The 286,500-nt window shown below is 40.8% G+C and overlaps 2 protein-coding genes across 3 annotated transcripts; one reads left to right on the forward strand and one right to left on the reverse strand.

Annotated features, from left to right (window-relative positions):
• Positions 1-43,428: 43,428 nt before the first annotated feature.
• Positions 43,429-228,007, forward strand: LOC138631335 (MAM domain-containing glycosylphosphatidylinositol anchor protein 2-like). 2 transcript variants are annotated; one of them, XM_069716190.1, is made up of 19 exons: positions 43,429-44,460; positions 101,497-101,636; positions 112,972-113,146; positions 136,046-136,242; positions 142,334-142,466; positions 142,704-142,973; positions 156,113-156,204; positions 156,287-156,524; positions 166,971-167,291; positions 177,545-177,817; positions 187,838-187,986; positions 196,648-196,825; positions 206,532-206,552; positions 208,759-208,914; positions 212,061-212,222; positions 218,453-218,583; positions 219,146-219,242; positions 220,909-220,993; positions 221,236-228,007. In XM_069716190.1, the coding sequence occupies exons 1-19, from the start codon at positions 44,388-44,390 to the stop codon at positions 221,276-221,278; spliced, it is 2,934 nt and encodes a 977-aa protein (XP_069572291.1). In that variant the 5' UTR covers positions 43,429-44,387; the 3' UTR covers positions 221,279-228,007. The 2 variants fall into 2 exon arrangements, with proteins under 2 accessions (XP_069572291.1, XP_069572292.1); XM_069716191.1 differs by having other exon boundaries at positions 43,430-44,460; positions 166,998-167,291.
• LOC138631315 (low choriolytic enzyme-like) lies at positions 80,480-84,284 on the reverse strand. Its single transcript, XM_069716162.1, has 8 exons — positions 84,210-84,284; positions 83,402-83,420; positions 83,240-83,293; positions 82,926-83,072; positions 82,703-82,820; positions 80,910-81,088; positions 80,732-80,816; positions 80,480-80,621 (listed from the first exon to the last, which is right to left on the reverse strand). Exons 1-8 carry the CDS (start codon positions 84,282-84,284, stop codon positions 80,480-80,482), a joined length of 819 nt encoding a protein of 272 aa, XP_069572263.1.
• Positions 228,008-286,500: the final 58,493 nt, after the last annotated feature.

Genomic DNA, 286,500 nt, shown 5'->3' on the forward strand with positions numbered 1-286,500 from the left:
CGAAGGTAATATGAACCTACGATTGTTGCTTGATTGCTCTGGCAGATCTTTTTCCTCTGTAGAGAAATGGTATTTACTAATTCTGGATAAATTCCCCGTTATAATAGCAAACCGCCATAGTGGAAGTGCACCTGGCTCTGATTGGCTTATTTTATATTACTGCCTTACTTTATGCACAGGTTATTGCCGCGTGGCATTCGTGACGTCGGAACTCTACCTTTCCTATAAGCCTCGAGTTCACGAGTTGTGTGTTTTTGGACGTTTACGGAAATGGCAGAGGCCAATGACGTTAATCTTTTTATGTTTGATGTTAAGATAATCTATTGTAATTTTAGTCATCTAGAGTTTGTCTTTATAACTTGGCTAATAGCCAACGTTTGAGGAAAATATTGATCTTCCCAACTGCCTCATCTTTTCCGACTGTGCCTTTGCATTTCCTCCATTACGTTACTCTGCTGTAAGCTTACTAAATTGTTAGCCTCTGTGGCTCCTGCCGGGGTCCACGTTGGAAAGTAAGACAGACTGTTACTCTGTGTAACAGCCACAGAGTCCAGAGAAGGTGTCCAATCAACAAAAGTAATTGGAAACACCTGTGTGTGGCACTATGGCTGTGTAGCTTTAGAGAAGTCAAAATTTTAATTTATATTTTAGTTTAGTCATGGGTTCATTGACATGCAGCTATCTGACTGTTTGTGAGTTGTCATTTTACACTGAGGCATATGACGGCAAACTTCCATTTTAATGCCCTCCCTTTGAACTTGTCACATCAGCTGGCATGTAATCAATGCAACTTGGCAGCTCTCTTCTCCCATGCTCAAAATGTACAAAGTCTTTCAGACAGTGGACACTGCACTAACTCAACTTGACTGCAGGTTAATTCACAAGATTAACAATCCCCAGCAGTCATCTTGCATAGAACCGCTGATCCCTGTACTAACATTTGTTCCTTCATGTGTGGGATCTTGTACAAGCTGTCACTTGCAGAAGAGACATTCACATTTACTTCTTTTTGGACTGCCAGCGATGATTTTTCTTTCTTTCTTATCCCATCACAGACAAGGAGATTATCTTTCCAAGTTTATAAAACAAACGCACAGTGAACTGACGATGAGGCATGTCTCTTAATGAGCGAGTGGCCCATGCTATTTCCTTGTGATTCACCAGAGATTCGTGTGATTACAGTGTGACAGCTGTGTAATTACATGGAAAGCCCCAACAAGTGATTTTGTGACATGTTTGAACAGCTGCAAACACTGACATTGTCCCTTTGTCACTTTACTATGCATCAGTCCTTGAGTGTGTGCGTGAGTCTGCATTTATTTGCATTCTAGCCAACAATTAATAGGCAGGTGATATTTTGATAAACATTGTACCATGTACGATGCCAGTGTGTGTGTAGTTGTGGTGGTGATTTTGAGAATTTTGAGAGAAGTTAAATGGCCGTCTATGGAGCCAGAGGCCTTTTAGAGCCAACCTCTAGTGGCACCCGGTGGTATTACAGCTTAAGGCACTTCTGTGTTGGCCTCATTTTTCTGAGCTGGAAGCTATGCCCACTTTTATATACATTCTATGAATGCATCTAAAAGCTGTGCATTAACCGGCATTGTCCAGCAAAAGAAGACAAACATGTTACTACAAAGTGGCAACCCACTGAACATTACCGACTGGTTTGTAAACTGCCAATCTGAGGAGGAGCGAGGTTTGGATCTGACGGAGAAACCAAGGTCAATAAGGCCGCCCACTTATACTGAAAACTGCAGCCCAGGCTTGTCACGCCCCTCAACATACCTCTCTTTAAGGCTTAATATCTAATTCATTTTTAAAATATTTTCAGAGGGACTGTTTGGAACTGATTGGAAGGCAGACTTCTGCTAAAGACACCATAATGACTTGTGGAAAAACCTATGGAATTCCTATTTCATGGGAAAAGTTGACACTTTTTGAATGGGAGTTTTTATATGGAGTCTATGGTTACTACCAGGTTTTGGTAACGTGTTTGGCTCTGTGAAATTAAAAGCTGTTGAGGCCTTCGAATAATAGTAAAATAGTTCCCAGCAAGGATTGAATAGTATTTTTTGCTTAGAATACCCTCCCTAGAGATAGTTTATTGAGACAAGACAGGAGTCTTTAAGTGGGTACCTCCCATCACAGATTATTTTATTTACTTAGGTGTAAGATGCTTAACAAATCTTAAATGACAGCATACATTAACAATGAGTCAAATATGACCTGAATCTAAACTTTAAACTTCTTCATTACTTCTATTATCACTATGTATACATTTGTGAAATTAATTGTAACCACTGCTTACTCATAGAACATTCTTTTAAAGTAGTCACAGTTTAGGATCTGCAATACAAACATACATTTTAAATAACAGTCTTTGCTTAACAAAAAACAAAGAGGTGATGAAATGTAAAACAATACGAGATGAAAACAGAGCTACCTCACCATTTCTGTTCTTGATTATGTTTGTGATTATTTTCACACCAAACGAGGTGTCTAAATAAGAATAAATTGAAATGGAAAGCAATCTTGACTGCAATATGATATATTAATGATTCGCTGAATTTGTGATCGAAGATTGCTTTGGCTAAATTTCCCCAGTTTCTTCCCATGCTTTTCCTTCTGCATGTCAAGCAGAAGACGCTGACAGCGGCCCACCTCTCCGGGTGTATCGCTCAGGTTTTAATTTAACACAGCTGCGCTACAAGGACATCCCTTTGGGTTTATAGCACGAATGCGGGATCCAACAAACAACAGCAATAAACAGGAATACAACAATATGTGACTTGGGTGTAGGGCTGAATGTGAGATGTGTGAATGTAATGCTCACTTCTCTGAGCTTATTTTCAGGATCACAGTGTGCTCTTTTTTTGTAATATGTTCTCCTCATATCTGCCTTTTATCAGGCGCAGGATCTCCAAGTGCAATTACCCTCACATTTTCTTCGTCATTAAATTCTTTTCTAAAAACGTTTAATGATCACATCCCTTCAGTCAAAAATAATTAGAAAAAGAAGTTCATCAGGTGAGGAGTAAAATTAGTTCCTCATTGTGTTCTTTGGCTGTCGGGGATTTATATACCACCTGAGGAAAAGCAGCTTAAACAGGCTGCATTTAACCAATCGTCTGCTGCCTCTCAAATTTAAGGAGTGATTCAAAACCCATCTTATCCAAAGATGAAAATGATCTTATAATGCCTGCAACAACTAGCGGGGAGCTTCTGTGAGCGCATCTTGAGAAGCTGTACTCACCATCAGCAACTCATTGAAGTTTTTTTATGTATCTTTTCTTGACGCTCTATGTGGCTAAGGGTTCTGGTTTTTTTAATTATTATTTTGCACAAGGCTCAGCTTTGCAGTGTTGAAATGTCATTTTTCCAGTGCAGCGAAGTTTCCCTGCCGCCTGCAGTTGCACTGACATTTTGGTGGCTCATCATGTGCTGAAGTACAGAGGCAGCGCAGCAGGGGGTGCATCACTTGCAGTTGGGGAGTGAGTGTTCACATTGTTTGTCGGTGTGTGCGTCCGACCTGCCTGTTCCAGGTCACTGGGTCAACACGTGCACTGTCTCTGTGCTGAGTGCCATTTTCATCACTTTAATGGGAAGAAACGTACTCACACAAAACCTTTCAAAATAACGCAAACCCTCTCTGTATATTTAGCTTGTCAGTATCATTTTCAATATACATTCATCAACTGGTAGACACACACAAATGCTCTGCAAAAATACAATTTTGAAGCAATTATAGCTATAATGGCAGGAAGGCAGGGTAAAGATTCATGTCTATTCTTATCAGCATCTCGCATCTATTTGTGTGTTCAGCTGATCAGCTCTCTGGAGCCATCTGAAATTGACAGGTATCTTTTCCATCAACAGTCTGTAATTTGAGTGACTGTTGAAGTGTCAAAATGTAGTTATGCTTGCCTGCTTCGCTGTGGTTAAATGGGTTAAATCATGCACAACAGCAGTTGGCTGCCGCAAAACAAAGATGCCAGTTTTTGTCCTCTTGTGCACATCAAACCAGTCATTTATATCTACACAACCTGACAGTTTATGTATGGAAAAAAAATCAAAATGCAGGACATTGTGCTAAAATCAAATCAAAACAATAGACACTTGGCTAAATCCGTCCCCCAGCATTTGTCGAACATAGTTTAGCAACCGCAACTTAGCATGGCAGGTCTGTCAAACTTTGGATTTCTCCACGTTAAAACAGTGTGCATAGGGTTGTTGTAAGAGTGATACCAGTGGGAGCTTGGAGGATGGTGCAACTGCTGCAGCTGCTGCATGTGCAGCTGTGGAAGCATGTTCTGGATGCAACATCAGTTACTCTGTCCTAATTAGGACTAATGACTGAACTTTGATACCTTGAGCTTCAGGACTACGTACTATGAAAAAGGCCTTGTCATTCGCCACCAAATTTTTATACCAAGGCTAACATCCCTATGAATCGTTTTTTGTTTTAAAAAGTGCTACCATGGCCACGATTAGGAGTAAATCTCATCAGCATAAGTGAGCCACAACATTTGCCATATTTACCCTCTATTAGGACGACCCACCCGTGTAGATGAAATCACTCTGTTTCAAATTTGGTAAATCTTGCACGCTTTATTTCACTCTTTTCAAACACATTTTTGGCCACATATTGCACCAAGGTAGCTAACAACCACTGAATGCATGTGATGCATTAAGGGGACATCTGTCAATTGAAAAAAAGCAAAATAAAACTTGATTGCACTCTCCCCCCTCCAAACTGCACGATAACCAAGTATTTGTACCATTGGGTAATTTCCTTTTTCTTGAAATGTATTTTGTAAAATTGATATTAAAAAAAAAGATTGTTCTGGAACTAATATCGTTCACATTCTTCACGACTACCTGTTACCACCAGTCAGTTCTCAAGTCATTAACAAAACACCAGGTTACAAGATTAGGTTTGATTTTGACTTTATTAATCCCAAAATGGGGAGATTCGGTCGGCACAGCAGCAAAGAAAAACAAAGTGCACACTATATTAAAAAAATATACAAATACGTATAAAATAGATACAAAATAATTATTCTAGAAAAAAAAATAAGAGCAATGAATACATACACAAACACAGACTATATACACAAAGGCATGTGTAGATTCACTGTCGTTTCTGCTCCTTTCTCACGACTTCGACCAAAGCGGGACCAACATGATGTTGTCGAGCAGAATCCGAACTGTTCATTTAACTGTACCACAAGCTGTAATTTATCATTTAGAAAATGTATTCTCTCTGGATAGTCCACAGGATCTTTGCAGAAAACTGTCAGTCACATGCACCTGAATGTGACTTTGTTAATGGTGAAATGAATGGCAGTATATTTCAACTTGTGTGTCTGAATGGTTTTGCATCTCTCGTTGGTTCAGACTTTTTAATTTTTTTTCAAACAATGAACTGAAGATTTTTTTTCTCCCATTTTGGCAAAATTAGCATTTTTTTTTTATTTCTCACTTGTTAGAACCATCTGTATTTATTTTTCACAGTAATTGCGCCTGACTTCTCAGTTTGGATCCAGGCAGTCACAGACAATTTATGTCCACAATCTGTTCTGACAAGCATGATGTCTAATAACTGCTGTCTGTTTTTGTGTGGTTTTCTGTATGTTTGTGTATATGAGAAATGCTAACACATTTGCTCTTATTGGCCCCCCTAATTGAGAAGTATGGCTGGATATGAAAGTCTGTCAACACAACAGCAGAGAGATCCCTGTTCTCTGTTGCATGCTGTCTTTGCCGATCTGCCTCTGCCACATCAGTGCTCAGCGGTCTCCTGTGAACTCTTTCGCACAGCACATAACCCCGCTATCGCTTCTCTTTGGCAATCATTTCTTCTATTGAGCGGGAGAAGGGCAATTGCGATGATGGACCTGTTGTCATCTGGAGCAGACAAAAGTGTTTTCTAGCTGTGGAGGTTTCAAAGATAAACATCCTGTTGTCTTCACATCGTTTTGGGTCAAAGAAAGGAACCAGATAATCATTTCACGAATGTAAAACAGATGCAATCATAGCCTGATGCCGCTCGTTCCATCTTTGTTAGGCAAACTTTGGGAAGACAAAACTATGTTCACTCAGTTTAATAGATTTATGAGTTGCCCAATTTTACTTTTCAAATTGATACACAGTGGTCATGTCAGCTTTTACCTTGGGAATACATGTGGCTGATGGCTGTTTCACTGAGCTGTAGCTTCTTGCTTTCAGAAAAAGATTTTCCAGGTAGAAAAATAAATAAAGTCTCCCAAAGAATGCCGTAAATACTGAGGTGGTACAATAGCAACTCTAGTTCTATTCAGTGTTTCTGCTGAGGCGATGGAGGGATGGAGAGCTGTGAGAGGTAGATGAGAAGTCATCTCTAGTCACCAGAGCGGGGCAGAAGGCTTGATAACACCGGGTATATGCCCGCAGTTCCTGAGATGAGTTTTAAAATCTCAGACACCAAAAAAATAAGGTTTTTAAGTTGGTTGTTCAACCTCTTTGAAAATGTGTTTTGATGTTTTTTTTTTAATGCAACGTAATTCCTTTTTGTTCAGATTCACTGCGTAACAGTCACAGCTTTCGGCACGAAATATAAATTGTGTGCGTATGAAGTATGATGTATGCGTGCTCAGATACGGACGGGCACTTTTAACTGCCTGTTTGAATTGGACTACATCAATTCTAGCTTTTGTGCTCCAGGGATCACAAGGTTACATAAAGGTTTAATGTACACTTTTTCTAATGAAGGGGACAAACACTGCTTGCAATAGATACTCACACGTGTGTGTTTGTTTAATTGTATGGGAGCGTTTGCTTGCAGTAATACTGTATTTCCAGCCTGCCTGCCTGTGTCAGTCTGCTCCTGTGTGTGGTGCTGCAGAGAGCAGAGCAGGACCACTGGGCTGAAGCTGTGCTCCTACAGTAGTAATGAGCTGCCTGGTGCCTCAGCATTTCTGATGAAGTCTTCCCTGTGATCACTTCTCTATCTAATCCCTGTTGGCCAGGTTCCTAGCAGCCTGCCTCCCATTAGTACAGCCGCTATCTAATGCATGCTGGGAAACTCTCACATTAACTCTCTCCTGGCTGGATTAATATAAGTGTGTGTCCCACAGTGGGGCTTTGCATGCATTTCAATGCTAACAAACATCTTGTAAAACGTGATGCACATTTCGAAGTGCCTAATGAGGCCTAGATGCAATACAGAGTGCAAAAACGATGTACAAGGTAGATGGTCTTTTCTAAGCATGCAGCAGTTTCTTTGATTTTAGGGGATGTGGATAGGAATGCAGCAATCCGACTGTCAGCTGTAATACCGATGCCTGGGCTTTGGAAAACAGAGCATTGATCTGATACCAGTGTTTGATAGATAAGCTGTACATGCATCACTGTGTGGAAGAGACTGGGATCATTGTTTTATAAGCCAAAATCAGGCTTGACATCATGATGCATGATGCTTCTGGAGGTGCTTGATTAAGTCTGTTGTTAAATTAGAATTTGTTTTTGGTAAACTACCATTTGAAGCCTCGAGTCTGGCTGTCGCCTTCTTGGTTTTTTGGAGTTAGAGGTGACCATAATTGACAAGCTGGGGAGGAGTGACGGGTAGATCTGAATGCGAACTCATGGACTCTATGCCCCGCCCACCTGTACCGGAAAACTGACTGCAACCCAGGCATGCGAATCAAACCAGGAACGGGCCAAAACATACCTCTCTTTGAGACAGAATATCTAAATAATTACTGGAATAATTTTACATGGACTGCCAGAACAATGATTAGACAGCCCCTAGTGGCCCTCAGTGATATTGCACTTTAAGGCACTTCAGCATTGGCTTCACTTTTCAAACCTGAAGACAACATTGATTTTTATATAAAGTCTACGAGTGGCCCCATTGTCACTGATACCCTATCCAGCAATTTTAGTGTCAGACCGATATCGGATATCAGTATTGGAGCAGTGCATCCATAGATGTGGATTATCTTGTGCTCTTTCCTGCTGCGTTATGTCTCTCAGGGCCTTTTAAAGGGCCCGTCCATGTGCCACTTTATATATGCGGAACTCTGCGTCCTTCTTACCAGTTGAATTATTCATTTACCGGAGCCACTACTCATATCTGTGGAGGCAGTAGCTTCAGTGTGTTATGAGGATGCAGTAATGTGACTTTATAGGGACCAAAGCTCCCTTTACCCGACCAGAAAATCCCACATTCTTTACTCCCTCTATGCCTTTATACCTTTTTTCTGTTTCTGTTTTTCTCTGTTTTCGGTGTCCTTCTCCTCCTCTCTGACTTTATAAGAACATCTTTACACCTTTAGTTTACAGGTTTTCTTTTCTCTCCCTCTAATATTGCAGTCCACACCGTCCATCCTCTCACTCCCATATATCTCCGAAGCCCTCTTTCCACTACCATCTTTTCATCACACTACCTGTTGTTACCCTGCCTGTATGACGGTCTCCTTCCGTCTCCCTAAGCAGTCACTATCCACCCCGAAAAGATGCCGGCAAGCCGTCCACGTAAATGAATGTGTCCTTGATGCACATCCCGCCCCTGTCCTGCACTACCTGGACAATAACCGGGTCCAAGTGCATTTGTCATTATTGCCATTTTACCCAAAGCAATGACATGTAAGATTTGGCCGTGATGTGTCTGAGAGATGTGGCCTGTCACAAATATTAAAGAATCGCCTACATTTTTTTTAGCTGACTGCAATCATTTAAATAATTTCCAATCGTCTGTACAAAAAGAGGTGGATGACAGAAATGGCATATTCCCTTTTTTTTTTGTTTCCTTGAAAACAGTTATTTTTTTCTTTATGAAAAAAGTCACTTGAAAAAAAAATACCACTTCAGTAAATACTTTTCAAGATAATTGCAATTATTTTGCGGAATGGAAATGTTACCTTTTTTTGTACTACAAAGTCGTACCAAATTTATATGATCTTCATACCGTAAATCTGTGGCTGCTTATTTGTTTCTTTGATTTTCTGCAATATACAGTAGCTCATCAGTGCAGTGCTTTTCAGTCGCCAACTATTTGATCTTTGCTGTTAGACCATACTTGAAAACTGTTTGCAAGTGCATCGCTAGACAACAATGTCATTACTTTGACAACAAAACTGAGTCAATAAACTATTCACCGTGATGAATTACCTACCTCACAAGGTCCCCTATGAAGTTGCAGTGTTCTGAGATGTGCTGTAAAAAAAAAAAAACGACACAATTTGTATTTAATGGACATGTGAGGGTGACACATTCAATACTGATTTGCCCAGACAGCCTTGCCATTATTCTCAGGGTACAGCATGGAACTGTTGCCATGGTATCTCTTGCTCTCTCTCCCCTTATTTTTTTATTTTATTTTATTTTTTTTAATATCACAGCTCCACACATTTGCCACTGATTCAGGCCATTAACTCACCCTGAATGACATTTCGATAACTGTCATTTTCTGTATTCAGCTTTGCATCAATAGGAACACGCAGGTGCTTGAAATGACCTCAAAAACGGGACTGAAAATACAATGTGGATTTGAATAGACATTAAATCATGCAAGATATTCACTGAAGCATATTAGAAATAAATACACTTCTATGAAGTTAATAGGTCGATGTAATAAAAATATGAAAGGAAATAAAAACACAAAATGCTCTTATATCCAATTTTTTATTAAGCCAATAAAACCGTTCGGGACTGGAGACAGATAAAATCTTAGATGATGTACTCTAATGTCTCTACATCAGAATTGGCGCCTTTAGCTTTCTTGTGTTAAACGTCTATTTGTAGCTGGGTTTTAATGTGACCGTGTCGTTGCTGCTTTGGCTTTCTGTGTATTAGCTCCGTGGGCAATCAGAAGTCATAGAAATGTCTCTACTCCATTTCCCAAATTGTCACAGAGAGCGAGGGGTCCTTCAGAAATAATTAGTTTGTCACATGCTGTCAGGACCAGAAATGCAAATCAAGGCTGAACATCTTGTTATGTGATAATTTATCGATCCAGTCGAAGACAACCACTAATTTACTAATGGGGGCTGATTGAACAGTACACCTCAGAAGAGACTGGAGCTCTACTCTGCTGGATGAGCTTCTTTTTTCTTTTCCTCTAGTATGCTATCTGAACAGCTTGCTAATAGAAATTCTCTTTTCCCTCACATATTGGAAAGATATTCATCACACTGCTTTCAGTAAGATGACGCCGTAATGCATTTTGGACAGACCAATTTCCCTGGAAGCTTAGCAAGAATAATATGTTCTTTTGGGTGTTTTATTTTTTTCAATATTAGGTGTTAGTACTGTCTCTACAAACTCCTTGCCTTCTGGGGTCAAAATTCAAAATTAAGGCAATGGTAATGTTCTGAACTGTTGCTACAGAAGTTGAGATGTACTTGTAATTATGAAAATGCCCGCCAACTATAAAAGCTGAGCTTTAATCTTGGTCTCACTGCGTCTGCCAAAGTGTCAGACATGTTGGCTGATGACCGATTTGTTTTTCTGTCTGCTTATTTGAAATTGTGATACTATACTTTTCTAAGGATTTGTCTTAAGAAGCATTTTATTGCTTTTGAGAGCAAAGAAGTTTTTTTTTCTTTTTTTTTTCCCATTAGTATTATTTTTCATTTTGAGAGCTTATAAGACAGATCCTCCTCGATGAAAACCTTCGTGCTCTGTGCTTGTTATAATTGTACAGTTGGAGTGCTGGTTTTATTGTACTTGTACAGCAAGTTCTTATTCTGAAGGTCAAATCTGAAGTGGAATCAGGACTCACCACTTTACAGATACAGCGCATTATTTGATGAAACAGGCTGTGATTTTGAATCCATCTGAGTTTTATATGATGGGAATGAGGCCATCAGCCGACAGCATAACCCACAAGATGGAGGCTCAATGCCAGTGTTAATGTGGAGGGCTGTTGTTGTATGTTGACATTGGAGTAAGATCTGGATGCAGTATGCTACAGGTGCAGCTCACAGGGTTTCTAAAGAATTGGTTATTATCCACCATGCTGGTAAGGAGGCCTTTAATTTGATTGCATAATAGTGAAGACAACGAATGTATGCTAAATACAGAATATGTAAGTAACCACATACTAAAAATAAAAGTAGAATTCTTCTAATGCACATTTTATGAAAGAAAAAGTACAGAAATATTGGCAGCAAAAAATCCTGACTGTGCAGTGTCGCTGTTCCAAGTGTTATACACCATGTATTACATTATTGAATTATTGCTACAGATGCATAGACATGGATGCATACAAATGATCGAGGCGGTTAAACCACTTTACATTGTTATGATAATTTGAACAATGTGTTATAGTTTACTTGCAGACTTCCTTTCTTGTATATAATATGGAAACCTGCAAATTGACTGTGGCTGTAAATGGATGATTCCTCTGAATTGCAGCTAAGTAAAGTGCTGAAGCAAATGCCTTTTGTTACTTTCCACCGCTGTTGGTATCGATAATATCGAACAAATACATTGGTAAGCTTGACATGGGTATACTGCTGTCCAAGGGATCTTCAGTCTTGGTGACACAAATCCTTACCGCTTTTGGTGTGACTGCTTTGCTGTGGTGAACATATCTGCAGAACTTTTCATCTCCATCAGGACAAAGAAGGGAAATTTCTGCCCTTCATTTTTTGCGAGCACAGAAATTTGCGTGACATACCTATATCCTCTCGTAATGACCTAAGTAGGTGCCGTTACTCTATATTTGACATTGATTGGTTTGTAGATGGATGTGCGTGCAACGTCTGCGTGTTGTCAATTCAGTCGGTCGCCTTTTCTGTTTGAGTGGAGAAAAGTGAATGAACGTCCGTCATTTTTCAATAACCATAATTTATTTTCTTTTAATGCAGTGAATTTTTCCTAAGCTTAAAACTACTAAAATCAGTAATCAGTTTTTACATTTAAATGTCCATGCCCTGCTGCTTTTTATTTTATGATAAAAAAAAACATTAATTATACAGTGATTGTAGCATGTTCACAAGTTTGTGTACCCTTCTACTTTTAAAGTATCTGAACTTCATTAACATATTAAACCTTAACTGAATCCTCAGGATTTGCAAAAGACAAATTCTCTGATGATTCAAACATTGGGGAAACTCAACAGCATGGGCTCCTCTAAGCAACTGACTGAGGAGCTGAAAACCAATGTCTACAAAGCAGAGGCGATCAAAAGATATGAAAATGCTTGTAGCTTGCAATTTATAAAGTCCAAATTTTCATGAAGAAATGTGTGCCTACATGGAAGAGTCATCAAAAGGAAAATCTTACCTGTGACATCATCACAGGTCAAAGAAGTCTGCAAAGCAACATCTGGATAAGTCCATCCCTTTTCCACCACTTATCTGGGCTCCGGTCGCTGTGCAGCAGGATGAGAAAGTTAGTCCAGACGCCTATTTTCCAGCTCCTCCTGGGGGATTGCAAGATATTCCCTGGCCAGATGAGATATATAATCCCTCCAGCGTGTTCTGGGTCTACCCAAGGGTCTCCTACCAGTCGGACGTGCCGAGAAAACCTCCAATGGAAGGCACACAGGAGGCATCTTAATCAGATGCCCGAACCACCTCAACTGGCTCCTTTTGGCACAAAGGAGCGGCGCCTCTACTCCAAGCTCCCTTCGGGTGCCGGCGCTTCTAATCCTATCTCCAAGGCTGAACCCGGCCACATTGAAATGGGGGAAATCATTTCAGCCGCTTGTATCGGCAGTCTCATTCTTTCGGTCACTACTTGAAGCTCATGACCACACGTGAGGGTTAGAATGTAGATGAAGTGATAAATCAAAAGCTTCGCCTTCCGGCTCAGCTCCTTCTTCACCAAAACTGTCCGGTACAACGCTTTCTCTACCACTGAAGCCACACCAATCCGCCTGGTAATCTCTCCATCCTACCCAAAGATATTTAGAAAAAAACATTCAGTGGATTAATTAAGTCAAATTGAGCTCTTTGACCGGAATCACCAAAGGTATGTCTGGAGAAATAAAAAAACGTATTGCCAACTGGTTGTGTGGTAGCCAGTGTCACAGGACACATTGCATCGATGGAGGGAAAAATGGATTCCACTAAAAATCAGCAAATTCCTAAGTACAGTAAATGTCCTGCAGTCTGTCCAGACAGAAAACAAAAGATGCTGGCTTCTACAACAAGGAGACAATAATCCAAAGTAGAACCAATAATCCACTCTCATATACTTGCAAGAAACACAAGTTGCAGCTTTTGGGGAAAAAAAAGTTGTCAAATCCCCCTGTACTCTTTCTGCCTTGAAAACAGATGAAGTTAGCGGCAAACTGGCCAGCACGCTGAAGCATTTAGTGGAGCAGTGCCCTAAGAAGGGCAGTGACTAACATTAATATGTAGATACAAACATGAAAAATGAATTAAATTGAAGATGAGTGTGTTCCTTATCTGCAGAATGTGGAAAAGGAAATATGTTAGCTAACACATTTGTCATATCGGCTTTCTAAGGTGATATTGTGTCAGGATTGTGTTTACAGCTTCTTGTGTTGCTTCATAGCTGACAAATATAGTTCTTATGCATAATCCTAACCAAATTTTAGCACTGGTTTGAGATACAACCCTCCATGTGAATGTATTTCAATAGAAAATACATCTTAATATGTATTAATATATACATAGCAAGCAGCCACATGCCAAGCCTGCCAACGACTGCATGCAAATTCTATGCTGCTTTATATGAACATTTTCCAACTAAAGCCCCAAACTGACACGTGGCCCTTTCATGTCTGTTGAAGCTCCGGAGACAGCTTCATCTGAACTCTCTCCACTTCTTTTCTCTCTTCTCTGTTGTATCTGGAACTGTTATGGAGGTTTGTGGTGGCGGCCCCGATCTGCGCTGACATCTCGACCCTCCTTACAACAGTGTAGCGCTGCGCTCCTTTTTTTGCCTTGTCTGCAAATGCCAGAGCCATTTTGTACCTCGGGGAAGACGCAGAGATCAAATGGCCACAATTCAATGTTGTGAAACACACAGCAGGGAAAATGGCTCTAGAGGTCTCCTCAGAGCACGCTGTGTGCCCAGATGAAGGGGCTCGCTGATCACCGACTGATAGAGGTCTCAAGGATAACACCTGTATGTTTTTTTTGTCATTGATATTGCCTGTCCCACTGTCAGATAAGACAGACTTGGGTGAAAACAGGGTTGTTGTGATTTCCCCATCCTGCTCAAGTGTCTGTAAAAGAGGTTTTTCAAAATGAAATCGGTGTCTTATACAAGATCTTGAATTACCTCGCTGATAATCTTTGGCAATAATGTCTGGCTAGCTTGGAAATGGAAGTTAAAACTGCATTAGTTTCCTCTCAGAGTTTGAAGACAATACACATTAATTTAGAGAAATTGATAATGCATGATGAGTCATCTTTTAATGTGTAGTTTGCATGCATGAAGGATGTTGCTAAGAGAAGTTATTTGCATTTAATAAGTCATGAATACACATGAGCCAAAGAAGAACAAAGGACAGCTCCATGAATTTTGGAATCCGGTCCCTGATGGGTCGTTGCCTGTATGAAGCTGTGAAAATTTGATGCTTGCATAATAACCCTTGCAGCACCATGTCCACAGCGATGAATATAACCTCACACTTCCAAATTATTTGCGTTGCCATGGTAATTAAAGCTTTTCCTACACTTGAGTGAGAATGATGATACGATATGCTTACACCACATACTGCTGCTGTTACATAAGAAAGATCAACACTTTGCAAGGCTCGCCCGCTTTAAGTGTTGACATGCCATCGCCTCGGAATGCATCGGTACGTGGGCGGGGTGCAAACCAACCCTGTGCAGCAGGAGGCGATCGAAACTGCACTGTCAGCGCAGATGGGACTTCCTGGACAGGCAGAGCCGCCTCCCTGATTGGCTGTCACTCAGCGTCAGTCAGACAGAACCAGAGTACCAGTCATACAGAACACACACACATACACATACAACCAACTAAATTGGGCTTTGGAGAAGCAGAATTATTTGCAAGTAAATTGCAAAACTTTCATTCAGAGAGAATTACCCCCGAGAATGGATTGGGAATGGTTGCCGGAGCTCACAACTGTTCCGCAGCAGCACTTTACTTGTTGAAATGTGAGAGGCTCATTAGGCCGAAGGTTCCCTGATGAGACAGTTTAATTACATGCCATTGGGACTTGTGCAAGTGTTAGAGCTGCCATTACAACTTTTATTAGCACTGTGAACCAGCAAAATGCAACACAAGTTATTTTCTAATGTCATTGTTTCCATTGAGTTCGCAATGATCTGTACAACAGTGTGGGTCATACAAGGTGTTCACGGCTTTTACTTCGTGAAGTTTCGGCTTTCATTTTCCTTTAATCAATGCTGTGAACCATACATCTGTAAAACAAAGGGAGCAGGTTCTATTCATTACAGGGCAAATAGTATTCAGCGGAGGGTCTGCTGGCTTCTGTATATTCTACATTGTGTGCACATGGCCTAATCGAGTCGATGATAATCGACACAAACACCAGACAAGTCAGTGGAAGCCGGTCTCAGGCCCAACAGGCACTCTGACGGGGACAAGCAGCCACCCAGAGTGCACTGTGCTCTTTCCATTTGTAACAGATTTACCTCTTACCTTGTCCTCTCACATCTTTCAGTGCAGCCCTTGTTCGGTTGAACCCTGATTCGTATGTCTGAGCCAAGAATCCCGCTGCTTCTCCCCAGAGATCAGTTCCTGGAGAAAATCGTTCCCATTTTCGTACGTCTGTGTAGCCTTTTGTTTCCCCGTGGCCTCGCGGTCTCTTTAGCATGCAGATGTGATTAGCTAATGTCACCGCACAGCAGGGCTGATTCAGACCGTTCCTCTCTGCTGGAGTCGCTTAGACATTGCAATCCCGGGAAAATCAAATTATAGAGCCATTAATTTGTCTAGGTAATCCAGCCTGTCAGATGCTCTGGAGGAGTAATCTCAGAGGACTGCGTTCATCAAGTGTGTGATGCCAGCAGAAGTGAAGCATTATCTAATTAACAGGAGAGGACTGAGTGGCTAGGAATTACATCTGGCCTGAATCACCTGCCTTCACAGTAAAACTATGGTGACATGTAGATGATGTTGGGTTGATTCTGAAATATAATCTACACTGATTACCTGTTAATGAAAGGTCCTGATTACCAGTTTCTGAAACTTGAAACTAATCAAATTCTGCTCATTGTTACTGACTTGTTACTGTACATGATAAACACAATTTGTCAGTGGTGTTGTGCTGACAAGGCAAAAACTGAAGTTTTGGAGTGTAACACTATCTGATAAACCAATGTGTCCCAAGACATGTACCTATTAAAAGGAATACAAACTTCCACGTCAGCAAACCTTCACAAGTTGACCACTCAGTATATCTGGCCATTTAGCTTATTTGTACTGTTGAAAGGGCACAGAGAAGTGTCACATGCTTTTTGTTGTACGGCTCATTAACAGAAGAAGACCTTTTGAGAGGCTGAGTGAGACACCTTCATGGTCATAAAAGTTGAAGGAGGTGAAATGAACTGTCTAATCCTGATATTTAGAAAAGTGAATTATATAAAAAGGGTGAAATAAAACCATTTCAAAGGTAACAGCAGAAGTAATCAGAATAGGCACTTTCTTTTATGACTTTATTTGATAGTGACATTGGCAACTCATCCTCGTACTGAAGGGAGACAATACGTCGATCTCCTCTGACTCTCAAAAGGATAAATAATCTATATGTGAGCATTATATGAGCCCTCTATATGGGTTACACATTCTTACACCTAAATGGCAAGATAGGTCATTTGACCTTTGTTGTCATGGCAACAATTATGAACACGTCCTTAACGTGGTTAAATGATTGCAGTTTTTTTTAGGCTAATGCACGTGATTTTGCACATGTATTTTCATTTATCATTTTTTTTTTTTAATTCTCTTTATCCAAAAAAGACTTTAATTTCTGATTGAATTTCAAACAGCATATAATACAAGCAGCACTCTTGTGATTTGGCTCTAACAAAAAAGTAATGCCGAAAGACGTATTACAAAAAAAAAAAAAAAGATCTCATCCGGCTCTTAAAAAAAATAATATATATATAAGAATACAAATGCACTGTGCTCCATGCAGTGGTCAAAAGGAAGCAGCCAGTGGGACGATCCTGTGTAATGTGGAGAAAAGGCAAGAGGGGGATAATTAAGGAGTGCATCAGCTTGTCTAGTGTATCTATGCCTATCTCATTAGCAGACATGAATAGAGTTGAAATATTGCTCAGAAAATATGATTTTTGAAATATTAATTTTCTACTTGATTAGATTTGAAACTGATGAGAAACTTAAAACACAATTAGGCATTGGTAATACCAGCCTGAGATCCCAGTGAGAAGGAGAGAGCGCGAGGTGGAGCTGCATGGCATTCCTATGATCATTTTCAATTTGCCGAGGTTTTAAAAAAAGTGATGAAGTTAGCAAATCGTTTGGTCCTCAAAGACGTTTCTTCTCACCCTGCTCTGTTTTATTTTTTCCTGACGTGTCGAAGCTTTTTGCCTAAACATCCTCCCAAAAAAATCAAAGCTCTTCCACGTCACTTCCTTCTTCACGTTCGGCGCTGAGGGGTACTGCTCTGTACTGTAATGCTGCTCTGTAATCACATTAGCAGATCAATTGCGAAAGCTTGTTCACAACACCCATTGTGTTTAACTCCATAAAAAGGTGTTCTCTGTTTGAGCAATGTGCCAGGAGGAGTCTTGAAGCAGTCATTTTGCCGGAATAAAAACTGAGGATGCGAATTGAATGCAGTTTTGTAATTGGGAACGTAATCATCGGCAGAGTTTGTTTGCACGCAGTGGAATGTGTCTGCACACGCGAGAGTGAATAAATGATAACGAGACATCATTATCACCAATCTGCTTCCTTTTGTGCAAAACCTGGCCTCAATCCTGCAAGAGAGTATTTCCAGCATTTGTAATACACAAAGGAGTGCCAGCGTAGCGGGCTGTTGAATAAAAACGGCTCCTTTCACACTGAAGACGTAAACCAAACCTTTGCAAATGTCATCTTCCCCGTGACTAAGTTTACTGCTGCTATTTGTGTCACAACAAACAACCCCAGGGTGCGGATGATTGACAAGTTGTGAGTGATAATTTGTCACATTCTGTCATTATTCCTTTATGCCAACTCAGTTTATTCTGAGGCGCGCAGAAACACTGTCAACTGGAACTGTAATGACACCTGACAGTGACACACAAGTGAAGACGGCATCCTTTGATACAAGTGAAAGAGGTCTAAACTTTCAACTTAAATGTCTGGCACGCAGGGAGGAAAAACAGACATGCTTCTTTATCCTCTTTGGTCGATGTGGCCTCAACTCATACCATCATCATCTTTAATTTTCGATATCTTCAGTATCAGTGGGGAGTGTTTCGTATTAAAAGGCCGCTGCACACCTCAGCGAAGCCCAAGTTGATGCGTCGCATGTGATGCGTGCGTGAAAACCACTTTGAAATGCATAAACAACGAGATGCAAAAGTGCCTCACATCGACCACAGCAGCCACGCTGGCAGCCAGCTCTGCGCGGGGAGCTGTTTAGCAACTCGCGCCATTGATCGCTTAAAGTGAGTATCTGCCACAATTGGCATCCTATCACACGAGGGGTAAGCGGGGGAGTGCAAGGGGTGCAATTAGCTGCTCCCAGGAGCACCGGGGGAGTGACAGACAATCAACATGGAGAGAAAGGAGTGAGGAGGAAGTGGGGACACATACAATGGAGAGGAGATGAAGGAAGGATGTGTGTGTGTGTGTGTGTGTGTGTATATATATATATATATATATATATATATTTATTTATTTATTTATTTTTTTTTTAAATGAAGGAAGGGAGAGAGAGGGAAAAGATGGTCATTACCTAAATGGGTCGTTATGCCCCATCTATCCATCCCATGCTGCCATTCCCCCTCGCCCACGCCACAGGAGTTTTAATTGGCCCGGTACACAGTGTTTGCTCAAGCACTCTGCAAGTTTGGAGAAGGGCTCTGTAGGGGAATGCGGTAAGCTCAGTCATGCTGGAAATATATAAGATGGAAAAGAGTGGGTAGTTGGAGTGAGGTGTATTTGTGTGCGTGCGTGCATATGCATTTTCAGTACATATTCCAACACGCCGAGGACTCATATCGACGTCGAGAATTTTTATATCCAGCCACGTGGATAATGAGCAGCTAGAGTTTTGGTGATTTCCTGTGAGGCGCGCATAAAGAGGAATCAGCAATCTTCAGGACTCATTATATTGCTGCTGTCACCGCATTAAAAGTACTGGTCACTAAACCTAAACTCCCTGCCAAGATGAAGCTTCACTTATTGTGGAGCTCCGTATGATTGGACTTTTTTCTACCGTGTTTCTCAGAGAAATAAGTTTTCACCTGCCCGTAATGCAAACTGTCCTGTATAAGGCCTCTGTACTGACAACTTCACTGTGTGCTGTACTCATAATAAATCCCCATTCAAATCCACATGCCCTCACTGTGTTAATTGAGATCCCTTTGCAAGAGCAAAGCTGACAAAAAAGTTGAAAAGACTTTCTTGCCCCCCCCCCGAGCAGAGGGTAGGACTGAAGCTCACGCTTAGAGATACTGTGATGGAAAAGCAGAATCTGATGAGTTCCCTCCATGGGATTATCTCACCTGGCAAGGATTTGAGTCCTTGGCTACAGGGCAAGTCTTTGCTTGTGGGTGAGACTCTATTATAGCTACACTATGTATATCATACCAATTCCAATTGTCCTTAGACGTTTTGTAATTCTCAAGCAACACCGTGAAGTGTAGAGTCTATCTACTTCAGCAAGGTCGCAGTCTCTTTCAAAGTGTTTGCAATTACTTCTAAAACCTGAGCAAACTGAACACACTGTGTGGTTGCAGTCTATGAAACATTCAAGAAGTTACAGTGTCTGAGATATTCAAAACATTCAAAAAGGCCCAGTACATGTAGCACTGTTGTAAATGAAGTAAATCAGTTTCTATAATATCTGTTAAAATGTGGTACTTTATCAAAGGGGTTGTAGTTTGTCGTAAAGGGATCTTGATCTTATGTAATTACTCCTTTTCTGTCTATTTTATACACAAGATTTTTAGATCAAACACTCGAGGATTATTTCTGGACAGGACTTGGTTTGGTTTTTCCAACATAGATGTATTTTCCAGCTTAACCCTGAGGTCGAATGCAAAAGCAAAATGTTTATGTATTAATTAACAGTGAACCAATCAATGAAGCCAGTCCATGAGGAGTATTTTTCTGGTGTTTTCAAGTAAGTCTCAGTGTTACAACTAAAACGGTCTAATTTAAATTCATTTATAACACAATTCAAAATATCAGAACCAACTAATGTGACAGCTGCATCTAAGATGTAATTAACATGACAGGCAGAGACCCAGAATTTTTTTTTACATTTTAATTTCTGTCACAAAATGGGACATTCAGTAAAAGGACATTTATTTCTGCTTAAAACAAAGGACTTAAAAAGTATTTACGAGGTGCGATCAAAAAGTTCCAAGACCGTTGCTGTTGCACATGAATGGAGTGCAGCACAGTCATGCACATGGAGCAGGGGAAGCACGAACCTTTGTAAGAAGTACTCCAAGTTCATTTGCTTGATCAACATCAGCCTTTGTGTTACATGGAATTTTGTGACCACCGGTACGTGCGCATTTGTGATTTCACCATGGATGTGAAACATAAGCAGAGCGTGCACATCGAATTTTGTTTCTAATTTTAGGGGAATAAAAAGAAGTTGCAGGGAACTAAATCTGATGAGACAGAGAAACTTGCATGTTTTAATTTCATTGCGCTGTGAGCAGGTGCATTGCTATGTTGGAGAACCCAACTGCAAATGTTTTCCCTCAGACACATTATAACATCGCAGTAGAACTTTGACGTTGACAGTCTGACTCCAGGGGACAAAGTCACAGTACACAACCTCACGAATGTCAAAGAAAACCAGACTGGTTGCACTCCTGACCTGATGCTCCTTCCTTAGTCTTGACACTGATGTTCTGCCCCTTTTGAAAACATGAATGCTACTCAAAACACCTCACCTGGCTCATTGCTTTATTGCTGTAGGCTTTCTAAAATATTTCAACGGTCTTCGTTGGCAATTTCCGGTCTTTGACACAATCTTTAATGTGTGCGTTTTGCTCAGGTCCATGGTGAAATCACAAATGTGCACAAATTTATCTGCAACAGGAACGATCCCTGACCTTTTTGATCGCACCTTGTAATTGTAAGACATTTGATTTGAAACCTAAAACATTTGCATTTGTAATGTTCAAGATTGTACAACACATTGAAGTGCAACTACTGTAAGAATCTGATCAAACACTCCAATTAAAGATGCAGAGAGATACAAAATATGTCTGCTTGCGAAGTGGAGTCATGCTGCTCGATAGGTCTGAGCGTTTTGATTTCCGGGAGAATAAGCTCTTTGATCAAATTTTGAGTGTAGTCTTTCGCTGTGTATTCGGTCTCTAAGGATAGTTTGAACTTTTGCAAGACCAACAACACCTCAAATCAACACAGTGGGCTAGAGAAGTACACTACACTGCAACAAACATCTTGACATCTTAGTCAGATGTTGTAAAAGATGTTGAACTAACATGTAAATAGTTAAATTCCTTCAGGTAACGGCTTGCTAGTTTGCTCTGCTTGAAGGGTTTACTTTGCATCTATGGAAGTGTTTGACCACAGAGGATTTTAGTCTGAAAACTTTAGAACCTTCACAACACACCGACAGGGTCAATTAGGCCTATGTGACTCTTTCAGCTTTACATACCATCACTTGAATCCTTGTAGAAAAGCAGTTGTGAGGAATACTTCAGAACCACATGGGGTACATTAATAATTTTTCCATAAAACATACTCACACAGCTCTCTCTCTCATTCTCACTCTCTCTCTCTCACACACACACACACACACACACACACACACACACACACACACACACACACACACACACACACACACACACACACACACACACACACACACACTCTCTCTCTCTCTAACGCACGTTGACATGAAAATGCTGATTTTCAGACTCATGCCTTGCCTGATCCCTGTATGTCAAACATAAACATCACATACATAACTGATGTGCTCTTCTTTTCAAGTGGGAGAAGAGGAGTGGGATGGTGAATGAATCATTGAGCAGCGTCTGCGAGTTCTTAGATGATGAGTGATGATGAAGGTTAGGACAGGCCAGACTGAAGCCATGAATGTGCAGAACAGGGCAGGCCGAGCACAACATCCTGTACGAGCACATGACACCGGTCGGTCCACGTGTTGTAATAGCTGACCTCATATATCCAGCAATGAATCACTGCTGGGAAACTGCTTGACACAAATAAAATATGCATCACTCAAACGAGTGTGCTGCATTCACTCAATGCAGCATTATTGTCTGTTGACCGTTTGATATCAGCAGTGCTCTTTTTGTCACAAAGCCAGATAGAGAGAATTTAGCTGAACTGATTCTGTATTTCTAGTTAATCTAATTAATACAAATTGGGTGGTTGTAAATGAAATGGAGGCCATGTTCCTGTAAATATAAGAAGCTTTTTTTTTTAAACAGTGGAACATTTGCACACATTTTGTAATTGTTCCATGTGGGAATCTCCTCCTGCCTCTTAGCTATTTCTGGTTTTCACTATGATAATAACAAACTGAAAGACTTTATTGATCCTCAGTATTTTCTGAGTCTTTAATAATGCTACTGCAGCAAGAAACAGCATTCAACTTTAATGCTTTATACCATATATACCATATGTGTATACCACCCCACTGCTATTGAGCTTGTCGATCTCTGAGAAATCCCACCACTGAACTGAGTCTATGAGCCCTCCTGCACTTGCAGATTTAGTCTGGAGGTCAGACTTAGTCCAGGAGCTGACTGCAAAATGATCTGCTGCTCACAGCTCACAAACCGAATAAATGCAGATTGTGGCTGAAAATTCATTGAGAACCACTGCAGCACAACTTTCTTAATAAATGTTCGCCTCAAAGTGTCAGCCTTTATCGGAGACAGGGGTTACCATTAGAGTTGCATATCATTCAAGAAATTCGATGACCGATACCTTGACTTTGATTTCGCTTCCTGAAGGACACTTTATTTTTTTTCGATATCATAAAATCTTTAGTTATAATACTGTTTAGAGGGGTATAGTGTTACCCAGGTTATTTTCTACAGCTACATTTAACAGATGTCCCCTAAACGCCTCACATGCAAACGATGCTATAATTTACAGACATCCCCTAAACGCCAGACATGCAGAATATCGTTAGATGATCAAATTTACAGATGCCCCCTAAAAGGCCTCACATGCAGACTATCGTTAGATGTTTGAATTTTCAGATGTCCCCTAAACACATTACATGCTATCAGTACACGTTAACCACCCTGCTGCACACAGATAAGCCTCCAGACACACCAGCGCACACAACTCAGATATGTGACCAAAAATTAGAATGAAACTGCTGAAATAAAGTGTTCTACTGGAGGAATTATCCAAGTTCAAGCCGAGTGATTTTATCTACCATGGAGAGCTGCCCAAGTAGAGCCTATTTAAAACAAAATGTATTGGCTCACTGACCCTGACGAGATTTACTTGCGTGTAGGGAAATGTAGGGAAAGTATTGCATATTAAAACAAAAACATGTTTGTGCGGATGTAGCCTGGGTATTTTTTAAATTTGGTAGTGAATGACAAGGCATTTTTTGGTACTAGATAGTATTGAAGCAATTCAGTCTATACCATAAAGGTATTGAAGTTAGGTATCTAATTAGCCTATTTTCCTTCCTGTATTTTTTGTAAGATTACAAGATCAAAAAACATCAACCGGTCGAATGGAACAGATCTTTATAGTAGAAATATAAAATTATTTTCCACATTTGACAAAAGTTTGAATCTACTCTAAAGCCTTGATACAACATTCAAACAAGAGTTTTTCATTTTCTGGTGGGACTGCAAAAATAGTAAGAAAAACCCAAACTGAATTACCCTTTAAATGGGGAGCTATTCATGTTGAGGTCCCTTGTTCAAGCCCATGTGATTGCAAAGGTCTGAGTCAGTCACCCTGAGTATGGAAACTCATCTGTCTGCCACTGTGCAGTAAATGAAAAAAATCTGCTTCATCCTTTTCATGGTAATGGTAAATGGTCTCAAAACGCTTTTGCACTGTTTCCCATCCACACACACACACACACACACACACACACACACACACACACACACACACACACACACACACACACACACACACACACACACACACACACACACACACTAATGAGGCTGAGCTGCCATGCAGGAATACATTCACACACCAATGTGGGAGCAACTTGGGGTTCAGTGTCTTGCCCAAGGACACTTAGGCATGTGTACGATCTGAGCCACAGCCACCCCGATGTACCTTACAAAGGCAAAATGACACTGTGCTAAGAACACCTATAAAGTTGAATTACATGAGCTGAATCACCTGCTGGACACTTTCAGCTCGCAAGGCTGAGCCAACATGACCCTGTGTGGGAGAAAGGACTTTTGAGGTGTTGATGTTAGCAGTAAAGAAAAACCCAAGCTGAATAGACTCGACTTTTACGAAGAGACTCAAATACTATCTAATAACTGGTTCAGATGTACTGCGGAGGAACCATGTGCTAGGTCGACGACTCATGTTTCACGGTCCAACTGTTTCTCCTTCCTGGCTTCTCCCTTTGTACACTTTTTCTACTCCTCTTTGCCCCTCGCTATCTCTCCCTAAATCTGTTCTGCTCCAGAGGACTCTCTTCTTTAATCCTATCTGATTAGGACCCCAGTTGTCCCTCCCTCCCCAGCCCACTACCGCATGGAGAAATGTATGCTAATATGGCCCCGACTGCAAAAATGGAAATTATACTCTTTCCGTACTCGCTGCAGCCATGAGACAATGCAGCCATGAAAGACGCAGCATTGTTCCACAACAAACCCCAAACGGGAAGATAAGAAGTAACTTGTCAAATTTGATCAGCAATGAATTATGCATCACTGGCCACTGAGTTTAAAGCTCTCTGATGAATCCTCTTTATCTCTTCATCTGTTTCGGCAATCACACGCTGCTGTCGGGAACTCTGTCTTTGAGTACATTTATATATGCATATCCAGGGTGTATCAACTCCACTGTATACCTTTCTGTGTGTACAGTAGGTGTGTGTAGATAAGATATAGCCTCCAAAAGACAACAACTTACTTTTGCATTTTTAAGCTTTAGAAAAAAAGAAAACTGCATTATTGTAAATTCAGATTCAGGATCCAGGATGAACAAAGGCAGCTCGTAAACAGCTCTTCCAGAACAAGCTTGGATGTAAGCAGATATCTTATCACAGATACCTCTCCATCTGGGCGAGTGGAAGGGGGAAAAAGCTGCTAACAGGATTATGTCTTGCGTCTTCACCTTTACCAAGCAGACGGAGGGGCAAGATCGATATGTGACTAATGTGATCAGGGAGGGCCATCACCCCTCATCTTGTGCTTTCAATGAAGCCCCCATTAACCACGTGACTGCGCAGCTCCAGCACAAGTCTGCAATTTTTCTTCCCTCCGCACCGCACAGTAAGCTTTACTCTGAGAGCACAATATGTTCCTGAAATGGGATATGTCTGATATCATCCCGTGTCTCTCAGTTTGAAAATTTAAATCCATATCGGGGAAGATAGGAGAATCAGCCACATTGCTAATAGATCAAGGGTTCTTGTCAGTAACAATTCAGCATGCCATCCCGGTGCATTTTCATTTACCTACAGCCCAGGACTGCAGGTAGCATGAGTCGAGCATATCTCATTAAAATAGAGGAGAATGGTTTTGCCGTTTCTATTGTGCTCAGTAATTCCTCGGTGATGATTCCTCCCCCACCTTGCTAATAGAACAGCCTTTCAGATCCCCAACCCCTCTTTTGCCTCTCCATTTTCTTCTTCTCTGAGAAAGACAGTCTGATTCCCCCTCCACTCCCAAGTTAATGAAATTGTCACAGCATCTTATGAAATCGCCACCGTGTAAGCAATAACATCTGGCAAATAGATGACGCATGTAATGTCCACTGAGCCTCGCTACACAGAGCCTTGTTAATGAGTGGAGAGACAGGCTGAAAGACAGGGACGGAGACAGACAGACGGACAGATTGACAAGTAGAATACAAGCAGACAGATGGACAGATTGACAGGAGGAGTGTGTCTCTGTCTGAAGGTAAAGATGGAAAACAAAAGCAATTTCAAACAACAGACTTTATAAAAAATGAAAATGTTGTTGTGTACCAAAAAGTTCCAAGTTAAATGGAAGCATTATGTTCCACCATTAAATATGTGCCTATTTCGGTGACAAGGCCTAGCATTTAAAGAAATGATTGACAACTCAGTTGTGTGTTTATCTGTGTGTGACAGATAAACACAGAATCATGCCATTTTTAGATTAACTATTAATTGTTTAGTTATGTTACACCAATGCAGGTATTACACCTGTCAGTTACCATGTCAGAATCGTGTTATGAAAAGTACACGCATGTGTGACCAGGGTGGAAGAAGGAAGTCATGTGATGGAGGTCATGTGACAAAGTGAAAAGAGTAAAAAGTCCATGTAAGGAGGAAGTCAGAAGTGATTGGGTGGAACAAACAGTGGAGTTTTAACTGGGAGAACAGCGTTCGAGTCCATTACAAAGCTTTTAAATAACACAAGTTACTTGCATAACGTAACATATTTAACTTCTGTTGTGTCCGTAAAGTACGTGATGTACGTAATGTTATTCAGCTAAAGTTACTTATTGTAAACAAAACCATGATCTTTTCCTAACCCTAACCAAGTAGTTTTGGTGCCTAAACCTAAGACACCTTACTTTTCATGCTGAGGCGACGGGTATTACAGGCTTTGGCGTGATACTGGGTTGAATTGTCATACAAATAATTGCGATAACGATGGGAATGAAAATACATTAATGTTAATGACAGGTACCAATATTCACAATTTCTCAACAACGTGATGTCTTGACAGTCAAACCTCGAATGGCGGAAAACGACATTGAAATAGTGATGGAAATATGGCATTTCTGTTTCATCCAGCTGTTTTCATACAAATGGATAGAAATGATTCTAACACTAATGCAAAATATTAGTCCTACAGTGACAGATGGAGACAATATGGAGAGATATCCAGCATGTCTTGATGCAGTTTGTGTTTTTAGTCAACACTAGTCGGTCAATTTTGGTCCAGACTGAAATATGTCATCAACTGCCAGATTAATCTCTGTTAGAAAAATTACTCAGAGGCTAGGTTCAAAATCAAATATTTATTCTTGCAAGAAGGAGCAAATGCATGCACCCTCAAAGAAGGATGCCCAGCATTGCTCAATGTCACTCCTCCGTAGGGCAGCTTTATACAGTGTGACAAACAGTTGACAGTCACCCCCATTCCCTTTGTATCTGCTTTCGTATGGTAATACTGAGTTGGTTGCAGGTCACAAGACAAGGACACAGGGGAGTTGTCAATTAGATGCAGAAAGTAAAACAAAAGGAACTTTCCAGGAGTCACTTGCAAATAAGAGTAAAACAAAAGAAACCTTTCGGAGCCACTTGATGAAAAACTTTCCGGAGTCACTTGCACATAAGATGACCACATAGAAACTTTCCGGTGCCACATGCAGACAAGAAGAAACAATCTTTTTTTCTTTCCATCAATCTCCTTGTAAATTATACACACATTTGTGAATCTCCTTTGAAAGTTGGGATTTGGGTTCAGATTTAAGGTCACAATTAGGATTAAGTACCCTGAATTTGCATCAAAAAGTGGAATGGTTTTACACTGGTTGTGGTTAATTGTGTGGGGATAAAGGTTCTGCTTTCATAGCTGTTTATCTAATGGAGCAAGTTTATATCAACTCAGACTGAAAACACCCACTAACACTTTGTTTTGCACTTTCCCGTTCTCTGTTCCCTTCAAATTCAGCAATGTCTAAATAACTAGCTATAGACCTTCATCATGTCAGACATTTGGACTTATCCCAGTTGGGAAAGCACAGGTTGGAATTTCTAATTGCTCAGCTCCATTAAAGGAGAAGTGTAGTGGATTTTGTGGCATCTAGCATTGAGGATGGAGATTGCAACTTAACACCTGGAGGCCACCAAATTTTCAGTAAATGTGAAAGGCCCTTTCTTGAGCCAGTGTTTGGTTTGTCCCATCTGGGCTACTGGAGAAACATGGCGGGCTCTGCGGAACAGGACCTGCTCCCATATGTAGATATGAAGGGCTCATATTAATTTAAATAATACACAATGGCATCCAGCACCGTTCTTTTGAATAAATTTCTTCTTAAACCCCACTTAGGCAGATTTTACCCAATATTCTGTCATTCACCAATGTTTTCTCATTTGGGATTTTTTTCTTAGGTAAGAGAACAAAATCTACATACACTTAAGAGCACACTTACGCACATCTGAGTGTTGAAATGTTAATGCCAAATAATAGTTTTTTGCGTTTTCTTCAATTCTACACTTGTATAATACTATAGTCTTTAAACTACAATTGTATTTTTTATATTTAAAATTTTAATAATTATTTGTATTACTTTTTAAAGCATCATGGTTTTGAATAATCACCACACTAACACCCTGACAACTGGACAACAGCTTTGCCTTCCAGGTTTGACAGCAATTAATTGCTTGATAGTCAATTTAAATTAATTGGACTTTTACAGTGTGATTCTTTATATATTACAATTATTCTCAAGAAGGAAACACATCACTTAAAAAAAACTAAGAAGTTTCAGTGTATTTTTAGTTTCAACATTTTTAATTAATTTCTTGAAGTGTTTCTGGGATTGTAATCAGTGTTGAGGCTGTCAACTCTTGGATGTCCAGGACCACCTGAGACCAGACGTGGGGCAGGTGAACAGGATCTGGATGTAGGTCTGGAGCTGCTGCAGAAGGTTACAGTCTGCGCGCTCCTGATTACAGTGTTCACTGAACGAACAATCCCATCAGATGTATCCTTTTTTTTTTTCTAATTTTACATCCAGTACCTACGCTACGCTATTAACTATGACAGCGCTTTTTCTGTTCACTTCCTGCAGCAACACCTCCGCTTCAGAACTACTGTAATTGGTCCTCCTCTTAGAGTCCGCTGCGCCACCGTCTTTCAGAATTATACTCTGAACTTCTCTCTTCTCCTTCACTGTCTGTGAGTCTGTGTGCACATGGCACTGCAGTATCATGCCCTTTTTTTATGGGCATTGGTAATTATTCTAATTAGGGAGAACTGACACACACTTTCAATTTATGAGGACTATGGGTTTCATCAATCTAAGAGCAGAGGTGCAACCTAATCCGCGGTTTAAGAACACGTTGTGAATCTGACGTAGACTTTTTCTTAGGATATTTCGTAAGAACAAATTTAAGACAAATCTTTAGAAGATATTGGTGAATGAGGCCCAATGATTCTTAGTTTCAGATGATTAAACACTAATGAAACTATAATTATGCATATTATTTCTACCAATAGATCTGCCTACATCCTACACACTGCTTCTTTCTGTGTGCCATTAAGCCATGACATGTACCAGCATGCACAAAAGCAGGACCTCTAAGCTAAGATGAATGCAACCATTATTAATACACCTACTGAGACAAGCCAAAATGTCTTAACAAGTGAATGTAATGATGCTTAACGGATCTCATATCTTTTTGCTGTTCGTAAATCCTGTTGGGCTTCAGAATGAGTATGAAGTGAAGATGCTTAAACTGACAATTATGGAGCGGGGAATATATTGTAGTCAGTGAAGATTCTTGTTTCCTGCATTGTGATACAAATCTCCTGTCTGTGTGCATGTGCGTGCGCATGTCTTCCCTGTTACTGCATCGTGCTGAGCAGAAAGGAGAGCGGCCGGCTCCTCGGCAGCCCTGGCAGGCCTCACACAGTTCGTGCTGGCTGCCCTCCCAACCTGCCCTTCCAACGGGACGCCAGCTGGCCCACTGCTGCTGCTGCTGCTGCTACTGCTGCCGCTACCGCCGCCCCACCACAGCAACCATCATCACCAGGGGAGGCTGGCTGAGTGCATACAGGACGTAGAAGGGGAGAGAGAGAAGATGGGAGCTGCCAGCTTGCACCATCCTCACCCGCTCACTGAGATGTTAAATCTGTTGTCGGCCTCAGTCTCTCGTCGCCGGCTTGCCAATTTGTATGCAGACGTTGAGTGTAATTCATTGCAGACTGCCTCCTTTACCCAAGCTCTCATCCAGGGCTCGCATTCCCGAGCATCTCCGGCGCCACACTGTTTCGAGAATCATTTATGATTATGATGCAATTATCTATTTACTAAGCAGCCCTCCTTGCGTTTTCCCAAGTTCTTTGGCACCTACATCTCCCATTAGAAGTGTTTGGTCAGCAGTGCTGAGGACAGCACACTGAACCCGCGACACACCATAATTAGTCCCCCCACCTCTCCACATATCACAGTTCTGCTTGGCTATGCTCTCTGGAGACACCCATCATGTATCCCAGACACCCAACTAACCCCTGACCTCTCTGACACAGACATGCCACAGGAAAATACACCCGTGTGTCTGCACAAGCATGAACACATACAGTATGATGTGTAAATATATATGAAGAAAAATGTGGGTGATTACATGTTACACACGTCATGCATTACCCAAACCATCGGGCATTGATTTCGTAGCGTTTGTTCTTGATAGAGTAAAGGCACACATCAACCTGTTTGCTATTCTCGTGTTGGACGAAATCAAAGTAATCAGTTTGTGAATAGTTAAACTTGATTAAAGTACTGGCTGTCAAACTGCCAAATACTATCCTGTAACAACCCTTTGCATTTCTATCCCCTTTTTTCCGCAGCCAACGGTGTCTCTTCTCATTTTACATCTATTAGCAATGTGTAAGTTTACAGTGTTGGAAGCCTGCCCGGCAATTAAACGACAGCAGGGAAATGTGATGAATGATTATAGGAAATGAGTACACGCTTACACAGAAAAGACAGAGATGTAACCCCCCACCAACATTCCCACCCCCGACATACCTACTATTTTACTTGGAGCATCCATGTTGTGTGGTACATTTGCATACACGCAAACCACACGCATCCAAATGAAACGATGCTTTTTCTCGAATGCAATTTGCATTACCATCTCCGAAAAGATTAAATCTAATTTCATGAAGACCTAAAGCGGGAAGATTTACTCCCAACATCTACAGGGAAGTGAGACTTCACCTGCCACTCATTCACAGTGCACATCCGCGAGCCTAAACTGCTGTGAAAATTACGTGTCAGTTGCTTGGACGCAGTAATAGAGGCGTGGCATACCAGGAATACAAACAGAGGGAACCGAATTCGTCACTTCATTAAATATTTCTTCCTTTGTTGTCAGTTGTTGAGCTAAGAAGCCAGTCACGTCCCAGGTGTTGCTGTAGGTGACGATTTAACTTTTCACATGAGGTCTAACAGATGATGTCGTGTGATGAGGCCGTGGCAACCCCGGTAAACCTGTTCGCTGTTACCGTGGAGTTTACAACATCATGAATATTTGAAAGGATGGCAGCGAACGTCAAAGTCAGCTCAATCCACTCCCCCAAAAGCACACTTAAATGAAGGATGAGCTGAAGAAATTCTTGAAAGAGCAACAAACTCAGCCAGATATTCAGGTAGGACATGAAAAAAGCATGAAAGCGAGAATAACGTTGTATTTGTGTTATTTATTATTAATGCATGGATTTTACCCGTTATATGCGGTATCACTGTTTAAATATTACCACTCATCTGTTGGGAGTTACTCTGATTGAAATTGATGCAACAAGGCTTTGACCAACGGCCCTACTGCGCTGTTGCAATATTCATGATGACAGCGTGTGCAATGAACAAAGGCTTTCCCTGACATTACAGTCCCCAGTCCACAGACTGTGCAGCTTTTCACGTAACAAAAAAAGCTGGTCAAATGCATATCCCATCACCCATCATAAAGCAAGCAGGAGCTCACTTCTAACATTTCATGACACATAGCATTTCCCCCAGGCTCTGTGTTCCTGGATAGAGTTTAGCTGCGGCTGCTGTCACGCCATTCCTGCAGCAATGTTTGACTGATGTGAAGTCCAGACAAGCTAAGTTTGTTATGTCCTTCCTATTGATCCCAGCATGAGTTTGTCTTTGTTCAAAAAGGTGGAAAAGGAATGAAGCCGTTTATATTCTTTTCCTTTGCACTGTTATATTTTAATGATTACAGCTGCCTCTGTTAATATATGTTAACAATGGATGGAGTGCCAGTGTGTGTTTAAAACCAACTGTACTCACCTGCACAGCACCAAGCGGCAGACAAACAAAGTTATTGACCTGCTGGTGAACATATTGTAGTGATCCATTAGTTGGTGGAGAAGAAAACAAAGCTAAAAGTTTAGTGAGGATTTGAATTACATTGATCAAATCAGTCTTTGTTGAGTGAGTTCACACAATACGGATTAAACCTACAACTGTCATATGAATATGTCACACTATATGGAGATCCAGTGTTTGGTGAGACTTCCAATGTAGCCATATGCTAACTTGAATGTGGACAAAATAATACAATTTTGTGTCTCTTCTGGACTTCCCAAGTGTGACTGGACCGAATGTTATCATTGAAGACAGTCATTTCGCAGCGGTTGTGATGCCTCTTATCTTATTTATCCACCGTTTCACAGCTACAACAGTAGCTACGTGGTAGGCTAAGATGGAGGCTATGATGTAACCACATTTCGGTAGGATTTTGTAACTACTCTTACGAGCAGAAGAAGGAGACAAAAGTTCTGCTCTACAGGTTTGATGTACTGCATGCTCTGAAATTCACAGGCTAGTATTTCTGAGCTATCGACTATCTTAAAGAAAGAGTCTTCAGAAAGGATGCAAGGCAAATGGAGATGGAGCAATTGCATACAAATTTCTTTGATACAAATTCAACGGAAAGACACAAGTGGGTAGATGTAAATATCTATCGAGCACACTGAGCCAAGTCTTGGGTTGGTGCTTCCTTTTCTTGCTCGTTTGCAGCTAACACCTCTACACTTGGTCTACTAAAAACTGCTCGAACAGTCAAGGACCCACACTTGTGTAACATATGATACAAGCCAAACACCCGGCTTTCACTTAGTCACTTCATGTGTCTTCGGCAGATTGGATCCCCTATCTGATCTCTAAAAAGCTGAATGTAAATGCATCCCAAAGCCTTGCAGGACAGACTGCAGTCGTGACTGTTCAAACCACCTCTGTTGGTGAGTTACGACACATTCGAGCAACATGTTGAAAAAGATGCTCTTTAGTTGACCGCTGGCTTTGTGCAATGATGTCTGAGGAACCAGGCTGTGGAAGTACCCACTCACTGTCTGATTTTCTTAACACGTCCATGGTCTGTGTACTGATAATTACACAAAAATCACATTGAAATTAGCAAATGCTCTCTAGCTCATGTAATGAATGAGGACAGTTTTTCCTCCAGTGATTTCTACACATAACGCGAGACAGCATGAGGGAGTGATTCGAGTCATTCGAGTTTATTAATTCATGTGTTTGTGTTAGGTTGTGAAAAAGTTTTCACTGACTTCAAACTCTGCAGCTGAACTGCTAACATCTTAAAGTTGCTTTTCTTTTGGCATTATTGGCAGTTACCAAACAGCTTGAGGTGCATCACCACCGTCTGAACTGGAGGAGACCTTGTGATTTGCATTTGTCTTTGAAAACTAAGATGGATTGCCATTCATTTTTTAGTCTGGTCATGGAAACATATTTATGTGCTTGAGTGGAAATGGAATTGACTAATTGACTAATCTGGATTGTATCCTGATATGACACAATGGAAATGGCAACCACAAAAGAGGTCCAACAATTCTCTTGTGTCTGAGCACACCAGATAGACTGACCAATTGGCATCCCTCGGAGGTGTTATGTAGCTGTGTGACTCTTATGTTTCTGTGTTTACACTCAAATGACCATTAAATGACAGTTTGCAGTTGCTCGTACCAGCTGGAACCTTTCTTTGTGTAACACGTATGTTCTCCATGTCTCTGTGTGGGCTGACTGTGTATGCACAGTTTTCCTCCTACAGTGCAGACATTCAGGTTAGACAAAGTGGAAACTCTAAATTGGCTTTAGTTGTCTGTCTGTATGTGTTAGCACTGTAATAGACCTGTTGAGGGCGACCTTTTGTCAAATGCACACTGAAGAGGTCTGCTGCCCTCCTCGGCCGTGACCAGGGGTTAGAAGATAAATCTTTCTTCAGTAGCCAACGACATAGAGAGAAGGATGGTGTAAGGATAAGAGAATATTACTTTCATACAGAAAAATGTTATATAATGGTCTGTGTTTGTACTGATGCTGCATATTGACGCACTTTTAAAAGCCAAATAGCTTGAATCGGGATAACTACTTCTAACGGTAAAAAGAGGTGAAATTAGCTTCTAAAACTCAAATTTTTACTCTCAGGGTTTTCCCTGCCATTATGACACTTAGCTGTGTGATCGTAGCACTGCAATGAGTCTATGGCTGTTTGTCAGTGAAAAGATGCTACGACTCCTCAAGACCTAAGTCAAGTTCCCACCTGTTGATTAAAGTAAAGGGGGTTCGCTTGAAGTTAGACAACACCTAAGGTCACCGAAGCTGAAATGACCTTGAAGGTGGAGCAATCTCAGCAGTCCTGAACGGAGAACAGATAAAAATCTGACTGCTGAGTTCAGCTTAGTTTGTAACATTTATTAAAACTATAAGTTATTTGTTGCCGCCTACTCATCCCCCTTACCTGCAGCAGGAGGACTGATGTCTTTGTACCTCATTCTTCCTTAACTTAAACTTCTTCATATTCTATATTGTATTAATATGTTTACATATTTATTTTTTAGTTTGATTTTTGAGTGAGATAAAATAAGATCAATTTGCATCCACACCTGTCCCTACAGTTGGCTGCTGGATACAGACTGGCTGTGGGAAAATGAGAAAATCACTGTTCAAATCCACTAAAAAGCCCCGATTTACAATCATTTTGTGATTATTAGTTATATGGCCCACAGTACATTTTCACAAGAATTGTCAAAAAAAAAACCAAAACACAGCCCTCCAGAAACCCAGGGAAAACCCTGACTCAAATTATCTTATGTGGTGTGGTACTTCTGGAGCCAGAGCGAATGGGTGCCAGGCATAAACAGCAGTGTGCACTCTGAATTCACGCTTTTTGTTTTAAGCCAATAGCAAAAGAAGACAATTTAAAGGACAACCGGGTGAGCAGATGGCAGAGCCATTATTACCCTACACCTGAACTCTGGTGCAAAATAGAAAAGCCAATGGTTACACAGCCGCTGTTTCAGGCTCTGTTTGACCACTCGATTACTTTTTAAAGTGGGCACATCAGAAGGCAATGTTGGGTGAAAATAGGGGACACAACATGATGTGACGCTGCCGGAGAGCCGCTGTTTATTGGCCACGGATGATAGAAACATAACCGAGCTCAAGGTAAAAAGCACCTTTTCATTGTCCTGTGGAGGGACTGTGTTTTTGTTGCGTGTCAATTTTTTTTTAAATGCAATTATAATTACATGCATGTAATTTTAAATATATAAACATTGTAGATTTATTGTCTTTCTCTGCCACAAATATCAGCTGAATGTGGGTTGTTTTTCTGCTCCATGTCCTGACGTAGAAGTGATTAGAATTCAGCTTCCATGGAAGTGAATATCTAGCCGTGTAAATCAAATCTGCTGGCTTATGAAGGAGGCAACAACAATTTTGAGAGCAATATGCAATATTCATTGTTCATTAATAATTAATTTGTTTGCTCGCAACTCAGCCTAAAGTGATTGTGGCCCTTTTTCATTTGGGTGTATATCTATGGCAAACTGTCCTGCTGAATAGAGTGGCATTTGTATTTTATTCACACACACCGCTTTACCACATACTTCATTGCGCTGTGCTATTGCCCCCGACCCTACTATGTTTCCAGAAGGAGCTCAGATTCACAATGAGGCTCTCGTGCTGAATCGGACACAGGAACTGCCGTAGATAAAGAAGATAATTATACCATAATGGTATCTTTTTTATGAAACACCCAATTATCTGCATCTGTTTGTACACTCACACAGGTACAAACAGTGATTACTGAAGGCCTTTGGAGTGGGAGAGGTTGGACTAGTGTGTAATTTGGTGCTGATCCAGGGCACCTGCTGAAACACAAACAGCAGAAGTTTACTTTCGAATGAGGATTTCCTCCCTGTCGCTCTTTACCTGCAATTTTAAGTGGAGTCGGTAACGTAATTTAGTGTCAGTCGAGTGCGATGTGTAGCGTAATGATTGTACCCAGAATGAGATCTGTTCTGAAGATTTATGTTTCTGGCTGAGTGCAGCCAAGGACGCCGTAGCTAACATGGGCTTCACTTTACCTTCTTTACAGACAGCTAATTAGATTCGCAGACACTTTGCCAAGTAGAGCTGCATACTAAACTGGGGTTTGCATTTACAATGCAGTTGAGGGGTTTATATTTGGAACTTGATTGTACTTGCTTAGGTCGGTGAATTTGTGATTAGCACAGCACTGGAAATGCAAATGCATTAGTACCTCCATGAGAAAATCAAAAGTGCTAAGTTCCTCCTTGTAATATCAGACTTATTTTCAGTTTCAAGGACTTTTTTGTTTTATTATTAGAGAAAGATAATTTAATATCATAAAATATGTGTTTATGTGTATCATTCTGGACAATATGTTGGTAAACCGAGAGCCAAACCGAGGAAACAAACCGAGGAAACAAACTCCTCAAATGGTCAAACATAATTGACCATAACTAAATTTGTCAATATTTCAACTTAATTTGTTAACATTAAAATACTGAACCAACCCATTCTCAAACTGTGGCGGCCGAGGAAGCTGCAGTGGGTTTAACTCGATAAAACACTGGTGAAGGGAGGTGCCAAGGTTTTGTACTAGGTAGTGTCTTAGTTTGGTGTATGAGCATAGCATGCATAGTGTTAGCATGGCACCCTGTGAATTAGTGGGGAGTTTAGATGAAGACGAGGTAGTAAAATTGAGTCAGTTCACTCTTGCAGTGTTATTCTACATTAATATGGCGCTTTGTGTGTACTTCAAAACCAGTCTTACATGTCCACGCAAAAGTGTTTACATTTCACTAATACAACCATACTGCAGTTGGATAGAAGCCATCAGTATGTTTGAAACGGAGGGCACGAAAACACGTCTATTCATAGATAGAATGACTAAAAAGAACCAGCAGATATGTTGGCAGATGATGCATTTAAATGTTACGGTCAATTTCCGTACAGAATCACATTGTGTAATTTGAGACAACGCCAGCCTGTCAAAAGTCATGTACTACACAAGTAAGTGTACTGACATGTAGTGTACTACATGGAAGTGTGCTAATAGAAGTACACAAAGTAAGACATTGCAAACAATTTTTAAACAATAACCAGCCCCAGTCAAAATGTAAAAATATTCTTAATATATACAACAACTACAGCTCTGTTTATGAAGTGTCTGAAATGGGCCTTTATACAGCTCGATATGGTAATTTTATATTTTATACTGACAGAAAAAGTTTCTGGAATATTTATTCATTAATTATAGATGTATCTACGTAAAGTATATTACATACTTACAACTAATGGCCATAAACTGCTGCTGAAAGCTCTGAAAGAAATCTAATAACTGGACATCGAGTTGAGACTTTTTTTTTCTCAAACTGAAGTGAATTAAGTATTGATGTATTCACGAGTTTTTAAAATCTTACCTCTGAGTCATATGTACATGTGTGTAAACAGTTAATGATCCCTGTTTGGATTTGGTTTGGTTGTGAAAACATTTTTAATTAGATAATCTCAAAAATTGAGCAGATGGCAATTAAGTGTGTTTTTTCACACATCCTATACAATATAATCTTCTAAATCTGCTCTTGTTTAATTCACAGCTTTGGAGTCTTCTGAAATCAAACAGATCTTAGATGTCTGCTGATGATATCAGGTATCAGCCCATTTAATGAGTAACGTAGGTTCATCCAGCTTAATTAGCACGGCATGTTAACTCTGTGCTGTTTCACCAAAAACAACCACGACAGAATCAATCTGATGAGTTGGGACGAATCACTTGGAAGCGCAGCTGATCAATAGGTCAACAGGAAGTTCCCTTGTGTTAAAATGGATAGCTGCTGTATAGCTAAATAAAGGGAGACATACAAGCTTTTCTTAATCACAGTATAGACAGATGAATTAATTGGTTTTAATCAGATTGTAATATTGAAGGATGTCATAAAAAAGTTCCCCTTGTGAACAAAGCAAATGAAAATCTTTATGACTTCTAGATATGTGAGGGCTACAGTTAGGAGCTCTACATATTTCAAGCAGTTTTGGCAACTTTTACAAAGCTTCAAATATGCAGGTAAATTTACACCACTTCAGTGATTTCATTCACAATTCAATCTCTGTAGAGACCAACCCTGAAATCTCACCAGGGACCGTCACAAAGGGCTGCGGTTTCTGGATTCTGACGGCATCTTGATACCAGCTGCCATGAACCGCTGCACCTCATTGTGAAATCTACCTCTTTTCACCCCAGTTATGTGTGTAAATACCGCCGACAGGCTTCCTGCTGCCGTGAATGCTGAGTGTATCAGAGTGCCACTGCCCAGGGAGAACGGGGGTGACTGGGGGAACATTCATTGAATAGAAACGCACGCCATGCCTGTCAGACCTGCCATTTATTTTTACAGTCAGGGTAAAGGCCTTCCTCTCAGCACGAGCTCCTTTGCGGATCCATGTTAAAACGTTGCGCTTACAATGCTTGGTGTCTCAACAGAAAGCCCAAAAACACTGAATCTAAATGGAGGCAACTCGTTTCAGGTGGAACGACATGCAAAAGCACAGGTGTTGTTTAGATCCCACTAACATAACAGAAGTTGTTTGGTTCCCAAACCTTTTACGACCACGACACCGCCTCAAAGGAAGTGTATTGTCATGGCGACCAAGCCAACAAACCTATTCTATTCTATTCTATTCTATTCTAGTCTATATTCAATATTCATTCTGAAACATATTACTAAAATATTGAAACAGTTAAATATTCATTGTCCTCATTGAAATGAGCTCATATCTAAGGTGTACAAGGACAAACAAACTAATACAACACCAAGTTACAGGCATTTTAATGGTACATTGTGAGCTTGCTGTTGTGCACTCTGATATGGGGAGAGAGAGCAGCACCTGCAGGTCTGACTGCCCTCCACTCCACTGCATACTGTAAACTGGACACCTAGAATGAGAGGACCATATCGCACTGGTAAGATGTTGGGATTGTACATCAGCACAGACAGTGATTGATATCTATCTTCCACAAATGTGAGTCAAGCCATAAGCAAACTACTGCTCAGTCTAATAACAGTGTTGTTAGCAGACTCACACCATCTGTGAGCTCTGATTACTGTGTCAAATTTCTCCATTGCTCGCTCTGATTATCACTATTTTTGCTCCTTTAAAAACTCCCTTGCCAGAAAGTGTGTTGTGTTACGATAACAATTGGCAACTACAAGTTGACATGTCTTTTGATGCAGCATAACTGCATATTAAACCCTTTTTTTAATGTGGTAATTGGTTTCTTTCATCTTGATATGTTTTTAATATGGTGAAAAGTGCAATAAACAAACAATGATATGATTAATCTGGCAGCACATTAGCCTGTCTTCAAGGAATCCCAGGGGGGCCGCAGCACCGTCTTCAGTAACTGATGTCTTAGAGGACCAACACGACTTTGCATTAACTAATCAATGCTAGAATTTCTATTTGAATAGAGATTGCCTTTAGCTTTGGCATCTTTTTAAACTGCTGTCTGGAAGAAAGTCATTAGCCCTCTTGCTGGATGCATTTCCACTCCACACTTTCCTTCCAGTTGCGTTCGGATACATGCAAGACACCGACACCCTGTATACGAAGCATGACACAAAGTCCAAATCATCCGCCGACTTTTAAATTTAGATCTCCTCCAGCCTGTAGTGGACCTAATTTCTTAAGTGAAAACTCCACCAGCAGTGGCACACAGTGGGGATGCTGGGTTGTATACTGTTTTTGATATGCGTGCAGGCTTGGCAGGCACTTGGGCATGTGCCGTTTTTTTGAGTAACGGCCAAAAATGTATATTCCAATCCCCCATGAGTGCTTGTGCTTTAGATGTTGCAGATTATAACAGCATGCTTAATGACTCTTCAGGCTGTGCAGAGGAAAAGGTAATTGCAGGTAATTGAGCCATTAAGTGTCTTTTGAATCCAGATATGCAGACCTGTGTTATTTATATATCACAAATCCTGGTGTTTGTGCCAGATGACATCTCTCTTGTTCACCAGATAGGTTTAAAGTGATGATTCTCATCGGATGTCAAATTTCAACAGGGCAATTTGAATGAAGCAACAGCGAGCGGATTGAAATAAGTGATGGTTGCTTGATAAGCTTCGGGTTTTAGTAGTCAGTGGATCTGTTTCCACAGGTGGCTGGCTGTTCTATGACTTTTTAAGGCAGCGAGATGGAAAACTACATGTTGTTCCATTTGAGATTTGCTCATGTGTGAAGCAAACCAGAGCAGAATATTGTCAGAATACCAAAACCATTACCCTCTGATGTTCTTTCACACACATTCGCAGATACACACACTTCTCTCCGGCCCAACCTGGCCTTGTATATTTTTATCATTATTTTTTTTTTTTGGAACTATGAAGCCATTGCCGTGTTTGAAGATGAATGCAAAGCCCAGAGAGCCTTTCCCAAAATGTCAAATTGTCTTGTTTCATACCGTATCCAACACCTCACGCAATGTATGACTGACTAAATTTTGTGAAATGTCATACACCTACAGCCACAATTTTAGTGAGTGCATATTATATTCATAAACCCCTTCATGACATGGAGACTCGCAATGGGCTTTATAATTATATTCCCTCCACTGTCAGAGCATTGGAGTAGCGTTAAACATCTTGGATGTAAAGGTTGCATTATATGCCACAAAGGAGGAAGACGGGGAGAGTTGGGGGGGAAAGCCAAGAGCAGACGTACCCACAATAGACAGATGGGGAGTTAAAGTCTAAGCTACCCAAGTGAGCGCCCACTCCGGTCCATATTGGATGGGTGATGCAAAGGTACAGTCATAAACAGAATGATTAGCAGTAAGCAGATGGAGGATAAGCGGCAATACCGGCACACACCACCATATGAGAAAGCACGTACATTTCTTATACTTGTCAGGACATTCAGCTGACTGATATTCATGTCCAGACTGCTTAGCTGTTCATGAGAAAGCTAAAATTGTCCAGATTTTTTTTCATCCTCTTAAGAAGTGTCAACATACTCTTCAGGAACCTGAGGCGCTACAGGTCACTTCACTTGCATCAACGAGCGAGCCGTTTCAAGAAATTCAAGCTGAAGTGGACACTTAACATTCAATGACATGTTGAATTGTGATTATTATTTATTTATCTATGAAAGGATGGCTTTTATTACATTTGCAACCTTGATGCCGATATATATATATTTTTTTATTATTATTATTATTATTTTCAGACAGTTAGAGGGAGGAGAGAGGAAAGATAGCGAGGAAAAGGGCTCTCAAATCCACACCTTGAAATGAAGCGAAGGCAGTCACTCGATGAAAAGATGATCATTCTGGCCTTCAAGAGCATCACCTGAATGACAGTATAAAATGGACAGACGAGATTCATCATTTCAATTCTAAAATTTAATGTAGAATATATCGAGTATTAAAGCCAAAGAATTCCTTTTATTTCTCTCCTCCACTGTGAGGTCCAGAATTTCACAGCTCAGCTGAATATCAATGATAGGAATCATGATGTCATCTTAATCATTATTTTAAAACTGCAATCAAATTTATAGCCTGGACACAAACTGGGTGGAACCCCTAATGACTGCTTGGTTATGGATTAGTTCATTGGGTCCTGTAGAGGGCGCCAAACCACCCACTGCTGCTGCAACACTCACTTCCCCAGCTGTCTAAAGATGAAGCCCTCTGAGGACAGTCTCTGTGCCTCAACTAGAATTTCTTGTCTGTCACTACAAGTAAAAATTATACACTTTTTAATTTGCTTAAGGGAAGCCTTTACTCTTTTACTTAGATCTAAATTAATTACTTGATTTTAATTTTTTTAATATATGACACGTTAACTTATTTCACACTGCCTTAAAAGATTAGTATTAGTTGCCAGGAATTACAGAGTTTTGATTCCTGGTCATGTGTCTTTATTGTATGTTTGGTCAGGGATCACACCGTTGGACCACTCACCTTCCTTTTGTCTGAAAAGTAAAACATTTCCTTCTCCATTGGGGAAAATACACTAATTAAAACCATTTAATTGAACGTGTTGCTAGGAAACAACTAGTCCAATTTGATGACTCTGCCAGCTCTTTACATTACCACGACAACAATAAAGATGCTGCACTTACAGTAGATCATGTTTCTGTTACTTGGAAATTGTACTGCCATGTGACAATCATGAGAGTGAAACCTATCCGGAGATTCCTTTTTACACACTCTTTAGCTCCTGGATATTTCAAGTCACCAGATGTGACCAAATGGAATGTAATTAAATGGATTTTCTCGTTTTTCAGGCGCCCCCTGGAAGTGCCTGCAGGACCCCTGAGGGCCTACTAGGACCCCATTTGGGAACCACTTAGCTATACCCCTGCAAAACTTTCAAAGTTACGTGTTGCTAAAATGTTGCCAGAAATACATGGTGTGTGTTGGCAGCAGTGCGTGTGTGTGTGTGTGTGTGTGTGTGTGTGTGTGTGTGTCTGTCTGTGTCTCTCTCTCTCTCTGTCTGTGTGTGTCTCTGTGTGTGTGTGTGTCTGTCTGTCTGTGTCTCTCTCTCTCTCTGTCTCTCTGTGTGTGTGTGTGTGTGTGTGTGTGTGTGTGTCTGTCTGTCTGTCTGTGTGTGTGTGTGTGTGTCTGTCTGTCTGTGTGTGTGTCTGTCTGTGTCTGTGTGCTGGATAGATTAACACAGACATCTCACTATTCCAAGCCAAAGAAATCTGATGTAGCGGATGAATGCTACATGACAGACAGCATCTCATCCTCCCTGTCTGATAAAGGAGGCATGGTGAAACATGAGCAGACAGGAGTGTACTGTGTTTGGTGGTGATTGCAAAGGTCTGTCAAAGCTCGATCTCCTGAATTCCAATGGTTCCATCTCTTCCCCCTTTCTCTTCCTCCTCCTCTCCTCTCCTCTTCTCTCCTCTCCTCTCCTCTCCTCTCCTCTCTGTCTCTGTCTCTCTCTCTCTCTCTCTCTCTCTCTCTCTCTCCCTCTCTCTCTCTCTCAGCATCCAGCAGCTGCGCCTCTCATGCCTTTCCTGACGCTGAGCGAAGCCTCCCATACAGATGAGCACTGGAAGCCACGCACCTCTTGACGTAGCTACAGACCGGTTGCGGTGCCACTCGGTCTCCGTAGCACGTATTGCGCAACGTGACTGATGCTCAACTGGCACCACGGTGGGCACATCCGGCACCCACCGTCTCGTGAATTTACCAGAAAGTGGTCTCATAGCGTCGAGACAACAGAAGGCATCGCAGAGGAAGCTGAGGAGAAACCATCAGCCGCTCAGCAACGCGCTGGACCCTCCCCTTGTCATTGCCACCGGGAGAGATGAGTCGAGCGCGCCGTGCCGGGGTGCAATCGTGATGTGACTGTGAGCGCACGAGCCTCCACTGTAGTATCGACAACACGGCAGCTTGACGACTGTATCGCCCAGAAGGTGAAAAGCTGTGAGAATTTGACTGAGGGTTTTGGGAAGCGGAGGTGATGGCTTCGCCTGGCAGCATGCAGCCAACGCAGCAGCATCCGCGGGGCGAGCCGTGAGCACAGCTGGAATTTTGAGAAGCTATGTCCGTGGGTACCGACCCTGCGTCCGCTGACAGTCGACACAACCTGTGTGCCGCCTCAGTTTGGCGCCTCGGGGGTCTTCGTTAAAGTCCGGGGACACACGGTGCCAGTGGCGTGCGCCTACCTGGAGACGAGGAGAAGGTTGCATTTTCTTATAAGGCCGGGCTCTCTGCAGCCCACTCCCGGCGCCCGCCCGCCTCCCCACGTCCACCAGCGGCGTCTCAGTGCCGCCAGCGCTCCGCATTCTGACTGCATGACATTCTCCATCGAAACCACCGTCACCTGAGCCTGCCTGCCTCCCTCCCTGCGCCCAAACCCAACATACCTTTACTACTGAAACTAAACAGTGGGACTAAATTAATCGACGTGCCGATCGGAGCGGTGCCGCGTCTATGCACCTCAGCCTCACCGCCCCGGAAAGGACTTCTTGCTATTGAGAGCTGGATATGCAGAGATTAACGTGAAAGGATGGATCTAATTATCTGTGTTTTGGGGCTCCTGGCGCTGATCGTGGAAGGCATCCGTTGCCAAGGAGTGTATGGTGAGTGTGAGCAATTTACTCCTGAAACCAAATGTGATCATGACCTTGTAAATCGCCACTTAGATTCACCCCCTTTTGAATCACATAAGAAGGAGAAGCAATTCAATCAAGCATCAACTCGTGCAAGGTTGACAAACCGGGTTTGAATGTCATGTTTGAGTGAGAGGCTCCAAATGTTCCTTTCAACCCTGAGGTTATACAGCAATTCGCGTGTGTAGCCAATCATGCACAGCCCCTTTTCTCATCCAATCCATCACTCACGATGGTCGGTGAGCAGGCTAAATTTAGTAAGGTGCATTCATGGATCATTGTACTGGAACCTGGTGGTTTTCGTCTTGTCGCCTTTGGACGCTCAGACTCGCCACGCACATACATGTAATTCGTTAATTATCAACCAGTAGGTCGACACTTACCTTATATCACGCCGGATATAACATTTGGACTGTAATCTGTTGAGCTGTGGCGCTTAGTATGCATGAATGGTTTCGTGCGTGTTGGATCTATCAGCCCACCTCCTCCTCATGTCTGTCTGTCTTGTCTGTTTGTCTGAGTCTCTCTCTCACCTACACGCGCTGAACAAGGAGCACACATTTCTGTCTGTGCTTGTGCAACCAGTGGCACAGATGATATCTCACGTGAATCGTCACCATCACAGCAGCAGCGGCGGCGGCGGCGGCAACAGCAGCCGCACTGTGAGGACGTAATGATTCATGTGCACTAACACTGGGACAGGGACGGAAACCTTGAGGTGCACAGCCCTGACCTGTCGGCGGTAACGTTTGCTCTGACCGAAGCAAAAATGCTGCGGTTGTGAGGTCAGTGTGGGGTTGTGTGTTTTCAGAAGCCGTTTTGCCAAGCGCTAAAAAAAATTTTTTTTAAAAAAAGAAAAAGATCTTGGTTTGTGTGAGTTGTGTGGAAAGATGATTTAGCAAGAAAGGTTACAGTGAGCATGACAGGAACAGTCATAGTGCTGCTTCTGACCAATGATGCGCCACGCTGTGATCTAGTCTTTACCTCTAGGGGAAGGAGGTGAATAAGATAATAAATCACAGCACATGACAGGGCAGCTGTGGCATGGCTGCTCTTATGTGTACAATTACCTCACGTTTCCACACTCCTAACACCTGTTGCAGAGATATTTTACAGTAGAGTGTATGTAAAAACGCGTCGGGTGTCGATTGCACCTTATCTTCAACCCTCTAAGCATACATTTGAGCAGTGTCACATTTGGACGTGTTGTTGTTTGGAGTTCCTGAATTCCCCCAGTTACGCAATGAGCCCGAGGGCAGAGCTTCTCATCAAACACTGATGCCTCAAGAAATCATTGCCTTCACTGGATTCGATACGCGTAAGCGCTAAATCGGCCTCTCCAAGATACTGTATATTTAAGGCAGACAGGCATGACGCTCACCATCAAAACCCATCACATGAATGCCAGATCAAAGCTGCGGATGTTTGGTGTGAGCATGCTACGGCGTGTGCGTGCCGATGAAGATGCAAGCTCGTTAGAAGGAATCGTATCCCATAATGCTTAATGTGGTGGTATATGGACTATAGTGGGCTTGTAGCAGCAGCAGAAGGGCCAAGGGGGGGGGTGGGGGAGTGTAGCAGATGGAGCTGTTTGGGCATTGAACAGTCTGCAAAGTCCTCCTAGTCACACCATCTTTCCCCCCATCACTACAATGTGTCACCTATTCTACAGGGAGGATTTCCGTGTGCCTCTGCTGTATATTAGGGCCTTGTAACAGGAGAAGGGCTGCAGATAGACAGATACTTTAACTTGTTGATCACATTCTTTTAAATGGTGAGGAGCCACAGATGAAGACATGTATATGCCTCATGTTTAAAGGATGCTGCATGCCACCAGCGAGGCAGGCTGAATGAGAATTTATCCGCAAGGTTCAAAAGTCAACATTTATTATTGATAGTGCATGCGTGTTGCGTTGCCTCTCAATATATTCACTCAAGGTTTTGATGCATGTGCTATGCATACGATACAGGTGAAAGGCAGAAGGCATGTGGTTGAATACTATAGAGAGGATGGTACATAACAGTATCAGTTACCAGCTCTTTTCATGAGTTTTTATAGAAGGCCGACCTTGCGCTGGTCCTATCTTTGAAACCCGAGTATCATATAGTGCAGAATGTTCTTATTCTTTCCCACAGGGAACTGCATTTCAGTATTCAAACCCCACTGATTCCATCATCTCCGCTTTGTTCCCTTCAAATCATCTTCCTATCTTTTCCTTCTCTGATTTCTAAATTGACCCAAGAACTGATGAAGGGATATTTTTTTTGCGAAAATGAGACTTTCAACGTTTATTTATTTTTTATCCCAGACCATCACTATACGTCATCACCGGCAACTAAATGGTGGAATCATGATGTAGTAATGAAGAAATCACGTACCAGTGTGTTAAGTGGTGCTGCCAGAGTCATTAAAGAGGATTGATGAAGGCAAGTCATCCCTCCATGACTCCAGGCCACAAGAGGGGAAAAAGAGAGACACCACTAAAGTACAACATCTGCTCCTCTCTTGCTCTCTCCCGCCCTCCTTATCTTCTTCTGTTTCCCTTTCTTTCCTCCAAGTGAATTTTTTTTTTCATCACTTTCACCACACACATGCCCTCCTCAAGGAGATTGCTCTATTATGTAGACCTCCGAGTGATCCGATAGCTGTTCCTCCATTGTAGCAATTCCTAAAATGAACCTCCAAACCTGCTGAATATTCTCAGATGGCGTTTATGTGTAATGTTACTGACAACCTAACTGCGCTTAATAATTATATCAAAAGGCTACAACGGAACACGACTCTTATAATAGCACGGAAATGTTTTGGTGCTTGTTTCTTTATCTGGAGATGTACCGTCTTCAGTACGTTCTCTTTGCATCAGTCAGCTGGCAAAAACCTCCATGGGATGTGCAGATGTTCCTGATCTCGTTTGTGTTTTTGCTGCTGAAGAGAAGAAAAAAAAAGTTCCTACTGCTTTTTCCTCCCATCCCACTTCTCCCTCGCTCGCTCTGTCTTTCCCTCCCTCTGTCTCCCTCTCGTTTGCATTGAAGTCCAAGCAATTGCTGGGGTTTCTTTTCATGAGCCCCGGTTCAGACGCTTTGGCTTCTAAGCTATGCAAATGCATTCTGCCAGTGAAACTAAAGCCGTCTTTGTTGGTTCTCAGAGGCCTCCTCCACAGAGTCCTTCATCATTCCCTTGGATCGGGACCCTCACATTTCCCACCGTAATGAGACCACGGATAAGTCTATCTCTTCTCCTCCCTCCCACTCTCATTCTCACTTTATTTCCCCGCCTGTCTCTCCCTTCCATCCCCTTGGGGAAACGGCGGATGGACGTCGACACTATATGCACTTCAATCAGAGGCAAATGAGGATATACAGCTGAGTACGGCACAGAACAAGCAATTTGTTGCAGTAGAACACTTTTCTGTGCATGTTGAGGATTACTCCGTAGCCCTGGGTGGGGCTTCAGATAGCACCAACTTAATCATACTGAATGTCAGTTCTCTTTGGACCTAGTCCTCTGAGACTGGCACTGAATATACAGTGCGGCACAGAGACAATGTTTGAACTTGATGTCTGAAGCACTCCTGCTGCGCTCCGTATTCGCTGGATAATCCTTGACAGTTTTACTTTAATACTCAAATACAATGGGATTAAGGTGAAACAGCTGTTTTGTGAGGGTGGTGAAGTTTGGAGACTGGACTTCATTATAGTTCAGAGTTCGTATTAAAGGGGTTTTTCACCAATTTTAGTATCGCCGACCCTTAAAGTTGCGAGAGAGATATTTAAAATCATAATTGGGGCAGCAGAGGCTGAGATGTCCTTGTTTTCAGTAAGCGTCAGGAACACGACATTTCCCATAATGCAATTTCCTTTTACCCTCCTGCCTGGCAAACGCAAAGGTCCTTCAAACTCCCCATTGCATTTAACAAGCTTGAGTAGCTTCCAAGTCAAAACTAGATGACATCAGAGATGTGGACGATATTACGCAACTGTTTTTGCAGACAGAGTCAGACCTCCCACATAAATCTGTTGGCCAGCCGTTTAATTTTGTCTTGAGACTTGCTTGCTTATAGCTGCGAAGCCGGGGGGGTCATGCTGCCCGTGGTCATGTGCGACGGAGTGACACTGAAAGGATGCACCCCATCTCCCCTTCCCCTTTAGTTTGTTTGAGAGATGCAGCTGTGTATAGTTTGGCAGTGAGGCAAAATGGAAAATAGAGCCACAGGCTTTCGGGGGTTGTATAGTAGAGCGGGGGATTTTAACAGCATTGTCAACCACCACAATGTCCCCCGCACAGAAAATAAGCAATTCCATTCTCCCCTTTTCTTCTGCATAGTTAAAGCAAAGACAGAGTCGTGCACAGCAGCGGATAGGAATATGTTTTCGATGTGGATGTTTGCGATGTGTCATGTTTCTCATGAAACTATATTAAAAAAAAAAAGTAAAATGCAGCTTTGGCTACTTTACACGCGTCATAAACGGCTGTAATACTTCCTCCTTTCTGCTGTGAGGATTTGGATGAGTTCAGGAACACAATTTACCTCTGGAATCATTCAAGCCCAAATCCCTGCTGCGGACCAAAGAAGCTTATTGTAACCTGGCTGGCTGCTTGAACTGTTAAGCCCACATCCCCAAAACCCCGAGCTGCTCGTGCTCCTCTACACAGTGCTGAGGACAGAAAGCTGCTGCTAATGATCTTGTAGTCATTCATTCATTCATGGACGAATCTTGTGTCCTGGTTTATTTAGTAATTCCATACTTTGAATGAAGTCTTGTTTGGCCTCTAACCTGCAGAAAAGGCCCCGTGTTGAACCAGAATTGATATTTTTCCCTTTGCCTCCTGACATTCTAATGAAGTGCCGATTTATCATGTGGACCATTAAAAACAAGATTTAAATCTTAAATGTCAACCTTGGGTCCCCGCTATTATTACTTTGTACAGCAGCACGGCTTTTATCTGTAGTGATTTCATTTCTTGTTATAGTGTTAATTTCCTCATGCTGACAGACATGCAGTTGAACTCCAACAAATTAAAGCAACGATATTTGGCTTTAAGAAGCCAGACTGGTCAATATTGTTGCTGCAGTTGTAGTATGACATGTGTTAGAGGTAGATCCCGGGGATAAGACTCTCTTTGGCACTGAAGCACTGCTTCCCTTCCATTCCACTCTGTGTTTTTCATGTCAAAAGTGGAACTCATGCAAAAGGACTTATGGCATTCAGTTACCAGTAACTGCTGCAGTGTTGACCATATGTGATGATGGGCCTTGGAAAGTATTGTGTTACCTTTATCCCTGATGTGGTTGCATTTGTTGAAAAGCTTGGATCAAAACTGTAACATCATTTTGATGAATGAAAACCCAAATAACTAACAACTAGAGTAGCTGTAGTGGAGTAAAACACTTCCCTTTAAAATGTGCAGTAAAGGAGTAGAGATATAAAGGGTAATAAAATTGAAATACTCGGGTACAAATACAGGACCTCTAAACAGCACTTAACTTCAGTACTTAAGTCAATGTGCTGAGATTTCACCAGTTAAAAGCATCTGTGAGTGGCTGACCTGGTTGACAATCTTTAATGGAGCTCCTATAAACAAGGATCAAACACTCATAGGATTAAACTTATTATTTCACCATGACAAGTCTGATCAATGCAAATTTGGTCAGGTGAATATTCGTGAAAATTCAAAATGTCTCGGTCATTGTGGATTCCCTGAATCAGAGGTAAAGATCTTGGTGAAAAAAGCAGGATCGTCTTATAAGAACCCAAACTCTGCCCCATGTTTCAGCTTCTCATTTTCCACACAATGTATCAACATGAACTCCCAGTTAAGTCAAACATCCACAAACATCTCATTTTATGAGCTGAAATCCCACTTACTGAATGATTTTGGTTTATCATACTGCCCTCTGACCCCCCATCTATTCCAGCATACACTCAAGCTTTCATTATATCGTCTTGCCTCTTATATGCTTTACACTTTGGCCGGCTTGTAAATACTGTATGCCATACATGAAGGGATAAACAAGCCCAGATGCAGAGAGCTAGGACGGCAGCTGTATGTGCTGCATGCTGATAAGAGCACATCAAAATCCCTTTAGCCAGCTTTATAATTTCTGCATAAGGAGAAAAAACAAGTGCATTCATGCTTTCAGAGGTAAAGTACACATTTGTCTTATTGACTTGTTAGTTAGTTTAAATTGTAATTGTTAATGTGCGACTTTGCAATTTGGCATCATCCAAAAACATGCACCTCAGGTCAGGTTACCTGGCGCCGCGCTAGTGGCAGCCTGTTGCAGCAGCTCCCCCCTGAGAGCCCCCCTGCTGTAGCGAAGAAATTTCCCCTCGGGGATTAATAGAGTAAAATAAAATAAAATAAAAAAAAAATACAAATTGAAAATTATTAGGTGTCAAATCATTACGTAAACTTGATCATATGTTAATGAACAGCAGATCTCACTACTAAGATGGCAGATCCGTTTTTTTCTGTGTGATGGTTTTCTGTGTCTTGAGTTATCATTTCCATGATTGGCAACGGTTCAAATCACAGAGAATTATACATGCTAGCCAGCTTCAAAGTGACGCAAACGATGAAAGGCTCTCATTGAATATGAATGTCTCCTCCTGTCTTCCCATACGCATTTCAGTCAATTGAATTGTCTTTGTTAAGCCAAACTGGCAGGACCCGCATTTACACGCATGAGGTACAAATCACTCAGCAGTCCCAATAGGTAGCTGACAAGAGCAACAGGGTGCCTTTTAGCCGTACTGCGGAGGAAATAAATGAAAAAAAAAAAAAGTGAGCCAGGAGAGAATTGGTGCGTTGTGGCACCCACAAGAGGCTAATGCCAACCTTCAACTATGTCACTTCAGCCCACACAGGCATCCTAAGTGCTGTTCCTGTGAAGTGATGTCTGTTGTCATGGTGACAGTATGTGAGCCTGGCATTGCACGTCCTCTGACTTCCATGTTGCCTCCCTCCCTCCCTCCCTCCCTCCTTCTCCCTCCCTCCTTCCCTCCCTCCCTCCCGCCCTCGCTGCCTACCCACTCGCTCATTCTCTCCTTCCCCTCACATGCCAGCAAATCAATCGCTGAAACAAATGTGAAGTGATTGCAGAAGCGAAAGCTCCTCGCAGCAGCCTTACAATTGTGCACGAGAGCAGATGAGATTGCTGTGAAGGGAGGGACAGGGGTGTGTGTGTGTGGGGGGGGGGGGTGCGCGACACACGTGTTGAAGGTTCGGTAGAGAGGGTGACTGAATGTGTCTCTTCAAAATTCACTACCATTTCATTGCTGCAGGAAGAGGCCTACTTATGTTTGTGGCAAATGATGCTTGAGCTTCTCTGACAAGCAGGAACAGTGGCAAAGTTAATGTGTTGACAATGACGCCTTCAGTAGTCTCTGGCTTTAAAAACAACAGCCAGACAGCAGCGAGGACCCTCACAGAGAGACACCCCTGCATAAAACTACCATCACATTAATACCTCTCTACCCACCGTTACGTAACCCACTGGTTTGTGAACTGCCACTTGGAAGACTCCAGCCTGGCATTTTGGCTTCGAGCATCTTGTTTTTTTGTGGGCCACTGAAGTAACCATATTTGGATGAGCTTGGGAGAAGCGAGAGGTGGATCTGACCATAGACTGTATAAAAAGGCAAGTAGCTTCTGGGTTTGACAAGTGACACGAGTATAGAAATGCCGCAAAGTGCAATACCACCAAGGGCCACTAAGGGTTGGCTTCAAAAAAGCCGCCTCGATAGATTCCCATTCGACTCTCATGACATACAAAGCCAATGACTTTTTTCCAATGGCCATGATGGTGTCATTTGTTAAAGTCACTCCTCCATTATTTTTCTGGCACTCCATCTCAAAATAATTCAATCATTGAATAGATGTTAGGCCTCAAAAAGCGGTATTTTTGGGGGCATGTCTTTTTGATTGACAGGCCTTTGGTGTAGTCGGATTTCTGCTATACAGTGCATCCAGAAAGTATTCATTTTGGAATAAGGCTGTAACATAACAAAATGTGGTGAAAGTGAAGTACTGTGAATACTTTCCGGATGCACTGTAGATGGGCAGGCGTAGTGTCCTCCATTTCCCAATCACATCAATTCAGATTTACTGCTTGCTCTTCCCCAGCTCGTCCAAATATGTTCACTCGTGGCTCCAAAATAGCAAGATGGCGACGGCTGAAAAGCAGGGCTTCAAAACAGCTGTTCATAAACTAATGGGTGACGCCATGGTTGGTTGTCGTTTATATGTTAATCAGAACCCGATGAAACGATGCCCACTCACCTATACCAGAAACCTGACTACCCCCCGAGGAATGTCAATCAAAACAGGCGTACCCCCAAACATATCTCAATTTGAGGCATAATATCCAATTGATTATGGAATTATTTTAAAAAGCACAACCAGAACACTAATCAGAAGGACTAAATTTTGTGAATGACACCATAATCACTTGTGGAAAAAACATTGACCTAGTACTTCATGAGCAAAGTTGGTGCTTTTTTGAATGTTAGTGTTTTGTAGGTTTTTTTTGTTTTTTTGTTTTTTAAAGCCAGCCCCTAGTGGCCCTCAGTGGTATTGCACTTGAAGGCATTGGCTTCACTTTTCAGTCTACAAGACAAAATCCATTTTTTCTAATCTATGCTCTCTCCCCCATCAGCCAACAATGCAAATGCACTAACAACACACACATATATGTAAGGTGTATTTTTTTCCTCCTCTATAGTCGTACCCCCTACCAGCAAAGATAGACTGTGGAGTTGTGCTGTAGCTCTGCAAAGCTCTGCACTGGGAAATGTCAACACAGACCAACCTGCAGTTTGTGCAAGTGTGGGAGGATGTGTACTCATTTTCTGTGTGCACTTTTTTTCTCCATCTTTCTAGGGCAACACTTTGCTGAGATATTAATTTAGCAGTGTGATTTAATGACCACGTTCACACATCAGCCCATCTGAGCAAGACCCATCATGGATGATGTGCGTGCCTCAAAGTGTCTGCAAACATGTGATGCAGACACTATGTGTGCTTGTGCGCTTGCTTTTCCACTTAGTACACCTCCTACCCTCTGTAAAGGGATATCCAACTGTCTGCTAAGCCCTTCTTTGTATTATTGAGCTTTCTGTGTATCCCTTAATAGTCTCTAAAAACCATATTCTTCTAACAGAAATTCACAATGTAATAAGTAATCTCTTTAGCGTCATGCTCGCTTCATCTCTCCACCAGACACAGTATATCCCAGAGGCTGTTACACCCATGGGGATAACCTCAAGCCGTGTACTGTCAGTTATTGGCTTCCTATGGCAAAGCAAGTGGAGTTATCTGGGGTAGGCAAAGCGTTCTGAGAGAAATCTCAGTGGAGAAGCAAATCTCAGAGCGAGATTTAATGCAGATCTCACCCAGTTCTGATTGTCTGCCGTCCTCCCTCGTCTTTATTCAGGCGGCTGCAATTCACAGCCATTCATACCTGGAGATACACGTTTTTTTTTATACACTGCAGGTGCAGGAGCCACGCACCAGCTGCTGAGAACAATAACAAGTCCACAATCCGGGCAAAAGCAGTTTAACTCTTGCCAAGTTGCCCGAGTCTACACACAGTCTGTTGCATCCACTTAGAAATCCAAGCTTTGTCCTTCAGTTATTAGCAGTCCAATGTGGCTCTTGACCCTGCACACATATAGATGTGTCTGCTCAGCATGAGGTGTGTGCTTCCTTTATGAGAGCTTCTCCCTCACTGCAAACAGCAGAAGAAGAATCAACCCACGCTTATCGCCTTCAGAGAAATCCTCACTGGCCCCAACAAAAGCGCTCATCTCGTATTCATGGCACACTTTTCTCTTTCTCTGAGACAGTCGCTTTCATTCCGTTCATCCAGATGTTTTTATTTGATAGGCAAATCAAATCATCACAATAACATACTTACAGTAACACAAGCTTTAATAAATTAATTCTGTGGGTATAAACACAAGTCAAATTACTGATTAATTCAAATGTCAGATTGTGTTATGTGCAGCATACCTTCTGGTTGGAAATATGATGCTCTTCCTGAATGAACTCACCAGCTCATCATATCCTGTGATAGATGGAGTTAAAACATATATTATGTAGAGCCGGAACGATTCTGGATCTTTGGAACTGATACTGATATTAGGGAGTAAAATATTCCAATATAGATATGTTGGCTGATCATTTATTTATATTTTATATACAGTATATATAAACACATGTGTTTTACGTTGATCTCTAAAATGGGGTTTTTGACATTTGTGATAAAATAATGGAGGCGCAGGATATTTTACCGTTTATTGTCCACACTGACATCAGTGCACTGGAATGGTGAACTTCACTGGGAACCTAATTATATAATTATAAATAGCTCTAAAATCAAGTAATCTTTAATTTAACTTAAGCATCTTTTTCTGCATTATGTTCTGTCAGCCAACATATACACCAATATTTTTTTAAGTATGATAAGTTACACATTTCTACCTACCCTATTAAAATGTAATACGTAATGTAACTATTTGAATTACTTCATCAGAGTAATGTAATTCATTGCATTTGGTTACTTTTTGATTACTTTTCTAACACGTTATATACTGAGCGATAAAGCTGAAAAATCATAAAAATAAATGTAATCTAAGCAGTGTAAACCTCCCAACAGGACTCTGACAGTTACCACTAATTACTGTCAAATTCTCATTTAAAATCTCTTTTTGATCATCTTTTATCCGGTGACATGGCCAACCGCCTTGGATTGGTTGCTTAAAGCAATGCACAGTGATTTGATTGGCAGACAAGAGGTGGTGCGAATTCAAACAAGAGAACCAATCAAAAACAGGGCTCAAAATACTGCCAAATAAATGGAGCCTGTCCAGATGTAGACAGAAGGCATTCCAGCCTGCCTAATTGCTTATAACTAGTTACACGCGGACACTACTAATATATCTGTGATAGGTGAATATTTTCTGATAAAATCAGCCAGCTCATATCAGTGGGGCTCTGATGTTGCATTATAATTATACCTGAGTAAGAGATGTATAAAACAACAGAATTTAGTCAAATTCAGTGCCCAACCGAGTGGTCCCAACCTTTGAAGAACACCAAACTCACATGCCCATACATGTGCATACAGAGGAGCTCACAGTTTGCCGTGTTTTTCCACTCGTCTTTCGTGTCACATAGGTGCGTTTCATCTGGAGATGACTGAAGCCCGCAGGAAGCCTCCTCAAATGCCACATTCACAGCTTGAGCTGACCTCCTGCCCTTTTTCATTATTTCTGCTTCTCACCACTTCCCTCCATTTTATCTCCCTGCGCCCTTACACTGCCTTCTCCCTCGCATGCAATATACACCTTTGGTTTTTAGGTGTGCGCCAAATGCCTCAAAGAGTGGCATCCTATCTGAGTAGTTAAAACATCTTAATAATTCAGACCTTTCCAGTGACCCCTCATCTGTGTGATTACCTTGTGAAGGTTGCTAAAATATATGTTAGAGCAGAGGTTATATCCGTCCGCTCTTGGGTTGTAATCAAAGGTCTCTGTGGTAAGCAGAAAAGCTTCCCTCAGCAGCAACTTTTTCTCGAGCGAACAGCAGGACTCACCATGGATTTTATCCTCCGAGCTCAATTGGGGGTTAAGGTTGATTGTGAGAAATTGCAGGTCAATAGTCGATTTGTAGTTGATTGTTTGGGGACTGCTGTGCCAGTCCTCGAGATCCCAAGAAGAACACCAGCGTTTACTCTCAATGCATATGTAGTTACTATATTTTAGTCATAATCTGTTGAAAAATATACATGGCTTTCCAAGTGATTTTGAACAAAGTGACTTCAAAGACTTTACTTGTTACTTTATTCCCCCATAAGATTGAAAGTTTGCCAAAAGTTTTGACTGAAATTAATTGAAAATACGTATCTCTAGGTCTGAGATAGTTATTTTGTAGTTGTATTTACCAAGGTACTGTCCCCTGTAGTGACACAGATGATTTAACACTACACAGATATCAGAGATTTATCAGCTTCAATAAAATAGAAGTGCTGCTCTAGGCTTTTTTTTCACCACACGATTAAAAGAAATGACAAATCTTGTATAATTAAAAATCTACCTCAGAATTGATTTAATAGCAACGTCTGGTGAAGTATGATTTCCCACTGGCCTTCGGGCTCCTGTTTTAAGGAAAGAAGAAATATTATAATTATTAACCTGTGTAGGAAGACGTTTCGAAAAAATATGGAATGCATTCATTCCAGGATGTTGTGTTTTAAATGAGTTCAGTTTTGCTGGGCTGTGTTTGGTGTGCTGATGCGGGACCATTTAGTTATTAAAGTTATTAAAGTTTGTTGGTGGGGATATTAAACACCGAGAAATCCCAGGTTTTTGCCACAAAAAAAAAACAGAAGACTTCAAAACAGCTTTGAAATGCACCAATAAACCTCAACATATTAGCGGATCTGCAAGGTCCTCTTGGCTCATCAGAAGAAGCCATGCAAATCCAGTAATAGCTTTTCTGAATGCATTAGTAATACTCTCCAAAGAGGTGGAACCTGGGTGGTGTTTCCATATTGCTATCCATATTTATACCATAAACCACATATCAACACATGCAGATAATATTCATGTATTCTGCAACTGATCTAGCAGAAGCAGAATACTGAAATTTGGCTGCACCCCCTCTGTGGTGGGAGCCTCCTTTAGTGGGTGTCTTACATGTTGATGTATATGTGGGCGCAGCACGCGTGCACGTGTACGACTGTGTGTATCTGTCTGTTTGTGTGTGCATTCCCCCGTGGATTTCTGTGATGCTACCGAGGTAATTGGATGTGTGACGCCCACCAAAATCCCCTTCAGCCCTGGGCAAGCGCTCTTTCAATCCCAGCATGCCTCTGTGGAAAGCACAACCCAAAGGAAGGCTTATTCTTTCAACTGGCAAACATCAAATGGTTCCCTGTTCTCTCCATCACAGCCTCCGTCTCTCTGCTCCGCAGTAGCATCAGAGGAAAGCCCATTAACATGTAATGACATGACCCTACACATGCGTGGCACTCGTAGAGGAACATACAGCTGACGATGCACACCCTGCTCATCACAGTTTTCCCTGCTAATAACGGTTGATTTTTCATTTTGACAATTATTTAGTTCAGATTAGGGAACTGATTGTCCACTCATGGAGCAGATGCAGCTCAGGGGCAGGAGCTCAGAAGTATCAAGACTGTTAAATTATCCCTGATGGGTGGAGATGCACCTACGCCCCGGCAATGTGTCAGATATTTAATTACAGCGCTTTGGCGACTGTAGTCTTTCCAAACTTTCATAATGAAAAAAAAAAAACGGTTGCAAGCTTACACATACACATCAATATTAGCATGTAAACAACCAGGAGAATGAGCAATCAACTGTTTCATAGAGTAAGGCATCATCACACTAAATGCTCATGTAGAGATGGGCTGCTGTGTGTGTGTCATTACAGACCGTTAACACATGCTGTTCAGTTGGTGTATTTTAGAGCTGCAACTACAATTATTTTTTATCATCTATTAATTTGATTTTTTAAAATTGTTTAGTCTTTAATAAAATGTCACAAAATAGTAGAAATACAAGTACAATTTCCCAGAGACATGTCTTGATGTCTTAAAAATGTTTTTTTTTGTTTAATAAACAGTCTAAGACCTGGAAGTGTTCAGTTTTAGGGCTGAAACTAAAGATTTATTTACCAGTTAATCTGTCACAAACATTTTCAATATATTGATTAATCCTTGGGTGTACAAAATGTCAGAAAAATGTGAGAAATACTGTCACAGTTTGACAGTCGAATATATCATTATTAAACAACCACAACAAAGCGTCTTATGGACCCGTCACTACAGGATACTGTGTCAGTGTCACGCTTTGCCACACCGACGTGTGAAAAGTAAGGGGCCTTAGATGTAGGCACCAAAAACCAAGTGATTAGGGTCAGCAGAAGATCATAGTTTGGGATTTAATAAGTCATTTTATGTACGTTATGCAAGTTAAATACATTACTTAAGAGAAACTTATGTTGAATTTTTCTCTCTCACAGACTCAAACACCGGTCTCCCAGTCGAAAGTCTTGTGTTTGTTCCATCCAACCACTCCAATCTCCTCCCTATGATCGCTCTTTGTACTTCATCACATGACCTCTTTCTTTGATAATCATACATGCGTGCACTTTTCACACCTCGGCACAGCAAAATGTAACATGTTACCCTGTAGTGGTCTGAGAGGTGTGTTACATGCTTTGATACTGGCCAGCATTACATTGCTTGTTTTGTCTAACCCAATGCCCCAGTGATATTTAATTTAGGGACGTAATTGGTAATCATTTGGAGTATGCATTGCTTAATAATGATACCTTAATTAAAGTAACGGATTTAGTACTGATCAATTAGATCCCTATATTTTAGAAGGTGCTTGATAGTTCTGTCATTGTGAGCACGATTGCATTCGAATGTTAGCGTTTACCTCAAAGCCCCGACTTAGTCATTGTAGTTCTGCGTACACAATGTAGAAACAATAGACTCAAGGTAAAAAAAAAAAAAAAAAGTGCTTTACTTTGTGTTTCAGTACGTAATTTGTGTAATAGGAGTATCTGTTCTATCAGACACGTGACTGAAAAGTGAAAAACCAACACTAGAAGGCTGAGCATAACTTTACTCCTTAAAAGAAGATATTTCACGAATAATACATTATGAAATCTTTCTTTTTAAAATTAATTTTCTTGACTAAGTGAGAATTATAATCTGCTCCAATCATCATTTATCCCCTCACAAAGCAGTATGAACGTCACAGTATTATTCATAGTGCTGGCTTTTTAAGTTACACGTCTTTTCCCTCCTATGCGGTAGTGAGAGTTAATCCCATGTGTAATGCAGAATGTGACGCTCCTTTAGCGCAACAAGTCTATTTTTTTTTTTTTTTAAACTGGAAGCCTTATTAATAATAGATGACAAACAGGGGTCAGAATGAGGTTTCTTACTTAAAAAGACGCTCTGTTTAGAACATTTGATCTTAACTGCTGGTGAATATTAGCCTTCCCAGTGATGCTGCACACTCCATGCAGCCTGGATACACACACAGAGGATGGACCGTGTGTTCTTGAAAACTATCATGATCTCTGGAGCTGCCAGTGTCTGACATGTGTACGTGTGACTGCTCTGTTTGCACATGTGTCTGTGTGTGTGTAAATGTGCGTCTGCAGGCGTTGGTATGCATCGGGTGCTGCGGGCTCTCTTCTTCCAGTGGCCTGACCTCCCGCTGAATCACATACTGCAACGGACACCGGCAGAAAGAGAGGGGGAGGAGGGTCTTCCTTTCCTTCCCGTTCCTTCCCTTCCCCCTTTTTTTTTTTTGATTCATCTCTGGATATTTTCCGTGACCTTGTTCTTTTTTTTTTTAAGTTGCATAATATGCTGCTGGAGGTTTGGGTGCAGGGTACAGGGCGTGGAGGCAGCGGCTGCTGCAGGCAGGACACTGATCTAAACTGTGATGACAGCTCAGGCTCTCTCCCTCTCACCTCCTCCACGCTCTTGAGGGGAGGTGAGACTGTGGCAACACGAAGGAACCTTAAAGACAGCAGGGGATTTCGTCATTGCCACAAACACAGTTTTATCGAGAGAGATGGGAGTGAATAAAAGAGCACTCTCTGAACCGTGAACTTCATTCACACATAGATGGAAAGAATCCCACTTGCATTGGTTTGCTTTCTGAACCTGTATGTTGTGCTCCCCTGCTTGCGCCGGCCCCCTCTCTCAGTCTCTCTCTCTCTCTCGCTCTCTTTCTCGCCGCTCTCTCTCTCACAAACACACACACTCTCATGCAAGCAAAACAAGAGGGAGAAAGCCTCTGACTCTTACTTCACCATTAAGTGGCTTGTTGTACATGTTACAAGGTTATTTGCTGCAGAAGTGGGAGGAAGCCATGATGATAATGTCATTAAAATGGGGGGAGGGGGGGTGTCAGCTGTGGGAATTGCTCATAGCCTCGTCTGATGACATAATATGCGAAAACTCGAATAACTTATGGCGTAAAATTGCATAGTCACACGTCGGTCTGCTGCAACAGTGAGCACCGCGTATCTTTGTGAGGAAGCTGAAATAGGTTTCGATTATTAAATGAAGCGATGCAATTAGGAGCGGGACATATGGATGAAAACCTCTCTCCTTATATATAATGAATTAAAGATTTTTTTTAAAATTCAATGAAACTGTGAATGGATAAAAAAGGAGTTTGTTTTCATCTTATCCGGTGAAGTAAATGTCTAACAATTCATAAAACTACATCACAGTGATGTATAACTCTTACAAAAATCCAATATTACCATGCAGCAATATGATCCTCACTGATTGGCAAAGTTGCCCACAATGACAGAAATATTAAAGGAATAGCTATGCATACCATAAACCGTTTTATTTCCCATTATATATCTTCATATTGCCCACTAATTGCGTTTTTTCTGTGCGACATCTTCAGAGAGGACAGAATAACATGACATCTGCAAAATAACACTGTGCCTTCCAATATCCCTGCAGCAGATATTGCTTTGATGTGGTGTTTTTAATGTTACTTGGCAGTTACTGTCAAGTTATTTCATAAAGTTGTATTAGATTGTATTACTGTATATGAGGGGGTTCACCCTTTCACCCTCTAGAGTACATGCTGTACATACAGTTCAGGCCGTCAGCGTTCTGACAGCTCTTCAGGCCCTCTGCACAAAATGTAACCATATATACTACATTAAAGCACCAAGTCTCAGCTTTAATTTGACCAGATTTATGTTGTGCTTCATTTAATTATGACCAAATTCCATACTCTCCTTTACAAATACTAGATCGTCAATCAGAACTTTGTTTAGGTTTTCACTGTCTTTGAGGCCATTCAGAAAATGTGATTTTTTTTTTAATGGAAGGACAATTTATAAATACTACTAAAAATAATTGTCATTATATAGCTGACCAATTTAAAAAAAAAATGTTTTCAGTTACAGATTGAAGTGAAATTAATTTAATATTTATGAATTAAAAGTAAGAACTGAAGTTAAATTAAAGGTCGCATATTGGATAGTTTCAGATTCATGTTTTTTTTGTTGTTATAAAGCCGTTCTAGGTGCTAAATATGAACTGTGAGTGGGTCAAAATGCTCCTCAGAGAAATTCACACAGCCTGTATTCAGCAACTGTGCCGTTTGGACATCAGTAACTTTATGATGTCACAAACTCACCCTCATGTCATGTGACCGCCCTCAGCACGGCTGACTCTCCAACCCTTTATGTGGAATATAATACAGAGCGGTAATTCAATTGTGGAGCTAGCAATTTACAAGACCGGAGAAAATCTGTGGTTTGCACATTCGTGCGACACTCAGAAAATGACTCAGCCAATCGTAAGAGAGGTTCATTGATATCAACGCGCCTCAAAGACGACAGGCCAAAAAACATCTTGTTCTTGATAGAGCTCCAGAAAGAGGGCTAAGAGAAAATATGTTAAACTATTAATCAGATGGTTTTTGGTACTAAAAACACAATAATATACTCTGATGGATTAAACAAATAAAACACCAGTGAAGGAACATAGTAAAGAGGAAATTCCATATGCACCTTAAAAATGATTACTTAAGTCCCAAAATCCACTCTTTGTGCTACGGAGATGGTTAAATTAAAGATAAATGGAGTCACCAGTTCCTCATTCCAAGGAGTCATATTCTGGACCAGCTGAAGCTTTGATAGATATTCTCATTATATTTACTTAAATGAATAATATGTTCACTCCTGTCTGGAGCTGCAAACCCAACAGACCTGCTCCTTGTACCTCCCTGGCCTGTTATATTCCAAATACACAGTCGCCCTGAGTGTCGCTCCTGCTGTGTCAGAAGCTTACTCACCTGCTCCATCGCCACAGTCGCCCCTGAAGAAAATAAAAAAAAAGTTGATATGTCAAAACAGATCCATCACTTAACTCCTGTAGCAAGTTGACTCTGCCTGATCCTTCCCTGCGCTTTAGTGACCCCTCTGGCTGATGAAGGGCATGAGATGAGCTCCCCAACACACATTAGGCAGTTCCCTCGCACAGGGGGTTAAGACAAATCAGATTTACTACAGCATATTGTTTTCTCAGGCCTCATTGAATATATGTAGATTACTGCCTCTGTTCATGATAATGGTCCAGTTTTGTGGGATGCTGCGTGTAAGTCTTTGACCAATATTTGCAAAGCTTTCTTCGTGTTTTTCTCAGCTTGTTTTTGGACATGTAAATCGGGGCTGCCACAAGGCAATGCGGATACTTTTGCCAGAAATCCGTAGCATACTCTCTGTTTTGTTTTAATTGCTGCTCTCCTCAGATATGTGGTGCTCCCCAGATATACAGTACAGTATTGGCACTCTTCATGCCAAATGGTGTAAAAAGATACAAGAAAAAGATGAAAATATGGATCACGTTCTTATTTTTTGTATGGTAAGAGGAATCGCAGATATTCAGTTGACATAAGTAGAGCTCGGAGAGACAATCAGAGATTAGATCGGTATTTGCATAAAAAAAAGAGGATTGGGGTAAATTGAAAAGTGTTCTTTGTGTGGGTGTGTTTTACTTATACTGTATATACAGTGTACAAAGAATATCTGCCGACATACCAATATTGGAAGTCAAATCAACACCCGCTAAGATCAAGAGATCAAGCCTCTGTGTTTATACACCAAGTCTTCTTTGCAATATTTGAATAGATTTAGCTCAGATTTGCATTCATCTGACATTGATTTGGCTTTTTTCTGGATGAATACTCCCGAGATGGACTATTGGTTTACGAGTCTAAATGCAATGTCTTAATGCACTTACATCATCGGCTGACATTACCGTATTGTTAAGAGCAGTATGTCATCATGCGTGCTGATACATGGCTGCTGTGTGCTGTGAATGTTTTATTGCTGTCTCGAGAATGTGTTTGTGAATCTATTAACATAATGGAAGGTCTTTTATGGTGGCATTCATGGGAGGCAACTCCCTCTTGGACAGGGGTTAAAAGGTTCTCTGCTTCTACCATGATGGTAAAACATCAGGACATTTAACTTTATGACATGTCAACATTGATTATTCATGCAGTTATTAGACTGTGTCCAGCTACGTATCCAAAGTGGAGGATTGTGGTTGGGTGGTTTTGATATGTTGTGCAGTCACTGAAAACTCAGCTCTAGCTTTGTCTGTGCTTTCCATGGAGTCCCACATAAATAAGTCCAGAATCTAACAATGCTCTCTCCTCATTTGTTAGCTTCACCGCAGGGTGTAAGCTCTTTAAACAGAAAAGAAGCTTTCTGTGAGATAAAGGGCACATGGAGCTCACTTAAGAGCACCCTGCCTTGTTCTTTTCCTTGTTTAAAGCGCCTGAATTGGAACAGGAAAAAACAAAAAGCAGGACTGCAGGAAGGGAATTTTTAATGAGGGAATTTTTAGTGCCTGCACATGATTTTCAACAGTGGATAGATAACCCAAAAAAAAAAAAAAAAAAAAAAAAATCCCCTAGCAGCTATCCCCTTGGTAACATTATATGACCACTCAATTTACATTTGTAAAGAGAAGATAAGAGTTTCTCCATCATCTCTGTGTTTATCTTCCTCAGCGGTGCTCAGAATCTGGGGCTTATTTCCCCCTCCTGGTTGGCTTTACTTCCTCTATCATTTCCTGTTTCTTCTTTTTATTATCCTAAAGCCAAGGTGCACAATGTAAGTGATGCCTCCTTTGACTGGGATTCTGAGGGAAAGTATTAGCAGGCGTGGAGAGGAGAGAAGGCTCAGCAGGGAGAAGATTAAATTATCTCCTTTGAAGGTGTGCTGCCGCTTTCCATGAGACAGAGGCCATTATTAATATGCAGTGACACATGCATACATCCAAAATGATCCTGGACGCTTCGTCATGGATCATAAAATTCCCCAAGGTGCCTTTTGCTCATTGCATACTGAGAGCCGCCACCACAGCTTTTATGAATCATAGCGGTTCCGCCAGGATATATGGAAGGAGGGCAGAAAACCGGGAAAATGGCTCTTGTGTTTTATTAGATTGCCCAGACAAAATTATATTAGTTTTGAGCAGTTTGACTCCATGGCAGGGCGCTGTGGCGCTCCGTCCATGGGTGACAGGAAGGCCAGTGAACAGATTGTGGGGTTTGCATTGGCTTGCAAGAAGGTTAAATGGGTCATGCAAGCTGTTGTCTGTCTGGGTCATGGTGATCTCATCTTGTGATTTGTTGCTGGGATTCGAAGTTGAACTTTTGTCTCGAGCTCTGTGATAAAATAGACCGTTAAGAGCAGTGGTTCTCAGCTGATCTGGCCTCGGGACTCTCATTTCTCCTTTGTCATTAAGTTGGTGACCTATATTTGAGGAGTTTTTGAGCCATTCAGCCAAAGAAAATAGTGCAGTAATACACAATGACAGTTAAAAACATGAAAAAAAAAGTGCAACAAAAGCTGAAAACCCAATAAAAAAAAAAAAAAGCTGGATTATCTTGAACGAAATAGAAAATCTAGACTAATTCTAACCTTGTTTACAAATGCACGAATGGAGCAAGCTAATGATGTCAGGATGTTAGTTTCAGTCCTTATTGCCATGTCAACACTGGCAACAAATGGCCAGTGTGAGAACCAACTGAGACGTCACCCATTAGTTTGTGTCATGCTGAAGCCTCGAGTTTGGATCTTGGCCATCACCACTTTGTTATTTTGGAGCCAGAAGAGACCATATCTGGACAAGCTGGGGCAGAGTGAGTGGGAAATCGGACTTGATTTGAATGGCAACTCGAGGACACTACGCCCCTCCCACCCATAATGGCAACCTGTCTACGGAACCAGAGCCTTCATGAAGCCAAACCCTAGTGGCCCTTAGTGGTATTGCGGTTTGAGACACTTCCACAATTGCCTTATTTTTCAGACCTGGAAGTTATGTCCACTTTTATTCACAGTCGATGTCAAGGACTCTGCATCATGGGCAACCAATGTCCTTGAAAATAAAAGTGGAGCAGCAGAAATTCTGTAGACTTCAAAATAAAAGTAACTCAAGTCAACCTAAACTTTTTAGATTTTTTACGCACGCACTTTTGGGTCTTGACCCACCAGTTGAGAACCACTGGTATAGAGTATATTAATTCAGAAAGCTGTTTGACAGTATGTAGCATGATGTTCTTTAGTTACTCTAATCAGCTTGGTAGGTAGCCAGGTCCAACTAGCTCATGCTATTACAGCGAGGTAGTACCTGTCCGTGATGTCATCTCTCACCTTAATGGTTGCCCCATGGAAGCACCTGAAACTTCTTTAACATGCAGTGCTCACTTTATTCATGTGATGCTTAACTCCATTGAATATGATATGCCCACAGCATGCTCATTATACAATTGGACGGAGGCATCAACAACGCCAGCCAGAGGTTACACATATCCGTGAAGCAAATGGGCATTGACTGTGTAATTGGAATTTCTACCCTTTTTATTTTCCAACTGTGGCTTCTGCCTGGTAGATAGCTCAAATGAGCTGTCATCCATGATTGATTTTCACATTTCAGGGATGCCTACTTTCACTAAGCACCGCCTATTAGAGAAGCTCTGTCATGCCTGTGGCACGAGGTGGGCCGTTAAGTACGGAGTAGGAAACAGTTTGGCTTGGGTGCTCTCAAGCTGAACGTGTAATGTACATGCAGTAGGCACACATTTAGTTCTGTGCCTGGCAGACGAACTGTAATGCACGACACAATAAAAGCCTTTATGATCTGCAAAGTAAGATGACTTTCAAATTCTCATGCTGCCAGTGTTTCGTGTTAAGGTTGGTGGCTTTGGATGGTTCACAAGTATGTTGGAGATTTCTTTATATGGTAGCAGTTAATGTCATCATATGTCACAGCGTGTCACTGAATGCGATAGCACATTGTCAGAAACAATGTGTAATTTTCTTAAGAAGCAGCCTCTAATGGTGAAGCGAAGGTGTAATTTCTTCTGTTTCGCTGTTGAAGTGGGTTTAGTTTAGTCCATATGAAGGTCTTGGTAATCTGGTTTAACTTCACCTCAATTTCCCAATAATTTTAGCTGCACTCAGGAGCTACTTGTATTCTCTCTGTTACTCAGTTGGTCATTAAATCCTGTGGTGGAAATTTTCCAGATTCCACGTCTCCCCTCACTCACATGTCATTGCTTCTTGAACTCTTATGTAACCTGAACTATGGTAACGCTAATTGTCTCAGCTCATTCATTTGACTGACGGTTAGTCCATCTGCAAATGCTAAATACAATTTACAGAAAGACACGTCTCGACTCCCTGGCGTTTAATCCAGTTTTCAGCCCCCACAACCTCCCCAGACTCAAGGATTCAAATCAGCAGCTCACATACTGTGTCATTGTGGGTTGGCAGAAGTTTGCCATGCCAGGCTAGTGGGAGTTTTCCTAATGGATTGGTTGGCCTGTCAACACGTGATGAGCCCAGTGTCACTAAAATAAAAATAATTACTGTCTACCATTTGAAGCAGGTTGGTGAGTGAAGTATCTGTGGTTTGGTGGTTACGGGCCATGCCGAGTCACATTTCCGAGGCGCCTTTTTTTTTTTTTGCCAGAGCTCCTGAGTGCTAATCATAAATGAGTCCGCAGCTGGTCAAGCTGGTAGCAGTTAGAAGTTAAGCGGCCTTGCGTGGATATTACGTACTTTGTCATTTATGGTATAACAGCAGATGTTCCCGTTGAACCTTTAGGCTTTATGACTGGACATTGATTTACTCCCTCTGTGTTTTCTGGATGGATGGTCAGGGCAAAGGCACTTATCTCACTTACAATGTGAAATGGAGTGTATCCAAAAATGTGATTCGGTATGGCAGATAGACTCATACCTACACATAATGTGGCTCATGCACGCATAGGTATATTTGTGTGTAGACACAGATTTAGGGCAACAGGGTGACATAGCACAATCCTGCACAGTTTACTGTGTGTGAAACTAACAAAACAAGACACATGCTCCTCCCTTCGCAAGTGGGTGTAGTTTTTTTTTTGGTTCGCCTAAGGCTAACATGCAAAGCTTGTATGCTGCAAATGAGAGATTTTGCTCCTCTCTTTGTAAAACCACACTTTGTCTTTGGATAAATGGGGTATGTCATGGGTATTTTACCAAAGAGAAATAGTCTCACAAAATTGGTTTCAAAATACTGCTTTCTATTATCTTTGTCTTTGTCTATGGATTTGATCTTCCTTCACCATCACAGGTAAGATTTGTTGTTGTTGAGGATGCTTGTGAAGAACATGGTATACTGTATGTAAAGCTTGGATCATATCAGTAGATATATGTGAGGGGTTTCACGATGTTTTGCTACAAAAAGCTTTGTCATATTAAGTAATTCCCTGGATAATCTGTCACCGAAAAAGGTCATCTAAATAATGAATGAACAAATTTATGTAAAATGCAAGTTTGTACAAAATCTAACTCATTAAAGGTTCATGCATTCAATGATGCATACATGTCCTACAATAGATCCACACAGATAAATGCAGTGTAACACACACACACACACACACACACACACACACACACACACACACACACACACACACACACACACACACACACACACACACACACACACACACACACACACACACACACACACACACACACACACACACACACACACACACACACACACACACACACACACACACACACACACACACACACACACACACACACACACACACACACACACACACACACACACACACACACACACACACACACACACACACACACACACACACACACACACACACACACACACACACACACACACACACACACACACACACACACACACACACACACACACACACACACACACACACACCCCCCCCCCCCCCCCCCCCCCCCCCCCCCCACACACACACACACAACTGGCACCATGTACCACATTCTGTATGTGTACATATTAGAGGTGGAGAGATATATATATTTTTTGAAATGGGTCATGAAGGGTATGGAAAACTTTGCATCGATGCAGTGACAAAACACACTTGCCCAAATACATAGCCCAGGTTTACCCATATGTAGGTTCTAGTTGGGCAGCCTTTCCAAGTTGATAAAAAAAAATCACTCGGCTTTAGCTTGGGTAGATTTTACAATTTTAGGCCGCACACCTTTCTGAGTTGCATGCACTGCAACTGAGTGGGAACCAGAGGCTGCTCTGTGTAAAGTCATCTTGTGGGCGTCCACTAATAGCCTATCTTTAAGGCGTCGAGAGAACATCTGTAAATTTTGTCGACCAATAATTATTGTGATCTCTAAATTGTTGAGTCTATCAAAAGTCTCCATGTGAGGCATTGAGAGGACATTGTAGTCTCCAATTTTGCCTGTGTGAGGTGTTTAATCTCGCATTTACCGATAGTCTGCACGTAATGTGTTTAAGGAACATGCGGAAATTTTAGCATCTATCAATGGTTTTCTTGTGAGGCATTCACAGGACATCTTTAAATTGTAGCATCTGCTGATTGTTTTCATGTGAGGTGTTTAAGGGACATCTGTAAATTGCAACTACAGAAAATAATCTGAGTTACATTCTCCCCCTCTAATCTGCATTGAGACGCATCGTGCATTTAAATCGTTTATATGTGGATTGCAATCGAAAGAAGAGGCCAGTGAAGACTCACACATCTAATATATATTCATGTTGGCATTCATTCACAGTAAAATCCACAGTTCAGAGATCAGAATCAGAAAAAACTTTTTTCAGGTACTTATAAAGTAGAGGATGTCTGTGTGGATATGTAGTGCCTGTAGAACAAGACCTTTAACCCGAGAAGATGGGAAATATTCATATCGTTCCTGCTCCAGGCTACTTGCTTCCTGAAGCCCTGTAGGTGCATACTATGCCTTCCAGGGTGAGGTCCTGCATTATAAATGCAAAAGTAGAGGTCACTGATAGTGAATCAGAATACAGTTTTGCCAACAGGGACCCTGAGGGTCTGCTTTAATGATAACTCAGTCATAGTTGGAGGCCACAAGACAAAATCAGGTCCTGTTTTTGTGCAGAGGGGAACAGTTGGTGGATGATGCAGATGTCCCTGGGGGAATCTTACATTTTTCATTGACAAAAAAATGATTAATTTAGGACAATCCAGATTTGTTTTGTATTTGTTTTGCAATAACCCAACTGAAAACATCAGTTGTGTCATTAATTGTTGAGATTAATAATTAGGAGGATTTATAACACAAGTCAAGTGCAACATCTTGTATTATTTTAGTATCATCGGTGGTATTTTGGCACTTTTGCTCAAATAAATGATGAAAATAACACATTAGAGTTCCCTTTCATTAATCAAAGGATGTAATTTGACACTTAAGTATTTCAGAGTCCCCTCTTTGTATTTATTTCAATGATTTAGATGGTCCATAAAGGTCTCTGCCAAAAATAAAATGTAATTGCTGAAGGATATGAATCATTTCAGGGCTGTGATCTTACGTCCCTGTGAGGCCTGTTGTCATTTGTAATCCAAAAAGTTGCAGACTTGGCAGGTGCAGTAAGGGTACTATTTTACACTTATCTAATTTTTCATCTGTAATACCCCAATATGTCTTTCTGGGTCTCCCCCTGGTGTTCTGATTAATGTCAAAAGTAAAGAACACAAAGACGAGTTTGGATCAGAGCTGGCTCAGAGCAACAAAAATGCACACAAGATCGAAGGAAATATATTGTTCGAAATATCAAAGTGTGCCAAAAGAAAACTTACCGTCCTCTAAAAGTTAATATAACATTTTAAATTATGTAATGTAGCTATAAATTGTAGATTCTGGATAATAAAACTGATTTCAGTCGTGTTTGCATTTTACACTCAGCATGAAAACCATTTCACCTGCTGTAATCCATTTTTGACACAAATCGCCGGTGAACACTTAACACTTACTGTCACCTCCTCCTGGAAGTAAAACAGCTAAATGAGTGATTGATGTGCTCACTCTCTTTCTCTTCCTTTTGTTCCTCGACTGATCGGACTGCTAAAGCTTCTGCTTGGCACTTGGCGGCTCCTTCAGTTGGAGAACTGAGGGTCCCGGACGGTTAGGAGACATTACAGGTTGCTCCACTCTGACAGGTATCTATAGATGCCATTGACTTTAAATTAAAGCAGGGTGTGAGGTGATCAATCATAAGAGTGCACTGTGGACACCGCTACAGCGTGATGCATGGGCTTCCACTCGCCAGGCTTCACAACAGTGCACTGCGATCAGAGCTAAATTACCCCAGTGACCTGCGCTCCTTCTCCTGTCCCCCCACTGTCCTCCCTTTCTGCACACTGCCAAACCCTCCCGTTTTACACTCCGTGGAGCACCGCTGTATTTTTTTGTTCCCTTGTTTTATTACTTCTCACACAACCATTGTCAAAATGTTGCAGTTTTTACTCTGGAGTATGTTAAAACTAAAAGTCGGAGTGTATAACTCTGCTCAGGTCAGGTATGTCAAACCCTCACCTCAGCATGCTACTGTACTGAACATTTTACTTCATGTTCAAATTAAAAAAAGGCCGTCACTGTATGTGACTCATTCAAGCCTTGGATACTGTTGCTATGCTTGTGCATGTAGAGTGAAGTGACAAAGCTCTCCCTCTTTTGAAGGCTGCTGATGAGTGTGAGTGAAGGACCATGTCATGTACAATTATCACAGCAAATCACACATATTTAACATTACTGCTCTCCACTCTTGACATATTGCGTAAGGCATCAGACTATTCAACATATCTCTTAATTCTCATCATTTTTAAACCATAATGTAAAACATATACAGTTTGACACGAAACAGCCTGTTCTTGGTAGATCTCCAGAGAGAAGCTGAAGAGAGGGGATGTAAAGCTTGACTGAAATGGTTTTTGGTTCTTAAAAAACATGTCTTCTAATGGATATTATGATTGCACATAAAGCACCAGAAAAGTATAACATATGGAAACTTGAAATGTTTTACACTGTAGTATTACTACTTTTAAACACATAAACGATGAGTACTTCTTCCTCCATTGTTTGATCCAATGAGCTGCTCTCATGCACTGTGATTGATGAGAGTGCGCTGTTGTTTCATGTAACTGGCTGAATGTAACCTTGTAGAGAAAGAAAGTGAATAATCACTGCTAAAGTGAAGACATGGCGCATTGCAACTGCATCTATTTATTCCAGAGAGGACGTAAGGTGATGGTCATTTACTGACAGTTTATCAACGTGATGTAGAAATTCATAATACAAACAGTACCGTCTGTCTGAAGCACTTCTCATTCCTTCTATCCATTTCGTCATTTGTCTCCATGAAAACTTGTACACAGGACAAGGTAACATTGCTCAATTTCATGGTCTAATGAGCCTCGTCACAGGAGGTATCATACTGGCACACGACATGTTAAATTGGTTATGGGAGAGAGAAAAAACAACAACTTTATTTCAATTAGTTTCTTGTGCTAACCGGTGTGGAAGAATGCTCTCGCTAAACAACTAACTGAAAAAAACCAGACACTAAGGCTACTCAGAAAATTATTGCTTTTTGTGCAGTAAACTGATATGGAAATCGAACCCCAACTGTTAACAGTGACAGCTGTAAAATATCACATTGTCTGCATGAGAACTTGCCTTTTCAGAAATAACATAAGAAACAAAATCCTCACTTTCAAAACCAGTGAGTGGGCTCATTTCAGTGTCCTTCTCACATGTGCACACACATGCTATCTCTCACTAACTGCAAAAACACACTCAAGCATAATGATGTTAGGATTCATAATCATAACCGGTGAACTGAGGAAAAGGCTAATGAGCATATGCACTGTTTTAATGCACCAGCACCATCGTGGCTATTATTCAGCACACGCTGCCTTGAAAAACGATCAACTGTATCCCCGCGCTATGTGTAAATGAAGCTAACATGATTGCCCACAACTCAAGAAAGACCACTGCTGCGGCTCAATAAATCCCGAGGGTTGCTGGAGGGACTATGGCATCCACTGAGAACACAGCGGTGTACCCAGAGCGCTGCACACCGCTGTCATTTCCTTTGCTTGGGATTTCTTGTATTGGCTCTATCGGTGGTTTGTTAACAATTCGTGTCTGCATTACTGTCAACCACCAGGAAACCTCCCAGTGGTTGGCACTTTTAAACATTGCCCAAATGGATATTTTTTTTTTTTTTTTTTTCCCTTTTCAGAGGTAGAAGCACAATGAGGACAGAGGTAGAGGCCTGGCATACTTAGGTTTGCTCCTGAATGGAAACTTCAAATGGAAGCAGAATATAATTCAGGTTTTCCTTGAATGGCTGGAGCCACTTGTGCAACCTGAACTAAAACAGCGCGGACACTATCCACATAAAAGGAAAAAAGCCTTATTTCCCCTGCCTGTGAAAATGTTATTGCTTCAATTTCCTACACAGTTCCCAAAAGCACTGGCTGGACAAAGAAACTGACAAGATGTTCCTAAGGCCTCTCTCTGTACGACACACTATTTGACCTTTCTGCTGATTTAGCATGTCCTTGTGGACAGTGCGCTTTGCTCCGAGACAGAGACATACATCGCCCGAGCCGACGTCCATGTGCTCTCCAACCCATTCATTCAACGAGAAGAAATTACATTTTCCAATTGTCTGCGGCGAGATGATGGAAGTACATTTGGGGGCAAAAGGATGTGTGGAGAAACACAATCAGCACCGAGCAGAGCCCACAAACATACCATCAAAGTGAATTTCATTGGAAATAACATTTTCAAAACCCGGTCAGAGACTTCTGACCCTTTGTGCTTCGTTGTTTGGGGGGCTGAGCTGCATTTATGAGGAGCTTGATCCTGGTTGTTTGTTTGTCATGTGCGTTAAGTTTAAGATTTTCCTTGAAGCACAACGCAGCTGCATTAATTACCGCCTTAATTGGGCGATATACGAGTATACCAAGTTAAAAATATCTTAAATGTGCAACAAATCTCTGCAGGGACAATATGTCCTCCCAGGAACATTATATGGTAAACAAAGAGAAAAGATACATTTAGATTAAAAAAGGAACATCATTTTCCCTTATTGGCTGTATCTGGGAGCGTTACAGTTCTGTAAATGCTGAACACTTAACAACAACTAAATATCCTATCTTTGGGGATCACTCTATAAGCTGCTGGGACTTGCTTTATCATTTTGTCATCTCATCATCGCCTATTTGCCCATTTTATTTTATTTTCCATTTACACTGTACAACTGTGCTGTGATTAAAACGCAGTCTGACTGCAAATGACGATCCAATTTGTTGGTTTAAATGTGATGCGGAAGACTTCGCCAAATATTTAATTAAGCACATGCCCAGAAGAAAAAAGAAAAAAAAAGGGGGCTGTATCATCAATCGAAAACCAGCAACAGCTGTCGGACGATAACGGTCCACTCGGGTTTAATGGCAAGTCCACCAAGGACAATGGAAGTGAAGTACAGTCTACCGCCATGATAATTAGCTGAAACCGTGAGTGTAACTGTCCCGTCTATGAAAACAAGAGAGGCTCTATTAATATGACATTACGTAAACGGCCAATGAAGACTCATCCACTCTGCCGCTCACAAAGTCAGACTCGTACAACCTGTGTAATTGCCACATAAAATTGATACGTTTCAGGGTTGTAATTATATATCTATTGCAGTAATTATACAATCCCACCTTTAGTAGGCATGTTTAAGTGCACTGACACATGCAAGGGGAGAACCAGCCCGGCAGCAACTTTTTCCGTTGTGGCTTTTTGTCTGAGAGACAAATTAGAGTTCAGTGTTTGTACGGCCTATTTCAGGGTTTTATGTCTTCTATTAGGCAATTCTATAATTATCAATTGTGCACTAAAGAGGATCTAATTAAAGATTAATAAACCAATTGTTGACCAGGACACCTAGAATGTGTTAACACTACGGCTGGGTACCAGATTTCAATACTTTTATGGGAATGACTGAACTGCCTCAAAACCATTTGGTATCGAAATATGCCTTGTTATTCAGAACCAAATTTTGATTCCAAGGCTATACACATTAAGTTTGTTAAAACATTTTTTTGCCATGTACTGTATCTGTCCGAGTTGTGTGAGCTGCTGTAACTGGAGGCTTCTCTGTGTGCAGGACAATTGTAGTGTCTGGCGAGAGCTTGCATGTGAGGCGTTTGTGGACATCTGTTAATTGTAGCTCCAGTAAAACAACCTGGGTTACCATCTCTCCCTCTTAACTGTATGGAAACTGAAGATGTGTACTGCACTATCATGTAACTTTCTTTTTCTAGAATAACATTTTTATAAAATGAATATAAAAAAAAAGGATTGTTCAGGTCCCAGTATGAGTAACCAGGTATCAGTACCTGTGTCAGTGTCAAAGGTTTTTGCTGTATGTGGAATATATCTCACATTTTGTATTCTTATATTCTTAAAAGTCACATAACTGCTAAAACCCTGTCTTCTTCTTAATTAACTTAAAGACTCCCGAGAATTGTTTTTTATGCACAAGCGTGTGTGCGCACACACGAGTGACGCAATGCAATTTGTTTTCCAATGTTTTTCCAACACAAAGAAGAAGAAGACTGCTGGCAAGTAAGCACGGATGTAAACAAATGCCGGATTTAAAATACCTTCAAAAACCGGCTTTACTAATGTTTTGTGGGGAAGGAAATGCTTTCAACACATTAGTCAGAGCTCAAAGATGCTTTCGGTGGGTTTTGGTGAATGCCACTGGTTGTAAGCAAAGCTTTTGTTTGTTTGCAGGAAAAACGACACAGTGCACCTTTAAGTGTCACAATGATGCTTCCAAGCAGCACAAAAGCTTAGATGCTCTTTATGTTTGTATGACCAATTAAATGTATACCATATTGTATATAGTATATTGGTTCTTATTTACTTTTCTTATTCTGTGTCTGATTCGGCTGCCTCGTTCTTTTCAGTTCAGTAAATCCCAATTTGATATGTAGCGGAGCTCCCACGGGTAAATAATTACAAATCATATTAACATGCTTGACCAACATGGCAGAGTGGAAGTGTAGCATTGTGTTTAGTCCAATTAAATTTCAAAAACTGAGAGAGCGGTTGTGACACTGCTTCTTAATTCATATTTTAGTGTCAGCGGCGAAGCCGCTAGCTGTTCAGTGAAAGCTAAACAGCTGCTTTGTACACTGTATGTCAGTCCTGTTGACTGTGACGATAGTTTGCTTCATTTTCAGCGTCAGACTGCTTTTTAATCAAGAAATCAATCAGCCTGCTTACTAATTGTGGCTTGATACTACGGCGCTCGTCTGTTGATCAGAATGATGGGACTTCCTTTGCCGCAGTTAGGACGTGGCTTTGCCTTTATCCTGCTATGCACACAGTTTAGCTCAGAGGTGAAACGATCTGCAGGATGAAAGCTCAGTAGCTCCCCGTGAATAAACCTGACAATCTTTCAGGGCACAAGCGACAGGGCGTCTGTCTGCCTCTCTCTCTTCTGGTCAACTCACTGGTTTCTCTCGCTGCTTCGATTTGGGCGTTTCAGTGTTGCCTTCCTCTGATTACTGTCTCAGTCCCCTCCCTCTTGCTCCCACAGTCTCATTGTTCCCCTCTCTATTTGTCTCATCTTATCTCCCCCTATCCTTTTTCTTCCCCGTAACCGTTTCTCCCTCTTTCTCATTCTCCACGCCTCCCTTGCTCTCTCTTTATCTTAACCCCTCCATCTCCTCCTCTGCCCCGGTCTCATCAGACAGACACAGGGAGTGATGCGCAAACACCATCCCTCACATCTCCAATGAGTACCTTGTTATCATCTTGTCCCCATAGCGGCTTTCTGTCTGGCTCCGTCTCAGCTTGGATTCTGTCACTAATGGGACCGCATCATTTTCGACAGCTGCAATTCCTCAGCGTTGACAAACAGAGATGTGGTGCCGCTCTGCGAACACAGCTCAAAGGGATTGTAGACTAATGCCTCGGTCTGATTTACACATTTACAAAGGCCTTTTTAAAGCATCATTTCTCTTTGACACAGGCTGCTGCCACATGACCTGTAAAGACAACTCACTTTTTAGAGCTCACTTGCGTATATTTCTCCTTTCAATCTTTAGAATATCTAAATGTCACCTTATTTGACTGGCTTCTGTAATGTCCTTTTTTTTTTTCATTTTTTTTTTTCATGTATTTATAAGTAATGTCAGCCACAATCCCAGTGTCAGAGAACACAAAGCATGAAACATTCATGAGATTTGAGAATGTAGTGACAACAGACTGTAGCTCGTCAGCGTGCTATTTTGGGTTCAGACATCTTAGAAGTTTGTATATGGCTGCTCGGGCTCCTCAGATCTGCAAAATAGAAGCAAAGTGAAACTTCATGAAAGCTTCAACAATGACACGTTCGAGTTTGCCTTCCTTCGATCTCCCAGCCGTGCTAATCGTTTCCATTGGGTCCAGCAGGGCAACAACAAAGACTCCCAGAATTTGTATGCCAATCTGTTATTTCTTTTGATTGCATCCTTAACTAAATTTACTCTTTTTTTGGAGCACTGCTTTCATCTCTTTCAAAAGGGGCACTTAACAGCTGAGTTGCTTGTGACCCCGATCAGCCTTTGAAAGCAGACGCGCACCACAGATTGCAAAATCGAATGCACTTTGTAAACAACTGTCTGGTTTTTTTGTTTTGTTTTTGTTTGTCACTGGGCTATTAAATTGTGTTCAGCTTAATGTACAGTCTATATTAAAGGGCAAGTCTTTTTTTTTTTCCAAGTCTGTCAGACAACAACACTATACAACAATATTTTGTAAAATTTAAAGAGCTCCTGGATGCTGTATTTTTACCATAGTGACTCTGAAGCAGTCCCAGTGTAATGTGATTTTAGGCCTCCTCAGAGTAAGCGAGAGTTGTTCTGTCAAAACTGTTATTCTTAGGTTCTAATGTCGGTTTATAGAGTTTGATTTATAAAGTAGTTATTTTTCTAAAATTACATTCTTTTTACAACAAATTCCCAATTTATTTATTTATTTTTGTTGTCGTTGCTTTGTTTTTTGGCGAGCTGCTGTGGAAGGACAGTAGCCAGCCATTCCAGAAATGGTTATTTTCAGAATAAATTGGGCTACCCAGAAATGCGTTTAATTTGCATGTGAGTTGTACCACACACAAATTTATGCATCTTTAAAATTGTTTGAATCTTTAGTCATTCTGTCTACACGTTCATGTACAGGGCACATACACAGGCTGTATGTATAAATGTGTAAACTGATCCACATTGATTGGAGCCTTCATGCCACTAATATTACAAATTTAAAGTACAGAATCACCACGTGTCATGGTGCCAATGCACTTTAAAATAAAAAAAAATAAATGCATTGGACAGAAGGGTTATACTGAGAGGTGTTTCTAATATTTTGTCAATCCAATTCATATAAATGGGAGGGACAAAATATTTAGCCTGGTAATACCAGACACAGATTCACTGTGCGAGTGTATGGGTTTGGTCACGCTCCATTTGGAAAATTGTTTCCAGTTGTTGCATCCTAATAGGCGTAGACCTCGATCCTTTAAATAGTTGCCATTAACCACTGTATGATGGTACTCTAGCACTACTTGTGAGCAATAGTCAGCTGGAGTCAAGCTCAACAGCACCATAAATTACAGACTCCAAAATGATCATTAAAATAAATCATCACCTCGCTCAATCACTCAGCTGATCTTTATGCTTCACCTGTCGGTGGTTTAAATGTTGTGGCTGATTGGCGTATGTAAACCATTTCATTCCCCGGAAGGTCAAACGCATATCGTGTTCAGGGAAAACTGACACAGCCTCCAAGGTTGGACTGACTGGTATGGTCAGAGCGAGCATTCGAATTTCCTATTTGGCGGGCAGCCCGTGCAGTGAACTGAGGAGAGCTGTGTGCTGAAGCTTATCGTGTTTGAAGAGAGGCAGGTACACTGATCTGTGTTAATAATGTGGTGGTAAGAGCCGTTCAGCCAGCCAGTGGTTATGGCCTGCCAGCATATTACCAGTGACATCACAGATCAGACTGCATTTGGCTCCGCTCTGCCTGCTCTCATTAGAACAGACATCCTACAGGAGGCCCTGCTGGTCATGTACACTCTGCCCTTTAAAGTACGGTCAAAGAGCATCTGTAAGAGCCTCACAGACAATTCTTTAGACAGACAATAACTGAGTAATCCTAAATGTTAGATCATGTAGATCAGGCTTCCATGTTATGTTTCTGTGTTCTACAAGGCTTCGGTTGCACCAAAACCAAGAGGGGTGTATGTGTGAACAATAAAAGGAAAGATAAATTATTCCATTTAATATGCTTCAATTTATGTCATCCGCACAGTTCAGGGAGATCACTCTCACTAGATTCCTGTTTCATTGAACGTTCAGTGATTTTTAGCCACAGTGCGTTCCAATAGTGGCCTGTTTGTACTTCAGTCATGGGATGCCAGGCTCATCTGTAACCTTATTTTAATTAGGCTGTGCAGAAATGCTTTAATTTATAGCTGGCCGAAAAATTTCTCGGAGCTTCTTGGCGCATGAACAGAGCCAGAACGTTAAATATTTCAATAAACAAGTAGATTTTAAATATTTCATGGGCAGAACGATTGATATGAACTGAAACTACTTTATGAAACATTAAAGGCCCTGTGTCCATCTGAACTATTCAGATTCTCTGGCTTTCTCAGTACACTGCTTGTGCCATGGCCTCTTTAGCTGCATTTAAGCCAGAACGCTGTAGAAATACATGCAAAGCAGTCGTGATTGTTAGTGCATTTAAACATCATGGGAGGGGAGAAATTTGCGTAATAGGAATCTGTTCTCTCTCCCAGGCATTCTCCTCCCTTATCTCACCCTGAAACTCCCCCGCTACTCCTTTGTCACCCAACACTGCTCTCTTTCACTGTGGTGAATACAGAAGAATAACACTGCATAGAATTTCAAAGGGTGGAAAAAAAAAATATCCAAGAGCGTGGGATGTGGCCAAGTGAAAAAAAAAAAAAAAACTAATTTCTCTGCAGGGTTAGGGAGTAGAAGGAGAGCGGTTTATCTCGTGTCCTACCACATCTATGCCTTTCCGCAGAGACTCAGCCCTGCAAAGTTTTGCTCACTGAGTATACTGCAGTACCGATTCACTCTGATAAAACACCGTACTCTTCACAAGTGTGCAAATCCCAAACGTAATTACTATGAAGCAAAATGGAAATGAACTCAATCATGAAGATATTGCCACATATTTGCCCCTCAGTCTTTTTCATATCTAATTAAATCCATGTATTTGTCTTTGGCCAATATTTCCTAACTTTTCTTCCTGAAAGTAACATGGAGAAATTAGAGAAAATGTAGTAATAAAAGATACAGTAGAAATGCTTCATTACTTTTTTTTTAAACAGAATTTTACAGCATCCTATAACAACTCTGTGCAGAGGTGGATCTCCAGGTTTGAAAAGTGAAGCCAGTGTACAAGTGCCTTAAAGTGCAATACCCCTGAGGGCCAACAGAGGCTGGCTCCAAGAAAATGCTGGCTACAATCAACTCGGATATTAAAAATCATCAACTTGTCATCAAACACAATAATATATTTTTTTTATTTTTTTTTTTTTTTAACCACATTCATTAGGGTTTCATTTGTTCAATTCCCTAGAGTCCTTAGAATCTCAGTCCTAAAAAGGTAATGGTCAAAATGGCCAGACCCCAATAAATAAGGATAAATAGATTATTTTGTAATGGTCACATGCAAGATGTCATGACTTGTAGTCATTGATATTGGTTCCCAAAAAGCAACATAATAGCATCTTTAGATCCCTCCTGTCTGATAGTCTAAATAAGCATAAAGGCTGAAGGCTTAAATGTGTAGTCTTCAAACTAAATTGACTTTCATATGTACAGTGTGTCCATTTAAACGTCCATAATAGAATGCAAACCAATAAATAATGACTAAAGACTGAGGAAATGATCCATTAAATCTCTGTTTTAATAGTTTACTTTCACATTATAATGAAATGTCAGACTTAAAACATACTGCAGTAAACTTTTATCCAATGTGGTTCCAGCACCTGTAGAGCCTGTTAATCCGGAGAACGTCAATCTCAGATAGGCCGTCCCGCTGGCCGATTGGAACAGAGTTGTCAGGGATGGGAGTTATGCTTTCCAATCCTAGCTTTGCAAAGGCAGATCTACAGATTCAGACAATGTAATGAGACGATGAGTCATTCAGAAGTTTGTTTCTAGAAGCGAGTTAGTTTCACTGTTTTCAAATTTATGTAGCAATTTTGTTCAACCTTACTTTCCATAGTGCATCACAGAGGAGTAGTCATAGGGAGTGTTGAGATCGTTTGAGGCTGGCTTTTTTTTAAAGTTGGACTGAAAATCTGGGCCCCAAAAAAGACCAGTATATAACATATTAAAAAATAAATCAATCAAGCTCAATCAATTAACCGTAAACGACGGTGTGAGATTCTTACCTTCAATGATGTTTCCCATGTTGATTCTGACATACTTGTCGCGGTCGTTCCGATTGTGTTCGTGGTAGAAACCCAGTGCGTGCAGTAGCTCATGCTGGATGATGCCATGGTTTATGCAGCCAAACTTCTGCAGTGACACCACCTGCTTGTCTCCAATGCGACCCAGTAAAGAGGAACAGCTACGATTGGAGAGCGTGAAAGAGACAGAAGTACATGACATCAGCCTGTGTTTACATACATAAATTGTTGGCGTTCTGATAACATTTGGAAAGGTATATATTGGGAGTAGAAATGCAGCTACCAACTAACGTTCATTTGAACAACACATTTGTGTTTTGTTCTTCCTTTTAAAGGTCTTTGTCTAAACTGATGATCAAGTCCACTTTAAAGAGGTGCACTTGATCATCAGAGGTAGAGCGGTCACAGAGGAAAGTACTAGCAAATGTAGGGGAAGGCTTGGATTTACGAAACACTTTCTGCCTTAGTTAATCACTAAAATAGTGCTGCGAGATGCTTGTTGCAGCTGTAACTGCTGCACGTATGGATCATCAGATAATGGACATCTCTCCTAACTAAAAGAAATAGAAAAGGATTACATATGACGTGGCTGCATGGTCATTTTGTCTTTGTTTTTTTGTAATTATTTTGCTTGCCAGTGTTGCTGTTTGTCATCTCTTTATTGTAGTCTTGCATCTTCTTGTGATCATTTTGCTGTGTCGATATCCCCCCCCCCCCTCTTTATAGCTGTTTTTAATTCTATGTAGTCGTTTTTATCTCTGTAGTTGTTTTTGTCTCTTTGTAGTTGTTTTGGATTTATTTGTAGTTTTTTCAGGTATCTGTCCCTTTTTATTTATATAATAGTAAACACCAGAGCATGCAACACAAAATATCAAATGAAACTACCAATGAATGCCTGAGACGTACAGCTTTTCTGCCGTCAAATCGATTTAGATAGCTTCACTGTGATATCACCATAACCTCTGTGTGCTGAGAATCTGTAATATGAAAAAAATGTATCAATTCACTGGATTTGGTTTGAATGAACTCGATGTTAAAAGATTCTCATCTGAATCAGGAGCCCAAAAAACTGTATTTGGACACCCTGCATATGCCAACCCTGTCTGCTTGAAGTTACATGTATGTACTACTGATTTTTCAACAGCAAAATACTTTTTATAGGAAAAACATTATGCAAACAAATTACATCTTCTGTTAATGTAATTATGACATTTGCAAATTTAGAAAGTTGACAATATATTTATAATGATGCTCACAACCAATGCATATTCCTTCCACCAAAATATACATTGTTGTAGTGCAAGACCCACATGTACTGACTGCTGTATAATGTGGTTATGTTTACTATGGTTATGTTCAGACACCAGTAGCGTTAGGTTAAAGTAAGGGAAAGACCGTTTTCTGGTTTTACACAGGAAAGGTTTACAGTATATTAAAGCATCAAGTTTATTTACATTTACCAAATAGCACAATATTGCCTAAACCTTATCCAAAGTCAAAGTACTTTTGTAGCTATTCCTAACCACAGGCTGGAGGCCGGATGCGAACCTTAGTTTGATAGTAGTTTAATGGTAGTCATGTTTTGAATTAAAAAAAAAAAAATTGTTTAATTCTTAACTGTACAAGGTTTTTTTTTATGCACAACGCACTCAAATAAGTGTATTTATTTTCACTGCTCACTTTTCTTTTTGCAGATATAATAACCTTGCGTGCCGTACCGCTTTAATAAACTGTATACTGTGCCACATACAGGAGTGCTTTAGTTATTAACCTACCCATATCTTGGTTCAATGCTTAGGTACACCCTCACTCTTCCACGTGGAATGAAGCGAATGCAGGTTTTTGATTCCATGTCCTTCATGGCCTTCAAAATCTCATTCCTCTCAGTGTAGTCTACAGTAGTGGATAAAAGTAACAGTAACATCATTGTTTGATTAGACGAAAGAGACATGTTAACATGCAACAATCCAGTTTCACTAATGTATCATGTAAACCCACCGTATTTTTCACTCACAACGTAAGGGATTTCCACATTCCCGTTTCCAGACTTTGGCCATAGACAGCTATAATTGTCATTAAAGCACTTCATAGCACTCCTGGTGTTTGGAATTAACACATCTCCTTCGAACAGAAAATCGCTAGATCCTATTAAAACAAGAGAAAATACGACTTTCCATTTAAATGTCAATGTAAGAAATTGCCTTCTTTCTCCAAAAATCTTTGTTTTTTCCTTTTATTAAACAGAAACTCGACACAAATAATGTGACAATTGTTTCGTCACTGACGTTACGATATCATGATTGAATACTCACCATTGTTCATTCTGAGGATAGTTGTGGTAATATCGTCCTCAGCAGACTTAATCTCTGAGTTCTCTAATGAATGGAAGAAAACCAGAAGTCATACAACAGTTCTCCCAACAACAAACTGTTAGACAAGACTGTGAGTCGATGTATCTAAGTTTGGTTACTTACCATTGTCAGCATCATGATGCTGTGAAAACATAATGAAAACAAGACAAGGTCAAAACCTAGAACATGGCTGAAAGGCTGAACCTCTTTTAATTTGAAAAGACGACTTCTTAATTTGAAACAGATACAGGAAGTTACAGCATTTGACCAACCAATGGTCAAAGTCATTCAAGACTTATATGGCTGTTGTCGTCCAGCCAACAATAAACATTTGATTAAACAGTTTAAAGGTCTTTTCAGACTGGGAGATTTTTGTCTCGCGTCATTGAATTTTGTTTTACCTTCTTTTTTTTTTAAATTTTTAAAAAAAAAATTTAATTTTTTTTTTTTTTTATCATGAGTACATTCACACTGAACGTGAACATTTTCATGGTGGAAGAGCAACTTTTTCTCAGAAAGATAGGCTTTTCTGAGGTTTTGCACAGCGAGTAAAGGCACCAACCAATCACAATCTGTAAAACTGGAAATCAATGTCACATTATAACTCCTAATGACAATTTGATTGTTTTTGTCACCTGGTGTTACAACAGGGCCCAAAAAAATTGCAAAGGCAACAATCTTAAGAACAACGTATTGAGCAGCATATGTTGTTCGCTGTACGTTGCAACGGCGCGATTCTATTCAAACTTTTCTTTGAACAACTGTCGCAAATTTGCTGCCGGTACGAATGATTTGATGCAAACAATTTGCATCATTTATACATCACCCCCTGGAGTGTAAAGGCCCTAATACAATGATAGGGGGTTATGTCACTCACTACACACAGTCTTTATGAGCTGTTCTACTCTATATTTAGGAAGTTATTTCTTACCTTGCCATGGTGAGCGTTACAGAGGCCCAGAAGCTGCAGCAGAAGAAGAAGAGAAACTGTTGTTGTAAGGTCCATTTTGGTCTGAAGCTGCCGATGTAAAGGTGCTGATCTTTAGAGTTGTCACTCAGGAGATTTCTCTTGTCTTACCGAGGACTGATGCTGAAGCCCAGTCAGAGGCGAGCTTTTCTGCAAGCTGTTAAGGTGTTTCTGTGTGCAGAGATTAATGATAGGGGTTTACTCAGCTCCTCTTAGACACACAGCTGATGGGAGTGTCCTGCCCACCCCGGCCTACTGTTTCCACACAGGAATAATTTCCTTCTGCAGGGATTAAAGTGACCACAGGCTGCTGTCTGCTTGCTTAGCATCAGATTTCAGATGGCATTTTTAACCAGCCCGGGGTTTGGCTCACGAGATGTTGGCCTGCCCGAAAGTCTTTTCCCGAAGATAACGAATACAACATTTGAAAAACGTAATACCATGTTCCCATTAAATATTTGCAGGGGCTGACTTCACTGACTCATGTTTTCAATCATGTTTAAAATTTGAGCTTAACAGACAAAGACACATCATCATTTTTGATAATGAATAATTTCCGGTTGTTTTATTCCAAGCAAAAATATCAAATTAATTTGCAAGTTTTAATGTCTCAGATGTAAGGATTTTCTAATTGTCTTTCCTTGTATGACAGTACTCTATATATTTTTAGGTTTTGGACTAATGGTTTTGGACTATTGGTGTTGTGAAAGAACATTTACATAAGTCTTGTTTTGTTTTAGTTTTGAGAAGGAGAAGTAGTACAGAAATGAGAGCTTCATTTGACCCTAATATGCATTGAACAATTTCAGTTTATTGAGAACAATTACAGTTCTCAATAACATGAATTATTATATCTTCATAATAACTAGTGCAATACCCGTTGAAAATAGCCTGTCTCTCAGTATGGTTGCCTGCTTGTAGTATTGCCGTGTAGCTTTCTTGAGAACAGCTCGTTGCAGACGTAGGTGAAGACACTCTTTTCTACGTTCGCTGCGATGCTCTTTGGAACTGCAGCTGCGCGGTTCGCCTCCATTCCCACTGCTGCACAGTGCACCAGTTGCCCGTTTATCAAAGTTTATCAATATTAAATGTGTTGCATTGTTGCAATGTGTTAAATGTATCCAAATTGCACCACATTTGACAATGCACAGCACGGGGTCCCCAGCAATACACTCACCAAGTTTAAAGCAAATTGAATGAAAGGTCGTCAATATATGCGAGAAAGAATCATACAGAAAGGTTCCTTTCATCTGTAGTTGCTTGAATTTTACAAAGACATACTTATCTGTTGGCTCAGTTTGTTTTAATACTAAACATCCACATCGCTTAGATTGATTGCCAGAATTTTCAAAGAAGGAAAAAAAAAATAACATTACATTTTAAAATAAAAATCAAGATTATTATTTGATTTCCGTTTGCTGTGGGATTACATCATTACATTTAGCTGACACTTTTATCCAAAGCAACTTACAATAAGTGCATTCAACCATGAGGGTACAAACCCAGAACAACAGCAATCAAGAAAGTACAAATTTCTTCAAGAAAGCCAAACTACAAAGTGCTTATCTGCTCCAAAACTCTGAACATTGCTTTGGTTCGGAGCTGCTGTGGTTTGACTCCCCATATTGCTGCCGTGTTTTTCAACCAGTTAGAAAACTTTTATTTCATGGTGCAGCTTATTTTCCTGCCTGTCAGAACAAACTTGCCCTTTGATCCAAGCACTTAAGAGTTTGATCACGAACAACTTTTGTGCTATTTCAGTGCATCTCTTAACAAAACACACACTCCTTAATAAAACAACAGCCACTGTGGATTTACAACGCTTTAGAGCCAACAAAGAGATTTTTAGTTTACACTGGGTGCGACCTGTTTGTTGTGTTAAAAGCTGTTGTTTCAAATAATGGCTCAATTAGTCACTGGCTGTAAATTTTTGTATTCATTATTGAGCAGCCGTGATCTCAGCCATAACAACCAGGCCATGGCCACCAGACTGTGACGTGAACCAACAAAAATGGTCCTGTAATAACTCAAAGTCTAGAAATGCGTTGTTCAAACTGATGAGTATTCCGATTTATTGGATGCCTGCTAATAAATCATCAGAGGATTGTTTACAGGAAAAGAGGGATGCGGTACATCTTTACAGCATCATAAACAGTTTTAGGATCAGATTTCACGTGTCAAGGCCGGCGGCTTCAAACACAGACTCCATCATGGTGGCCTTTATATGATGTGGTCTTCCACTGTACATCACAATAATGTGGCATTTATTATCGGCAAACAAAAATTGCACTGTGTGTGCGCGTCCTAGAATGAGATGGACTGCAGCTTTGAACTCTGTTTACTGCAAGTTCAATAAGACCCTCTTTGTTTGTGAAATTGTACGATTGTTTGTGTTATGCATTCTTTCCGCACAAGAGTGGGGAGAAGCTCCGGAAAACCACAAGTTATCAGAGTCAAATTAAAGTGTAAGACTTTCCTGGTGTCAAACTCAGCTTTAATTTCATTATTTTTCCTCTTATATACTTTTCTTAATGATGTGTTCCGTGGACCTAAACCTCAGCTGTAATCGTACTCATTTCTGCCACATTTCAAAGTCGGTATGGATCCGCCTTTTAGGTTGTGCGTTATATCTGTAACTCAACACATCTGATTGATGGGGCAGCACTGCTCATATTCATTTTAAACAAAACAAACACGGTAAGAGATGTGTGAATGGATAAGTCTGTTTTATGGAAAATCATTAATCTTAAACCTTGACAGGTCTGTAGAAAATGAAACTAAAAAAATCCTGCCACCAGGCTGCAGCCTTGCTGACTGAATTTTTTTTTTTTTTTCATGGGTGGAGAGCTGAAAATGCTCTGCAGCACTATGTTGCCATTTGTCACTTTCAGAGTTGCATTTAGCAGATTTATATGTGTGAATGAATTTTGAAAGCATGTTGTTTGGATTTTTGTCACATACTGATCATAAAAATATAGTTTTTAAGACCGTTGTGACTTTAGAAGTAATAGGACACAGGATATAAATATCAGATAGCTAATAGGTAACACCACAAAATATTGGAACAGCATAGTATGGAATTGACTGAAGTTAATGATCCAGTAAAATGGCATTAAAATAGAGGTGAAACTAGTATTGGCTGTTTTTATAGCTACAATTCACAGATGTCCTCTACATGCCTCACGTGCAACCTATTGGTACATGTTACAATTTACTGATGTTCCCTAAACGCCTCACATACTATCAGTAGATGGTGGCTCGATGGCTACACACAGAGAAGGCTAGTCACTGTGGTGCACACACAGTTGAAACCGAGTGATTTTGGGTTGCCCAAGTAGAGGCTGTGTATGGTGAATGTTGTGGCTCATTGACGCTGATGAGATTTACTCCAGTGTGAAACATAAAAAAAAGATTTGTTTTTTAAAACAAAAACAAATTAGTATCAATTTTGGCACAGAAGCAATTCTGTCAGTGCCATAACAGTACCAAAGTTTGGTACCCAGCCCTAAAATAGAAAAACAATCTCTTATTTCAACTTCTTCAGTGGGAGGATTTGCTGATCTATTTATTTTTTTTAATCATTTTTAAACAAGAATATTCAATATTTCTGGTTTGGGGCTGATGGCGTCAAATGGAATATGACATTTGAAGACATCACTCAAGGTTTTAGGAAATTGTAATGAACAATTTTTGGAATATTTTCTTACATTTTATTTTTTTAAAAAAAGGTAATTATCCATAGATGCATATTTATTGTTGCACTGTGACTTTACCCATTTTGGCAGGTGGATTTGTGGAGGGGGGAGCAGATGGGAAGATTTGGCACGTTGTTCTTGAACACCAAACAACGGTGATGGCTGACCCTATTAGCCCTCCACTGCGCTACAGTACATCTCTCGTTTTTTTTCTCTGACACGACGTGGGCGGCCAAAGACAACAGTCAATGAGCAATATCAATTTACATAATGGACTATTAAACAATGTGCTTAACATTTTGAATTGCTACACTGGTGTTCAGTGGGAGTGTGTGCCAGGAAGTGTGCTGGTATGATAACCTCCCTATGAAAGGAAACACATTAGCCCGCTCTGCTGGCTCTTACTCATCCTTGCTCCTTCTCCTTCTACAGTTGGTGATCTGATCTGACACAGATGCCCTGCTTACTCTCCCTGCATTCACCTTTTGCTCTGCGTATGACTGCATGTCAGAAGAACTAGCTGTTTTGTATACTGCATTGATGTCGAGCATCCCCATTATGCGTTGTTACACACAAGTCTTTAAATGAACCGGCTATTTTTATTTATTTTTTCTCTCTCTCTCACAGGCTGGCTGTTTTTTTATTATTATGATTATTATTTTATTTTTTTACAGCAACTCAGAGAAATGGATTTATTTGTTTTTTCCAAGACAAAAATCTTTGAGGACTTTTGAAAAGTAGCTCTCAGCCTGCCCTCTCCTGTCTCTATCTTCTCTCACTCTTTGTTCTCCATGCTGGAGTCAATCTGAGAAGGTAAACATTGTGTTCATATTAATTGATATCCCGACAAACAGGAACAAATACATGGAATATGAACCCTGTCTTAATTGGTGTGCATTACCACACTTGTAAGAGCCATGCGAATAGTAAATTAAATCAGGTGTATTATTGTAGTAATGCGGCTGATTAAAACACAATTCAGTTGCACAGTCCATTCAGGGAATAATTGGATTTGATGGATGAGGTGTCAAGTGCATTATGAGGCACATTTTAAATTTATTCTATATAAGGGCTTTATGATGGGAAAAATGGCCATCAAGAAAAAAAGGAGATGTTTCAAGCACGAGATCTTTTTGATCAGGCAGAAATGTATCAGTGTTTGTTGGATGTCTGGTCAGAAGGGTCCGTTGGTGCTAATATTCCAGCAAATGTCAAATCAAATTCAAATTTGTTTTGTTTTTTTGTCTGTAAACTTTTCCAGAAATACTCACTTCCACATGTCAGTATCTTCATTGGTACCAGTTAGCGTACAGTGCGTGCCTTGCTCAGGGGCACGTCAAAACTGATTATGAGTGAGGGTTAGACTGTGACTCATTCACTGTGCCCACCCACGCTTTCCCAGCTCGCCTTGAACTGATCATGTTAGAGAAGTAGGTGCAAGCCCATTTCCGTTCCTTCGGGCTACAGCCTCTGATATAGACCCTTTCTGTTACCACGTTAGTGGAGAATAAAACCTTAATTTCAGCCTTTTGGACGGTATATAAAATATCTCAAATTTAAAATCAGTACTTGTCTCAACCCCAGTTTAATGAAACACATGTTGCATAGACACATCAGCCTCATTATTATGTGCTGTAGACGCCAGCAGTGAAAAATATGATATCACACAGCCCAGGGTCAATTCTAAATGTGTGATAGCTGCATTGTTGCACAGCTCAAAACATACGTTTCATATAACGGCTCTCAAAATGTGAGACTTCTATGTTTCAGACTGGGTTTTTGAAGAATAAAGTCATGTGATGGAATAAACAGTGACAGGATCCACGTAAGGAGGAGGTGAGAGGTGGTTGGATAAAACACAGGACTTTAACCCAGGAAACCAGTGAGAAAGCAAAAATCAATGTGACTGTTTTAATTAACGCAAGTAAACTTACGTGTTTGACTAATGTAACGTTACCTAACTTATGTACGTCACGATACTTGCATGTTTTTTTTCCCAACTCAAACCATGATATTTTGTTAAACCTAACCATGTGATTTTGGTGGTTAAACCTAATCTAGTCTAACCTTGTGTGTATGTCTGAGAAAACAGCGGGCTTTGTTGGGCAGTCATGTGATGCGGACGAATGCCAATACAGAAGAATAGACAAAGAAAAACCTGTTTGTGAGCTGTTATTATAAAGCTAATACATTTTGGGCTGTGGACCAACATAGCTATTTTTACATTTTGATTTGAGACAGTGTTGTATTACGAGAAAATGTACCAAAAAAAAAATTTTTTTGCATCAGTGTCCTAAAGCTCATGTGCCGGTCACATTTGAAAATAATTACAAGAATCCTGATAATCTTGTTTTTTATGTCAGTAGCCTTTTAGTGTCCATTCGAAAGACCCATTGAAAGATTCAGTAGCTCTAGATACTCAATAATTTGACTAAATTTGTGTCCTATTAACTTAAAAATCCAAGTTTCTAGATATGTACGTAAATGTCCTAAACTAGGATTTAAGGTGAAAACTGAGAAACTATGACAACAGCCCTTTAGTGTAGAGATCTGAATGAGTTGTACAATACACTGCCTTGGTAATTTTCTGAAGTAGATGATGTGTAAATAACATGATGATACAACATGTAAAACAATAGTTTTAAGGTACAAGCATGAGAGCCTGTACTGGGTTCACTTTACAAAGATAGATTGTCTCTTACTGTGTCTTAACTGGCTTCTGTTTACTTTGGTCACACCCATGCGGTTTAAAGCGCTCACTGTTTGTGAACACCTCATTCTATCAAATTACACAGTGCAGGAGTCTTATTGCTGAAGCAAGGTTTATGAGGACGTGTTTTAACTACTACAACTACTTTCTGGTTTACTTTGGTAAAGCTTATCCTCCTCCTCCTCCTCTTCCTCTCCTCCTCCTCCTCCTCCTCCTCCTCCTCTCCTCTTCCTCTCTTCTTTGAATGGCCCAGTCAGTGCAGATGACCTGACTAACTTAAGTTTTCCACCCAAATGTAGAAAATCCCCTAATGAGGCTTTAGGTGCTGCTATTTTTCATCTTCATCATTTCGCTGAGCTGCATTTAGCATCACATAGAGTAAAGCACCCTTCAGTTAACAAGACTCAGTGGAAAAATTATAATTCATTAAAACTCAAAAACTCTCAGAACCAGATTAATTCGCACAAGACCGAAACAGTCGTGTGTTGTGATATCACTTTACGTGCCTCGTCACTTGGTGGATTTTTGTTGAAGTGCTGCAGTGTAGCTAACTTGAACTTAAGAGGCATTTCCCTGGTCTGTGCTGCTGATAGAGGAAAAGCCACATAGCCCACATTTCCAAGAGCATAGCTCAGTGAGAGATCTCTAAAAACCCATTTCCTTCCTGGCTTAGAATAATGAGGTGTTAGAACCTGCTGGCAGGGCTTAGCTGCATACCTCCCCAATCGAAAAGTTATAGATGGTATACAGTCACACACCTACACACACACACACACACACACACACGTACACACTCACAATCATGGACATATGCCCCCTGGAGGTTTTATGGATACCTGCATGTTGCAAAGCCAGCCAGCAGGCAGCACCGTCAGCCAGCCTGCACTGTGGGCATTGATAGGACAATCAGTTCAATTTGGAGTAGCCACAGCCAATCATCAGACAGTTTCTTGGCGGGCAGCACCCAATCTTCAGAGGGTTGCCAGATACTTTATCCTCAGTGAGCTGTTGGTGGCTCGCTACTAGCCAACCATAAAGAAAGCTGCTGCTTTGCGTCAGCCAATCGTGTGAGTGTTGGCCAGAGTAAGGCCTATCAACAGATAACGGCTGCATGGTTACAGCCAATCTGGGCTTTATCCTTCCCTACAGATGTCCGATTAGTGTTGTTTAGGGAAATCAAACTGCCACAACAGGCCCACGTTGCCAATGTGGCACCGTGAATGGAGAGAATAGTAGAATGGGATAGGACAAACCCACAAAGGCTTACTTAACTGTACCACTGTGATGCTCTGGCTGTCATATGATACTGTATCAGTGAGCATTTAATTGTGTAGCACTGTTGGTAGGCAAAATAAAGTATCATACCTTTGGTTTGACAGTCTTTTATTATTTTATTTTTTTTAAATAATACTGAGCTAGCAGGCTCTGCTGAACTGACGAGGTGTTTCTTTAATGAGACTCTGAATTTGCCAGCATGTACTCGTCAAGGCCTATAAGTTTATTCCTCATAAACCTGTTATGGCTTCGCAGAAGCCAAGAACATGTTCAATGAACTCTGGTCATGTCCAGTTTAACAGCCCTATAACACATGCTTGCATCTTAAGTTGACAGAGGCCTTAGATCAGATGATAGTAAAGAAGTTTTAGTGCTGCTCTTGGTGTGTTTGGACATTTGTTTGTGCATAATTTTGAAGGCTTTCTGTAGTTCAAGCTCTGTTGAGCATAACGTGCGAATGGCCCCTGAAATCTCTGATCATTCAATAAAGGCAAGACATTAAATTCCCTCCCCATCCCTTTTTTTTACAACACATAAAAATAAAAACAAAGCAGATATATTATTTGTAAGTCTGTATACCTTTTTGCATAACTAATGTTTCATTATGTATTTAAACTTAGATATTGAAATTCAATACTATTTCAGTTTTTGGCAAAGATTTGGGAGTATTTTAAGGTAAACTGTTACTATATAATATTTTGGTGAAAATCCACACATCTTATCCACGGAGACTTTTTTATGTGTCATAGCAGCAAATGTGTAATTAATAACAATAACAACTCCATGAAAGTCCAGGCAGCTACTTCCAGAGCCCTTGCATTGTTCATGCTGCCTTATTGGGACACTTACATGTGCTTTTCTTTAGAATATCAGCCATAGGAAAAGTCTATTACTGTTATCTCAATGTAAAAAAAAAAAAAAAAAAAAAAAAAAACAACCCTCATAAGACACAACTTTCTTTTTCTTTTGACAGTGCCGCTGTCTGAATCAAACAATATTGTTCGATCATTTCTTTGTAGTCTTAGAGAAGTGGGTTCCTGCAATGCTGAAAAGTCCTATGCCTGCCTGCAAGCTTCCAGTCATCTTAGAAAGCTGAGGAAGGCTAAGCAAGACAAATTAAACAACATTGCAGCCTCAAGTTTACCACTAACATGGTCAAATGGGCTATGGAAGTAATTATTACGTAACTACTGTCATTATCAAAAAATATGCTAACCATTTCATTTAGTAATCAATTCATTATTTAGTTTTCAGTGAAGAATAATCTATTGGACTTCAACAGATTCCAAGTTGATGACTTCACATTGTTTTCTCTGTTTAACAGTTCAAACACTTGGGTTTTTTTTTTTCTTTAAAAAATGCCAAATTGTTGCTGATTAAATTTCTTTTGACTGATTGTTTCAGTACTGCTTGAAATATTGTGTTACAGTACAGCTTTAGTAGAACTCAAATCAAAAGTGTTGGGAATCTTACATGCTCAGAGTGCTAGTGTTGAAACAGGAACAGTGAATTGAAGATGGTGGATTTCTCTTGGATATAAACTGAGTGTTGCTAAATAAAACATCACATTACGTTACATTAGAAAACTTCTCTTCACTGTGTGCAAGCAGCACGCGTAGCTGAATTCATGCAGTGGGCTCTCCCTGCATGACTCAAGTCTCAGCTGCTGTACGTTTCAGCACCACAAACAGAGGAAGCACCATCGCAGCAGTGCTTCAAGCTGAACAGGACACGACGCCTTACAGTGTTAACCTCAAATGTTTGGCTTGGAGTAAAAAAAAAACCAAAAAAAACCGAGCATCTAATACTAATCGCCTCAAAGTAGTACACCAGATGATACCAGGCTCATTTGTGTCACTTCCTCAAGATGGTTTGCATGACATAAAGCTTGCATGAACATAATGGATGCAGCTGTATACAGTCAAGCTCCATAACCCCTGCTGTGGAGTGCCATAATGTGGGAGCAAAAATGAATCTGTCCTCCAAATCGCCCTACCTTCACCCTCCATTGTCATCGCTTTTTTTTTTTTTTTTTTCTGTCTTTCTATCTCAGCGGGGCCTTGGCAGGTTCACACTGGTCTAATTTTAGAGTAACAAGGTGTGCATGTGTGTCAGTGTGCAGTTGCATGACTGTGTTTGAATAATTGTCTGTGTCGGTAGGTGTATGTATCTGTATGGCCTAACTTGCACAACCCTGAGGGCCGTAGCTGTGCACGCCATGTTTTGTGCTCTTGTGGTGATCCATGTCCGGTGTATACATGGACTAATGTACCTTTCTGCTGTGTTTATGAGCTATCTTAACTATCCAGTTCAGTATGTTCCCTTGTACTATTTAAAAACAAAACTCTCCATATTTTAATAACGACTGTTTTGCTTTTCTGCTGAGCTGGACAAACATGGGTTCTGCGTGATGCTGCAGTCTCGGCGCCGTGTGAACGTCTGTGTTTTTCAGCTCCACTGTACACTCTGTGTGATAGATGATCTGTGCTGATAGTGCGAAGCCGGATCTATACGGAGTCTCATTTACAATAACGGTGTAGGCTGAGGAGTGCATGCGAGTGCATTACGTTGTGTAATCAATACGCTCTGACAACCCTTGATGTAATAATATGCATGTGCTGCTGGCAAACCATTTCAAGGCCTTACACACATGGCTGACCCCGTGGATGAGTTGCTTCTCAATTATACAGTAGGGAGAACTGGGTATACTTTCTATGGGCAATGGTAGAGTTACAGGAAATAATAGAATTCAATTCGGGACGCCTTTGGCATTGGCAATGGACCATGTTTTCCTATTCTCAAAGGTAAAACACATTGAATTACCACTGATATAACCAATGGCAATGTTCTGCATCGCCTGAGATGATTCATGTTCAAATGTATTATGAATGTGTTTTATGATTTAATATCACCTTTTCCCATTTGGGATGATCTGGCTGCATAATAACTAGTATACAGTCGCTGTATAATTATTATTGAAGAGCTCTGTTAGTTGCAAATTATTCTACTGTCCATCTTAAAGCTGATCAATATTTAAGTTACTACAAATCAAGATACTGTGTGTAATATAATAGCAGTTCCTTGCAAGAACGAACCTACTCATACTTTACATTTAGTACCATCAGTTCTATAGATACCGTTTTGGAGTCTTTCAGCTCATTGTTTCAGTTTTACAGCACTCAACTTTACTGTTTTCGTTCACTTTCATTATTCTCATCAACCTGGTTTTCATAGCCAGCAGTTATATTCAGCAAAAAAACCAAAAAAAAACCCTGAGAGACCCAATTTACTGTACATTTCCTGCTAGCACCAAACATTGAGGTAAACAAAAATGAATAAAGCATTTAGCAGCTAAAAGGCATAAGAGTGCAAATTGGAGGAAACATTTGCCAGGTGGCCAGATACATAACGCTCAATGAATGATAATCCTGCTTCTGCATGTGTCAATGCCCAACTGTTTGCTGCCTTTAAATAGTCTGAAAATAAATGTATTATTAATTACTTAAATGTAACAGAAGAGGGTATATATTTAGATAATGTACATTTTGAAATATAAAATATCCTTCCTTTTATACAGTTAAATTCATAAACATATTTTTGTTCAGTTTAATATACACACAAAGATTTTACTTATTCTGGTATGAACAGTAGTTTTTGGTGGCAATTGACCTAACTGAGTCAGTCTGTTAACTTTATGACCTTGTTGTACTTCTGCTACCTTTTACAAATTACAGAAAATTTACCATGGTGACTCGGAAACAGTGAACATGTTGAAGCTGATACTGTAGCAGACATATCTCTATCAGATCTGGTTTAAATTCTTTGGTTTCGTAGATGTCAATGAAGGTCTTGTGTCTAGTTTGACTCGGGACAAATTTCCACTCTTAAATGGGTCAAAAATGGGTTAAATTGCTCTCATACAATGCTGGAAATAGATGCAAACATTGTGTTATTTAACAACAAGTATTGATTGTACAATACTTGATCAGTTTTGCAAATATCTTTTTCAAAACCCAGCTCTTTATGTTGGTATTGTGCAGTGTTATCAGAGTGAAATTGACTTCTCACACACACACACACACACACACACACACACACACACACACACACACACACACACACACACACACACACACACACACACACACACACACACACACACACACACACACACAGTCCTTTTATAACCAACAGGAAGTTTCATTCCAGTGTTCCTGGAACAGAATCTATAATGAACTTGGTGTGATAACAAAAACAATTATTTTTTAAATTGTTACCATATTCATATTGCATATGTTTTTCTCCTTCTGTTTTCTCACTTGCTCGTGTTTTTCTCTATTTGGCTCTCCCATTCTGAGAAGGTGATTACGGAGCCAGAAAACTAGCAGGATATGGTTAGTGGTCCTCAGGGGTTGGTCTGAGGACATTAAGCCCACAGCGACAACGAGGCCCAGCTGTAGGAGTCTTTCTTTTTTTTTCACATTCATTTGTTTGTCAAATTTAGAGTCTCTACCGCTGCCAAGAACCCCCTCTGCCACTCAGGCACTCCAGAACTGGGGTGACAAGGCTGCTTTTAGCCAAATCCAATTTAATCTCCATTGGCGGTAGTGGATAAAGCTGTCTCCATCTCCCCCAACCGAGGCCAAGGAAGGCCAGGCACTCTATTGGGAGCTGCTCGTTCACCACACGAGGACGTAATGCACACTTAGCACACACATACACACATGTACAGCCAAAGATGAAGACAGAGTACTAAACTAACAGTCTAACATGGACAATTGTATGTGCTGAGACACTCTCTTGTTCTCCTCCCCTCCTCTACCTTCACTCTTCCTGTGTGTGTTTCTGCAGTGGGGAAAATGATGTCACTGTTATGGAAATGAGATAATGAAATGAAAAAAGGCGATGCACATCTGAGACTCCTGCTTCTAGTCTGCAGGTCCTCCGCTTCCTTTAAAAAATATATATATATATATATATGTTATAAGTATCAGGAAGCTGTTTGTGTGTGCAGAGTTTGTGTGTGCCTGCAGATGGCTGGGTGGATGGGGAAGTCAGAGGGAGTGACATTAAAGGCAGAAATGTACATTTATGCAAATTTAACATAGTAACCTGACAGGTTCATGACAACATTTGCTCAACATTGTTTAATCACAGTTTTTTAAGTGCATGTGGAGCGAATAAACAAGCGCTTTTAGAATAACGGCATTAGTTTAACTGTAAAGATCCACTCAATATTTAGCATTGATTTTTTTTATTTTCCTCTCCACTGTTTTGCACTAACATCAGTGTGAGTGGCAGATGTGCTGCTTATGCCAATGCCCCCAACCGGCAAGAAAAAAAAAAGATCAGAAAAAACATCTAATTAACATCCAAATCTGCCACCAGCAGACTACTTTTTTTTTCTCTAGTTCACTGCTTCCAAATGACCTCCGCTCTCCTGCTCAACATACATGATCACTCACTCATTTAACAGCTTGTAATTTGACTCTGCAGGGATGTGACCTTGTAATGATAGTAGACAACGTTGCTGTAGAACATTTGAATATGAATTAATTGTCCTTAAACACAATTTGATGAATCTTTACTTGTGTTTCTTATAATAAAGAACTGGAAGTAGTGCACTTAAAAGCAATTATTTGTACTTTTTACCATTCTATGTCACTTCATACGTCGATAACACCTTATTTCAGAAGGAAAAAGGTCACTGTTTTCTTTCTATCATGTATGTGCATAATGAACACATGGGTGCCGTCCTGATTCATATCCTGGTATTATTTTCATGCTATTCTGCAAATTGAATGTTTGTGGCGGTAATGTGCCAAGAAACATAACAATCCTCCAACAAAGTCCAAGAAGAAGACTGTTAGGAAGCAAAGATGAAAATAAATAATGCCAAATTTGAAGTCTTTTTTAAAAAGACTGCTTTTAAAATGGTTTGTGGGGAAGAAAATTCCTCAAGCAGAAACACAATGTATTTAGGTGGGAAAAACTCAAAGTAAACACAACTTCTTTTGCTCACAAGAAAACTCAATTAAGTAATGCAGGACTTGTAGTTTTAACAGATCATTTTGTATATTTTAATAATCTGAATACTTATTCCAACATGAGGACTGGTTTGAAATTCAGTATTGGGACATTGCAAAATGATACTCACAAGATCAAGAAATAAAAATCCTTATTATTATTATTATTATTATAAGACTTTGCAAAACATTAGCAAACTTGTGTATACTTCCTTTTTCCACAAACAGGTCTGTGTTTAATGCACAATTGAAAAATACTTTACAATATACCTTTTCTGTAAGCTTACACTTAGATTGATTTTGCGTTCTTCAGCAGTTCTGATTCAGAGGTGGACAAGGAGATGGAACACATATGACATTTTCCTTATTTGTACATAAGACATCAAACAGTCATACCAATTATACATATCACATATCATCTACAACTGTACATTCGAAACTCAGCTGGCAGCACACTGATCTGGGATAAGCAACAGGATAGTCTTATAAATGATTGCGTTTAAATTGAGGGGCTGTAGTCAGCCAACTAGTGGACAAAAGTTGATATTCTACATTTAAAAGTACAAGGAGATAGATGAGATAAAAGGCGGCTCCATTATAGCGTAACATTTTCAGTGCATGAGACATCATCCGTGTCCACATAATTAATTTGTACAGGATGTAGTTAAGATGTAAAGGGATATAACCGTCCGTTTCTGGCCTGCTGCGATGTGTTCAAAGCTTTGTCCATCACCCATATCCCTTCAACCAGGATGTCTTTTTATCTCCGACCCGTCGGTGCACTGACATCTCATTTCATGCAGCCCACACTTTAAATCCCACAGCATTAATGTCCATTCTTTGATGTCTTCTCTGAATATATTATGAGTAGTTACTGTCAGTAAGGTATCAAGTGGCTTCCATAAACAAACAAATTATGTAGTAATGACACTGACTTTAGTTCACGCTTCAGGCCAAAGAGTAGGTCTTGGCTATACGTGTGACTGCTGGAACATTTGTGTGCTCATTATGTATGCTCAACAGAGGGTTATTTACTTCTGTGGCTTTAGGAGGAGTGTTGTCTGCGTAAAAGAACAAGTGTGTGTTTATGTGAGTGTGTGTGTGTGTGCAGCCGTTGGAGCAACAGCAGTTGAAGATCATTAATTATGGGTGTTTCCCCACTTTCCTCCAGGACTGATAGCACGCTGCAGAGATACTGGCTCATTGGAGTAAATGGCATTAGTACTTTGTTTGGCTTGTGCCCCTGGGGTCTTGTTTCTAAGCCTTTTTTTTTTTTTTAAGTGGCTGCGTTGCGTGAAGCTCCCTTGCACTGAGCCTATTTCTCAAGCCCTTATCTCCCCCTATGGAATTCACCACCAGTGTATTCGTCTCCAAATGGAGAGAGGCAGACAATGAACGTGGTAAGAGCAGGACAAGTCCAGCAAGGCTTTATGAGGAGCTAGTTAGCATCAGTATCAGCCCTCATCAATCTGCGTGGCATTTGGACAAGCAGAGCATTAAACTAACAAGCCGAGTGAGACGAGACAGCGTGGCTGCTATTAGGGAGGGACAAGTGGGTAGCGCGTGGCTAAGGATCCACTCTGGCTGAGACTCCCAATGCAGCGGGAGGAGGAGGAGTGTCGCTGCGCTCATTAGCATCGCAGCCTGGATAGAGGTGGAACCGAGTCTGCTGCCGGGGCTGACTCTGCCGAGAGAGGCCCACACAAGAAGCTGCTCCTCCAACATGAAAGGCAAACTTACAGTCTCTGATTTCTGCCTCATATTTTCACCATTTTGTACTTCTCCTCCTAATCATATCCCGTATCCGCTCTCTAAATCATCTCATCCCAAACCTCTTCACTAATCATGCAAGTTGGAGAGGACGAAATGCTTAACAGATGCTAGTATTGTCGGGGGTCGGTAACACGCGACGGCGGATTCACAGCTTAAGCGGAAATGATCATTTCGGAGCAGTTTACCTAATGACTCCTTCCGCTGTTCAGTTTAACAACCAGCACTTGTGTTTCGGTGTTTGGACTGATTCAAATGTCCTCACTCTCAGAAGGGTCAACTTTAGTGGTGGAGAACACCAGTGCAAGTAATTACAGCTGTGGACAGACAGCTGTGGGTAGTTTGGAGCTCCACTGCAGGGTGCCTGTGCTGAATAATATTGAGTATAATTTGCCAATATCACATTTTTATATCTCTGATTAGATTGCATTATGAAGTTATGCGGGAGAATGAATGTGCTTCAAAAGGGCATACACACCAATTTAAATATGGACACCCACTCTCCATATGGTCTAATGGCAGGTTTTCATTTAATATTGAAATTTTGTGAGATTATATCACAGTCCCTGCAAGACATTTACCTAATGAATAATCATATATATAATTTGGAGTCCAGAGTTATGTTTCAAAATATTACAAAGTCTTTCTTTTTTTTGTTTTATTTAAGATGTTGTAATTAAACCTTTCTGGCATTTAATTACACTGACTTATAAATCCATCCTGATATTTGATAATAATGAAGGGAGGAGGATGGGGATATGAGGGAGAGAATTTATGAGATGTCTTGTTTGGTGGCCTGCCATCAATAGTTTACACTCAGTGTTTGACTCGACAAAGAGTTTTGAATTACTGTTGCTGGCTAATTTGGTTAAGATACAAATTGAGTGTCACTTTGATTCACTTTTGAGTGATATTGATTGGTCCGGCCACAGCTACAACATCTGTTTCCCTCAATGTTCTGTGAGATCAACATCGTCCTCCCTGGGCAAAGGTGCATCGGAAAAGTCTGCAAGCAGCACAGAGGGTTGTCGGGTCAAATATTGACTCGAAACGATACAAATAAATCCAGAAAAAAAACAATGTGTGCCCTATCATCACCTTCAATGGTACAAATACTCACCAGGTAGCATGGAGTGAATCACAGGCCTATTGTGTTGTTTATGTTTCACACAAAAAAGAACTATTTTAGATATTCAATACTCGTGTACATAACTAAGTACATAAAATTCAGCATGTTTGTCTACACGAACATCACTGATATTTATCTGCAACAGAAAGCATTAATAACGTGTGAAGTGCTGTCACTGTATTTGAAAGAGCTGCCAATAGTTAGACAAAAATAAATTTATATTTTAAATAGGGAAATGTTACTTATATTTTATCTGTTTTTCATCTGAACGCCTCATAAAACTTACATTTGTTTTTAAATCACAAGCCGCGTCAGCCCCACGTCTTTTTAAAGTGCTCTTCCCACAAGTCACTTCTAATAAGAACTACAAAACATTGTACTGCAGTTTACTTTATGAAAGTCGCTTTCCTCGACTTTGATCCGCTAGCAGCTTTTAAAAAATGTGAAGACAAAGCGAGCGCTATAAAAGTAAACCGTGTCACTTCTTTATGTTTTTCTTGTTCCTCTGGTTGTTTGGGTGCTCCGTTGGGTGCTCTGTAACTGTGTGCACAACGTTTTGGAATAGCCTTGTTTTAAGTGAGACAACATTGTAATCAATGCACCATTTACTGTGAATGCCAACATTATTTTTTTTCTCTCTCCACAGCACCTCCGAGTGTTCGCATTATCCACTCAGGGCACGCCTGTAATGTTGAGGAGGAGAGGCACACGGAGAGAGTCTACACCATCAGAGAAGGCGAGACCCTGGAGCTCACCTGTCTGGTGACGGGACATCCTCGACCACAGGTAAGCAACTCGGCAGCTCTTCGTCTGCCTACAGCACAGACAAAAATAACCACACGAGGAAATCACGGGACAAGCTTGTCGACCGCCTCTCCTTCAGCAAGCTCTCTTTTAATTTTGTATTAGAGGTAGGCGCACCGCATACCTCTGCACTAAACCACCTTAAAAGTTTAATCCTTTAATGAATTGATGGTTTAGGTTGCACTGTGCACCTGCATGTTGATAATGAAAGCTTTCCAAGTCTAATGAGAGTGTAGAAACATCTGCCAAAACAAAATGTAATGAGTGAGAAACAGGCCACAGTAAAAAGACTCTGGGTCATGTGAATGCACATGGGTTCTCTGCATCTGAAAACAGCTTTTCTCACACTCTTATTTACTGTTGTGATCTGAACTAATGAAAGATATTTTTTTCTGTAGAAAATAGGCTCTTAATTTTTTATTGTTGTGCTTTCGACTTTTTGCTAATATATTCAACTAAAAGTAGGAAAACAGAAGAAACAAGGTCCTGAGACAAAATACAAACAAAGTTTATGCATGCAGGTATTTCAGATTTGCCATAAGTTACCTGACGATCACATTTTGTTGTCGTATTAACCCGGCAGGGTTTGCACACGAACGATTCTAACATTTATGGCATGTTATTTTCAATTTGTCTGATGATACAAATTTCATGGTATTCTGCACCATCTCCGCAAAGGAGTGAGTGCATTTGCATTCATTCATACAATTCCCCCTTTTGATCCATAGACGGGGCCGTTAGTTTGTACACTTGCCCTCTGGATGCCAAAGCAAAAGAGCATATTGATTTTAATATTTCAATTGAAAAGGTGAGGCCTCTTAAATTAGAGTTTCAGACGCACCATTCATCTCTTTCTGTCGTCAAGGGGGACAACTTCGCACTCATCATCTCTGTCTTTCTTCTTAATTAAAATTTTTGAAAAACAGAGCAGCAGGAGAGGAGGGAGGGAGGGAGGGAGAGAGAGAGGGAGGGAAGGAAGGAGGGGAGGGGCGATCAAAAGCTCTGCATGGCAATAGCAGGAGAGGAAGGGTCTCCTTTGAAACAGAGTCATGATGAGACTCACGCAGATCCCCTGGCACAGCGGTCTCGGCTATGTCTCTCCAGACTTTGGGATCTGTCAGCTCTGTCCCCCTCTGGTAGTGGCATGGAACCGGGGGGCAGGGCACACTCATTCTGAGTGGTGTAGGAAGCCGAGGAGGTTATCTGGGGTGGCAGCAGACCCAAGGCCGGTTTTTGTGATGTTGGTGGAAAATACAAGGCGTATGTGACCTCATCGGAAACAGACTTTCAAGTTAATACAGTAATAACAGCTCATCTTTTCATTAGAATTAAATATTAATCCTCAGAACGTGTTCGGAGTCTCTCTTTGCCCCCAAAAGTTCCACATTTTAATTGAGTCGAGTTTCTTCGTCTTTAAAGAGCATACGTGGGCAAAATGTAATCAGTACTTACAACGGTTGTAGTGTATTTTTATTGTGTCCAGTCGTGATTATTGGCAAGTGTGTAGCTTAGTTTTTATTATTGACTGACAACCAATATGAACAATTGTTTGTGTGTACATTTCTCCTGTTTTCGTTTTTCTGTCATACACTTGCATACATGTACACATATCCTACACACAATATTGACCTTAGTTGTGCCAAACGTTTGCTCCATATTTGCCTGTGTTACTTCTGCAGCACAGTAGCCTGGTTTTTGCCAACTGTAGCTCAAAGCTTCAGTTTTCTTCACTATGATTACAGTCTGGGAACTCGGCTCATATTAGCGTTTGCTCAACCACTCTGAAGGATGGACCAATTGGCGACAAGTGTTGGTGGTTAGTGTTGTCTGAATTATGATTATTAAAATGATAAGGAAATAAACAGTCAGCAAGCCAAGTGTTTCAGTAACTGTTTGCTTTTATTCATTATTAAAACTTCACCTCACGTTTTTCATGTCACCAGACCTCCCTTTAAAGCATGTATTTCACCTGCATGTGTACTTCTGACACTTTTTACCTCACATTTTACATTATACATCGCAGTCAAAAACAATCAGTTGTACATTACATGCTGCATGTTAATATAAACTACCCATACATTAATAACTCATTATTTGCTTGTGAAAAAGACCACAACTACAATATGTGTACTGACCATCTTTAGCAATAATTTTTCCTTCAGAATAAATGCAATCTTATCTTGAACACTATTGATACTAAAGAGGCAATAATTCTTTCTTATCTGTGAATATAAAAATCTTTATTAACAAAGCTGTAAATGACCTCCTCTGAGAAAAGGATGTCCTCCATCAATTTGACTAACAGCACTACATTTTGTTGGTGTTAAAATTATTAATTAAAGGTCCCATATTTTACACTTTTATGATGTGTTATTTGCAGTTCTGATATAAAAGAAGATCTTTTTGTTGTTTTTAAGTACCAAAATCCATGTCAGTGTAGTTTATACAGTATCTCTTCCCTTAAGCTTCTCTCTCGGCTCTACTAGGCTGTTTTGTGTCTGTATCTTTAAAGTGCATTGATACCAATGACACTCTCTTCTGATTGGCTAACCCTTTCCTGAGTGGCACATGCCCAGGTCAATCACACGTTTTCTTCAGTTTTGTAGCTTTCAGCGGTGAATTGACCACTGTGTGTTTTCTTTCTCATACATGTTTGGACATGACAGTGAGTTTGTGACATCACAAATTTAGGAAGTTCAAATGGCACAGTTGCTGAATATGGGAATTTGGGCTGTGTGCATTTCTTTGTGGATGGGGTGTTTTGACACTTTCAAAGTATTAATATTGCACCTAGACCTGGTTTATATAAAAAAAAAAAAAAAAGAGAAACTGAAATCTTAATTTAAACAATATGGGACCTTTAACAGTAATTAGCTAATTTACACTGCCATCTGATGGTAGTTTATGTTAATTTTACCCAGCAAAACTTAAGGTCAGGTTTCCCCCACGTCTCACTCTTTCATTTCTCATTAAAATAGGTCACTTAAGAATTTTTTTTTTTTTTTTTTTTAAACACACATACCTGGCAACTCTGCATGTCTAATTAAAATGATAAATTCATATGAGATTGTTGTATAACATTTAGGCCAGACGTGTTCCTACTGTGCACACTGTTGAATAATTTTCAACTTTATATTCTTGAATAGCTTCCATAGGGTAACATAAACCACACTCACCATCTGGACCACAGTAACACAGAGGGCCAAATCACTGTAAATGGCTTCAATTAGTTTTGCATTAGCAAAATTGCATTTTTCATCACTGCTGTCCAGATTTCCATCTCTCTCTCTCTGACTTTGAGTACTACGTGCTCCAGGGATATCACATAGAGGGGTGGTGTGCCAAGTACAGCACCACAAAGGACCAACCACAGAGTAAATGAGGGTGTGGTTGGCAATTTCACCACAGTTTTAATTCTTCACATGTCTATCAATATGCACACTTCTTAAATTATATAGACGCCCCCTCAGGGCCTTCCCACTGATGGGAGACTCTGGATTGTGTCCAGCCAGGCAGCAGCTTCCTCGCAGTGGGCCTCTCTGTCAGCCCCATTCCCATCCGCCCACCCTCCTCGGAGGAAAAAACAGAAGCTTTCTAATAATAAAATCCTATATGCGTCCAACCACACACACACAAAGACACACACAAACTCATGGCAGCGGCAACACTTGTCTGCTTTCCCATTTAATTGTCAAATAAATATATGTTCTTGTCAGTCACCCGCACAGCGTATAATGTGTGCTTTTCTGCTGCTGCCTCATGGGTTTGCCATTTCAAGGTGTTACTACGGGGACGTGCAAGAAAGCTGTGGCTGTTGGCATGTGGCGGGCTCGGGGGGCAATTGATTCAAATTCTCTTAGATGTATAGTGCAGAAATCACTGGAAGGATTACTGCAACTTGGCTATCTGAGGAAAAGCGTGTGACATCTCTTTATACAACACTAGCCTGGCCACTTTCTTGCTCTGTTGCTTCCTTTTATATATTTCTGAAACACTAGTGGACAGACAGAAAATTAATCAGCAACGAGTTCAATAATCGATGAGTTAGGTTTGTCATTTATCAAACAAGAAGACTAAGCTTCTCCAGTGCTTTGAGCTAAAGGCTCAACATGCTCACAACAACTATGCTAACATGTTGCAGACCCTGATGAGCTTTCGTAGGTACTATTCATCAAAGTAACCACTGATTTCTGCTTGACCTCAGCATTCAAATAAAGTTGTGCCTGATTGGAGTCACGACCTCTGTTGGAGCGTTGCTACATTTCTTGGCACGCTACCACCACCTGCAGTTTAGGGGAATATTATGAAACCTTTGGCAGGGATGTATGTCACATCACCCGTGTTTGTGTGTGCAAAGTGCTAGTTGCGATCATAAACTCCTCATGCTCCCTTAATATATCAATGCGGTTTATAGACCTTTCCTGGATATTCTCAAGATCTACAATAATTTTCCACAATTTTTTTTTTTAATATTTTGATTAAACGATTTATACATTTTAAATATTATTGAAAAAGTCAATACTGAAATCAGCTCTTCTTTCTTACATTTATAAAGAGTCAAACCCCCATTTTCTTTGTCTTTATCACTGTTTTACTGTGTTTTAGAAACCATATACAGCTTTGTCTGTTCATACTTTCACGGTCACTGTTTTCCGGATTCATTCATTGTCTTTGATGCTATGAACAGACATCAAAGAGTCCCTGATGATGAAGCCATCTGCCCCCGTCTCCTCTGCCCTGGCCTCCGTCCATTATGTCCACACTACTTTGTTTGAGTACCAGGCTCCAATAGCCAGCAACACCACATTGCAAACACCTTTTTTTATTTCATTTTTTCTGTTTCAATTATTGGCCGGCCAGATTCGACTTGCAGCGCCACGGGTCACCGGGTACAAATAAGCCGACCTCAGGCTGTGGGACATTTCGCTTTATACAGACCAATTGGAGTATGTGATCTGTTTTGGATGCTCCCATGACAGTTCGCCTACAGTGCTGGTGTCTTTAGCAGATGGTGCTTTTTGTGAACATGATTTAACCTTGAACTTTTTTCACTGTGAGCCATACAAACATGCAGCATCAGAAAGGGGCACCATCTCAGAGCATTCCCTTGAATTGCACCCTGCATCCAAGGCACCCGCAGTCCTTTAATTCAAACACTCAAACACACTCCAAAACCTACAGGAAAATAGAAGTTGATGTAATTTTCCTTCTATGTTTGTGTGCGTTTCCTCTTTGATCCTGATCCTGACATCAAGGCCTTCACTGTTTTCATATGATCATCTAATTGTCATGATGGCCAGTATTTCCTAATACAGACCTGTGGAGTAAGTACACTCACAATTTGGTCTCTGGACCCCCTGTTGCTTCTTCTGATCACTCGATTGTCAGACTCAGCCACACTTGTCTGCACCACCGAGCAGCACACACCACCATCAAGGCCGAAAAGAAAAGATGGCAAGCAATTAGAAAACCAGTCTGTAGTTGGAAAGAGGGAAACGTCACAGCAGGCATTGTGGGAGATTCACCGAAGACGCATGCTCCGGCATATGATCCCTGCATAACAACAGACACTGGGCGCATTTTAATTAGCTCCCGCCATGACATCGCAGCATGTGTGGTCTCAAACACTGCTGAGATTTTAGGTTGGATACCAATCTGGATGAGCTCCTGCTATCCATGTCAGCAAATGTTGATCTTTCTATTGGGGCGTCTGATTTAAGAGGGACTTCTTTCCCCTGTGGAACTAAGTGGTGTCATGTATTTGATGCTTTTAAAAAGATATATATGCCGTCTGAGGTGAAAGATAAAAACCAGACTCTATATACATTTATGGTAATGATATAGGCACACAAACACAAGGCACAGACAGGAATGATATATTTCTGCCATAAAATAGTTGCTGAGTGGTACATTATGGACAGTTTGACTTATTCCTCAGTGTATACTTGCACGTTCCCTTTTTTTGGCTGAAGTAAAGGAGCAGCAAAAATAGCCAAAACCTCCGCCAGGCTGTCGGTGGGCTACCAGGAGCAATTATCATATTGCGCAAATCCGGCAGCTCCTCTCAGATCAAGAGTATTTGCATTGCACTAAGGAGAGTGAAGAGGGTCAAACTGTTCTCACTAGGCATACTTCAGGACTCCCCCCTGTGGGCAGAGGTGCTCAGATGTTAAAAAAAAAAAAAAAAAAAAAAGTCAGAGGAGTGGAGGAATGAAAGTAGCCTGAGGGTACAGGGAGAGTTGAAAGCTCACCAATAATGTAAGTCTGCTGCCCCTGTGAACAAACAGGGGCACTTTCCTTTTGAAAATATAAAACGTTATTTGAATACCTGCTTCTCAGTGTCGCTCGAACAATGCACTTATTGATACTGTGTCTTCCTAAAACTCAAAGCTCCTTACACAAAAGCCAAAGGAAATGGCTGGTGGTATAAGCTGGGAGAATATTGAATTCTGCTGAGGTCACCATAAGCAAGCTTGCTTTGTATTTGCATGAGGGAATCGAGAGCACTGCAAGAGAGTGACACAGAATTCAGAAAACTTTGCTCCATCTAATTTATGCTCATAACTTATTTAACTTTAGGGCTTGTTTTGCTGAACTCATGATGTCCCTAACTGTTATAATGGGGCTCCAGATTTCCCAACAGTGGGGCTTTAGCATCGATCAATTGCTGAGTTTGGGTCTTTTTTTCTCAGTGTCTGTTGATGCATTTGAAACGGGCCGAGTGAAGCCTTTTCTGTGCAGTGTGTTCATTTAGAGGCATTTATTTTTAATGGTAATATATCCACTTAAAGACTGTGTAAAGGGATGGGACAGAAGCACAGTTTTTCAGAGAAAGAGGTCGATGAAAGGGGGAAGTAACACACACACACACACACACACACACACACACACACACATAACACATAACACATACCCTTTGAATTTCGGGGAAGCTAATTTATTTCTACCACACTGAACAGTAACACCCCAAGCAAGGCAGAGAATCTTAAACTTTTCTGATAAACTTTGCTGCATCTGAGGTCCTCTCCTTGTCACCCCCAGCCTCCAAAAAGAAGCCTCTGTAATCGGGTTCCATCAGGAGTTTTTTTTGGGCCACCCACCCTTCCATTTCCTTTCTCTCGTCTGTTTGGAAAATGACCAAACTTCAAGCCATCGCAACCTGGTGCTCATCATGGTTAAAAAAACCCACGGCTAAAGCAGCACAGCAGCAATCTCTGTGATAGCACCCAATCCCCTTCCCTGCATGTGATGATATCCCTGTTCCATCTGATGCTATCTCTGTAAAATGGGATGTTATCAGTACCAAAGATGATGCTATCACCATACAGTGTGGAGATATTGGATTCTAATTCATAGCTTCCGCTGCCTAGACAGAGATTTGTGGGGCTCTGCAGGCAAAGCCAGTCCATCTGTGGCTTACTTAGAAGGAGAGATTGAATGGAGCTTTATGCTTGGTGGTTCTGGCTGTGTTGGCCCCCAGGCCAGAGTTGTCACAGTACCTGTTCATGCTGTATGCTTTAATGAGGACAGGAGAGGGAAATGATGGAGAGTCAATTACAACCTCATGTTGGAGAGTAACACTATTTCACCTTTCATTACACCTCAATGTCATCGGCTAACCGGGTCTCATCAGTTAGTAAAACGTACTCATGCTGAGAAGGCCACACTGAGGTCAGTCTGGTGTAGAGCAGAGCGAGGAAGAGTAGGAGGAAGAGTTTTAGCATATCAAACCAACACTTTGTAACCATGGCATTACACAAAAGAATGTTAGAGCTATTTTTATTTTAAAACAGGATGTTCTTCATCAATCGTCTGTGCGTTGCACCGAATACTAGAACCTGAGACAATATAATAAACATGCATACAGTGACTTAACTTTAATCTGCTGCAAATTTACAGAGTGGCTGTGGATTTGATTTACCTCAGAGAGAAGCAGGCTATTATTGCAAATAGACTTGTATTAGGCGGTCTGTTTTACTGTGATATACAGATATATTTCATTTCTCCTACTCATCTGCTCCTGTTTAAAAGGAAAAGTGTACTGATTTGGGAAATATGCTTTTTGTATTTCTTGCCCAGAGTTAGATGAGAATATCGATACTGTTCTCATGTCTGCTCATTAAATATAAGTTCAAGTACAGTAGATGATTCGCTGAGCTTAACATACAGACTGAAAACAACAACGATTGGCTCCATCCACTGGTGGCAAAATTTGCTTATGAGCGTCTCTAAAGGTTACTGCTTAACACAATATATATTGTTTGTTTAATCCACATGTAAGCCAGTTACTAAAGACACATTATGATCGTGGCAGACTATTTATTGCCAAGCATTTCTCTGTTTGAATGGCAACCTCACATGACAACAAGACTTCAGAAAGTCTGCATAAAATTTGATGCTTTCTCAGAAATTAAAGAATACATTTTCTTGTTCTTTCCTTTCTCATCCATTTTGTGTTCAGTTTCTTAGCTTAGATGTTTCATATCAAAAAACTTCATGCGGCCCAAAGGCCACAATTATCTGTATTCCAATGGGCTCTTAATATGAAGAATGTGCAGGAAGTGTTGAGTTTTATTGACAACAAATTTTAAGTGATCAATAGAAACTGAAAAAGCAGAAAAAAACATGTGTATTAAAAACAACAATTATGTTGAAATTAGTGCTTGGGAAATGTGCAAGTTGTAGAATATACCATGCTATTTAAGAAAAAAATATTTTCCTAATACATAGACTTCGTCAAGAAAACTTCCACCTTAACAAACAATCTGGTAAATACTTGGCAAATCAAATTAAAAGAAAGAAAGAAAGAAAAAAAAAACAATCTCCTTCATTAAGGACTCAGCAGGGAAGCCCACACATTCACCTGAGATAAATAAGATCTTCAGAAACTTTTATGCCACTCTATACCCATCAGAAAAGGAACCAAGTCAACAATATATCAACTCATTTCTCAACAGTATTGACCTACCACAGCTTAGTAAAGAACAAACCAACATGCTTGACTCACCAATAACACAGGAAGAACTTGTCACTGCCCTCAATCGTATGGCCAATAATAAAGCACCAGGACCGGATGGCTTCTGGCCCATTTTAGCTCCACTTTTTTTTTTTACAAAATTATAACCGAATTTAAACAAAATGCAAGACTTCCAGCAAGCATGAACACAGCCACAATTTGACTGCTCCTCAAACTTATTTAAGACCCATCTTTACCATCCACTTACCGTTCAATCTCTCTTCTCAACGTCGATATGAAAATCATTACTAAGGCATGGAATAGAAAAAGTCACACCATCCATAATTCACCCAGAACAAAGGGGATTTATTAAAGGGAGACATGCATCCAACAACACACAAAGACTTTTGATTTTAATGCATTATTCGTCTTCACAACAAACAGGAACCATCACAGCCACCTTAAATGCCGAAAAAGCCTTTGACAGAGTTAACTGGTCATTTCTCTTTACCACATTACACAGATTTGGTTTTGGGAAATCATTTATTTATTTATCATTTATTAACTGGGTCAAAATTATATACACCTTCAGCCACTGTTTTCATCAATGGACACATTTCACAAAGCTTCACATTGCACGGGGGACTAGGCAGGGATGCCCACTCTCACCCTCTCTATTCATAATTTTCATTGAACTGTTAGCTGCTGCCTCTCGTCAGAACATTCACATCCAAGGAATCCAAACACAAAACACACATCATAAAATAAGTCTTTACGCAGATGATATATTGCTGTTCTTACAAAAACCTCAGTCATCATTACAGAAAACAATTAAACTTATTGAGTCATACTGCAACATCTCTAACTATGCCATCAACTGGAATATATCTGTCATACTTCCATTACACAGAAACATCTGGGATGTGGCAGCCTATAAACCACCTATCCCTCTATGCACGGGTAACGTCACGTATTTAGGTATTAATATTTTCCCCTGGCTGTCAGAGCTGTTCAGACTCAACTTCACTCCACTACTTAAAACAATAAATGACGACCTCCTCCGCTGGATGAACCTCCCACTATCCATTATGGGCAGAATAGCAACCATTAAAATGACAATACTCTCCAAAATAACCTATTTATTCACAATGATCCCAATACAACCTGACACTGTGCTATCCATACCATCAATAAAATGGGAAAAAGACCTATCCATTACTCCTGATGCCGACTTCTAGATCCAAATTTACAAAAACATCTACTTCATGACAAAAAACGCCAACCTTCAACTCATACAATATAAGATACCCCACAGAATTAATTATACTGCGCAAAAGATGTTTCAAATGGGATTCGCATCAGATATCTGTTCATATTGCCCGCAAAACAATCCGGATAGCTATGTGCACACCCGTTAATCGCTTTTGGAAAAAAATCATTGTCCGTCATCCTGCGCTGCCACATCCCATTGTCCCCCTCGCTCTGTTTACTAGGTGACTTATCAACAATCAAACTAAAGAAAACAAACAGTAGATTACTCCTTGTGGCCCTAACTATTGCCAAGAAAACTATCCTCATGAACTGGAAATCAAGGACCACCATACACATTACACACTGGAAAATCCTTTGAATAGATTACTTCTCTATGGAAAATGTATCCTCCTCTATCAAAAATTCTGCAACAGAACCTCACTTGGTTTGGTCAGCTCATTAATTTCTCACAAACTTAATCCCATCTATCCTGTTATCTTACTTTTGTTTTCTTTGTCTGTCCACAATCATAATTTAAGCATACTCACACTGGTATTCAGATCTACACAGTAAATTGGAATTTAGACCGACTGCTTAGTAAACACACACACACACACACACACACACACACACACACACACACACACACACACACACACACACACACACACACAAAGGCTGCACCAACAGCATATTAACACCAACTCACACAAAACCTAACACATCTTGTAACTGGCCTGTATTGACTGCTCTTGTTGCCCTTGTGTTATTCACTTGGTGGATTGCCTTTTTGTGTTGCAATTTAAAAAAAAAAATATAAAAAAAGAAGAAAAGAAAAAGTGATTTTAACCGCTTTTAGTGTTTTGGCCAGATCTGCATTAGCATCTGGCCTTTTTTCCCCCCCTTCATTTTGGCTGTTTCCCTATGACTATTCATTTAATAATGATCTTTTATTTTTGACTGTACATTGATTTTTTTTTTTTGCCTGATGCCGTATTTGTCTCCTCAGCTCACTGGATGCAGATTATAACAAGATAAGGGCTTGAAATTGAACTGGAAGTAGTATAGTCATTTCTACCCTTTTTTTTTTTTCTTTTTCTTTCTCCCCAGATTCGATGGACAAAGACAGCTGGCAGTGTGTCAGACCGCTTCCAGGACTCCAGCGTGTTCAACGAGACGTTGCACATCTCAAAGATCCAGAGGAACCATGGAGGTCGCTACTACTGCAAGGCTGAGAACGGCCTCGGCTCTCCAGCCATCAAGTCCATCAGGGTGGACGTCTACTGTAAGTACGATGAAGGGATATATGGATGGTATTTGTCTCCTCAATTGCAAGGCTAGAAATTAGCAAAATATTTTACCCAACATTCAGATACACAGTTGCCCACTGGCTATGTTTCCTGACTCAGTGTTTTTTGATCTTTTTTTTTTGCTCCGTTATTCTTTGTTTCTTCCTGGTCTACAAAGACATCCGAGTGAGGCAGAGTCGAAATGGTAAATTGCCCAGAGGTGTGACTATCAGAGTCTGTATCTGTGTTACCCAGCTAAGGATTGGCCATGCTGTCACTTTGTCTTCTGCCTAATTCTCTTGGAGGCCAGATTCCAGACAGCCATGATCCTGAAAAGGTTTCTATTCACAGCTTTGATTATGCAACAAAGTCAGCTTCTTAGCAGTGTAGTAAAATGCACCTGCCAGCACAGTTAGCAGATAAAATGTAACCAGCATGCTTTAGTATTTAATCAATTTAAAGGCCTGGCAAAGAATTATAATACAAAATGAAACAGCTGCTGTGGTATTAATTTCTAAATATGCCAAACATTAAGAAAAGCCAAACTGTGACAGCTGGAGTACAGATGTAACAACATGAAACTTTACAACCCGAAATAGCAATGTTCCATATTTGTGCTGTAAATGAAAAGTAGTTCTTTAGAGGTAGTGCATCCAAAAGACCCCACACCTCTCCTGAGGATGTTAATTAAAGTGAAACGCTTCTATTATCCTGACACAGTCATTGACTGTAAGTGCAACCTCTTCTATTTTCTCTACGACAAACAGGGAAGGTTCATTAGCATTCATCAAAGAAAACAGCGATTTATTGTTATTGTTTTATTGATTTGGCATTGATTGTCCTATTTAACCTCGTTGAGCGGTCGTAGAATGGCGAGACATGGGAGTTGGTGCCCTGCCTCTGACTACCTGCAGCCTAAACCTCTTTATGGGTGTTTGTGTACACAAAGCTGAGTTTATATCCACTAAGAAATATGTTGGCGTGTTATAATCAGCTGGATTCAGGCCAGGCCTCTAGTTTTAGTGTTTCAGCGACACGAAATTCAACTGAGATATATTTAAAATCATGTGTTTAGTGCCTTTGAAAGATCTCTAAGCTGACTCCTTAATTTTTCACGAGTGCTCCAGTCTTCTCTTCCCCACCAGCACTTAAATCCCCTGCTACCAGGAGCAAATTGCTGGATCTTTGAAAATTGACGACCCCTGTGCCCTTAATTTGTTGCCAAACATCATTTACAGCCACAGAGGAAAGAAAGAGGTAGTGGAGCAAAACATTTCTCCTCTAAATACGATGCACCTCGTCCCTCTCCAGTAAAACCAACATCCATTTGATGCATTTTTGAGTTGTACAACACTGGTCTCTGTAAATCAGGGATGGAGACCGACAGTTAGAGCTGATATATCTGCAGTAGAAATATGATTTTTGTCTCAAAAATCTGTGATTGTTTGCCCTGACTTGTATTAACAGGGAACCTTTAGCCCAGTTCTGGTCTGTGTCATCCATCGTGTATGAGTTGGTACCAGACTGCACCATAGAAATTGCACTGGTAAAATTGTAGGGCAGTTAACCACATGTACATTTGCCAAATCAACCAGTTAGTCCAGTGAAACTAAAAACTATTTTAATAAAACACAACCTAATTTTCAAGTGTGATATTGGCTCATTTCTGCTTCCTAAGGCCACTCAGAGCTCTTAAAGTTTTTTTTTTTATTTTTTCTGCCCTCCGTCCTTAAGTGGTAGTAATGTGCATCATTGCATCTTGGTGCTCCATAATGAGGTGAAGAAGACACCACCCAAACAAATTTACTTGGCAGTGGACACAAAGAATATTAAGTAATACTTTATTAGAAGTGAGGACTATATGAGGACTAACTGGTTTAATTTGGCAAATGTATGCCTAATTACTGACCCCACCCCCATTAAAGACCAGTGCACAGCTGTTTTTTTCAAGCTTTTCTTTGGGAGAGCCCAGGATTAGAAAGAGGTCCATGCTAAATCTTGCTCAATGCAATATATCAGCAAAGATACATATTAACTGATATATATCAATAAAGATATATTGTCTAATCATGCAATAATTAAAATACCTTGCTTACCTTTGATGACATACCTTGTCTCCTCGTTGGTCAGTGCCTAGGTATTGAACAACAACTATCCAGCATTTTGGCTATACAAACCTGGGATACTAGCTGGCAGGCAGAGTAAGAAAGCTTTGTTTTGCCCTCCACATGGGCGTGGCCAAAAGGATCTAAAGTCACCTACAAACTATAGATTGGTGTTAAATAACACTTGTGTCGTTTAAGCCCACAAAAAAAACCTAAACTGGTCATCACTGAAATAGACCATGATAGATGTGAGTTTTATGCTAATGGTAACTTCAGCAATATTAACATTACCTGAATAAAACAGCTGCAGCAATGCTCCCGCTGGCTCGACTGAGAAAGAGGTCCATGCACAGGCTCTCGGGGCCTAAAACTGCAAAGAGTGTGGCACATTTGCGTACTTCATTTCTTCTTTTTTTTTGACATATGCATGACAAAACAATTCCCATTTGAATGAATGAGGCCCCATCTTGTTATCCAGTACCCAGCCCATCCTTATTTACCCCCATGATCTCTCTCTCTCTCTCTCTCTCTCTCTCTCTGTCTGTATTCTTTTTCCCCATGTCTCTCCCACAAATTCGAAGTACATTGTTAACTGACTCTCCTCTCCTCTCTTTCCTTTCATGTCTCTGTCTCTCGGTGTGTGAGCTACAGTCTTGTACCTGTTTATTTGGACTGACACTGGCAGAGGTTGTGGAATTGAAACTTGTTTAGAAAGCTTGTGGAAGGCCTTAGCGGTGCAACGAGGTCGGGGCTGAATGCCTCTCAGCTGCTGACAGTCAGAACTTTGTTCCCCCTGTGCACCATTTCACATTGGCCGCACTAAAGAGCTGGAGGAGCAGATGTGGAAATGGAGCCAGATAACACGGAACCTGAGCGTGGTTCCTCAGTGAGCTTCATCATATGGCATTTTGTGGTCAGTTTCCATGCTGTTAAAGGAAAACTAATGATTATATAGTTGTTGAATGATAAAGTTCTAGTTGTAAGAGCTGGGCAATCTTCTATTCACTTGATGTATTTATTATGTTTGCATTATATTCAATACATACACACTATATACAGTATATTCCATAGAAGAATGGCCTCTATATAATAACATCTAAAAAATACAATAATAAGAGTACAGCCAATGAATATGCTGTGTACAATAACCTATTCGTTTTGTATATGTAATGTTGCGTAGAGTTTTTATATAGCATTTCAATTTGCTTTCCCTATAATGTCCTTGCATCTGGCCTTGTAACACAGTATGTGTGCGCTTCACGAGCATCGTGTTATGTTGCACATCCAGCGAAAGCACATTGTTCCTACAGAACAATGTTATAGCCATCCCCCGGGGGTGAATTTAATTGATGGGCCTCTGCAGTACATGCTATTTTTAGTGGTTCGCAGCTTCAATTTTTAATTAGTAATAAAATTGGTGTTTTGGTGCTGGACCTCCCAACAACAACACCTTGAATTATGCTTGCTGTCTCTTTCAACATAGCTCGCGTGTCCATGTTCATACCACTTTGTTTGTATTAGAAAAAATCAAACTAGAAGGTCTAATGGACTGTGTCTAGTTTGCTGTAGAGGGAAGATGCTTTCCATAACCAGACACAGGGTCCCAGCATGTTTTACATTAAGAGCCATTAAACCAGAATGATCTTTCTCCTGCTGATTGCTTTTGCTTTTTTCATTTATTTGCTTCTGGGAATCAAGGGTCTTGTTTTCAATTTTCAAAAATAAGCACTAAAGATTTTCTTCATATGTGCACTTTTATTAGATCAGTAAGCTTCCTGAACTGCAATCCTTCCTCATAAAGGGAGCCTCAGCCTACATATTCATTAAATGAAATGGGAAAAATACATGGAAATATATAATGTACAGAGATATTAAGGGACATAAATGGAAATGTACATAGACAAGCAGACAGACAGACAGAAAAAAGTTTTCTTTAGAGTTGTCTGTGAGCAGCCAGCAGAATCAGCAGGGGATAATTAATGGTAATAACTGACCTCTGCAGCACACAGGAGCTGATATTAGCTGTATAGCCAGCTCAAAGCTAACATATTTACAAAGCTCAGAAGTCCATCTAAGCACATTTTATACCTGCTGACACCTCAGTTGTGTTTGCCCACAGTTAGGTCTACAGGGAAGGTCCTCTGCAAAGTTAATAAAGAACCTTTCCCAACTCCTCCACTGATCGATTTTAAGCTTAAGATGCTCACTTCTTTTTCCTACAGGGGAGTCTTTTCAGTGTTCTCATTTAATTTCAGCTGCATTAATTTTGCCGCAGCATCTAATGTTTCATTGAGTGACTGATCGAAAAGGGCTTAAGAGTTCTTTGGGGGCAGCTTATTGCAGGCTCAGAGAGTTCACTGACCATCGCCGGCACAATATATCTAAAAGAGATTTAGCCAAGAGGCGAATTGGAGAAAATGTCCACTGAAGTGACCTAAAGACAAACAGTTTTGAAGAAGTTTTGGGTGGCTGAATTACTTCTGTTCACAATGGGTGGTCAATAAATGTACACTGTTGTCTTCCAGGGATTCATGGCAACAATTGTGGGCTTCCAAAATACACTCTAATGCTGTTATGTGCTGAACATGTTTGCTGATGAACTGATTTAACAGAAAATGAATTAGCAAGAATTATAATATCAAGTAAGTCCTGTAGCAAGCAGCATTGCCAAATATTTGCTGGTTTGTTCTTCGCAAATGTGAAGATTTGAAGCTTTTTGTATAATTTGGTCGGACAAATAAAGCTATTTGAAGACATCACCTTCTCTCAGAGTCTTTGATGCCGCCCCGTTTTCGTTCTCAAGGCATCAAGTACGGCTGTTTTGTCATCGCCAATGGCATCAGAGAGATATGCACAAGTTGCCCTTTGGCGTCAGCACCATGACAAACCGGGTCAAAGAAGGAGGTCATGTCAATGTTATGCTTTGTTCTTGGGGTGGAAGAGCACAACATAAGAACAAAGAGAGCACAGGAATGGAAGCGAAAAGTGAACAATTTATTGTGACACTCAGTGAGTGTTACTTACAGTCAGTGAAGCTTAAATTCAGGGCGAACCAAAGGCCAAAACAACAAACCATAGTCAAACCATCCTCTTGAAAGACCTCCATCTAATCCCTAGATTAACCAAAGAAAGAAACAAAAAGACAATGACTAATCCCAACTCCATAAATTACACTAAACAGGAGAAAACGATGTTCAAACAAGCAGTTCACCCCTACTGCTCAGTGCTATATAACAAGTGCCTGAGCTATTAACATAATGTACAGTGGTGTGAAAAAGTGTTTGCCCCCTTCCTGATTTCCAATTTTTTTGCATGTCTGTCACACTTACATGTTTCAGATCATCAAACAAATTTAAATATTAGTCAAAGATAACAAGTAAATGCAAAATGCAGTTTTTAAATGAAGGTTTTTATTATTAAGGGAGAAAAAAAAATCCAAACCCACATGGCCCTGTGTAAAAAAGTTTTTGCCCCCTAAACCTAATAAAACATAACTGTGGTTTATCACACCTGAGTTCAATTTATCTAGCCACACCCAGGCCTGATTACTGCCACACCTGTTCTCAATCAAGAAATCACTTAAATACCATTGGCCACAACTTCCCGTATCCATTTAAAAAAAAAAAAAATCCTGGTTTCAAATTAACCACGGGCACATATGTTTGTTGAGCTTCTCTGTCATTCTTAGCGTTATAAAGGTAACTGAACTTGAGGTTTCTTCTAACAAGTTTAGTTGCTTGAGGTAAGAACGTAACATGACACTCGCCTAGATGTGAAGAAGGGGAGTGCTGACCTCAAGCTGAAGCGAACTTGGGTTCTGCAGCAGGACAATGATCCAAAACACACCAGCAAGTCCACCTCTGAATGGCTGAAGAAAAACAAAATGAAGACTTTGGAGTGGCCTCGTCAAAGTCCTGACCTGAATCCTATTGAGATGCTGTGGCATGACCTTAAAAAGGCGGTTAGTGCTGGAAAACCCTCCAATGTGGCTGAATTACAACAACTCTGCAAAGATGAGTGGGACAAAATTCCTCCACAGCGCTGTAAAAGACTCATTGCAAGTTATCGCAAATGCTTGATTGCAGTTGTTGCTGCTAAGGGTGGCCCAACCGGTTATTAGGTTTAGGGGGCAAACACTTTTTCACACAGGGCCAAGTGGGTTTGGATTTTTTTTCTCCCTTAATAATTAAAACCTTCATTTTAAAAACTGCATTTTGTGTTTACTTGTGTTATCTTTGACTAATATTTAAATTTGTTTGATGATCTGAAACATTTAAGTGTGACAAACATGCAAAAAAATAAGAAATCAGGAAGGGGGCAAACACTTTTTCACACCACTGTATAAAGAGAAAAAGAACTTGGATGGATCCAAAACTAACAGTAGATTTGACCACAAACAAAGCTCTCTAAGCTCACTGGTACTTAACACACAGATTCACACAGATTCACCGAGATTCTGGGGCGCGACCCCTCAAAGAATCCAGAACTGTAGGAAACCGATCTTTGGATAAGTCAATCTGCGGTAGCTCCTCACAGGAGGTTCTCCAATCCAGGGCAGAGCTCTCACCCATCACCAAAGAGAGATTTATTTGACACAAAAATAAAATGTAAATATATATGGGACTGTAACAGTGTGAATAGCAAGAGTGAGTCTTTTTAGGGAGAGCGGAGGTCAGGGAGGCTCAAACACAACTTTTACCGAGGTACCGGTGTTCGAATCCATGAGAAAACAAAACACAGCGTTGATTCCTTTTTCTGTAACATAAGTGACTTACGTAACATGTAACTTATGTAACGTGCGTAACTTATGTGCCGTTAATGATGTCAGATTACTTATTTTGATCCAAACCACAAGCTGTTTTTAACCCTAATCAAAATTGAGACCATGTCACATTTAACCCAAACCACGATGTTTTCGTAAACGTGGTTTTTGGTGCCTAAAACTAGCACTAGTGTGCTTATGAATGAGACGCCAGCGGGCTGTGACAAAAGGGCAGCATTGGACAAGTTGGGATGAGAGCGGGTTGCTGATGCACTTACTAAACATTTAATTCATCCAAATCATTTTATTCTAAGGATAATTAACATATTTTTCAATCCTGAAAATAATAGGCAGTTGCACTACACTTCTTATTGATTAACAATACAACCCAATACAATTCAAGACATTTACTGGCGCTCAAGCGTACAGTTTGTCAAATTAACTGAGAGTGAGATAGAATGCTTTCAGCTGATGGTCAAATGGAAAACAAATTACTCTGCCTTAAACCTGCTCAGTCCAGGTCAGCATTTATTGGACACAGTTTGATAAAGGACCACTTTAAAAACTCTCTTTATAACGGTCTGAACAAGCTCAGCAACTAAATAGAGAATGTACAGAAGCTGTGCAATAAAAACCAAACATACAGCCAGATTTATTCTTTATACAGTGCTTCAAAAGGGCTGTTTGTCCATATGCTAATGTTGTACATATGATATTGATATTGTCTGTGTCGTCAGCCATGTCCTGTTTGTCCATGGCTGTGAAGCAGTAAGAATCAGGTGCTGCATATATTGTAGAAAACAACCCAGTGGGCTGCAGATATCATTTCACTGAAGCCTCCACACGCATCTTCACTCTTCCCTGATATTTCTCACTTCATTCCTTCAAAAGGATTAGAATAAGACAATAGCTTGCCTTCTCTGTGTTATCTGTGGAGGGACTTACGCAGCCCTGACTCCACACTGCTGCTGCAGAAGCCGGAGAATTTTAATGAGGATACTGTGTGTGTATTTTGTGCGGGTTTGTCGGCGCATGGGCTGGAGTCTGAGCTTGAATCATGTTTTGGCAACAGCAGCGTCCATCTAGATTAGAGACGTGTGAATGTGTGTGTCCATTTCTTTGTGTGCTCATGCGTGCGAGAGGAAACAAAAATAGCGGCTGCCCATTGGGTTCAAGCACATGCTTATGCATGAACACACTCTTCACCAGTGAGGTCCCTGACTCACACAAACATGTCAAAGGCTTAACTTGTCTTGGCGTACGCCTCCTCAGCCGTGCAGCACTGTGGAGCAGCATGCGGGGTGACTTCAGGAAGTGTGTCTGCTTTATGTTTGCCTTCCCTCGATGAAGTTCATGAAGGCGCTCGGAGACCAAACAGCAGCTGATGGTGTTTGTTTTGTGGACGTGCTGGCTTTGCTTTAGTCGGTCAGTAAAACTGGCATTTCCTATCCCATCAGGTGTCTGACTTGTGCCGACCTGCTGCAAGGCTCCTGGGTAAATGTGTGTGTAGAGCAAGAGAAGGGAGAAAAAGTCGACCTCCAGAAACCTAGAGCCTGGTGACAGAGCTGAGTTTTGACCGAGGCTTGCGTCGTTCTTATTATCTGCTGCATCATTTTATTACTGCTGTTTTCACTTTACCCAGGAGAGGCTCCTCTGAAGTGACTAGTTAATATGTTTGGGTATATGAAGAAGGAGGTGTGCGGGATGGAGATCTCAGGGGAGTCTATTAATTAGTGAGTTCAGATGGTTGTAGCATTTGCTGGAGGCAGGTTCAATAGATTGAGTTTTGTCTCATTGAAGGAAGATGCAACTATTAACTGGTGGACCTTTTTCTCATTATATCAAGCATTTATTTGGACTGTTTCATGGATAAACGGATCTGTTTGTTATATCCTCTATACTGAGTACACCCTGGATAATACTCACAACTTGGGTAACTTAGACCCACTAACTGTTCTACGGCCTCCTTAGTTTACGTTGCTCCTTCTGTAAAGCTGTCTGTCCTCTCATTGCACATGTGGTCGATGTACTGCTTCAAAAAATGTTGTCCTTGATTCCAGACAAAGGCTTAAATTATAACTCCATCCATTCATATGTTATTGACACCCACTTTATAGCCAATCTTGACTTTGGGCGAAGGTGCGGACACACGATAATTCACACTCGCATTAACGCCCACATCCAATTTAAAATGACCAACTAAATGAGCATGCATGTCTTTCGACTGTGGGAGGAACCTGGATAAAAACCCATGCAACCCACCTACTCTCGTTAGCATTTTTTATCAGCTGTTGCCAGTCAGTTGTTTGAGCCACCGTTTTAATGTTTCCAGCTGACCATCTATAGGCAAAAAGTTAGTTGCCAGTTGATGATCCATGTTGGTCTGATATTGCACCATTGAGATCTTTACCATTTGCTAAGGAAAATTATGAAATTAGAGACTTACACTTCATCCAGTATTTTCTTACCAGACCAGAGGTATTTGGCTGAGAACTAACCGATGAGTTTGACAAATGTAAAACTGTCACCTGCCATACAGCGCTCCTGGTGTTGTTGCTATGTAAACAGGTGTTAGCACATCCACCACGTAGAGAAATTGTACACAGTAGATGTGCTAGAGAGTTTTATATAACCTCTAACCCTGCATACTAATGCAGCTAATTTATGATAAGCCCTTTGGCCTTGCTTAGTTACTGGAATTAGTAAACTTGTTGGCAGAGTTAATTTTTTCAGCTTATGTTAGAGCAAACAAACAGTATTTATTCCATTCCACACTTGTGTTTTTCTTTGCCTAAAAAATACACCTCCACTCTAGTGGGATGCTGATTACCGGTCCCATTACAGTCCAATGCATGGCAGACCACTTAAACGTGTGAAGAAAGCCAAAGCTTTTTTTAAATTTATTTTTTACTCATTTTAGTAGAAATTTTGATCAATAAACTTTACAAAGAGTGTGATTTTAGTTTATAGAGGTACACACACCAAGTTTTTTATTGTTCAATTTGCTCCTCAATTTTAGCTCTATTACAAATAGAAATGTCCACAAAAACACAGCTTGTAAATGCAATTAAGTCCGTAAGAGGTTAGAATAATGAGGTTCCCCAACTGCCTCCTCCTGCCTCTGACTGTAATTCAGGTGTCAAAATGTTAATAGGAGCTGAAGTTTTGTTTGTTGTTCACAGCTGCTTGTTGCAGTCTTTCCTCAGAGTTTATTAAATACCTGTAACATTCATAGAGCAACGGGATCCATCTGTGCAGCTCCACAGTCAGAAGCTTGCTTTATGCACACATTACATTAGTGGTAACTTCATTAATTGTTAACTATTCCCAACATGGAGACAGGATCGATGAGGCGATTGGGTTCTAACAGCAAATGACCTTCTGGACAAGTCCTCTGTCACACACAGATTCACAGTTTATACAGTGAGCCATACAGTCAAATCCTTTGATACAGAGTGCCTGTCCCCATGTTCAGTCCCGAGCTGCATCAGAGCTGCCAGGACATTTTTATTTTACAGTCCTGTGTATAAAAGTCTGATCCGTTGGCAGTAGGAGCATCATTTTGTGTGCGAGTGTGTTCCCCAAATGGAAACAACCTGTCAAACAATTAAAGTAAATTAGAAAATGTGGCAGCAGGTATTAAGAATGAAAACACTTTTTTTTTGTCTCCTCTAAGTTTCTGTAGTTGGACAAATAATCATTAGACACCGACAGCATTTTCAGTGTTTAGAAACTAATAAATCATTTAACTAATTTAAAGATATTGTCAACAACGCAAACAGCATATTTGGGGTTATGTATACTAATTACCTGGGGCAGTTTGTATTATGGGTCCTTTTCCCCGTCAAATAAATGGTGACCTCTCTCCTCCTAGGCTATTTAAAGAATCAATTTGCCCAAATTACTGTTGAAATGACGATTTTCTCACTCGCCTCTTGATGTATCTATTTACCCAGAGTTTTTGTGTTTTTGTGTATTTTGTAGGTTTGTAAATTAATGGATTTTCATTTGTGATGCTCACATTTAAATGAAGCATTTCAAATTCAACATCTCTTTGCAGAAACGTGAGTGCCACCCCGGTCAGACACAAATACACACACCAATCTCACTCCAGCTGTTAGTTGGCATCCCTGTGATAGTAAATGTCAATTTTTACAAGTTACAATTACAATGCATGAAGAGAACCATGTTGGGAACATGTTGGGACTGTTGTTCCAACATGTAAAGATAATACTAAAGAGAGAGAGAGAGAGAGAAAATGAGAGATCAAGTAAAACACACACACACACACACACACACACACACACACACACACACACACACACACACACACACACACACACACACACACACACACACACACACACACACACACACACACATTATCCAAGGCTATGCTCACTTCATTGTGCAGATATTTTGAGCTTGTTTCACTTTGCATTATTTTCTGATTTTACCAGTCTCTTCAGTCGCAGAGATTTCTGGTAATACAACTGTGATACAGTTTTCTGTGGACTGTTTCTTCAGCCGAAAATATTCCCATGAAATTTGTAAACACGTTAATTCTGGGGATTAAGCTCCATTCTATCAGGCTCTGGTTCTGAAAATAGATATTGAATTTTAAAGCATGCTTTGAGTATCGTGGGTGAAATTTCATTCACCCACAAACCTAGAAAACCTTGACACTGTGTTTGCACTTCTCCCATTCATTTTTAACATTGTGTACCCACTGTTTCCATAGTTGCAAGTTTACATACAATAGTCAGTGATGTATATTTTCCATTGCTTTAATTTAATGAAGTTAACGATATAGTTCTGCTATTTTAAACAGTTGTTCTATAATAGTTCTCTAAAGACTTACTGCCTGATTTCAGTCACTACACGTTCCTGCAAATGTTTCACAATAAAAGCCTTGCTAAGAAATAAAAGATCTCTGTACTAAAAAGCTATAGGGCTTTTAATTTGAAACAGTTATAGGAAGTGTTGAGTTTGTATTCATGTATAATGCAATAACTTAACACAGGGCAAATGGTAGCGGTTCAAAAGCAGGCTTCAAATTGACAGTGATTCAACCAATAAACCTTAAATATCAATGTCAACTTTGACCATTCAAATTTTTTTTAATCTACCCTGAGAGGATCTTTATAAAATATATTGTGCAATCAACCATAAACCATTCATTTGGAGCCTATTTAAGTCATACAAAACCTCACAGGATATCTTCATTATCAGTTGTGGAACGTGAGAGAAATGACTGACAAACTTTATCTTAGTCTGTCTGTATGACGTGTTCCCATGATATGAGGTGATGCGTTATACAATTTTGTGAAAAGATCCCATAATGTATGTAGACAAAGATATATGTGCAGTGCCTGTTAAGTGCTTTTGGATGGAAATGACCTGGTGTGATGAATGGTGTGATACAGCCACGATGAGTTATCCGAGCCTTGTTTCAATCAGGACAGAATGAATCAGCACATTATGTGTACATTATGTAAATGTTTGCTAGTGTGGTTAATGGCAGTAAAGCCAGTTCACGACTGCCCATTACTCTTTCAAGGACTTGCTCTGGGGAGGGGCCCCCTAATCAGAGTAGTGGAGTCAACCACGTCTCTTGCCTTTGTTTTTCTCACCATCAGGAGCTTAAAGCAGTGTGTTTGTGTTGTATATGCTAATGTGATCATCTCTTTTAGAATTTCATTGTGATCTGCTTTTTGGTGTGTGTTTTTTTTTGTTTACATCTCTCATGGTGAGGAAAGGCAACAGTAAGCTAATTGCTGGCTATTATTTATCTTTAAGACTGTATTTTTGGACATGAGCAAGAAAGCCCCAGTTAAAAGACCTCAATATTCAGCAGACATCAGGATAAATACTGATGATATTGATCTAGAGTTCTACTCACTATAAATCTGAATTCTTGAACTAGGCTGGATTTAATGACTGCCTGTGAATGATGTGTTGTTTGAAGAAATCTCATGAGGTCAGAAGTTTTGAGGCAAAAAGCAGTTTGAAGAATGCTGTTTTAACAAGTACCGTGTAGGTTTGTGTGTTGTTACCAAAAGAAGATCAAGGAGACAAGAAAAAGAGAATCAGCAAAGACAGTATGACATATGTAACATGATACAGAACCTTAGAGACGTGCATTATAGACTAGGGATGGGCATTTCTAGCAAAAATACGATACAGTACACTTATGATATGCCAATTTTACCTGGAGAAAATGTTTTGATGGCTGTAGTCAACTTTGCAGGTCTCCCATGTTTATAAGAGCATTTATTCTCACATGTTTTGTTGAACACTGCTAGTAACATGTTCCTTCTCTCGACCTCTCGTTGTTTATTCTAAGTTGGCAAACAGCTTTTAGGTGCATTACCGCATTAATACATTACGACTAGGCACTTGTAAAAATGAAGTAAATACAACTTGTATGGCTATTGTAAAATCCTGAACCATCCCTGTACAGGAACAATGAAATGTCCTCTCAAAATTGTAAATTGATGTTGAAACAGGATCTTGCAGTGTGAAATAATGGCGTATCCATTAAAGAAAGGATAACACTTGTTAGGATGGTCATTTATGAACACTTTTGGTGGTCAGACTATATATTCATACCTGTTGGTACAATATGAGTTTACTGTTGAAAACTCCCTGATGGTGAAATGCCAATTACATCAGTAGTCCAACTTGCATCAGCCAACTGGAGGCCAGTCTGCTGTTGCAAACAAGGCAGGTCATTAAATGATTAAATATATTGCTTTTTTTCTTAGACACAACAATGCCACAGATGACTGACATATTTGGTCATCTTTCTCCCCCCAACACACACACACACACACACACACACACACACACACACACACACACACACACACACACACACACACGCACACGCACATACACACATGCTTCCTTCATCCGATACATCCATTTTAATCTGCTAAAGCACACCACACTTGTTGCTTTATTCATATTGCGTGGAGAAACATGAAGATGATGATTTTTCTGAGAAATTTAGAGTTTTGTTTTTTTTATTGTTGATGTCAAATTGAAAATGAGCCTGTAACATTAGTAGAAAAATGTTTGTTTTTTTTAATTAAAAAAAAAAAAATCCTTTCAAATCATCTTTCAGGAAAGATCTCCCATGCTTGGCCACTCCAGACCAAACAAAGGAGAAGGTCATTAGGCTGAAACCAGAGAAATAAATACATCATGTCACTGGTGCTTTGCCTCCAACTCTAATGGTGGGCTCCTAGGTGTTGTTGTTTAGATCACTGGTCTGTGACCTGCTTGTTTTCTAGAGAGATGAATTAGAGAGGAGATGGGCTGAGGCAGACGCCACTGTCTGAGGGAGAGAATGAAGAGGAGATTCATTACTCCTCACCCCCAAACACACATACGGACACCAACACGCGGACACACACAGAGCTGAACTGGGTCTCATTATTTCCCCATTTCCATCACCGGGAGGAAGTAAGGTCTTTCAGCCTCCTCAGTGAGCCTGCTGACGTCTGCCCCTCCATTTATCACACACAATGTCCATGTGTGTGTATGGGTGCGCACACACACACACACACACACACACACACACACACACACACACACACACACACACACACACACACACACACACACACACACACACACACACACACACACACACACACGTTGGTCTTTTACACACACCTACAGAAATGCAGTATTCCTCCAAAGACAGCATAATTGGAAAAGCACAGTCACTGAGGAAGACGGAGGTGCGGCTGTCCTAAGATTCGTCAATGCAGCTCCAGCTCTTAAAGCAACAGTTTATATGGGACAGTTAAAGGGCACGATGACTTTATCCTGCTGGAGGGAAACATCATCCGCTCTGTGAGCTTGAGAATAATGTGTTATCATATTTTTCACTTCAAGGGAAAAAGAACAATCAAAAGTTTATATTTAGGCACATAGAGTTTGAACACAGCAAATGAAATACATCTTTTTACATCCAAACTCATGTTATTAAAGTATTTTTTGTTGGTTTTTGCATTAGTAGTCAGTAACCCAAGAGGACAAGCCCAATTTACTACACATTAGAGCATCTTCTTACAATTTTAACAGGACCATTGTCCTCTATATCCACTTAGGCCGCTCTACCAACAGTGTAGCACGCTGTATCGTTCACTATCGCTCCATTGACTCCATTTTGCTTTGCTACTTTAATTGGCAGTAATTACACTTAACCAGGCCTGATAACCGTGGCCTCAGAGAGGGAGTTAGTTACCATTACCTTAATATTGAATGCATATCCTATGATGGCTCGAGAGGGAGTGAGAAAAAAAAAAAAGAGCGAGTGCTTGTGTAAGGCAGAGGGGTAATCAAATAAAGGATATTTTATTGAGGAAAAAGAGAGGAAAGCAGCTTTCTCCTTCTCATCCTCCCCCCTTCCGCAGTAGAAATTAAACTTCAAGTAAACGCAGGAATGTGGAAATAGCTAATGAATAATTCAGCACTTGTTACACAGCACCACAGAGGCATGCCAAGCAGCAGCCATGGCAGGGGTGGTGTGTTGCCCTTTACAAGCCTTAACCCGACTTGTCCAGTTGGGTTAATGTTCCTGGCACAGACAGGGAGTACCCTTCATAAACCCACCGATCGCAAAGGTTTTACACTTTATTAAAGCAGCTGTCCCTACTCCTGGTAAACTAACCCGCTGATTACATTTCAATTCAAAACTGCAGTTATTAAAGCGACGATGGGTAATACGTGTAATGAATCAGCACAAACAAATCCACCTAACCTCTTGAACCTGCAGTGTTTCATTAGAAAAGAGATTGTGGATATGCAGTATTGTTCTACTGATGCAATCAGAGCAAAAGCGGTGATTCATTTGTTTGTTTTTTATGTAGACGTGGTAAATGCAAGTGACATTCCATTCATTGCCGCAGTAGCGAATTCGGTGTGTTTTCAAAAAGCGCATTGTCATCTGCCTTTCATCGCTTTTGCTTTTCGCTTTTTATCAGACGTATTAGAAATGTGGCCGTCACAATAATTGTCATAGATTTTAGTGCATACCCTCTGTTTTACTCAAAATAAATATACAAACATGTGTTCACCAATACATCTAAAAAGTGATAGACACTAAATGAGTAGTCCCAACTGATAAAAACCAATATTTAAAACTTGATTATAATTATTATATATAGAATCAGTAAAATACATATCAACAGTTATTTTTAAATTGGAGAAAGGATTTGCCTTCAGTAAAACTCAACACTGAAATTTGGAATAACTCACTGTGGGCTCTATTTTAACCATCAAAGTGCACAGTCTAAAGCAATTACATTTAGGGTGTGCCCAAATACACTTTTGCTAGTTTAATGTTTAATGTGAGCGCAAACTAAGGCACATGGTTCAGATGGGTGGGACTCATCTTTTCATTAATCATAGGTCTGTTTTGTGGGTAACACAAGTCAGAGTTTCGGCTTTAAGAGCCAGGTGTGCTTGTACTTGGTGAATTCCTGTTATAACAACAGATTTGCCAAGACGTCAGAAAGAACGCTTTTCTGCAGAGGAAAGAGATCTGCTCATGTGTGGATTGAGCTGATTGATGAACGCAATAATAATCTTTAATATTGGAATCATTTTATTTATAATTCTTCACATGTTTGTATGCTGCTGCACATTCTTTTTTGTGTAACAGAGCAGTGTCTGTGCGTTGTGCCCCCGCCTAACATCTTAATAATGTGTCCTTAAAGTAGTAGTAAAATACTACGCCAGTGACTTTAGACCAGGTTTTCATTGATCAATGGGTCTAACCATTCCTTATTTTATGACCAACTCGCCCATGGGTAATCAGATCCGCACAAATCCCTGGATGGAAAATGAAAACTCATTTTCAGAGCAATGACTTGATGTCACAGCGAGGTGCCAGGAAGGCAGATTATACTCCAGGAAATCACCACCACCACTAAGAAATAGCCCCCCAGTGATATGATTCTCCCATTTAACTCTGCAAGAAAGCCAGTCAGCATATTTATCAAAATGTCAAAATATTCCTTTAAGGTAGGAAATGGAGTGTGCCTAACAAATAACTCATAAATTGATTTAAAGAATTCCCTAAATGATCAAGACACTAACAGATGTTTAGCCATCGTATTGTGTAAGAAGGAGCATCCCTAACATTTCTATAGATGAACAGTGGCCAACAGTTATAGATTTTCTGGCAGGTGGTGACAGCACTCTGCATCTTATACAGTATAATAAGGCATGAAATGTCCTAATAATCACGAGATATCCATCGTTGCTGAATGACCAGGCCATGCGTACATTAGTATTCTAAATAACCAGATGCACTCCGTTTGCATGGCGCCTCCAAACAATGTTCACGTGTTTCACAACACAATGACTGAGAGCTCCTCCCTGCTTTTCATCCCCCCCCCCCCGACAGCCCTGAGAGCAGTGCAGCACATGAAGCTGCTCACGCTCATATCTCATGTCTCAGAGAATGATATTCAGTTTACTGCGATATCTCTGCTACACAGGCGCCATCATCAGAGTGGACTTATTGCAGAAATAGATGCATCATGCTCTCGCCCACACCTCCAAACACAAGCCATCCACCGCCACAATCACACTTTAGTACGACGCAACAGCTGACACCAAATAGATCCGGCTGGCAGGAGGTGGTTTTGTGGAGAGTAGCCGCGAGATAGAGGTCACTGTCGCCAAGGGGTTGAGAGATGGAGGGAAAGGAAATGTTCTGACAGTAAATTACATGCTGGATTCACATATTCCATCAGAGGCCTCCATATGAGACGGATGTTATATATCACCGATATGGCTTATTAACTTTTTGACCCACATAAATGGCATGCATTAAAGTGCACCATTCAGCAAACTAAGATTGCACACCATCTATATCATGTTTTATTTGTGCTGCCTAATGTGTTTACGTGTAACAGTGATGTAACACATTGTCTGCAATTTTGGGTCTCCTTACACTCCATAAATTCAAAGCATAATGCACCACCCTGGAAATATTTCAACATTTCATTGAATTTCATCTTTAATCATCACTGCATATTATCTCCATTTTCTATTCATCTCGAGGCTTTTATTAAACAGCTACCAGTTACTGTATATATTAAGGAAGGGTATTTTAAGCAAAAATACTATTAGATATTCGCTCTGAAGTAATCGCCTGTAAATCGACTATTCGCACACGCCTGGATGTACACACAAACACACACATTAAGAAAAAGAGATTCACTTACACTCTAAATTAAGGCTCAACAAATGCCATTAATCTTCTAAAACTTTCACCTTGACCAAAGCTGATGAAGAGCATGCAAGCTTCATCGTTGAGGTGAGGGCTGTTGTTTGTGCTGCACGTCCAACATCAAACTTACTTCATCTGGCCATCGATTATTGATCAATGGATTGATCGCTGTCTGCTTGGTTCTTCACTCTAAAAAGCCTGCTTAGCTGTCATTATGCTGGCTTTACCTACAGAGTTTGCACTGCACCTCATCTTCCTTTATGTTTTGAAGGACTTTCAGACAGCTTTCTGACGCCTGTAGTCGTCTTTGTTTGTTTCTCCTGTTCGCATCGTGGCCTCTAATCTCACAGTACCACACAGTTTTACCTGGCAAAGCTCTTTGGCCTTTAGCGATGTATTCTTCTGCTCCTTATGTTGTTTAATTGCGGCTGGGAAACAGCTTTTAGGGGCATTATCGCCACCCTCAGATGGAAATAATGCATGAAATATAGTCGCATACATAAATCATTTCTTTTTCATTTCAATGACGATTTGAATAATCAAAAATCATGACCCATCTCTCGTATACATACATAACTTTTTAAATGAACAGATGTCTTTGAGGGCCGTTTAATCTGTTCAGAGACAAGGTTCCTTGGACAACAGTCCCGACTGAACAACCAACATCTGATCTGACCAAACAAGGTGGTCTTTGTTTGGCTCAAACTGAACCATAGTTGGATTAATTTGCAGTGTGAACACAATGTTCAGACTTTTCAACCAATTCCAGAAAGTTGAGACATGCTACTGTCACCCCTTAAACAATAGAATAAGGGAAACCACTGGAAGAGTGAAAATGAGTAGCTTATGGGAGGATGAAGACACAAAGTATAGTAATAGTTATTTGGTCAAATTGTTGACTTGGTCAAATCAACTTGAAAAATCATAGAAATGCTGAAACTACAAATTTACTTTCTGAGAGGAAAATAAGCGCTGGTAGTAATGCATAATAATATGAGTATCATGGCAATGAAATTAATCTATTCATTTTTCGCCATTGAAATGGACAAGACCAGCAGCCAAATTGACAAAATGGTGATGTCAGATGCACACCTGTCCACAAACCAATCAATTTCAAGGATAGGGAGATGCAGCACATGTAGGTGATGACAACAGGATGTAGGTATGTCATTCAAAATAGTAATATGAAACCAAAACTAGCCAGATGTATACCATTGTTTACATTTGTTTAAATGTATACAATGTAACCACATTAATTACTAATGAATGTCTAAAGAGCTACAATATCAGTTCACCCCTTATTGTTTTCTGTTCATGTGGAGATCACTGTGTTTTTTTATAACTTTCTTTCACACTTCAGCTTTGAAAAAAAGCATTGCTGAGATGAGGTAAGGCCAGGCTGCCACGTAATAACTTCTCTAATCACTTATGCCACATGCCCATATTTTTACCAGAGAGAAAAGAGATCTCCAAAGAGAGCAAGTCAGCCTCATTTCAGTCCAGGAAACAGCTGCTATAGAGTATCATTACCTCATTAACCCGACATGCATTCCTACATACTCCCCACCCTCTTTTTTCCTTGTGTTCCTGTTTGTCTCTCACCACGACCCCCCTCCGTTTCTGCTTTCTTGTCTCTTGCTGTCCCTTGGCACAAAATAAAATAAAATTGTTTGCCGATAACACAACAGGCCTGTTTTTGCTCATGAAAGACTTTACAGAAATGTCACAGGTCAGCGGCTCCCGCTGGTAATCACGCTGGGACAGTGATTAGGCAAAATTAATCGCAAGCCTCTGTCGCTCATGGCTTGACAGCCTGGGAGCCCGATAGGTGTTCGCATCCCAGGTGACTTTGTCAAATCAGGTGGAGAGGGTGAAAGACATCAAAGCCAAAGAAAAAAAAGACAAACTCGTATTAGATTAACACCCGAGAGAGAGACCAGAAAAAGGTGTGTGTGTGTGTGTGTGTGTGTGTGTGTGTGTGTGTGTGTGTGTGTGTGTGTGTGTGTGTGTGTGTGTGTGTGTGTGTGTGTGCGTGTACATGGATTTTTGATGTCTGTGTGTGTATGTGGGTGACTATGTGTGGGTAGATAGTGTGGGGTAACGTGTGTGTTTTTGCGCAGGTGTCGGCTTCTTTTTGGAGGGAAGTGGAAGGAGGGGGACATGAAAGGAAGGAGCGGAGGTTTGATGTGATAATGAAGTGCCTTCTTTAGTCTTCATCTTTGCTTTTATCCAAACCACTCACTTGCGCCTATTTGTCCAACAAATATGTCGCTAGGCCTATGAAGGCGTGCGTTCTCTTATTCAAACAGGAATATCAACATCTTCAGTTTGTTTGAGGTTTTTCTTACTTTATAGACTAAAAACATTGGTGATAAATTGAACGTTATACCTTTATTTTTATGCTTGTCTCGTGAGACCTCCTTTGAGTCACACAGACGATGCGTCTGGTGCTTGCACATTTGTGTGTTGTGCTGCCCTGCCTCTACAACCCCCACATGTCTTAATGTCAGAGAAACCCAGAGTTTTGAGACTTGTCATGAGGTGAGCGGGAGTGATGCTCCGGTTAGTGCGCTGGAGCGTTTAGCAGTACATGGGCAGATTTACCGGCCTGTGAACCCATAAACCTGCAATTACAAACCCTAACAACTCTGGCGCAGGCGGCCTGTACACCGCAGTTTTCCTCTGGGCTCGGGGATTTAAGCTTCACAATCAGTCAAGCGTGACTTCAGAAGCTAATTGCACAAGAGTGACACACACACACACACACACACACACACACACACACACACACACACACACACACACACACACACACACACACACACACACACACACACACACACACACAACATCCTTACGGGAGCAAGACTGATGGTGGAGGTGGAATTTTGTTTGAAATTCATCAAATTTTAATCCAGTGCGTACATTTCCATATTTCCATATTTATCTCTTCGCGCTCCTAGCATCCACTTCCTCTCTGCATATCATTTTGGCCCTATTAATAGATCAAGCCGCTCCTTACCTCATACACAAACATACAGAAACACACGCTCACATTCTTGTCACCACAAGAAGGAAAAAAAGAAGAAGACAACCTCCTGTCGGGTCCGGCGTTCAAAGACATGTGTATCCCAAGGTAGATAGGGCTGTCAATGAATCACTCCATTTCTGCCACGGTTGGTAAATTGACTGTTTGAAGCAGGAAACAGATGAGGCAGAAGCCGGGCAGAGTCTGAGATAAGATGTAGGATTCATACTCTCCCCCTCCTCTCTGTAATGAATCAGTATATTTACTTAGAGCGATCTACTCTTCTAAAATGGCCCCGCCATTGCTCTGTCTTCTTTGTCACCCCCCACCCCACCCCCATCCCTCCCTTTTTACCCACCCCCAAAGGTAATTGCTCTTACCTGAGACACTGTAATGGATCCTGGATGAAGTATTGACCGCTGCTAGAGTTTGATTAAGGGGCTGTAGGGCAGAACACGTCTTTAATGAAACTGAGGAATCAGCATTCTCTGGCTGGTGCGTCGAGGCTGGGTGCTGTGTGCCGCGGCCAACATGCACCTTGATTAGGACCTGATCCTCAGCAAATCCAAGGGTGGGCCACAGCCACTGAATTAAAAGTGATGAATTCATCCATTAATAATACCTGAGGCATGTGTAGTTTTTCTCTAGAGGCTTATAATCGTTAAAGATTTGAGCATTCATTTACTGTAAGCTGTTTGCGCTCCCTCACTCGCATAGTCGCCCACCAGCTCAATCATCTACCTTGTTGCTCTCTCACTGACACACTAACTCACTCATTAATACACTCAATCACTTTCCCCTTTCATATGCAAAAGGTCAGCCTTTATCAGTTGGAATTTTACCATGAGGGATAACTTGCATTAGCGTCTCTCATCCTCTCCCTTAAATTGCCTTTTTGCTTGCGTTAAAAACTGATTGCATCTCACATGGAGATGAAAGGGGAACAGCTAGCTCCCCACGTTCTTTGAGCGTGCAAATGGACATAATCTAAAAGGCGAGTATTAGCATGCTAAAAAGACACACAGCCATGATGAACACCATTTGCCAAGGCTTAATGCGATAGCCGGGTAAGATGATTAACTTTGAATCGATTTAATCAACCACAAGCGCTTTCTCAAATAACCAACTGTCTAGTGTTGGGGTAAAATTTCCCTCAGATCTGTTGGGAAACAGGCAGGATAACAGATGTGTCAAATTACAGAGCGCCTAATATCGGCGTGGAGGCCATCCAAGCACTACTCTTTGAAGCGATGGACATCAAACATCATTTTGTGCACAGTATTTGTCGTCGTCTCTCTTGTTTGGAGCTCACAGTGGAGTGCGACTTGGAACACACAGCAGCTCAATTTGACTGGGAAGTCAATGTGCCCTTGGGCTGCATCCTATTGACTTAAGTAGTTCAAGTAGTAGGCTTCTCACCTCCTCTCTCCCATCGACCTCAGAGTGCATGCCAATAACTGGCTCTCCTAATGCAATGAGAATTCTGACCCTTTCGGTCCGACCTTTAACCACAATCAAGAAGCAGAGCTTGTGAGAGCCTGTGTTTGTGTTTACTGCTACTGTAAATATTGCATACTGATTTGTTCATTGTTGCTGCGACAGCTGAGCAAATACATATTTCTTTTGTGAGGTGTGGTCAGTGTGATTGATTGATCCAAGGAATTACTGACTTGTTCGTCGACAACTCATGGAAAAGTGTGTGTTGATAGCATCCTCCCTTTTGTGTGTGTGATCCTCTCGTAGACCTTGATGACCCTGTTGTGACGGTGCACCAGAGTATAGGAGAGGCAAAGGAACAGTTCTACTACGAGAGGACCGTGTTCCTACGTTGTGTGGCCAATTCCAACCCGCCTGTCCGCTACAGCTGGCACCGCGGGAGAGAGGTCCTGACGCAGGGCTCCGACAAGGGTGTAGAGATCTACGAGCCGTTTTTCACACAGGTAAGACAGAGTCAACGTGATGCAGTTGTGAACATCTCGAATCAGACAGAATAGTACTGGCGTGGAAAATCTGAATTAACGCTTAGAAGTTAAAGAAAAATACTTACAAGTGGTTAATGATTGTTATACAGCATATTATGGTAATCGTCACCTTATTCAAAATATCTCGAGGCTTAACACAGAAAAGCTCCAGGTTTATAGTGTACAGTCACCAAAAATCCTCATTTCATTGTCAGTTAGCCGTGGTTGCATAGTCACCTCTGAACGTACCCTCAACATAGAAATCTCCAGTGAGCAGACTAAAACCTTGCAAGTAGAACATTGTCCTAATTTACAACCTGGGGCTCTAAATTTTGACCTTTTACCTAAGTTCATGTTGTACTCAAACAAACCCACATACACATACAGTCATGTCTGTCTATCTTTGTGAGGACACTCATTGACATAATGCATTCCTTTGCCCCGACCCTAACCATAACTATCCCAATTAAATGCCTCACCTTAACCTTTACTCTAACCCTAACTTAAACCTAACCATAAGTCTTAACCCTCAACTCGCACTTTAAAGTTGCGAGGACCATCCTCAAAGTCAAATGTGTTTTTCCCCATATATATGTTTTTTAACCAAACTTGGTCCCCACAACTACAGAAAGACATGTACCACACACACGCACGCACACACACACACACACACACACACACACACACACACACACACACACACACACACACACACACACACACACACACACACACACACTTTTTTTTTAATCTTCCAGTGTGGGCTTAAATCTGAATGCACACCAACCCATGATGACATGTAAAACAGTGGGGATAAAAATGTAGGTCCTCAGGGGTAGAGCCTGCTTTTCAAAGGTTGAAACTTTGTTTTAGGGTTAGCGCAAGAATTAAGGTTAGGATTAAGGTAAAGGTTAAGGTAAAACATTTAGTTGTGATGGTTAAGGTTAGGGTAAGGACCTAGGGAATTCATTATACCAATGAAAAGCCTCATAGGGATAGTGACACACTTTAAACTGGGACAGAATCCCATTTCAATGGTTAACATACAGATGCTGATGTCTAGTTTCTGAGCAGAGCAATTTGTCTCTAAGAGGTAAATGAATATGAATTTAGGATTAACATATTGATATTGATTACACATAAGCTAACAACTGAGTTTATGTTCACAACACATGCAAAGAAAGATGTATTGTTTTATTAAGTAAGCACCATAGGAGTCCTGACCTGGAATTGTTACCACTGAAATATGAAACTTCTATTGTTTATTTATGTTAGTTGTCATGAAGACATCCACATTATGCAAGCACCTCCACCCCTACAAACTACAGGGGAAAAAAGGTTGATACCGAACAGAGGATGTGAAACAGCTAATAAACTTCAGAAGTAAGAGGCACAGGATGTGTTCATCAGGTGCTAAATTTGCTGATACTCATTCACGCAGTGTGTTCTCGCATTTAGAGATCCTCTCATGACCGGAATTAAGTTGCGACTGCGGCACCCTCCTGCGTGTAACCAAAAGACACGATGCTCTCTCTCACCACGGGAGTTTGTGTTTGTATTTAAATGTGTGTTTGTAGCTGTGATTGCTAATTTATGAGTCAAAAAATATTCTTGACGATTAATGTGACAATAGATAGATTGAGCCAAGCATTTATTTTTTTTGCCTCAACAGATGTGCAACTAAAGATTGTGTTTACAGCACATTCACAAATTATCAGATGATCATGATCACTGGAACAACTGCCATTTAAAGAAAAACAAAAAGATGAGCCTTTCACTTAAAGTAAACAAATCTTCATAGCAGTGATCTCATTATTATTTGCAGTAATTCAAATCCCAGTGTATTGTAATACAGTAGATTGAGGATCATGTTTTATATATTCAGTTAGGCTTTAAACAGACTCTACAAATATGTAAATTATGACATTTATCAACCTCTCTTGACAATGAGTAAAAGGCGTAACAACAACAACAACAACAACACACACACACACACACACACACACACACACACACACACACACACACACACACACACACACACACACACACACACACACACACACACACACACACATTGCATTTTTACAACAGAGATGAGTAAGCCAGGGCTGCCAATTAAAGAATAACCACAACATCTTGTGTAATACAGTAATTCTGACATTTTATGTATTGGGAATAAGAGTATTGTTTGTTTAAAAAAAACATCAGCCTAACTCCTTCATCTTGTTGAGCAGTGGGACAGTAAAACTTGTATTTATTGACTTCATGAATAGCAATATAAATTCCACTAATCCAGTTTCACGCATTACATGCATGTTGAGGAATTGCAGACGCAGAAAGAGTGGGCTTTCTTCACAATCAGGGCTTTCAGACCAGCAACTGGATTTTCTTTACAATCTGAAAATTGAGAAGCTTTGTTCCAAGAAAGGATTTTGGGCAGTCAACAAAGAACTGATTGAGATTGTTCAGTCACTTGTGAGGCAATTGTCATTTTTTTGAATTGATTGAGTTGAATGTGATTTGTGTGCCGAGCTGGGCATCGCAGAGAATGCAAATCTATGCGAAAGAGAAGAGAAAGAGAAGCGTGAGAGGGGAAAAGAGGCTTAACAAATAGAGAGAGAAAACGGAAGTGAAATTGATGTTTGGCCAAATGGAGAAAGATGGCTGGGAGCTAATGGAGTGGGTGAAAGAGTCTGAGGAAGCTATGCAACTGAGCCTCAAAAGGCACTCCTCCTTTTTCTATCCTGCTCTTCCTACCTCTTTGCTCCTTCCCTCGCTCCTTCATCCTGCCCTCTATTAAAGCTTTAATTGGGTCTGAAAATTTGAGCGCAAGCCACAACCCGGAGATTAGCATTGCGTGAGTCCAAACCCAAGTAAATCCTGACCAAACTCTAAGTCATTTTCTCATATAAATGGCTAATAGCATAATTTCTCAACAATATATCTGAACTTGCCTGAAACATCCACAGACAATTGAGGGACCCATTCGTAACTGACCCAAATCGAAGCTGCAGGGTAGAGTTGAGCCCACTTTTGTCCGTTCTTCCATTTTGGCCGGGAGGATTTGCAAGTTAACTTTGTCTTTATGCCTTCCTCCCTCCACTATTCTTTATTCCAACTTCACTTCAGCACCTTTTTTCAGCATTGCAAAAGTTTTATATTCCCACTGATACTGTAGAAATGCAGAGGTGGCATTTCAAATTCTGCACGGAGAATGGCTTTGTAATTAAGTGAGGCCCAGAGCTGTGGTTTTATTGTAGAAAACCTGTCCTTTCTGCTGTCTGTTAACTTTCTCCTCCACCTCTCCCGCCATAATTTCCCCCACAAAGTACCGGAGAATAGCACAATTACCAGAGGTATAACCCATCCATTTCTCTTCTTCAGATTCTCTGCTTTTATAGGAGTTGATATCTTTAGATGTTTTCTTGGAGTATGATGTTCTGTTTGAGGTCTAAATCTTGAGGTGGTAACTTTTTAAAGGTCAATTAATGTCAATTATGACAATTTTCTCTACCAATTTCTGACAAGGCCGCTTTTATGAAAGCTATTTAAGATGCAATGAATGGCTTAAATAATGGGTACTAAATCATTCTGGATTGATTCATAAATTACATTTTTAAGACAAATTTTGGAATAACCAGGTTGTGGAAAATCCTTCTGCTTGACACTTCATTTGTCTTTTTAGCTCTTTAATTCGTTAAGGAGATCCCTCCTATGGTCTGTTTTTACATTACATTACATTTCATTTAGCTGACGCTTTTATCCAGGGCAACTTACAATAAGTGCATTCAACCATGAGTGTACAAACCCAGAACAACAAGAATCAAGAAAGTACAAGAAAGTGTTTGACCCGCTGTCTTCTGGAAAAGGGTTGTGGGACATCTGGACCAAAATCCAGTTATTGATTTCTACAACATTTTATGAGGATTTATTGTTGACCAGCAACGTGAATGTGAAATGGTTCTGATAAGAGCTTGTTTTATCACATTTTTGGGTGAAAAAGTTCCAATTGTATTAATGGAATAACACTCTTTTTCATGTGGGACATGTTTAAAGGTCCCATATTTCACACTTGTCTGGTGTTTTACTGCAGTCCTGATGAAAAAAGAGGATATGTTTGTGGTTTTCATTACTAAAAACCATCTCAATATAGTTTTACATCTCTCACTTCTGGAGCTCCACAAAGAACAGGTTGTTTTGTATCTGTGTCTTTAAGGCACATTGATATCAATGACCCTCTCTTCTGATTGGCTGATTCTTTTCTGAGTGACACACACACTCCAACCCACCACATGATTTCTTTGGTCTTTTAGCTTGCAAGCTCCGTTCAATTATTTTTTTCCTTATAAAAGATTGGACTGCATTCTGTGCTGAGGGCAGACATATGAAGTGGGTCTGAGTTTGTGACATCACAAACGTATAAAGGTCAAAACAGCTCGTCCAAATAGCAAAGCTGCTGAATACAGGCTGTGTGCATTTCTCAGTAGAATGAGCGTTTTGACACTTCCACAGTATTTATACTTTTATAATCAAATAAGAAGTAGAAAACTGAATTTAAACAATATGGGACCCTGAAAATGAACATTTTGGTATTAACGTGTGTTTCTATGCAGAAAAATTGCAATTATGACTTCATCAGATTTGCTGTTATAAATATCAATTTGACACTGATAAAAGGTCTTGCATTTCTTGAGTTATAATGAATCCTTAGAACAGCCCTTTACGTAGGCAGTCAGTGTATCCGAAGATTCTCTAATGAATTAAAGAGGGAAACAATGCTTCATGCAAGAACAGAATTTTCCACAACCTGGCAACCTAACAGTTCTACCTTACAATCAATCTATAAATCATTGGTAAGTAATGTAATAACCATTAATAAATCAATTAATTACAATTAATTATAAACATTTTATAAATCTGGCCTCATCGAAATTTAGTGAAATTATTTCCAAGTCATCTTCTTCAATCTTTTTTGGAGCCCATGTTCTTCTCCTAGCATGTAAATGCCCTCGTTTCATCTTTACAGGCAAACATTCATCCTTTTAAGTCATCCAGCTGGTTTTGATTTATTTCTTCCTGAAGGTGAAGTTAAAGCATGGAAACACAGCTGGACATACAATATTTTCTCCCGACAAAGACACTGCAATCCCCTGTAATTTCTTTGCCCTTTGACGACAGCCATTAAAGTCCCATTCCTGAAGCTCTTCTGTACTTTCATGTTCAATGTTTTCATCAATACGGCCATCAATCCCTCCGTCCAATTCAGTTTAATGCATTTGTCCTTTCTATTCCTTTCACTGGCCCTCGCATTCTCCAAATAGATGTTCCTCCCAGTTCCTTCCACCCCTACTGTGAGTAAAGCTCCCAGTCTGAATACCACAAACCTCATCCCCACATATCTACTCTAAAGCAGAGGAGGTGTCAGGAAGAGAAAGGAAGTGGGATGTGGGGTCCGTAGCTAATCTATTCCAAATAGGCATCCACAAGCCTCATTGGCTTGTGGATATGAAAGGGTGTGAGAGACATAATGGATTGTCATATAGTGTGGACTGCCGCACCACATGGGAGACTAGTGTTTTAATCTGCCACCCTCCCCTCTTCCTCCGTACACAGATCAAAGTTTTACACTCACATCATATCCTTCTGGGCGGAGCTCGTCGTTGACAGGCCCAGCTGGAATCAAAAACACATTCTCAATGAGATAGCCATTTATGTGGAGACATCCCCGACTGAGCCCGTCCGTATTTCTGGGGCTCAATGGTGGAAATGCTGCAGGGCCTTTCACTAGAAGCTAATCTGACACATTAATTTTCTGGAGAAATATCCGCTTCACTTTTATTTGGATTTCACAGTAACAATCTTGAAATCTGCTGCTTTTTCTTTTCACTTTTGTCTATGTTAAAAAAAAAAACTGTGTACATATTCATCTCATTGACCTTGCTTCGGAGCTATTTGGGCTTTGTCATCTCCTTCGCAATACCTAGTTTGTTTTGCATTTCTTTCACTTGATTATGTTAATACTTTTGCACACATTTGCATACCAGTGTTGGTTTAATCTGAGCTGCAGGGGGAAACGAAGATTTTGAAGCTGAAGAACCTGCGTCCTCAAGACTACGCCAACTACAGCTGCATCGCATCCGTCAGGAACGTATGTGGGATTCCTGACCGCAGTGTTATCTTCAGACTCACCAATAAGACAGGTACTTTGGATGACTACTTTCTTTTCTACACCCATTCCTCCCAAAATTCATGTTTTTTAATAAACTTTCAAGCAGATTGCAATTTAAAACCAACAAAACACACAAACTGTCTAAATAAATGTGGAGCAGACATGGAAACAGATGTGTGCAGTTTCTCAGCTGAGTTATACTGTAATTGTCAAAAGTGCCACCGTTGTCCAACCTTTTTCTGAGATGTCCCACCTTCTGTCTCCACAGCCTCCCCGTCCATCAAACTGCTGGTGGAGGATCCCATCGTGGTGAATCCTGGCCAGACAGTATCCTTGGTGTGCATCACCACTGGAGGAGAGCCGCCGCCTCTTCTCACCTGGGTCAGCAGCAATGACAGCCTGCCACAAAGTAGCGTGGTGAAGGGGGGCACGCTGACTCTGCCGGCCATCTCCTCAAACGAGGCAGGCGTCTACAGCTGCGTGGCAAGCAACAACGTGGGCAACCCGGCCAAGAAGTCCACCACCATCGTGGTGCGAGGTGAGAAAGCATGACAGCATATCCAAACACATAGAGCCGCAAATTATTAAACCTTATTGGATTATTCGCTTTTTTGTTTTATTGTTTTCGCTTGGTTTCTCCCAAGTTTTATTTTCTGTCTCCTAATAGCATTCTCACTGATTCTCAATTTTTATGGCTGTTCCTGCCCACTCACTTTTTCAGCCAATAAGACGCCATCTGTCGCTCTTTTTAAGCTCAGCCCAGCTCCTGCTGGCTACAACAACCAGAGAGGAAGACACTGTGGCTTTTTGCTCTTTATCTGAGAACCTCTTTAGAGTGAAAGTGCTGTTGAGGTAACCGTGAACCAACCACCCAACAACTGCCGTTAACATTTTCATGAAAAACAAAAAATATAAATGTCATTATATTACAGAGTTGACTTTCAATAGTTTGTAAAATTACTGCAGTTCATTGGTTCATTTGTGTATTTTACTCGGGTAAAGGGTAAAGCTGAAGGAAAGGTCAACACTAAAGAGAGGCAAAGTATTCCTAACACATACATCAAATGTGGAATTAAATGCTAAATAGATCTCTACAGTATAATCTGCCAGAGGCCTTAACGTTTGCGTAAATTCCCTCTCTGCCAGTAGTGAAGTACTTTTTTGCACACTTTGTATGACTGCACATATTTTATCACTGTTTTTAAATCATTTCCAAACTTGAAACATTTCAGGTTTAATTAAATGCAGGATTTTCTAACTTTTATTAATTTAGAATTTATGTTACAACATATTTAAATTAATTTACAGCGTTGCTGAATGTCCTTCAGATATGATGTATGCTCTTATAGTTCGACCTCACAAAAACAGAGTGCATCAGGTATTTATTCCAGCTGTGGTTACTTAAAGACAAGTCAAGGGCACTGCTCGAGGCTAAAGAGTGTGAAAGCATTGATGAACAGACACCGATTCAATGAGTGGTTTAACACCAATTTAGAGAGAGCAGCAGGACGAGGGGCCATTGCTGTCTGTTGGGTCATTATCAGGAAAATATTATTTTCTAAGATGCTCTTCACCTGAGTGGCACAGGAGGCCGGGGAGTGTCTGATCTGTAACTCATTGCAGAAATGACCGTTATCTGAGTACCACCACTCGTTCTTTTTTTTAATATTGACAGTTTGTTATGAAAGTCGATACTTCGACGATGATAAGCACTTCTAGGTATGATTCTGGCTCATGATACGTACAGTAAAATGCTAAAAATATATTTAAAAGCTGATACTTAAGAGAGGCAATTTCACCGTCTGTAAAGAAAAGCTGTTTTACTATAAGACCTGCACAGAGGCGGCATAATGCATGAGGAAATTGACTTTCATACTTTCAAATCGATTGCTATTGCTAAGCTGGAGGATTAGGGTGGCGTGCGACTCAGCTTTCATCTGTGACATAACAGAGGAGCCCGATGCCCTGAATGTGGAAGCGCAGGTACCTCTTGCTGGTGAATAAAAAGATGCAATAATTAGTGGAAACCCTACAAGCAAAAACAGCATTAATGCGATGATCCAAATGCGAAAACCGTATTCTGTTGTACATTTCAACTTTCCAACATCATACAAATGCAGCACAAATTTAAATCCGAGTTTAGCAGATTGGCTCATAAATGGAAGTTTTTCCCAGTTTTCTGCTTTCATCTCAGAGATTATGCCACAGCTCGATCATCAGGTCGCCTCTGTGCTCAGCCTGTTTGGAAGCATTTATTTATGCACCATATACTCCGTGGGATGAAAATCAAATCATCAACAAATCATTTCTGATGGTCCCCCTGACAGATAAACCCCCGTCTCCGTATTGTGAAAGTGCCCATAGAGTTGAGGACTTAAGAACTGGAGAGGCTTACATCAAAAAGAAGATGTCAGGTGCCCCATGGGAGCAAATAAGTCAGAGCCCGCTCACTGCAGGCAACTGCTCCAATAAATATCCCACTCTCATAAATGTGCCATACATCTGGAGCTGACAATACTTCTCATATGGTACCCTGCTAAAATATGACAAAAGAAATAAATAATAATAAATTCACTCCCTTTTTAAATATATATGACATTTCAATATACCCTCACTGATGTATCAGATTTTTCTAAGGCTATGGAGCACTTGTTAAAAGTTGAACAGGACGAATATGCATTATTCTGCTTGACTACATTTCTAGCAGCATGCACTGCTTCTGATTTGTTATGCAGTGCTTTATGGAAAAACAAGTATGCCGTTTATGTAGCAGGCTGCTACCATCACATGAGATCCAAAAGCTTCATACAACATACTGTTTCCATAACTTTACCTTTATTATTATCAAACTATTAGAGTTTAAAAAAAAAACTACTCAATCATGGGGAATCTCCATATCCCTCCTGCTAAAGACTGACAATGATAAACACCCATTTTTGAATAATGATCATTGATAGTTAGCCTTCTATGTTTTCCTAAAGCTTAAAAGTAATGACATCGGTTGAACTCTTTTGGATGCTCAAAGAAACCACAGTCAGACAGGGATAGGTGGCTACGTAAATTAAGAAATGGCAAGAAATTGTATCCTGAGTGTATCAAATCAATGAGTCGTTACACATCTGAGAAGGAATTGGAGGGGAAACCAACTAAACTAGACATAGGAGAGAGGGAGATGCTTAAATGACACAATTCATTAATAAGTGTCAAAGCAAATTAAGCATCAATAAAAACTGAAAATAAATTGGAAACATTCTCGCCAGATTGATGAACAGTCAGTCTTGTCGATGCAGCGGTGGGATCAATAATTACAGACAGTCTCTGAACAGAAGGAATGACATAAATGACATATAATCGACACAGAAAGTCCACTCGGTGTTAGTTTGTCACAAATTTTGGATCAACATACTTGAAGGAGATCTTAAGTTTAGAGACATATTTTCAAAGTCAATTAGAAAGGAAGACGACTAACTTAGATGACATCAGCATTTGATGGGAAACACTCTCAAGTCCAACAAAACATCACTGATGTCAGAGTGAATTTGGAGCGAGCTCTATGGACGGCATAAAAAGTGAACATTGCAGCTTTTTTAAAATTTTTATTCATGTGACAGAATAATAAACTAGGAGAAACAGTGAGTTGAAGAGAAGAAAGGAGGGAGGGAGCTGTATTTAACATCACTAATTAACAGGAGGGAGCTTCAGCATGTTATCACACACACACCTTAGGATCACCCTCCTGAGTCTGATGAGCTGTCACTGACGTAAATGCAATTTTGAGATCGGCACGCAGGAGATGATTATTGTCGTCATAGCTGTACAATGGCAGAAAAACTGTACGTGATACTGTATTTTTGTATCACTATAGATTAGATTATAAAACGTTAAGCTGATGCTCAACTAATGTCACAAGGTGCCAAAAACATGTCGCTTTTACAGTATCACCACGAGTGTTTTTCAGATAATCGTGTTTTAAAAACCGAACAGTGTCTCTTTTTAGAACACTTTCTCCATTGTTTGCTCGTGTGGCACTTTGTCAGACTGATTCCTCCTGTTAGTGAGTGTCATGTTACATGAAAACAAGCTCAAAGCATCTTTCCATATTAAGGAGCCTGGTGGGTGGGTGGGTGGGTGGGCGGGCTGGGACGATGAGGGTACGCTAAGTTTCCATCTTTACCAGGGAACTTCACACAACCATGGTTACTGTTAGATGTTTGAATTTAGAAACAAAGTGATGCTTTTTCCGTTTAATTGTAAAGTCACCCCATAGTGTTTAAATTTTGTCTAAACCTGCCAGAAGAAGACAGCAAAGGTTTGAAGAATGATCGAACTTTAAAAAAAAAAAAAATTAAAAGGAGAATGACAGCATTCACAGATCATCAAACTGCAATTTATCATCATCATCATCAAACGTGCAAAGTTAATTCATGCATGCTATTTTTCTCTCTATGAACTCATATTTGCAATGCTGCAGGGGAGATATAAGTTGTACTGTACATGATTAAAGCCTCTCATAATGTTATGGTAAGACTTTAGAGTTAAATAATTGTCAATTGTCTTGTGTGGGCACACTATGTACCCCAAACATACAGCTCACTCCAAAGAAATTTTGACTTTTTTTTTTTTTTTTTTGCATTTTCTGAGGTTATAGCCATGAAGTCCTCTCTTGCTTCATTCACATTGAAACATGACCATTTGCACCCTCAAGAGCATTGTTCACTCGCTGTGGGTTTTTACAGTCACCCACCTTCTTTGCCTACCTGGTTGTTTGATATTTTCTAGTTCTCCTGTGTGCATACCTGGTCACGTCTTCACTCCCCATATTGACAGAAAAATTGCTCTTCAATCTAAATGGCCACTCTCAATCATCTCTGAGTCACAAGTGAGCTCTTAAAGGCATGAAGTGACTTTGAAATGACAGCGTTGTCAAAAAAAAAACAGAAAACCAAAACCTCTTCAGATAAAGTTGAGATCTTAACATCAATTCAGCCTTTTGAAGCACAGAGATTGAAAACAACAAATATGAAGCTGCCCAAATACTGTATATTTACCATCACTTTTTATTTATTAGCCAACATAAACAGCCATACAGATCTGGTCCCAGCATATACTTTCGGTTCAGGTGATTGGTGGTCGACAACACAGGTGCAGACTCTCTGTGAAAGGGTTTTATACTCTACTTCCATTCCCTGTCAACTAGTTTGAGATGACCCTTAAAATGGCAACCCCTTCCAGTGAAAGCACAAAAGGAGGCAGAGTGGCTGTGGTGAGATTTTAGTTCCCAGACTGGGTCTGAAACTGTTTTTTTTTCTGTATTTTCTGTTAGTGACAATCAATCATGCATGAATGCAATCAAATTCCATTGAAACACTTTGGAATATCTAGTGTCTGTGCTGAATTCAATACAGTCTGCATTATATTCAGTATGTTATATAATACGCATATAATTCAGTCTCATTCCATTGTAACTAAATTATGATGTAACCACGTCGTAAATTAAAAAAGGCAGTCGTGCTTTGGTTTCCTGTAAATCTCATCTTACGTCTTTTCTTCCTATACTTGATGAAAATTAATAGAATTTTCACCCATTAAAATTAAAATTTAAAAATCATGTTTGATACAGTACAGTTGGTCAACTGGGAACTCTTTTTACTGACATGGTACTTTGATGTGAGGAGAAAAGGAAAATTGAAAGAGGATAAGCTCGACTCGAGGTTAAAGCACACGCAGACCTTTAGTTGCTCTTTGTTTGATGTGTGTATGTCTGTTTGAAAAAGAGAGGCACAGAAAAGAGAATGTCTTTATGTGTGTGCATTTGCACTCTCAAGAATGCTGGAACGCTCTGCCAGCTGTTAATATGTGTGTTGTGTGTAGGTGTGCTGCCTTGAAGACTTAAATGTGTGGAATTGTAAACACAGGAATCAGTGTAGGTCAATTGTCCGTACTCGTGTGTTCGCGTTGATGTTCATGTGCACACACCGCTTGTGTACATGATATACCAAATCATTTGGATCCGCTCCACTGAGTTTACTCTGCATGTTTCGCAGGGTCACCCTGTGGCCTCATCGTTGACTATCTCAGCATGTTCACCCTCCTCTCTAGTCCTTGAGAAGCCCTAACAAACTGCTGCTGCCAAAGGGGGCCTGTGTGTGAAAACACACATCTCTCCCCAGCAGATGGTAGTTTCTCTGGCCATACTCTCCCACAAGCCAGACTGCCTTCCAGGGCTTGGCCATCTCCACAGCCAGCCCAGCAGGCTACTGGCATCACATCACCCTGCTGACAAGATCCTTTTTATGGATTAAGGGTCTGCAACACGTCTTCAAATGCAGGTCAATATCCTGCTTTCCCCTGCCACTTCAGTCCATCCCGTCCCCGGCACAGACACCAGATTGTGATATATCTGCTGCGACAATGCAAAGATACTCCGCACTGGTGCTTTCTTTTTTTGTGTGTTTTGCATATCAAATATGAGTAGGCAGCTCTCAAATGGAGAATTGGTGAATTGAGACCGAACTGTCTGTAGATGGTGTTGAAATGGGCAGCTGGCCTGGCATTTTGTTTTCACGTCTCCCTGCATACACATACACACACACATGGCCGACTCTGTGCATGTGTTTTTCCATCTTTTAGCAAAGCAATGCGTTTTCCCTCTGTGTGATGTAGGGAAATGAGCGTTGCTGTAACTATCAAAGATTCAAGATCAAACGGCGATGAGTTGTCATTGGAATTCCTCAAATATTCCTCGGGGAGTGTCTGACAAATTCAGGTATGACATTTTTTTCCACTCAAAACATCCATCATCCCGACATGCCGACGTAGACACGACTAATTGTGCACACCCAGACACGTACATACATTTTAGCACATACAACGTCAAACAGCTTCCGTCCACACTTTGTAACTCTGACTTGAAGCTTGCTGGTATTTAGTGAAACAAAAAAATGCAACCTCTTTCAGTGTGGGCTCCCCGCTGTTTATATTTAGACTGTTTGGCAGGGAGAAAACAATCATGACAGGCCTTGTAAAAACCTCTCTGTCAGCATGTGAATCAACATGTGAATGACCCCTATCAAATTTGCTTTGGAATAAATTCTGGTCGAAAGCTGAATACATTTCCATGCATGAATGCCAGATTCAATGGCTGGATGGGCAGAACTCACCCAGGCAGGCTTGTCTCTTCTGCTGCGGCCCAAAGACTGTGTCAGTGTATTTGTTATGTGAATACACTGTTTCGTCGGCGCATGCGGCGCCCATGCGTGTCCATGTAAAGTCTTTTCAACATGAGTTAAAGCCAGAGGTCAGCTTGAAGGTTGAGTGTTGCAGTTTTTTTTTTTTTTTTCCCTGCCAAACAACGGACATGTGTAAGTGGTTGTGATATTGCAAAGCTGCTGATGCATGGGAAATGTGTTGGTGCCAATGTGAAGACACATGGAGTGATAAGAGGAAAATGAGAGGTGTTTGAATGGTGGCACGATAATATGTGTACATGAATGGCTTGTGTTTGTACCCACTCTCCTGCCTGTTGTCCTTTTTTTGTGATTAACCTTGAGCCTAGCGGATGAGGAGAGTGGTAGTTTCTAGAGACATCCATCTGGCTCTGAGAAATGAGTTCGGCTTCGCATGCTGGTATTCGCCACAAGAATGAATGAGAGCACAGTAGGACGCCTGCTGAGAGATGGACAGACAGGACTGAATGAAAAATGAGATGGACTGACGGGCAGAAGTGAGGATAATGATTCAGGCTGAGAGTAGAGTGAGACACGTCTTTCTTCTCTACCAGACAAAGGTAGAGCAAATGCACGAGAGCTAGAGAAGGGGAAAACACAATCTTTTTTCTTCTCGCAGTGTTGCTGCATGTATGTGTTTGCAAAAGTGATGCCATTGTGTCTTTTTCATTATGTGTTTGTCATTACGTGCATCCATACGCGGTATGTCAGGGCTGTGTGCATGCTCTGCTAAGAAGCTCCCCTGAGGTGGTATTGTAATCCTGCTGTGTGACACAAGCCCTCTGTAGAAGAAGAAGACCTCAACCAGAGCTTTTCCCTTTGTGTGATTATCTGTGCCTTTCATGTACAGACCACCCATTATTCCCATGGGCTATTAAAAGCTATGGGGAATCAAAAAGGCTCGCTACAGGCAAAAGCCCTTCAGTTTGCAAAAAAAAAATAGAGAGCACTGTATTATGTACAGTAATGATCCAAAACAATACTTTGAATATCCACCATATCACCACTGAACTGCATGCAACCCCTTTAAGCAAAATGGGATACAGGAGACATGTAATGCAAATGTAAGAACCCCCCCATTTTGTCTCTTGATATTACCCTGTAGAAAGTAGTTCCTGTAGTGGATGTTTTACTCTTTGGCACATTGACACATTCAAGGTTCGATGACAGGAAGCTCTGATGATGATAAAAGGGAACCAGCTTCCAAAATGCATCAATAATGCATGCAGAATTTGTTTGCGCACATGTTGACTTGTGTTTTGTGCCCTAGAATCTGTGGCACTGCCATTGCTTTTAAAAATAACACAGGCTTTCCTACACTGCTACTTGATATTTTGTGCTTACATTCTGCTTATCATACATTGCTTTACTTTGCACCTAATAACCACCAAGACCAAGCTGTGGTATGTTGTAAATGAATCTTCCCAGGAGCTCTTAGTATTTAACATGCAGTACAAACAGTAAACATAATCCTTATAAAACTAATATTGTTACATTTTTGCTGACGGTGATGCCTTAATTTAACTTCATGCTTTAGTTTTCCTGATGCTAGTTTTTGGTATTGTTGCTACGAAAGCCCTTATTTCACTGCCGGTACCTGCTCTACTCTACTAACTTTTGGTATTGGCTTAGAACCTCAATGGTGTTGATACCAAAAATAGTACCAGGTGCTATTAACAACTTTTGCCCATGTGAGTGGCTAAAAGTCCATTTAGTGATAAATGAACACTTCTATAACATGATCGTAACAAAAATCTAACTTTATAAGCCTCACAAAGGTTGCTATGAAAGCTCTTTCTTCAGCTGGAAACACTCCTGAGACAAAAACAGCCCAGTTTAAGTGTCACTCACAAGCTTTTTTCAAAGTTTTCAACCATATCACATGGTTTACATCAGCAGATAAGGTTTGCTAAATCATTGGGATTTAGGAATTAAAAGTATCAGAAAACAAATATTAGAGGTAGCGTATAGTTACACTGATACAGATTCAGAGTAAAATTCGACATGAAATTTGGAAATTTGTCCTGCACACTTCTGTGCTATTCGTATGTTGGCCTGTGCAATCCACACTTCTCCTGCTAGCTCACTACTTTTCGAAATAAAATACCTTATCCACAACATTTTTACTGTGGAAGGATGGTCAGATTGCCAAGTACACTGCTGTCTGAACACAGCAACTGCTGGCTTCAAAACACGCAGTTGTATCATAAAATCTAGCAGTGGTACCACAATCCTCACTACACATGGAAAAGGTTTTGACAGTAAAGACCATGTGACACTTCTGCAATGCAGCTCTGGATAAAGCTTGTGGACATTGAGTTTAAATATTTGTTCTCAAACCTTACAAAGGTACATTACTGTTTATTAAAGGGTTATAGTATGGGATTGCTCTTGTGTTCATGATTCATTTCTAACTAAACATACAAAGCTTACATTCACACATGTACATGTAGCCAGTGCCTGTATAAACTCAGAAACTCACATTGTATACTCACACAGTAGTGCTCTAGTTAGATATTGATGAAGTTGTGAAAATTGTGTAACAGCAGCCGGAGACACAGTTTACCTCCACAGCAAATGGGAAAGTTCTGTTTCCAAGTGGAGCCCTCATTAAAGATTCATTTGACTTTTGCCATGAATTGGTTATCAGGAACGCAGAGGGAAGAGTGACAATGCAGCGTCACCCAATAAAGTCTCCCAACTCTGCACTTCTCACCTAGCACACTTGTCTCAGTGCTTTTTAAAATACCTCTAGTTTTGGATTCTCTGCCATGCATAAGGGAACAGGCAGCATTTTAGTCACCGCCGCTGTCCAGCAAAATTTACTACAACCTGGGGAAGTAATGCCCACTTATCTCTCTTGTACACAAATGTAGTCGATTTACAGCAATGCCTATTCAATATTTATGGTCAGATAAAATGGCAGGAAAGGGTTTTTGAATATGGAGGAGACATGGAGGGGACCCATTGTGAAATATGCATGAGTGCACATATGCAGCACTAGCTATTCTGATGTGCACTGCAGCTCTATGCAGAAACCAGGGAAGGCTGAGTCCCATTCTGGGGAAACAAAAAAATGACCATGTAGGTTTGACCCTTCCAGTCTGACAGACGTAGAGTGCGTCCAAATTCACATCCCTTCTTCTCAGCTGAATTGTTGAATAAGTATTCATCACAGACAGGTGCAGTATATATCAAATGAAACGGCACAACTTGACCTTTCCAACGACGCTAGTTGCTTTTCCATTTGACAAAATGTTGACGAGAAAAATATCTTTGAAGTTGCATCAAATTGAATCTTAGTTAGAATCTGCGTAAAATGCGTACGTCCCTCTTCACTCTTGTTTGAATTACTCATGAATTCGCCATTACGAGTTCTATAAATGCTGCAGCAGAACCAGAGCTTTGTAATGAAGATCGTCACGTATTTGTATGTCAAAGTAATTTTGCTATGAGGGCAGATCAAATGTCTGCTCAGTAATATCTTAACTAATTTCTTTACCAATTTATTGCTCCCAGGTTGAATAAGTCACAAAGACCCAATCGCTTCACAACATACCACATATCAAAATAAACAGCAGAACATACCCTTCTGATCTTACTAGTTGTTTCTTTGTGTGTCAAAGCGTTGTTGGCACTTTTTTTTTTTTTTAAATCACAGCAAATTTCTGCATTGTCCAGATAGTTGAGTAGTTAGCACACGTCACATGGGCACATATTCCCCGAGGAGTAAGTCCACGGCTCAGGTCCCAGCCAGCTGGATGCTTGTTGCATGCAACCCGGTATCACAGCAAAGCGTGTAATAAACCTGAATGACTGAGAATATTTTCAGACTTTTTACTGTGGTATCAACATGGCCGATCAGCCATCAGGCAAATATAGGATAGTGACTTCACTATGCCGTAGAGTAACACAGAGATTAAAAAAAAAAAAAAAAAGAAAAGAAAAGGTAAACATTGATTGTGTGCACCTTCACATTGCCTCAGATAATACGCACATATATCAAGAATCATAATAAGGTCCAAATTCATTATGACATCCAGTGATCAGTTAATGAAAATGAGACATTGCTGCCCAGCCTTGTGTTTTCTGCAGATAACTTGTAATGACAGGAAACAAAAAAATGAAAGTGAAAACAATGTCATTCCCTATAAAAGCTTTTTGATTGAATTTAGGCAAATAAATGTATCTTAAATAAACAGAACAAATGTTTGCTTAGACTGCAGATATAATTTACTGTCGTTAAAACCGAATGACTCAACCACCACCTCCCTCGAGTTAAAGTTCATCTTACTTCATGTACTAGACTAATTTAAAAATGGATACTGGAAGCTGTTGACTCGTTGTTCAGTCATCCATTTATGTAGCAGTATACACTGGACCAGTGTAAACAAGCCCCTGTATAGAAGAGGATTCTGTAAAGAGGCTATGACACACACCATTAACAGACATATATAGGATCTGTTTGTGACGAAAGGAGCATAAGTTCCAGAAAATTATTTGTTTGGCCGTGTGGCCATTTACAACACACAGCATGGAAAGAGATAGCACGAGCAATTGAAGAGAATGAACTATACTTGTTCGTCTGACAGACATCTTCGTAAACGAGATTACATCTGGCCTTACACTAAATCAGAACCAGATCTGTGATTGTTAAATGTTGAGTTGTGTTGGAGTTTCTAAAGCTGAGAAGAATCTACTTGAGCTGGAGGGATGTTAAAATAAGTTACAAGTTAATCCAAATGTTTATCCGCTGTCACCTGTGACAGCACAGTGACTCACGCAGATGTGTGGAAATATATGCGTACGTTTATGTGTGGATAAGATAATACTTTCTTAAGAGGCGGCTACCAACTCTGCTGCTTAGAATGTCACTGAGACATAAAAGCTTTTCCAAACTGTCAAGATAGAACTACAACTCAGTCTCAGGATTTCACCGTCTCAAATGTATGATGGCACAAAATCTGTGTTTCCTTACGGATGTGCTCACTTAATGGCCTCCACAAGGGACTTTGTATTGTCTTATTAACCTTTTTCCATATGTTGACTTGGAGGAAATCAAATCTGTGCATATATGTGGTAGATTTACATTGTGATGTGGAGCTGAGCCTAAACCTGAAATGAGCATGGGCTTCTGGTAAAGCTTTGTATTTTGTATCCTTGATGGTCACAGATGCTGCACATCATATTCTACCAATTTTCACAGTGTCCATGGCAGTACTATTGAATTATATACGAGACGACTGATAGGCACTGCCTCTGAGAATAAGAACATATGGTACACGAGAATGCAAATGCACAGTGGTGTTCGGAGGGTGTTGACATAACTGTGATATTTGTATCAGAAATAGGATTCTCTGCCTGCCGACACTGATTTCAAAGGTGAGGAGGAAAATCATGTCAAGAAGGCGAGTGTCGCTCGTCTCTCCTTCACTGTGCAGCCTGGCAGGCGTCACAATGTTTTGCACATTCAATTTCCTGTGTTTAAATCTGACGCACAGGTTTTGTTTTCGTTTTCCCTTTACCAAACTGAATATGATAATGTCACTTGGGAATTGCGAGATGAAAAGATTTCCATGGTGCCGTCAGCTTTTTTTTGCTGAGGAGATGAATTGAACAGTCGGCGCTGGGTTTGGAACCAATACAGCATGCATTATAATGAAATCATCTTCTTTTTTTCCGTTCAGAGGAGCTATGCTTTGAAAATGGAGTTTGCAAACCAAATTGGATTAGAAATGGTGGATATTTTGTTAGGTATCTCTCCAATTTCACAGTGTGTGTGTTTGTGTGTGGGACTGTATGTGAACCTGCTTCACTAAAGCTGGATTTTTCAGTCTGCAGCTATCAATAATGATGCTGTTTCAAAGCTTTAGTCTTTAAAACAGATTTACAATTTTTTTCACATCTATTGAGTTCTCTGTTTGACGCTACTGGTGCATCGAAAGGTTAAGTTTCAATTGCTGTTTTAACAGAACAGTTGAATTCATCCCTTTATTGTCTGCTGGTGGAAATTTCACGGCCGTGGACATTTCCCGACTGAAGTGACACATTCAGATGAGCAAAAATCATATTTTTTTAGATGAGATTAACTGTGACACGATGCAGCCTGTCAATGCATTTGAACAATGTTTGAGGTGTGCAAAAGCTGAGCAGGTACAAGTAACACACTCACATCTACATTACACTCACTGGAGATACATAACAGTGATTTACAGCTCGAGTATAGACACCAAGCAAAGTAAAAATGCTGGAAAAAGTCTATTAAAAAAAATCTATAAAATCCTGTCTTGCGATTACATCTCAAAAACCGCATCAATATGACAAGCAAAGCCATAACCCACAGTAAATGTCTCTGGATTTGTTCCAGCGGGGTGGCACAGCGTTGCAGAAACAACACGTGTAGTGGATAAATGTCAATCTTGTTCTGATCAAACTAATTTTTACTTCACAGCTTTGAAAAAGGGACGATTCTGGATCACTCCTGACCCCTATCACAATGATGACAACATCCAGATCGGGCGTGAGGTCAAGATATCTTGTCAGGTACAGTCACAAAAAAGCAGCGTAAACACATGAGTATGCGTGTCAAAAGTAAAATATAAAATAACAAAGTGTTACATCCTAGGTGGAGGCGACTCCTCCAGAGGAGCTGACGTTCAGCTGGCTGAAGAACGGCCGCGCCCTGCGGAGCTCAGAGCGGATGGTCATCACCCAGACGGACCCCGACATCTCACCCGGGACCACCAACCTGGATATCATCGACCTCAAGTTCACCGACTTTGGCACGTACACCTGCGTGGCGGCGCTGAAGGGGGGAGGCATCCCGGAGATCAGCATTGACGTCAACATCTCTTCCACAACTGGTGAGCCTCACACCCCTTTGTGTCAATGATGCATCTAAACACCTCCCCCAACACATTCGACACACACAGACACCTCACAGCTACTTTAGTCATGCACACATGCTTCTTCCACTCTTTAAAGGGCTTTTATTTTTGTAGATTTTTCTACCAGTCCTATCAGTTTTCATATCATTTGACTAAAACTGTGTCCAGTGTGATTATCAGAACCATTATTTTGGATGTAAAAACTAAGGATAATGCACTGTAAATGTAAAGTGTAATATAATCACCCATTACATTGTTAAACCCCCAAGTGCTTACAAGCATGTTAAGTGGAGTATCTACTTATCTAGTATCATCTATTACTATCCACCATCTCATTTCTAACTCACAGGTGTAAAAATAACTTTAATGCCCATGTTGGTTTTCATCTCCATTAAGATGTTATAGTATAATTGAAGCGCTGTCGCTCTTAAAGCCATTTCAAGTTGAGTTGCAATTTTCCCAGATTTAAGCAGCCAACCTGATATGTAATAGACAGGACTGGTAGCAAACCTAATAAATATGACCAGGGTGTAGCGAAAGGGAATTTTCCTTCAAAGTGTTCATTCACCCAAATTGTAAAAGATATATTTTCCGATTCACCTTAAGAGGTTTCTAGCAATACAGATAGTAGCTGAGGTTATAAGCATTCAGTATCTGCTGTGCCCTGACACAATGGAGGTGAATGGAGTTCTGTCGCTCAACATCATTATTGTTTTCTGTTGATGCATTTCTTATGTCCCTGAACCACCCTTTAGTTGTGCTGCCATAGGCCAAGATTGCTTCATTTCTTTAACATTTATGTCTTTAATATGTTTTTTTATTTAATATTCTTGCTGTATGCTCTTTAATAGTTGACAATAAAAAGCCAATTTACTGTGAGGTCTGTGGATTATCCAGACTTTTACAGTTTATTTAGAAGGAAGTAATGTTTTAAAAAATATAGTTTTGAGTTGTGCAAACAAACATCCATTCATCCACATTGTATTTGGGTCGTGGCAGGAGTCTATAATGATATCTCAAAACCGCAGGAGATGAAACCAAAAGCAGAAGCAGAATTTTTTTGTCTGTGTGATTTGGGTGAACTGAACCTTTAAGCCTTTTGGGTCATTTCCACAGGATAAGAAAGGTTATATGTTTTCATACATACAGGCTGTTGTTCACTGCCTGACTAAGTTCCAGTAGTCTCTCCCAAACTGTAAAAAAAAGTCTTAAACCACTGACTTCTTCACACTATTATATTACAACACCAACTACTGCACACTACATTGCTGAGACTTTTCAATTGGACTCCTGTGAACCAAAACAGACACCAAACATCCATCGTCCTTCCATCTAATTGGCTGCTTCCACCTCTGTTCCAACTAACGTTTGCATACATGTATACAGCATGTTAATAACACAACATACCAGTCCACCTTGTCTACCGAGCTGCATCATCGTAGTTTGAATCATTGGCATGTCGAGCTGTAGCTAATCTCAAAGAGACCGAAAAGTGTTACAGCAGCCGTTCGCTGCGTCTTTTAGATTCTCTGCTGCTCTATTTTATATCAGCTGTTTTAAAAGAAGGCAAAGATGCAGGTACTTAGATAACAGGACCAATGTTCAGTCTTAAATAATCAAAAGAGAAAATCTACTGTGAAACATCTATTTTTCTGTCTTTTTTTTTTAGATTTTAACATCAACCAACAGCCTCCATGTCAGGTTTTATAAGAAAGCAGCTGCGTTCACAGGCAACAAAGGAGAGCCTAACTTTTTTTTTTTTTTTTTTTTTTTTTTTTTTTTAAGATTACTACGTAGCACATTTAGTAAAGTTACGTTTTGTGCTCACTCATTTCCTGCAGGCTCTACAGTCATGGTGAAATACAGTGTTTAGAGGGAGACAAAGCAATAACACATGTAATGAGACGGGAGTGGTGGTCTTTATCTGTAATCTCCAGTGTGAGGTCAATCAATGAGCAGCAAATGTGTGGTAATGCTCCATTGTCACCGCACATTACTTCATCGTCCATCGACTCCACTGAGGGATGTGACCCGAGCAAATCCACGGCCCCCAGAAGACACCGAGGCTGGGAGGGTCCTGCTTGCACCGCACTCATCCCAGATTTCCAGATATTCCGTGTGGGGGATTCCCGTGGGTCGGTGTTGCTGCCGCCGCAGTAGATATCTGTTCCTCCTTTCAATTTACCAGCATGTGTTTCTTACTGATAAGTGACTTCTGGGGTTGTGTGATGTTTTGCAGCTTGGTGGTGATTTGGGTTCATAGTAAGCTTTACTCTCTTTTTTACACACACACACACACACACACACACACACACACACACACACACACACACACACACACACACGCACACACACACACGCACACACACACGGAGGCACACACATCCACAGACACGATTCACGCACCCTTACCTATTTTCACCGTCTTGTTTTCCTATCACACTCACACCTTGCTGCCACTCACAGCGTGAACATGAAAGCAGTGTGTCGACCTTGGCTGCATAATTATTGTTAGATAATCCTTTGATAATCCCTGCGCTATAAAACAGTGGGATCAATCGCATCTGCCAAGATTGTTTCCTCATTATCTTTTAAATAGTGCAGTCTCTTCTTTTAGAGTGCCTGGGTGATGCCAATGCATTAACACAGATCCTTTAATGTGCAAAAGAAAAACTACTGCTGTCTAGCTGAGGAAATAACCGAGGAAATGACTGACTCTATTGTGATCATATGAAATGAAATGTTTTCTTAAGGCTTAGATTTGATTGCTTCTTAAGCTTTCATTGTTCCAGTCAGATGTGTGGGTATGAAACAGTATGAAAGAGTTGGGTTGCCATCGAGCTGTTTCTGTCACAGGAAATAAGATACTGAATTTTGTTTCTGCCGGTTGCAATTCCTGCAGCCGTACCTGGATGTGACTGGGTTGTTTCCTGGAGAATGCCTGTTATGTGCTGTGTTTCTTTCAGCCACGCTGATGCCACGAATCAGAGAAGTGCCTTTGCTGAGCGGCACCGTACAGTTGCTGTGTACTAAAGCGCTTTGTGCCTCCGCCTGCAGCCTGTTATGGGGTGAATAAGCCCCGTTTTTGTTCCTCTGCCTGTTGTCCTAAAGGGAGAAAGCCCGAGCTGCAATTAGAAGTCTTAATAAAAGTGTTTAGAGCAGATTACGCTGCAGGTCTGCCAGGGTTTCATGCTGGGGAAGTGGTTGGAAAGCGTTTGAGCCTGAAGTGTCTCGAGTCTGAACACTGCGGAGCTCGCAGGGCTGTTCCAGCATTGGCTCCGGTTTCAGATTCCAGGGCTTAGCCCGAGCCCAGCCCACAGCCCATCTTTGTAAAAGAGAGTATTAATTATCCTCCGTTCTTTCAACTTTTGATGAACACAGATTTTATGATTTCTCCCTTTTTGCAAAACAGCACTAATATTTACTGTTGTGACACACTTATTAGATAAGCTACTTCTTTTTATTTTTCGGGGCACCCAGAGATTGCGAGACTAATGCTTATTTATGAGCGTGGTCTGGAAACGAGGACACAGACCTCCCCTTTGGATACTGCCAAGATTAAGAACCACAAGACACAAGGGACAGCTGAAAAGAGTTACGAGCATTAGCGTAAAACATCCCATAAACTTCTAACAGGAAGTAGCACATTAATCCTTTCATTAGCCCATGTGTTCAATGGTGTTTGGTTGCTGCGTTTTGCTGGATTATTGGTAGAGGATGTGATTATTGTCATTCATTCAATGGCTGTGAGTCTGAAAAAGTTATTTGGATTCAGATTGAAACTACCACTGGGACATTTTTGGAGATACCATTTTAATGGCATATAGAGTTATTACGGATGGATTCTTGACATTTAAAGCCAGTTTTAAACAGATACCCACTCTGCTGAAACCTGATGAACTGATACCCGCTTATTGCACTCGCTGTATCATAATTACTAAAACACTTGAGTCTAAACTACATTACTGTCCTTTAAACAGTTGTAGTGAGAGTAGGCTCTGTTGATACATTTTGGATTCAGCAAATGATGGTGGCTCATCCTCAGTCAGATTGATGACCAAAGTAAGTATTAAGATTGAAAGTCACCTCTCTTGCTCAGGGAATAAATCCTTCCTTGATGAGTCCCTCAATTAGCACCCCGCTCACACCTGAAATCCTGGCACCACCCAGTGTTTCTGTCAATCTCAAGAATCGCTGTGGTTAATGAATGAAGCAAATCAATTGAGTGCTTGGTTGATTAAAAAATGAGCTGGTTTAATAAACACAATATGCCACATTTTTCTTTTTGTCTGAAATTAATTTTAGTCATCAGAGGCTCATGGCAGGCCTGCTCGTCTCTGTCTGTCCTCCTTTCAACCACCCTGACTGATTCGTCATGAGCTGCTGTCATTTGAGTGACCGTGCCACATGAGACTCTAATAGGGCCAGCATGACCGCTCCGATGGGCTTGTTTAAGCAAGAAATTCATAGACCCTGATAAAGACCAGGTTGTGTATCCTGACTCAACTACACAGTGCAAAGGTTCGACTGCTGTTGTGCAATGTGTCTGGATTTTGCTTTGTCAAAAGGGTGATTTAATTTCAATTTAGCTGAATGAGTGAAAAGAGTGAATGGGATTTTAAGTTGACTGTTGTTTAAACCCCAACTCCTTGGTTACTGTTGGTACTCCTGAAGCTTTCCATTCTCACGCTTCACATGTCTAGGTTGTACTAATGGTGGCAGACTCACCACTGGGGAAAAAAAACACTGATAGCATAAGATAACATAAACTCCATGTTTTGGTTAAACCTTACTCCCTTGTTGAGCTTTTCAAGCTGACTAGTTTTAAAATAAATGCTCAGTCTTTAATGTCATACCATACATAATATCATGCTGAAAGATTGAGGCTCAAGCTGCGTACCCCAGGCCGAACTCAGCATCCTCACCAGCAGAGATGATACCTGTAGGAAGTGGGGAAATGCATTGTTCTTGTGCACAGTGTTGGAGTGTAAAATTCCCAGATTATAATAAAGAGCTAGAAAGAGCTACTATTAACCTCTCATATTATTGTGGATCAGTTTATAGACAGAGGGGAGATACTACACAGTAGGTGTGCTTGTTGTGAACTGGGTTATTTTAATGGAATCTATAACTCCACAAACTAATGCAGGAAGCACTACACTCTTGAAAGTAATACTTGGTTACTACTATATGTAATCTAGTTAGCCATACAAGCTAACGTTTCCAGTGTGCACTGAGAAGACAAACACACTGTTTAAGATGTGCCGTACACTTTTGTTCTTGTGTTAGAGAGACTGAAAAAAAGAGGCCACTCTTTAAATGCAGAGCCCCATGTGCACTGTTGGGCAGTCTGTGTCTTAAATTTACTGAAAAGAATTGGGAAAAAAAATTATTTGAGCACGTATTGTATATGTAACCACTTCTAAATTTTAAAAATGAAGTACTGAACTGCACACACAGAGCAGATTCCAGCGTTGGATTAACATGCCAGTAGAGGTGCAGAATCAAGTCCAGTGAGCTGTGAATTTAGATGAAGGGGTTTAACAGCTGTCCCACAGCTGTGATGCTGTCCTCAGAAATATGCCATATGACAACAATGGATGCCACAGTGGTGCTACCTCTAGCAGGATGTATACAACTGCCTGGGCGTCAGCACAACACCTGTGATGTTTCTGAGGTAGACGGTAGATGCAGAAACTGTCAGTGAAAAGAACAACTGTAGTCTGTAAACACTGACATGTACATTTGTGGCAGTTTGGGGAAATCAGTGGGTAGCAGGCAGAAGTCTACTCCAAGCTGAGACTGTAAGTATATCTGTGCCATAAATATAAGTCCATAAAATATGTTAATAAGACGAGTGTAACTCAGCACATTATGCTGGCTTTACCTGCCCATAGCCTCAACTGCACCACCTGCAGTCATACTTTATGGAGGTGGCCATCTGGGAAATCACCTCCCTGTCCAGCTGGGAGAATCTGGGAGGGAAACTTGAGTAAGAAACACTCTCCCTCCCTCATTAACCACTGTCAGAGCCCCTTGAGCGATGTACATAAACTCTGGTCCTTCCCTGGGAGTTGCTCACTGCTTGACAGCAGGTGGTACCGGAGGTGTGTATTTATGCGTTTTTAAACCAGGCATTTTGTTTTACTCTGCTAGGTAATTGTTAAAAAAAAAAAAAAAAAAAAGGGGGCAACAATACAGAGAGCATCGCAGCTACAAATCAAAGTGCAACCCATGAGAGCATCAGTATTGAAAGCCTGCTTTTTTACAATCACAAGACATGAGAATTCAGGAGGGGTTTGTGAGATTGCTTGTGAGATAAGTTACAAAAGCACTGGGGATTGGCACAGAGCTCCAAAACACACACGTTGTAGTATGTCAGTGTGGTAAGTAGTGAGTCGCTGCAGTGGACTAAGCCAATTTTAACACATCTGTGGATATTTATTACACTTCAGCAATTCATGATGGAAATGCAACCTCGCCACACACACACACAAACACAAACGCACACAGTTTCACAAACATGTCCACAGTGGACCTATGGGACTTCTCACCCTGTCCTCAGAGGTCTGGGACTCAGAGGAACAGAGAGTCCTGTCATATTGTGACCAACTCATTGGCCTCAAGCTGTCTGAACACACACTGGCACACACTCTGCAGGACTTGCAGTAGTAGAGGGTGCTATGTTGCCATGGTGATGGGGAGTGATGTCATAGCACTTTACCAGAAAAGGGGGCAGTGGGAATGTTTATTCTCAAAGACATTTTTGCACACCACTCTGGATCCCATCGCTGTAAGAAAATGCAAAGTGACAGAAATGTCCACGTTTTGCAGTTAGCTCTCACTGTGCTGTGTCTGCTGCAGCACTGATGGATCCTGCTGAAAGGCTCCAGCTATCAGCCTGCACACATGGAGGATCATTCCAGCTGAGGCCCTAGAGATGTGTGGCAGTACTTAGGCCAAACCAGGAGGTCCAGCCCCGATTTAAACCCACAAAGTACACAAACACACACTCGCACGCAAACGCAGTGTTTTCGTTCAACAACAACTAGAAGCATCCCATTGAGGAACTGAGGCAGGATCACAGCTTGGTGTCACCCGTGGGCGAGAGAAGAAACACTCAGCTATACACACACACACACAGACATAAAACCACATAGATGCACACTGCACAAGCATACGCACGCAGCGGGCATGCCCTGCAGGCATCACTGGCATTTGGATGGCTTTGGCACAATGAGAGCACAGTGAAGACCAGTAGCAGGCTCTCTGCCACGCTGACCATCTCAGTGGTCAGTCTCACACACAAAGGCAGGGTGTTCACTCGGAAAGGGAGAGCAAGACAGAGAATAAAATACGGAGTAAACAAGCACGTGTGTCTGTGTGCATGTTTGCTTTTCCATGATGGTGCGGAGAGAGACAATGGCAGCTGATAGCCAGTACTTGTGCTGCCAAACCCAATAAGCAGACAACTGTAATTGCCTGCCTAATCTGGGCAGTGGAGAGGCCAGGTGTAATGATGGCAGCTCTGCAAATGCACCTCTCCACCACGCGCTAATGGAACCTCGCTGCTCCCCTCCTGTCCTGTCGTTGTCAGTTCACCACTTCACTGTTTGGACCCAAAGAAATGCTCAGGAAAGTGGAGGAAATATGCAGCAGAAAGAAATGTGTCAGCACTTGACACCTGGCTGCTTCAACCGAGACATTGTGTGAATATAAATCAGCAAACGTGTGAGAATGAAATGAGTGTCCGCTGTCATTGTTGCTGAGGAAATAATATAGTGATTTCTTTTGGTGCCAAACAGCAGTGACAGTCCCTATTTGTGAGTGACCAGTCTTCATTATTCCATGCCAATGACACCAATGTTTTTATGCATTACTTTTTCCAGCTGTTGTTACAGTGCTAATGTTGATCAAAACAGTGTTGTTCACATACTGTAGTACTGAACGCTGACGACAAATGACTTAGAATTATCACCCTTCTCTGTCGTTCCCCCAGCTTCTTGGAGCATTTTAGCATCTTTCAGCACATGGTTTTGGTTTCATGGCCCATGAATCCAAATGAATGCCAATGTGGCTCTGTACCTGCTGGATGTGTAAACAGGGACTTGTTTATTGACAGATTCATCATAATGATTTAGAAGGTGTTGTTGGTGTTGTCAGCTGGTTTCTTTTGACTCTAAGAGGGTAAAACAAATTATCTTGCAGCTTTGTTCTTGTTGAATTTTAAAAACGGTTTTCATGATTGAGAAAATTCTCTATTTTTAAACCTCTTCTTGAATATTTATTGTCTCAATGCATTACCTACAATAGTAACAACGAGCTAATTATACTTTCGGCGCAAGTTATTATTTTCTTTTTTAGTGATATGATTGACACAACCTTAGAAGAAAAAGTGCATGTTGGGCTTCCCTTGTTTCTACCAGATGATAGCAATAACAGATAATTGGAGCACTGAAATGACAGCAGGATTCTTACTTCTCACCCAGACAGAAATTAGGTCAAACGAAGTCTAGCTGGACTGTGTTTAGTTCTCTTCAGATTGCTCGTGATTTCATCACTACGAAACTTCATTGTGGCTTGACTCCATTCCAGCTGCAGCATTGTTTGGGCAGAATGACAGTGATTCGAAAATCATCTGGGAAGCAAAGGCATGGTTTCATCATTGCTGAGGAGATTTTTACTCCTTGAATTACTGGCCGTTAACTATTTTTTGGAGCAGTGCTACAAAATAGTCTTGGAGTCTGCTGATGGTTTGGACTCACACAAAACCACATGAACACAAACACACACACACACACACACACACACACACACACACACACACACACACACACACACACACACACACACACACACACAGCACTCTAGGAGCTGGTGCAATTTGCCAGGTTTACTAATTAAACAAATTTACTTGGCCAGCAGGCTTGATGAGGAACCAGACTGCCTGATCCAACCTGCTAGATTTCCTGCTTTCCAAACTTAGAACAGATGAAGGCTCACACACACACACACACACACACACACACACACACACACACACACACACACACACACACACACACACACACACACACACACACACACACACACACACTCGTACTTGTACTCGTACACACATGCTCAAGGAAACACACACATATTCCCATCAATTTGGCACTTTGCATTATTTTCTTCTCCTTCTCTTGCTTCTTATTTTTCTGCTTCTTCCTCTTCATTTTATACTTTTTCGTATCAATTGTCAACCAACCGGGCCCTAAAATATCTGTTAGAAAAAGGCAAAATATTTTTTGGGTCATATTTTATTACATGGCCAGCAGTAATAATACTAAATCACCCTTGGGAGGGTTCTGTTGTAAATGCTCTGAATTATATGGTGGTGGATGAGACTAAGTAGCTGCGGGAGGAGGAGGGCAGAGAGTGATGGTAATGATGCAAGTGTGAATGTTAAGAGGATGTTAGCAGTGGAAAACATCTTGAAAAAGAGTTTTATGATGAGAAAGTGATGCGAGTGTGTTACGATGTTGAATATTATGATGAAAATGTAAAAACAAAAGTAAGAATACTGTTGCAGTGTTGATTTTAATGACAATGCTGCTGCTGCTGATGAAGATGATGGTATACTGAATGGGTTCTTCAGAAAATGTCCTGGTTAGTTCCTGGTTACAAAAATGTCCCCACTGTGAGCTTAGTAAAGTAAAGTTGCATTGCTAGCTGGTAGACTCGTCGTAAAAGAGCAAAATAAACTAAGCTATAAATCTAGCGTTTCCTGGTTGTAGTTTAATTTTAACTCTGCTCTTTTTCAACTCTGCTTGTTTTTTTTGCATCTGTTTAATAAATCCACTTGAACATCAGTCATGTACAAGTACAGTTGTTTAAAGTACAATGACTGCGTTGATTCCTTGTTTATGACAAATGTGCCTCAGACTAATCCCTTTTGGACTAATTAGCCTAATCTTCATGGTTCTTCAAATGTGATGGGAGTGCAAACAGGGATGTGCAAAAAGACACTTTAAATTTTGAGCCCTATTCTTTTAGTTCTGTGTATGGTTGAAAAGGACTACTATGGATTATTTTCTTTGTCTGCTATGGTCACAAAGTGCATTTGCTTGTCAGCTCTTCATTGCATTGTTCATTGTTTGCCATTGCTTGATGACATTAATCTTCCTCACTGCTGCCCTCCATGATGGTTTTACATAGAGTTACATGCTCAGACTGTCTAGTCCAAGCTGTGAGCCATTAATGCTGCTAATATCCGCATGGTCCTTCCATACAAGCTGTGTGTGTGTTGCTGAGACTTCATTGCCATTGCAATTTGGATGCTCATTCGCTTCCCCCTTCCATACCTCTTTCGCCACTTCTTCCCCCGAGTCGACCATTTCCTCTTACCCCGCCTGCTGACTTTCTAGAGCCCCATATCAGTCCCTCTTTTGTTTTTCTCTTTCTTAGTTCCCCCCAACCTGACAGTCCCACGGGGCAAGTCCCCCCTGGTGGCCCGCGAGGGTGACACAGTGGAGCTGGAGTGCCTTGTTTCAGGGAAGCCCAAGCCCATCATCCTGTGGTCGCGAGCAGATAAGGAGGCGCCCATGCCAGACGGCAGTATGCAGATGGAGAGCTATGACGGCGTGCTGCGTATTGTTAATGTGTCCAGGGAGATGACGGGCTCGTACCGCTGCCAAACCAGCCAGTATAACGGCTTCAACGTGAAGCCCCGGGAGGCTGTGGTGGAGCTGATCGTACAATGTGAGTAGACCGACTGTTTGTATTTTCTATATGTGTGTGCATGCATTTTGACGTACGATTTGTAACCGTGAAACATTGTATGTTTCTACATATTGTGCATCATTTGTTACTCTGATGTATTTTCATTTTATGCACTGTAATTATTCATCATGGGTGCCATTCCAGTGTGACCAAAATGGAACATTCACCCATTTCTTTCCATTGACGCCTATCCAATTTCCATGTGAAGGCTGTAAAATTTGTCCAGTCCCCCGGTGCCCTCAGTCAGGTCTGAGAGGAAGCACCTCTAGATACTGATGTCCACACTTGTTAGGGTCTTTCTTTGTGTTTGTGTTTGTGTGTGTGTGTGTGTGTGTGTTTGTGTGTGTGTGTGTGTGTGTGTGTGTGTGTGTGTGTGTGTGTGTGTGTGTGTGTGTGTGTGTGTGTGTGTGTGTGTGTGTGTGTGTGTGTGTGTGTGTGTGTGTGTGTGTGTGTGTGTGCCCATGTCAGAGAAGACCCAAAGACTGCGTGCCATATCCCCGGGCCTCTGAACCTCCGCCACTGCCGCTCATTGAGAAACCCCTTCCCCTCCTTTAAGATGTGACATTCAAAGATGACTTAGCAGCTAATTAGTGAGTGGCTAATTTATTCCCACTGGTATTCATTTTGTGTTCATTTACAGACATGTGAAGGGAATATTTTGAATGAACACCAGGGATTCAAAGCGGTGTCACTCACTGAAGCACTGGGGATGTTTTTGCCGAAAAACCGAACGGAAGACGGATAGGAAGGAAATGAAAGCGATCCGTGTAGGGTGCTTACCATTCTCTGGCAAGTGATTATAGGAAATGGAGTCTCATAGCTCCCATTGTTTTCCTCATGGCCTACTTAGTTAATCCATACATTCTTCCATTTCAAGTTACGCAGTTACTCCCTCATCTAAAAAGAACCTGGGCAGCAGCATGTCACTCTTAAAATCCAGTGAAATACACGGAAATTAACAAGCTCTGTGTTGATGTTTTTAGACCCCTCGTCAATAGACTTGTCAAACATAAAACAGCAGAAAAAAGATATCCAACACATTCTGAAGTGGGAACAATGAAACTGAATTATAAGTCACAGCGCAGCCAGTGTTTTCATTCAAGATGAACTCGTCACAGCAACTACCAACAGTTTGATTGAAGAGGAACAAGAGCAGCCCCCGTTCTGTTGTAGCCAACAAGGATTAGCGCAAAATTCCACGCTCAATGTTTTTTTCCAGGAGTTTTGATTGTACTCTTTGCTATGGCATTCACGTTTCAGTTTAGCTGTTCCCCCACTCCGCTGTGTTAAGGGAATTAATGAAGTTTTGATGTGCTTTGAAGAAGACTGTGTTGAATTTTTGGCTGAATTGATTATGATTATGCAGTGATGACAGCCCCTATCAAAGGTTAGTGGCTTTGCTACGCACCAATGCTGACACCAAAAAGTAAACAAAGGATTTAGACTCTAAGATGCCCCTCATTAATTAGCAGCCCTCAGTGGATCTGCTGCCTCATGCAAGGAGGGTGCTGAGGGATTGAACAAATTGAGAGAATAAAACCGATGTTATTCTTTTTTTTTCCCAGCAAGGCCAAAAGCTGACTCGTCAAACACCTGCTGAATGTTCACACCTCATCCTCCTGTTGAACTGTTGCCCATGACCCATATATTAATAACAGCCTATCAAAACATTTCTCTTTTTAAAAACATGAATTGATGATGGGGCTTTCTCCTCCGCTTCCTCTCACCAGACTGCAGCTTACTGCCACAAGCAGTAATAGGTCACAGTGACCTCGCTTCCATTTGGAGAGCAGCTGGGGCACACACTGTATTCTGTCTACCATTTTTCTGAGAGCAACACAGTTACAGGAGGGAAAAAAAACAAATAAATAATGCCCAGAAGCTTTTCTGTCAACAGCAACAATTATTCAGCATTTATGGAAATCTGGTTTTGTCTGAAACGCAACAGCAGGGGGTCGGCCCTGTAAATGTGAATGTCTGACACTGAATGAAGGATTGAGTGATAGAGTTACACCGTTGATTCATCGAATGCAGTATGCCCGATTGATGAAGTTACAATTGGTCGGTTTAATGCCACGACTTCCTGTATCCATTTCAAATGAATAGCCCTGTAGCATTGCATACAAGGTCCGGCCATATACCACTTTCTTTCTGCATTTTCTGCAACAACATATGCAGCATGTTCATCTGCAAAGCACCAACTATTGAAGGCAAGAAATAGGCTGCATTGGTTCCAAATTAAAAGCCCTCATTTCAAATTAAAAGCGTTGTAGTATTTCATACACGGTCTACCATTCATCATTAGGTTATGATCTCGTCTTGTTGCGTATGTTACACGCAATCTGTTTGAGTGGCCACCGTAACAAATGTGGATATTTTTCCTTCTACACAATAGGCCTCGGGTCTATTGCCTCTCCTCCAACCCATCTTCCTCATCACCACATGGCCCCTAGCCATTCACCTGAGATTGCGGGGAGTGATGATGACCTTCTTGTCCGAAGGCTGCCCGCAGGGATGCTGGGATACTGTGACTGTGTCACGCAACCCATGCAGGCCTTTAGGAGAATCGAGCCACTGACATGCAGACAAAGCAGTAGCCAGCCTCTTTGCTACATATGGGTGTGGGTGTGCATTAGTATGTGCCTGCATGTGTGTTTGTAATCATGTCAAATATGAAACATGAATGACCAAGGTGGCCAGTGTCACCGGGGAGCCCTCTCATTCTTCCAGCTTTGAAATCAAACACAAACACAGTGTCCCACATGCACACTGCAACATATTGGCATTTATGAGTGCCTTGGAGATAAGAATGCTTATCCATTCCCTTTCTTCTATTCCATCCAATCTTACCACTGCACATGCTTCTCTGGCTGGAATGCAACAGCAAAGCCAAATCTATTAACTGTCCGTCACTGACTGAGTAATAAACTTACACCATTCCTGTATCATTGCCAAATTACAAGTTGTTATTTCAAATTAGAAGCCCCCTAATATTTCATACATCGTCTGGCTTTATAGGTTCTGATCTAGTATTGTTTCACTTTGCAAAAAACACTTTAATTCAAGAAATGTAAACAATTTAAACAAAAAACAAGCAAACTAACCCCTACTATCTGTTGGATGCACCTGTGTCTGGTTCTGGCAACATCGTGGCTGCTAGAGAAAATAAGATGCCAGAGCACAAATGTTCCTACATGACCAACATGTCTTCCTCATTTCTCTGCTTCACTATCTTTAAGCTCCAGATCTATGTTTGATAGAGAATCTTTTGTCTTTGAAGCACATTTGTGAGGATTTGCGAGTGTACAAAAATCCCTATATTTATCATCAGTTGACATGGCATTAGTATTTAATTATGCATTTCATTTTTTATTTATAATGCACTACATTTACATATATATAGCTGAACTAGTTTCTTCCTGTTTTTTTTTATCTTGCTTCTCCTCCAAAGTCTGAGATGAAGGAGATGGATTGGATCTACAGACATAATGTATCTGTTTACACATTGATCATAAATTAGCTGCAAATGTGTATTCAGTGCTTGTAAAAAGATCAAATATTGAAACTGTGACAGAGATATGACAAAGCTATGGTGCAGAAAGAACAGGATCCAGTTGCATTCAGTGAACATCTGGTGGAAAAAAACTTGCGCAGGTTTTGAAAATAAGCCATGCAGACTTTTACGAAGTTATACCTCAATCTCAGAACACAAAGGAGAAATGTAAATCTGTTTCACTGCAGAGTATATTGAATCTACAACTGCCCCGCTGTCTGGTATGACAAATGATCTAAAAGGAAGAGAGGAAGAACAAAACCTTCGGACAATAAATTCCAGTGACCTTAACTAGCCACTGAAAGAGCAATGAATACTAAAACTCCAAAGCCCAGGGTTTTATATTCATTATGTACTTTCTTGGCCCAGTTAAATCTAAAATAATACAGTAAGTGCTGAAAATGAAAACCTTTTACAGTATTTTCGAGAAGGAAGCGATTCTCATGAAGGTCTACAGCCTTTGAATGACCCGTCTCACAGTGCAAGGCACAGGCAAGATTTCTCTCCTGTGACATCCAGCCATGAAAGGTCGTCTTTTATCACACTGCTGCTGCTGCTGCTGCTGCTGCGGCGTTCCCCCGCCGTATCAAAAACAGTGGACAGGGGTCACTTACAGGGAGTGTCTGTTGTTAGTGGCAGTCAGATGGAGAAGACATGCCTCAAGAGGCAAGAAGGAGGAGGAGGAGGAGGCCGAGACTACAAGGCCACAGCTGAAAGGCATTCACGCCATTAAACCTATTATTTTTCACACATTTATTTGCCCTGGCTTGTGGTTGCATCATAGGTGGACTCACAGTGAAGCTCATCAATTCCATCTTGATCATTCTGTCTCTAACTTTCACCACAATTTATCCTGAGAATGCAATTATTGCTCATTATGAAGTATTATTTTAATAAAGCACCTCTCTTGCACTACACTTATTGATGCTGTGCAGCACTTTTATCTGTTCTCCATCTTCAAAGCAGAACACATAATGAAAAGACTTATTTGGGCTTTGGCATTGATGAATCAATCATTCTGCTTCTTGCTTCAGAGCCAGTTCTGTTTGTCAGACTCGTGTTACTTATTAATACCTGGCATCAAAGCCTTACTTTCCGTACTTGAGTTGTCAGATTGCTTTGACACACTTAGAGTATATCGGGCAAACGTGTCCATCGTGTGTACATGTCAGTGCACGCTGTTGACAACATTTTCCAAACACATAGACCTTTGCTCGTCTTACTCAGCTTGAGAATTGACTTCATTAACATAATCTGGCCCTGCTTTTGTTGTTTGCTCCATACGCCTGTCGGTATGCCCCCCTCCCTTTTTTCTCTTGGCCTGTCTCATGGTGTGTAAGCACAAGCCAATCCCTCTGAGATGCTTTTCTCGCCTGCATTTCCAGGTCCCAGCGTGAGCCACCCGCCTTTGGTGGTGAGCCATGTGCAAAGCCGCATTTAGTAACTTGATCAAGGGACCGAGGTACAGTCCTCTGAAGCAAAGAGCATTAGAGGCGTGAAGGAACGACTCTGGCAAGTCAACAGCTTTGATATGTAAAAACCTGCATCTGTTGGCTGGCGAAGGCGATGCCAGGAGGAGAGGTAGAGGGAATGGAAGACGTCTGCGTTTAGAGTCGTAGCCCTAATAGAATTGCGAACGCCAAATCCCAAGCTGTGACACCCTAATGTTCTTAGTCAAACTGACTTGGCATGGTCCAGGGGCTTGAGAGAGGGAGTGAAGAAGTGGAGAGAAAAAAGAGGGGAGGAAGAGGTATAGAGTGGTCTTCTGTCCTAGATACACTGTCTGTCAGAGTGAGAGTTATCAAGTTCTACTTCAGCCCAGATGCACAGGAATCTTTTATCCAGGCTTCCCTTCTGTTCCTCATCACATTGTCCACGACACCTGCCTGATGTAACCGTGCAGTTGTCCCCTTGAGCAAGCACCTTGCTATCTAACATACATCAAAAAGACACACCAGGATAAAGAGCTACTGTCTGTGCAAAAGTAATGAGCAGAATTACACAATTATTGTTTTTAATTAATTTTCCTTTCTGCATCAAGAAGGCCTGCAATGCTGGCCCCTGAGGCCCACTCCAATGTGAATCATATTAGAGCGCTTCACATTAGCCTAACGCCAACCTAATGCCGGAAAATTAATCTTTTGCATTACAGCGGGGCTCACACTGCATTTGGGGATGAAATTTTAATAACCTTTTTTTGTGTGGAACAATGTAGAATTGATCAGCCGCATCAAATCCGCTGCAGAAAAGGTCAGTGAATATGTAGGTTGTAAACAGAAGCATGCACACGGCTTAGACAGAATAATTCATAACTTGGTCAATGACTGAGCTAAACCTATTAACGGATCACCAGGCCACTCGTTGCACTGAAGAATTTACATTGATTATCATTAGTTGTATATCTAAGTTCATAAATTATCCCTACGTTTTAATAACAATATGGTAATGCGGAAGGTGTTTAAGTTCATTGTTTGATTGCAGCAGCTGTATCATGAGGGAAGGAGGGCGCATTGATGCGGAGCAGCGTTCCCCTACAGTATTTAACACAGAGACTCATTAAAAACCAGATGAATCAGAGTTAGCATTTCATATTCTGTGTAGAAATATGTCTTTGACTTCCTAATGAAGTTTTTTTTTTTTCTTCTATCAAGGGTTGATATTGACATATGTCAAGCTACAAGGGTTAAGAATGTTTTTGCTTCCATCCAAATACAAAGCTGTTGTTTTTATTTCGTATTCCAATGTGTAGTTGCTGAAGTTAAGTAAAAAAGTACACAAATATTTTAAATTTTTCTAAATGGAGGGCAGGGATGTCACATAGTCATCCATCAAGGAAGGAGCACGGATGCCACACAGGTCTCTGAAGTATTCTACTTAAAGGCCCCCCCCCCCCCGACATGTTGGAAGATGTATATAAAACACTCTATCTTGAATCATTTTTGTCTGATGTAGTTTTCCACCCAAAAGATTAATAATTAAATAAATTACTAGTAAAAATTTCAAGCTGAACTGCTGATGACTCATACTGCAGGTCAATTCTCAGTTGAATGTGCACTGGAGTTTTAAAGTTTCCATTTAGTACTGATGTACGTTGATTTGGACCATGATCAGCAAATCATGTTTACAGACCTGCCCTTTAAAATCGTATTTTTAATGAGCACAGAAAAATTTGGCACTCTCATCAGTTATTAAAATCTGCATGTCCTTCTGTACAGTGAAGCTCAAACACTCAACTCCAGGATACCGATATATTAGTTATAGGCAGATAAAACCAATAAATCGGTCAGGCTCTATAATACAAATCACATGATCACACGATTACTCTTTTATTATCTGTAAGGAAATAGGCCTAAGGCACAGGAGCTGCTGTGGTACACTGCAGGTAATTTCATCCAAACACCCATGTTTTTTTTTTTCTTTTCTACCCAACTTGTAGTAGCTACCAGCCTATATTTGTTTGATCTCACCATGTATTTGAGTTTCTGTCATTTATTGAATACTGGCTTCTACAGTATATGGGAATTTAAAGTGGTAATATATCAAGAGCCATAACTCTGCAGTGCACTAAGCGCTTTAAAAAATATTTTAAATATATTTTGCTGATAATAGCTCATGTTGCATCAATTGCATTTAAGACTTTTACTTGTAAGGACGTTTTTTTTTCTTGAGTTTTTATTTTATTAGAACTTTAACTTGTAATTTGTATGTAAAAGATCTGAGTCCTTCTGGCAGCAGTGTCTTCCAGTGAGCCCGAGGGGAAAAAGTCCCAGACAAAAAAAGGATGAAAGTAAAACAAAAAAGACCAAATGAACATCTGACACTTCTCCAGCCCTGAAGACGGATTGCAGGAACCCATACGCACTCTGTGTGCACATGCACAGACTGTACAGTAGGATCTACTCTTGCAGGCTCGCCCACAGGAGTTGCATGTCCCTCTCTTCACGCACTCACCCAAAGCTCAAAAAAGAAAAATGAAACCCATTTGGACTGAGGCGAAAGTTTATTCTGAACCAGTCAAGCGATATTCCAGAAATGCAGGTGCACACAAATTCACTTCAGCTTCCGAAACGCACGCATATTTTTCCACAAGTGCACACACGTCTTTGTTCAGACCTCCTCCCTGTAGACAGCAGTCCGTGTGGACCGTGGGGAAAAGGCCTCCGTGCTCTTCGATGTTGTTTTTCTCCACATTACTGTCAAGGTATCCACTGGTGACTGATGATGGATTACATCTGAGCCCGCGCTCAGTGTTCTCCCTCTGCCTGTGACTTACAGCAATTCGGAGCCCTCATCGTCCTCACTGCTACGCTAACCATGGCGAGCACTGCTCAGGGAATAGCACACAGGACCTTTTCGCTCCTTTCGCCTCGTGTTCGCTGGGCAGCTGTTTCACAGAAAAATGCACAGGGGGAGATGAGGCATGTGCCCTTGTGCAAAGGATGTTTTGGTTATATAAGAGATTTTTTTTTTTTTTTTTTTTTTTTTTCATTTGCTGCAGATCCAAACCCTGTCTTCATTTGTCTTTCTGTGTGAATGGGACTGCACTTACTGCAATTTGGTCTAGTGCCACTCAGGGAGGCTGTGGAGCTAGCTGTGATTCACCGCTGCACACAAACCTACAATTTTAATGTGATAAGTAGAGTTCCAGACCCTTCTTTCGGAGTCAGAGATAAGCCTTTGGGTATGGGCAAAAGCCCAGGCCACGCTCATTTGAAGGAGGAAGTGATTTGCTGATTCATTTAGCAGAGATGAAAACCACTTTACTTGTCACCTTTGAAACAGCATCAGGTGAAGGAGAAAAAACTTTTTTTGTAATGTTTCTTTTAAGTCCAAACCTCTTGAGAGAGCTATGTTTACTTTCTCCCTGTCACTTCATGTATTATGATACATTATTTTTCACTTTTCAGCCCGTCATTATCCGATCTAATGGTGAGTCATTAATCATAGTAGCTGCTGACTGAATTGCAGGATGTTGTGTGTTCAGTGATAATTAGCATCGAGGGCAAGGATGCACAATCCCACGTTGGACTTGTTATATGTCGGTGTATTATTTTGCATTCAGTATGATGTTTACAGCCCACGTTTCCCCGTGCACTCCTCTGGCCTCGTGGACCTGCCCTGCTCTGCAGCCTGCGGGGAGGTGAACTCAATTATGTGCAACAGAAAAACAAAAATTAAAGTTTGTTAAAAAACACAGCGAATACTTTCAACCCCTCAAAAGAGCTTCGACATCCTCCACATCTTTAAAATATCGGCTGATTAAGGTTGCAGATAATGCCATTAATAGTGTTATCAAATTATATGCTGTGAATTTTAATACACTCTTCATTTAATTGCATATCCTATCAAGTTTGGAAGGCTCAGTAATTAGATTATATTACTGAGTGTGAATAATGTAGAAGATTATGTTGCAGATTACAGTTTCAATCAGGTAATCAGTGATCTGTAACAGATTACATTTTGAAAAATAGCATCCCCAGCCCTGGCTATAGCTACCGCCTCTCCTTTACTTTGTCAGGAATTATGTAAATTCCAAGCAATTAAGGGGCTCCGTGTCATTCTGTCTCTTCTCGGCATTCGCTGTTGTTTATCGAGCCCCATCGTGACTTTTGTCAAGCATCTGTACGAGCACGTCAAAGAGCAAAGATGCTTAAAATGGAGGAAATTATTCACAACCGTTTCGATGCTTGCACACACATTTTGGCCTAACAAAAACATCACCGTGTGCGAAATTAGCAAAGATTTTACATGTGCTAAAACATTACACATAATTAACTCTTTAGCAGCAGGGTCTGGCTTGTATTGAGGTCATGTCCAGCCCCCAACTTTGCTCTGGGTCGACTGGCTGAATAATTCAGCACCAGCTTGCCTGTGTGGGGAGAGGTGAAGCCTGTCAGATACTCAAAGAAAGTTATTAATTTTCCGTTTTGAAAGCTTCAGGTGCACTTCATCATGCTGTTGCCAAAATCCTGTGAAGCGTGACTGATTTTCGTTCAGAACATTGTTCTAGCCTTTTGAACATTAACATTGATCTTCCTGCAGCCCCTGCCGGTTACCCCACAACTGTTTTCATTTTGTCATCTGTTGCTGAAGTTTATTGACTTTGCACAGCTGATTGTTTAAAGATTACTTACAATATGCTTAAATCTAACCCTTTTCTCTCTGCTTGTATTCATTTAACAATATCAAACTGTCTTCTATAATGTTTTTTCTGCCTCAGTGTGTGTGCATGATTTAAATGTGTTATTCAGCAACTTCTATTTTATTTCCTTATGTCCTTCTTAGGTCTTCATTGAACAACCGGCAGATGTGCTCAGGGCCATTTTCCTTATTTTCTTTACACAGCACAAAATGTCCTTGTTTATGATTTTAAGTGTAGTTATTCAATCATCTCACATACTGTGTAATTCCTCTAGATTTGTATTCTGACCACTTTTTCTGTCTTACTGTTATTTTTTTGTGTATATCTTTGAAAGGTCACAGACTACCTCGTTTGACCGAGAGGGCCCTCACCTGAATAGTATCTGTCTTGTACAGACGTCAACAAACCTTCCTCCCACTTACTCGCCCTGTTTATCCAAACCTTTTTTTTTTTTTTTTAAATTCAGTATTTTTTCATATTTTCTGTCCTCATCAAATGTCAGCTGAGCTTGTCTGAGCCTCTCTGTCTCCCACTCAGACCCTCCGACAGTGGAGCCTGTTTACATGGAGATGCGTCAGGGCCTGGGGAGGCCCGTAGTGATGACCTGCAGGGTGCTGCGAGCCCACCCCTCCCGCGTGCTGCGCTTCGAGTGGCTTCTGTCAAACCGGCTACTCCATGCTGGAGCCTTTGACGCCCAAAGGGACGAGACGGAGTACACCATCCGCAGTCTGAATCGAGACGGTTGGGGCGAGTACACCTGTAACGTCATCAATGAGGCCGGAGCAGGAAAATGCACCTTCCAGGTCACAGGTAAACATTACTTGTCACTAAAGTTTTAACTTTTTTTTTACTTTGCTAGGAATTGAATGTTCAATCACTATTAATTGCTGTCCATGCGCCTGTCAACTCCTGTAGTTTTGCATAACACATGTTTTTTTTGCAATGATTCCTCACTTGTAGTTGTCTGGACAGGCTTCTCACTTCTATTCAGTGAAATGGCACCTGTTGCCAGCAGGTTGTATCAACTGTAGCCAACTAGCCAATTAAGTTTCATGGTTGAAAATACAGAGTCTGGCTGAAATTGCACTGTTTCAAGGTGACTCATAACCTCCATAAAGGCTTCTAAATATAGGCTACTTAATGGCCATATATTCATGCTCATAGGTTAAAGCTTCGGACAAGTACTTACGTAAGTAAGTTAACATTTCAAGAGAAAATGTTTTTAGGTCTAGGATGAACTTGAACTTACTCAGACAAGTAGTTTGGCTGATTTCTCCAAATTCAATAATGAGTACTACAGAGTCGCTGATGATGGCATCAAGGCTCAGCTTTAATAGTACACAACATGTGCAATTGTGAACTGGACTTTTTTCAATCTAACCTGTAATTTCACCAAATAACATAGTTAGAGTTGGTTTTAGCCTTGGAAGTAAAGCTTGGCTTTGACTGTAAGACTTTTCACTGTAAATTTACAATAATTAACTGGCTGTAGCTTCATCTGCAAAGTACTGTTCTTTTACAGTTTTTTACGGTATTTTAGAATTATAGTTTATTATTTGACTTAAATGTACAGATCTTCACTGTATTCTTGTAAATTCACAACACAGCACTAGTCACGGTTTTGTCAGTAAATTACTGCTATTCACAGTATGTAAACTATATTTGAATTTACAAAGTATTTAGGCTGATTTGTAAAAAATTGCAATCCACGTTAAATGATCCATTTCTTTATTTCTTATATTTTTTGTATTGGAAAAGCCCAAAAAATGTGTAGATCTCCAGACTCTTTATCCACAGAGTATCTTTCTTTCTGCAGAAGCTCAAAGCTTTGCAAACCTCCTATGCCTTCTTGCATTTGCTGAGCTGGGATTTGACAATCTACCCAAAGAAGGGTTTACTAAACAGACCATTTTGTTTCAACATACCAGAAACATACCATACTTTATTTCACACTCAGACACAATAATAATATTAGTGCTGTAAGATGTGTGTTTCAGTGTGTTTCCTCCATCTTGCTTCTCTAAATTGTAGTCAGACTGCTTCACTCTTTCACCACACATCTGCATGTCTATAGCAAATTCTTCAGTTTGCTCTCCAACTGGTAATTAAAGTGTTTCTTGGACCACTAAAATAGGCTTTTCAAACACATAACAGTCCTCGTTTCACAGCGTTTAGGGGGGCGGGTTTGTCTCTGTGCGATAGACAATTCATTTAAAAGAAGACTGAAGAACAAAAAAAATTAAAGATCATATATTGTCAGTCTGAAAGGGACATGTCCATCATGTCTGCTCTTTCTCTGTTTCCCTCTTTCTGCCATTGTTCTTTTATTTTATTTTTGGTTACCTCAGTTTTTTTATATCTTTCATCAAGAGATCAAAATGTCCATCTCCTAGTTGGTTGTTGTGACAGAACCGAATTAGTTTGGCCACATCAAGTGACCGCAGGAACTCTGGCCAAGGTTTCAATCTCCCAGACCTCCCATTAGAGACAGGAGCTGCAGGGTCACAGGAGGTGTATTTGTCACTTTGATCCTTTGCCACTCTATCTCACACTGCTTTCTAATAATACCTTTTCTACACTTGATTTTTTTTTTTACTTCTTCCTTCTCCTCTGTGTGCCTGTATTTTCTTTTCCTCACTGTCCATCCCTCTAATTTTAAACTTCTCTTCTTGCCTGGAGATAGAGGAGTGGACAATCCCCCAGTGTATATCATAATTCAGTCCTTCCCGGTGAAACAGGTAGAGCAGAGAGACAGGAGCAGATAGTCCCCTCCAGCCATTTATTTTTCACAGCAGGACTGGGGTTTTGCCTGCTTGTTATTGCTCATGCTCCCTCCCTCTTCCCTCTTGCACTCCCTTTCCTTCCCTTTCATCCTCCATCCCTCCTTCTCTCTCTCTATCCCCCTCCCCCCCCCCTACTGCTCCATTCCTCCCGCCCAATGCTCCAGATTCCCACCATCTGGACTCAGTGGTTGCCAAAGGTATGGAGGCTCTTTTAGTAACCCCTTGAGTGCAGGAGCATGGTGCAGAAAATCCACTTTGGTTCTTTCCATCAACTATGAAATCTGCCGTACCCCAGTCCCCCAACCCCAGCGCCTACTCTTTAAGGTTTTTTTAATTTTATCCCAAAACTCAATAGCCACGATTTCAGCAATTCTCTTTAGTGTGGCTGAAAGAAATAATCTGCTGTAGAGAACGAACGTATCAGATCCTCTACACTACTTGTGAGACCACTTCTCGATGAAGCTCATGAAATATTTGTTATGGCTCATGCAGTTCGGTGGTGTCTCGGTTTACTCACTTTCCAGAGACAGGTAAACACGTCGATGGATATTCCCCCCACCATTCTCTCCCTGACTTCTTCTCGGGCTGTGTTCATGTGTGATAATCATACCAATCAGAAGTTTTGGCCCGAAGCCAATAAACTCATATATCCAGTAAACATACCATGCAAAAACATACATGTTACCATGCTGACAGACGCATGCAAATGCACCGGTGTCGGGCAGCGAGCCATTCTAGGGCCGATATAAATGCTGTTGCCCAGAAAAGTACACTGTGCCAGGGGAGAGTGTGTGTGCATGTGCATGGATGCCCATGTGCCAAGCCATTGGGACATCTGTGGAAACAGTGAGTTGGCTGTAATGGCCAAGTTGGCCATTAAACTGTGCCAGGGGAGAGACCCCTCAGAGAGATGTAATGTGTACCACTGAGCTCTGGCTCAGGTCCTCTGTCACAAGAACCCTGAGTTTTTAGCAGAGGCTGAAATCACACTCTCAGAAGTGACAGAATTGGGAGAGAAAGAAATACCTCTCTTTCTCTAGATCGTCACACTGTTCCTTTCCTCTGATTTCACTCCAGTCTCTGGACCGTAGGCTGGAAATGTGCACCAGTGAAGCAGAGTGAAACACAGTTATGTATTTTGCAGGCTTGAAATTTACAGGGATGTTTCAGCAATTTATTATTGCACTTTCATAAAAAATGTAGGGGTTTATAAAAGACAGGAATGGTAAATGATGAAGCAGCAGACATATTCTGAAAGTCAGTATAGTGTGAGCCATTACCAAGCAGCAACCAACAGAGATGTCATCCATTGGTCTGTGAACGGCCGTTATGAGGCCTTGATTTTGGATGCTGGCCGTCCCCATGTTGCTACTTCGTAGCGGTTTGGAGCCGGTAGTGACCATATGACCAGAGCGGAGGATCTGACTTTTTCTGATTGGAAACCGGAGGATACTATGTTCCGCCCACCGATATCTTGTAACCTGTCTGCACCACAGACCTGTCAATCAAACAGATACGCCCCCACAAACATGGCTTTTTAAGTCGTATTTTCTAATTAATGAATTAGTATTGATTATTTTCTACGGAGCCCCTAAAGGGACACAGGGGAGGATTTTTTTTCAGGACTACTTTTGCGTGCCCTCGCAATACTTTTGCGTCATCTCGCAATACCTTGCAATATGTTTGTTTGCATTCAGCTGCTCTGGTGTGTTGGTCCATATACGCACACATACTGTCATAGAAGCATCACAAATTCAAATAGTAACATCTAGAAATATCCATAACACCACAGCCTGAACCACAGCAGCAGTTAAAGTCCAAACAATAATCAATATAACCCCAGCATCACCATCACAGCAGACAGAGCAGCTGCAGCTCTGCTCACAACAAGAAGCCGAATTCTGTCAGGGATCGGCCTTTTTACATGAATGAGCACTAAATGCACAACTTGTCACATGATCTCTAATTCCTGTAGTATCTGAGTGTTATTGCTGACATGGACCAACACACTACTCTGTTCATGAGGACCAGAGCAGCTGAATGCAAACAGAGATATAGCTCAGAGCGAACAGAAGAAGAAAATGATTGCGAGGGAACGTAAAAGTATTGCCAGGGATGGCAAAACATATTGCGAGGGAACGCAACAATTGTCCTGAAAAAAAATCCTCCCCTATGACCCTTTAGGGGCTCTGTAATTTTCAGATGGACGGCCAGAAAACTAATAAGAAGGAGTGTCTTTAGCTAGCAAGAATGAAATAACTTATGAACAAACGTATTAAATTAAAATTTTATGGGAGAAGTTGAATGTGGGTCTTTGGAGCTGTAGCATTGTATTTGTTCATTCACTGCAAAAAAAAAAAAAGTAATCCTGCAGAACTGGTCCACACATTCCCCTCCTGCTTTCTCTGCATTGACCAGTGTCCCTAACCTTGCCCACTGCAATACTGTGGTCTTGTTGAAATTCAGAAATATACAGAGAAAGGGCAAACAATGTTTCTCATTTCTCTCCCACTCTCCCGCTTAAGTCCTCTCTCTGGCAGCTGGTTGTAAATTAGAAGAAAAGAACAAGTAAATTCCCAGGGTCAATGTTCAGATAGCGGCTCTCTGCATTTTTTGGAATTTGCTCATAAAATGAATTCAGATTCCACATAATGATGTGTTTGTATGCTTCCCCTTTTTATCATAGTCATTGTTTCTAATGAGGTAGAAAGCCCACTGGTGTCCAAAGTTAGCTACAGAGAGATATCGGCATATGCTTTTCCCATTAGTGAGGCACACGCACTCCGGCTATTTCTGTTTGTCAATGTATTTTCTGCATCCAGTCTATTTTATTATATGATTATTTAGTCCATCATCTGTAATTTCAGTCATGTTTTTTTTCATCTTGATTTATTAATGTTTTTGTATATTCCTTCGGCTGTTTGAGGTGTGCTTTAAATAGGCTTTTTGGGTCTTCTCTTGAGCCAATACAATCTGATGGTTTTGTGTAATATGTTTGTATTTTCTTTTAATCTTTCTCACCTCTTTAAATGAAAGCAAAAACTGATTGTACCTTAAAACCTGCACAGTCCTCTGACTCAGGGATTTATAAGCCTCATCAGCCTTAGCCTCCAGTAAAGATTTATGCCTGAGCGTTTGTGGTTCTGAGTAACGTGTCCGTCTGCCTTCAGTCTGTACCCAGCTCACCTGGGTTGAACTACCCCACCTGCAGTACACGGATGATGATGTTGAGCTCAAAGAGACATGTTGACATTGATGGATCCTGTCGGTCATAATGCCTTACGTTATATGATCGGAGGAAAAAGGCAGGATATGAATAATATGATCCGTGATCAGGTTGAAAGTGTGTCAGGCTTGAAGGACGGACGCGCTCTATTCTGGTGCTTTTCTGTCCTTTTCTTCTTCTTTTCATTTTCCTGACCTAATTTTTGTTATTCCGCTTCTTTTATATCAGTGCAGTATCTCAAGATTAGTCACTCATTTACATTGACCAGAAAGGATAAAAATCGCAGTGCCAGTTTATATCATCAACGATTACAAAGCTTTCTGACCCTTTTTGTATTTTAATTGATTCATTGAGGAGAGAGGAAGCGGAGGAATAATTTGCTGAATTGTCAGGGTAGAAGTAACTCATTACAAGCTCAGTGCCATTTCCCTCAAGGGAAAAAGAAGCCACATAGAGAGTTCATCCTTTATCCCAAAAGGACACAACCAGGCAATTACCACAAAGTCCTCTAATGCCTTTTTCTCTTCGTCTGTTAGCCATTCGAGCTTTGGTGTCGTTGGTTTGTATTGGCCAGCTGTGCATCCATATGTAAGCGTCATCTCTACCACAAAAGCCTACATCACACATCAGCCCAGCACTATATAGCAAACGCTTAGCATATGGTGGGACAAAGTGTTTTCCTGAGGAAGAAAACTTCCTCATAAACCCCTAAAAAATGAAATAGCAATTCTGCAAACAAGGTCAACTTCTTGCCTGAAGGGTTTTACTGAGCAGTTATGAATCATTGCATTGGTTATGCTGTTATAAACAGGATTTTTTTTTTAAATCAATTAAGCCCTCTGTACTTAATGTTTGATGTCTCCCACCCAGGGTTGTCTGTTTCAAGCAGTGTAAGTGGGTTAGGTAATGTGTTTCACCACACATAACGTATTATCGGGAGTGAGGGTCATTTTACTTCATTACATTGTGTATTTGAGTAAAAGACAACAATTTACCAGTGAGTTGGTTATTGCAGTTAATATGTTCTAATAAAATTTCCTTTTAAAAGATTTATCCTCAAAATAGCATTAATTGATTGTAATAGATGAGTTTAAACAGTTTCTCTAAATGAACACAGTGTTTTCAAATCTTCTAAATTCATTTTTGTTCAAGATGCATACCAATCCATTTATGTGTTCCTGAAGTCTGTGTGGGACTCTTTAAGGCGACATATTTAAACATGTGATGATATGAGTCATTTTAATGAACCTTTCTTGGCTTTGCTTTGCTGCAAATTGCAGCCCTTCTTTTCCTTATCAGCTTTGCTGTACAGTACAAACTGCATGAACAAATCTGGCACTATCTGTCAGGCTGGCTTATGTAACATGTGCACAGTGTGTACAGTATGCTGCCAACACAGCTGGCTCTATACAGCCAAACAGTGCCAAGTGAATTGCAGACAGTAATTATCCTTGCATTTTTTTTTGTTGATGTTGGAAAATGTGCTTGTTTTTTTTGGGTCACATTAATATCTCAGGGAAACAGGCAGTTTGTATGATAGCATCATAAGTTATAACAGAAAGGTTTTACTGAGAGTAGACTGCTGATGACCTTTTCAGACACATCCTCTTATCTCAACAAGAAAATGAAATAATTCAAACATAAATTACATTGTTTAATTGTCTGTACTATTTCTGTTGCTTCTACTTTTTTCCTCAGAATGATTTTATCAGGCTGATTAATGAGCCTTCTTCTCCCCCAGATCAGAATATTGTATTTTAAATAGCTTTATCCATGTAAAGGCCAAGTGATCTGCAGCAGACTGCCCAAAGCATCATTAACATGATTAATTGTCTGAAACGCATAACAAAACACATTGTTTGTGCAGTGTTGATTTTGACTTATTATCATGGAGGATTATGACAATTGATCAAACTAGTCAGAGGCTGAATGAAACCGCTAAACTTTTTTTTTCTCTCTCTTATAAAGCCGCTTCCCTACTTTTGATTGGTGTGAATTTGAATGATTAGACCTGAGGTGCCCATGTTTGCAGCTTAATTCAAGCAATCAAAGAAATTAGGAAATCAGTATTGTATTGTTCAGTAGTGTCTTCCCCATTTGTCTTCCCATGTTGTGGTAGATCAATATCAAATTTAACAATTACACTTCAGTCACAACTCATGCTGCAGGACTATACAGCAGTGTGAAAATTAAGTTTCTCATATTACTGCAATTGTTTTGTTTTTTTCTGCATATCAACTCCTTAAAGGAAAAAGCTGGTGTTATTTCAACATTTGTGTCATGGTCAACAGAATCCCATCAGTACTCTCCAACTTTTTCTGTGACACCACAAATGCCTCAGAACCACAGTGTTAAGCAAGTAGGGACTAAACAGGACTAAATAGTGCGTTTGTCACTTTTTTGGTACTCTCGTGAGTATTTACAGAAACAGAATGGTGTACGTGGAATTAACACAAAACAAATGTCACCCAGTGCAACAATATGGCTCTCTGATGTGTTTTAAAGATCCATATTCAATGAGAGACATCACGTTTTTAACCTTGTTACCATGTCCATGTGGTGTTTTTTTTATATACTACAAGACATATGAGTGGATTAAGCAGTCAGCGTCACTCTCAAAAAACAGGCTATCATACGCCACATGCCTTAAGAAGTGAGGTCCTCCACTTGTGGGGCGGGGCTTTCCGTGTCAGCGAGCTGCCAACTCCTGCCGCAGGCGAGTGCCAAGGTGGTGGGTGGAGATAGAGGCGGGGACAATTTTCATATTCAGAAATCTGCTTGTACTGAATTAAGTCAAAGGTGTGGAGTTACATTTACACCACTTCAGGGTTATGGGCAAAACCTTCCAAATATGTACTTTTAAGGAACAGGGATACATTTTAATCAAAGCCAGGAGAGGGACTTTAATAGTTTTTGGACAACTGACGCAGAGGGAAAAGCTATCAGGCTTTGAATATTAATTTCTTAAGAGCCAGTTGTCTCCTTCATGACACAGAAAATGAAAAGCAAACACGCTCTTTGTACTTGTGACCCCCACAAACCCTTCAGTCCCTTAGTTTATGACCCCACCACCACACACACACACACACACACACAAACACACACTTACCATCTGATTAAAGGAAATCAAGTGGTTCAAGGATATGTTCACACCAAGCAGTCCACAGGGAGGGATCCAGGACACCTGTATAACCATTTAGGAAAATCATGTTATTAAAATTCATGTGACATAAACTAACTTGACAGATTTATCCAATTTCTGAATCTCCACACGGGTACGTCAAATCCCAGTGCTGCTTTTGTTTGACCTAACAATGGGCAGCTCTATTGTCTTTTCCAGGGCTATTAGAAATCATCTGCCTCAGGTATTGTCATCCTTCGATAAACAAGCACCAGTAGCAGAGGGACAAACACAACAATATGTCAATGAGGTGAATTACTGTTCTTTGCCTGGAAGGTAATCCCGTAAACTTGTTTCTGGATCTTGATTCAAATGCAGCGTTCTGCCAGCTCCTTCTTCAGCTGTCAGAAATCGGCTTGACTGGAAAGCTGAAAACTTGACAGATTTATTCAGTTCATGCCACAGTTGTGTTCAAGATAAATCCTCACAGATTCCAACAAAGTATGTTATCAAAAAAAACAAGTCTGACAAGGATCGCTGGTCGTCCAGATCCAGCTGTATAAAGCAAATTTTACTGACGGGCAGACTGACTTGTCATGTAGTTACATTCATGGAATATGCTACAATCTGATACATGCTTTGATGCATGAGTCATGAAAGAAGCGTATATCATATAACATAAGATGAAACTTTAATGAATTTAGAGGGGAAATTTGGGTCACGGCAGCAAGAACAAGGAGTACGATATAGATAAGAAACATATAGAACAAACATAAGATAAGAGATACTGTACATCTTTGTCATGTTAATTCAGCACTCTGTGGCTTGAAAGAAGTCACACTTTGTTGCAAAATGAAATACTTACAAGTCTACAGTGTCACTTGAATTTGCACTCCAGTGTAAGAGTATGCCTGCATTGTGCTGCAAAACATAGAGTTTCCTTGTAATGTGTACAGATATAAGCAAATAATTGATCTGAAAATGATAATAATTAGAAGAATTTATAAAACATAAAACCATTCTGACATTATAGTCATAATAATACTTGTACCAGTTTTAAGAAACAGAATCATATACAGACAGTAATAAATAGCGTAAATCGGATCAGTTTGGAAAGTACGGTGCTGCTGCGTCTGGATGCGCTACACAAAATAGAAACATATTTCTTCCTCTCCCCTGTTGCCCCATGTTAAGTTCCGCTCTGTTAACGTCAATTTTTGCTTTGAAAAGCAGAAATATGCAGCTACAGTAGGCTCAAAACTTCCGGGGCTGCAGTAGCAACCCTTGGAACCTACGGGACGGAGCCAAAACTATGTCATCACGCCCAAAGCTGTTGTGATCACTATTCCTGATAAACATTAAATGAGGCATAGCAGGTTCTGTGAATGATAGCCTACACATCCAATGTGTTTTGAAGTCAGTTGAGGGAACACATTAGCTGTCTTTCAGCTTGTAGGGGAATCCAGTGTTTTGTCATTTGCACTTTTCAAGACAAACAAATCTACAAACTGGAGATTTGGAGTTGGAAAGACACAGCCATTCACCAGGCAAGGTGGTGGCGGCACCATATCTCACCCCAAATTTAAGGCCGTTTTTGGGCCACTTAAATACAGAATGAAGAATTTTGTCTGTGTGTTTTTTTAAATGCGCTTTGAGTATACAATAGTAATAATAAGGAATTGTTGTTGTGCTCTGTCCAGGTAAAGCCTACCCTCCGGAGTTTTACTACGATACCTACAGCCCTCTGTGGCAGAACAGACCCCGAGTCTACGGCTTCAAGCTCCAGTGGACCCAGATGAACCCCAACGCTGTGGACCGCATTGTCGCTTACAGACTCGGCATCAGACAGGTAGGACTGGTAAAAATTGTCTGAGTACTGACCCTCCTGTCTGCTCGTTTGTTCTCTTTTTGATAGAGTTATTCACTCTCTTCTTTTCTCAGAGACCTTTTCTCACAGCGAGAACACAAGTTTTTAAAGCTTGTTGGCTTCTGGTACAATAATCATTGAGTCAATGTTATTGGTCAGCCTCCTTTCAACACTTCATAGATGAATTAGAGCCATTTTGTGCCACGGGGCAGTAAAACACTCTCTTATTGCCAAATTAAGCATGTGATGGAAGTGTTTACACAGCTTGCTCGCACTTGCTTGTTGTATTCCACTGATGGAGCCAAATCTTACGCCTCAATTCATCGTCTGTCTTATTGTGCAGTTTGTGAGGATGCGTATGAGCCTTTGTGGGCCGGGCAGAATCACTGAGAACCTGTCAGGGACAGTCAGTTGAACGTGTGCTTCTGTTTTTGTTCTCCATCAGAGGAGAAGACGGGGACCCCGCAGCGAGAGCTAGCAAGCATAACTCCCATTTTCCCTGCTTCTCAAGTAAACTCTACAGATGACAGGCAGGTGGCATTGATGGATGGCGGGGTTACATTTTCTCTTTTGGCAATCAATGTGCACCTTCCTCTCTCTGCGTCTCCCTCTCCCCGTGGCGATGTGTAGCACACTTGGTCTTCATAGTTTTTACTTTATTTACAGCAGCAGGCGTGGCACCACCTTTATTTGAAATGTTGCAATGGATTATATTTACACCACAGAATTTCAGGTTGACATTACCTTTGCATTGCAGCATTGAGTTGCCATTTCGGAGCATGTTTCAAAACAAACAAAAAAAGAAATGTAGCGCATGCTGCAAAGCTAAATCCATCTAATTTCGGCTCAGAATTAGTGAGCGTACCCTGACAGTTGTGTTTTATAATGAATAATATAATTTCATGTTTGTTTCACTCACCCTCAAGGAATTGAAGCTTGAAAACACATTCTAAACCTGTTATGTTTGTGTAGCGCAATCATTTTTCTGTCAACTATCTCAGTTGGTCTGTTTGGTAATATATTATGTTGTGCTTGAAGAGCCCGTGTCTGTGCTTGCCAGGCGTTTGTCTGAAAACCTGCCAGGAATCGACATTTGCTTTTCCTATTTTCAGCTGGTTCCGTGCACTTTTCTTTTTTTTTTTTTAAAGATTAAAATGTCCGCATCTGCACCAAAAAGGACCAACTGTAACTCAGAAATCACATTAACATTTCACTTGTCTCTGTGTTTGTTTATTAAAAAGAGGACATAACTACCCCAGTCTGTTTTAGAAGGAGACTTTGTGTTTGGGCAAATTAATTTCTTTCCACCTTCTTGCTTTGATATCTCCAGAGGCTACACTTTGTGACCATTATTTCCTTCCTCCAAGGCACAACAGCTAATCCTCCATTGTCTCAGACGAAAGAGATTCTTCGCTGTGGGGAAAATACTGACTTTTCTGCAGCATTTATACCCTCTGTGATTGATTAAGTCTCAGCTTTTAGTATTGATTTAGACTGATGAGATTTTTTTTTTTTTTTTATTTCTTATGGTGAGGAAGAGTTGGAACCAGTGAGAGGCACGAGTGTGAAGGCAGCGGGCCAGAGGAAATGATTGAAAAGAAGAAGAAATGAGTAGGAGGAGAGGCTCCTTTTGTAAATAAATAAATGCAAAGATGCCCCCAGACTGACTGAGAAAGAGTGGTGCAGTAGAAACAGCTCTGGCACGTGGACTACACCACTTCGATCTATTTATAGATCCAGCAGCAGCTCCCCTGCCATTCCCTGAGAATTATTATCATTTTCTCTCACTACTTTTGAATTCATTCTTAGGGCTGGTAGACCTCATGCCTCTGTAATGGATTGCTTTGTGTTATTGTCCAGTGCCCTCGTGAGAGACAGTCTGACTGAAGGGGAAATGGGAGTGAAGATCTCGCTGAAAGGCAGGCACCGGCCAGAATCACAAAACACAAATCACCGTACCTGTCAAAGATGTAGCGGAAGGGTGGGACATCGGCCCTTGTTTTGATACTGTACCTGGCTACTTCAGAACCTTCTCCTCTGTCCGGAGGCTTGAATGGCTGTCTCCCCTCGCTGCAAGACAACTTTTTTAGCCCACATATTGCCATCTTGAAACAGCTTCTTCCTTCTTCTCCTCCTCCTCCTCCTCCTCCATCTTTTTCAATTGATCTGACAAGTCGGGGCATGCAAGCAGATCAATAGGAGCCATACTAATTACATGCAGGCAATCTACAGTAGATGAGCTCTTGTCTAACATTACACCATCAGTTTGATTATTCCCGTGCTTCTTTTGGCTCTTGCTATCGCTTTGATCAATCCTGCTGTTTTTTGAAGTTGCCATAAAAAAAAAAACGCAAACTGCTGCCGCAATCAAATGAAATTAAATCAATATGGCGCTCTGCCTCTGTGGGAAAAATGTGGAGAATGAAAGGTAATGGGATGTAAACAGGAACCTTAATTGAGTGTAGACGCCAGGATTCACTGAACATTAATGGGAATCAAAACAAAGGTGCAAAATCCATAAGCCAGTAAGCATGTGTATGATTCAAAACGTCCGTAAAGTGAAACGCTTTTTTCAATCAGCATTTCAAGTTTAATTTGATTTGCACATTTTGGCACCATTCGTTTTTCATAACACAGGAAAAGATTGAACTATTTGCTTCCATTTGTTCATTTGAAGTTTGAGGCAACATTTGCCAAGACTAGCATTTAAGACCTCCATCTGCCTGGAGCTTCGGGACACGCGCACGCACGCACGCACACACACACGTATGGCCATCTTTGTGAGGATATATTGTATTCCCCAGCCCCTTACCCTAACCTTTACCATCACAACCTAGTGCCCAACATTAACCCTGACCCTAATCGGAACTTAAACCTAATACATTCATTCATTCAACCTTTTTTGAAATCCTCGGGAATACAGTAAGGGTAACTCTCATTTTCAATGATGCTGACTATATAAATAAAAGATTACACCAATAGAATATGTAAAAAGTAATAATAGAATGTGACTATAAAATAAAGTAGGCAGAATTAAAACAATAAAATACAGACAATACTTAAAGAGGTTAGATAAAATAATACCAGCAGGCGCAATAAAATACTAATATACAGACAAAGCACCAATAAAATCAGTCAAAGCTATTACAATCAAGTCTAATCTCACCGCTAAAACCAAACATTAACCCTTAAACAGCCCTTCGAAAGGAGGTGAAAAAGTGAAGACCAGAGAAAATGTTCTCACTTTGTGAAAATGTCCTCACACTGATGGTATAATACTCAAAGTGTTTCCATTACAATCCAGCCATCAAACCAGTATGAAATGAGATTTCTTTTTTTTTCTGATACAGTGCATACTATCACAGTTAACTTATAAGAACATTATATTCATTTTAGAAAGTAATAGCACTCAAATAAATTAGATGTAAAGTACACAGAGTCCAATAGAGTGCTTGTTTCATGAGAGCTTAACAGGGCCACTCGTCTTACATGGCCTGAGACCTCTCTCCACTACACTGTGCCAGTGCCAGAGAATGATCCAGCTGCACCCATATATCATTCTGTTAAAGGGGGAAATGGTTCTGGCTTGTTAGCATTTCTTTAAAGTAATTACAGTTGTCCTTAGCAGCGCTACGGCCAGGAAGCAGCGATAGTGCCAATTCAAAATATTGTCGGGGAGAACTTGTTTTGGTGGAACATTTGCTTGTGGGGAGACAAGCCCTGGCATAATAATAGTCCCTGCAAAAAAGCTAAAAGAACCAAGCCGCCCAGCCTTATCACATAATCCAAACCTATGTCAAAACGTTCCATTCCTTTTCCTGTAGGTCTCGAGCTCAGGGGTTGTTGTTGTTGTTGTTTCCCATAGCGACAGGTATTTTGAAAATGGTAAGACGCAGATAGCAGAAAAGGAAAGTCGCCAACAGCAAATTTATGTATAACAATCTGGTGAGTAAGACTATGACTGACTCACTGACAAATATTTGACCAACATCAAGTCTCATATTAATGTTTTAGCTACAGTTTTGGGGCATTGTGGACATATGAACCATTCAAAACATCTACAATTTTACATAATATAAACTAATAAGAGATAGACAATTAAATGTATAGCCCTGTCAAACAATTGGACTTTTAATGAATATAATTATACAGTTATACATTGTGTACAAGTAGAAGAGAAAATCTGAACACGTATGTTCAACATGAGTTTATTAAACCCTGACTTACTTCAAACACAGCTCATAATGAGAACATTTGGGTGATGGAGAGAGCATATCATCAAAGTGACAGTGAAAAGTACAGTGAGATGATGGCTACACTGTATCCATGCATGAATTAGATTATACATCATAGTCATCTGGTAGCCAAACAGCTACAGAAATGAATGAGCCAGTCATTATAAAGTGTGAAACAGCTGATGCCCATCAGCCAGTTCAAATGTGGCATTAGTGCTCTACCTGAACTAATGCTTATCTCAGTAAATGGGACTTGAAGGGTAACTACACCCTTATACACTGCTACAAGCTTCTCTCGCACCTTCACAGGAAGGAAAAGTCAGGACATGTTTTTGTGTAGTGAAAAAAAGGTAAAAAGGTTTCTTTTACAATACCACTCAATGGGCAAAGGTGTCATTTTGTGTCAAGGGCCATGCTGACTGCAAACACGAAGCAACAATCCAAGGCACTCTGAGTCTGGACGCATACGGAGAAAAAGCTTTGAGTATTACATGGCTGACAGCAAAGCATTTCAGATGGAAGCCATCATCAGAGTGTTGAAATAGAATACAAACACGGACACCCGAGTAGAAAGACATTTCACAAATGAATCAATAGTGTGTAACCAGCCAGGAGGCTGGGCTGCATAAATCACACAGGAGTTTCAAAAGACACTGTGAACATGTTAGACTGTCTTCACAATTAAATGTGTAGAGAAGGAATCTATTTTCTAGATTTGCTATGTTTGCTTCCCAGCATTATGTTTTCGAGTTGTCTGTCCTTACTTTACCTTACCTGTCCCGTAGTTATGAACAGGATATCACAAGAAAGTCTTGAGGGAATTTCTTGGCACAAATGTTCACTTTGACTCAAGAATAAACTGACTTGATTTTGGTGGACAAATGTTACTCACATAACACGCTTGTGACCATAACGTCAGGATTCATCTGCTAATTGTGACAAAATTTCACACAAATGTGTGATATGATAAAATAGTGGCGTGATGACATTTTATATCCAAAAGGTCAGAGGTCAACTTCACAGTAGCTTCACAATTTTCTGTGAAAACACTTTTTCTGTTCATTATTCAGGACTGTAACTCAGGAACAGAAGAAGAGATTGTGATGATAAGATCAAATGGTCAGAAAATGAATTGAGAAAACTAGTCTTTGGCATCCAACTTTAAACTAAGCTGATTGTATTGATTGTATGTGCTATTGGGTTGTAGATGTGTGAAGCATAAATCTATTGGAATTTGTAGGTTCTTTGCAGCACCATCCATATTTGAAGTATTGTCTACTGTCAATCAGATTTATTGGCCAAGCATGTGAACACATGTAAGGATTCCTTCAAAATCAAAGAAGATAACCTTGTCCAGAAAATGTTTTAGGTATGGCATGTCTTCCCTCTTGTACAAAAATGTTTCATTTCCTCGGCATAAAACCACTTAAAGTGATGATTTTCCTTTTCTTTTCAGCATCTCAAAAGAAAATTAAAAATACTACATTTATATAATTATTGGGGTCATTTTGGTGGCACTGTGCCTAAAACCATGTACCATGAAATTTCCAAATTAATTTCTCCTGTATATGCTGAGAAAAGTGGGGGTTTTTTTAATGTACAATTTACAATCCCTTTGCTTCTACAAAAAAAAAAAAAAAAAAAAAAAAAAGACCTGAAAACAGGGCTGTGTCTTTCAGCCCATTTAAATTTGACGTTTTGGGGATGGGACATCGACAATTTGCCATGTTATTTTCCCTACCTTAACGGGGTTTTTTCTTAACACACATCAATTGGACCAGTTGCATGAAAAAGTATCACATTGGCACACTGGTTTTGGTATGCAAACAGCTTGTGGTCAAAGATTTAAGGATTAGTATCAGCTGCTTATTTGCTTGACTTTGCATTTGCAGCAAAAAAAAAGGTTCCGGGTTCGAATCCGGTCCTGGGCCTTTCTGTGCGGAGTTTGCATGTTCTCCCTGTGCTTGCGTGGGTTCTCTCCGGGTTCTCCGGCTTCCTCCCATCATCCAAAAAACATGCACCTCAGGTCAGGTTACCTGGCGCCGCGCTAGTGGCAGCCTGCTGCAGCATCTCCCCCCTGAGAGCCCCCCTGCTGTAGTGAAGAAATTTCCCCTCGGGGATTAATAAAGTGTATCAAAATAAAAAAAAAAATCACCTTCAATGTTTTTTAGACTGTACAATATATAATATATTTTGTCATGAGTATTAATAATACTGTATAATCACCTCTGAATATTTATTACAGACACAGAAATCAGCTTGTCTCAAAACAAAACATATATCAGGATAATACATCTTTGTCTACTCAGGGAAAACGGATCAGACATACTGTATTTGACCTTTTGCGTAGAGCACTCCCACTGAAAAACAGCAAATACGCTGAAAACATTTAGAGTGTTCAAACACAAACACGCACAGGCCAACACTGTAATGTATGGCTATTAACCGCCATGACTTTTGTACTTCAAAGGAAAGCTACAATTTTCAAAAGATAGGTAAGGACGAGTGCACCGTCTGTAATTAGCAGTGACAGACACAACACTCTAGTTACCTGCAAAGTAATGGTGATGAAAACTTGCACCCCATAATTGCGGATCATCCAAGGCTCTAAGTAATTACTTAATTGGTTCTCACACACAAACTGACTCTGCTTCGATGCTATCACACCTTCATTCACTCCATCTCTGTCTCTCTGTGCTAGCAGCACACTTCTTCTTTGCCTGAGAAGGACATGGATACTATATTCACCATTTGTGATCCAGAAGCTGTAACTTGTCTTTGTGCATTTTGTGTTTGTGTGTGTTTGCATTTAATGCTGGTGAATTGTACAATTTATACTGAACATGCTCTGCTTATGTGGTGATTATACATGCAAAGTCTATACAAGAGATGTAAAGACAGCAAAAAATTCAAGAGTTATGAACCACATGACTTAATACTGGCACCAAAACCAACACTTAGAATCAGGCCAAGTCAACAGTGTATATACAAATTAAATGACCACTTTTATTTTTAAACCTATGAGACTGTTTCTTGGTCTTTGTTTGTTTTTTGGCACAGAGGCTTTACACACAACACCGTAGTGATACGCAGGTCAGATTTTTTTTTTAAAAAACTCACATCCACCCAACCCATTATGAGAACCAACCACTGACCCGCCCAACCCTGAAAAATCAACCACTTTGACCAACACGGCCTGCAAACTGCCAACTTCAACCTGTAGCCTATAGGGTCATAGTGGGCATGTTTACCGCACGTTTCAAAAAGGACAAACCCTCGTGTAGATATCAAGGTTTTGCACAAGCTACCATACGTTGCAGCAAAACAAGCAGTGTGATGCGATTCGAGCACACAACCAGCTGAAAGTGCAAAGATGCGCTTGTTGCTGGAATGCACAGCACCGCTCGAACGTGTATGGAAAGGGGAGAGAATGTGGTACGGTGATCCCTCCAATAGAAAAGTATGTGCTCCTGGATGTAGTTTTATTTTATTTGCTGAAATGCATACCTGCGGCATACACTGATAATTTAATGTAGAAAACGTGTTAAAAAACAGGTGCTGCTTTAAAATTGTGGAACCTGAAGGAGCACGTAATCATGATGTTACTGAACTCTGGCAAATGCAACTCTTTACAAAGGTGGTCTTTAAGATAATCAGGGGCTCTCTTGTTGTGCACCCCACTGAGTTGTTGTACGGCAGCGTCCTTCAAGTGTGGCCAACCAGGCTGTTAAAATTTCTGTTTGCCACGAGCCTTTGAGTTTAATCCCAATGCAACCTTTCCTAACTTGTGCTGAGAGACCTGTGAGAACTGTAAGTGTTTTTGCCAGACATCAAACTGTTCACTCAAAACAGAAATCTGCCAAACATTTTCGACTTCCTTCATCAATTAAACTAAATTCTGTTGCCTCTGACTGAGTGTTTGGCAAAAAAAAACAATCTGACCATCTAGGACGATACTGATGAAGCTTTCTTTTCTGCGATTTGATCCGACTAAAAGAGACAGTTAATTGTCTAGAAGTGGATTCTTGATCTTACTGAAGACATCATCAAAATGATCTTCACAGTCATGTCAGTTCTTTGTAAAACCAATAAGCCAGTCACATAGAAGAGAGGGCCAAAAACTCTGCTGTGGTACTGTTACATGTTATAGGTCAACTTGCATCTTCAACTTTAACTTTCTTAATGGATAAATTAGTTAGATATTAATCAAACCAGGTCAATGCTGTTGGATACAATCGCACCACTGGCAGATTCTTCAGCAGCAGATTGCAGTAGTGAAAGCTTCAGATGTTTTTTGATGATCAATTATGTATAAAATGTCTCAGTGTGTGGAGGGCCACAAACAGAACCCAGGGTCCCAAGTGATTTTTAATAACACAAACCTCTCGTGGTTCTTCTTCCCATCCAGATGGGGTTGCAGCGCTGGTGGGAGCAGGAGATCCCCGTGGATGGAACAATCAACAAAGGAGAGCTCATGACGCATAACCTAACAGAACTGATAAAGCCTGAATCCTACGAGGTGCGCCTCACCCCCATCACACGTTTCGGAGAGGGTGACTCCACCATCCGGATTGTCACCTACAGCGGTGAGTGCTACAAACTGAATACAGTCTACCTACTCATGTGGTCGTACAGGTGAAAGATGTCATCCTTCAGCTAACACTCTTAAATAAACTCCAGCTCGAGTTTGTGCCGCTGTATTACGACACATGTTCATCAACAGTGATGGATATCGAAAGTTCACTGCGGTATCAGCACCCATTACGATGATCCCGAAGATGATGTATTATGTATGATATGTATGAGGGAGGACCAATAAAAAGTGAACTCATTAAAGTAATTTGAATTGCATCTAACCCATTCAGATATCAGAAGACAGCTTGAATTCAGCTTGCTTGGCTCCTTTGGCTGTTTGAGTCAAATGAATGCTGATCAACTGACTAATCTCTTCTTGGTGACCTTTATTGCTGGAGTCAGGTCTATCATGGATTGGGGCAAAGGCTGACATGTTGTTTCTGTGCTTGAGAGGCCATCGTGACATCAAAGCATCAGATGACTCAAACATGTGGTTTGGGTCACAAGACCAAACAGAACTGGTCAGAGATGAGTCATGTGTTGCTTTACCCAATTTACCCCAAACAAACTTCTCATCTTTTTTTCCCCAAAGGATGTCATTTGTCTCCTTCTTAGGTTTCATGTTGTAAATATTTTCAGAGGTCTTTGCCCTCGCCAAGCATCGTACAGTCCCTCAAAAAAGAAAATCTTACTGTGCCTTTCCCCCAGAATGAGAGTGCTGATAGAATAATGTGTATATTCCTTACTATGGTTGATGTAGGCTTCGAACTACAATTTCCACAGGAGCAAGCATTTGGCAACGGTGGGGAGGAAAAACTTTTTTTTTCCAAGAAGAAAACCAAGACAGAATCAGGCAGCCTTAGGCCTCAGCCGGTTGGGACTGGCTGTTGCGGCTGGTAACCACAAATCAGAAAGCTCCGAAGGCAGAAAGGTACATGGAGAAAGAGGAAAAAGCACAAACTACAAGATAGAGGAGGCAACATTTATGATGTAAATTAATGGGATATTACAGAAAATATGTGAGGTTAAACTAATAAAATCAGGACAGATTCGCCGATAAAAGTATAGCCAGAAGCAGCCACAAATATGTGCCGAAAGGTCATCATGAAGATTCTGACTACTATAGATTACACATCAGCCTGGTGAGAATAAATAAAAAAATAAAAAAAACACACTGTATGTCTCTACAGAATAAAATAGCAGCTTGCAAATGGAGGTAGATTCTTCAGCCCATGGGATGGCATACAGGCTGAAACACAAAGGTTACAGTAGTACCCACAGTTGGCCCAGCAGTGCCAGTGAACAGATGCACAGGTACTTGAGATGTGCATTTTCAGAAACTAACGGTCTGCCTGTTTTCTTTCTATCCCCGACTGCTGAGTTCTTCCTCAGTGGTGCTGCTGCAGTTGTGAATAATTCAGTTTCACTGCAGCTCATCATGGCTTCTGAAAAGAGGTTTGGGGAAGAGGGAAAGAGAGAGAGGACGACGAACTTTCTCTGCTGTTATTTTGTAGTAGTTTGTGATAGCACGTGGTCTCTTGAATACAGCTCAATTGAATCAAATTGAATCCAGTCAAAGTGAAGTTAAGAAATTGAAGTTAATTAAGGCAGAGAGAAGCGCAGGTGGAGAGATGGAGGCAGTCAAGTTGGGACTGAGAAGAGAAGGGAGATACAGGGGAACAAAGTAAAAAAAAAAAAAAAAAGGAAAGAAGAGAGCCAATGCTGATGTGCAAATCACCTGCCCAACGAGAGACTCGACTAATTATCACTCTATGGCTGATCTCTTCTCCCACGCACTGAATAGCGTCACTGTAGCAGGCTAATATAGGTCTGAGTTGACTCCACTCTGCTCTGAGAATGTGTCCCGTAAGACACCCTGACTGATGTGTGAAATTTAGTTCAGGATCATCTCCATTATTGCCTCCATTTCATTCTTACTGGGGAACAGGGACCTGTGGGGTATCTGTGTACAAGTTGTAGCCCAGCGGTGTAATGTGTTTCAGAAGATGAACAGAAATAAATGTGTGTCATTATATCATTGCGTTAAATGTGATTATAATTTATCAGTATGTTTACATTTAGGTCCTATCCTATCTCTGGTTTTATAAACTACGTGGAACAAAATGTCCTTTGGGTGCTGTACTTTCATCCTTGCATCACTGCTTGCACCTCCAGCCTCCCCTGATCCACCTTGACTCTCTGAGCTGCACCCCCTTTTAAATATCCTGTGCAAAGGGCATGGCACTCACATACAGACATACAACTCTTATATTGTAGCAGACTACTAATTAATAATTTATATTTGTAATTATTTGTCACATATAAAGTACTTATATCTGGAAAAAGTAGTCAGTAGTTCTGGATTTCAAAATATAGGATTCAAAATTTAAAAAGTAAATTACTGAATATTTATGTAACAATAAAAAATGAAATGAAATCTTAAAAAAAACGATCATCAAAAAGCGTGCAATATGCAAACAATGGCTTCCTGAACTTTTTGGGGGGGCAGGTATGAAAGAGATTGGAGGAATATTGGGACATGCAAACACACAAACTGCTATCTATGTCTAGAAGTAGAAATGTATCTGTCTTTAGCACATTCATTACTAATAGAAAGACTTCTAAGTCTAAAACACTCAAACTCCAAGATTTGACCATTTTTACTTTTTGAGCTTTTTGAGTAACAAGGTTTCCTAACACTATGTAATCCCCACTCCTTCCCCAGTCTGTGATGGTTCTCTGCTGTGGTGAGCACTGTTGCTTCACTGTTGGAGGGTTGTGAGCTTGAATTCAGTCCTGCCTCTTCGAGCGAGGAGTTTTCACATATTTCATGTGTTTGTTTTGGATTTCGCCAGCAGTCAGAGACATACAGGTTTCTGAATAACCCTCGGGTGATTCTGAGTGTGTCTACTGTGTTTGTCCAGCCATGTTTGTTTGTGTGTTTACAGTGCAATGGCAAACACAGTGTTTCCTGCCTCCTACTAGAGGATGGTGGTATATTCTCTCGCTCCCCATGACCCTAAAAATTTGAGAAATGACAGAAACAAGAAAACAAAAATTATGACTGTTTGTCTGTTTGTTAGCCGTTAGAGCAAACATTGTCCTACTGTGAAATTTCAACCCAAGACATCTAACATTGAAACAAGAGCGAGTTTTCTCATCATTGCCCAATAGGCCGAACAATCATTCTGATGCACATAAAGCCGACGGTAGCAGCTTTTCTGTGACTTGGCAAGAAAACACAAAAGCGGTTATAGTGTCCCCAGCTGTAGGATGAAGAATGGTTGTGTCACCAAGCTCTGGAGACGCTCTTTTAAATTTTGCTGCAGTGACAAACTCAGCATCTGTTTGGTGTTCCTCATAACACCCCCCCCTCTCTCTCTCTCTCTCTCTCTCACTGCCTGGTTTCCTCCCAGATGCAGGATTTAATGTGTAAGCCTCCTGTCAAACCTCACAGTGGCAAAGTAAAACACTGCTACCGTTTCTTAATGTTCCATTTTCATGCAGCTTATAGTGACATATACAGTAAGATGCCTCTCTTGTAGGCATTAAACAGTTTCCTGTTGTAGCTGAGGTGTTATGATTCGTCCAGTGGTGGTTCAGTGTTATCCTTGTCGGAGCTCCCGCTCTGTCATGGTGTCAAATCTCTTTTTACCTGTAAAGAGAGTGATACACAGTTTTTGAAAGTATTATTTTACAATTGTTGTATATATTTTTTAAACGGCCTCAAGCTTACAACATAGAGTTTCTGAGGGTTGGCAATTATTTTCTTAATGCATTAAGCTGTTTGTTTTTTGGAAACTCCCAAATAAAAAAATAAAACTATACCCAAATAATTTAGTCAGTAAGAGATGCATCACTGGGAGGCCAAAATGAACAATGTTGGACTCTGTGGACAACTTTGGAGAATTTTGCAATGCAATAAATATTTGTTAATTAATGTCTCCTTGTTACCAAATTTGAAAAACACCCGTAAAAATTGTAATTTTTCTGCCTCATCCATCTGTAAATTAGGGAGTAACTACAGCCTTATAACATTTGAGTCAGTACACATTCATCTTATTTAATCTGGTCCAAAAATTCCCAACTGCAACTCTACCAAATGTTATGCAGCAATAAAGCACAAGCATTAAGTGGCCTCTTGATTGAAGTTGCCACACTTGGCAACCTTCAAAATATAGCATCGGTTGCATTTTAATAACGGATGGGCCCATCACAGAGACCTCCAGGGTGCAAGGGGTTAAAATATCCCGTTATCATGGTATTATCGCTGTAATGAAGACAATTTAGTGTAGCTGCTGTCTTGTTCCCTTATTTTGTACATATCAGGAGTGCTGTCTTCTTACAATACTTTCATTGAAAGTAAAACATTTATTCATTTTCTACAGGAGAGCTCGATGAGATTCTGTAGCGTCTGTCCATGAGATATGAGCACTAAAGCCAGCAGACACTAGGCTTGGATTGGAACAAAGACCAGAGACAGAGCGGAGCAGCTAGCCTGAGAGCAGCAACTCCCTGGAGTTTCTGTTCGCCTGGCAACTGCTCGGACCCGCGAAACATCTCTGAGCTACTGTTGTTTTTACAGTTTCATTTTTTTGTATCAAATAAAATGAGATATGACATGTAAATTAGTGAGCTTTAGAGGTTCTGGTTGGTGGATATCTTTACCTCTTGACAGTCAAGCTCGCTTTTTCCAGTATTTATGCTAAATGAAGTCAACCAGTTATGGTAGACTGCACCAGAATGGTCTGTCTGTTTGGTTGTCGTTTTGGCCTCGTATCGGCTATTCTTGTGAGTCATGGATTTCCTTAAACTCAAATCAGTGCCTCTGCCTGACATCCCCTTGAAAACTGCTCCAGGTTTTATGTTATGTCATTCTGATGGACCTGTGCAGAACATAGACTGTATGTAGAAGTGGACGTAGCTTGCAGGTCAATTATTTTGGTTTTCACCCCTTCTTACTGGTTTCCTGGTTGTCCATCTTAAAATTATTCCGTCTATAATCAGGAAACAAGCCTAAAAAAAAAAAAAACACATTTTTGGGAGCGTCTCTGTTTGATTGACAGGCCTGTGGTGCAGTTAGGTGAAGGCTATTGTTGGGCGAGACATAGTTTCATCTGGTTTCCAATCAGATAGTCAGATCCACCACTCGCTCCCCCCAGCTCGTCAGAAAATGGTCACTTCTGGTTCCAAGCCGCTCCCAACTACTAAGATGGCACCGCCCACTATCCAAATTTGAGGATTCATAACGGCCCTTTACAAACCAATGAGTGACGTCACTGTTGGTCGCCACTTGGTGCAGACCCATCCTAGTGTCACACCAAAGGGGTGAATTACACCCATCTATACCAGTGTCCAGTTTTACCTCGACTAGGCATGAACAGAAAGGTATCTTAGGTTTAGGTACCACAAACCATGTGGTTAGGGTGAGGAAAATATCATTGTTTGGTTTCAAATTAGTAATTTTACGAGAGTGACATTACCCACGTCACATAAATTCCGCAACGTAACATATAAGTCGAATATGTTACGTTATATTTGTAACTCAATTAAGAGTAATCCAAGTTAACTTGAAAATCCTATGTTTAAGCAATCCAACCACCCTTAAACTCTTCTGGACTTTATCACTCTTTGTACTTCATCACATGACCCTCTTCTTCAACTATGGTAATACATGTTTGTAATTGTCATGCTGAGTCAAGGCAAAACTGTGAAGCTGTTAAGTTTTTTTTCGGCTGGACTGATGGGTACAATACACGCTTTGCCGTGATACCGGGCTGGCAGAACAGTGCATCCTCAGAACATTATGTTGTTTGAAGGACACAATAGTGTAATGTTGCTCTTGTTATTTTTGTCACGGAGACATGAGAGAAAGATCGCTGAATTAGATTTACCCACACTGTTATTATTCCAACTGATGGTCGGATCTGTGAAGCCGTCACAGGGCTTTCTCAGAAAGTCATGACACCCACCCACACCCTCTAAACATGATGGATGGGAATCTCAGAGAGTGTGGATTATATGAGGTCAGTAAAAAATAAAAAAATAAAAAACGAAAGAAAAAGAAGCCAGGCAGCTGTTGTCTTTGAGGACACTTGGCTGCATCCATGGAATTGTCTGCTGCTTTGTAATAGAGCCGCAGGCCAGTGGGCAGGGATTCCTGCCAAGATGAAGTCAGTGCTCATATCTGGAACAGCCTCCATGGACCAATGTCCTTTGGCGGTCAATGAGCTCACTTTGTGTTTCAATCAAAATTAGTCAATTTGGATGGAAGGCACTCATGCATCAAGCGGTAGTTTGTTTTGTCCTCTGAGTTGGAAAAGTAGAAACCAGGACTCAGGCAGACATGCACCTAATATGTGATTTCGTAACAGAAATTTTCAAAAAGCTCACTCCACTCCATGATCACGGGCAGTGTTTATCTTGACAACTATCAAAATTACATTTCATCCCCGATCATTATTTGAGGCTTTTTAGCTGGGGGGGAGAAAAGCAGGGTGCGCACAGCATTTAAGAAAGAAATTGGAGATATTTCTTAAAGCCGTTGGATGTTGCTTGAGGGCTTTTCACACCAAAGCTATAACGACGTGGTGGATTTGTAGAAGGGAAAGTGAGGTCCGCTTCATGTTTTCAGGAGCTAAATACATATTTAAAGACAAAGCTGTAACATTTGTTAAAAGAATAGTTTATTTGAAACAGTGAAGTCAACAGTATATTTCAGTCTCAATTTGTTTTATTCCTTGTTTGTTTTCCTTTATCCAATGCAGCCATCCATACTGGAAGTAAAGTTATCTGCTGTGTGTGTGTGTGTGTGTGTGTGTGCATGTGCGTGTGCGTGTGCGTGTGCGTGCGTGCGCACAACAGTAGTCGAGTAGCCTCTGGGCCTGCTCTGTGCCCAGCTTGATTCCCTCAGTGACGGTATAGAGACACTTCTTGAGCAGACACATTCATCTGGACTGAGGCACGTCGAGTTACCCCGTGGAAGCTGCAGCTAAAAAAAAAAATACTGACAACAAAACATATTTTCACAACCACAGTCTTGGAAGAAGGAGGAAATAGGCAGGAGGAAGGAATTGGGAGGGGGCGAGGAGAGTTGCAGGAAATGGGAGGTTGAGAAGGAGAGAGCCGGTGAGCAGGAGGGGGGCTGAGAGAAGAGAGTTTTGTCGGGAAACTGAGCATCCGTTTCACAGGCCCGAGGCTGTAAGTTGTCATTTAAAACATTTTCTCTGCAACAGCCCCCCTCTGCAATCTGTACTGCTCTGTGCAGACCAGTGAAGATTCAGTGAAGCACTGAGCGTTGGGATGCATATATGTTCACAGTGTCAGTAACATAAAAGATTATTTAAGCTTTTACAACGAGGGTGTACATTTAAAAGGTTTGTTTTCTCTCTCTCTTTCCCTCTCTGTTTATTTATCTTTTCTCCACAAGTGGACATATATTTTTCCATGAGCCACACAACAATAACAACTTCTTGAGTTTCTGCTTTAAAAAAAAAAACACCAATTCCATCAGCGCCGCCATGCTTGCCCCACTCCTCAGTACATGTTTTCCTTTGTAGGAATGATTTGTTATTACTCACTTTAATTGGTTGGATTAAAATCAATTCCCCCCATGAACAGCAAGGTTTCATAAATCACGCAGCAACGTAGTTTTGTAGTAAAGCTGATGTATCGCATCTATTCAGCCGGTCAGCAATCGATCATGAAAATGCCCATGGATCTTCTTGACAGGTTAAATGGTATTTACTCTGCAAAAAGTGAAGTGCCGACTAACTGGTTCGTTGCAACTCTGTGTGATAACCTTGGCCTTTGTGCATTTGTTGCCGCGGTAGCATCTTAAATTATCAATGAGGTGAAGCATTGAACTGTGGTGAGGTGGACAGAATGCAAAAGAAGTATTGTGTGCATTTCAGCGGACATTAAGTCAGGAGTGTTTGATCTAAAAGTTTTCCTGATGATGGTTTTGGAAACACAGAAAGGAAGTTGCAGGAAAGTGATTAGCCGACACACTTGTGATTATTACTAATTTTTATGATTTACTGGCTTCTAAATGGAAGTATAAAATAGGCTTAGCGTTCTAAATGGAAGTCACCTTGGACAAGAACATCAGCAATGCTGGTAAATGGCAGTAATGATAAGCAGTTGCGCTATAAGCTTATTAATGTGGTCTGGCTGGTCCTCCTAATCCCTGTCTTCTACATTAGATAACAGACAGAGTGACTGCTGTCACCTTTTCCACTTCAAATCCCAGATATCTTTCTTTCTTTGATCATTCTACTGTGTATGGCAGTATATAGTTGCCTTTCTTGCTATGTGTTTACTTTTGAACAAGTCGTCCAACTCACATATAAGTGGTTTGTTTCTACCCTCAAATATGACCCACAGGAGGGTTTCCAAAATTAGATCCCCCGGTTTGGTTTAGGCACAAAAACTACTTGGTTCGAGTTCAGGAAAGATGAAAGTTTAGGTTAAAATTATGACTTCAACCGTGTTCTGGGTTAAACATACTACATCTGTAAAATTAGGCAACTTTTGTTGTCATGGCAACACTAAACATAGTTCTAAAAAAAACTATCCTGACCCAAACTTCAGTCTTCTGAACTCAAGTCTGCTGTCCTATCGAACCGTCCACCAAACCCAACGCCTCCGAACAAGGTAAAACTCACATTATATCGACATCATCTGAACTTGGTCACCAGATTGTCGTTATTTATACGACCGCTAGAGGGCGCATGCTTTAAACCGGAACTGTGGGTCATAATCATCGACTGTATATAAAAGTGGACATACCTTCCGGCTCTGAAAAATTTGGCAAATGCGGAAGTGCCTTAAGCTGCGATACCACCGGGTGCCACTAGAGGTTGGCTGCAAAAAGCCTCCGGCTCCAACGACTCCCATTCAACTAGTGTCATAAAATTGTCAGTCAATGAAATTTGTTTTCTGGCCGTCCATCTGAAAATAATTCCATCATTAATTAGAGAATTAGCTTCAAAAAGCTGTGTTTTTTGGGGCGTGTCTGTTTGATTGACAGGTCTGTGGTGCAGTCAGGTTACGGCTATCGGTGGGCCGGACATAGTATCGCCGGGTTTCCAATTAGATCGAGTCAGATCCATCGCTCGTTCACGCCCAACTCGGCCAAATATTGCCACTACCAACTCCAAACTGCTCCGAACAAACAAGGTGGCGCCGACCAAAATCTGAACTCGAGGCTTCATTGCAGCCGTTCACAAACCAATGGATGACATCACTGCTGGTGGCCGCTTGGTCGTAATACGCTGCTTGCACAAAAGACTTAATGTGTTTTTGTTTTGGTGGAGGACAGTCTCTTACTTTTTGTTTGTGCATTGTGAAAGCAATGCACAAACAAAAAGATGAAGCCCACTCTCATATAGCCTACTGCATGCTTCCAGTGTTTTTAATACCACAGGATGATATTTCCAGACATCTCTGAGCAAAGTTTTTTACATGTAGACTTGTATTACCTCTACAACTAACCTGGAGATAAAATCAGAATGAAAGGTTTATTGCATTAGCTACTGTGTATATGCTTGTGTACCCTTCTGTGTAAAACACATCATCGCAGTGCACACAACAGTGTTTTAAAGCGCAACATGTTGAGTGCTTGTGTTTTTGCTCCTTTTTTTCAGTGTTTCATGTCATGACAGGCAGCTAAGATATTCAGCACTAATGATTGTGTCTGGCCTTCCTCTTTCACAGCTCCCATCAACCCTCACCTGAGTAAGTAATGTGCACCTCACTTAGCCTTTCTCGTCACAGAGCGAGCTCCTTCTGTTCTAACACAGTGTGAAAGCAGTGGGGAGACTTTGCAGTAACTGTACACTCCATAGAGATCTGACTCTCAACATGTCACACCGCACTCAAAGGTCTTTCTTGGTATTCTTATCTACAACTAAATTATCTATGATAAGCAGGACTTTCCTTTAGGAGTTCTGAGTAAAGCTGCTTCAGGCTATTTTACATGTTGGGAGCTTTAAGTCTCTACAGTACATTTGGATATTGTATCTGTATGAGATGCTGGATGTGTGTGTGTGTGTGTGTGTGTGTGTGTGTGTGTGTGTGTGTGTGTGTGTGTGTGTGTGTGTGTGTGTGTGTGTGTGTGTGTGTGTGTGTGTGTGTGTGTGTGTGTGTGTGTGTGTGTGTGCGCGCATGAGCACATTTGCACGCTCTGTGCTTTGTGATCATTACTTATGCATGCATCTGTGCCGTATGTGTTTGTAATCTTTAATGTTTAGTCTCATTTATGACGCATTTCATTGTTGAAACTTTACAAATTCACATTATTCATGCCTTGAGAATCCACACTTCATCATTGTTTGCTGTGCTGCAGTGCGCTTGTGTCAATAGGGGCTTTATTTATTTGTATATGTATATATTTTGGTGGGTGTTCACACAAACATTGCCAACATAATAACAAACACCCTAATCACCAACATCATTATCCAAATCCCCGAAGGAAACTGCCTTACCTGAACGCCTCCTCTTCCTCCCTCCTTCCTCTGCCTATCCTCCAAATCCTCCTATCTCTCCCGGGCGCACACGGCGAAAAAACATTTAGTTTAGCTCACAGTGGATGGGGGCGTTAATTTCCAGCGCCAGGAGCTAGACCTCCATTTATATCTGCATGCCTATGAGGAGAGGAGTCAAGAGTGCCTGCAACCCAGCCCCTTCCTCCACTTCTCCCTCTCCACCACCTCTTGCGCTCTCCCTCTCCCTGCCTCAGCATCGCTGCCCTCTTCCATCCCTCGATGCATCCACCCACACTCTCCCTCTGTCTATGTTACCTCCATTACCTGAGTAGAAGCTGCAGATTTTGCTCCTCTCAAGGTCACCACTCCAAACTGCTCCAAGCTATGTTTTAATAAATCAATGAATATTTATTAGAGCACAGGCCTGCATCCTGAATCTAAATGCTCCTTTTTTTTTTTTTTTTTTACTATCTCTTTGAGGACACTGCTTAGCAACACCGTGTCTTCTGCTGAGGTGTTTTGCTTTGTTTGTTACATGGATTAAATTGAAGTTTTGACACTGTTGATCCTGCTGCGACCACTTCATTAAAATGAGTGCATTAGTTCACCCCATGTCTGATTTCCGACTATTCATTAGTATATTCGCTGTTAGACATTCCTCTACATGTCACCCATCATAACCTCATGCTGGAGTAACTAGTACTCCTTCTTTCTTAAGGGGTGACAAAACCCACACTTTCATTCCCTCCCTGCACACTCCACTAGTTTAGAAATTGCAGTCAAAGGGGCATGGAGAGCAACAAAGGAAGAAGGGAGAGTGGGGGAGCGCTCAATATCTTCACCTGCACACCCATAACAGAGAAGATGAAGAGCGTTCGAGACTTTCAATCCTGTAAAAAGAGAACTATTTGAAATCATAAGTAGTTTTCAGATGATGCTTTTTTTACTGTCAAACAACGTTCAGAAAAACATTCCTATCTTTAGAATAATGTTTTCAAATGAGATTTGCTTTTAGTTTGATATTGTTTACTGAGGCTGCGTGTGTTATTGAATGTCATCCATCATGCGTCAACAGTGGGCTGTATGATAATCACACACACACACTCGCTGCTTGTTTCAACAATGCCGTACGTCGTCTTTTAAGTACTGAACCAAACTGCGTGTCGTTGTCGGGGAAAAACGCACTCGGTGACGCCCCCGCCACAGTCAGAGAGAGGTCACATCTTAATTTAGAAATTCTGTTCACCAGATTGCATGGTGTAATTAGGGCTTAGGCTCTCATATTCCCCCAGAGACACGCACACACACACACACACACTGCAGGAAATCTCATACATATACAGTTGGTGTTACGGTGCTCACATACAGTACACCATAGCTTCCAGGCAATGTATAACTTCTTAGTCTTTTGTAATGATGTGCATGTAAGAGCCTGGCTCTGCTCTGTCGCTCACCAGGAGAGTTCCACTGCAGCTTTGAGGAGGAGCCCATCTGCATGTTTATGCAGGACAAGAACGATGATTTCGATTGGACGCGGCACAGTGCTGCCACCCGCGACACCAAGTACACGCCCAACACCGGTCCCAGTGGTGACCGCAGTGGTTCCAAGCAGGGTAAGTAGCTTTAAAAGTAAACAGTAAACAGTGGCTGTCCAATCACAGCTTACAGTAGCTGCTGTAAAAGCATGATCTGGTATGCAAGGGCTTGGCAAGGTGTTTTTCTTTTTTTTTTATATAGCCTTCACTATAACAAATGGATTCCACAGTGTATTCATTGTCCTTAAAAGTCAAAAGTTAGCATGCTCATTACCTATAGTAGTAATTTATAGCAGTACTTCCAAAGCCAGGAAGATTATCATGAGCTTTCTACTCTTTACAACAGAGAAAGCCATGTTTACGACTGGAACATCCAGTTTGTTGTATTTACACACTGTGTGGAAGCCCGTCCTGGGTGCAGGAGCAACGTATTTGTCTTATATGTGCAAAACATGGCAAACCAGGTTTTGTTCATATATAACCGAAACCAATAATGCATTGTTTCAAAATGATAATTTTGGTGGTAAATCTGCCTCTGTTATCGTTGTAAACTGCATAATGTGCTGAGCTACAACTGAAAGCTTGACAGGTGTTGCAACAAGGTTCAGCGAAGGGTCAGTTAATTGATTCCTTAGATGAGCGATCAGTCGGGTGATCGTTTGTTTGATGGCCTGATACAAACAGGAACTGGTCCAAATCATTCCCTAAAATAGCTTTATACTTGTAACAGCGTGGTGTTTGGTACTTGTGTTTGCAGCTCTCCAATCATGTGTTTGTCAAACTAGCCTGCACTGAACTGGAAACTCCAAATTGACAATAGTATGAATGTGACTGTTTGCCTGTGTGTTTGTCCTCTTCACAGTGTTTCCCTACACTGCACCAGATTAATAGAGTGAAATTTAAAAAAAAAAAAAATTAAATTTAAAAATATATAATGATAGAATAGAAAAAATTAGACACAAATCACCAATCATATCAATGTTCACTAACCACTGAGCAAGTAACTTAATCATGTTTCTCAGCTGGGGATTTATCTGTATGGTTGAACAATCATATTGCAAAAGTATGCACCAATAAGAGAAAAAAAAAAAAAAACCCACAGCTGGTAGAGGTCTTAGTGAGGATTTTTTCCAGCTGTCAGTTTGGTTCTGCTCGCTGGATTGGAAATAATTTAGTCGAATGCACACATTTGAACGGACACCACTCTTTATTTCTTATGTAATCCATGCATGAACACAGGAATTCCCACAGCGCATTGGAAAACAGTCTGAATATCCCGTTATTGGCAAGTGAAGTGGAGGGATATAAAGTTAGCAACATTGCATTTTAATTATGTCGTACCTTTATTTGCAAACATGCCATTAAAAGTGACACTTTTTAGAAATGCTGAAATAAGTTGGAACAATTCAAGTGTTCCCAACTGCATAATATATTATTTCAGCTGTGCTCATTGTGTCACCAATTGCTTGATGCAGCACAAACTAACAATGAGCAGTCTTGATCATGTATTTGAATCTTATAAATGAGCATCTGTTGCTGTTTCCATGGTACCTAATCCAGAGGACTCTGCATAGTATTTAGTATTCTCTATGTTATTTACATGTGCAGGTATTCCATACTCAAGAACTTAATAAATAAAGAATTAACAAAATTGGACATATAGGGAATCCATTAGAGGATTTTGTACGAGTCCTCTGACGGAAGTTATCTGTGGTGGAATATAAGTGCCTATTAGGGTGCTCTGGCACCAGCAGCAGCTGAAGCAGTAAATAATGCATTGGCTTTAATCACCTAATGGTTTAAAAATGTCCAGCATTTCATTATCAGCCCCATTCCTCTCTGCATGTAATTATGTGATATGAGATTCAGCTGAGGGAGATATTCCATCTGGTTTTGGCTGGAGGGGCGTGGAGCTGCTCACTTGCTACCTTCCCTGCGCCTGTGGCAGGGCAGAGATTGGCTTCAGATTATTTGGCTCAGACACAATCAGAAGACCGTCTGGCATCACCGCCACTGCCCACGACTGTCAGACCACGGGAGCGTAAATGTAACCCCATTGTTATCATCTCGGTTTGCCCCAGGTTATTGTGACTATAAAAGGAGAACTTCGCAGAAAGCTCTCCTCCTTATCTCTAATATGGAACGTTTAATTTCCATCATGCTATCACTAAACAATGGCAATTTTTTTGGTGTATAAAACCTCATATTTTTTAAAGAGCACATCCACTGTTCCTTAGTCAGGGACAGTGACTTCCCCCACAAGGCATGTGGGAAATATACTGTATATATATATATATTTATATATATACTGTATATATACAGTATACTTTTCACGCATTTTATGCCTGTATGACAGTGGAGGTGAACAGGAAATGGGGGGAAAGAGTAGGAGAATGAAACAGCTGCAGGTCCAGTCAGCTTGGAATAAAAGCAGGCAAGCAGACACTCGCCTCAGGGCATGTGCACCAATTAAGTATGCGCCCCAACTACCTGGCTATTTGGTCACCCACAATACAAGTTTTTATGAAATCTTTATTTTATTTTTTGGGAGGAATCTTGGACTAAATTCATCTCCTGTAGTTTAAGATATTCCCTCCAGAGGTTTTCAGTTGTACTGAGAAACTACACCAACAACAACTTTACGGTTTCACTTTTACAAAATAATTGTTTCTTAAAATGTTATGTTTATTACTGTATCCATTCCTCCTGTTGGTAATAATAATAACATGGACCTCACCAGGTTAACTACTGTGATGTGGGAGTTTAGTGATGGAACAAGAAAGAGTTTCAAACAAACATCATGTTAGACTGACTAATTTAGAAGAATATCACGGAGAAATGGAAAAGTTAACATCGAATTTATCTTTTTAATGTTTGTTTAAACTGTGAACAAAGTTTTACTGTGCAATGATGAGTTCTTACCAATTAAGGGCGTGATTGCCTACAGCTTTAGCTCCAAATAAATTGCTGACTTTCAATATGCAAGTGATAAAAACAACAAAAAAGACCCAAGTTATAATAAATTCTAATTATCCCTTAAATGAGGTTCTTCCTCCAATAGCACAAGGCAGTTTTATAAAGGAATTTGCATCATGCAGAATTTGAATAGTTCATGATTTCAGTGTGATATATTAAGACGATTTTTCCTGCCAGTCAACGTGCAGTGGCATATTGTATAAGTGTATGCTTATATGTGTATTTTTATGTGTCCTCTGCATTTCAAGGTTTCTACATGTACATCGAGACATCGAGACCACGCAAGGAAGGGCAACAGGCACGGCTCATAAGTCCGTTTTTCAACGTAGCCCCTAAAAACCCTTACGGTATCACCAACCCACCTGCCTACTGCCTCGGCTTCTTCTACCACATGTATGGGAAACACATAGGTAAGACACATCCCTCATATTGCTTCACTGTCCTCGTCTTGTCCTCTGCGCTGCTCTTTGAAATAATCGTCCACGTAGTGACTGCGGAAAAGACTATCTAAATGTATGGCTATTGCTCAATAGTTCGTGAAAGTAGATGAAGAGAAGAGTAATTACTCTGATTCTTTGAAGAAAATGGTCTCTTTTCTGTGATATTGGTTGCTTAAGCAGCTGAAGCAACTTAAAGTGGAGCTCAAATTGTTTCAGCAATTCTCTGCTGAATGAAGGGAATGCATCCTTATTCTTCTGGCCAGCGAGGAGACACCACAACAAATTTTCTTTCTAAAGACAAGTACATCATCAAGCATCTGCGGGACATCGCACTGGCTTTGAAACATAAATTTAGAGATGAAATTCTTGAAATTGCTGTCCGTCACCTTCATGTTTCCCAGTGGGGTTTTCTCTTTTTCTTTTATTTTCTCTTTGGTGAAAGACTGCTTGTCTGTGAGTAAGAAAACACCGTAGTTATGCTGTAGAAAAAGCAAAACAGTTTCAGTCATTTCCAGGGAGGTTGTCCCCACGGTGGATGCAGTGTGGAGTTTTGCACTTTTCTACAAAAAAATGTTAAGTGCAGGTGTTAGATGTTCCAAGCAAAAGATATCTCATTTTCGCAACAAGCCCCTTCAAAGGTGTGTGTGCACAAACCGATCCTGGGCATTAGCTCTTACATTCATGTCTGAAAGTAGATAACAACCTTGTATGGCCCATTCGAAGATGGCAGAGAGACTGAAGGAGCAATCTGTGGCTTACGTCTGGCTCTCTTCACCCGGGACCCAATCAGCTGACCATGAGCACTCCTGCTCTGAGTGCACGCTGTTTGTGGTGTTTGAATGTTTGGGAGAAGTGAGCGAAACTGGGTCTGCAGCACAAAAACAGCAGGCTTATACATTGCTGAAGGAATAGAGTGGGGGATTCTCTGTCTCAGCTTCACCCCCTATCACTAGCTACTGCGCCAGTTCATAAGGCAGGTAAAGAGGCACCAGCGGGTGGGGTTGCAGGGTCATCTTGGGTGTCGTGGGAGATGGAGGCGGTAAATGCAAGAGAGATGACAAGCTGATGCTGCACAGTCAAAGTACTTTAGAAAACATTTATAATCACGAAAAATGAAATTTTTAAATGTCTATATGTCCTATAAATCTCCCACCACTCTGTCAGCATATCAGGTGACCCAAAGCTTTAGGAACTCTGGTCTGTTCTGGCAACAACACATTTATATACATATATTATTGGACCCATTATTTTAGTTGCTTTCTTCACATTTCTCTTGTGTTAACATGTTTTGGCCCGTTTAGCAATGGACACTTATGAGCACTCGCTTGAGAGACTCACAGATGTATAATTTGAACATTCATGTTTTATTTTGGTCGTTTTTGTTCTGCTTATGAAAACAGAGAGACCGAATAAAAATACATCTGTATCACCTAGGACCCTGTCACTTTAAGTTTTCAGGGCCTTAAAAGAGAAATCTTAGTGACACCAAACAAAGAGCGAGTGCACCGCAAAAAGATGGCATTTACTAAAAATAATACTTCACTAAAATATATTTTAGTTCACGCAAAAATGTATTAAAAAAAACTAAATGAGAAAGAAAGTAAAGAAAGTATAAGAGAGAAGAGAGTGAGTAAACACCAAGAGGGGATTGGGAGTTGGGAGATTTGTGCTTGAACTAAAGCTTGAACTTGACGTTCAGCAAACTGTGAAATCACTAGAGGCTGGCAGCTGAACTCTGCTCTGTTTTGATAAGACATTTACAGTGAGCATTTGGCTGCATTTACTTCAGTATCCTAGTGAGACTGGTGGTATCATCGCCATCGCCACCCTCCACCTGCTCCGCTTCTCTGAGCTTCTGCTGGACCTGCTGCTCCAGCTCCAAACCACTCAGCTCGCTCTCTCTTCATTCTGTCTCCCGCACTTTGAACACGTTGGTTTATGTAAATTATTCCAAGCTAAATTTTCTTTTGTGCATCTCCTCCCTTTGAAGTTTATTTTTATTTTTTTTTATTTGCATTAATAATATAAATAAGCTTACAGATTGTTCTACTGAGAATTAGACTATTTTTTTCCATTTGGAGCTAAAGTGCAGCTACAATAAGTGCCATGGCATTTTGTTACATTATTAGTGAGCAATATTAAAATTGAATCCATTCGACAAAGTTCAGTCACTGACCTCTGCAGTATGCCCTCCTGTTTTTATCCATTTTAATACACATTATGAACAGTTTTTATGGATTATTATGAGAAATGTCTTGGTAATGGAATTATGATACCACAGGACTGTTAAAAAACAAAGTTATGATCTTTACTAGGGTTAAAAACATACACTTCGATTAAACTGACATTAAACTAGCACAACCAGAGGTCAGTTATGATACAGGCAGCAGAGCTGAGAAATATGCAGAGCTGCCCAGCATTGTGATCCATCACTTTTCAAATGTTATATTCTTTCCCACAAATGTGTCTATTCTGTCAGCCTTTTTCGATTTTATGTGTTTAGCATTGACAGTTTGTGAAATGACACGGAAAATTTAAATAAAATGACTTTCTTACAACAGGAAATAATTGTAAATTATTTGGAGGTAGAAATGAATGGAAAAAGATAGATACTGCCTGAGTCAAATGCAAATTATAAAATGTAAACAGTAATATCTCTATCTAAAGTGAGATATGTTTTATATTTTGGTAGAACTGACCCTTTTAGCTTTACACTGAGTTTACAACAAGACTCCATAAGAGCTGAAATTCAGCCAGGCTGCTTTTCAGGAGTCCTCAGCGGAGAGAGTGGAAGTGTCCAGGCAGGGGGGCCGGACCAAACATCTGGAGAGGTGGAGGCGAGGGAGGTGCAGAGAATGTAAGGACAGAGGTGTTGGAGGGCAACTCAGCAGGGAGATGAGAGCTCCTCCGGCTCCCTGCCGAGGTTGAGTAGGCCGTGACATTTCCAATTTGCTCAAATTGATCGCCAGCCAGACCCTCTCTTCCCTGCCCTCCCCGTCTGTGGTGAAACCCATGCCCAGACTGTGGCGTGTTATGATGAATGGGCTAAATGTCAAGGACTTGAAACCCAGCTCAGATCCTCCACAGCTACGCCTCATTTAGTATTCTGCTTCTCCGGCCGCGGGAGAAATTTGCCCCTGAGCTTGGGAATGTTGGTTTGTGATATTTTCAATCCAGAGGAAAGAATGCTAATGATAAATATGTGCACATATATTCTTTATTTTCTCTTATCTTTGAGAACTTTGCTGTTTTAAGTAAAGTAAGTAGTAGATTTTTTTTTTCATTTGGAGTTGTGACTCTGAGCCATCAGATGTGGCACTGCTCCATCTTGAAATTCTTGGAGTTTGATGCTCTTTGGGACTGTGCTGTTGAGGTGAGTCAGAGTCAAGCTGTGGCACGGCAGCGCTGAAGGCCAGAGTCGGTCGATAAGGAGTCTCGCCTACACACTGATGAGAACAGTGGCACAGGCTCACAGAAACTCCTCCGTAGTTAGCTGGCGGGGGGATACCTGAGACAAGGTCACACTTAATTACTGAAGCGCACATCAAAGTTTGCCTTTGGAGTCCGTGTCGCATTTGTTTATAGGATTAAGTCTCCAGCAAAGCACACCAAGCAAGTCTGTTTTAAACCTGACCTTCTGAGAAGCAAGGGAGTCATCTTTTCATTAGCAAGGAGGGTGGTACTGCACCTCAATCCCACTCTCCCTCATCCTCACTACATAATTGAAAATTTCCAGGAGCTATTTCTCACTTTTCACCAGACTCACATCTTTCTCCTCTCAGATCTCTTTATATTTCACAAGTGCCTGCCAAAGGTTTTCCTTCAAAAAAAGAAAAAGTGAACCAAAGGATATACAGCATATGCCTTTTTTCCTCAGGATGTGATGACACTGACATAACCACCTACATCGCAATGAGTTCAAAGAAAATGTAAGCCAGCCAGCTCAACAAGAATCCTTCTACATCCTAAACACTTCAACAGGAGATGAAACCGCAGGTCATGTTCCGTACAAGAGCTCATCTCTCACTGGAGATTGTGCTGTCGTTGGGAAAAGTGTGCACTGTGCTGATGAGAGAATATGAACAGGGACATCCAGTATAGTTTCCCCTCGTTTCCTCGCAGAGATGTTTGTTGAAGGGGGCTGAGCAGTAATGAGGCACCTCGCTGAGACAAAAATGCATCAAACACGAGGGTGCAGTGATCGTCGCTGCTGTTTTTTGCTCACCAGTTGTGTCAACGCGAAAGGCGCTGCTTTCCATATTTGTGAAATTCACTTGACTTCAGAGCAGAGGTCCCACTGAGCCACGCTATGGTGTCGGTGCTAACCTGATTTGAGGTCTTGCAAAATAATACTCTCTCACACACACTCTTCCCGCATGGCAAATAAAAACACGAACATATTCTGTGTTTTGGGAGGAGAGGGTAAAGTAGTTGCACTCAGTGTCATCATCTGACGGCTTTATATCAAAGTCTAGAACCAGACAAGAGGTCTCACTGAGGGTGAGTCTTCAATTCAGACCTGCTATAGTTTATTCTGTCTCAATAAGGGCCACTATCTCTGTGTTAGTAAGTGTTGAAATGGATCCGTCATGTTGCATTTTAAAATACGAAGTTGGCTCCAGCAGCACACTTAGTAGTTACTCACGTGGAAATCCAGCTGAGATGAAAAAGGAAGCCGGATTGGGTGGAAATAGTTTGAAATTAATGATAAATTAAGAGGAACTGTCCTCCACCGGGAAAGTATTTACATTCACGTAAAATTCTCATCACACATTGCCCATTAGTGATAATTAATTTGGATTATCAGGAGCTAGAGAATAATTTATCATCGCTTGCACAACCTCAACTTAATAAATGTATCAATTCATGTGACCTGAGTTTAACCTTTGCTACTGCTCAGCTCTGCTTCTCATTCGCTGAAGAATATATAAATCTGAAATGCAGGAAACGGAGGTGAATATTAAGTCCAATTTCTCTTGTAATTAAACTGGAAATCCCAACAGAGTCCTCCTATGTGAATAGTTATGTGGTATCTGATATATAGGAGACAAATTACTTCTTTGTTGCTGTTATGAAGGATACCTCTTTGGTTAGACCCTGTATGATTTTTGACAAAGATCTTTTCACTGCTTTCATCACCAGTCTCCCTGCCACTGAGAACTCGCATATCATCTTTCTACCACCACCATGCTTCAGTGTGGGGATGGTATTAGCAGGTGATGAGCAATGCTCAAAGTTGTTTTCATCGGACCAGACCTTCTAATGCTGCATGGCAAACACCAAGTGGGCTGTCATGTCTTTTACTTAGTGGTCAATGTCTAGCTGCTCTACCATAAAAAGCCTCGTTGATGAAGCACTGCCGACGACTTTTGGAGCTCTGTAAGAGTGTCTGTTGGGTTCTTGGTCACCACCCTGACTAATACCCTTCTCGCTGGTTACTCAAATTAGCCTGAGGGCCAAATATAGGAGGAGTTCTGGTTCCAAATGTCTTCCATTTTACGACTATATGCTGCTGGGAACACAATGCTTCAGAAATGGTTTCATACCCGTGCCCTGATTTTTGCCTCGCCACAGTTTTATTATGAAGGTCTACAGAGTGTTTTTTTTTAACTTCATGGCTTGTTTTTTGTTTCGACATGCAGTATGTGAAATGTTAGACCTGATATACAGAGTTGTGCCTCTAAACTCTGACCAGTCAATTCAGTTTACCCCAGGTGGATTCCCCTCAGCTTCTAGACATTTTCCCAGATCCCCTTCCTTTCCTGCAGTGTCAGATACTGCCCTCATACAGATTTCATGCACTGCTGAATGCTGAGAGGTGGTTATGTTGGACTTGTTACCCTGAGCACTGATGACCTACTTAAATTTGGTAATGTGTCGCGTTCAGGACGTAACAGGGAGGAGAGATGGGAAGTGCTGGACAGACTGACAGAGTTGAAGGAAATTACTGCAATACAGCCTACAGTGCCCTAAAATTATACTATACAATAATTACTATCAAGGAATTCATCTGAGACTGAACACTTTCAACTAAGCTGCAAGGTTTGAGAAAATGTTGCGTCCCAGTACCAGTCTGCAGCCCTGAGGTTGGGAATCACTGAGTTGTATGGAGTTCAGTGAACCAAAATTATTTATATATTTATAGGAATCATGCTGGTGTGGGCCCACCTGGGTGTGTACTGTCTGTCTCCTTCACGCAGGAACACTAAACGCCTTGCTAAAGCAGAAGGGCCAAACGACCTCAGAGGGTCCTGTGTGGTCGCTAAGTGGTAACCAAGGTGACCGCTGGAAGCAGGCCAAAGTAAGCATCCATCCAACAGCGTCCTTCCAGGTGAGACTAAAAAACTTCATCAAATCCAATATGCAGCAGCATTCCCCTTGTTGCCCTCTATTTTCCTCTCTGTCTGTGTTCCTATGGTATTAGTTTCCTTGGGGGCTGCATATTGATGTCGCACTTCACAAGCCGTGATATTACGCAGAGAAGTGGATGGCATCCATAGACATTGTTTGGTGCTGAGAAAGCAATATCACTCACGGTTTGCCATCATGAAGCTGAAGCTTTGTGTGGGACGAATATATAAAACTGCACTGTTCTCCATCATTTTTACGGCTTCAGTTGTGGAAAGTAATTATAGTTTCGGCTGCACTTCTGTGGCATTTTATTTTTGTTCCCACTCTCACAGCTAACTGTTCTAACGCCATAAGCATTATTAGTTTAGAATTTTGTGACATTAAAAGTCGAAACAAGCACTTGCCACCTGCTGTGCTGTTTTATACACAGCAATTAAGCTAAATTACACTGTGTGCAGACTTAGATTTATCTGACAGCAGTGCAGATTCCCCTGTTTTCGAGGTCTATATGGATGAATAACAGCTTCTTTTACTCTCTTTAGGTCGTACTTGAAGGTATCCGGGGACCAGGCATCGAGGGAGACATTGCCATCGATGATATCACACTGGAGGAAGGGGAGTGTCGAGACCCACCGCCCAGTAAGTTGCATCGCACATCCGCCTCCTCCATCCCCTCTTCTGTGGCTCTTATCGAAGCTCCTGGTTGTCTCTCAACCTCCCCGGACAAGGTTGAGATTTACGAGAGGGGATCTAATCTTGGACAATTGGCAGCATTGAACTAGCTTCTCGCAGAGGGAGGGGTGCCTGGTTGCCATAGCAACGGGGTTGTAATCATATGAGTGATAGCCAAGCTGGCTGAGTGCTGCACTGTAATTGCACTGCAGGAACAAACAGAAGGTAAAAAAAGACACCGAAAATGGCCTGCAATTGACAAGGTGATATTGGTGGGCAGAGAAACACTGTTCTTTTGATTCGATTTCTGTTATTTATGCTTGGAGGAATATTATATCCAGAAGCTTCCCAGACTTCACTTTAACACACCATAAATGAATCAGGATAATCTGTTTTCATTTTTCATGTGAGTGACGGAAAATAGCCAGACGTCCAAAGGAAAATCCCACCCGGTGATCGTGGTCTGCAAGATGTCTTCTTTTTATTACTGCAAAATTATTATTACGTTATTTTTCATTTGGATCCATTATGATTCAAAGTGACAACATTAATTCATTTGGAGTCAAAGGAGTGGTCGCCCCAGGTGAGGACAGGGTGATGTTATGAATTATGCAATTCAATCTCACATGATGAATCTTACATGACTTTATGTGATGTAACACGGAACATTTTTGAAATCTCTCATGAGGACTGATCAGAGGTGACTTCTGACTGATGACGGTTCAGAGTTACTGTTTTAGGATCTGCTCACACAGTTTGACATTTTGTGGAATACAATTATTTGTTTTCCTAATTTAAATGAGAAAATCAATTCCAATTAGTTTTATATTTGGCTGAATCTAACAGCTTTACCCACCAGTTGGCCAACCTATTATCATCCCAAGACGCCAAATACTGCTGTTCTGTCACAATCAGATAGCATCTCATACATATGCACACAGGGCCTTCGATTTAGGCACCAAAAATCATGTGGTTATGGTCAGGAAAAGATCATGGTTTTGGCTTATAACAGGTAATTTTAATGTTACATACATCACATAAGTTTTCTAACATACGTTACTCAAGTTAAATATGTTACTTTACGTTACATTACATTGTGCATTAACCTCAGTTCAGCAGAACTTGTCAAAGACTTGGCAATGGTACATATTTCAAGTGATTTTCAGCTAACTCACACACAGGCACACAGTAAAAATATGGGAGCACTGGAGAGGTATGTTGTCAGTGATATATGGGGAGGAATTTCACGAGGATCTAATCTATCTATCTATCTATCTATCTATCTATCTATCTATCTATCTATCTATCTATCTATCTATCTATCTATCTATCTATCTATCTATCTAACATACTATTGAACTAAAGATATTCTTAATCAGCACTAAGTGTAGCAGATGTATGGTATAAAGCACTGGCTATAGTTTCATATTTAATAAACAGTTAAGAAACTGAATTGAGAGGACTTGAATCAAAATCTTTCATAAAATTTCATGGTATTTCCTCCAACAACTTCCATCACATCTGTTCTGTTTTTGTGTGGAGACACGTTTTTTTTTGGGGGGGGGAGGGATTTTGGGGAGTATATAAAGCCAATGGTTACTATTGTTATTTTTGTATGTGTTTTCCTATTTAGATCTCAGCTCCAAGGCTCTGTCCATATCCTCCCATATATGGCTGCTATGTGTCACCTTGGTGCTGACCCTCCTGGAAGGTCAGAGGTGACCCTTTTCTCTGTCATCTCAGAGGCGAATATTCAGACCCACCGTCTGTGAGCTATACCCTCGGCATCCATTCACCAAAGATTCATGCATCCTGAAAGCAGCAGGATCCCCTGATGGAGTACAGACCACAGAGGGACCGCAGTTAATGAAAGAGAGAAAAAAAAAAACATAAAGTAATAAAGAAGATGCGCAATTTTTTTTAAAGAGACCTCTTTTACAGAAAACTCTCCTCGTTGCAGGACTCGGGACGTCTTTACGAGCACAAAGACAGGTGGGCGATGAATGAGCCTGGACTTTGGTGGAAGAGTTCACAAGCGCCGAGGGAGGACACTTTGTAAAGCACAAGAACAATTTTATGAAGCTGTGGAAATAATCTTTGGAAGGCGGCGGAATAAAGACACTGCTGACATTTTGAATATGAAGTAACATTTCCCTGCTTACGAATACATGGAATCAGACCTTTCTCTGTGTATCTTTATCTTCATTTTCTTGCACCAGATGCCAATCACCGACACTTGTTTTTCACTCTAGCCCAGCCTCACTTCACACCTTGGCATTTTCTTTACCTGCTTGGTGCTGTACTGTAGAAAAACAAGGACTCTGGCAACATTTAGTTCTGTCTGCTTACTCCCCCTGTAGCTGTATCTTTTTAACACTGTGCTCACGAGTCCACGTGGCCAACTGACAGTACGGTGGCAGAACAATAATCACAGAGGAATCAGCAGAGGTGTAGGCAGCTGGACCGGAGGGCAGAAAGACGTTTCAAGCTTAGGAACTGAAATAAGGAGGAGAGGGAGCAGAGAGGAGGCGTGTTAAAGGGAGGAAGAGTGGAGGGAGAGGAAGAACAGGCAGAGAGGAAGAGAAAGGTCCGATTAGAGAGGCCTGACTCCAATATTCAGTCAGCGGTCTGCCTGTGGAACAGAAGCCACTTTACTTTCTGCCATGAAACAAAGTGCCTTCAGATTACAAACCGAATCGTGAGCCTGGGTGTTAATCAACATCGAACAAATCTTTGTTCATGTTTCCTCTGATGGGCTATTTTCTACATGTTTCTTTTGCCCCACAAGTGCTGACGGGAGGGCACGCGTGTTCAGAGGGAGTATGGGGTTGCGCTATACGCCCGGGTTTTACTCCTGATGGGACAGTTGCCTGTGTGTGCAAGTGTGTGTGTACGTGTGTGTGTGCGAGTGTGTGTGCGAGTATGTGTGCATGCGCCTAAGCCTACGCATAGTTCAACGTGAGGGCAGCCAACTATAGGTAGTGCTGGCAGACCCTGAGCATAGGTTTGTTAACAATTTGGATAAAAACAGCGGCAACAGTGCAAGTGAGGCTCTGGACCTTGGGTTTCCTTTTTTGTTTTTTGTTTTTTATTTAGCAGAAAGACGGTTTAAGATCATACAGGAGGATAAAGACACTTCGCCGAATGAATACTCCACTCTCTCTTCCCGTAAATTCTCCTTCCCTGCGGGCGAGCATTTTTTTAAACAAAAGAAAAGAACAACTGCTGAATAAAACATTGTACAGGGAGGAGAGTAGGAACTTTGGGACTGCAGGCTCTTCATTAGGGTGACACGCCCTCGCCCCTATCCTCCACCATTTATATGGAACAATATGAGAATAAAAGATAATAATGACCATAATAATAGTCATGATATTTTATTACTCTAGCGAGAATGTTTCTCTGCTTTTACACCAACTGTGAAGATTGACTGTGGAAGATCTACCTGAGACCATAACCTTAACCAGCGGGGTTTTTAAAATATGTATTGTAAAAAAGAGAAAATAAGAAAATGAAAAATTCCGTTCATTGTTGGTTATGACAAATGTTTTGAGGACTTGTGTCTTGTTTCTTATTTTTCTGTTGAAGATGACTTAACTATCTTTTTCTTCTTGTTGTCTCCCTTTGCATTGCTGAAATATCAAAGCTGATGGAAGCATAAGAAGTTAAACCAATTTGGTAAATGTATAACTTGTAAATGTTAAAGAAGCTCTATTCAAAGGTTTATGATAAATGTTTTATGTTGGAGTACAGGAAGCACAACATACAGTTTAAGGTCTCAACATATAGAATCCATTTTATATTTCTCTGCACATACGTGACCTACTCCCACAAATTCAGGCTTTTTCAACACTCTGAAATGAGTCCGTATTTAACGGCAAATTGACCGTTTTCTACTTGTTATATTCATATTTATAGTGCAACCACAACACTAAAGAACACAAAGGGAACCCAGTCAAGAGTATAAATTTAATCTCCATGAATGCAGCCTGGGTGGAGGTTCAGTTTGGTGTTGTGGTTCAGCATATGTAGCCTCTTCAGTGGAAGCCTGGGTTAGTCCGAGTGGTACATGTGTGCGCATCAAGCTGTGTACAATAGATGTGATGAGAAACTGATACATGTAAAGAAGATTAATATGCCAAGCAAAACAGAGCAGAATGATGAGCATTTCAGGGCATCCTTACAATATTGTTATGGTCTGTATGATGTTATTACAGAGATGTAGTCATCACAGATATTATCTGCTATCCATTTTGTTTTTGAGAGGGTTTTTTTTTCTTTATAATTTCAGACATTTTCATTTCAAATTTAAGATCACACTGAATGTAAATGGAGTTCCTGAGAGTTCTTTAATCTTAAAGTCTTACTAGATGTAATGTTTTACTAAAACATATGGGTTGTTTTTTTTGTGTGCTTTTGATGATGAGAACTTTCAAAATTGTAGAGGTTGTTTTGGACACATCAAGAACATGAAGTACGTCTGACTTAGACACAGACTTTGACACAATTTCCCCCAAAAATATAAGCGAAGATAAATTATTCAGTAGCTAGTTGCTATGTCCTCCTGTGGTATAGTAAATCATGATAAGTGCCAAAGTGCCCCGTACAGTCACCACTGTTAGTAAGTATGGATATGAGTTTCTGAAGACATTTTGGTAACTGTTCCTTTTATGATCCCGAGCACCTAGTTTCAAACTACACCATTAAGTGCAGGAATGACGAGTAAATACAGCCGGGGTTAAAGAAAAGATCACATTTGGTATCTCTGTTAAAGGTTTTAAGGAATAATTTGACATTTGACCTCATGTTTTTAATGTAAACATGAAGCTACAGCTCGGAGCCAGTTAGCTTAGCTTAGCATGAAACTGCCAGGTTGGCTCTTTCCAAGAGTAAGGAAGTAAATCTGCCCACCAGGTTCTCTAAAGCGCACTGAATATTATGTTAGGCTATATATTGCTTTTTTTTTAAGTGTTAAAACAATGAGCTGCAGTTTTTTGGGGGGTCGCAAGCAGCCAGCAAAAACAGGAAGTCACTGCTTCCGGCCAAGAAATGGTTCAGCACATAACCTTATAAAGCCTTTGTTTTTAGACTTTAAGCGAAGCTAACAAGCTGGTGATAGGTTCATATTAGATAAACAGATCCAAAACTAGTATAATCCTTTTTTTTTTTTATCTAACTCTGGACAAGAAAGCAAATAGGAGTTTTCCCCTCAAATTAGTGCTTTAAAATAACACCGAGTTCAAAAGTGTGCGTTACTCCTTTACGCACATTGTGAACATTGGACTTACATCATCGTTAGTCCCTCAACCACTATGGCAGACCTCATTTTTATCCTAGTTTTGAGGTTTATATTATTGAATGCTGGGTACGTTCATGAAAACTTTCATCTGGGTTGACAAAATATCTAATTTTCACAGAATCGTAGCTGAAATTGCGCCACAAAAGGGATTCATTGTTTTTTTACCACGATGTTGCAGCTCTCAGCAGGTCCTTGATTTCCATATCTGTGCAATTCGCACATTCAACTTCAGCCTCTGCCCTTTGTGTTTGTGAGGGATGTGAGCCTGAGCAGCTTACACACTCAGTTCTGCTCTATTTCTTGATAAAAGTCCTCTAAGCTACTTCAAAGTACAATTGGGAAGGATTAACAGTTTTTGAATATGTAAACATTGCTGTGTGACACTTCTCTTTCTTACAGTGTTTACTTACTTTATTTTTGATGACGAGAGGCTTCTTGTGTAGTTGTGGAAGGTGTGAAGTGTTCATAAACACTTGAAAATGGGAAATGAGTTTGAGTCATTTCTAGATTAGTTTGGGTGCTGGAGTTTAATGTAACCAAATATGCCAAGCATTTTGTTTTTCCATCACTGTGCCTGTTCGGTGTCCAAGACATTCGGTGTCTGGTATTTTTTTTCCACCACTACACAGTTATGGTGACAGTGCCAAAAAAAAATTAATTACAAAGATGAAAATGACACCAACTGTTGTTTTTTTTTAATGATACACTTTTCCAGCAAACCTAATTAGTTTTGCTTTTTTGATAACATTAAACTTGAATTATTAGATTTAATCTTCAATAGTTTTAATGCACAGTGCTGTACACTGTATATACTGTAGGTACTGCAGTCTGATACATCAATCCAGTAAAAAAAAAACTCATTCTTAAATAGAGCCCAGCAGAGCATTGAATCCCGCTTGCATTGGCTGAGTGGCATCGGCTGTTTCCTTATGCTTTATTATCACGGGCCTAATCAACAGCTGTGTGGCTGTCAACTGACTTGTCATGTCCAATCATCTTTATGCAGGTGAAGAGATCAGCCATTATGACCAGAGACTTTTCACCTTAGACCTTTCACTATCATTCTACAGACATGTTCTGTGCTGCAGCAGCTCTTAACCTCCTTATATGCCATATTTCTGGTATTGCTAATCTAAAAACTTCAAACGTTCATGTCTAAATATTATTCGTAAGTTCTCTAACTGAAGAGACATTTTGGTGATTCCTTGATTTTAAGTATCTGATTGAAACACATTTGGTTTAAACTATGGTCTTTTTTTTTTTTTAAAGCTGCAGTTTGTGATTATGTTTTTTCCCTTCTATAAAATGGATGTAAATGAGGCGGACAAAATTTTGGGAGCACTTTACAGTATAATGCGAGCAAATAAAACCACTAGCAAGTACAGCTTCTAAATATACCATAGAATTCAGTTAACAGGAAAAAACTACTAAAGTACTAAAATGTGTAGGCAAGACATACCAATCATTTGAAAAAGGTGTTTGGGGCAGTTGTATTTTATTACATTGCACTGGTCACAGCATACACTAAAAATTGCCTTTTTCCACTGTAGCAGAAAACAAGTGGCACAAGTCGATCTTTATTGCATAGGAAAGGGGAGAAAAAAACATTTGGTTAGTGGGAGGAGGGCAGCAGGCTGCAGCACATCATACAGGGATAGAAATAGTGTTTATCTTTTCGGCTGCAGTTTTACCTTCCTTCTAAAATAAAACGTTTGATTTGCTACCTTTGTAAAATAATGGTACATATTGACCTCTTCTCAGATATAGGAGGGCCCCAGAGTGCAGAGGAAACAAACACCTTTGTTTTCAAAGCTCTTCCAAAATTAGTTTTTTTACAAAAAATTGTTTTTTTTAAATCCATTATTTATTTTGTGCATTGATGAATACATGAATGAATAATGCAGTTGTGCATGAATGTACCCAGTGCTCGTATGAATACCATTAAAACTAAGGTACTGTAGCGTTTTGAAGATGTCAGAGTTGGTACAGGACACAGATTGAACATAATTTCTGCAACATGCAGTATGTTGAAACAATTTCCTAGGTCTTGGGTAAATTTGATTAAACTTATCCATGTGAGTAGAACCATGACTAGTTGTTATGTGACAAAATATAATTTATAACAAAGTATTGCCTTAATTCCCAGGAAGTGCACCCCTTGTAATATTATAACCTACACATGGAAAAAAAAAATCTTGCTTCAAGAGTGATGCTTCTAAACTCAGTTTCCAGCTGTGATTTAGTCAGATGGGAATTTTTGTTTTTATTATTTCCTTATATTTAACTGCTTAATACCTGGTGCTCCAAGGGTCTCTAAAAGGAACAGTCCCAACATTTATTTCTGAGTGGAAATGTTCTCATTGTCTGTTCAACCTATGAAGGGCTTTGTCACATTGTGCCATTCATTGCACTATTCTAGCTTTCCAAAAAGAAAGAAACTCTGAAGTTCCACTGGTGTGATACAATTGCAGCTCGTTGCCCTGATTATCACCACACACACACACCGCCCCGCTTCCTTGGTATTGATTCAGCAAAGAGAAATTGGTGCCAAAGGGGAGGGTGGGGATCATTGTGGTAAGGCACGACCAGCACCGGCTAAATTGGCCATCACAGTGAATTCAGACAAGTATTCATTTGAAGACTCAAACAGGAACAAAATGTCTGTCATATTAAACTTGAAACATTATTAGTGCGCTGAGTTTCTTTCAGGAGTAAAATTGCACACCTTTAATGTGGTGAGTTTCTTTCACTTTCACAAAGCAGCTCTGGAGCAACGGGTGACTTTTTTTGACAGGAGGCTGACTGCAGTCTCACTAAATGACTGGAAAAGGTAGGCACATTTCAAAGATCTCATTTTACACTGTCAGGAAAGAAGCAGTGTGTCGCTATTTGATGGCATGGCTGCTCAGTGTGAAACTTTACCGGGGGGGGGGGGGGGAGAGAGAGTCCCACCTCCTGGTACCAATTCTCTCTGGTGTTAGAGCGAATCTCGCTGCCTCTCCACATCTTTCCTCCTCTGTCTGTCCTGTCTTTCTCTTTCGCCTGCTCTGATCAGGAACCACAGGCCAGGCAGGAGCAACATGCTCGCTCGCACAGACTCCCGTCAGTGACCATCATGGCAGCCGACTGGGTGCAAGGTGACAAAATGAAGAAGTCACCCAGCACGCCTCTCGCTCTTGAAAAGTCCCCTGGAAATAATGAAATTTGATGCTGTAATATCGAGGTTGTTGAGAAAGCTGTGTTTCAGTGATGTTATTTATCTTGTTCTGTGCCGACACCCTGTAATAATGACCTGTCACTCTTCTCTGTTTTGTGCTCTATATTTATATATGATCAGGCTTCTTTTTCACTGTATTTCTTTGGATTTATCACCCATTTTTTTTTTTGTGCCATACCTGCAACTAATGAAAAAATAAAGAAAAGGAATATTTTATGTGCTGTTTCAAATACATTTGACATTGTACAGTATGACTAAAACAAATTGGGACAGAGCAGAATATAATGTCTCACATTATATGCTTTGTACTTAAACACAAATCCTCTTGTTTCTGTGGCTTGCCTGTACTTGACACCTCTGTCCCTATAGTTTTTCAAAGAGAAAGCCAAGTTATTCCCAGAGTAACCACCTGTCTCCAACTCAAAGGGCTGGAAACAAAAGCTTTTGTGTTGTGCAAATTGTTCCTTAGTTTGTGGTTCCTCCGAGGAACTAGCATGGTTTTTTTTCCTCTCAGTTGAGAGCATGCTTGATTGTTGCTAGAAAAGGACATTTGAGGGAAAGACAGAGGAATAACAATGGTGTGTGGAGGGACTTGAAAGTCATCCAAAGGTTAGTCAGCAGCAACTTAAGCAGAGGCTACTGTACACTGACTGAAATGACTGTCCTTCTTTTCTCCTGACCAGTTCGCCTCTTTGATATGATAAACATGCAATAAAAATGACAAACTATTTTTTTATAAACACAAGGTCATAAGAACGGTATGTTGTGGGTTCATATAGATAATAACGAATGCAATATGAAATTTCCCTGTTGGTTTTTTGACCACTATATTAACATTATGGAGCGAGTGATGTAATACACATTCCAGCCAATAGTTTTGCATTTTATCCACTGATCAACAGTTGGCAGTAGTGTGTCAAAGAGACACCAAAGGCAGTGAAAATGAAGACTATAAGCTAGCAAACCTTTGAAAAAAAGCAGGTTTTATAAATGTCATGTTTATTAAGATAGACAATGTGATGGTTCCCCAAAAGCTAAAACATCTCTATCGCCCTCTGGTGGCTGGTTGCAGTGTAGATCATAAATCCCGCCCCCCTTAGTGTTAGCAAATTGGACGTGGCCAAACTATAAACTCAAAGTACCCTTCAAATTTGTCCAAAAGATTCCTATCACATTGAAGTTTGTTCAAGTGTTAATTTTTCTAATGTTGGGTTTAATGTTATTTGATGCAATAAAAAAGGGCGGCACAGTGGTGCAGTGGTTAGCATAGAAATGTAATTGCATTGCATATAAACAAAGTAAAAAAAAAAATTAAAAAAAGTGAAATAGCCACACTTGGTGTGCCCAAGCCTACAGCAGTACATCAAAGCATGTAGAAGTGTTGTGTACAGAAAACATTGACCCTCTGAGTTCCATCTGCTCCATATGTTGGTATATATGCACGATGATAAGGCCCCTTTTCTCTCTCTTACAACAGAAATAGAGGAGATTTCCTGAGGGCTGCCAAGTTGCCTGTTTGTTGTCCTCATTTGAAGACTTTCAACTTCGAAGAGGGACATCCCTAAATGGGAACTTTTCCAATTACTGTCGGCCTGAACGCACAAAGACTCCGGTTCCAAATTACGTTACCAGCATTAGATGGCAGCGATATTTTGGCTTCACTTTCGTTGAGTGGGAGGAAGTGGAGATACTTCATCCCGCTTTCTATCTATGGTTAGACCTTAAGGATACACACAATTTTGGTAAGTAACTCTGAATATAAGAAAAGTATTTATTTAAAGGAGTAAGGTAACATTTTAGGGTTATCTGTTTTCATGGCAAGAGTGAGAACACCCATCATAACTTAATATTTACCATACAGACCTAAGTGTGATATCAAGCACCTGACATTACATTACATTACATTTCATTTAGCTGACGCTTTTATCCAAAGCGACTTACAATAAGTGCATTTCAACCATGAGGGTACAAACCCAGGACAACAAGAATCAAGAAAATACAATTTCTTCAAGAAAGCCAAACTACAAAGTTCTATCAGTAAGTGCCATGTTAAGCGCTACTAAAGTGCTACCTATTCAAGGTAAAGTCGGAAGAGGTGTGTTTTTAGTTTGCGGCGGAAGATGTACAGAGTTTCCGCTGTCCTGATGTCGGCGGGGAGCTCATTCCACCATTTAGGAGCCAGGACAGCAAACAGTCGTGATTTTGTAGAGTGTTTAGCTCGCAGCGAGGGAGCGACGAGCCGATTGGTAGATGCAGAGCGCAGTGAACGGGCTGGGATGTAAGGTTTGACCATGTCCTGGATGTAGACTGGACCCGATCTGTTCGCAGCACGGTACGCAAGTACCAATGTCTTGAAACGGATGCGGGCAGCTACTGGTAACCAGTGAAGGGAGCGGAGGAGCGGAGTAGTGTGAATGAATTTCGGGAGGTTAAAGACCAGTCGAGCTGCTGCATTCTGGATGAGCTGCAGAGGACGGATGGCGCTAACAGGTAGACCTGCCAGGAGGGAGTTACAGTAGTCCAGACATGAGATGACCAGAACCTGGACCAGAACCTGGATCAGAACCTGGACCAGAACCTGCGCCGCCTTCTGAGTGAGAAGAGGACGTATTCTCCTGATGTTGTGCAGCATGTATCTACAGGAACGTGTTGTTGCAGCGATGTTGGCAGTAAGGGAGAGTTGACTGTCGAGTATCACGCCGAGGTTCGTAGCGGTGAGGGTCGGGGACAACACGGAGTTGTTGAAGGTAATAGTCAGGTTGAGGGTGGGAGAGTCTTTCCCTGGAAAGAAGAGCAGTTCGATCTTGTCGAGGTTAATTTTCAGGTGGTGTGCGGACATCCACTGAGAGATGTCAGTCAGACAGGCAGAGATTCGTGCTGCTACCTGTGTTTCAGTTTGGGGAAAAGAGAGGATCAGTTGGGTGTCATCAGCATAGCTGTGGCAGGAAAAGTCATGCGAGTGAATGACCGAGCCGAGAGAGTTGGTGTACAGAGAGAAGAGGAGGGGACCCACTCTCAGCAACACAGCAAATTAGGGTATTTTTCTTGAAATAGCAAAATGCAAGAATCTCTAAGTGGACACCAGTCTGGCTCTTTCCAAAAGTCCAAAATATCCCTGTCAGCACCTCTCCACAAACCTCACTACACACTTTATCTCATATGTTCACACACAGAAATGTAAAAACAACAACTTCAGCTGTGCTATCTTTTAATGCAGTAGCACAAGACTATAGTTTCTTATATAACTTAAGAAGAGAGAACATAAACACATAACTGAACTGCATAAATATTGTACTCAAAGAGCAAGCTTAAATTTTCTGTTTATACAATACTGATAAATACAGAAATGCCTGTCAGAATGATCTGTTTACACTGTTTTGGCTTTTTCCACACAACGAGGCCTTACTCTCTGGGCAGTCTCCTCTATACAGCATATATACAGTCAGTTTTCCCAAGGGCCAAGCCGAGTGAGTCCATACACCCTAAAGGCATGTTGTCTTTTTTTTTTTTTTTTCGGGAGTGGAGGAATCTGCCAGTTGTGTTGTTTGTCAGCCTCCTGCCTTGGGGGAACAACAGGAGAGTGTTTTATTGTTTTATGAGATGCAGATTTTGTCATCAGTCTTCCTTTAGCCTTCGGGCTGTCCCAAGGCTGCCCACCAATTTGGAGAATGTGTGTGTATGTGTATAAGATTTGTGGGAAGATGTATGTCACATGACTTGTCCAAACAATATTTGTGTCTTTTCCCCCATGGTGCTCTTGTGAGAATTTGTAGCTCTACAATGAGAAATGATGTCACATTCTGCAGCTCTCACCTTTAATTTCAAGTTGGTTTTGCTCTGTATGGTAACATAAGAAATGATGTAAGCTGTTATCATAGCAATGATCTCTTTCGCTGTATGCAGATTTATAATAGAAAAAAAACAACAATATAAACACCTTATTAGTTTGTTCCATTACACAGGCAATTACTGTGAGGCTGTTGGTAAGTGGAGCATATTTCCTCCAAAGGTTGTTGGGTACACAATCCAAACATTGTTCCTGCAAACAAGGTGCTAAAAGTAATTTTACGGTGTTTTAAAGGCACTCTAAAGTTTGCTCGTGGCCTTTATGATCTCGTTTCTATCCTGCGTACCCTCTGTGAAGCGTGACAAACCTCCTTTTTGTCCGGATAATAAGTTACTCCCATAAAAAATTCAGATTGTTTCTGCTGCTGATAACCCCTGGTAGCATTTGGCCTTTAAAATCCCAAGCACTTTCAATTACCCTGCTGCATGTCCCATTCGTCCACTGCGTTATCGGCTCCCTCTTCTGTTTCAGCCAACCGGAGGTTGCCCTGTAGATCCGCATTAGAATGCGCACCTGGTATCTCGGCCACTGAACAATGCCATTTTACATTACATTCTATTCCCTTTTCTCCTCGCCATACACCGCAAAATCACTTTGTTTACAGGGCCACCACTGCTTCTTGGACGGACGGGAAAATGTCATGGAATGCTAATAGTCTGCTAATTCTCCTCTGTCAGGGCTCCCCATGTCAGTCAAACAATATCTATTCAGTTCTGCCAGCGTTGTCAAAGTCATTCAGGCAAACGTGAGATGGTCACGTCTGTAGCCGGCACAGTGTTGACACATCAATGAAAAACACTGCTCATTTATTAACTATCAACATGTGCTGTGCCTAAACTAATTTGTGCTCAGCTGAGATGATTAGAGCTGATTCAAAAATAAAACACATCAATAATAACAGGCTTAAAACGGGTACACCACTGGGATTTGATTTCATTTATTTGCTGGGACACTTTTTTTTTTTTTTTTCATCTTTCGTCAACATTAAAGCACAAATTACTGATTTAAAAATAATTCAAATTGTATTTAAATAGCTCCAAATCACAACACAAGTCATTTCAAGGAACTTAATGTAGTAAAGTCTTTACCACAGAACCTTAGAACAATATAAAGAGAAATCCAACGGGTGATAGCTGGAAGGGAAAACTCCCATGTAACAGGAAGAAAAAAACCTCCTGTTTAACACAAAGAAAAACTAAATGCATCCAGAGCTGAAACAGCGCAAACGCTCCATTAGGGCATTACTTTGTTGTTTTCATAATCACCTGCATCTCAACACAAAGCTATCATAGTCTACAGTAACTCAGCAATTAGCGATTCTTCCATGATGAGCAGTAATTTGCCTCTCCACTTTCATATGAGCACCTCTCACTCAGCTCATGGTTCTGAGACATCCCCTTTGTCCTCTCATGGATGTTGCATGAATTAATCCCTCTCATGTGCTGCCATCTGAGCCATGCTGATGCAAAACTTCAGGCTGAATAATTTATCTGTCTGCCCTTCGGAAGCCAGCACTCGCACCGGGTGCCACCGCGCATAACTAGGAGTTCTCATCACAGACCTGAGCCCGCTGGCATCCACTCAGACATCTGTGTTGTGTGATAAGAGCGCACGTCATGGGAGGAAGACATCAGATCTTGTTTGAATTGTGGCCACTAGATAGAGAATACAAAGGGGAACCAAACACTGCCTAGACAGCACAGTGGTCACCTCTTCCACATGTGCTGGGCTGTTGCTGTACTTTTGCTTCGTCTCCAGGGGGATTACTTCTGCTGTGCCGCAGTACTGACTTCTGCATTGGTAATGCAGGCTAGATTCAGAGCTCTTTCTCAAAGCACGTTGCTTCATCGTTTTAGTTTCACCTTTCCCGGTGATTAAACAACAGATGAAGAGATTCTGAACCTCTGGTGAGCTGTTTTTGTTCCTAATTTAATTTTGATGACAGTGAGTGTCACCGTGAATCATATATGTTTGTATTATAAAACTGTCTCATATGTAAAATAGATTACCTCCTGGGGCAGTTTTACATCTATACATCCCTCTATACATTGTTTTCATTTCTATATATTGTTTATTCTAGGGAGTCAATTTAAATGAGACATATACTTCTGCTTCTCAGAGTAAATATTCCCCTCAGCATTTGTGAGCAGAGCATCCTCTTTGTCAGGTCCTTGCCTCTCGGTGTGTAGTTTCCCTGCAAAGTGAGTCAGCTGTGAATTCAGGCCTGGGGAAGCATAAGGATAAAGACAATGCCACTCTTAATTTTTCCACATCACTTCCATCATGTCCATCAATATTTGTTCAAGATCATTTCTCAAAGAGCTAATTGACAAAAAGTGATTTCATGAGCTTTGTTTACCAGTAGGCTATGAGTATAATCATGCTTATGAGCTAGCTAGATAATGATGACTGCTCCTGCGCATATCAAGTAGGTGATTCATTTGCTCACTATGAATTGTATGTTTATTCAAGCAGCGTCTCGGATGTGAGGACACAGGCTTTCCATTACTGTTAAAGTCGTTGATACGGATCAAAAGAGCATAAATCTGCTCGCGTATGTCTTCCGGGTCAGCGAGGCCATAACTGAAACTTAAACTCGCCGGATTCCCCCAACTCGACTATGCTGAAGTCTGCCATCCCAGTCCGTGAGTTGACTTTATGAGTAAGGTTGCAGGCAAGGTTGTTCATCATGTGAGTGAGCAAGCCCCACCCAGGTCCTTATCCACCCACCAGATGAGCTGTTGGCTGGCTTGTTCTCTGATGGAGTGTGGAGGGCAGTCATCAGATCTGTTTTGCATCACCCTACAGGACAGAATGGGCGTGATGACACCGGCAACCTTTGGATCATCTATCAGCACTGACGTCTTTCTCATAGAATAAAAAATGTTGCATTAGCATAAATGACCTTTTCTCATCACCACGTCCTGATTACACGATGCCACGAGGATCCACCCCCACTGCTCCCTTATCTCACCGCTCTTATGGGCGGTCACGCCATTAAATATGAGCCCGAAAATTATAATTTAGAGCAACTCCACTTGCCCGACTTGGAAGAGTCGCGTCAAGTGGTCTCAAATTACATTTTCCTCTTTAATTGTGCTCCGCTTTTGAAAGTGGCCGAGCGTAAGCTGTGAAGGTACAGGAGAATGACTCATTTTGCAGCACGATGAAGTCACATGCCTTTAAATGAAAGTAGGACATGGAACACGAAACAGAGCCTGGAAATAATTTTCAATTTACACTTCTGGACTCAGTATGAAAACCAGTAATGATATCTCACAAATAGATCATTTGTGTTGATAAAGTGAAAATGAATAGCTCTGTATAGTGATATCGTTGTACACCAAAGCAGTCTTGCAGTGTGATGAGTTTCCTTTCAGAGCAAATGAACAGAAATATCTGTGGTGATTTTTGTTATCATGCAAAAATAAATTAATGATTGCACGCAGTAGCAGTGTTAGTTGTGATCACTGCAATGTGTCAATTGCCAAAGAGCCGAGGGAGAGTTGGGTGATAATTCTCTGTGGGTTTCACATCAAACACACTTATTTAATCTGTTATATTGATTAAAGCAGCTTTAAAGATCAGGATAATTTTACCATAAAGATTTTTTTTTATTTTTTTTTTTTTAAATCTCCTGGGGACTCTCAACGTCTGCACTCAAAATGTATTCCCATTTTAAGCGTGATGGAAATATCTTTAAAAGGAAATTTTTCCACAGGATTTTTTTTTTTGCTTTAATATACTGTATCTGTTTGTTTTTCATTTTTCAACATGATTACACTTTAGGTCAAAAGAAGCCTGTTTAAAATGAGAGTCTTCAAAGATAAATGCTGAAATTGGAAAAGCACGTAAACACTCCGATCCACAAGTTGCATCTGCCCGTGCCACTCGTGGTTTTGATGCCACACAAGTGTCCTTTGAAGGACAGAACACAATTGCAGAGTACCTCTCGGTGTGAAGATGACAAGTTCAACCGAGCAATTAGCTCCTTCTCTTTTTGCATCTGGCCACGCAGCAGACAGACAGACAGACCGACAGACAGACCGACCGACCGACCGACCGACCGACCAACAGACAGACAGATGCATCCTTGTGAAATCCTCCATCTATCACTGACAACAAACCTCTCCGGAGCTCTCACATTTTCGCTGTGTGGCTGAGCCCCCATCTGTGTGTGAGCTCGCTGAAAATCACTTGAAAAATGTACCGTTGCCAAGTCTTTGACAAGTTCTGCTGAATCGAGGTTCCGCCTAACACGGTGTTGTTCTTCGATTGCTCTTCGAAATTTACCACACGCTATAGTCAACAGGTTTTTACCCCAGGGCTGACAAGTCTGGAAATTCAATTGGCCTTATTGTTTGTTTTTGTCATGGTTTGCTGATGGACTGTGCTGGAATGCTAACTCCACGGCATGTGGTTTTATGTGAAATTATATTTATCAAGCCAGTCAAATGGATTTGAAATCTTGCCTTCAGATCAAGGGATGGTGTCACGTTGCATGACATAGCATTTGTTTTGGGCCTGAGAGGCACAACTAACTGCAGAAGTTTCATTTTGCCATGTCTAGTGGAGAGAACAAAGCAGCCATCCTGTGCCAGTTTTTCTCCCAGAGGACTTAAGCCTTCTGCTGGGTGAAGAAAAACAACTCAGAGTAAAGTGTCCCAGCATTCAGGGCTGTAGTCATACCTCTGCCTGTGACATTTGTTTGGTACACAGACAATATGTTGATCCAGAGTTGTCATAGTTCTGCATTTCAGGACTTGTACAGTTGTATTCTTTTTGCCTTGCTAGTGTGGCTCCCTGGGTTGACAATGTCTGTCTGCCTATTGGTCGGTCAGTCCACGTCTTTGATAGATTGATAGACAGACAGACAGACAGACAGACAGACAGACAGTTAGTTAGTTAGTTAGTTAGTTAGTTTATTAATCCCCACAAGGGGACATTTTTTCACTACAGCAGCATTATAGGTACAGGGTGGATTAAGTGGATTTTTCATCTAGCCAGTGCGGAGGTTGACATTTTTATTTTGTTTTTTTAATGAGATGCCTCAACAACTATTGCATGGATTGCCGTGACACTTTATTCTGATTTGTGTGGTGCCCAGAGGATGACTCTTTAATGACTTAATGATGATCTTCTGACTTTTCCCGCAGCGGCCCCAGCAGATCTTTGACTCCTCGTGTCTTGTCTTCTTCCCTCGGGTGTATCTGGTTTGGTCTGATAGAGTGGAAACCAATAAAAGAGGGGCGAGAGAGCTTGCCTCACTTTCTTCTGCCTTTCAGCCGCAGCTGTAGCAGATTTTTTTTCTTTTGTGACCGCATGATTTAAACTTCTGTTTTGTTGTTTCTGATGGGTGCAGTGGTGGTAGTAGTAGTAATGGAATGTTTTTGTTGCAGCTTGACTTTGTGGAGGGGTCGTAACAGCGTTCAGACATTCATGGCTCCCATACATTGAATCGTACTGACCTAGTGCTAGTGTGATTAGTGTCACCAGAAGGTTATCTGATGTCTCAACAACTGCTGGATGAATTGTATGACATTTATTCAGTATGAATTGTCATAACTTTGTTCATCCCAAACTTTTAATCGAGCACCAGGCTCTCTCCTTACAACTGTATTGAATCCATACTATTTGAGAAATTCACACTTTTTGAAAAGAGTAGTTGTAATGCATGTTACAGAGCAAAAATAGTCATGTATAATGCAGTTAGTAAACATTTTAATTGCATACCAGAATAACTGGGTAAAATATTCTGTATCTTTACACAAATACTTTGACTACTGGCACAAGGATGCACATGCTGCCGATAGTTTCACATTATTCCACTCAACTATAGGTGGTGGTAGTGCACCAGTACATGATGCAATGGGTCTGCAAAGGAATGAATGAAGACGACACCTGGTAAGCAAATGCAGACGTAAACAACACTTGATTGAATGTAATAATCTCAAAAATTCTCATTTGAATAAATGTTTGTTCAGCCACTATTGCTGAATGAGATAACACAAAGGGGAACCGAGCCTGTGAGGCACTGGAGTTGTATTTGCACTATTACTAAATGAATGAGCTGGATGTATGTGACTAGCCTGGTGTTATCAGACCCAAACTCACAATGGATATGTATGTCTGGTTGACCTACATAGGGAATCATTTCCTGTTGTTGCATCCTTCTGGATGTCGTTCTCAGATTAATTTTGAAACTATTGGACGAGCCCTTAACCAATCAGCATTGACCATCATATATACCGAAACTCTACCCTGCATAAACTAGATTTAAAAGGAAAAAAAAGAAAAAAGCTTGACTTTAAAGTCATTGCGCAAAGCCACCTGATTGGTCCACCGTCCAGAGTGGCTGTGCAAACATTTATGTGAACAGTGTTTCCAGACTGTCATCATAGAAATAGACGGGTGGACCTAGGCTCGTCTGTGGCAACATCTCTGTGAAAAATCACAAGCAGTGAAATAGTCTCTTCATCTTGTTCTAAAACTCCTGTCACACAGGCGACTGATTGGACCTCTGGAAAGTAAATCTAAAAAACACAGCTGCAATGATTGCTTATCACCATAACTACCATCAAGGAGAACAAAATGGAGATCGTCAAGATTGTTGCTATAAAATAACTTAAAAATTAAACCTTAGTTTTTGTGAGAATTTACCCAAAGGCTTCTTTAACTACAGCCATGACTATAGACTCATAGTCTTGACTAATCACCACCCTACCTCACTCTACCTATCAGTTACTTCCACAACGCATAAATCCCCTTTAACTTTACATTTACTTTAAACTTTGCTGTTATTAATTTTCCTAATATTGACAGTCTGTAGAATGCAGCCAAGTGTGAAATTTTAATTGTATGCTGAGAGCCATCTCCTCGTCCCTGGGGCAAGAGGTCGAGATGTAGATCTGGTTCAGTGAGGTTTTCACAGCCTGGAGCGCCTATTGATCAGGAGAGAACTGTAAATAGCGGGGCATGTGAACACACACAGCAAGCGTTTGCTCTGCTGCTCTCAGCACACACTGCCTCAGTTCTTGAAAGATAAAGTCTTGCTCGTGTGCTGCTTCCTCTGACAGTGCTTAGATAAAGTTTGATGATTGAAAATCACGGTTCACTAAGGGGGAAACTAGGGATCATTTAAAGTTAAGAATGGAGGAAGGAGGACGAGGGGTGAAAAAAAAAACCAAGTGGGTGGAAGGCAGTGTTCCATAGCAGACTCTTGCACTTAAGAACAACCTATTTCTCCTCTAAAGGAATTAATCCTTGTGTTGTACTGGAATTTCCCCGTGAATGAGCAGCACTAAACCAAATTCAGGGCAAGTAGTCTGGTGTGAGAGATTTGTCTCGACGTCAGTGTGTGCTAGAGAATTTACGGAGACACCAAAAAGCACTTGAAATTCCATTTTGCTTTCAGGAACTTAGAATGGATTTGTGTTTCAGCGCTGCGGAGGGGCCGGGCAATCGCACAAGAGTAATGAAAACAGCCTAACAGACTAACAAAGGGTAACAATGATACTCCGGCTGCACTGCTCTCCCTCCTCTGAGCTCTGGTGTAAACAGGGCGAGCTATTTTTGGTGTTCCTTGGGTGCAGGTGTCCAATTATATTTCACACTATTGTGAAGGTGCACTGAGTGGTTGCTGGGGGTGTAGTGGCACTTGCTCACTTTGCTGCCCCTCAGTGGAGCCTAGAAGACAAATAAGGAAAGAAGGATCTAAGAACAAAAACAACTGTTTCTGTTTTACCTACTCTCTCTGTCCACCTTAAATTTTTTTTTTTTAAAAACAGTAATTCACCTTCTTTCTGCCTCATCTCGCACAAATGCAGAATGACCCACACCGGATGTGAACTCAAGATCTCTGACATTAAGCAGCGAGCACCTCTCCATCGGCCGTGAACTTTAACCTCCAAGGCCAAACCCCAGCACACTTTGTTTGGCTTGTGAACAACTGAGTTTTTCCTCATGGATAAAAAGGCTGTTGCCGAGATACTTTGCTGTCTCCTGGACAACAGGAAGTATCTGTGAGTGCTGCAGAGTTGGGTTATGAAGAGGCTGGGGATCTGGGTGAGCGCCAGGTCAGCTCTGCAGTGTGAGGTGAATTTTTAGGTACGCTGAGGCTATTTGTTTACAGCTTGTGCACATTTTCCAGTCCAGATGGTGTGACATGCTTTTTTTTCATCTTTTATTTTAACAGTGCCTGTTTAGTTGTCTTTTTGTTTTGTCTTGCTGAGAAGGAAGATGCTGGTGGGTGGAGAAACGATTTCAGAGGTTTTGTTCCTGTAGGTGCTTTAACATGCTCCGCATTCTGCTGGAAGTTTTCATAAAATCAATACACACATCTGCTAGAGAATGGCTCCTCTTGTTTCAGAGACATATATATATATATATATATATATATTTTTTTTTTTTTTTTTTTTTTTTTTTTGTATCTCTGCTGAACACATTAGCACACAGAGGAGAATGAAGACATGATTTTGTTGTGTTTGTTCTCACAGTTGAATTCTGGGCTGTCCGGAGGAGCCCAATATGATCTGAGGGGGCCAGTCCTTAAGAAAAATTGGCACATGTGGAGCAATGCTGGGAGTATATCACCAAAATGAATGCCTTTCCAGCCCCAGCACAGTGACAGGTCCAATCCCGACGATGCTCCGAGGCTCCCGCAAAGGTGACAGGACTGGTAATCGAATACACCCCATCACCTACACAGAATTCAAACAAGATTGTCCTTTTCTGGACACCTTGTGGGAAGCTTTTATCCACCATGAAAAAATTACGGAAGACATGGGGGTTTTGTACAATGGAAAGAAAAGTCAGAGTTCCTCGACTTTCCAGTAAATGGAGAATTAAAGTACCAGATACTTGCCTGTCATAGAGATAAATAACAAATACTCTGAATATATTTCTAGACCTTAAACACCTTTTTACCACCTTACACCACCTTTGGGGGGTTAGTGACCAAAAGGTTTTCATTTTCAACTGGACAACATAAATATATTAAATGAGGGACCAGTCAAGGAAAGCCCTTGTTAGCACGTTGGTTTAATTTGATGCATGATGTTTGAAATGTAAAAATGCACATTTGGTTTGAGATAGACTTATTTGACAAATGTTGGGAAGGATGGATTGACTTTATGAAATCATTCAGTACAAATTTACAGTGGTTCTTTGAAAGATAATAAAAACATAGCCCGCAGTCATGTAGATGTACTTCAAAGTTTATGGTTTATAAAAATGTTATGTTATACTCTATGTGTGAAAATATAAGTTGAACAGTTCAGTCACTTCGCTGTCTGTCAGAAGACATAAAGAGTCACAAGACTTGAAAATGGAAGCAAAGATAGTGGCAGGAAACCAACAGGGGAAAAGTTTAGGTTGCATAGACACCACACAAAGGAACACAGTATTCAGTGAGAGTAAAAACTGTCGGGCAAAACTGCTCACAAACTGCTTTTGATGTAAAGGAGGGCCATCTTAATATTCAAGTTTTCAAGGTCTATGAACATTTTTAATCCCCTTAACAGGACCGAATTCTGCCAAGTAGTAACAGCTGAGGTGAAGAGGGAACCAACACTAACCATCCAATGCATTTTCAATTCACCATCAGAACCACGGTGGAGGAGACAGACCACCTTCGGTCGGGTAGATCTGTTACATATAGAGCTACGGTAACAGCTCTCATCCCAGCTACAATTGATGATATGAGGTTTGAAGGCCAACTTCCTCTTGCATCAAGACAAATGCTGTGTTCTAAATGATGTAATTCTCTTCGTACACTAACAAACGGTTCTCTTACATGTTAGGACTCTTACTTTAATTTTGACCGGGTAGTGTTATTTCAAACCGCACGCTGCTGTTCTGCACTGACCGGAAATAACCACAGCATGTGAATACATCACCCACCAACATATCTGCAGCTTTCATTATTTTACCCAGTAATTTACATAAACACTTTTGTTTGGTGTTCTGCAACAGCTGCACCTTCATCAGGTGCCTTAATTTGAAAATTATTTACTTCCTGCTCCTGCCCCCTCTTCTGCGTTGCCAAGATGGCGACCGATTTGGGTGGAAAGTGTCCAGCGTTTCACACTCGTATTTTGGACCGGTTTGAGTGCATCATTCTGGTATTGGTAGTGCACTGCATGGTTCAGTACTTGACAGTGTGAATGCACTGATATACTTAAAATAGTGAGTGTAGGTACATAAGTGCGCAATTTGGAGCACAGCATAGCAATGTTTGCCACAGACAACATCATAAAACAAATGCAACGCTGAAGAACATCAAACAACGTACATGGATGCAACCTTCATGTCATGGCCACGCCTCTACAGCTATGTAAGTATTCATGGTTTTGTCGTTCTCCTTGTCTTAATGGAGCACCGTACAACTGGACACCACTAACAAGTGTTCCAGCCTGTCCAAATTCAACAAGGAGACGCCTACACCACTACTGGTGTCCCCGTAAAACCATCAGTGACTTTGAAAATGCACTGAAAACTGCACTTGAACTGGAGTTGCCACAAACCGGAGTTAGAGGATGCCACTTCCATTTTAATCAAGCCTTGTGGAAAAGGCTGCAGCAAATTGTATTGGTTGCTCCATTTCCAAATAACCATAGACTGGCAGCAGACTGCCCACCGTGTGATGGCTTTAGGACATCTGCCTCTGGCTCTAGTCCAAATTAATTTTCAACTTCTGGTCAACAGCAGACACACTAGGCAGGCCCTGAGCAATCAGCCTGAGTTGCAGGACTTCCTCTTGCAGTTTGTAACATGTACATCCAGCCCGGAGCCACCTTCCCACCGGCAATGCAGGATGTGTTCAACAGAAACACAGAGCAAAAAACAAACAACCATGTAGCATGGAAGTGTTGCTTCCTGTCTGTTGGTATGTCAATATTTGCATGCTAAGCAAAGAACAACAATTAAGTATTATCATCATTATTGTATGGCTAGGATGCTTAGGTGTGTGGTTGCCACTGTATATGAGGTGGTCACTGGACAGTTTCCCAATGCTGTGATGGATGACTGGTATGGTTCCTCTGGGTCATAATTTAATTGCTATGGTAAGGTCAGGTGTTTGCATTGATAAATAGATAGTAAATATGACAACAAATATGACACAACAAGAAGAAGAATGAACCGAAATCATAGGTTCGTCAAGGCACCTTAATAATAATGATTATAATTGTCTCCAATTTCAACTGTGTCGTTTATGTTGGCTTGACAGAGCCTTTTTTTCTTTTTCTATTTTTTAAAGAAAGACTTGTTAACATGTGAAGCACATCTCAAAAATACAGACAGCCTTGACCATTAGCATATCCTAGGGCCAAACTCACACATTCCTGTAATGGTGCAAATTTCAATAATCATCACTGTCACCCCTCATTAGTCCAAATATTAATTTTGAGCAAATGTGAAGTCATATTTACTTCAAATAATTCAGCAACACGCAAGCTGCACTCCCTTCTGATAAAGACACAGGCCAGAGGTAGATTACTTATATTTGTACATACGCAGTATGTGAAGCAAAAACACCAGATCCATGTAAGTATTTATTGCATTTACCTCAAACATTTATGGCAGTATTCAATCCAAATAATATATTGCAGGAAAAGCCTTTTAAGTTTAGCCAATAACCTGTTTGTGGATGTTTTTCCTGAATGAAGTGAGGACTGATCAACAGGTATTGTTCACTCCTGCAACATTGCAGAAATAGAAGTGAATATAATCTGTATTTAACTGCCAGTGACTGAAATACCAGCAGCCATGGAAGCATGAACTGTACTGTAAGAAATTACTTTAATTTTAGGACTATAAATAATGTAATAAGTAAAGTGCACAATACAAGAAAATACACTATATTCATAATTTACATAGTTTATTCTAGCCTTCATTGCTCACCTGCTGTTGATATTTTACTCCCAAGTTTTGATGTATTACTGTCTCTGCATGTACAGTGGTAAAAGTTGTACATTAATTCAACTATGCATAATACTGAGTTGATTATACTGTGTCTACTTTATGCTGTTACACATACTTTACTATATAAAACATATCAGAAGGAAACTATTTACTTATTATTTCACAATCAGAATCAATTTTATTGACCAGGTATGTTTACACATACAAAGAATTAGACTCCGTCTGTAACTTGCTCTCAATGTACATAGAGTCCTTAAAATCTTGTTTGTTGCTACTCCAAGGAAAAAGTTATTTATTCCCCTTCTTGTATAAATAGAATGTCAAACTAAGTATTTCCCTAAACTTGAGTTGAATTTTTCTTACATTTTTGGGTATTAACCTGCTTTATTATTTCATGCTTCAAGCCACACTCCATGTTTTAGACAAATTGATTTAAATTAAGAACTATTTAGATTATACAAAACAGTGAAGTCATTTGAAGTGCATTTTGCTGATAATACTAAATTAAGAATTTGGATGTATATTAATCTGAATAGATCCCTCAGTTATTCTGTACATATGCAACATTTCCACCTGGTGGTCACAGCCAACATCAGATCACTGGATCGGATGCTTGTTGCAAGGTTTTGGCTAAGACACTCTTTCTAGATAAAAATCTGCTGAGCAGCGCTTTAAAGTGAGACTTTATTGGAGATGTTCGGTTAACTTACAGTTTGTCAGTAAAACCAGACAGCTGTAAAACTTTAGTGTGACAGCACTGCTTTCATTAACCTTCCAGCAGTTGATCTAAATGGGACATTCTAAAATGGGACATTGAAAGTGTTTCTTTCACCCACTGACAGTGTGTCTTGGCTCTTATTTCTTCTCTGCCAATCAGTGTCCAAATGCTGTGCTCCGAGGCTGTCAGAGCGATTGGTTCAGCTCTCCTCTAAACTTATTTGCCTTAGGGCCACCTTTCCCTGTCCTCTCACTCCATTTTCCTCTTTCATTAACCTAATCGCTCACAGTCTGATTTCCCTCCGCCTTTCCCCTTCGCTAGTCCTCTGGCCCATCCCAGAGGGGAGCATTGTGAAGGTGATTCGGCCGATTAGCGTCCAGCTGATGTACTGTCCCCTTCCGGATACAACCTCCATTGTGTCCCACCGGACCAACCCACTGTGCAGTGGGGCGCCCGGTCAAAGTTACAGCAGTTTTCCGATCAAACAGAAAGGTCTGATATTATAGGAATCCTTTCCAAAACACTCAGACATATATGATTACATTTTTAACCTGTCAGCAGAAACACAAGCACTTTTAATGGGGGACAATTCACATACTATGTATTGGGACAAACTAATGCTGTGTTAGACAGTGTTAGACATACTTCCCTAACAAACAGTGGTCTATCATGTTAGAATTCTTACTTGTGTAGTACTTGAATTTTGACAGGGTAGTGTTAGCTCAAACTGCACATGCTAACATATCTGCAGCTTTAATTATTTTACCCAGAAATTAACATGACTTACTAATGGCTTCTATTCATCAGCAGTGTGGTGGTACTTATTAAAAAAAATAAACACTTTTGTTTGATGTTCTGCATCAGCTGCAGCTTCTTCAGACGCCCTTATTTGAAAATTCGTACTTCAGTCCCGCATCATCTGGATAATTGTAGCACACTGCAAGTTTCTGTATTTGCCAATGTGAACGCACTTGTGCATTCAAAATAGTGAGTAAGTAAGTACCCTATTTGGAGCAGAGCATCAACCTCTTTCTGAAATATCCTAAATACAATGGTAGTATTGGTATTGCAACACACACTAAATGTGATCTAATCATCACCAGACCTTTTTCCCAGCGGACATCTTGGCTCGTCAGAGCAGGAAAAGCACAGGTGTAATTGGTCTCATTGAAAACTCGTATATTTATCAGAGCTGATAGGATGATGAAAATAGTGACACTTTCAGAGTATAATAAATGATTAATTTGATTGGAAATTTGAAAAACGAATTTGCATTGGTTAAAAATGATCTGTTTTTGCAGTATCTTTCATCATTGTGTGAGCATCATCATTTAACACTGGGCAGTGTATTCGGAATAGCCCCACCCCCAGCTTGATAGTGCTGACTACGGGCTCCCTGAGGCATCCATCGTGTCAACCACGGCTGTTTTTAGCTCCACTTGGCAGCACCACACTGAGCTATTTATTTACATCTTTATCTGCATACACATTCTCAGCACATCCATGCCCACTTCACCAAGATAACAGCCATCCTGTGTTCTGTTTGTTGAGGACACATCATCCCTGAGGCGTGAAAGGAAGTTGCTCGCCAAAGCAAAACTACCTCTACCCTGCTACTTCCCGACAATGCAGGGCAGAGCGATGAGCTCACCGAGCAGCTTAGCGTGCTCCACTACAATCCATCACAGTGAAAATCAAACCAGCTCAGACTTGGCTCTTATTGAATTCAGCTGGATGTAAATGCAAGCCACTCATTTTATTTGTACAGTGATTCTGCAACATTACATCTATTGACTGCCATTACATTTCTTTATGGACTTTTTAAGTGTGTGATTGGAGAGAGTTTAAAAGTTTGAGATGGTTTTCAGCTGTATTATTTTCAATTATTCATAGCGGTGTTCATCTGGGAATTGCTTTCTCGCCATTACATTATTGGTTTATGTAAAGCAGGGAACAACTAGCTGCTGATGGGATGTGTGTGTGTGTGTGTGTGTGTGTGTGTGTGTGTGTGTGTGTGTGTGTGTGTGTGTGTGTGTGTGTGTGTGTGTGTGTGTGTGTGTGTGTGTGTGTGTGAGGGTAAGTGTGCATGTATGCTGTTAAGTGGCAAAGGCTTTCCTGGTGTCTTTGAGTCTATTTGGTCAAGTGTGTGTGAGTTCTCTGTATGGAGAAGCATTGGCCTGTGATGTTGAAATCAAAACTAAAGTACCTAATGAGTTGTTGAAAAGCTTCTCATGTGAGTCCCAAGGATCCCCTCTGATTTCAGACTTTATCTCCCTCTGCTGCCTGCTGATTATTTTCATAATATTACAGAATTTTGTATTTGTTTGTTTACTATTTAGTTTGAGCCTTACATGTGATTGCAACACCTTGACTTTAAAATCAGTTATTTTACATTTCAACAGGGGACTCTTTTTTTGCATCATGTACTGTATAAAATTAGTTTAAAGTATTTCATAAAACCCCATTTTAACCATTGTTGCATGTACTGTTTATGTAACATACTGTTAAAAATGTGTTTGTGGTCACTTTTGAATAAATCCTGTGTCCAAACCCAAAGTAATTTTGAGGAGGAAAACTTGTCCCGCCTGGTTGTGATGGGGAATGGCTGCCATGTTTTATGCCTTTCAGTGGAACTGTTTTAATCATGATTGGCTGTGTTGTGAGCAAATGGTTTGTCATGAATGATACAGAGAATGTGTTAATTACTTGTGACTGGGTATGCTCTAGCGACTCATCCCCCTCTCTGCTGCAGAGGCACAGAAAAAGAAAACATAGCAGACAGCCTCTATACAGTCTTCTCTTTATTTTCCTCTTTTATATTACTATTAATGTGTTCTTTCAAAGGGATAATTTTACCTTTGACATATTGCAGTACTATATATGTATGACCCAAGGGATATTGCACAGGATCCAGAATAAACTAGAACTGGAGACTGCTATAGCCACATTTTTTGGGATATATTTTCATTTTCGCAAAACCTGTTTGGTCTCTGACAGTGGATGTACAAGCAGCAATCACTGGAATACTTTTAATACGAAAGAAAACATATAAACTTGATGAATATTAGTCAAGATCAGACACTATGAAGTAATTTCTTCCAGGATTTCAGAGTCGGTTTTTGGATGTTTATCAGCATTACACATTGGAGGGACCAGTATCACTGCATGGTCCAGGAGTGTGAATCATGTTTGTAGTTAGCTCAGATTCTTATATGGATCACAGGATAAAGGTTGTTTTCTGGGTCAGGGCATTAAGAATGTGGGCCTCACTGATAAAATTACGGATGAAAAGACAGATGGATAGTGGAATAATATAAATGAAAAGAAAACTGTACTTTAGGATGACATGCTGATCTTGATCCTAGTCCAAGAAATGTGGTAAGAGTTAACATATGTCTGAACTGGTGTCTATTAGTGGGATTACAAACAACTTTGATTGTTGATTAAGAGCACAGTACAATAATAAAATGGACTCTTTGTTTGCTGTACATGTAACATTATGGAAATCTTCCTCTGTGCTGTCACCTGCTGCTATTTCCTCAAAAATATTCAAAACCTATTAATTCTTTATTGTACCTTGAGGGGACAGTTTATGGAAGCAAATGGAGTTCACACACAACGAATAAAGTGTGGAATTTGCCAGTTTCCACTTGCATACTGTGTAAACACAAGCACATCACAGCACACGCAGAGATAGCTTGCACTTAATGTAGGCCATAAAAACACACAGACTGACATATCCCTACTGTATAAACTGTCAGTGGTGAAAAAGGCAACACTGGCTCTAGTCAAATAAGGAGTATTTCTCTTAACGCCTCTTGCGCGTGAGGGAAAAAAAAGACCCTATGTATAACAAATAGGCTGATCTAAGAAGAGCATCAGGGGGATTTGGTGAACACGGGTGGGTTGGGTGACTTTAGAACACATTGTTATCCCTCCAGAATGCAAACTTCCCCTTCATCACTCTGCGTTATCACTGTGACGATCAGGAGAGCAGGAGGAGGAAGAGAGGCAAGAGGGAGTGCAGAAGGGTGCCGGGGGGAGGAAGATGAAGGTTTCACAAGTCAGATAAGAGAGCCCAAGACAATCCCTCTGCTCATCCTACTTGTTTTTAATATCATGGGGGAATATATCATGCGCTGTGTTGTCTTGGCTGCAACAGCGATGGTCTTTGAGTTAGCAGCATTTATTAGGAGGCATCAGTGTTCATTTGTGAGCTGGGAGGAGTTGACGTGAAAGAGGGAGAGAGAAAGATGAGGAGTGAGTTCCTAGTTTTAGTCTGACGCCATTGTTTCAACATTGATTATTCTGTTTTCTGTGGGCGTGCACAGTTCATGTACACACATTCGTATGTTGCATCAGTGAGCGGCTGAGCAATGAGGAGAAGTAGAAAGAGAATTGTATGGATGTTGTGAAACAAAACCAAGAGATTGTGCTTTGATATTCATGTCTCTGTGGGTCTGATGGTGATATAACATGTTCTAAATTTTTCATACCAGATGAAACGCAGTATGTAGGCTACATACCACAGTATTGAACCAGCGCTACTTTGAAAACAGTAATACTGGTTCTATACCTGACAAATGAGACAGAACATCGGCTTGTTTCTATGGTAAAAAACTTGTTTTTTTTCAAATTTTAGATCCTGTCCTTTTTTACCGCTCGATGTCACACAAACCATAACCAACATTTTTTATTTGGCTTTTATTTAACCGCCAGTTTGAGAGGCAGTTGAAGGCAGGTGATGTTATTGATTGAGGCAGCAAATTATGCTGGCAGTGTAACATGGTTTGATGTTACGGGAAAGAAAAAAACAGCTATACGAGCAGGAATATACTGTAATGTATTGAGTTTTGTGACAGACTGACCTGTGGATTCCACTGCACACAAATCTATGACATCACACCTTCAATGCTGTTTTGTTCTCTACGCTTTTGTACACCACCAAGCGAAGCATTTTGTTTGCCTAATTTTGCTGACTTGGTGATTTGACCTTTTGTTTTCCTTTTTTTTGTGCTTCTATCGTGGGTAAAAAGTGTAGGCCTAAAATGTTTTTTTTTATGTTTTGTGTTTATTGTTAATATTTCCCACTTGTGCTGTAGCCTGCAGACAAAGCCAATAGAGGTTGCTGTGTTTTAGTTAAAAAAAAAATATTCATCCTCAATCATTTCCCAGCTATAGTTCACATGCTGTGCCTGTTAGCAAGGAGTGAACACGTTTCTTCTCCTACTTAAAAGACCAGAGTGATAGATGGTGATGTTTTGATGTCTTATACAATCTGTAAAGTCTGCATGGGGTGTTTTATCTTGAAAATTGACTGGATTCTCCATGTTGTTCCTGTGTCTGACCACCACCCCGGTTCATTTGCTCTGTGCAGCTTGATGCGGCCTCTATCAAAAGTAGACTAGGTGCGGGGTTGTTGTTTTTTTTAGCAGAAAAACACTTCTGGGATACTTCTGAAACGTGCTGCAGCTCATCTGGTGGAATCCCAAACATTATCTAGAATGATTACGATGCGCTCAGGTGGCCGTTTTGCAACAATAATGTGGCCAGTCAAGGTGGAATCCAGCCTTTACACACTATGAGGCAGCCCATGGTATCTATAATTATGAAATTATTATGTTTATGTCAAACTATGGTTATGAAATGGTTCTTTAATACATAGATCCGAGCTGCAGTTTATAAAAATGCTGCGATGCATTTCTGTGATGAGACATAAACCACAGACTCCTGCACACAAGGTTATTAATAAAATTCAGAGATGCGCCTCTCTGACCTCCACACTCTTACTCTTTATCCCACTACGTAAAAGGTAGTGAGGTGGAAAATATTACTGAATGTCGTCATCAAACCTAAATTGTGAGATGCACAATAGTCCAATATGACCAACATTTAGACATGTGTGACAGCTTGTGGCCCCTGAGTTTCAAGGAAAATGTTAATACAACAATAGTTAACTTTTTGACTGCAGTTTAATGAAGATCCTCTGCTGTTTTAACATTATGATGCTCATGTGGGTAAAGTGAGGTTCATAAAAGAAACAGTTTTCTTTATGGAGTCTGGAATGGAAGACCTTGAATGGCCTCCACAGGGCCTTGACCTCGACCCCATCCAGCACCTTTGGGATAAATTGCAACATTACTTCCTTATCGCCCAACATCAGCACGAGCCACCTCTTTAATGCTCCTGAGGATGAATGGGAACAAATCACTAGTGCCAAGTTCCAACTGCTTGTAGAAAGCGCTCAGAAGAGCAGAGGCAGTTAAAGCAGCAGAGTCACGGCCAAGATGAACAATAACATATGCGTGTTATGTCTGGGTGTTGGCCATGTAGTTTATTCGGTTAAAGCAATAAATCTCAGCTATGATCTGTTATCTTTAGGTTTGTCAGTGGCGAGTGGGTCAAGACAAACTCTTGTTTTTTAGGCAGCCACAACAAGTGCTGAGAGTTTTGCAGCACATACATTACAAGACACCCGTCTGCACGTCACGTCACCTCGGGCACTCTGTCACGACACAATCTTCTGCTGCTTGTAATTTCAGAAATTGGATTTATCTTTTTGTAAATGGAGAGCAGATCATGTGAGGAAGGTGAGGAAGGTGAGGACGACACTAGCACCCTGTACGGTGTTTTCAAACGAGGAGGAAGTGTTTATTCACAGTTTTAAATATGGAATATGGATTTAAATATTGTGCTGTCCTTCATTTTCATTTTAGTAAATGCACTGCAATCCATAAATTATCATATTGGTCTCATGCCTGTGGGATTGTTTTTTTTTCCAGTTTACCTAACTCCGGTTTCTCCTGATTTTACCATTCTGCTGTTCTGTTGCTTTTTAGTGTTGCACCTTTTCATGCTTACTATTATTTATTGCCTTATCCATTTTCATTGTTCCTTCAGCTCTCATTTTATTTCTCCACCATGTTGTGCCGCCACTCGGCACCTATTTTGATATTTATGTTTTTGTTTGTCACTGTCTAATAAATGTACCTCAGAGAAGAACGTTTTTGTTTGCCTTCTTTATCTCCTCCTCTTCCGACTCAAGAGAAAAATTCTCTCCTCCAAGGTTAGACTTGTAAATAACAGTTTGTTCTTCATCGACCTACATGCATAAACAAGAGGAGTTTTGTGAGTCTCTACGCTGCTGACTTCATCTTCCAATTGTCCTTGGGATTTAGCTGGCAAAGATGGTAACCATATCATCCTCAGTAGAAATAACAACAATGCACAGCTGAAAATAAAAAATAAAAAAAAAGTCTCACTTCTTCTATTTGGCATACAATGCCGCCCAATGCTCAAACAGTGATGCAAAACTCTGAAGTCCTCGGGTCTTTTGTGTTACTGTATCAGTTCGAGCCCAGGAGATGCGTTCCATTAGAAGCGGGCCATATGTTACTTTCTGATGGCAGTTTGTTTTTCTCTGAATTCACAGATGAAGATATATGTCCCCAGAGACGAGGAGTTTGTTTGCTCGTGTGTGTGTGAGGGAAACGGAGTCAGAGAGTGAGAGGGTCTGGGCGAGAGCATGTGGCAGGGGTTCACCACAGCTGCAGCGTTTACCCGGGCCGGCACAGGGGAGGGTCACCCAGAGAAGAACAGAGCGTATGCGAACGTGGCACAGCTGTGGCCATTTGCACGGTAAACTGGGCTTCTCCCTGGGAACGAGCCACTGTGCACTCCAGACCCATGTGGGATGTGGCATATCTATGAAATCCATGCATGACCACATTTTGAGTCTTGGATTAAGTAAATAAGTAGTTGAATGTTAGCAGTGTAAAGGATTTTCTTACAGCAACAGTCAATATTTTGTTTTTATTGTCAACACACTAAAAACTGTGTGTTAATGTGTCTGTCGTTGACTTTGATTTTATTTACCCCATCAGTAGCACTCAGTCCTGCGGCCATTTGTTCACATTAAAGACATAAACCTTAAGAAATAGGGCACCTTGAAGTGCCCTGGTAGCCATGTCGCGAAACCGTAACATCTGTGGTCTGATTCCAGCTACTGACCTGTGTTGTATGTCATACTCTTCTCATTTACCCATGTGGCAGTTCACCATGAGGTCACCCACTGATTTGTGAACTGCACTTTTAAAAGCCATCTGGCATTTAAACTTTCGCAATCTTGTTTTTTGGAGACAGAAGTGACCATATTTGAATCTGACTGAGAAACTGAGGACACTATTTCCATCCACCTATACACACACCCAAACATAACTCTCTTTGAGGCTCAACATATAAATAAATACATACTTATTTTAAGAAGGACCATCAAAACACTGATTAAAAGGAGTACGTTTAGCTAATGACACTATCATGACTTGCGGGAAAAGAATTACTGACTTTGTATTTCATTTTGAATGGGATTCAAAATTGTTCTCGTCTGCCTCTTCACTATCAAATATGCAGTTCAGAGGGGGAAAAAATGGTCACATTATTTCACCTTTTGAAAAAGGCCTCATGATTTACTAAAACATCTGGGAACTTGGTTTGTTGCACACTTTTACTCAAACAAGAGTAAATAGTAAATGTGTAGGGAACTATGTTCAGCTACTGATTGCTGATTTAGTCAGTATGTACAGCAGCAGCATGTATACGATTGGCCCAAAAATAAATATTAATAGTTTGAGCTCTACAGTGCAGAAGAATAAGCTATATGAGGTTTGACTACACAGACATTGTAGACATCAATTTATCATGGGATTTGTTGACAAATAAAAAACATACATAGAATACATCAGCCTTATCCTTTGATTCTAAGATTATAAAGTTAAAATTGGATGTAAAAGTGGTGTTAAAAATATTTGATGTTGAGTGGTCCAGCCACATAAAATCACCATAAAGAGAAGATCTACAAAAACAAGACCTGTTCAAGTGGTTTTCCACTTAATTTCGGGTTCAGAATAAAGAGAAGAATGCATTTTCAAATAGTCTGAGTTTCAAGTAAAAATGAGGCTTCAATTTGCATTTGTTGCTCCTTACTTTGACAGCCACTTTCTCCCCTATTCATACGTTAGCCACCTCTCTCCCTCCATGATTACAACTGGTAATGAGCGTGAGGTCTGACATTACCCAGCTATAATTCAGAGTGAGACATGTTGACTGAGAGACTCAAGTGTGAGGCGATGGGAATTGTGTCGTCTCTGGAGAATGAGCATCCCACAAAATGTCCTGTGCGAGCAAGAAAGAGGGCATGAAACACAGGAAGAGAGAGAGAGTAAATTTGCTCTGACATTTTAGAGTTAATACAAGTGTATGTCAGACCAGTTCTGCCTTGTTGTGATTTAATAGGAGGTGACCTCCATTACTATTCATGAGCTAAATCTACTGTACACAACTACAGTTTGTAGATCCAGGAATAGTTGCAGCACTACTGACTTTACAGTATGTTTGAATTTGTCTTTTTTATGACTTAAAAGTTGGGCTGACCTTGCATTTAGCTATGGATGTTAAAATTACACCTTATACAATTAAGAGTTCAGGCAAATTCTCCACATTCTTGCTGCACATTCTCACATAGTTGCATACCTGACTGCAAATCTACACAACACACAGTCCATGTATTCTTTAATTTAGGCCTGGGTCCATATTAAATCATAAGATGCTGCCTGCAGAATATGAACATCTTCAGCTTGTCACCCTGACAAGGCAAACGGTCTCTTTATCCCGTCTGCTGGTTGTCACATGTACAGAGCCTCTTCAAGTCCCTCGGCCTAAGCTAGATCCCTAAAGTCATTATCTGCATGATCAAGGGCGAGATTGAATAAAAGCCACGTGCGTTTAACCCCTGAGAGTGTAAAATGGGAGAAGGGGCAGCCGTGGCGGGTGCGACGGGAGGACTGACAAGGTTAGGTTGAGGCATAGTCGATATGCTAGCACAGCTGAAGTGACAGCTGGGACCTCCGTGGCCTTTGTTAGCATACTCAGCCGTGGTAGTCGTATCTTCTTACTGTTTTTATATCTTCTGAGTAGTTTTTCAATACGATATCGACATGTTGTTTCTCTAAGTCCAGGACCAGTCAGATTTGTGCCTTTTTGTCTCTATCTTCTTTCAGTGTATTTTGAAAAATCAACCTAAAGAGGTTTGAAATTTGCTTTAGAAAATTCAGCCAATTAAAGAGAACATTATAGTGACCTTTGTTTATTTTTTTCTTTTTATACTGTTCAGTAGTGATGTCCTGTGTTGCATTTAGAGAAGTCTTCTTGGCGGTGCATTCAAGGATGCTCTTTTATCCAAGAAGAGAAGCCTTCTAAAGCATTTGTCAGAAAATCTAAGTTAGAAAAACAAACAGCGACATTGTTGAGAGAATAGTGTGAATATGATTTAGTGATTAAAACAGTTGCTGCTCGGTGCCAACTTCATTTATCAGACCAATGCTAATTAATGTGACATATTTTTGCAATTTATTTATTAACAAGTGCTTCTACAGGCTGAATAATGTTGTTTATTCTTGCCTTGAAGGACAAGTTTGGGAAGTTCATGTCAGGCCTAAAATAATACTCATTTGCCCCATGTGTAAGTGAGAATAGATCCTGGTTAATGTAACTATTCTTGCTTTCCAAACTAGCCCTGAAGATTTTCCCTTAAATGTGAATATGCTGCAAGAAATAGGAAACTAAATGCAGAGCTCGTGTTCTGTGCACAGTTCGGGCTCGCATCAAACTTCCTGCTCAGCTAAATTGAGTTGGCATCTTTCAGAGTTTAAGTATATTTGGTGCAAGTTTCCCTCTGGGTTTCCCTGCAGACGGAAACCTTCAAGTAGTCACGAGTAGGTTTGGAGAATGGTCAGCAGCTATATGAAGTTCAACAATTAATGGGTTTAGCATGCTGTATCTCCCTAAATGCTCCTTTTTAAAAGGCAGAACTGGTGCACTCGAAGGTGTTTGTGTTAATTTCCACCATACAATTCCTGCATCTGGAAACGCATCACACATACTACGCTCACACATGCGTATTCACCCACATTATACACACAAATACATGTCATCCGGGTTAATTCATTTCTCATGCCTGCCATTGTTTCAACCACAATTAGCTATGCTTTGTTTGTGCTGAACACATTTTCCTGACGTTTTCAATTAGGAAAAATTGCAGCACAAAAATATCTAATTAGGGGGACAAAGATGAAGAGAACGGAGCTCTATCACAGCAACTTAATTGGTGTAATTTAGTCTAGTTTGTATCATGTAGCTTAAGGGTGATACAGGTAACAAATAGATTAATTGTATGATTACCCCATCAGGTTCCATTCAACTGTGCTGGCAGTATTTCTCTGTTAAATGCTTCCTTACCCAAAACTGAATGTGTGCGATGACTCCAGGCTGCATCCTCTTTCTTTCTTTACTTTTAGTGCATTTAAGAAAAGGAAAAAAAAAGAGAGAGTCTGTTTTCCCCTTACTGAAAATGCTCTAATTTATTATTAGGCTTCCCCAGCTCATGCCTCTCAGCCATCTGTGTACCCTGATACTGCAATCACTCGACTCATTTCGTAGATGGATGACATAAATATTCACGTGAGACATATGTACAGCTGAATATTCACGAATCATCTGATTAAACAATCCTCCTTCTCATCCCGCGAGCAGCAAAGTTCCCCTGCGAACTTAACAAGTGATTGGCGCAGCTTATTGTTGGGGCTTCACCTCTTCCCGCTTGTTACCACAGGCCATCCTCTGAAGCTCGGGAGTTCAGGACTGGCCAATTTAGATCCAAGCGGCAGAGACATCTCCTGACCATGATTTCACAGAGCTTCGATGCACCCTGTGCCCGAGGAGGAGTGCGTGGGCGGGAGGGGGTACGTGTGCTCTCTGGGTATTTCACAGACATGTGGAGGAGGAGGAGGAGAGGGAAATGAGGTGCAAGAATCCGCGCAGAGACAAACAGAATGCTGGGAGTAAGAATAGCGACAGCGGAAATTAAAACATGTCGGCGTGAAAAGTGTGCCTTAAAATGTGGGCTCGGGCCTGTGTGCATGCAAATTGCAGAGAATGATTGAGTAAATCCGAGAAAAGCAGAAAAATCCAGCTTCATGCTGTGTGAGATATTACTAATGGATTTTTCCCATTGAAAGCCAGCCACTAATGAGGAAGTAGGTAGAGAGAGGGCATCCGGCGGGTCGGAGGAGGAGGTCACAGGGAGGGATGATTGCTATGCTGGTTGCAGGTAAAAGGGCCAGGAGCACCACACTGGATTTGATAATGTGGAGGCAATCTAATTAGCTATTCTCTGTTCATAACTGCGCTTAAATCCGTGATGGCAATGTACCCTTGCTAATGGTCATTTTACTTTAGTAAGGATCACTTTACCTGCATGAGGACCAAGACAGAGCAAGAAGGAGAAACAGACTGAAAGATGGATAGTTGGAGGGATTTTAATGGCAATCACTTAGTATACATATAGGAAGGTTTTTTTAATTGAATGTAGTTCAACCTCAGGTTTCACCTCTTGGTAGGAAAATTGAAACATTCCAGATGCATTCATTAAATTCTTCACTGTAACAGTTGACAGTCTTTTGTTTACTTTTACAACTCCGGTTATATCCAGGTAACCTAGATTCCTCCTCTTCTCCTACTGACGTCCAGTCTCCATAACTTTCATTCACTTTTGTGATACATGAATGTGTTTACTTTGTAAATCATTTGCTGGACATAAATAAGCATATTACATGCTCACATTCTTTCATTTGAGATGAGAAACCGGTCACGCTGGAGGATGTTTCAGGCAGCAGAACGTTCTCCACGGCGTCTCCAGACTCTGTCACGTCTGTCACATGTGCTCAGTGTGAACCTGCTCTCATCCGTGAAGAGCACAGGGCGCCGACGGAGAAGCTGCCAATCTTGGTGTTCTCTGGCAAATGCCAATCGCCCTGCACGGTGTTGTGCTGTAAGCACAGGCCCCACTTGTGGACGTCGGGCCCTCATACCACCCTCATGGAGTCTGTTTCTGACAGTTTGAGCAGAAACATGCACATTAGTGGCCTGCTGGAGGTCATTTTGTAGGGCTCTGGCAGTGCTCCTCCTGTTCCTCCTTGCACAAAGGAGCAGGTAGTGGTCCTGCTGCTGGGTTGTTGTCCTCCTACAGCCCCCTCCACGTCTCCTGGTGGACCGGCCTGTCTCCTAGTATCTCCTCCGTGCTCTTGACACTGTGCTGACAGACACAGCAAACCTTCTTGCCACAGCGTGCATTGATGTGCCATCCTGGATGAGCTGCACTACCTGAGCAACTTCTGTCGGTTGTAGACACCGCCTCATGCTACCTCTAGTGGTGAGGGCACTGGCAAAATGCAAAAGTGACCAAAAATCAGCCAGAAAGGATGAGGACAGAGAAATGGTCTGTGGTCACCACCTGCAGAACCGTTCCTTCATACGGGTTGTCTTGATAATTGCCTCATTTCCACCTGTTGTCTGTTCCATTTGCACAACAGCAGGTGAAATTGATTCACAATCAGTGTTGCTTCCTAACTGGACAGGTTGATTTCCCAGAAGTGTGATTGACTTGGAGTTACATCGTGTTGTTTAAGTGTTCCCTTTATTTTTTTTTGAGCAGTGTTGTTTAAATGCACATGTTCAGTAGTATTAAACAGATATTACATTTTATCATTAGCACTGCATTGCTGCAATATAAAGAGTGCAACATGAACTTAAACACAAAAGTTTCTAACATCTTCTAACACTTCTTTCTAACACATCTAACATCAGAGCGACAATTGAGCTTTGAATCATACTTTTCCCACTGGGTCATCAATGCAGAATGGTGCTCAATGTACAACAGCTGAATGCTCTGACTAACACAACATAAATACAACACCAAGTTCACATATCAGCAAGGAGAACACGAGCTTTCAGTGCCGCCTCGAGCCGACGGACAACACTAGCTTCTACAGTTAGTTCAGCTTAACTTTGCTGAACTCACCAAGACGGTGCCAAACAAGGTGAACTGCTGGCACACAGCTGCTCGGACAACTCCCGTCTCTTCACAGAAACTCTCTCAAAAGGTAAACTTATTGTTCACACAGTTTTTACTATCTTGTGTTTAGCTAAAGAATTTCGCCATCTCTTGCCGCGCTCGTCTTCATGCCATCTTCACTTCTCTGCGCTCAGACTGCTACTTGTAGTGGTGGGACTTAACCTACTCCTCCAATGAGAACTACGTCTGAACGAAGTGGCTATGATTGACAGTGTTTAGCAAATAGACAACAACAAAGGAAACATAACCCGTGCAGTTTTACTACTGGGTTGCATACAGAAATCTTGTCCTGTCGCCTGCAGACTCTGCATTCTTGTGCAGAAATCTGTTTAAAGAGATTCCACCGTCAGAGTTCTTGCTGTAGCCCCATCATGTCTCTAGCTGTCGTAGCCACAAAAACATGTTAGTTGTACGTTTGAGCACACGCGTGCCAGCAAGGACATGTAGCTACCGCCACTAGTAATCTATCAATTCTTGACGGAGTTGTAAATATCAATCTCAAACAGGAACATCTGCTAGAAAAATGGGCACAAGAGGCTCCAGCCAATACAAAATTGCATTGCATGTGTTTGAAGATGCATGAAGAGATTTCCTGTGCCATGTGGGAAGGCACAAAAAGCTATGAACACATTGTTGGCGTACGATCACATTATCAGTGTTTTAACTAAGCAGTTTAGCCAGATCATCTATTGCTTTATTTCAGGGGTCTCTAACCAGTAGCTCCCACACATACTGTGTGTTGAGTATAATTTTTTATAGTTCACATTAAAGAAGTTGGTTCAGCTGGTTTGATGGAGCTCAGCTATGTTAATAAATGTTACTGAACATGAGTACCTCTCGGAACACTTTCATTTCGTCAAAGTAGCTCTCAGACGAACAAAGGTTGGAGAGCCCTGTTTTATTTGTGGGTAAAAACTGAGCACATCCAAAATCTTCAACAGGAAAACTGTGTACACAAAATAAGTGCATTGTACACTACTGCAATGAAAGTTTGTCAACTTGGCTTTGTTTTCCTTTCCAAATAAGTTTTGTGCTGCACACACAAATCTCCGTAATTAACTTAGTAGGTACATTATCATCACCGATACTAATGAAAAGTTTCCTTTAAATCTCGAGCAAGATTTGTCTGTTTAATGCTATCGTGAATAAGACGGTTTGAAACGCCCAGCCGAGATTGCTCAGTAGGAGCAGGTCTCTAACAGCAGGCAGAGAGCAGCGTGTAGCCTGGAGACCTTGTTAGCCTCTCCCCTCTGATCAATGAAGAATGACAATGCCAGGGGCTAGGCACAGTCCCATGGGTGCTGCAGTCAGCCGACACATGCCCGAAGCACTATCCACCCAAAACGGATATGGCATCAAAACCAACAGAAAACATGAGCCCTGCTCAAACCTTCATGTTAAATCTTTAAGATGTCATGTTCCACATCTCGCTGATTCTCACTGGGGCTTCGTGTACTCAAACTGTCGGGTGACCTCTTGTCTTTTAAAAATAGAGAGGAAAAAAAACTCCTTCCTGTGCTCTTATTCCATTGAGGTATGACAAAAAAAAGTATGTAGAGTGCATTGTGGTCATACGAAGTTGATATACAGACTCCACTGAACATAGCTTTGACTTGAACCGTCAACCCTCTGAGACGTGCAGTAAGATGGTTTTCTATGCTAGCTTGCCCTCTAGCTGCAGTCTTTGGAAAATGTGAACAGGTTAAGTAATTGATACCATTTCATGTTCGCTTTCTTGAGGAGGAAAAAATATCTAATGATTTTCAGGGGTTATATTTACTTTGACTGGATGGAAATGAGGACTCAAGAGGCGATGTTATTTCAATCTCAACTTTTCACCTTGTGATGCGATTTATTTTTACACTAATTCTGCGTGACTCTGAGCTGCTTTGGGCACGGTGGAGGGTCAAGAACTAGGAACTGATTCAGAGGAGCTGCAGCTGCTTGATCCATGAGCAGCTTCACTACATAAAAGAGGAAATTATTCTTCTGTTCAGCAACGCAGAGCAAAGTGTTAGTTTTTCTTTCCGTAAAGGTTACATTAAGGTTGTGTACCGCAGAAAAAAGCAAAGAGATTTGTGAAATATTCACAAATTCAAGCATGATTGTGTTTGTCTTTGCACAATAATTAGAAATAACTTTAAAGCAAATTACCCTGTACCCTTTTACATTTTGCACCCATCCAACACCCTGTAAGTAAAAACAAGGAGATGTTGCAGACTTTGTATGTTTATACTAACGAACTCTGCCAATTTTGCAGCAAGACAAGAATTTAAGTGCTTTGGACAAGGTCGGGACACCGGGGTTATTGCAGCATCAAGTCTTCGTCATTATGACAAGCCGGGCTGTAACAGTCTAAGAGACACAGGTTAATTAGAGGGATTCCTTGCCACTGTTGCCCTGCACCAGCGACTAATTTAATGGCTTTATTACTGCAGCTTTCTGCCTAATTAAATTGCTCTAATCTTATTTGCAAAGTATTGTGAGGTGTAAGTTCAAGGTGCTCCCATGAGCTTTGAGTTTTTCACAGTGGTAAGACATGCAAAGTCACAGTCCACACAAACATGTATGAAATGTCGAACACAATTAAACTGTCAGACGAGACATATTTACAACCTGTCAGAGCCGATCAGTGCAATGGAATCCAAACTACAACAGCCTGAGCTGTAAAAGATGGAAAATTACCACCTTACAGTCAGATAACAGAAAGTGAGGGCCTGACAAATAGTGGCCCAAAACACTTTAGAGACTACAATCAAGTAGTTCAGCTGACAAATGCTCAACTAGATGGAGTAAAATTAAAACCAACAAGTGACAGTATTTATCCCTCCGGCAACAGGCAGAACTCCTCTGTTGCTTAGAGACTGTTAGTTGGTTGAGTCGTCGGGCATGCGGTGACAGACGCCCCTGTCAGACAGACCATCACTCACTGTAATGGTGTCACCAGCTGAACGGTGCTGCTGGTTGGAGCACGCTCAGGAAGCGTATCTGTATTACATGCCCAAGAGATCTGAATGCACAGAGGAAACAAACATCACAGAAACGGGCTGTCATGCCGACTAACTTTTACTCAGCACAGTCGATTAGCATAGCTGGGCTGAGCTTTTGCTCTGCATTTGAATTCAACTGGAAGACTGAGTGAGCATTTACAGCAACACCTGAGTTTTTTGGGTTTTTTTACACTTCCTGCACATTCAGGATGTTTGCAGTTTAGTCAAGGTCTCGTGCTGTTATCCAGTGCCTGGCTGTACTTGGAGTCTTACGTTATAAATGTAGTGATTTTTTTAGTTTTTTAATTAGTGTCACTAATTAATTTCTGTTTTCTAGACATGTTTGAGCTCACTTTTCAAGTAACTGTGTACGTAGCCATCTAATTTTGGAAGACCATTTTCATCCAGGTGGTTGAATAAAGTTAAGAAATAGCTATAAAATAAACTTTATCATAAAATCTTTAATGTAAACCCCATATAGTCTGCCTTAAGGGAACAGTTCAAATAACCTTATTGACTTTCTCGAGTGAGATGTGCCGATTAATACCACTCTGGTCTCTGTGTATCAATTATTTAATTAAAGCCAGGAGGCAAATAGCTTAGTTTATCATGAATAACAACAACAATAATAATAATAAACTTTATTTATACAGCACTTTTCAGACACACAAAATGATTTATAAGGAAGAAACCAGGATGAAAACATTTCAGGATTGAGGCAAATAAAATCAGACAATTTAAATGATACTTATAAAATGGGGAAACAAAATATCAACAATAAAAAATAAAAATCATAAAATAGGTAAGATGAATTGAAAATAAAATTATGTTGGAATTAATAAAAGGCTTTTTTTTAAAAAGATACTGTAGACACGGAGAAGTGATTTGAAAGATGTTACTGATCCTGTAGAACCAGACTCTTAAAGCCCCGTCCCCTTTTGTCTTGAGCCGGGACTAAAGAGCAGCCGGCAGAGTCCTGCCTGAGGAACTGAGGCTGCGCTTGGGCTCACAGGGAATCAGTAACTCCACAATGTAGTTGGGAGCTGAACTATGCAGTGCTTTAAATGTGGAAAAGGAGAGGAGTCACTGGTGACATGAAGTTTTATTCCATGTATTATGTTTGTGCAGAAGGATTAAAAGTTCCCTTCCGTTTGTTGGCTTAGAAGGTTAATTGTGGTTCATTAATTACGGATTTGATGGTTTATAAACGAATTCTAGGATTATGACGTTTTGTTGTAATAACGTTGGAGAAATGGGAGGAGATGGCTTCTTTTACTCCTTTTTGATAGGCAGACATTAAACTCTCAAATTGACCTGACACCACCTAGTTGTCCTTTTTGGATTTCCCTTTGGCTTGTCTGCATTTTCCCTTTATTTCTTTCATATTTTTATTCAGTCAACGTGTGCAGCGATTTAGGTTGAATTTTTACAGGTGCTATGGAGTCAAGTACATCTGTACATGTATTGTTGAAGTTGTTCAGTTCATTTTTTTTGTCATTGCCATGTTTAGCTGGAGTGGTGAAGGTCTTATGAAATCCGTTAACAAGTTTTTAATGAGAACTCAAGAGGAAGCAAAAGAAGTCAGCGTGTGAGCCGTGAGTTACGCACTGTAACTATTTCCGAGCAAAGAGTATAAAATCCGGGATTACGTTGAATAAGCATATTTAACAAAAATTTTAAATATTTCTTTTAACAAAGCAATCGAAGCCTTACTAAACCTGTAGATAGTAAGGAGCTCTACAGTGACCACTTCAGAACCAAACAGTCTGACTGAAAGCCACAATGTGTTCAATGTTTTTATGATCATACATCTTTCACATTATTCTGATAATTGGTACAGTCTTTGCATTCAGCATGTTTAATTCCTTGTCTCCTGGTCAGTTTCATGACGTCTGCTAGAGTGTCTTTATTGAGAAAACATCTGGAGGACACCAAAGTTGGACATGTTTGAAAGCTACACGGTTGCTTTGGAGTCTTCTGTAGATTTAGGAATTTATGTTGTTTTTCAATTGGAGGGTAAATGTTGTGTTTTGGAATTCATGTCTACTCAATAATCAATCATTGGCATTCACCTGCTTTTGTGATGCTGGTGTTTCTGAAAGATGTCGTGTGGATTGTTCCAGTTGGTCTCTCACCTACAGTCGCCGTTTATTGGGGTTTTTTTTGTCCTTCAATGCAGATGGCTTCACCACAAAGCGTGATTCAGTTTGAGTGTGGACCCATGTCAGCTTGGCACAGGAGACGGTGTCAGCTGGGCAATGATAAAATAGCAACCGACTTGTCAGGAATAGCATTCATTGTTGTTATCTGCGTAATTTATTGTTTGGATGTACTGAGGCTTTGCCATGCCCTTCTGGGGACATTGCCATTCACGCTGATAGGATTGGCAACAAACTGCGACAGATCTCATTGCTGACAGCCACAGAGTGAAACACTTGAGACAGCCGCAACCGCCTTAAGTCACCTGGATCCTATTTACTTTCAGGCTCTCTCCCTTTCACACAAACAAATAACAAGTACATAGCTAGTCAAGCACACAGTGACACAAAAGACAGACATTGACAGCTCAGCACACCCACACATTCGTTATGTGGTTCCTTGCACAAAAATGGCTGCTACCAGCATCTGTTTATCTGATAATGTTAGTGGGAAAACAATTTACATTCGTGTTTGTCTTTTGGTAAATCACACTATTTGCAGAACACCAGGAACGTGCTGCTATTTGTTGATGTAACAAAGCACACCTGTAACGCATTGTTAAGTTGTGGCTCTTTCTCAGGTTGTGTAACCACTGTGCAGCTACGTTTACATACAATAGTAAATAGCATTGTACATGCTTTAGTTTGATAAAGTCAACAATCATGGTATTTTCAACATTGTTCTGGATTACTAATATAAAGTGTGATTGTTCAATTTTGTTCACAACACATTCCTGCAAATGTTTCACAACAATAACTTTGGCAAACAATTTGGAGTTTTTAAACAGTTGTGGATCAAAACCAGGCTTCGAATCATGAATCCATCAACAAAATGTGATAACTTTGTCCATACCATTTGTCTTTATTTGCTCTCTTGCATGAGATCTGCAACCAAAAAAAGTGGTGAAGCATTATTACGGTGCAGTCCGGCAGCAATACACCTATATGCACAACCCAAAACTGATAGTGTGTCCTTTATTGTCTGCTTAAAGTGACACGAATGCAACTTTTCAAGTAGCATGTCCCTCTTATTAATGAAAAACTGAAGTCAAAAAAATACAGGTTCTGAATTCAGTACACTGAGGGAGTTTTGCTGCTACTGGATAGCCACACATGGTTTGCTAACACCAGCAATCAATGGCAGTTAGTCTCAGCTAAACTCTTGACCCAGGTTCATGTTTTTCTACATTGTATACATTTTATCCAGTTCGTTTAAGAATTAATTGAAGAATTTTGTATGACGTACATATGTGCTGTTATCATCTATGTAGGCTGCTCTACACCATATACTTGACATTGATTGGTTTGTAAATGGGCGTGTGTCTAATGTTGGTGTGTTGTCAATTTGGCCTGTAGCCTTTTCTGTTGGAGACAAAAAAAAAACTGATTATCTTCTGTTGTTTGGTGGGTGGCGATAGCCTAGCTCAACTTGTTGTAATTGGTCCCAAAAGTCTGAACCATCCAAAAAATGTCTTTACACTTCAAACCAAACTATGGTTCTGTTTGATTCGGGCCGAGACCGCCTCTTTTAGTCTGACCAAATTATGGTCCTTTTGTCCAGACCAAGGTCCAAAGCACTTTTCGAACCTGCTGTTTTGGTTTGGACCAAATTGAAAAGTCAGAAGGTCTTGACTAAACAAGAGAGGTGGGAAAGCACAATTCGTTTATTAATGCAAACTTCAAGAATTGCAGCTTCAGTTTGTTGACTTTGTGACTCTTATCTGCCTGCACAAACTGTTAGACAATGTTTTTGCCTTTATGACTATTGGTAGTAGTTTATACTGTACTTCTAGAGATCATCCTCTGGACAGAATTTTGGGAAGACAACTGTTCACACTTCCATTCTGAGGACAACAGGAGTTTGTGAATTTAAGAACTGATTTAGGCCAAAAAGAGATCTGTTAAGGCACGATGGCACATATCCTCATGTTCAGTTTGTTGCCTACTGTTTGTATCTGTAATAACCAATTCTGCCTCACAGGGATCAATGAAGTTAATCTTATTTTAACAATCCACCCTTTCCCTCTGATCCCTGCTGGCACCACAGCACTCAAGCACTACACCACACACACACACAATCATGTACGGACTATTTATTGTCATCCACATCAATACTATCGAGACGGAAGGACATGAATACCGGTACACAAAAACACAAACACATCCCACTGCCAAGCATATGTCTCACGCTGCTAAACAAACACGCACACTCACACACTCACACACACTCACACACACTCCAGCCTTTTAAAGAGAGAAGAGAAGCCTCTTAAGTTCCAGCACATTGCATTTGCGATGAGACCAGCGGGCAATCATCGCCCATCTCTGCGAGTGAAATGAGCCCAAAATTGTGAAGAAAAGAAGGCCATTTTGACAGGCAGGGTACAAATACAAGGCGATAGAATCTCAATGAGGCCTGAAAGAGGGAATGCATAAATAGATTAGATTGAAGGGACTGGCGCCACACAGAAAGCAAATCTAATTATGAGGCGGCTGTGTCTCCTGATTTTCGAATTGGAGAAGCTCATCTCTACCCAGCGGAACCTGCTGGATCCACTCGGACAACAGAAACCGTTGATGGAGAAAGAGAGGGAGGGAGAGAGTGATGCATATTTCATCTTCTAATGGGGAAAATTTCATATTGAGCAGCACAGACCCCAGTGTCAGTATCATTTTAAAAACAGAGATAGGCACCCAACTGTAAAAAAAAAAAAAAAAAAATGACAGATGATGAGATTACTGTGACGCCCATAACACTATTGACAAGGTGTGGATGGAGAAACCACATGGTCAATTAGAATTAGTCTGATGTTGGTATAACAAAAGGGTGTGAGTCCTATTTTAACATTCAAATTCACTCTCAGCTGAGTGCGACTCCATCCCTCTGTGATGAGCCTTCCACTGGGCTAAATTCTGCTTCTCAGAAGTGAGTTAATAGACCACTTAACTGTCCTCATGATTTCCTTAAACAAAGTTATCTAGATGGACTTCCTTCTCTTCATTTAGCCAAATATACTCTGATTGCAGTGTTTCAAATCCAAAATGAGAAAAGCCACCTCACTGTGGGGAGCAGGGAATATATGCCAATTTATTTTTAAGATTGGATATAACAATTAAAATTCATTTTACAGTAATTATACAGAATCAAATTAAACACAGAGTGGTTCCTCAAAGGAAAGTATAATGCATGTAATTGAAATATTCCAGCATCGCAATGGCTCACACAATTAAATATGCATTAGTGGAGTAGTGTTCCTATCAGTCAAGAGAAGTGGGTTTCACTGTCAACTGCTACAGCCGGTCCACATGAGCTTTAGGACCGAGCTTATTTAGGGTAAAATGAAAATTGGTTTAGTGACTTCTACATTTAGATATTGTCCACCACAGCGTTTTTTTTTTTTTTTTACAATTACTGATGCAAATGAGCAGACACAAAACATTCAAATACCACTGTAAGTGCAGTGAGCAGCTCCAGTGGCCATCCTCTGCGCTAAGTGTCATTCATATTGCATCCATCAGTGAATCCGTTCACAGGAAACAGAAATGAGACAAAAGGCATAAAGGCGGTGTTTTGAGCTCTCGTAGATTTACACAGGCAGCTGGATGAAAACGCTAGCGCTAACAACTCAATCAAAGACCAAATTGAATTAAAACGCAGGTTAACTCAATTTGTTCTGAAGAACATTGTTCAAGGCGTTCATTAACTTGTGCCTTTTTCCTCGACATGCTGGAAATCAGAGTCTCCTGGTGTGGCGCTGCATGACCCTCCCACAGCGACAAACTTCGTCTCAGCTATTTGAATAATAATCATAATAAAAACCAAAACAAGGAAACAAACACACAACAAAAGAAGTAATCACAGCACAGTCAGTGCACTTATATTAACTCCTGCTTGGTATTTCAAGGATATTATATATAATTCACTCAGAAGCAGAAAAGGGGAAAATGGAAATTTGATTTGGGTAATGTAATGCTGTAGAGAGGTGGTTTTTTTTGTTTTTTTTTTCTGATCCCCAACACACATCTGCCTTTTTGTTTCAGTGATGGGTGATGTGAAGTAGGAATACCGAAATGGGATTTTAATTAGACAGCTTGCAGCCACAACTGCTGTGAGTCTGCTTAGTTTAATAATATTAATTACATAAGCATATGTGTTGGTATGTGTGTGTTTTCTGTGGTCAGCCGCAGACATCCATGACAGAATTTCAAATTATTACACCAACCGTTATCTTCAGAAAGTATTGCAACGTGCTGCCTCCACCATGCTGCATCGTTATCATCGCTCTAGTTTAGTCAATCATTTAAAATGTCCACCCGACCCTTGACTTCTCTGTTCCCCCCTGCACTGGTCCCCAGATGGAACATTTGGGCCGTGCACTTGGCTACGACCTCCAACACGCCCTCTGCCCACGCTCCCGTGAGTGCTGTCCACGGTGATAGAGTGGCTAGCTGGGAGGTGTAGTCCAGTCACCCTGGGTGCGACCGTCCGCCGGTTGGATGAGTGATAGGTAGCCCACAGGTCTGTCAGGCAGCAGGTGGAGTCAGTGACTCTGTTGCTCGGTCAGTGCTGCCGCTTTGACCTTCAAACCGGCGCCATCCTTCAATCTTGTTTCCAAAACATCGGACTCACAAACACTTTTTTCCTGCTGTCATTATCATTTCAAAGCCGCTTAGATGCCAAAATTTTGTCTTTCATGCCAGAACAGTTTGTGAAACTGCATTTTGGTCAATTATAGATTAAAGGATAAGAAATTTGTCTTTGTTGTTCAGTGTTTTTCACATATTTCTTTTCATCTTTTGTTGCCCTCTGGGAAATTAGGCATCATTACAACATGGCATGAGCTATGAAATCCAGATCCACATTCAGCCCCAATGCTTTATTGGATTCAATAAACTCTATTGTAACTCCATCAGCTATTCCACTGATATTGACAAGCATATTTCTGACTGAATAAATGTATATCCATCCAAGAATCCATCAATACAAGCTCCTTGGTGCTGCTTTTGTTTACAGAAATAGCTTGTGTTTTTCTGTCGCAGGTAATTGCTTTGATAACTAGCAATAACCTCCCACATGAATGTTGTCTGACTTATTCTGCCTCGCTGGAACGGCAGCTGTAAACACTAATTTTACACATATTGTTTCTCAGTCTAAACTTTTCAATGTAGAAGGATTTTTAAGGTAGATGTGAATGAACATGCTCCACAGGGAAGCCTGCTAACTGAATGAAAGATTCAGGGTGGGGAAAGTAATTATGCATCACTGTCTCTCCTCAGTCACTTCAACAATTAATTATGATAAGCTCTCAAACTGGCACTTAAACCTGTTTATGTTTAGGTTTAAGAATCTGGCTCTCCCATTATCCTGTCAGGTGTTCTATGTGTGCTGCAGCTGGATGATTGTGAAGCCTGGCAGTGCTGGAAAAGAGCATGCATGGTCAGCAAACTATCTCCAGACACATTTTGAGAAAAGCAGAGAGAGCGAGAGAGAAAGAGCGTTATCCTGGATCAAGGATAAGTCAAGCCGCCTGTTCCCCTCCTCCACAGCCTGCTGCTTGAATCCAACACCAGCTCGCCAAATAAGCCTTGAGCCCGCGCACTATTTCCCTGAGCCGTAGACCTTGACCCTGCGTGCCACGGGCCCAAACACACTCGCTCTGCCCCGGTATCATGACTGCTGCCGTGGAGGCCCGAGCAGATAAGACATGATGAATGCAGATTGTTTGCAGTGTGACAGACTCATTCGTTTACAGTGGGATGGTGCCTTTGCGAGGGGCAAAGCCATCCAACCCTTAGTCTGAGAAGGACTGAAGCAGGAAGGGAAAAAGAAAAAGAAAGGATGAAAGTGAGGACAAAAAGCCTTGGAAATAGAGAAAATGAGAGACAGAGGAATGAGGAGAAGACAGGTGAGTAAAAGTAATGTTCATGCTGAAGGACAACATGACAGAAAAGCAGTGAAAAGTCCATTTTCCCCTTCAAGGCAGGTAGAAAGGAGAACAAAATTGGAATGAGAGGAGTGAGAAAGGACATGAGAACAAAGTGAGCAGAGGTAGAGATACAGAAAAGATGCATCCAGCGCATTCCCATGTTACTAATCTAGCATCTTTTATTGCTGGGCTGTGGGATTTATGCTTCTCCCTGACACACAGACAAAGCCCCGTCTGATACTCTCCATGGCAACTGACTGTGGTGACTAATTTTAGGGTTGCGGTTTGGATGACACTTCAGTTATTAAATACCCGTCCGACAGCCTTCCCTGCTGTGCCGGCTCTGAACAGGAGAAAGGTGGTTTAACAGGATTGAGCTAGAGTTTATGTGACATAATCCTTCTGCAATGCATTCAGTCCTTTTACAATTCACACAGATCATCAATTTGTCAGTGGTTCAGCAATCTTGCTGGGATTTAACATACAATGCATAAGACAACAACATTAAAGCTGCACTAGTTAACATTTTTATAATAACAGTGATTTTGTAATGGGTGTGTGATATGAAATAGTGGCAAATCATTGGAGTTCTCCTCAACTCTGGGGAGTCAATTAATCTAGTTTAAATCTGTTTTATTAACAGTCATTTCTGCTGTAGCAACAGGTAGCTGTTTTTAGCAAATAAAAAAACTATTTGCCCAGAATCAAACAACAGAGAGACTGAGTTGTCGCTTGAACATAGTGTTGCATTTGGCTGCTAAAGAGATTAAAGTTTTTCTCTGGAGTTTGAGACCAAACAAGAGCGAGAAGTATTTTGTTTTTGTTGTTTGTTTGTTTTTTGGAGTCAGATGTGACCATGTGTGAACAATCTGGGGAGGAGTGAGGCGTGGATCTGACTGAGGACCAAGCGGCAACCAAATGTGACATCACAGATGGGTTTGTGAACTGCTGTTTTGAAGGCTTGAGTTCGGTTGCCATCTTGGCTTTTTGGAGCTATAAGTGGCCATGATTGGAGATTGGACATGAAGCCTGAGACACAATGGATGCTTAGCGTGTGCGTTACCTGTTGCTGCGTAGAGTTATTCCATTTCGGCGTCCATATTAACAGATTAGAGCAGCCACACTGCCTGCGTGAGACACGTGTCTAATTTATGATGAAAGCTAAGTGTGTAACGTTTTGTGTAATTCTGTGTGTTCCCCTGATGGCTCTCCAGAGAATGATCTGAAGTAAATAATAATCCACTAACACTTCTGTTTGGCATTTAGCGACAGCACCGACTAAAATCCCAGTCTGCTGCCAGTCCACTCGAACTTGACTCCTGCCCTGCTGACGTGAGAAGCCCTTGCTGGTTTGGTGTCCGGTAGCCAACTGCTTCCCATGCAGTAAAACAAACTACAACAGACCCAGCTGATGGCACAACAATAAATAACTTAAGATGAGCTGTGAGATTTCATAATAGATGTTGATGTTCTACCTCAAGCTTGCACACATTAGGGTCAACGAACACCTCCACACGCTGACACCCATAAACACTGAAATGAGCATTCTCTTTCCTCACATCCAAATGTGTGTGGGCAGATAGTGCAGCACAGAGTTGTATCACCTTGTTAAAGGAAAGAGCCTGATCAGTTTCTCTGGAGAAGCGAATTCTTTCCCAGCAGCAAAGTAGAAAAGTACTGCGTATCAGGCAAACAAGTGTGGGCATAATTGTATGGTTTAACACTATTATTGCAAAGATATTAAAGTGATTCCTCATAGTCTGAGGGATTTTCTTGCTTTATATGTCATAGCCGGAAAAGTGAACATGAAATAGAGAAAAGCAGAGTCCAGGAGACAGAGCATGTAGATCATCTGTGACTTCAGGGAAACTTTGCCAGCTAACAGTTTTTGTCTTTGACTTGTTTCTAAAAACTTTCTTGTCAAACGTTTATTACTTTCTTGCATTATTTCTATCTCAAAGACGGTCATTAAACGCATTAAGGCAACTCACACCGCCATCCAACTTTAATTTACATCTTAAATCACTACTTTTCTTAGAGCTTTCTGCACTGTAAGGTTTCTCCACTTCAGTGTAGCTGCATGCTGCATAATTAGCTTAAAAAATCATTTGCATCTACCTTTAAATTATTTTTCCTGCCTGAGTCTCTTCAAGGCCTAATGAATAATGAGGTAAATCTCAGCTCTATGAAGACTGGATATTTTGTTATATAGTACTTAATCAGTGTCCAACGTATGGCGAAATCCCTTTGACTAATGCAGAATCACTACGCAGTCTAAGTGAGAAATGATTGACTGGTTAATTGATACTCTCCTCTGCCCATATGTGGGCTGTTATTCCAGAAGCCCGCAATTATTGATGAATTACCATATCATCAATATTAAAGTGATCTCTCACTGGGTAACCAAAAAAAGAAAGATTATAATGTGCTGAAATTTTTTAAATATTCAGAGAAGAGATCTCTTGGACCAGCTCCATCTGTGATGAGGGAGTAAACGACCCAGAGCAGTGGCGTCTTTTTTCTCCCATTACCAGGAGGGCACTCGTCCCCACTGGCTCTGGATCGACAGGGGAGTCAGACGTTGTGAAGGACAATTGGCAACTGGTGAAACTTTAATCAGGGCCATGAATTAATCAATAAAAAGGGGAGGATAAATGAAGCAGGCGCATGCACCTAAATGACGGCAGGGGAGGCCCCATGGCCCGCTGCTACACTTACTTCCTGAATAAATCATTTCCTGTGAAGGCCTGGAGTGTCCTGCAGAGCAACGGCTCCCAGACTCCAAATCTTTTCCCTCCTGAATCTCTCGTGTGGATCTCAAGGCCACAACGGAGAGTAGGGAGCTGAGTCTGTATATTCACCTCAGCAAAATAGACTTACTTAGAATATTTATCGCACACAAAACCAGTAAATGTCTTATGGGAGACAATTTAGGTGAAGCTTTGCATGTCAAAATCATGCAATTAAGGCTCATAACCCAGTATGTCGGATTGGTATGTGCTGTGGCATGTTGGGATTTTAATTGTTAAGGAACACACACAGCAGAGGTCACTGAATATTTTCCTCTGTCCGTTGGCACTTCACTTTGTGTCTTTACTATAATTATAGGCTATGCTCAGTGCGTTGGCATGGAACCACAGGGGGCTGATGGCACTTTAACATTCAGCTGTTGGAGTAATTGTGCAGTTTGGAGGACTTGATTACCGCCTCGCACTGCAGAAATTGTTACAGTTTTGAGGCTCACCACTGTCATCGAAAGGAAATACAGCGTCATGATAGTAAACCATACAGCTAGTGTTACATCATGAGCGAGCACAAAACATGTCAGCCTCGCTGAGAGAACCTGTGAACTTTTCCCTGCATTCGAGGTTGGCTGGCTCCCTGATGGGCACGCAAAGCCTCGACATGGCAACACTTGGGGAAAAAAAAAGAATCATCCCGCCGCCCGTCTGCAGTGTGTATTCACACATATTTGGGTTTTCTTTTCTAGCCAAGTGAATGTGAAATCGAAAATGTGAAGGCACCTGCCATGGTAATTGGTAACTCGAGCCCGAGCAAGGATAAATCTGCAGGAACTAAGTCCACATCAAATTGAAAATGCATGCTTGTGGAGAGAGTGTGGAAGCAAAAGACACTGAGAGCAATATTGAATTTTACCGATAGATAGATAGATAGATAGATAGATAGATAGATAGATAGATAGATAGATAGATAGATAGATAGATAGATAGATAGATAGATAGATAGATAGATAGATAGATAGATAGATAGATAGATAGATAGATAGATAGATAGATAGATAGATAGATAGATAGATAGATAGATAGATAGATAGATAGATAGATAGATAGATAGATAGATAGATAGATAGATAGATAGATAGATAACAGAGTTATTAGCATCTATTGACAGTATGGGGATAACAGATAAATAAATGAGGATATTTTTTGTTATTTGTACTAGTCGATTGTCAAATAGAGGATGAAAGAAAGTGAAGAAAAGCAAAAACAGGGGAGAGGAAATCGGAGGGATGAAAAGAGAATAAGAAGTTACCATGGGGAGAAAATCAAGTGTGACAGACACAGAGAACAAGAGGGAAGGAAGCAAAGCAGGAGAGACTTAAACTGGCAAAGCCATCCTCAGCTTCCCGTTGGCACTGTGGCGCGCTCGGAGCTAGGTGTGAGTCTAGGTAACCATCAATAGCAGCATGCCGTCTCCTGGGCTCTGTTCTCTTCTATCTCATCCTCAGTCAGTACTCAGTGGAGCACGGCAATCGCTCCTCTCCACACCCTTCCACAGATCTGCACCCGCGATTACACCCCAAATCAAATGAGAATGGGACTGAGAGCCGGGGTGGAGTGGGAGGAGGGGAGGGGGGGGTGTAGAGGAGACAGGGATGGTTTGGCAGATGTACATATAGATTTATCATGCCAGCTCTGTATCTGAGTGGTTCCAGAGAGAAAGTGAGGAGTGGAGCACCTAGAGTGCTTTAGAATTCATATGAAGCCTGTTGGTTTCAAAGGGCATTCATGCAGAGAAATGACTTGAGTGTTTTCACTGATATTCTTTGTGAACAATAGTGCATGTACGACAGATATGCCCCTTGAAGCAGAAGCAACAGGCTTTTCTTTTTTACAGTTTTTTAAATGCAAATTATACACGGAGCTCTACATTTGAGCCGGTTTGTGATGGCACACAGAGACCGGTGACTGAAACAACAGATCAGACCGAGCTGGAGGAAAAAGACGTGAAACATTTACCACCTCCTCCACGACTGATTTCCCAACAGGAACTCTTAGATTTACAACTCCTATAACACTGTTGGACTCACAATAAACTTTTTTTTTAATTACTAAATGACAAAGCAGAACTACAGACATTTATTTTTATTCTACACCTTTTTTTTCCTCACAAAACCTGGCCGGGGCTCTAATGCTATGCACAGATGAAGAGTGGGCAACAAAGGTCTGGTTAGCTCATATCTTTTTAATTCCACCCCCAAGACTTTTTTTTTTTTTTTTTAGACTTGTAGTCGTCAGGTCTACCAACACGGACTCAAGTGACATTCACTTGAAGTCATTTCACGCAGCTCCCTAGAGCCACAAAACTTTTTACAGATATGAAACAGAGTATCCCAAGCACCGGCTTTGATGTGTTAAATCTGTGGAGTTTTCCTTTTAAAAGTTAATGTTCTTCTCCCTCCCTTCTCCAGTCCTTAAAGCTGCACTAATCAATATGTTTATGATAATGATAGATCAAATAACTTGGTGCAATGTGAAAGGGGTCACTTCAGTGTCGAACCACCAGAGATATCTCCATCTCTGCAGCTCCTCTCAGCTCCACTGAGTGTTTCAACTATAGACTAAAGATGGAAATAGCAACCAATGACGTCACCCATTGGTTTTCATTGGAGTCTAATTGAAGCCTTCAAGGTTACCATGTCAGTGTCGCTTGTCAAGCATAAAAAGTGCACGCATGTATGACCGGGAGTCGAAGAAGGAGGTCATGTGAGGAAATACAAAGAGTACAAAAAGTACAAAGAGAAGTGTAAGTAGGGAGAAGGTCAGGGGTGGTCGGATGGAACAAACAGAATTAGTAACTGGTGTTTGAGTCTGAGGACGTGGATTTCTTTTAAGCAATGTCAGTAAGTTATGTACATAATGTTAACATATTTAACTTAATAAAAAATTATTTAGCTTAAACCAAACCAGCATCGTTTCCTGAACCTAGCCACATGGTTTTTGTGCCCAAACCTGAAGCACCACACTTTTCACTCCTACACCAGGCAAAAGACTGACGTGATGAAGTCTCGTGGGCTGACAGGTGTGGCAAACACTTTGCCGTGATAGTGGGTTGGCTCATGACCACGTCCTTAAACTAGTAGTGGCAGAATTTAAAATTTTTTGGGATGTGACCTCCATGTTTCGGATTAGGTTTAAAAGTCAGAGTAAGACAGATGGATTTTTTTTTATGTTGACACTTGTAACAGTGGTGTTGTTGCCGATATAGTTCAACATCCAAGGCTGGTGATCTAAAGTAAAATTAGAAAGTAAGAAATATACAACATTCTTCTGGTTTTCTTTTATTATTCACATCACACCTGATATTTTTGCTTGTGATGCATGACTCTGCAGTGTTTTCCTAAAATCTGAATCCACTGTAGCTTGGGAAGACACTTCGGTTTACAGACAGATGATTCCTGAAAGGAGAAACAATGAGTACAATGGGATGGCAATCATTGGAGCAGACAGGTAAATACTCAAATTGCAACATCAGACCTTAAGTGGCAGCACTAGCACTTTCATTTTGAGAAATAAGAAGGCTGTACAAAGGCTTAAAAAAAGGTGAAAGCATGTTTTTGTATTGTCGAGCCCAAAGATAGAAATTACGGAAATTACAACTTTCTCTAATATTACTTCTTTGGACTTTGCCAGTTTCATCCAGATAACCACTTTGTGTGGAGAGACACAAACACGAGGTAATCACATAATTACAATGAGTGCACCTATAATTCAAATGTAATGTCCGTTCTGAAAGTGGGCAATAATGTGTCAAAAAATACACGAGGGAAATGTGTTATCATAGTGCAGATGTGATTCTATCTGTATGAACAGTATGCTGCCTCAGCCCCTTCAGTTTTTTACTGTTCATATCAAAGAGGAAAAAACAGCCTAGGTGTGTTTAATAGCTCCTCTTCAGCAGCCTGTCATTGGTCGTGAGGATCACAGAGCTGATGTACTGAAAGTGTTCAACTTCATGTACAAACAGCTTTCTGAAGCTCCTAAGTTGTGGCATGATGTGCCATCACTGTGTGACATATTTATACCCGGGTGTAAAGACGGCTGTTGTTGCCCCAGTTTGTGGTCCAAAAGACAAGAAATTTAACTGTCTGAGAGCTGAAAACTGTCTGTCTGGACAGTAAGGTTGTTCAAATGCATATTTTAAAGATTTCTTTTTGGCATTTAGCATTTATTGGATACTGCACTTACAGAAATAAGTGTAATGTTTTCCCCCTGTCACCACATGTATAACACGGTGCACATGTTGCAACATATGATAAAATGGGGAACATGTTTCACATGGGAATGCTCTTCACACATGCACAATCACGTTTTGTTTTTTTTAACAGGATTGGGTTGCACTGTAAAATACCTCTTTAAGTTTATAGTTACTAGCTAGTTGCAAACTAATCTAAGATGCACCTTTAAATTTGAAAGTCTTAAGCCATACTGACAAGCAGGAAAACAGAAGTTTTGCATTGCAAGTTGTTCAGCTGCAGTATTTACCACTACCACAGTTTAGCTACAATGGTAATGTTGCTGAAAGTAGAAATTTCAGTTTCAAAAACATGTTTTTTTTGTCAGGCTCACATTAGGATGTTTTTCATTTAATGGTCTTTATATGATGACAATTTGTTACTGTACAGGTCTGAAAATTCAGGAACACAGCTGGTCCAGTTAGTTTTTTGTATCCATCTTTTAGTACATGCAGTGAGCAGCATCGACTGGCTGTGACCATGAAGTTCTGAGTACCTTGGTTAAAAAATCACCAACTTTTGGTGCGCCACCATAATAATTACATTTCAAACAAGCTCAATTTAAGCTTCTGCACTCAACTCCTGTCTCTTCAAATATGAGATGAAGTCAGTGCAACATGTTTTCAAACTCAAGTAAATTATTTCTTCACCTTCAAGTGTTTGCTGTGTGATTTTCTGTAACATCTAACAGCAGTAATTTAGCACACATGCAAATTGGTTTATTGCTTTGCATGAGAGACCGATAACACTGGCAACAGAACGGTTTAATTAGTCTGAATGAATTGATTTTCTTTGCGGCTGTTGACATTGTTTACTGGTTTGCACGAGTGTGTTTTACCTTTTCATGTTGCAAGAAAGCACCAATCAATTATTAAGCATTCTGAGTAAGTGAGTTCATAGATGTGTGTTTTAACTCACTATTTTGACGCTGGGCAGTGATGCCTCAAAACGGTCAAGAAGTATAAACACCGCTGTGTGAATGACTCAAAGCGGAAATGAAGGAGACAACAGGGTGACTGGCCCATTGCACTCGAAAAGAGAGAGCCTTTCTCTGTTTTCCTCCAGAGAGGGGAAAAGAGGGCAGAAGGTGTGTTATTCTGTGTGAGCAAGACAGAATGAAGTGATGGGTAGCGCGGGGAGATAAGGTTCATTAGAGGAGGTGCGCAGGAACAAAGCGTAATCTCCATTTTAACCTTACCTTTAGAGGAAGGCCACAGTTGCTGCTGTGATAAAGGAGTAGTGCAGCCCTCAGCTATGCTCTGAATACTGATTAATACCTTACTATTGTTATCAGGAGATGTCAGCTAATGCTGCGATGGTGGATCACACTGCTGCTGTGGCTGAGCAAATTTTTCTCTCTATCTGTCCTCTCCGTTTCTTGCACTCTTGTCTTATTCTCTGACTCTAGCCATCTCTCTCTCTCTCTCTCTCTCTCTCTCTCACTCTTCATGAGTGGAGAATAGGTGCCTGGGGCCTTTGATGGCGTAAGGGGGCGTTAGTGTTTTGATAAGTATTGATATCAATCTTATAAATCTGAATTTAATGACCCGATGTGCCTGGACTGTGGACATTAGTCATGGAATCCTCATATGAAGAACCTCTGAATTCGCATTGATTCATTCTGACAGAAGACTGCTTGCTTGTGCATTATAATCTATGACAATGACGGCTACGTGTGTTTGTGCTATCGACTTGCGCTGCACCCTGCCAAATGTACCCCACAGTGACACAAAAAGAAGGCAGGTTTTTTGTACCGGGAGCAGGAAACAACTGTTGGAAAGCGATGTCAAAGATTTTCAAAGGAAAAACAAAAGAAGAACCACAGAGAGGAGAGATCCTCTATTGGAAGAGTGGTTGAGCCTCAGCGTGAGTTCTTCCTGTCCTTCCCCACCACCACCACCTCCTCCTCCTCCTTCCCTCTTTCAGGCTGTCTCTTATGATGGATTGGCCCATCAGTTAGAAATAATTAGGATGAGCTGTAGTCTTGTCTTGCTGAATGCAGTATTACAAGGGAACGGGGTCAAGCCTTAAAAGTAGAACTCCATTCCTCTTTTACCTTATATTCCTACAAGGGGGTTTGCACATTAAGTTGAGTCACTCCACTTTATTACTTTAATACCTCAGTGGAGGATCATGCAAAGACAAGCTGTTAAAGTCGAACAGCTGATGAAATACCTGCTGTTACTTCATGGAAACTGTAAATGTACAGCATGTTGTAAGCTGATTTTTTTTTTTGCCGGCATAAGCACTCAGTCCCTCAGCTTGATCAAACATAATACCAAGCACACAATATATAACTACTGTCACATCACCACATATGGATTTTTACCTTCCCTCTGCTTCTATAATAATTCATCATTGCGTAGAGAATCACAAACTCCTCGTGCTCTTGACCACTGGAGGCCACTTCTCAATTCTGGAGATGGCTGATTAAATCCATTGTCATCTTCAAACTCCTGAACTGTGTGCTGTTTATTAAACTCCAACATACCTGTGACTCGTGAATGAGGAGCACCAGCGTTGAATCAAGACTAAAAGACGGAGGTGGTGGAAAGGAGCTGTACTGAGTTATACGTAAAAAAATTTTTTTTTAAAAAACACTGTTTTGTTTTTTATTTTGCTGTAATCAGGTGTTGGTTTGATTTTATAAATAATTCAGTTACAAATGCAATGTTTAGTGGAAAATCCTGCCACAAATTTCTTTTAGATGTGTTCCAAATGGCATACTTGCGTATCTGTTTTGAGTGCATTAGTGCGTTCAGACTGACAAGTATGGACACATGCAGTGTGGTACAAGAACCTGGACGTGCACTCATATTGATCCAAAACTCTAGTGTGAAACGCTGGTCACTTTCCACACTCAACAGTCGCCATCTTAGCTATCTAGTGAAATGGGAGGGACCACCGATTTAAAGTATTTTCAAATTGCAGCGTCCAAATACCTAAATATTAAATACCACTATACTGATGTTGAATAAAAAACACCAGTAGGATTGTTGTGTATGTTGAAAAGAGGGAACAAATCCTAACAGGAAAAAACACACAAGTTTTTCACATTGGACAAATGTAATCACATGTATGACACGTTTACCACATCTTACATCATATGATAACATTGGGAAAACGTGGATACGTTTTCACATGGGAATCTACATGGGCTTCACATGTAACACCATGAAAATATTCCAAAACCACACATTTCCCATGTACACAATCACATGTGTCATGCGGTCAAGTGAAATTCATGTTGTTTTTTTGAGGGAAAACATGTTCATTACAGGATAAAATGATTTAAGGCCATCTCACATGTTGGCAGGTGATGCATTCAAATGCTATGGTTATTTCCGGTAACAGCAGACACTACTCCATCGAAATTGAAATACTACACAAGAGCACTTGCATGTAAGAGTACTATATGTGAGTGTACAAAGTGTGTGTGTTTTTTGCTTTCTTTCTGTACATGTAAGGATTTCTTTTAGAATATATGGTTTGCACAGCTGTGATATATGGCAGCATATTAAGAAAAAAAATATTTCACTGACTGTAGCTTCAGCAAAAGATTTGAAGCTGTGACACAGAACTAAATGAGACGCATCGTCACTGTCTGTGCCAGAACAGAGGATGCCACGTAGCCCCGACCGTTCCTCATGACACCCATCTACACGTGTATGGGTTGTTATTGCCAGTCTGGGCCACCTCGACCTGCCTACTGTATCTGTCGTCTGCGACCTCCCTCTCCGTCCTTTACACTGATGAGCCCCGAGCCCCAGTGGACCATCTCACCCTGCTAGATAATAGCTTATTTTGGTCAGGACAGAGTCTGACCTTCTGCTCATACCACTGAACAATGCCATAATATCACAGTCATCATCACTGCTATCTGTCATTTGTTTGGTAGGTATGTAAGGCTTCAGAATGACATGAATATAATTTATTTTATGTTTGTATCTCTTTCCCTGTGTTTCTTTTTGGGTGACATTGGCCTAGCTTTATAGTTTAAACTCAGTTCAGTGTGACAGACAATGAACCTGTGGTCACTGTTTTTCCTACCTGGAAAAAGAAATGCAGAACTCGGATAGACACTGGGGCCGCAGTTCACTCCCCGCACTGATTCATTATTCAAACATGACCTTTCTTCCTCCTCTTCCTCTTTAAAAGGGGTACCTGCATGAATTTTCGTCAGACAGACAGATTGGTTGGCACCATCAGAAATGCAAGGTGGCGGAGGTGCCACACACAATCTGGTGCCGGCGCTCCCCTCTTCTCCTTTATTGAGATGAACGGAATTTTTATAGTGGAGAAGAAGTGCGGCATAGCAAGGAGTGTGTGCACTGTTGGTTTTGTGTTTTGAGCCTCTTTTTTTAGTCAAAACAGAGGAATGAGCGTGTGAGACACATTAAAGCAAAATGTGTGTGTGTGTGTGTGTGTGTGTGTGTGTGTGTGTGTGTGTGTGTGTGTGTGTGTGTGTGTGTGTGTGTGTGTGTGTGTGTGTGTGTGTGTGTGTGTGTGTGTGTGTGTGTGTGTGTACAAGTGGGTTTGCCTGAGTAAGTGTGTGTTTGTCAGCGCCTGGGTGTTTGCTTTAGCCTTTCGTGTTCACTGCATGGTGCCTTGTCCATGTCAGGCTTCACGTACTCAAACTTTGAGCCTGAGTGGCTCAGCTGGCTGGAGGGGACAGGGTAGGAAAGCTGCACATGGGAAAAAAAATGACTGGTCGCCACTTTTATGGCTGTTGTGCTTTAATGTTCTGTGGGTTTTGCACCAGGTGCGTACCCTCAGCATGCACAGGATTTAACACACAGCACTTCATCTCTCAAATGCCTTCGCTCTCGCCTCACAGCTCGTCTCATCTTCCTCCAAGTGCATTCAAGCACATGCATGTACACCCAGGGATAAAAGCTGCCCGCAGAGTGTAGTAATTTTAGATTCAAACAACATAACAGCTTCATAGCTCACGTGACACGACCTGTCTCACGTTCACCCATCTTTCCTGTTTTCGCTGCACCCTAAAAGCGGGCCGCTCAGCCTCAGAAAATAGCCCTGAGGAGGCATTTCATAAATACTAAGTATAACATGTTCTGTTATCAATAAGTCGTCTCCTCTCTACAGACATGATGCATTTTACAGGCAGACACAGTGAAATCTGCTCCATCCCGGTGATGGAATTGAAGGCAGGAAGATGGAATTCCATCTACTGAACGCAAACCCATTTTCAATTACACAAAAAACCCTCAGCGTGCGTGCGTGCGTGTGTTGGCACTGATGCCTGTGTGTGACCGTGTGCGTTTGTTTTCTCGTAAAAGAAAGGGATTGTTCTAAAATGCAATCCAATCTTTGAACAAATGGAAAAAAAGTTGCTACATCCCAAGTTTGAAAACACGTTGTCTTTAGTGTTAGTGAAGCAAATTGCTCAGTGTTTTGCTTGACATTCTGATAAAGTAAGGTATTTCATCCTTTTTTTTATAATGGAGAAAAAATATTTTGCTCAAATGTTATCTGAGGGTTTGGATGTTTTATGAGTGCAACAGGAGGTTAGTGCTTGGCCAAGTGGAGTATCCTGGCATGGATTTAATGGAGGCTGATACAGGCAGTGAATCACTTTTGTTCACACACCCCAAGATGAAACTGGATATTACCAACATGTTTGATTCAGTCTTACTTTGAAATATATATAACCACAAAACTGTGCAGTTTGAGAAAAAAAATAAAGCGTTGAAAATCAAAAACACCTACGTAAGTGTTCTGATTTATAGTCATAAATGAGCCCAGTTTCTCCTCATTTCATGTTTCCTGAAATTAGAAAATATATACTACAGTATCTTTCCATCAGTTTGTGTACATGTCATATCAAAATTTAATTAGGCTGCAAAAAAACACCACACAGCCTTGACATATGCCTTTCAGTGTCACTTAGTTCTGCTCTTGACTCAAAACCCTTCTGCAATCAGCCTTTCCTTCACCTTCTTTAAGTTGTCTAATGAGAATTTAAAGCATTAAAGATTGGGGGAGGAGACACACGGGTTACCGTACATATCTCGGGTTGATAAACAGAAATTAAAGCTACGTTTGGAGGATGTGTGTCTGGTTGAGATGAGGCCTCGATGACAGGCTGTTTGGCCAGAAGGAACCATCAGACAGAGGTGTGATAACATCGCCTCATTACAGACAGGCAAGTGGGAGTTTAATGTATTTGTGAATATTTGGGCATGTGTGATTTGAACATGCATCTTAATTTTTGTTGCAACATGAACTGTGCATGCAATTATTTGTTGATGACAAATGCCAGCACAAGGTGTTTTTGTACTGTACATGTATCTAGATTCACAGCAGACATTTTGACTCAACAAAGCAGAAAAAGCACAGGTAGAAATATTGCTTTTGGTCTGAGAACGTTGCAGCTACAACAAACTGCTCATAACAGTTATTTCGAAGCTACAAAAACAAGTAAATTATTAGGTGTGGATGATGATATAATGTTGTGTTTTAAGTTTATAATTTGCACTGAGGAAGGATGCAGTCATTCCTTTTTTCAATTGCAAGCAGGCAACGTGAGAGTAATGTGAGGAGACAAGAGTTTGGGGCGCATGAGGCTCAGAAGTCCATCCCTTTAAGCCCTGTGAGATATCATACTGGGACCAGTTCCAATTGAAACTTCAAATCCATCTTTTCTCTCTAGTTTCTAATTAGCGGTTAACAGATGATGTATCCCAGAGACAGAAGGGAGAGTGTGTGTAGCCGGTGTACAGCACAGCCTCTGCTGACTGACATCAACCCCTTATGCCACCCAGTTCTTGTGATTTTGAGACTTCTTTTTTTTTTTTTTTTTTTTTTTGCAGGTGAGCGAATTCCCTTTTCCTTTGCACGGCTCAGATCAGGTTTGGGCTGATCTCGGTTAAACTCTTAATAAGCCCCATTTCACGGCATGCAGCCAAGAGATTAGATCTGACAGGGCAGGCGTGGGCTAGTACTGAGACTACAGATCTGCAGGCTAAGCTCTGGATTGGAAATCTTCCAAAGCATGGAGCAGCTAGTTAGATGGAGAGCTTCGTGCTGCATGATGATACCAGCAGTACCATTGTGAGAAATTCCACGCTCCCCGCTGACCATCCCACCTGCTATACCACACTTAAATCCAACCTTCACTCCCTTCCCAGGGGACATATAGGTGGAAGTTATATGGAGGGAAAAAAAGGTTCCAACTTCCTGGCTGCCAGATGTTAGTGGAGTTTTCAACTGCTGACCTATCCCACCTTCCACTCTGACAGAGCACCCCAGAGGAGCCCTGCCTTCCTCATGTGAGGTGTGAGCTGATGGTTGGAGCCGCAGCAGCATATGAATCATATTCTATGTGAAGCTAAAGACATGTTCTCACAGCACTGGGCACAGGTAGGTGAACTATGCTTGCCATATGGCTTAGGGGAAGCTTATTAAGCTGTGAGCAGAAAACACATTATCCACAGTGGACCAAGGCCACCGAGGGATGATTTCCATTATGAAAGCCTTTAATTCCACCGGTATGAGCAGGAGCGGGTGGGAGGGGGAGTGTGGGTTGGAAATGTGGAAAAAGGAGAAGCTGCACACTAACTGCACAGCTCATGAAGGGATGGATCATATCTTCAAGGCCCGTCTGCTTCTGACTGAAAATCAAAGGGAAATGTAATGTTTCTCTTTTTTTTCTGAACACCGTTATGATTGCTGATGATACAAATGACCATCTGATCTCACTAACTTCTCTCCATCTCCACAAAATAACTTGAAGCAATCCAACAAATTGATGATTACACATACACAATGACTCTTTCGATTTTTGTATTTCTTATGTAAAAACAAAACATCCACAGCAAGCATTTGGGCCACAAACACAGAATGGACACTTACCCAGACGGTGATCCGTTGACTCCGTTCCCCCCGTCAAGCCGTATTGTAAACCTCTTATATTGAAACTACCAATATTTTGTAAATGTGGAGCCAAACCTGCTTCATCCATATCAACAATGTGTACATACTGACCCCTTGAGGGTTACAACTGGAACTGCACCCTCGACTAAACTGCAGTAAGTGCAGAGATAGACAGACAGACAGACAGACAGACAGACAGATAGATATTATTGAAAAACTTAAAAGGTTCCCTTCTAGCCATGTATTAAGACATGCATGAAACAATAATGTGTGTCTGACGTGTTTTTTTTTTTTCATAGAAAACGTTCAATTATCTCATAACTTTAAATTTATATTTAGTTATTCTTGGTAGGTAGGTAGTCACTTTATTAATCCCCAAGGGGAAATTTTTCCTCATTAAAAAACTGTAGATGCTATGAACATGAATAATATGAAATATATATATATATAATTTCAGAAAATTAACTGCTGCACACAATATGTCTCATACCTCAATGGAAAGTCTATTCTCTGTGTTATGTGCACTGGAGGCTTCAAGTTTCCACATCATACTTGTAGAAGAAGTTGGACCATGATCATCTTACAAACTAGTTGTCACAAATCCTGCTCGTAGACCCTTAAAATCAGATTTCCAGTGAGCATAGAGAAACTTTCAGTAAAACAGCATTTAGTTTTAAACTCTGCACAGTGAAGCTCAAACATTTAGAACAAGAATAAACTCTATTTGAGTTGAGGGGACTTTAAGGTCATTTCCAATAAAATGGTCCTCAACATGTTAATTTATTAGACCATTTATACACATTTGTTGCTGTCTAATTTTAGGGAACCTTACTTGTAATGTGCATAATTTACCTTATAGTTGATTTTAAAATGTTAAATTTAGATCGTGTGTGTGTGTGTGTGTGTGTGTGTGTGTGTGTGTGTGTGTGTGTGTGTGTGTGTGTGTGTGTGTGTGTGTGTGTGTGTGTGTGTGTGTGTGTGTGTGTGTGTGTTTGGATTGAGTGTAACTAAGGACACAGTTCTACAAATATTACTTGAGGACAATATTGTCTGTAATCTCCATTCTGAGAGGCACTTCTTCGAGAAAGTGCATCACTTGTTTGTGTAACCTGTAGACGTGAAGAGCTCTCAGGAGCTGCACCAAATTAGATTCCTCCCTCGCTTGATATGGGAACCCATTTAAGCTGCTCAGCTTTGCATTCCCAAGAAATGCTTGATCAACAACACGATGCACCAGACATCAGTCGCCTTTTCATTATCGCCCGAAACTTCCTAGAATGCAAGTTTCATCCAGGCATTCGTATACACCGAGACAAAAGAACACCACTCTAAAAAGAAAGAATGGTCAATTGAGGACTGAAAACTCACGACTGTACTATCCACAGATGGATTATATGCTAACTATCATCCTTGAAGGAAACATCAGAATATCAAAAGGCAGCGGAGGACAATATATTCAGTTTCTTTTACAATACAGAGCTGTGAAATCTTTCCAGTTTTCCTGATGCCGACTCAACTGCACAGTTTGTGCTGTTGTTACTATCTTTCCCTCACGGGCAACAAAGGAGAAGAGATCAGACCTGGGAGATTTCCTCGAAAGTGATAATTATCCCTCTCCTCTTCCTCATGAGCTTCTCACCCAAGTGTCTCTTGTTGCCTAGTAACCGATCAGGGTAGAAGCTCTACACGACCCCATTCTCCAGCTACATGTAGTGGTGGCAAATCATCATCATCAACTCACTGCTTTTCAAGGTTATTGATGAATAGAAGCAGGCAAGGACAGTTGTGGGACATATTCTTCACAGGCCTTTTTATGTCAGCTGTCTCACTGTTTGTGCACGAACTCAAGGCTTCTTGGTCGAACAGCAGGGTGCAAACAAAAAAGAGGGCTGGGTGATGCAATAAAGATGAGCGCCACATGCTAACTCTGAGAAACATAAAAGAGGGCGGCAAACTAACAGAACATATGAGACTCTGGCTATTATCTGTCCTCATACACACTAAAGCTGCATGTCAGGTATAGCGAGAAAGACTGGTAGTAGCACCGACAAGATGGATTATGTAACCAGACTATTTGCAGTCAACACAGGAGGTTCAAGTACTTCTAAATCTTATTTCAGACATAGTTCTGTGTCAAAAATTGTAATTGCACAGTCCACCTCATCCACCTTGTATTTTCATTTAAGTGTTTCAAAGTAAAATGTTCTGC

This window comes from Brachyistius frenatus, unplaced genomic scaffold, assembly GCF_029030835.1.
Source record: "Brachyistius frenatus isolate BFR_SWC_R1_liver_20210118 unplaced genomic scaffold, ASM2903083v1 Contig_153, whole genome shotgun sequence".
Taxonomy (NCBI): Eukaryota; Metazoa; Chordata; class Actinopteri; family Embiotocidae; genus Brachyistius; species Brachyistius frenatus.

What these genes read in the sequence shown, in the direction of transcription:
- LOC138631315 (XM_069716162.1), bottom strand. Translation starts at nt 84,284, where the DNA reads ATGGACCTTACAACAACAGTTTCTCTTCTTCTTCTGCTGCAGCTTCTG. An exon ending in AGCATTGAACCAAGATATGG is followed by an intron (nt 81,089 to 82,702) that starts GTAGGTTAATAA and finishes CTCCAATCGTAG; the next exon opens with CTGTTCCTCTTTACTGGGTC. An exon ending in TCTGTGATGCACTATGGAAA is followed by an intron (nt 80,622 to 80,731) that starts GTAAGGTTGAAC and finishes CTGAATCTGTAG; the next exon opens with ATCTGCCTTTGCAAAGCTAG.
- LOC138631335 (XM_069716190.1), top strand. Translation starts at nt 44,388, where the DNA reads ATGGATCTAATTATCTGTGTTTTGGGGCTCCTGGCGCTGATCGTGGAA. An exon ending in ACGAGCCGTTTTTCACACAG is followed by an intron (nt 136,243 to 142,333) that starts GTAAGACAGAGT and finishes TCTGAGCTGCAG; the next exon opens with GGGGAAACGAAGATTTTGAA. An exon ending in CAACATCTCTTCCACAACTG is followed by an intron (nt 156,525 to 166,970) that starts GTGAGCCTCACA and finishes GCCCCATATCAG; the next exon opens with TCCCTCTTTTGTTTTTCTCT.